The 243,618-nt window shown below is 47.2% G+C and overlaps 4 protein-coding genes and 1 long non-coding RNA gene across 6 annotated transcripts; 2 read left to right on the top strand and 3 right to left on the bottom strand.

Moving 5' to 3' along the window:
* Positions 1-37,913: 37,913 nt before the first annotated feature.
* On the bottom strand, positions 37,914-60,834 carry LDLRAP1 (low density lipoprotein receptor adaptor protein 1). The gene is made up of 9 exons (XM_028513664.2): positions 60,635-60,834; positions 52,994-53,136; positions 52,051-52,163; positions 49,983-50,097; positions 44,362-44,434; positions 43,888-43,974; positions 42,929-43,053; positions 41,451-41,485; positions 37,914-39,950 (listed from the first exon to the last, which is right to left on the bottom strand). Exons 1-9 carry the CDS (start codon positions 60,720-60,722, stop codon positions 39,806-39,808), a joined length of 924 nt encoding a protein of 307 aa, XP_028369465.1. The 5' UTR covers positions 60,723-60,834; the 3' UTR covers positions 37,914-39,805.
* A 4,195-nt stretch (positions 60,835-65,029) lies between these two features.
* On the top strand, positions 65,030-65,660 carry LOC118500539. The gene is made up of 2 exons (XR_004903105.1): positions 65,030-65,149; positions 65,322-65,660. It is a non-coding gene; the product is annotated as an uncharacterized LOC118500539 (long non-coding RNA).
* A 25,545-nt stretch (positions 65,661-91,205) lies between these two features.
* Positions 91,206-148,720, bottom strand: MACO1 (macoilin 1). Its single transcript, XM_028511680.2, has 11 exons — positions 148,374-148,720; positions 131,708-131,849; positions 130,179-130,305; positions 126,294-126,417; positions 124,250-124,428; positions 122,095-122,596; positions 103,315-103,473; positions 101,772-101,954; positions 99,259-99,379; positions 97,082-97,256; positions 91,206-92,386 (listed from the first exon to the last, which is right to left on the bottom strand). Exons 1-11 carry the CDS (start codon positions 148,451-148,453, stop codon positions 92,184-92,186), a joined length of 1,995 nt encoding a protein of 664 aa, XP_028367481.1. The 5' UTR covers positions 148,454-148,720; the 3' UTR covers positions 91,206-92,183.
* Positions 148,721-159,337: 10,617 nt separating this feature from the next.
* Positions 159,338-193,247, top strand: RHCE (Rh blood group CcEe antigens). Its single transcript, XM_028513359.2, has 10 exons — positions 159,338-159,569; positions 169,456-169,645; positions 176,266-176,416; positions 177,793-177,940; positions 178,723-178,886; positions 180,383-180,520; positions 183,042-183,175; positions 185,249-185,325; positions 188,474-188,547; positions 193,044-193,247. The coding sequence occupies exons 1-10, from the start codon at positions 159,425-159,427 to the stop codon at positions 193,068-193,070; spliced, it is 1,248 nt and encodes a 415-aa protein (XP_028369160.1). The 5' UTR covers positions 159,338-159,424; the 3' UTR covers positions 193,071-193,247.
* Positions 181,471-214,505, bottom strand: TMEM50A (transmembrane protein 50A). Of its 2 annotated transcripts, none has more exons than XM_036025534.1 (7): positions 214,300-214,457; positions 211,767-211,872; positions 209,089-209,201; positions 206,348-206,415; positions 203,068-203,160; positions 200,199-200,259; positions 181,471-181,528 (listed from the first exon to the last, which is right to left on the bottom strand). In XM_036025534.1, the coding sequence occupies exons 2-7, from the start codon at positions 211,857-211,859 to the stop codon at positions 181,486-181,488; spliced, it is 471 nt and encodes a 156-aa protein (XP_035881427.1). In that variant the 5' UTR covers positions 211,860-211,872; positions 214,300-214,457; the 3' UTR covers positions 181,471-181,485. The 2 variants fall into 2 exon arrangements, with proteins under 2 accessions (XP_035881427.1, XP_028368121.1); XM_028512320.2 differs by lacking the exon at positions 181,471-181,528 and adding an exon at positions 194,888-195,239 and having other exon boundaries at positions 214,300-214,505.
* Positions 214,506-243,618: the final 29,113 nt, after the last annotated feature.

The raw sequence follows: 243,618 nt of genomic DNA, 5'->3' as shown, positions 1-243,618 counted from the left end.
CCTGGCTAGACTGGAGGGCCCTGGTCATTGTTAGGTTACCTCTCTCACCTCTCAGTGTCAGTCCAGGGTTGGCAGGGTGCTTGGGGCCTGCCCAGGGGTCTCCAGAGCTTCTACAGGAGCCGCGGAGGTGCTGTCGTGGCAGGCTGTGAGGAGGGGGTGGCAGGAGCCAAGCCAGGGAACTGTGGCCAGGGTTGGGTCTGGTTAAGGCAGTGTGTTGAGTGGAGCCCCGCAGACCACTGCTCTGCTTTCCTTTACCCTCAGCCCAAAACCTGGCCAGGACCCCTGGGTCGGGCAGGGAGAGATGCTAACTGCAAAGGTAGGAGGGCAAGAAAGGAGAGGACCCTGGCTGTGTGCACACAAGATCACACACATGTGGCATGGGTTCCTAGGTGCCTGCATGTGTTTATGCTCACTTGTGCGATCCTCTGCATAGATATATATGCACTCACAGATTGCGTGTGGGTGTGTACTTGCACACAAGCATACACTTAATTTAGGTGTGGACACTAAGTGATTATACCAAAGCATGAATAGATATATACACATCAGCTCAAATATTGGCATGTGCACTCATATATCCACAGATGCACAACAGGCAGGCCCCAAAACATGCACATGTACGCACCACCCAGACTCATGTGTCTTGACCTCAAAGCCCTCATTCTTTCCTCCTTGCACTTAAGTCTCTCTATGTCTTTTCTTCCTGTTAGGAAGGAAAACCCAGGGCAAAGCAACATTGTGCTGTGTGGGTCTTTCATGCAAAACACTTTTATAGAGACAAATAACAGCAGAGGGAGAAACAAATTAAGAGGTGTAATAGGCAAGAGGGAAAATATCTGCTTTCAGCTGCAATTTAAAATGAAATGCAGCGTTGACAAGACAGAAAATACTGCAGGGAGGACTTTCCTGACAGAAGAATCGGCCCAGGCGACTCTCACCTCGTAAATCTTGCTTCTTCCCTGAGGCCTGCTACCGATGGGCTTTGGGGACTCAGATATCCTTATACCTCTGGTCAGGCCACTGACAGCAGACCCTCCCCGGATATTTAAATACCCTTGGCATATAAATCTCTTTCAGTTGAAAATAAAAAGCTAGTCTGGGTAACAGGTGCAAATAATTTGGCTGTTGGGTTGAATAACGCCCCCCCCACCCCAGAAGTTCTAATTCAGATGTTTCAGTAATGAGTTTGATTGGCAGGAGTCAGTTTCCTGGACCCCTCAGAGACAAGGATGTGATCCACTTGGATACAGGAGCCCGGACACCTGGCCTGGCCCCTCCTGATCCCCACTGCCTAAGCATCTTCTCACTCTGAAAGGGGCAGGCCTGTGTCTGGAGAACCAGGCAGGAACTTAGCATTCTTTAGAGGCACCTTGCATTGTTCCAAATCAAAAGAGTTGGGGAGCCACTGTTCAGTCCCTTGAGAAGCTAGGACCCAGGAGAAAGGGAGGAAGGCAAGACTGAGCCTCAGAAGGACTTGTCTGTTTGAACTGGATGCTCATAGTGATGGTGACACCTGGGACCAATCTGTGGTATGCCGGTGACCAAGGTGAAAGTGGGGCTGCAGCAGGACTAACATGCCTTCCACAGACTCAGGCTATAAAAATCAGAGCACTGAGGAGACAACTCCATTTCCAACAAATATCATTGGGTGATTACACTGAGTTGGTAGTACCCACGCCTTTACAATCTCCCCAACAAGCTCACCGAAACTCTGGGGGTGCCTATCCCACTTCCACACTCCTTGACCCCACAGACCTTACACATACCTCGGCTCTTTTCTCACTGGATTTCTACTGTCGACGTGTGTCCCACAGCAGACACCAAGTTCTTCCTGGTGGGGACCATGGCTCGTTCACCTCTCTCACTGCCCTAGTTCTTAACTACAGTGCCTTGCATGTGGGCGCAATATTTGGTGAGCAATGAACGAATGAATGGACGCCCATTTCACAAGGGAGGAAACTGAGGCTCAGGAAGGGGAATAATAGTGAACTGACATTTTCTATGTATCAAGCATATTGCTTCATTTATTTTTCAGGATAATCTTATGAGGCACATACTATTCACAGCTTCATTTTACAGATAAGAACATTAAGGCTCAGAGAGATTAAGAGTCAGTTAACAAGTACCTTTCTCAGTTTAATTCAGAAACGCAAAAGGGACTGGGCGCAGAAATGAAAGCTATTTTAAAAATCTATTTATTCTGTCAACAAACATTTATTGACATTAGATGCTAAGTATCACACTAGTCTCGGGAGGACACAATGATGAGCAAGGCATGGTCCCTGTCATTGTTGATTCATCCATTTATTTAGTGAAGTACTCTTTATCGAACACCTATTATGTGCCATTTACAGAGGGGCTGGCATAACAGCCCTAAATAAGGCAGACATGAAGCCGATCTTCAGGGAATTGCTTGTCTAAAGGCAAGAGGGATGAATGCAGCCCGTTGGGAAGGAAACCCCAGCACTGGGCCCTAGCCCAGGTCTTCTTCTCTCATCCTATCTCACCCTCACAGTGGTCCTCCCTGAAGTCAGCCTTGAGACCCCAAATTAACAGATGGGGAAACTGAGGTTCCTGAGCATGGCACGACCTGTTGAAAGACACACAGAGAATAAATGATAAATAAATATGAGAGAAAACCACATTCGTCTAACCCCAGAATCTACGCTTTTTCTGTTAATAATATTAATAATAACTAAGGTTAATGGGGCACTCAGTAGGTGTGAAACCCTTATACAAACATGGTATAGAATCTTATTTCTCTGATCCTTACAGCCACCCCATGAGGCAGGTACTATTATTGCTGACATTTTACAGGAGAGGAAACTAAAACAAAGATGTTAAGGACCTTGCCTAATGTCACACAGAAGAGAAGTGGCAGAGGGGGGATCATGAACCCAGTTGGTCAGGCTCCAGAGCCCCTTCTGTCTTTCCGAGTCTATCGTTCTGCATCTTTTAACGCCACGAGAGCAAGTGCTGCAGGAGGTCAGGGCAGGGGAAGAGCACACTCACCCCATGCGAAATCACCACAGGCTTGTTGGATTGTATGAACTCATTCAGTCCCTCAACAAGTATGTATAAAGCTATGTTCCAGGCAATACACTAGGCTTTAAGGAGATAATGGTGAGCAAAAATAGACACTTTGTTTCCATTGCAGAGCTTAAAGTTTCATGGGGAAGAGGAGTTAAAACAAATAAGCAAACCTCCAAATAAGTGTGCAAGCTGAGACAAGCGAGGAAAGAGAATGAAATGCTGCTATAATAACATGTAACACCGGATCTGGACCCAGACTTGGACTGGGTGAGAAGTGGTCAGGAAAGACTCCCCTAAGGATGAGTGGAGTTACCTAAGCTAAGAGAAATCGAACACCCAGGCTGAGGGGAGCGCATATGCAAAGGCCCTAGGGTGGGGGGTGGGGGAGGAACATGGTACTTTTGAGAACAGACAAGCCAGGACATCTGCAGTCGAGAGAATGACGGGAAAGAGGAAATGTCACTGAATGATTTAGGGCAGGAGTAGGAATGTGTGTGTAGGGGTCAGTGGGTGGGTGGATTCATATTAACTTTTTATAAAGGCTACTCTAGCTGCAGTGTGAAACCACCTAGGAGGCAGGAGTGAACGAAGTGGGTGCCTTCCAGAGGACATTGCAAGTCTGTGGTATCTGGGACTGGAGAAGTGAAGATGGACAGGGTCGCAGAATCCAAATCATATTTAGAATCCAAAATTGATAGGACGCGGTGGGTGGCGATGACTGGAAACTGGATGTGGTTAGAGGGAGACATCTGCCAGAGTCCCAGGTCTCTAGCTCGCCTGGGGGCGGTGGCGTTTGTTGGAAATGGAGCAGTGAACTCAGCCCGCAGGCTTCCTGTCTGCCCGAGGAGGTGCTGGCCAGTTGGTATGGAATCTGAATCTCAAATGGTCATTAGTCCCATTTAGAATAGAAGACTAGAAATGAAGCCAAGTGAGCCAAGAGATAATCATCAGGCAGCTTCCTTAATGGCCTCCAGATAAATTCAAGCCCCCGGCAGGAGAGACACTGATGAACGGGGGCCTGCCAGGTGAGAGCACGCCAGGTCAGTCCCCAGATGAAAGGCCCTGCGGCCGTCCTAGGCTCAGGCCAGCAGGCTGCAGTCAATACCTCGCCGTACAGCTGGACCCATTTCAGGATTACAGAGCCCAGAGCACCGGCCCTCAGACTTACAAGATCATGAAAGTTTCCTTTCAATTCTCGCCTGAGTCCCCAGCCTTGCATCAGAGGTGGCCCAGTCAGCCAGGAACAAGAATTCTCAACCAGCAGCAATTTTGCCCCCAGGGAACATTTGGCAATGTCTGGAGATGACTTCGCTCGTCACAGCTGGGGAGGAGTGCTGCTGCCATCTAGTAGATAGCGGTCAGAATGCCATTCAACAGCTCACAGAGCACGGAACAGCCCACCCCCGCAACACAAGGAATTGCCCAGCCCCGAATGTCAACAGTGCGGAGGGCGAGCAACCCCGGCCGAAAGCCAAGGCTTTGAAGTCACAGAGGCCGGAGTTTGCATCCTGGCTCTGCCACAACTTGGCTGTTGATCTTGGGCAACTTGTCTGAACTCTCAGAGCCTTGATTTCTTCATCTGTCGAATGGGATCAATAGTAACACACTCATAAAGATGACATAAGCATGAAATTATGCTGAAGAAAGGAAAGCAGAGTTATAAGAACAAGGACCCTCGGCTCAGAGTACCAGTTTGGAGTCTTGACTCCATGTCCTCCCACCAGTGAGACCTTGAGCAAGACCTCTTGAAGCTCCAGTGTCCTCATCTGCTAAATGGAGATAACCACAGTGCCCACCACACAGGGTGTCATGGGGACTAAAGGTAAATGTCTTAGCACAGAGTCTGGTACCTTAGTGAGCAATGGAAAAAAATGTGACCCATATTATCAAAGACAAAAAGAATCAGTGCTGCCTCATTTCCTCCTGGCAAGCAAGCTAGCAACCCGAACCGAATCTTTGTAACTCAGTTTCCAGGGAAGCTCCAATTTCAAATACTCTGTCCATGGTCCCTGTGAGTACTCTCACGAGTCAGATTGTACCAGGAGTGCCCAGCCTTTCGGTGTCTCTGGGCCACGCTGGAAGAAGAGTTGCCTTGAACCACACATCAAATACACAAACACTAACACAAACAGATGAGCCAAAAAAAAAAAAAAGATCTTAAGTAAATTTACAGTTTTGTGTTGAGCCGCATTCATAGCCATCCTGGGTGCGAGCGACCTGTGGGCGGCAGATTGGACATAGTTTACACACTGATTTTCATCTCAGAAGATATGGTCCCTGTCTCGACAGCAATAATAATAGTGCTGTTTATGAAGTCAGGCTCCAGTAAGCCCCTCCTCTCCAAGAGTATCTAGATCATCCAGCTCAGCGGTCCCCAGGCTTTCTGGCACCAGGGACAGTTTTCCTGACAGATGATTTCTCCATGGACTGGGAGTGAGGGTGGGGATGGGACGGGGGGCAGGGGGTTGTGGGAAGGGGAGGGTGGCAGCAGGAGGCAGAGCTCAGCCAGTAAGCTTTGTTTGCACCCACTGCTCACCTCCTGTTGTGTGCCCTGTTCCTAACTGGCCACAGACTGTTAGGGTCCTCGGCCCTGGGGTTGGGGACGCCGATCCAGCTGAATGGTAGAATGTTGCAGATGTGGAATCTAAAGATCAAAGTATATAAATCAGTAACTCGCAGTAGAGGTGCCGCTGAATCTCAGCACTCGAGAATCCCAGCTGAGGCCACTTCTACAAGCATGCTAAGGTAAGGGGTCAAGGTTCTTCTCACCCCCACCACAGTCCTGGGTTACAGGTGCCTAGCTGACATTGTGAGGATTAAAGGAAATAAACCATGTTAATGTTCTAGCAGAGTGCCTAGCATACAGCAGGAACTACATGTTAGTTATTATTATTTATGGTGCTAGTACTTTTTAAAGGGCATGTAAAATAAATATGTTTGAATCTCATAAAAGTACATTTCCAAAATCTTACATCAATCCTCCCTCAAGCAAGAAATAAAGTTGTATCCAAAATGTAACCCTGACAAAATTTAGCCATCTTGTTCTACTTGCTAATATCAAGGAGTTTTTTGTTGTTCGGGTGTTTGTTTTTTAATGTCTGTGGATTACTGAGGCTCCAGCTTCTATGTGGGGTCTCAGAGTCTCTGCCCCTCTGGGATTAGGATGGCGACAGGGGCCCAAGGCATCAGCCAGGTGTTGTTGGATGAAGACCACATGGACCAAACGATCATGGGAAATTCCCTCAAACCTTATTCATTATGCCATCCAAGTGTTTTCTAGAAACAGATCGATACGCCAGGGGGACAAAAGAGCATTGTGGCCAGAGCCTTGGATCTCATAGACCTGCCTGTGAATCCAACTCCTGCCTCTTGGTGGCCATGTAACCCTAGGCAAGTCCCCTCATCTGTTGAAGCCTCAGTTTCCTTGGCTATACAAATAGCAATAATAATAGAACTAAATCCAGTATATGTCCAATGTTAGTATTATTAAAAGAAGCAAACAACCAGCAAATTGAAGATTCAAAGTTGACAGTGAAAGAGAAGAAACACTGGGGCTTGAGGAGGGAGCTCCGTCGGTTATCCTACTTGTCCCAAGTCCCAGTTCTCCATGTGACTGGGTGGCCTGGGTACGCCACTCAGCTGTTGCAGCCAGTTTCTCCATCCCTAAAGGGGGCCCCAACACCCTACGTGAGGTAACCAGCGAGCAGGCACTTGTTAGTGTTAAAGCCAAGGAGACGTGTGCATTGTGGCTGTGAGCCCTGCGGAAAAATAATTTTCATCATTTCACAAGTATTTATTGAGCCTCAACCATGATTTCAAATAATTTCGCGATGCTTCTGATATGTCCTATTTGATTCCATTTTATTTTTCTAATATCCTGTGCATTTTTTCAAATACAAAAAAAAAGAAAGCTGATAGAAACTGAGCTAGTCGTTTGCACTGCTTGTCAAATGTTTCTGGATGTCTGCCTTTGGGGCACGTGGGAGGGTGGCTCCACCTCCTTGTGGTCGGTAGAGCCATGTGCTAGTTCTGGCCAATGAGCTGCTTGTAGAAATGACACATGTCATTTCTAGTCCAGAGCATTTCGTTGCCAGCGCCATATCCTCCAGAGTGCTGGCTTTCTCTCTAGCAAGGTGACTGACAGGGACTGAGGTGGCAGCTGCTGCATCAGCCAGGGTCCCTGTGTGACTCTGACGGGCAGAAATCTTGGCACTTAAATGAGAAGTTAATGTGTTGTGTCAAGCCACTCAAACCACAGGGCTTTCAAAAAGTTTTTAACCTAAAAGTTTTTTTGAGGTGAAGTAAACATTAATAGTATATTTTATTTAATTCAATATATCCAATAATTATCATTTCAATTATTATTTTAAAAGCCAGTGATGAGATAGGCTACATTTTTTTAACACATTCAATCTTCATGATCTAGAGCAGTGATCCCCAATGGTTGTGGCACCAGGGACTGGTTTCGTGGAAGACAATTTTTCCATGGACCGAGGTCATTGGGATGGTTTCAGGATGATTCAAGTGTATGACATTCAGGCTCACCTCCTGCTATGTGGCCTGGTTCCTAACAGGTTGGGGACCCCCGATCTAGTGTGTATTTTACCTTTACAACACTTAATTCAGACTGGCCACACTTCAGGTGTGCCCAAAGCCCCACGTGGCTCGTGGCAACTGGACTGGACAGTGCAGCTGTAATAGCAAGTGACCCGCATTCTGAAACACACTGTTCTAAGGTGTGTTTCCTGAATAAATCAGTCTTGATCTTTGTGCGAAGGATCTTTAGAAAAGGAAATCCCATGTTTCATAAAACAGGCTGCGGCCAGACTTCAGGCCCGTTTCTCCTCATTCAGTCTGCAGTGGGGGGGGGGGGGGGGGGGGGGGGGGCGTTTCTTCCTGCATGAAAACTGGCTGTCACTTCCCTCCCTTTAGCTAATTCACTCACCTCCACTCTCTCAGAAAAAGTGGGGAGCCTTCCAAGAGGCCCAGGTTGAAAGTAAAGAGGAAAGTATGACTATTTAAAGTATTCTCAATGCCCACAGTATTCCAGCATACTGAGGACTTAGGTCTGGGAGGCAGATCCCAACCGTAAGTCTCACCCAGCCCCTGCTCACGTGGAGACTGAACGTAATATTTGCTTCAGGCTCCGTGTAGTCAGTTATCTCATTTAGTTCCCACGCCATCTTTACAAGGAGTGTATTACTACTGATCCCGTTCCACAGATGAAGAAATCAAGTTGACCTTTGGGGCTGGACAACTCTTTGTCGTGTTTGTGTGTGGGGGTGAGGGGTGGGGGGCTGTTCTGTGCATTGTAAGATGTTTAATAGCATCCTTGACTGCTATCCACTAGATGTCAGCAGCAAGTTGGGGTGGGGGCAGGGGAGTGGGGAGCAGCACTTGCTTCTCCACGGAGTATGTGCTGTGGGCTTCGAGGTCCTGAGGGATGGGGGATGGGGTGGGGGTGGGAGGGACTAAGGCATTAGAACTTGATCTCTTACCCTGGGGAAAACAGAATTCCTTTTGACTTGGGATGTTGACATGGAACCTATGCAACAGGATTAAGGGCTGCAGGTAAATACTAATTATTTTCTTATTAATTTGTGATTAATTTGTCATTGTTAAAGTGGGATTGTTCCACACTTACTGCTTAGGCAATGTGTTTCTTTTTTTTTGTTGTTAAGATTTTATTTATTTATTTTTAGAGAGGGAAGGGAGAGAGAAAGAGAGAGAGAAACATCAATGTGTGGTTGCTGGGGGCCATGGCCTGCAACCCAGGCATGTGCCCTGACTGGGAATCGAACCTGCGATGCTTTGGTTTGCAGTCCGCACTCAATCCACTGAGCTATGTCAGCCAGGGCTGCAATGCATTTCTTTAATTTACCAGTACATCAGGAGCATTTCCGCACGACACTAAATATTCTTCTCTTCCATCATTCTGACAGCCAAACGCATTTTTAAAATGGAGATACCAAACTTCATTTACCCAGTCCACTATTGTTGGGCATAAGGTCACTCCTGATTGTCATTGCATTTGACAATAGTTTATCACTCTCATAATCCCCATAGAAAGCATGGTCAGAGGACATATTCAGATAGAGAAACACATGATCACCCTCAAGGTGTCCTTCCCGCTTTGTGGGGTTTTGCCACATAAGACACCAACCTCTGTGGAGGAGAGGGGGGCATGGCTTTCTCTGAGCATTGCTGGGGGAGCTGCGTGAGGTGGAGGGTGCTAAAGACAGAGGGCCACGGTGGCTCCAGGTCCTGCCACTCCTTAGCTCTGCAGGCATCCCCTCTAAGCTCAGTTTGCTCATTTGGGAAATGAGGATAATAACGCTTCCCCCTTGGTACTGCTGTGAAGATTAAATTAGACTGGCAATGAATTCTGGCTAAAAAGGACTGAGTGAGCACATGCACAAAGCTCCGCTCTCTCCTGATGCTCCACTAACAGGAAGGCAAAAGTGATTTTTCTAAAGACATAAAACTACCAGGACAATTAGCACAGCTGAGGGAATAGCATTACTAAAATCTGAAAGGCAGAAAAGCAAGTCAATGGGTCGTAATTTAGGGGGACCGAGAATCTCGAACCCTAAACTGCCAATGGGGAAAGCTAGGAATATCCAGATTTATACTTTATTTTTTTAAAGATTTTATTTATTTATTTTTAGAGACAGGGGAAGGGAGGGAGAAGAGAGGGAGAGAAACATTGATGTTTGAGAGAATGGTGATCGGTTGCCTCTCTCACGCCCTCAACCAGGGGCTGGCCCACAACCCAGGCATGGATCCCAACCGGGAATCTAACCAGCAACCTTTTGCTTTACAGGACAACGTGCAACCAACTGAGCTACACCAATCAGGGCCAGATTTACACTTTGGAACCCCCCAAGGCTCTGAGATTATCTACAGAGGTCGAGGTGAGGGGAGGCTAAGAACAGGAGTGTAGGTCCCTGCTCTTCCCTTCCTTCCCCTGTACCCTGGTCTTCTGGGTAGAAAACCCAGTCAGGCCTGAGGGCAGGTGTGAGCCAGGCAATCCAGCCCACTCCATGCCAGGCCCCAGGTGTCCTTGGTGGGGCAGGGTGGCAGACACAGAAACACAGCAGGAGCTGTGGGAGGGAGACTCTGTAGCATCCAGCAGAAAGGGCAGGCTGTCAGGGCAAGTTAGAGGGGACTGAGACAGGGAGGTCTGGTGGGCTGCCTCACACAGAGCCTTTGCTCCAACGGCCCACATCACGACAGGGCACTGTGGTCAGAGAGGACAAGGGCCTTGCCCCAAGTCCACACGTGTTAGCTCCCTCAGCCCCTGTTCTCACTGTGTCCCCCATTCTCCACCAGGGAGACAATGGCCTCTTCTAGGACCTGCTCCCAATGCTTTCCCTCCAGCCCTTGCTCTGAGGCATGTAGGGAGCAACCTGCTCAGCCGAAGCTGGGCCCAGGATCCTCAATGTGGGGCCTCCCACTCCTCAGTGAGCTGCACCCCCTTCCAGGAAACCACCACTGACTCTCATTCTCAGAAGCTCCTACTCCCAGTCAGCTGTCACATAAAGTGCTTGCTGATGTGCCTTCAACCCTCTCGGAGGCAAAGGAGCAAGCTTCCAGAGGTCAAAGGTGGAAAACGAGGCCCTCAGGGCCAAGCGTTACTCAAATCTCAACTGTCGATGGTCAGTGTTATAGATAATGTCCTCTGTGCTAAAGGGAAAATAGGGGGAAAGGTATTCCTGGACCGGTCCGCTTACCTAGAGTCAGATGCCTTTGGCAGAGGTAGAGAATGCTTGTGCCCCCACAGGACAAGGGCCCACGTGTCTCAGTACTGTGATTTAAAAAATAAAAGTATAGGAAGTCCAGGAACATTTGCATTTCAGATGAGCAACTAATAACTTTTACACTTGAGTATGCTACGTGCAATATTAGGGACACATATACAGTAACAGGTTACTCATTATTCATCTGGAATTCCAGTTTAATGGGGCTTTCTGTATTTCATCTGGCAACTCCATCTGTCCCAGCATAGGGGCGGGCACATAGCAAGTACCTACTGAAGGAGGGATTTGTTTGTGCTTTGAACTGGGTGTGAAATCAAAATTTAGATTTCACCGGGTGAGACTGGACTTCCTAGTTACTGAAAGCGAGTTTTAATTATCAAGATGAAACAGTTATTTTGACCGAAAGGAGCCAGAAAGCCATGGATCTGCCTGATTTATCATTAGGAGTCAAGGATGGAGCCAGGGAAATTTTTCCCTTACCTCATTAGTTCTTCTGACTGGTTAAATAATTCATACAACATACAGCAGATTAACAGGAGAAAATCAAATTTTAGTATTCACATGGGGGAATTCACATAAGCGTGAAAATTCCAAAGACAGTGAGGCAAAATGAGGTATATGTGTCATTTTGGACAGGAGGGGGAAGTAGGCAATCCATAGGTGGATGAGAAAGAGGAAACATTTGGTAAACAAATTCTTGCAGGACCATTCAGAGACCGTGGGACGGTGGGGGGTCTAGTGAACTGGATCTTCACTCAGATCCTCCCTATCTGCCGCACTCAATTCACACAGCCTAAGGTGGTCCTGTTTCCCTTCCTGGAGCAGGTTTTTCTATCTGAATCTCGTTAGACAGGAATCGGGCTGGTAAAAAAAAAAATAGCTCTTCCCGAGTGTGTTGGGTTTTACTTGTTTTCAGCTCAAAAATGATCCGCATACCTGGATGTCATATCTGGGGAGACTCACACCTGCTCCCAGCCCCATACAAGGAGGGTTACCTGCCCTTGACAGACCACGCTTGCTGGCAGATAAGAGAAATGAAGTGGTTTCTTCCTTGTACCCCATCAGTTCCAGCCTCTTGAATTCATTCATTCAACAAATACTTACTGAGCACCTACTATGTGCCAAGCACTGTTCAGTAAACCAGTGGAATTACTATGATCATCCCTCTTATTGCCCCTGTTTGATTCAAGAGGAAACCGGAAGTCCAGAGGAATTCAGTAACTTGCCCAAGGGAACAAAACAGGTAGAGGGTAGATCTGGGGTTAATACCCAATGTGTCTGATACCTGAGCCCTCACTCTTTCCATTGTGTGACTCTGTAGAACTACGTGGAGGCACACAGAGTAGTGGGGGCACAGAGAGTGGAAAGAAATATCCACGTAGTGCTCACACAGGTTACCAGCAGTGCCCCCCGCCCTAACCCAGTCTTATAATTTCCTCTCCTAAATATCTGTGACCCATCCACTTTCAATCACTACCCACTCTGCCCCCAAACACACCCTCCCCCAAACTACCCTCAGCTCTTGCCTCAACCACAGCTTCATATCCCAGAAAACACTCCAGTTCTTTTAAACAGGAATGATTTTAATATAGAGAAATAGCCCTTACTACCCTGTTGGGAGTTCAGGAGAGGCTGGCTCTAGGCTGAGCTTCCAGAAATGACCCCCAGGGTAACCCTGCAGCCTCTGCCATGATCGAGAAGCTGGGGAATCCAGATGCTGCCACCACCCCTGCTGGCTCCAGGGCTATACTCAGCCCTGATCCCTGCCAGCAGAATGGGTGCCCTAAGTGCTCCTCCTACAATCACAAAACAAGGGTCTACCAGGGGTGTCCAACCTGCAGCCCATGGGCTGCGTGCAGCCCAAGATAGCTGTGAATGCGGCCCAACACAAAATCATAAATTTACTTAAAACATTATTAGATTTTTTTGTGATTACATGTCACAATGTATTTAATGTGTAGCCCAAGGCAACTCTTCTTCCAGTGTGGCCCAGAGATGCCAAAAGGTTGGACGCCCCTGGCTAGACACTGAACGTGCTACTGCAGCTGCTGAAAAAAAAATATCCCCATAACGGAAAAATCAGAGAAGCATGACCTCTGCCTTACAGTGTTAATGTCTGCGCTGCTGCTGATTAATAGGACTGAAGTCACTTGGTTTTTAAAATCTAGCTTCTGTGTGTCTCCAGTACAGGAAAGCACACTACAAAAGATGCTGAGCAGAACTTCTGGTCAAGATGGCGGCGTAGACAGACATGGCTCACCTCCTCACACAACCACAGCAAAATTACAACTAAAATACAGAACAACCATCACTCAGAACCGTCAGAAATTGAGTTGAATGAAAGTCTGACAACTTTGGAATTAAAGAAGCCACACCCATCCAGAGTGGTAAGAGAGGCACAGATGCGGAATGGGCTGGTCCCTCACCCACACGGATAAAAATCTGGGAGGGATATTTTGGGAGCATGGAGTCTCAGCCCCAGATCAGGGGCTCCCAGGAACTCCCAGCCCAGGGTTCCAGTGCCAGGAAGATAAGTCCCCATAACTTCTGGCTACAAAAAACAGTGGGGATTGAGTTGGTGGAGGAAACTGCTAGAGCCCCAAGCAATTCCTCTTAAAGAACCCACACATAGACTCACCTATACAGGCTCACTGCCTCTGAGTTCGAGCACTGGAGTGCGGCTTGAAAAGGCACCAGTGACATACAGGGAGAAACTGCAGTGTCTGGCATCAAGGTGAGCAGAGGCCCTTGTCCCATTTCTAAACCCTCCACCCACAGAGCTGGTAAGCTGGTGCCATGTCTGAGACTCCATCAACCTGGCTAACACTGACCCTGCCTTGGAGATCCCCAGAGACTCCGCCCTGCCAAACTCATGGGCCCAACCAAGCTGCTTTTCCATATGAATAGCTGGTCTTGGCTTATGATTCATAACTTCCTAAATCGTATCAAATAAGCAACAGCTGTTTTCAGTGAGTCCTAGGACTGGCACTAGCAGCAGTCAGCCTAGATTTACAGCTTTGGCTTCACCTGGGAATCTCCAAGCCCAGCACAGGTAGCAGCCATCTCAGATTGTTTTATATATAGCTCAGGCAGGGTGGCCCCAGGCAAAACACAGGTGGGGGCTGACATCGGCATGCACCAACTGGGAACCCCAGGGCCAGTGTACCCAGTGGACAGCTACAGACCACATCGGAGCACCACCACCCTGCCCCTGCACAGCTGATCTCCCACAGAAGGCAGAAGTTTGTGGTCAGTGGTCATAGCCAATCCTTGCAGTGAACTGGCCTGGGTAAATCCCTCCCATTGATCTGCCAACAGCAACCAAGACTCAACTACAAGAGGAGGGTGTACTCAGCCCACATGAAGGATGCACTTGAGCACCCAGCTTGGGTGATAGGGGACTCTGTGCCACTGGACGCTACAGGACACCTACTACATTAGGCCATACCACCAAGGCATGGAGTCAAAGCAGCTCTACCTAATACATAGAAACAAACACAGGGAGGCTGCCAAAAGAAGGAGGCAAAGAAACAGGGCCCAAATGAAAGGACAGATCAAAACTCCAGAAAAATAGCTAAAGAAAATGGAGATAAGGAATCTATCAGATACAGAGTTCAAAACACTGATTATAAGGATGCTCAAGGAATTTAGTGAGAACCTCAACAGAATAAAGTCAGAAACAAAGAATACACTAATTGAAATAAAGAACAATTTAAAGGGAAGCAACAGTAGAGTGGATGAAGCTTAGAATCACATCAATGATATGGAACATAAGGAAGCAAAGAGCAACCAATCAGAACAACAGGAAGAAAAAAGAATAAAAAAATGAGACTAGTATAAGCAGCCTCTGGGACAATTTCAAGAGGTCCAACATTCACATCATAGGGGTACCAGAAGGAGAAGAGAAAGAGAGAGAAATTGGAAACCTATTTGAAAAAATAATGAAAGAAAACTTTCCTAATTTGGTGAAGGAAATAGATATGTAAGTCCAGGAAGCACAGAGAGTCCCAAACAAGATGGATGCAAAGGGGGCAATTCCAAGACACATAATAATTAAAATGCCAAAGTTTAAATATACAGAGAAAATCTTAAAAGCAGCAAGAAAAAAGCAGACAATTACCTACAAAGGAGTTCCCATAAGACTCTCAGCTGATTTCTCAAAAGAAACTTTGCGGGCTAGAAGAGATTGGCAAGAATTATTCAAAGTCATGAAAAGCAGGGACCTATGTCTAAGACTCCTCTACCATTTAGAATTGAAGAGCAGATAAAAAGCTTCCCAGACAAGAAAAAATAGGAGTTCATCATCACCAAACCATTATTATATGAAATGTTAAAGGGACTTATTTAAGAATAAGAAGATCAAAACTATGATCAATAAAATGGCAAAAAATACAAATCTATTAACAATTGAATCTAAAAAACAAACTAAGCAAACAAGAACAGAGACAGAATCATGATATGGAGAGCATTTTGATGGTTGCCTGATAAGAAGGGGTGTGGGAGAATGGGTGAAGAGGCGAGGGGATTACGCAGTACAAGCAGGTAGTTACAGAAGAGCCATGAGGATGTCAAGTACAATGGAGGAAATGGAGTAGCCAAAGAGCTTATACAAATGACCCAGGGACTTGAACAATGGTGGAGGGATTGCCTGAGGGATTGGGGTATGCTAGGTATGGGGTGGGGAAGGAGGAAAAATCAGGATGACTGTAATAGAATAATCAGTAAAATATAATTTTAAAAACAGATGCTGAGCAAGTCAAGCTGCCGTATCCTGGGCCCTCTCTCATTCCCTAGCAATTGCTCTGCTCCCCTCTTGCCACAGGGCCTTTGCACACAGGGCTTCTACCCAGGATTCTCTTCCCTCTCCTCTTCTTCCCCTCTTTTTCAGATCCTAGCACGGGTATCTTCTCTGATCTTCCTATTATTTTATATCTCCATTTTACAGATGAAGAAGCTGAGGCCCAGAAAGGTTAAGCGATTTGCTCAAGGGCACTCAGCCAGTAAGCAGGGAGCTGCAATGTGAACTCCAGCAGACCAACCCCAGAGCCTGCTCTCAAACAGTTGCACTGTGTTATGCAAAATGAGTTCACCTGGGTTAAAAGACCGGGGCAGGGCATAAGGGTGCCCTGCAAATAAACAAGAATGAAGCTTCAGCAAATGTTGACCACCTAGAAAGCTCTGGGAGTGACGGGAGGTGCGGTGGAAGGTCTCAAGACAAGGTTGGATGCAGTGGAGCTTGGCCCCAGCTCCAGAGCACATCAATGCACAGAGCCACGATACTGCTGCCCTCGGCTAGGGGCCAGGGAGCAATTCACGCTGCGTCAGGGGAGGGAAGCATCACGTGGCTCTCCCAAGAGGGGTTATCCATTTCAGTGGCAAAACCACAATCGCAGTGAACAAAGTGTGTTCAGTTCTCATACCATGAGCAAGCAGAATTTTTTAGGGCAAAGAGCTGTTAAGGAGAAGAAACTCTCATAAAGGAAAGGCTTGGGGTCCAACTGGTGCCTCTGTTTGCCTCCCCATGGCAGCCAGGGCCCAGGGAAGAGAGCTGAGAAATGTGGAGGACAGTTGATTTTTTTTAAATGTAGTATTTCCTCAGTCCACAAGCAGCAAATGGAATCACTTGCCCTCCCTAAGGTAGGTGTAAGGAGGAATTCCAGGGTTATAGGAACAGTGTTTCCTCTTCCCTGGCTGCCGTGACTCAGGCCCCTCCAAGGCCAGCAGATGCTCAGCAAAGGGAAAAAACAAGACCAGGAAGCCCGGGTTAGTAAACCTGCTCCGCCACTTGCTGGCTACGTGGCCTTGGGCCAAAACCTTTTCCTCTAAATCTGCTTCTTTGTCCATGAAATGAGGGCATTGGATGAGAACAGAAGTTTTAAACCTTCCTCCTTAGCAGCAAAACCTTTGTTCAAAACAATCTTCCATAGCCCTGCCGTTTTGGAAATCCACGAGTAGTTTGTAGGGACTGGAGGATTTAGCCTGTGAAAGAAACCATTTCTGATACTGTGACCGGCTCATCCTGCAACCTTGCCCATTCTGGTCCTCAGCTTTGCCATCTAGAACCTGAAAGCTTTGGAATTGGTGGTCTCCACAGTCCCTTTCAGCTTTGACAATCCAGGACTGTGCCCTGGCAAGGGTATGGGAGAACAAGACCCATGGTGGGAGAAGCGTATGAGGGAGTGGGCCAGGGGCAGCAAGAACAGAGTGACTTTCAGAGATTCCATTCCAGGATGACCCCAGAGGCAGCTCAGGGAGAACTGAAGCTTGTAAGAGGCAACAAACCTCGAAATCAGAACTCAGAGGTCACGGCCGTGGTTCCTATTTCAGAAAGAATAAGAAAACTAAGGGTCGAGACACTAAATGTGGATTGTAGTGTCTGAGATGGATGGATGGGTGACATGGATGGATAGGAGGCAGACAGGTAGACCGCGGAATGGATGGGAATGTGCAGGGTAGCAGTGGGATGAAGGGAACGGGTACAGACACGGTGGACGAACGTAGGTTTAGAGTTTTGTGTACATGAAACAGTTGCTTATTGTATTATTTAGTCATCACTGTATTATTCCCATACAAACAACTGTGAACCTACTTTTGCCCACTCTGTATAGATGGCAGGTGAGAAGATACTCAGTTAGATGGGCAAGAAGGTGAGCGAGTGGCTGAGCGATTGGATTTGTGGGTGTGCAAGCAGACAAGCCAACAGGTGGGTGGTCACACGGGCAGGCAGGTAGACGCGCACGTGGCTGGATGGGTAGGTAGGTTTTACAACATAAGGGGAGAGAATGGATGACTTTTGATTGATTGGCTTGTTTGGTTTTCTCGGCCACCCACCCATTTCCTCTTCTGTACCCTAATCCCATTTCAGTCGAGCACCCTGAAGACCTACAGTGAACTTCTCAACGCGTAGGAATTTTACCACTGGTCATGCATAAGATTATTTTATGTAGCTACTGAAGTAATCATAGAAGCAATCCAGACACAGCTGGAAGTAATGCTAAATCATATCAGAGGAAAGTATTCCCTTTTGATCTTGTGTGTCAAGGAGAAAGTCCCCTTAGGTGCTACCTGTCTTTAACACCTTGATGACACTTGTTAATCTCCCTTTTGAAACAAGAGAAGGTAGACTTTGGGGTCAGAGCCCTAAGCAGGCGATGGAATGTGACATTATTTCATTTTTGTTAGGTTTAGTTCTACATCAGTTTGTGTTTAGGACACAGATTAGAATAGGGTTCCAAAGAGTTTCCCTTTTAGGGGGGTGGGCTGGGCTGGGAGTAAAAGACAGAAAACTGTACTTAAACAACAATTAAAATAAAATAAAAATAAAAAGAGTTTCCCTTTTAAATGAAGGTACTTAAGTAAAGCGAGTCAGTTGTCTGTGAAATAGTAAGTGACTAACATCACTGGGACAAGAGATGAGCATATGGCAAAATTCCTGAAGATTGTGAATATTTATAGAGAAAAATAATCTGGTTACATCACTTTCAGGCTTCACGTCTGCTCCCGATCCTACAGGAGTGGATGGCTGCCCGCCCCAATCCCAGGCTCCCCTGCACCCCCTCCCGCTCCCTGCTCTGGTCCAGACACATGAAACTTCTGTCCATTCTACCAACTTCCCAGCTCTGTCTTGCCATCAAACGGCTGTACCTGTACATCTCTCTGTTGGGAACTCTCCTCCTTCCTCTCCCTTGCAGAATTCCTACTCGGCCCTCCAGTCTTGGTTCAGACATGGCCTTGTCAGCCAGCATGCCTTCCTTTGCCCTGCCTTTCCTTGCTGCCACTAGAGCAGCCTGCGTGCCTTCATCCCGTCGCTCAGCCTGGGCCCGTGGCGGAGAAACTGCCTTCAGCCGCCTGCGCGGCTGGTGCAAGGGGAGCTGGTTGAGTGCAGGGACTCTGTCCGGTTCGACCCTCGCGTGTCCACTCGGCAGTTTCACTGGGCGCCTGCGGAAGTGCCACACAACCTTCTGGAAGATCAGCAGTAAATGGGACAGAAAAGTCACTGTCTTCCTTCTAGAGGGGGAGTTGGATACAAATAGAATAAAGTGCATATATTATATTGTCCATCTCCAGACAATAAGTCCTTGTTTTTTGTGTGTGGGTTTTTTTTTAGATTTTATTTACTTTTATTTTTAGAGAGGGAAGGGAGGGAGAAAGAGAGAGAGAGAGAGAGAAACATCAATGTGCTGTTGCTGGGGGTCATGGCCTGCAACCCAGGCATGTACCCTGACCGGGAATCGAACCTGCGACACTTTGGTTCGCAGCCCACACTCAATCTACTGAACTATGCCAGCCAGGAGGTCCTTGTTTTAATAAGTCCTTTCAATAAGTTAAAACGGAGTTAGGTAAATGTTTTAAAATTAAAGATGGGCAGCAATGGGGGCCCGGGCTATATTTGAGATCGGGGTCAGAAAAGGCCTGTGTGAGGGGGTGATGTTTGCGCAGAAACCTGAAGGAAGCCAGGAGAAGAAGGCAGTGGGAGCGGCGAGGAGGAAGATCCTGGGGTACAAATGAGCTTGGCCAGTTTAAGGAACATCCAAGGGGCCAGAGTGCTTGCAGCGGCGCGAGCTTCCAGGAAGCAGAAAGCCCGGGCTGTGCCCGCCCCTGCTCTGGGGCTCAGGAAGGAGGCTCCCCTAGGACCGAGAGTGTGCCTACCCGCCCGCCCACCCTGCCTAGGAGACTGCCAACATTTGCAGAGGTGCTTCCTGTTAACATTTACCTTGGCTGATGTTTATTAATCGGCTCTATTAATAGCCTTTTTTTTTTTTTGGCCCTTCCTAAGGCATAACTTCTAGAAGAAGCGTTTCTCCCCAATGATCCCCTGCCTTGCTTAATGTTTCAGGTTTGTAAATTGCTTTTTTAGCCCTTATCTTTTGATCTATTCATTTATTTATCCGCAGCACATATATAATTGATTGAGCAGGGAACAAGACAGACTCAGCTGCTACCCTCATGGAGCATATATTTTTGATGAGAGACAAGACCGGAGGGCTCTGGAGGCTCGTTTCCCCCCCCTTGCCTTGGATAGCTTTGCAGGGAGCTGGCTTGGTTGGTGCAGGCCAGTCTGTGGGGAACATCAGCTCTGGCAGATATCGGTGTTCCTTGTGCCGAGGCTCTTCAAGGCTCTTCTCGAGTCCTCGGGGTGTGGCTCCACATGGGCCTTAGTAAGCACACTCCCTGGTGTTGCTCATGCCCAGACATCCCCTGGTATGTTTCTTGTTACTTACAGAAATTACACATCCTCTCTTTGACCCACAGTGGGGGCGGGCCCTTCCTCCTGGGACTTGGTGCCCAACCTGCGGACTGGGTGAGGTGGGCTCCTCTCTGTGGACCGCTGGCCGTTGGAGGACACACTGGCCAGGTCGAGAGCCCCTGCTGAGGCTGATGAGAGTGTGGGGCTGCAGACAGACACTCTACTGCTTCTCTAAGGTTTTCCCCAGTTCTTTCTTTGTACCACATGGTGCTAGTGCCATGAGTCCCTCTGCCCCCCTTGCATGACAAATCTGGTGGAAGCAGTCAGGAAACAAGGAAGCACCCTAAATCACTATGAGTGTTACAAAAAAGATGACCAAGAGCCATGAGAGGACCTATGACTTGGCTTCGGGGTATCATCACAGGCCGGGTACTCTGGAGGCAGAGTTGGAGGTGGAGGTCCGTGTGCAGGTGTTTTTAGGGAATGTTCTGAGATCAACACCCATGGAATGGAGGGACAGGAGGCAGAACTGGGAGAAAGGGGAGACCCCAACACAGGTCCAGTGACACCTCAGCTGACCCTATGGGAGCTTGGGCGCTGGAAGAACCCTTCAGAGTTGTCCTGACATGGCTAGAGGTGGCTGCGTCTTCCCCAGCCCAAGTCACTGATCAGTCACGGGATGTGGGCAGTCCTGACCGGGTGACAGCCGGAGGGTGCAGGCTGTCTGCAGACCTGGGGCACCAAGTCCTCCACGGAAGGCTGATCTGGGTGACACCCTTACGTCCACCACAAGGAGCTTCAGGGGGACTTCCTAGGGGAAGGGGCATTTGCCTTGAAGATGCAGGGCTGGACAGGGAAAGAACAGTGGTCTGGCTGAAGGGGACAGTATGTAAGAAAACCTACAGGCAAGATGGCAAAGGAGCCACAGAACCCAAGAGGAAACAGGCAGACCCTTCTGAGATGAAGGAACAACCTCAGTGAGGCAATGGAGTGACACTGGGGTTTCAGGCGACGACGGAGCCTAGAGTAGATCCAGGGCGTGAACTCTGACCCAGAGTCCTGCCACACCCCCGCGCAGTCCGGACACCAGTCCTCAGTCACAGTTTTCTCTTCTCCGAAATGGTCACCTTCGTCCTCCATGACTTCCTCTGTGCTTCGCGCAGTTTCCACACCTCTGTCCAGTGAAACACTGGCTTCCCTTCTGGTCCAGCACAAATCTGGCCATTTCAAGGGACCCTGGGCCCCCACTAGGCTAGGTTTCAGGTCAATGGTCGGTTCGTTGTTTGGAAATTAGAGGTCAGCCTGTGGCCATGGGCACAGTTCAGCCGGGGACGGAGGTCAGGGCTGACTTAGAGCAGGGTCGTGACTGAGTTCCTGACCAGAGTCAAGATCTAGTTGGCAGTTAGATTTAGAGCTTAATCTATAGTAAGGGCTACCCTGGAATCAGGGTTAAAGAACAGTCTAGAAAAAAGATAAGGCTCAGTTTCAGAACAAGGCCAGGGCTTGGCCTGGAGCCAAAATTAGGACTAGGTCTGGGGCTATAATCAGGGCTTAGAATGCAGCCAAGGCGAGGCTCCATCTTGGGGCAGGCTTGGGTCTCAGCCTGGGACCAGAGTCACGGTTAAGGCTTGGGATGCGAATCCGCATCTGAGACTGGATCGAGGACCGTCAGGGCTCTGGCTTTCCAGACCCCTGGACGCCTGGGGTCTGTGCTGTACCCAGGGTGGGAGCAGGCAGGAGATGCTCAGGGAGGACTGACACCACGACACCACCCCCTTCAGCCCAGCCGAAGCCCCACCCCCACTGCTGGGGTGGGTGCATGTGTGTGTTACACGGGAAGCAGGACCCCTTGGGAAGGCTGTGGCACTGCAGGAGTCTGCTGTCTGCAGGGAACGGTCTGCACAGTCCAGATGGGCCCCCGGGGAAATCAGAGTCAGCCACCAGGCAGGCCCACAGACGGGCGTGGGGAGGGGGCGGTGGCTCAGGCTGCACTCCCCTGAGCCTGCTACGAGAGAGCCCGCCTTCTGAAGCCTGGGCCTCTGCATCAACTGCCTACCGTAAGTCCACTGTGACCGGCCCCGCCCAGCCCCCCGAGAGGACGATGGCAAGGTCCAGAGGAAAGAGCCCTGCGCTAGATCCTAGGTGTCTGGGGACCCCTACCTTACTTCCTCTTTCTGGGCCATCTGTAAAATGGGAATAAAATAAATTAAGAAGGGTATTTGATAAAAGAGGAAACTGACAATCTGAGAGGGAAGGTCTCACTCCTGGTCGCACAGCCCAATGAGAAGTGTGGGGACCAGAACCCAGGCCTGCTGGCACCAAAGCCCTTATTTCTCCCGTCGCTCATGCCTCCTTTGCCTCCAGGACAGGTCACAGCCTGCCCATGTCCCACCCCATCCGGCTTTCTGGGAAAGGCCGGCAAAGGGAAGGGGTAGGCTGGGGGCAGGACAGCCATCCCCCTTGGGTCTGCTGGGATCATGGAGGGCAGAACAGTTGAATGGCCTCAGAGGCCAGGCCTGTCCTGTGCTGGTGAGGCTCCAGCTCTGGGCCCAGGTTCAAATCCCAGCTTCCTTGCGTACCTACTGTGTGATTTTAGACAAGTCATCTCACCTGTCTGAGCAAGATGCAAAGCCCCATCTATAAAACAAGGCTCATGGAGTGATTTCCTCCTTGTGATTACTGGCAGGAAGTGCTGTGCAGGGTGAACGGTCTACAGATGTTGCTGCTCACGCTGCCTCCGCCGTCTCACGGCCCCCGCACACCAGCCTTCCTATCTGCCCAGCGTTCCACAGTCCTTCCTGCTTCAGGAGCTTGCCTGCGCTATTCTCTCAGCCCGGCCTGCCCTCGAGGTCACTTTCTGGTGACGCCCCCAGAGGGACCAGAATAGTCTCTGTACTTCCCTTAACAGCACTTGTCAGAACTGTCACATGAGGGTAGGATTGTGCGTACAATAGAATATTGAGAGGAACTCCCCCATTTGCCCCAGAATTGACAATTGAGGTGCAGAGCTGGAGTGAACAACTGCTGAGTACCCCATGTTCTGAAGAGGGGTCCCCAAGCTGGGGTCAGATGGCCTCTCAGGGCTTGCTGAGGGGCAACACTGACCGTCCCACGGAGGCCAGGTGATGGCAGGGGAGAGGGATGCTTCAGTGATGTGAAGCTTCCGTGTCATGGACACTGTGGATTTTCTCTCATTTATCCCCAGAGACCCCTCCCAACCAAGCCCCTGGCAGAGGTACCGAGAAAATCCCCGGTTACTATGGAAGCAGGAGGGTCCTCCTAGGGGATGAGGTGGGCATCTCCCTCCTGGGAACACCTGCTGGTGGAACAGATTGTTCTGGCCGCGAGCCCACCTGAGCAGGGGAGAAGAGGTGTGGAAAGAAAGAGCAGGGTGGAAGGGATGGCCACGGGGCAGCCCGCATGCCCGCCCTTTGGTGAGGGCTAGCAGACGCCACAGAAACCAGCTGGGTTTGTGCTGCCCGGGAAGGCACACGAGGGGCCCGGCAACAGGAACCCCAGGGTGGAACGCTGCAGGTGGGCGGCAGACGTGACAAGCCGGACACCCACATCAGCGGACGACGGAGGCTGGGGCTCCCACGGGACCCCCGAAGGGCATACACACATGCCCAGCAGAGAGCAGCACTCAGTGCCCACCAGAGTCAGGGCAACGGCGGCTGGCAGGGCGAGTTCACAGCGAGGAGCCCGGCTGTGGGTGGGTGACAAGAAGGTGCCTGTCGAACCCTGATTCCCTCGGCGTCTACACCAGAGAAGCTCTGTTTTAAAAATGGAGAGGGAGTAAGGAAGCACTGACACTTGTGACATTGATGGACGTTGAGAACACCCTGCTGAGCAAAACCAGCCAGGCACAACAGGCCACACAGTGTACGATTCCACTGATAGGAAATGCCCAGAATGGGCAGATCCACAGAGACAGGACGCAGGCCGGCAGGCGGCTAAGACGGCAGGCGGCGGCTGCAGGGTGGGGTGTGGGATTCTAATGGACGGAGGGTTTCCTCTTTGGGTTATGAAAGTGTTCCGAAACCGATGGTAATGCTGGTTACACAACGCTGTGAATATTCTGAAAACCATGAACATGGACACTTTAAAAGGGTGAGCTGTATGTTATGTGAATTGTATCTCAAAACAGTTGTTATTTAAAAATGGAGGGGGTTGGGTTTCGGACGATAAAAAATTCTGGAGGAGAACGTGGCAGCAATGTGAGGGTATTCGATGTCGCTGAGCCATCCACTTAAAAACAGCTAAAGTGGGAGATTTCATGTTATGTGTATTTTACTACTATTTTTAAAAGGTAAAAATTTAATTTTGAAAAAATGGAGGGGGAGCGAAGTGTCTCAAAACAAGACTATGTCCCCCCGCCCGATCTATTGCAAGACATGGCAGACAAGAGACCAAGGAAGAACCAGGGGCCCCTTGCCCCATGCCGAGTCTCTGTCTCTCTCTCTTACTCACACACACACACACACACACACACACTCCAAGTCCCGCAAGTCTGTGGCTGGGGACAAAGGGAGAGAAGAGCCTCTGGGATCAGGATTTCAAACAGATGGTCCTGTGATAACTGAATGTGACCACAAGACCCGGGGACCCGCCCCTGCACACCTGGGGCCAGTGATCAGAGAAACATGAAACCGCTCCCTGTTAAGACCCCTGTACGCAGAGAGCTCAGTAAACTGGTACAGATGTTCACTGTCTGCTTCCCATGGAGCACAAACTCCCCGACGGCAGGGCAGCTGGGTCCGGCCACCCTGGGCTCAGCACGGAGCCAGACACAGCGTCGGAGGGGCTGACGGGAGAATGAAGAACTTGCCTCATTGGAGAGAGAAGGAAACAGGGCCCTGCCCAGGGCCTCACAACCATAACGGTGGAGGCCAGGACTGGAACCGAGGTTCCACCGCCTGTGGCCCAGGCCCGTGTTGGGCAGGGCTGGGTTCTGCACAGAGTCCCCTCCCCCCCAGCTCTGCACGCCTGTCGGCCCTAGTCGGGTGAGGCAATCGCCCAGAGGCCTGGTCAAGGATGCGAACACCCGGGACAGAACCACAGGAGGCTCCTCCAAGGTGGGCAGCCCGGGTCCTGCAGGGCTGTCTCCTGCCTGGCTCTGGGAGCTGCAGTCCTGGGGCCGCACCTCTCCCCGTCACCCCAGTTCCTCCCGACTGGGAGGTGGGAATCCTGGGAGACTGTGCTGGTCAACTACCCCCTGGGGGATGGACTCGGCAGGCCCCTACCCCTCTCTGATCTCAACTTCCCCTTCAGTGGAATCAGGTTCCACCCACTCTGCTGGTCCCATCCTGTGTGGCTCTTGCTGACACTGACTTCTTAGGGCCCCCAGCCTGCCTTCAAGTGTCCCAGTGTGGGGGAAGAGACACTCCACCCTTCGAAGCCGCAGTGTGAGGTGGGAAACACAGCCTTGCACACAGGACCTGTGCATCTATTGGAAAAGATGTCACTCTACTCGAAGGAGCCTCCATTCCAAGGAGGGAGACCCCTCTGATTCAGGCTCCTGGTCCGATAGGGGAGGCCTGGTCCAGCAGGAGGCCCCTGTGCCAGTGCCTGGGCTTTGGTCGACTTCTCTCCTTTTCAGATAGCCTCTCCTGCCTCCAGGAGTGGGCGGAGGGCTCACACCTCCCTGTTTCTCAGAACCCAGCGGCTCTCTGTCTGCACGGCAGAGGCCCCACCGAAGGCCGTTGGCTGCAGCCAGGCCATGACAAACTGCCCATGTGCGGGGGCCTGACCGAGGACACGTTCCTGTGACACTGTTCGCTTCTGGTGCGAAGCTCTCTGGCTGAGCCGTGGCTGCCACAGTCCCCGGGGATGGTGGCCCCTAGGTCCAGGGTCTGTCCCAAGCTGGGCAACAGCAGTGGTGTCTAGAATCAGTAAGTGCTCAGATTGGACAGGCTCCGCCTGCCTCTGTGAGGCCCAAAGACCAAGCTTGGACTCAACTTGGGGCAACCCCTGCTGGCTCGGAGCTGCCCAGCATCCACGGTACCCAGCCTGGTCCGCAGTGCACCCCGGAAGTCTGGGGTTGCTACTGACAAAGAAACTCAGATCTTGTTTCCCAGTAGCACAATGCATTTGATAAAAGCAACACCTCTCAAAAGACAGTTGTGAAGGTTGAATTGAAGCACTGAGCCTAGCCACGGTGAACACTTGCTGTTTAGTTTGGCTTTTTGTTTCTGGATCAGCACTCACCCCCCTTTCCTGTTTGGGGGACTCTGGCCAGCTCCCTTCCACATCTGTCCTTCCCCTGGTCCTGTTCTCTAATCGATTCTGCCAGCTCCTTGGTGTCCTGCCAATACATTCCTGTTCTGCTGAAATCAGTGAGCACCCGTCTCCCCTGTTCTCCACCGAGAAACCTGGCTGGTTGGGAGACGGTCTGTGGGGGTGTGTTCCAGACAAGACACCCGTGAAGAAATAGGGGACGTGATTATCTGGGCTAGGTGGGGCTGAAGGGAGTGAAAATCCAGTTAGTGGTGAAACTGCTAATTAAGTGTAATTAATTAATGAAGTCATGGCCTGTGGCCATCTGGAAAGAAGCGCCACAGAAGGCGAAGCTTTGAGGCCTGAGCTGCTATTGCGATCGAACGCATGAAGGTGTCAGAGATGGGGCGGCTGCTTCCGTAACACTGCGCAATTGAAAGAACAAGAGTAACGAGCTACAATCGCTAGATTCTTGGCTCGAGGCGTAGGCTGGAGCCCTGGAAATTTCTGTAGCTGAGCTTAAAATTCCCTTGTCTTTTAGTGCAGCAGTTATGTTTGCGGGAAACCGAATGCAGAGTCTGATCCTTTGCACTGCCAGCTCACAATGGCGGTGGGGTTCACAGCCTCCTCTTCCTCTGCTCGCTGCATTAAAGCTGACAGTTCGTCAAGGCTGCTCCTGGGTCCTCTTCTCTTCTTGCTCTGCATGCCTGCAGCGTGTGGGATGTGCTCGGCTGCCAGCAACAGGAAACTCTGTGGGAGGGGAGGTCCAGGGCAGGTGGGCCACCGGCATGCCCAGCTCCCTACAGCTCCCACTCTGTCAGAAGGACCAGTGCTTTTCACTCGGGCTCCGGCATCCTCCAGGCTGGCTGCACCCAGGGGTGCCGGAGCTGCCCATGCTGGCTTGCAAGAGCTGATGGTGCGCATCCTACCTCCGTGTTCAGTGACATTCATGTTGGCAGCTTGAAATTGGCCATGGAGAGGATATTTACACCATGGAAATCAGTAAATGCTACAAATCGGCGCTGTATTTTCTTTTTTTAATTGGAGAGATGGTATACCAGCACACCACGGCTTCATGCTAGGTCTGGTTCCCTAAGGGATGGCAGTGGAACCACCGGCTTCTTTGCAAACGTGTCCAGGGAGGAGAGGGAGACGGGAAGAGAGAGAGGGAGGCCGTGGGGAGAATCTCTCCCCTGACTGGGGAGCTGGCTAGGCTCTCCGGCCTCACTGAGAACCAGCACTGGGGAACACCCACCATCCAGCTGGGGTGTGAGGTCAGCCCCCCTGAAGAGCAAGGGCTAGCTGAAGGCAGATTGCTGAAGGAAATATGCCTTTCAAAGAATGAGGAAGGAGGGGAGGAGGTGACAAGTCCACCATATGTCCTCGGGGTGTCCACTCACACCCGTGGTTTCACTGACTGCCAGGACTAGGGCCCCACCCAGACCTGCTTAACGGACCGCCTACTGGACATCTCCACGCGGACGATAAGAACAATAATCCCTATAGCTAATGTACATACCACTGACCACACACTAGCTGCTGTTCCAAGTGCTTTACTTGAATCAGCTCATCCGACCACCCAATAGCTCTGTGAGGGGGTCCCATAGCGGCCCCCACTCACGGATGAGGAAAACGAGGCTTGGAGAGACTTGCCGGAGGAGCCCACGGTGGTGGAGCCAGGGCAGGAAACCGGCCGGCCGGCTCCGGGTCCTTGCTCTGAACCCCCACCCCACCCTGCCCCACAAGCACCTCAGAGTCACCACCTTCCCTCCAAACCGTCCTGGAGCCCTGCCCTCCTCATCTAACGCCACGCCCAAGTTCAGGTGTCCCTGCGGGCCTCTCTGCTCTAGAAACCTTTCTCACCTCAGGCCGGGTTGGAGGTCCTGGCTGTGGCTGGCACTGTGGCCCCTCCCTCCTCCATTGGAGCCTCTGGCACTGGGCAGTGTAACCATCTGGTTTCTTGTCTGTTTCCCTTGGGCACAGAAAATAGCTCCTGCTCATCCCACAGGCCCAGTGTCCTCAGCCCAGGCGCAGCAGGCACACACGGCCCACTCGATCAGCACTGGTCCTGGCACCTGCGCCCGGGGGTCACCACCGGTCGGCACTGCCCTCTCCTGGCCTTCCAGGCAAAGGTCCCGGCAGCCCCTCCGCCACCCCGCCTCTCCCGCTGGGTCTACTTCACAGGCTCAGCACGGATTTCCTTACCTCTGCATCTCAGCCTCCTTCCTGCTTTACTCTTTTATTAAGATTCTAATTAAATAATTCTAATTAAATGTAATGAGCTGAATCGGCAAACTTACTGCGATAAAGCAGCATTCGAGACAGTTCTCTCTCCTGATCTTTCCTGGGGAGTGGAAGTGAGAACTCGTGGCGCCTCTGCCGCCTGGGGGTGACTCAGCAGGGTGGGGGCTACGTGCTGTGCTCGGAGGACATCGCCTCGGGCCGGAGCCACGGCCACCCACGGCCAGCCTGCGGCTCAGTGCTGTAGGCAGAGGTCCATCTGTTCTGGGGGGCCAAGCACCAGCCTGGGCCACAATGTCTGTGCCTCGGGCCGTGCCCATGGCCCCGCCTGATGGCACCACATTGCTCCCTCCCCACCAGGAGGCTCATGGGAAGGCTCCAGGCCTTGCTGGGGTCTGCTAATTGCGCGGGCATTGGCCTCTGCCCTGATTGAATCCCCGCCTTCCGAAGGGGAAGATACGACAGGGCCTGAGATCCGGCCCTGCCCCCTCTCTGTGGCCCCGGATGAGTCCCACCACGGAGTTAGGCCAGGCCTCAGAACCTGGCCTGCCCCTTCCTGGCTGTGGCCTGAGGCATGTGCCTCTCTCTCTGAGCCTCAGTTTCCTCGTTTATAAAATGGGACCAACATCACCTTCTGTGCAGAGCTGTTTTGAAAATGACAACAAAAATAAGGCGCAGACTAGGCACTTGATGAGTTACGATTATGATTGTCCTAAATCCATCTCCCCGTTCCCACAGTAGCCCTGGGGGCTGAGAGAAGGCCAAGGTCAGGGGAACTGAAGAGGGAGGTTAGAGCTTTTAGCATGTTCTTGAACCTGACCCGCCTTCCTTCCTGCTCTTGATGAGACCCATCAGCCAGTGTCGGGGACACAGCTCTGCTGGCCCCGGACAGGACTTCCTGTACTCACAGGCCCTGCCCGAGCAGCGGCCCCCAGTCACGGCACCCCCGAGCTTCTTCCCGCTCCTGACCCTGCTGGACCCTCGCGCCACCCTGCAGAGAAGGCAGAGCTCCCTTCACGGTCCCATTCCACAGGCAGAGAAACCACGGCTCAGAGCCTGGGGTGGTGACTCGCTCAAGTCACACACCCGGGCAGTGCTGGAGTCAGGACTTGAACCCCAACCCCTGGCTCTGAGACCAGTAAGCTGCCACTGCCCCCTTCCCCTGCAAACTCCATGTGGCTGGACATCCTCTGTGCGTCCCAGTGACCAAGGCCATGAGACCCAACAGCCCTGGAGGCAGGCGGGGCAGGGTAACTGTCCGGAGAACAGAGGAGGCCAGGGGGAGGCCAGGAGCAGGCTGAAGACCTGGGCCCGGGGTCCTGGGCTGCTCTGGGCTCACCCGTCCACGGGGCCTCCAGCGCCCGGCCCTGCTCCGGGCAGAGCAGACTGGCTTTGGAGCCAGGCAGAGCCGGGTTTGAGTCCTGGCACTGCGCTCCTTTGACGTGTGACGGGGCTGGTGACGGCATCTCTGTGAGCCTCAGTCTCCTCACAGGGTCAGTGGGGCGTGTGGTTGTAACCCCAGAAGAACAATGGTGAGCCTTGTGGGTACTATGTCACAGGGGCACAGTTTCCTGGGGCTGCCGTTGCCAGGAACCAACTGGGCGGCTTAGAGTGGAGATGTATTCTCTCGCGGTCCTGGAGGCCAGAGACCAGAATTGAAGTGCCAGCAGGGCCATGTTCCCTCCGCCACCTGCAGCAGAAGGACCCTGCCTTGCCTCTCCCCGGTCCTCACTGCCCCCGATGCACGCCAGCTGTGGCAGCGAAACTCCAGGCTCCGCGAGGCGACCTCCCTGTGCCCCTCAGCGCTCGCCTGTCCGTGTCCAATCTCCCCCTTCACAAGGACCCCAGTCGTGCTGGGTTCGGGTCCAGCCTAAGGGCCTTTTTTAACTTGACCATCCCTGGAAAGACCCTGTTTCTACAAGGAGGTCACACTCTGAGGGACCAGGTGTCAGGACTTCAATGTATCTTTTGGAGAGGATGCAGTCAGCCCACGACAGGCTGCAGACTCCTTTGCACACACCTGATCTCAATGGCAGGCCGCAGACGGGTGTCCTCATTTCACAGCCGAGGAAACACGAAGGCTCGGGGAGGCGCAGTGGCCGGCACAGCTCGCGTGGCAAAGGAGACGCACAGACAGTGCCTGAGCTTTGGTCTCCCGAGTCTGATGCGTTTCTACAGCCCCCCTTAAATTTAAAAGGAGGAAAGAGAGTCCAGAGCTATGCTCTGAGGGTTGGGAGTTTGATCCTGAATGCCGCTGGCCTCAATAACGATAACCACCACTGGTCAGCACTCTCCTTCCCATTCGCTGTCTCATGCTGCTGCTGCCGCTGAAGTTGGGCCGCCTGGTCCAATCCCAGGCTCTGTCCACTCCCAGCTGAGGGACTCTGGGCAAGTAATCGGACCTCCCTGGGCCGCAGTGTCCTCTTCTGTAAAATGGGAACAGTACCCACTTCGAAGCGTTCTTGTGAAGATTAAATGAGGTGGTTCGGTCACTGTGCGCACAGCATAGTGCCTGGTACATAGTAAGTGCTCATTTAATCTTCCTCGTGACCCCATGAGGAAGTTATTCCCCACCCCACAGAGAGGAGACTGAGCAGTCATTTGACTGAGGCTGAGAAATAGTAAGCGACAGAGGTGGGATTTGAGCCCAGGCACCTCCGACTCCTAACTCTGTGCTCGCTCCCCAGTGCTGAAGTCCTGGCTGTGCCTGAAGGCGCCCAGGTGTAGGGATCGGACTCTCACTTAGGGCCGGCAGGGCCCCAACATCAGACCGTCCTCCTCGCTGGGTGGTGAGGCCCCTGGCCCAACTTGGCCGTCACATAGGGAGGGGGGTCTCTGGGTTTAAAGCACTGCATTGTGTGTGCATTGTGGGGACCAAGGGCTGGCGGTTCTGCCTCCTTCAGCTGTCAGAGACCTCCAGGGGGCAGACCCTTGACCCAGGAAGTACCCGTTAACCCACTGGGAGCCAGGGGCCATCCGTTTTGATTCGCTGTAAAAACTAGAGCTGAGCTCTGTGGAATGTCAAGTAAGCCGGGGGCCCAGAGAGTGAGGGACCAAACTCAGGCATTCCCCATCGCTGCCCCCTACAGACAAGCAGGCACACACAGACATACAGACGCACATACACAAAGACATGCACACGCCTGCTCAGCCCCAGATGCACCGTCCACAAGCTCACGTTCAGGTATGCTCGCCTGCAGCACCCTCAGGCCCTCTGAGCCAACACACATGCTTGCCCCATGTGCCCAGAGAAATGACATGGCGTGCCCGGGACACTCGCTGCACCTCAGCCTCACGGCTGGCAGGGACTCGGAGGGGCCAGCCCTCCACATCGCACGGGGGTGCACAAAGCCTGGATGCAGATCCACAGACACCGAGTTGGGAACACCGCCAAGCTCAGGCCCCAGGCCAGGCGCACACTGTTGTCCCTCAGCAGGAACATGGGAGGAAATGCAGTTCCCCCTTGACCTCCACCTGCCCCTTTCCTAAGCTGTGAGCCTGCTTTCCCTTGGGCCTGCCCCTGGATGGTTGCTACGGTCCCCTGAAATCTCTGAACCGACCCTCCTGGTGTGGCCTCTGCAGTCTCGTCTTTCTCCGCACAGAACTTCCCCGTGACTCTTGTCTCTCCCAGAAGCAAGTCAAAGGCCCTTGCCATGGCCCTGAGCTCCCCCCGGGTGGGGGGAACCAGCTGTCTGACCCCGTTTCCCAGCCCTCTTCCCTCCAGCCAGGCCGAGCTACTTGCTTCTCCTGCTCTTCGCATGCTCCACATTTGCACCTGCCTCGGGAGCTGTGCACTTGCCATTTCCTCCGTCCCAAATGCTCTTTCCTCGGACAGCCTCGAGCGTGCCTCCCTACTTCCCGTGGGCCTCTGCTCAGACGTCCGGACTGCACTCCATAAAGCAGCACTGCTCGCCGAGCCGCTGTCCCCTCCCCCTGCTTTCCTCCTCGCAGGACTGAGCACCATGGAGATTCTTTACACATCCTTGGGGTGCTCGGGTATCCTCTCCTCCCAGAGGAATATCAACTCCACGAGGATGCGATTTTTGTCATTTCACCTGTTGCCATGTTCCAAGCACCTAACCCAGCCTGATACATGGTAGGTGTTCAGTCAGTGGGTGTTGAATAAATGACTCTCGACCCCCAGCCTGGTGCACAGAGCATCTGGGGGAGGGGAGACCCAAGCTCATGTGCAGACAGACCTGGGGTACAGTCCTGGTTCTGTCACTTCTTTATCAGGTCACCTCACCCGTCAGAGTCTCGGCTCTCACGTGGCTGTCGTGAGGAGTGGAGGTAAAATGTGTGGGTCTCACTCACACAGCTACTGACACACAGTCAGTACGACAGTGAGGTTTCTCTGCCCCTGCCCACCAGGAGCGTCAGGCAGGAGGGGGTGCCAGGTGGTCTGGCGGTGTCTCAGCACCACCTCCCTCCCCTCCTGCGGGCCCTCCTGCAGCTCAGGCTGGATGCCTGTGAACCCCTTTCCCACCTCCATTTGCCAGCAGGCTTCCGGTCCGCTTCTGCCGGTGAGATCGGGAAAGCGGGCTGCCGGGGTCCTGGGCAATTCCAGCCTTTCCTGATTCCACAAGCCCTTCCACAGGCCTCCCTCACCCCCCTAGGCCTCAGGGGTTTTGTGAGCAGAATCTCTTTATTAAGGGATGTATTACCTATGTGAAACATTGAGGGGGGAATGTATTCTTGACTGAATAAGAACTGGACAAGGACGTTTCTCAAGTTTTCCCAGAGGGCACAGTTTGGTGGTGGGGAGGGGCCAGGCTGCACACCTGGGGGGCATCAGTGTGGAGGCCAGCAGGACGGCTTCTACCCCAACTTGTCTCTGCCCCAGCTTTGCCACCCTGGCTGGGCCTTACCTCTGGGGGGAGACCGGTCACCCCCACTTGTTCCCGCAGCCCCATCCTGCCTGCCCAGGTTGCTGCCCTTACAGCAACAGTGAAGACCAAGTGCTGGCCGCCGGGGACAGTGTTCTGAGCACTTTGCGGGTGTGAACTCATTAACTCACTCCTCACAGCACCCCAGTTAGGACAGTGCTGCTGTCACCCCATTGTACACACGAGTCAGCTGAGACCCAGGCTGTGAAGTCACTTGCTAGGAACTCACTTACGTGGCTAGAAAGCGGCAAATCTGAGATTCAGACCCCGTCTGGCTCTAGGGGCCGTGCTCACATGCACACTCCCTGTCCTCTCTTCCGGGTATCTACACCAGCAGCTTGGGCTGCAGATGAGACCCCGGGCGCTGGAGGTGGGAAAATGAAGGGTGGTGACGAGTGGACGCTCATTACCTGCTTGAGAATCCACCGATGTCCTTTCTCCAGCTTCTTCTCATCATGATCACTTCTGCTTCCCCATGAGCCTGGCAGACCTCAAGCACGTGGCCCCCGTCCAGCGGGTGCGGGGAAGAGACTTCCCTTTCCTTTCTGTGCGGCGGATGGAGGACTGGCCATGGGGCCCGTGGAAAAGACTACGGCTCAAACCTCAGCGCTGCTTAACTGCCCACGGGGCCCGGGGAAGTCCTGTCCCTCTGGGGGCCTCAGTTCCCAGCTGGAAACCAAGACAGGCCAGAGGACCATTAGGGGCTCCTCCAGCACTCACGTTCTAGAATCCTGTTTTAAGGACATTTGAAAACCAAGATCTTTGATCAGGCCAGAGGAGTAGACCATACACTTTACCAAACCAGGCTGGGCTGGGTGTACCAGGCCACTGGCCGAGTGACGGAGAGCAAGCATGCCAAAGCCCAGTGCGCGTGGGGGCACTCACTGGCCATGGGATGGGTTTGCCCCCAGAACAGATAACCCGCAAAGTGGTCCATCGGGCTGTGGAGGCGCATCTTGCCAACTGACCCAGGGGTCTCTCAGTAGTAGTAGAGAAGGGTCTCTCAAACCCTTCTCTCAGCAGTGTCTCATAGGAAGCCAGGCTGGATGTCCTCCTTTCGATACACTGACAGGAGTCACTGATGTTATGCTGGACACTTGGGCCACCGGGTGATAATCAGACACAGGCGCTGGCCTCTCAGAGTTCCCAGGCTATTACCTTCAGTCAACCTTCCTACCCTCCTTCAACGCCCAGCTGGGACACCCCCCTCGTGCAGGAGCTCCCCTGGCTTCCTCAACCCTGACTCCCGAAGCCCCCCTCGTGTGGTGCACACCTAAGCCATGCCCAAGAGCTTTCCGGGGCACCGTGACCCACAATTCCTGGACTCTAAGGAGATCTAGCCAGACCCTGGCAGCCCCGCCCCATGCGGGGGCTCAGCAGGTGCAGAACTGTTGCTTGGCTACAAGACCTTGCTGGTGACACAACTCACATCTGTCCTGGCCGGAAGGAGCGGCACCGACCTGACCCAGCATCTAGGCACTGGGCACTCGGCTAAGGTTATTCTGTGCTGGGCTCAGATGCTCCTAAGCGAGATCATTGTGATGTGCAAATGTTTCAAGTGACCTGCTGACAGGACAGTGGAAAACACAGGCCTCGAACCCCAGGCTCCGTGGGCTTCAGTCTCATCGTTTCTGAAATGGGCTAATCATGCCTACTAGCAGAGTCCCCGTGCAGAGCAGCTTAAGCAAGCTCGCACGAACGGGTGCCACGGGTCCAGAGATGTGCTCCGCTCCTTCCCGGCCCCTCTGAGGTCATCATTCACCACCAGCAACACACTGAGTCTGTCCCCGGAGGAAGCCTTCCTCCTCTAGGGGCACCAAAGTTCTTTCTGGGCCCCCCTTCCTCCCACCCCGAACCCTGCAGGCTGGGCAGCACCTACCGGGGCAAGACAGGGCCCTGATGTGACGAGACACACCCTGCTGAGCCCTAAATCGGGCATGTCCAGAGTAGCAGCCCCAAAGGGCAGCCGCCTGGGAGGCGGGGGGGGGGAAGGATCTGTTCTAACCAGTCAATGAAGACAGCCCCTGCCTCAGGGGACTAGCCTGGCCAAGGCCTATGGAGACACCACTGGTGAGCACCTCCCACAGGCCTGTCTGCCCTGTGGTAGAGGCTGCCCTTTGCTGGGCAGGGCAGGGCAGGGCAGGGCAGCTCAGCTAGGATTTGCCCTCCACAGGGTGTGTGGTGCCATGGAAATAAACAAATTCTGCAGTCAGACAGACTGGGGTTCGAATCCCAGGTCCACTCCTTACTGGCCATGAGACTGGTCAATTCACTTACCCTCCCTGACCCTCAGCTGTCCCTCCCATCCTGAGCATGAGACTAGGCTTCCCCACCTCGTAGCCTGGTTGTTGGGATCAGTATCACTGACCTCAGGTATCAAGAACCTAACAGGACTGGCACATACGAGAGGGGGGGCTCACAAAAGACATGGAACTTATTTATAAAAAACTGTGCACTTATTCATGTGTCTAAACTTTAGGCACCTTCAAAGTACTCTCCATTTGATGCAATTTACATATTGAGATTTCCCCCCCACTGCTCAGCAGTTTTTGAACTTGATTTTGATGCCTTTCAGTCTTTCTGCTATTTTTTTGTTTCATCTCTTCCACATTAGCAAAAAGTTTCCCTTTGAGGACCTTTTTCATCCAAGGAAACAAAAAAAAGTCTCTTAGGGTAAGATCGGGTGAATAGAGAGGGTGGGCAATGGAGGTCAGGACGTTTTTTGGTCAAAACTGATCACACGGTGTGGTGTGGGCAGACAGATGCGTTCATAAACTACCCACTATGAAATGGGCAAATGTGTGGAGTCTTCAAAAAAAAACTGAAGCCGAACACAGCCTCTCACGCCAGCTGGGGAACTGACACAGGTGGGTTCCTAGAACACTCACCTAGCGGGGGAAGCCTGTGCTACAAGGGGTCCACCCTCCAGAAGATAATTCCATTTTGGGGGTGTGTCTCCCCTCATAGTAAGCACCAGAAAAAAGCTTGCTCCCTGATAAATAACAGACCACCCGTTGTGACTCCTTACACAGTGGGTGGCCAAAGGAGGAAGGCAGACCAGACCCGGTGGGTGCACAGAATTCACCCAGATTCTCTATCCGAGCTTGTCAGAAGTCCCCAGGGAGATTTAATTGGGACGTTATCTCCTCCTGGGAGAGAAGACCCCGACATCCACCAGCAGAGCTCACGGTCACATCTAATCTGAAAGGCAACTTTGTTCTTTCCGGCTTTTCCGTTATGCATGAAAGAGCAGACAGCGGGGACTCAGGATTCATAATTTGAGACATCCAGAGACTAAAGACATTGGCCAAATTGAAACCGAAAGATGAACTTGCTGCGTGTCTTTTCAGATTATGGGGGAAGAAGAGAGGCATGAATTTCTTGGGTCATCCAGGATCCACTCAAAATTCATGGCGAGCCTGCCTGATGGCTGACACCACAGGGCTCTGCCTGTGCGTGCTGCACGTGCTGAACAGCACCGTTTGAGAGGGACAGACAGGGGGACGTCTGAGGAGACCCCCACTGGAGCCTGAAGAGAGCGGACTTTCTGCGCGGCACTGAGCGGCTCACCAGGAGGTCACGGGCACCAGGACCGCAGACGTGGCTCCTAGCAGGCCAGGACACGGCCGTCACACATTTCTGAGTATGGGCCGCGGCTCTGCCAAGTGCTGGGAGGGTGAGTGCCTTCCTCCTCGAGCCTTGCTGCCCTGCAACCACAAAGGGGCTCGTACCGTCGGGGCTCAGCAGGACTACAGTGATGACATTGCAAGTTCAGCACAGCCCGTGGCACAGAGAGCAAGCTCGGCTAACAGAAACTGTCAAGTTATCAATTTTACTTTCACTTCCTTAAACGTATCTGGTCCAAACTGCCTTTTGCTCCGAGACAACCTTTAGATGAGCTCTCCGGGTACACCACCAGTAAGGTAATGGTCACTTCTGAGTCTCACAAAACCCAGGGAGGTAGGAAGGGGGGAGCTTATTATATACCCTTTTCCCAGATGGGGAAACTGAGGTTCCAGGAAAGAAGCGAATGATCCAGTGTCAAGCCCCTAAGTGGCAGAGCCAGAGCTGGACCTTGGGTCCCCCAAGTCACTAAAACACTTTCCACCGTCCCCCTTCCCGGTCCCCAGTCCCGCACACGCCCACACACCCTGAGCCCATTGGGCCATCTGGACGGCCGCCCCAGCACCGAACCCCAGGCCAGGGTTGTGTTTGACAGTTTGTCAAACAAATAAATCCTGGGACCCATTTGAGAATGTGACAGAAATGGACACTCTCCCCAAGAAGAATGCACATGCAGACACACAAGTGTATGCCTGTTCTGGGGGTTCGGGCCCTGGTCAGGGAGCCCAGACCTGTTTCAGAGACCTCTTCAGTCCGGCCCTGCTGCGCTGTCCAGAGATGAACCTACTACACGCCCCACCTGCCGGGTGAAAAGGGCGTCCGGCTGGGCTCCAGTTAAGGGACCAAAGACCACATCTCCCACTTCTGGGCCTGTGGTCACTGCCGCTCCAACCACCGAAGGGCAGGCGCTGCTGGACACCCCGCTTCCTTCCGCACGGCCACCAGGCCATCCATCCAAACACGTTGTGTTTCAAAAAGAGAACATTTATTACTTGTTCTTTTCCTCACTAGAAATTCCTTTACAACACACAAAGAAAAGCACGACTTATCTGTAGACCTACAGGGAGCACACGACTGCTGCTGGCCGGAGACCACAGCGAAGGCCGCAGTCCCGCTCACACAACACGGCCTGGCCCTTTCTGGGGCTCCTGGGCCCTGGTGCCAAGGACGGCGCGTGTCAGGACCCACCTTGCTGCCTGGTGACAAACACAGGGGCCGACACCAAGGTCTGGGAAGGGCAGCGGGGGTACAGGAGCTGGGCAAGGAAAGGAAGTTATGCCTACATTCTGATACAGACCCCACAAATCCCACCCTGCCCTGCACCCAGGCACTTCCGTCTTCGTGTTTTGGTTCAAGTGCTTAGTGAGACAAGTCGATTCTAAGGAACGGTGTGTGTTACCCCCGGGTCGGTGAAACCTGCTCCAACCACAAGCACTAACACTTCGGGCCAGCAAAGCCAGGCCTGGGAGGCTGTGTGGCTGCGTTCCAGGCTGTGGGCCGCCCTGCGGGGATGAACAGGGAGGCAGGAAGGAAGACCCTGAGAACAGACCGCTGCCTGTGTGTCCCGACCCAGGGTCAGACTGTCAGGACGCTCCGAGTTTGGTTTTGTTTAACTCTCCGAATTAACAGACTTCAAACGCTTCCACTTTCACGGAAATCAATAGCAACCAGACAGCTAGCAGGGCGTGGAGGCTCACGCCCCTTCTGTAGAAAGGCACCAGATGGTTTGTTACAAAACACACTTTGGTCAGAAAATAGCTGGGGTTTTTGGTTTCTGAGAGCACAACAAAGCGAGAGGAAAGGAGGTGTGAACTGTGTGAGGCACAGGTGAGAAGGCAGCTTTGGTGTCGGGTCTGGCTCTGCTCTGGACTCTACCCCTTCCACACTGGTGGCCTCGGTTTTCTCATCCATAAAAAGGCAACAAAATATTCTTCCCCAAATCTGGGCGTGAGGTTTCACACATCCCTCCAGGAAGGAGGGGAGGTGGGACTCAGGGACACACACACAGGGACGTGCAGACACGCCGAAGAGTGAGCACAGCTCACCACTGGGGGAGAAGGTGGGGTGGGGGACCCTGAATGGAGGGCGGTCATGCACAGGTGATCACCACCATTGCAGCCAGACGCTGGGGGTCTGTGGGCAGTCAGTCACACTGTTCGGAGCACTGACAGGACCACCCACTGGGACTTTGGACCCCTTCTCGTGGAAGGGCAGCTGGGATGCTCTTTGCACGCAGCACCATGGAGCAGCCCCCAGGAGCCACACCTACTGTGTGTGCTTTAAAGTGCCAGCTGTGTGTCGTCTTTGGTCAGGGGCTGCCCCCTGCCTCTGAGAGCCGCGGGGCCAGGGGCTGAAGCCCAGGCCTGCTGGGGCCCCTGCAGCAGATGAGCTGGAGGCTGCAGTCCTCTCCCGAGGCTGCGGCGTGCTCCCGTGCTCAAAAGGCGATGAGAACAAATGGCTCCGATTACCTTCACTGAGGAGCGGGGCCACCTCCAGGGAAACTGGGTCCTTAGAGAAAAGGGGCAAGAAAGGCTTTGGTCATCGTCCAGATACCCACAGAGGGCGGAGCTCGCCTAAGAGAAGGCAGGAAGCTGGTTGTGACACCGCGCTCGTGCCTGACACAAAACCCGCTTCCGAGCTGAACCAGAAGTCACTGAATAAATATTCAAGGCATCCTTCAGTTCTTAGAGAAAGAGCAAGGTTAAAAAAAAGTTTCTCCTTCCCTTTGCTCAACTGGCTGCAGCTTTGATGTGCAGGCTGACAGTGCTGCCCACCAGAAAGGGGTGGCTGGGGGTCCTGGGGCTGTCCCGTCCCAACCACAGGTGGCTTTGGTCACACGTCCTGCCAGCTCTGGGTGCTCAGAAGCTGAAGAGGTCCTCCTGCTCAGCGCCGCTGCTGTCGGGTTTGTCCCAGTCGACGGGCGAGAGGCACTGGGCATAATGGATGTCCTGTGCGGTCAGTCCAGTGTCCAGGACCTGAGGGTTCGTCCGAGACTGGGCAAGCCTGGAAGGCAGAGCTGTGTAAGCCAAGGGCCCAGGCAAGGGGCTGGTGGGGACCGAGCAGCCAGTCCGGCCCCGCCAGCACCAGGGTCAGGAGTGAGAGGGCATGGGGGCCAAAGGAGAAAGCCCCAGACGTCAGGAGAGCTGGAGTCTACCCTTGTGGTCACACAGCTCAGAAAACCATGGGGCAGGGAGTGGCATTCCTGCCACAGAGAGAGGCCGGGGCACCCACAGCGTCCCCGGCTCCATCAGGAAATGCTCAAGGCCAGGAAAAGGGCCGCACTGGCGAGGACAGTGAGAGGGACACACGTGGGAGGCAGATGGCACAACCGTGACTATAGAAACTACTGGCTATCACCGCGTTCGACACAGTGCTGTTCAAGAGTGAACTTAAAAGGGAGGCAGCCTGAGGGGAGGGGAGGGGAGTCAGGTAAACTATAGCCCCTGCCCCTAAAAGAATATGAGGCAGTCTGTGAAGGAGGGAGGCGTCTCTAACGGCCTGCAGACCCGCTCCTGATGGGCAGCGGTAAGTGCAAATCAGGAACCCAAGTGCAAATATGACAAGCTGATTGATGCAAAAAAAACGTATATGAACAGGATTAGCACGAATGAAGCCCCACAGTGTGGGCTGCGGGATTACAGGGTGATATCATTCCCTGTTTAATGCTTGGCTGATTTTCAAGTTGTTAGTAAAAGGCTACACGGTACTCAAGTAATCTGGAAGAAGCGGATGAAAAGATTGTCTTCAAGTGAGGGGGTGGTAGTCGGCCAGTGAGGCCGGGAAACAGCCACAAGACCGTCTCTGCCTCCGTGAAGGAGCCGCAGGCGCCCCGGCCCCGGGACCAGGGCCTTCCGCCGGCTGCGGCAGGAAGGGATGGGGGAGGAGGGGGAGGGATGTAGGGGCTGCCGAGTGTCCCAGGGGAGAAAGGAAGGCCTAACTTGGAACCCCGGGCTGCCCAGGCCTCTCCTCAGCCCTCTCAGTGGCCTTTTCCAAGCTGAAGGCGGCCAGGGCCACAAGGCTGGCTCCTGGGAGAAGACGGGAAAAGGCTCACACCTCAGGCGAGACGGAAATAGCTCCTTGCTCCGCCCGACATTCCTCCTCTGCGCAATGCTTCCTGAGCCTGAGTAAGCATTGCCTTTTCCCTTCCCTTTTCCATAAATGTAAAACCTTCGGAGGAAATAAAGCCTGCAAAAAAGCTAATGTTTAAAGGTTACAGCAGGTGGAGGAAGAGAAAAATCAGCCCGAGCTAGAGCAGTGTGTTTAGTTCAGCTCAGCTGACAGTAAAGCAGCCACTAGGAGCAGTTTTTGACTCAGCAGCAAGAGCTTTCTAGCAGACCTGGCCAACCCTAGAGAGTGAACTCCCCACCCCTGGAGGTATTCAAGTGGAGATTTTTACTCCCAAGAGGGTCAGAGTTCATGTTCTCAAGCATGGCAAGGGCCCCAGAGACCAGCCCACAAAAGCCAGGCCTCCTTCCCCAGCATAAGGAGCCCAGGTAATGTTACCTTGAAAACGCTTCATCCAGGTCGTCATCCAGCTCCTTGGGGGAAACAGAGGGGGAGATGTGAGCCCTGGGTGGGGGAGCCCGTGCTCACAGCTGGGACTAGTCCCAGCCCCGGGTAAGCTACGGGGGCTCTGCACCGGACGCAAGCACCGGAGTGCGGTGGGAACCTGCCGGAACGGGCACGGGCAGGCCTCCCGCCCGGCTGCTGCCACTAGCCCGCATCTCAGCCCGTGGGCCCAAACCTGGAATGTGGCACAGGGGAAAGGGCACCCGGGTGCCTGGACAACTGGGTGGGCTCAGTTCCCAGCTCTGTCACTGCTCGACTGACCCCTCAGGCCAGTCACCACTCCTCTTTGAGACTCAGCTTCTCCTTCCATAAAATGAGGGGTTGGACCGCAGGCCTACTAAGGCTTTTGGATTCTCAGGGGAAGAGGGTGGGGAAGGTTTCCTTGCTTTCATTCACTTCCAAAAGCCCAGCCCAAATTCCAAGCTCAAGGATAACTGCGTAGGTGGGAAAACAATGGGGGAGGCCCCTGCACGGTCTCTCTGAGGCTTGGACAGGGGCCAAGGGTGGCTCCGGGCAGCACAGGACAGGCGCAGAGCGCCTGCTCGGCGGACGCCGGGTGGCCCCCACTGGGCAGCAGGATTGGACAGTTTTCCTGTCCCTCAACGCACCAGACTTTTTAAATTGAAGAGCTATGACAAGTGATGCGTGATTTGGCAATGGACCCTGGACCAGAGGAAGGACACTGCGGGGACCAGCAGAGAAACAAGGACGAGGCCTACAGATGACACGATAATGCCATGTCAGTGTCACCGCCGTGATTCGGATCGCTGTGATGCGGTCACAGGAGATGCTAAGGTTTGGGGAATCTGGAGGAAGGAGGACCAAAATTTCTTTGTATTGTTTTTGTAACATTTTTTATAAGTCTGAAATTACTTCCAAATGAAAAAAATTTTTAATTTCAATTAAAAAATCGGGTGCCTCTGGGAGCTTCTGTAGACGGAGGTCAGCACCCTCACTGAAGGGGTGAAAATCCGAGACGCACAGAGGTCAGCAGGCTTGCCCGAGGTCACAGAGCAAGTCAGGGCCAGCAGCTGCCTGCCCATCTCTCAGACTCCTCTCGCAGAGGGCTGAGGGGGGAGGGGTGTCAGGAACAGACTCTGCCCGCCCAGAGAACAAGGGAGCCTTTGGCTCGTCTGCCGGTGGGTTGAGCTGTGGATGCTTCGCCCAAGAGGCCGGGCATTGTGAGGAGACAGCTGTGCTGGGAGCCAGGCCTGTTGGGGACACAGCCCTGGGTTCAAAGGGGACATTGTTCACCCCCTACCCTGGGTCTGGGGGCTGCTAGGCTGGGTCTGGCCCTCTCAGATGCCTGTAGGTCATGGTGCCAGGCCCTAGACCACCCTTCGGCCTCATCCAGGGATCAGACTGAGGCCCACTGGACCCCCGTGGGGTTGCCAGGCCGCAGGAACACTCACCCAGACAACGCTGCTGTTGTTCAAGGCTGGAGCCCTCGGCGCCTCGTCCACATTAGTGGTGTTAGCGCTGACCGGGGAGAGCGGGGCCTTCTCTTCCAAGTCCAGTAGGTTCCCAGTGGCGACCACTATGAGGGGTCCGGTCAGACATGTCAGTGGGAGAGGGGCCTCCTGTCTCCCGGCAACTCCTGGTCCATCCTGGGGCCTCCTGGGCTGCCTTGGTCCTGACCCCCTCCTTGGGCATGGCCGTTCCCAGTCCTATCACCCAGAGCCCCACCATGGCGCCTCCCAAAGCCGCTGGACACCCGCCTACAACATGAGAACCTTCCCCCAACTACTGGTTTAGGCTGCAATCTTTTTTTTTTTTTTTTTTTTTTTAATATTTTATTTATTTTTAGAGAGGGAAGGGAGGGAGATAGAGAGAGAGAGGGAGAAACATCAATGTGTGGTTGCTGGGGGTTATGGCCTGCAACCCAGGAATGTACCCTGGCTGGGAATCGAACCTGGGACACTTTGGTTCCCAGCCCGCGCTCAATCCACTGAGCTATGCCAGCCAGGGCGGCTGCAATCTTTATATCCACAGCAAGTGTGAGGTTTTTAAAGAAATCCCTCGACACAATATAAAATATACACCAAGAGATATATACATATATTCTTATTTTTACATAGGGACATATCTGGAAGAACATGCACCATAATGAGTAATGCTTTTCCCTTATTGACATATTCTAATTTCTCTATAACCACCATGTGTTATTTATTTAACAAAACAATTTATGGGGGGCGGGCTGGGAAGGGAGTAAAAGGCAGAAAACTGTATTTGAACAATTAAAATTTAAAAAAAATTTTTTAAAACCCAGAGGTTCCTCCCGCCCAGGAGGGAGTGAGGCCTCTGGATGAAGGGCAGACCCCACGTCATGCAGCTGACTCCAGACCCCCCGCCCCCGCCCAGCAAGACTCACGGTTCTTCAACGAGGGGGTGCTGTCGCAGCGGCCCCCGCCCAGGACGTCCCCTCCCTCTTGGCTGGCTTTCTCCCTCTTCTCCTTCTCTGCGGGAGCAAGGCACAGCGTTGCAGAGCTCTGCCCCCAGCACGGCCCCCAGCACCTGCCGGGCAGGGAGCAGGCTGCGGCCCACCCCAGGGGGCAAGTTCAGGTCTCCAGCGGAAGGAAAGGCACTCTGCAGATTTCAATTAATCCCCACAAGCACCTGGGGTAGGTGGGGGAGAGGGGGCGGTTCCCGCTTCCTCTGAGAGGGATGCTGAGACTCAGGGAGGTGCAAGGACCTGTCCAAAGCCACGAAGCAGGTAGATGGGCGGGGGGGGGAGAGCCAGCCCAGGCCTTTCCCGTCCTCTCTGCACCCCACACTGCTCTGCCAGCCTTCTTCAACGCTCCCTCCACACCCCCACCCACCCGTGATGTCTGTGAACAAGTCTCACCTTCCTTGGACACCTGCCAAAACTCAAAGGCAACTTTGAAGGCCTGAGCTACTGTGAGGGTGACAGCCTGAGCCTGAAAAACAGGAAGTGGGGTCGGGCAGAGGTGCAGTGTTAGGCGGGCAACAGCACGTCTGAACCGGAGGCTGGCGGGGCCCACCCTGGCTCCATCCCAAGGCTCCGGAAGGCCCGATAGATGGAGGCAGAGTCCCGGCCCCTCCCAGGTCACAAAGCAGCTAGGGTTATGATGAGGCTGCCCCCTCCCCAGACAGCTGGGGCCCCATCTTCACCACCTGTAGCCTAGCCAAGGTCCCGCCCTCATTCCAGCCCCTGCCTTGGCAATGGCTTTTTCTCTTCCCTTTGGGCTTCCCTAAATTCAATTAACTATGAGGCTTACTTTCTCTGAGAAGCCCTCCCTCATTACTCGAGGAATTCACACAGTTACTTAACCCTCTGAATTAAAGAATAGAACAGCCAGACTTGGAAAGGTTCCGACCACCGTCTGAATGAGCCACAGCCTCAGAGGCAAAGGTCAGACTGGTTACTGCTATCAAGGGTCAGGGGGCTCATAACTGAATCCCAGAAAGGCAGCTGGAGGCTCACACATTCCCTGGCAAAAGCAAGAGGTCAATGAGCGCCCGTGGCAGGGGACCAGAACCAGTCCGTGCCATAACCCACCTGTAAGGAGGGGCCACACCCTGGCCCTTCACCCCTGGGGAATTCCCATCCACTGTTCAAACCCAACTCAAATGCCACCCCCCCCTCGTGTCACCGGCTTACATGCCTGTGTCGCCCAATCTGGGTGCTCACTAAAAGGCAAGATCACCCTGGTTCCCTGAGCCCTCCAGAGGCGCAGCGTGCCGGCTGACCTGCGTTTGCCCAGGAGGCAGGTGTCCTGAGGCCTCCCGCTCCAGCCAGGGCTGACCCCCCGCCCGCATTGGGCTCCTTCCTCTCTGGTTTTACTCAATCGGCTCAGCTTCTGGGAGTGGGAGTCCCAGAGCTCACAGCTATTGCTGGAAGCGACAGCCAGCTTCCTGCTGGAACCCTGGGCCTTGGGAAGCCGACAGCAGACCCTTTCAAGTGGACAAGTTCAGGCTGAACCAGCCTCTGCCACACTCCCTTCCTCTCTGCCAGACAACTTACTTTAATTGAGAAATGAATCCGTGGCTACCGCCTTTAAAATTCTTTTTTTTTTCATTTAAAATCCCTAAACAAGCTGACTGATCCACGCCAATTAAACTTCACGAAGTATAAAATCTCATTTGAATGTCTCCGTCATTTACATTTTTGATGGAAGTACAGGCACTTTATGGCAAAACTTAAATATGGTAATTAAGTATGAAACTCTTCACAGCTGTTTACAATTTAAGCTGTCACGTCTGAATCAAGTTTAATAGACCCAGTTACCATTGAGAATTGTCCATGAACTAAAAATATGGACTAATTACAAGCCCAAGTCAGACCACTATACACCCAGGCAAGGGCTGGTCACCCAGTGTGGCAGGGAGGTGGAAACACCATTATTTTTGCCTCCAGAAAATCTGTGGGCACAAGCCTAGCAGCATTTTTGCATAAATCTGCTTGTTCATTTGCATACATTCCTGCCCTCTCACCGTGAATTCCTGAACTGAAAGGTAAACCAAATATAACCCAAGGTTTGAAGGTGTACAGGTGGCCGCAAGCCCAGGCCGGGCAGGAACTGGGAGGGGTCTGGGCCCCACTTTCTGGGGCAGCTGCAGGAAGTCGGGCAGCATAAGAAGGAAAGGCTGCCCCAGCCTGCTCATGGTGGTGGGGAGAGGAGAGAGGGGAAGAGGGCGGGAGTCCTCCTTGCCTAGTCCTCTCAGTGCCTTTGGCCTGTGGGTCTACCTTGTCACCCTAACCAGGTTCTACTCTGCCCAGTCTTTCAAGTTCCTGTCTTGTTCCCAGTAACCAGGCTGTTAGCTCCTCAGTGGGGCCAGGTCTAGTTTAGGGCTGCAGAACTGGGCTAGGACCCCAGGATCCCAGATTGTAACCCAGTACTCAGAGTCCCCTATCACTCTGCTGGCCCAGAAGCATAAATCTCTGCACAAAAGGATTACCCAAGAAATGCCAATGGCCACGTGAGGGAGAACAGCTCTACCCCGCCCTGCCCGGGCCGGGATTAAGGGTATCACTTTGCTCACCACCAGGGCACCTGCACCACAACCCTCCACCTTCACTTCAGAGTCTAGAGGCTGAAGTGCTTGCTGAGGCTTCCCAGCTGGGAAATAGAAATGTTGTTTTATACAGACTTATCTTGGCCATGCCCAACAGGGGCCACTGGGGAAGGGAGGCCTGGGGGTGGAACTGCCTGAGTTGAGCTGAACTGGTGGGCAACCCAGGAAGGAGCCCCTTGCCCCCTACCCTGCATGGGTCATGGGCATCTTGCTCATTCAGACATCCAGGCAAGAAAGGATGGGGATGTAGAGATGTGGGCCCTGGGCCAAAAGGAGTGAGGACTCAGTCAACATCCAAATTCAAGGCTCCCCTGCAGGTTGACTCCACCTTGTCATCCTGCCAGGCTCCAGTGACACCTGAGTCCTCAACTACCGTTCACTCGACTTAATTCTGCCCCGCTGTGTCTTTGCACTCGCTACCTCCTGTGCTGGAGGGCACTCGCCCTCTCACCACCCCCACCCTCTTGCCTGGCAAACTCCTACGTATACACATCCTTCAAAGCCCAATTCAAACTGCCCCTTATCTGCAAGTCTTGCTGATGTCCAGTAAGACTTCGTAACCTCCAGCTAGAACCAAGACCCCTGTATTCCAGTTACTGAACCCAGCTTCTTCTCCCCGACCGCCTAGTTCATGTCTCCATGGCCAGTTCCCTGGGCCCTGGCACCTGACGCAGGGCTTAGCCCAGGACAGACAGCAGCGAACATCCGTGGGAGTCCCTGCCAGCAAACCCGGAGGCAGCCGTTTCACCTGCTGCCTCCTCCTCGGCAACATCCACTAAGCCCCCAGAATCTCAGGATTTCCACGATGGCCAGGCCACCAGGCCATCAACACACTGCCGGCTTGGGCTCAGCTGAGGCCTTAAGGACCGCATCCTTGCATCAGAGGGTCCTATTTACACCACCCAGGGCTGGGCTAGCCCCTCAAGGGGCTTCCCCGGGACTCCCTGAAGGTGAGAGGCCAGGCAGGAGAGGGCAGAAAAGAAGCACAAGGTGTGATCCAGCCAGTCATCCCCAACACAGATGAGAGCCTGCTGAGAAGGGTGAGCGTTTGGGCCTAGATGTCCAACAGGGGCCCCTCCCTCTGCCCGGTCAGGACTCCGCTGTCGGCATGAAGCGGTGGCTGGGCTGTTTACCTCAGCACTGACCTCTTGGCCTGGGGCAGGCTGATTTTGATCGGCCCCATCTAAAGTCCTCTGGACCTGGACCGGGCCTCCCTTCACCACTGGGCCAGCATCTGCTTTCTCATACCCCCCAACCTCCCTTTCCCAGAGGAAGCCTCTGCATCTTGGGAGCTCCCCCCCACCCCGCCCCCCCGCACAGCCTGGAGCAATGGTCACGGCCAGCTGCCCTGCCCAGTGTCTGCTCTGGTCAGTGGGGAGGAAAAGACGAACAATGGGCTCATAATGAGCCTGTATTTTTAAGTCAGTGTGGCCTCACAAGAAACAAAGCCGGGAGTCCACTATCCCGGGAGAAGCCACCACAACTCAGGGACGTGGCATCAACGAGGCACGGCGTAAGTGGCTGGAGGCAGCGAGTCTGCAGAAAAGAAAAAAGGTGCGAAAAAGAAACCGGGGCCTTTCAGAACCACCCTGGAGGTCCCTGAGGTGGCCTCCTCATTCCGCTGATGGGCAAGCAGCCCAGAGAAAGGCAGGGTCTTATGCGTGGTCACACAGTAAGTACATCAGCCAGGATCAGGCCCCTCACCTGTCTCCTCCTGTAGTGAGACCTGTGGCCGGCTGAACTGTGCCTCCAAAGGTGTCCCCATCCTAATCCCTGGAAACTGAGAGTGTTACCTCACAAGGCAAAAGGGACCTCGCAGGTGTGGTTACATCAAGGATTTTGAGGCGGAAGATTATCCTGGATTACCCTGTGGGCCCAATCCCAAAGGGCCTTCTGAGAGGGAGGCAGGAGGGCCCAAGTCAGAAATTGCAATGTGATGAGGGAAACAGAGAGATTGGCAGATGCTACGCTGCTGACGCCGAGGCGCGAGGAGGGGCCGTGAACCAGGAACACAGTGGCCTCTAAAACTGACAAGGCAAGGGAACGTATCTCCCCCGGAACTTTCAGAAGGCAACAACCCTGCCAGCCCATTTCAGACCTCTGGCCCCCCAAACCATGCGAGAATAAGTCTGTGTTCTTTTAAACACTAAGTTTGTGGTGGCCAGTGTGGCTCAGGGGGTCGGAGTGTCATTCCGTAGACCAAAAGGTCGCAGGTTCGACCCCCCCATCGGGGGCGCATACAAGAAGGCAACTGTGGGCTGTTTCTCTCACATGGCTGTTTCTCCCTCCCTCTCCCTCCCTCCCTCTCTCTGAAAGCAGTAAAAAAGAAAGTCCTCAGGCAAAGATGAAAAAATAAAACAAAATAAACACTAAGGTTGTGGTAATTTCTTACAGCAGCAATAGGAAATGTATCTAAAGCCTGCCCGATGGGTATGGCAGGAGGTCTGGGGATCCGTTTAAAGACTGACGGCCTTTGATGACAGGGGGAGGGGAGAGATTGTGTCTCCTTGACTCCCAGGACCGTAGGGCATGGGGACTGGTGTTCTGGGCTCCGTACACAGAGGTTAATAGAGGCCAATACTAAAATCAATACATGTCCGGCACCTCTTTCCAGGGCAAATGCTCAGACTTCGGGAACCTTGAAAATAAAGGAGGTTTTCAACACCAAAGGTTCACTTGCTCCAGCTGTGGGCCCCAAAGTTCACATGCCCAGAGACCACCGAGATCCCCACTGGTCCCTGCTAGATGTGACTGGGGGTGGCCTGGATACGGGGCCAGGAGTCCCTGGCTCCTTACAGCCATGTAGGGAGGGGGAAAACACCCTCACTCTGCCCGGGTACTTGTCATCTTCAGCAAGACAGCTGACCTCTCTGAGTCTGTTTTCTCATTAAAAATAAAATGAAAACAATGAAGACAGCAACTGCCCCCACCTCACAGCGCTGCTGCGAGTATTGAATGAGACACCTTAAAGCCCACCACTGAAACAAGCACATAACATACCAAAACAGTGGCCCTTTCCCTCCCTGCTCTGGCCACAGGAAGCCGAGCCTCCCAGGAAGCGCTTTTGCCCTTCATCCTGGGACTCTCTGATCACCCATCTCCAAGGACTAATCCTTACAAGGCCCTGCACCTCCAGACCACACTATTAACAGGAGATGCCCCGCAAATCTCAAATCCAACAAATCGTGTTAAGAGAGAGGAAGGGGCCCAGGGCACTCACTGGGGACCCAGGCTTGTCACCGCTCACAGCCCACTGTGTCAGGTGTCCTGGTGCCCCCCGGCTTCTCACCACCCACGTGGCTTTCCCAGGGATCTCACACTTTCAGTGGTGTGTCACCTTGGTCTTGCTGCCCCCACCAGACAGGGCCCCCGAGGACAGGCTGCCAAGGCAGGCAGAGCCTGCCCAAGCCCCAGCCCCGCCCCGCTAACCACTTTCCGCTTGGCGCAGAGGAAGGCGTGGCACTCCAGATTCTCGCTGTGCTGGCTCTGGGCGATGTAGGCAAACACCTTGCCGTGCATCTTGTCCGCTGTGCAGTAGGAGATCCTGAAAGGCAAGTGGGACATATCACCAGATCCCTGCACGGGGGCCTGACAACATCCAGGACACCCCATAGGACATCTCCCCTGAGTTTCAGAGAGCTGGCCTTGGCCTCTGGGCCTGGTATTCTGGGCTATCTATGGGGGAAGGTGAGGCGGGGGTGGCAGGCCACAACCCAGGCTAGACAGGAAGGACTGGGGTAAAGACAAAAGGAGGGGTACTTTCTCTGCTCTACAGAGCCACACCCTAAAACTGTAAGAGCTGAGCCTTTACTGTGTACCAGGCAACATTCAGGTATCAGCTCATTTAACTCTCTGAGCTGCCCTCTGAGATGGTTCTATTATTATTCCCCCTTTTCAGATGAGAAAACTGAAGCTAGCAGTCTTAGACCGCCAAGCTAGTGGCGGAGTTGAAACCTGACCTCACCTGCTGATTCCAGAGGCCGTAACCACTGCCATACTACCTCTTAAGGGTTTGTGGGGACCAGCTGGAAGGGGAAGTGGGACACTGCCCACCCACTGGGGCCCTTTACCTGGCCTCCCCCTCCCCGACCTGCCCTCTGATCATGCCCCTGACCAGAGGTCAGAAGAGTTCCAAGCCTCCCAGGGTGACTGAGTCTAGCAGATTCTCCTGGAGCTTAGATGGAGTGGAAGAGCTGGGAGTAGGGTGAGGTACACAGGGATGACCAGACCAGGAGCCCCCACGGGTCCAGGAGCTCCCTCCTCTTGCAACACTCGCCTCCCTTGCCTGGCCCCTCCATGCTGGCTCCAGTCATGCCGAGAATCTCAGTCAGCAGGGGAACTGGCAGCCCAGAATGGGGATAGGAGTTCAGCAGACTCCCTTACCCAGTGTGGGCCCAGCTTCAACTACAGGCACTGACATAGGCATTAGCACCACTTGAGACTCCCAGGGTGGTCAACCACCCTTCTCCATCCAGCCTGCCACCTCTGCCGAGAGGCCTTCCCAGGTTTTCCCCAGGCAGCACCCTCCTTCTCTTCCCTCTTGGGAAACACTTATACCCTATCTCCTATTTCCTCCCCTCATTCCCTCCTAGACTGGAAACTCCTTGAGGGCAAGGCTGGGTCTAATACCTCACCCAGGTATCAGAGGCAGACAGAATTAAGGTTAAAAATACCAGCCAGAAACTCTAAAACCACCCCACCCCCACCCCAGTCCTGGCTTGTGCTCCAGCCAGCTAAGCTGCCTGCTTAGAGACAAAGCAATATGGTAGAGGGATGCTTGGCAGACCAGGGCTGGCTGGACAGAACTCTGGCATTGGTGTCCTGGTCCCAGCTTAGCCACTACCTCATTGTGAGGGCTTGGGCAATTCCCTCTCTGGACCTGAGATTCTGTTTGTAATATGCATCTCTGCAGTCCCTTCCAGCTCTGAAACCCTACGCTCGCTGACCAGCCAAGAGAGGATGGGGAGAGACTGAGGCTCCAAGGGCTGGGATCTGCCTCCTCACAAGCAGGGATTCCCCCTCCTTCAACTGATACCATCTACACTCTGGCCTCCGACTCTGCCTTCAGATATCACCTCATTTAATTCAGTGGAATCCTGGACACCTGGCCGGGCGTGCAGCGCAGAGCTGCTGCATTCACAGCAGAGGGAGAGGACCATGACTCTGCAGCTCTCTGCTCCAAGCCTGACTCAGCAGCAGCCTGCTTGGGTGGGTGGGAGGGCACAGTTCCCAGTCCTGATCAGGCCTCAGCTGCCTGCTGCAACTAGTGATCAGGGCAGCAGCCCCTGCCATTTAACCAAGTGCCCATGTGAGCCAGGTGCTGTGCACCCACGTTTCATTATAGCCCCGTGAGGCAGGATCTGTTTCCACCCCAATTTACAGATGAGGAAACTAAGTCTCCACGGTCATTTAGACAGGGAGTGATAGAGCCTTGCTGCAGACACGACACTCCTACTGCCCCAAGTGGCAGAGTGAATGTGGGCAAAGCTGAGCATACCTGTAAATGGACACGTTCTCAATGAGCTGGTTGGTGATGCCGTCGGTCAGGATAATCCCCCGTGGAGACACCTTGAGAGTCACCTTCTGTAGCTTCTTCCCGCTGGCCTTGGCCTTGGGGCAGACATGGGTCAAAGGAGCCTGCATGCCTCACTTGGGACCCACCCTCATGGCTTCATCTAGCTGCTCCAAGCCCCGGACTCCAGGCCCATGTGAGGCCTCAGCTGAGGTGACCGGAAGATGTGATTGAGAAGACGATTCAGCCATCACCTTCTTTTAATAGAGAAGGGGACAACTGCTGCTCACTGTGCACCGGCTGTCTGCCAAGCACTGGACCTCGAGGCGTCCTCACGGGCAGCAGTGCTTCTTCCCGGGAGGAAATGGAGTCAGAGAGGTTAAGGGACTTGCCCAAGGACACACAACTGGGAGGGACCTCAGACTCTGAGCACTGAGTGGACTATCGCAACCCGGCAGGAAGACTCCTGGGGACTCTCTGCTCCACCCACAGACCCCGCCAGGGCCTGAGCTGAGGAGTCTGAGACCACCAAGGGAGGTGAATTTATAGGGCCCACGTTTGCTCAGAGCTGCGGAAGGGAAAATCTGGTCCCTGTTGTGCTAACCTGCCCCTCAGGCTACAGAGCAGGTGATTGGGTGACAGTAACTTCCCCCACCCCTTGCTAGCACAAAGTCACCAGCCGTTAGGCAGGGGGCCTGGGCTGTGGAGGGGCAGCTGTGGCAGGGCAAGGCCACAACTGCTAGAGACGTGGGCACTGACCAGGGTTCCCCCAGCAAGTCTAACTGCTACCCTTTCCCAGAGTGCTTGAGCCAGATGCAAGGGGACTCAAGGGCAGGGACGGGTCAGACACATCCAATTGGGATGACAAGCAGGGGACAAGCAGCCCTCCGGAAAGAAGCTGGCCCTGGCTCCCACAGCTGGGGCTCACCGTGGCCACGATCCTCTTGACAGCAGCTGCCGACATCTCCTCGCCCTTGGGCTGCTCCACCAGTGTCATGCCCAGGTACTTGAGGCTGAAGATCATCCCCTCAAGCAATGTCTCCCGAGTGTCCGTCCAGTTCTCAGGCAGCTCTGGGAGGGAGAGGACAGGCCCTCAGGCCCTGCTGGGCAGGCCCACCCCGGCTACAGCTCTCACAGCCCGTTTCCCGGGAGACCCAGCAAGGGGTGGCAGGGTCCCCCATCACTGTTCTTTTTATAGTTAATAAAGGGCCAAATGAACATTTTCCAGTGTGTACCATGCCCTGTGGTACAGAAAATGTTCTCTTTAAGCCTCATGAGGACCTAGAAGGCAGATACTTTATCATACCCACTTACAAAGACACCGAGGCTTGGAGAGGCAAAATGACATAACCGAGTCCAAAGAGCCAGCAAGTACAGGAGCTGAGATTCAAACCCATGCTTTCAAGTCCAAAGCCTAAACTCAAATTCAATACTAGCACTTGCTGAGGGCAAAACATACCATATTCCTACTGAATCTTCAATGTAATCCTGCAAGGTTGATATTATCCTCACTTCAGAGATTAGGAAACTGAGGCTCAGAGAGGCAGAGTCACCAGACAGTGGCCCCATATAACGAATAAAGGGAGCCCAGGAGTCACTCAGATATGGGCCCTCCTCGCGAAGAAACCAGAACCACCACCGCCATCAGGATACAACAGAGCTACCAAGTAACGGATGGCAGTAATCACAAAGCAGCAGCTCTTACCATTATCTCTAGTACTTAGAGCCACCTTGCAAGCAGGCATTTTTAATTTCCATTTCACAGATAAGAAAACAGGCTCAAAAGACCAGTAACATGTCCAATTAGCTGTCTATCTGTCTAAAGCCCAAAGCCTGGCCATTAGTCAATATTATCTTCCCATGAGGCAAACTAGCTTAATGGTAGCAAAAGGTCAGAGGGAAGTTCCTAGAGCCAGCGGTCTTTCCTCCCTCAGTTCCTAACTCCTGAGGCTTCTCCGCTGTTGGGAGATACCCAGACCACCACTTCCCACCACGAGTCCATCTAAGCAGGGATGGCAAAGTATGTGCTGCCATGTCCGTCTTCTGTGTCCCTGGCAGACATTGCTAATCAATTACAGACCTCTCTATTCCCTCTAATTTCCAGGCTTTGGACTGGTTCTAGGCACAAGGCTCTACGCAGGCAATACCAATCAGCAGTGGCCTTGTTCATTTCATTATCCGTCACTGCCCTACAGCAAACGTCCCCCCATCACCACCATTTTCATGTCCCCACTTTCCCACTTCCTCCAGTTCAGCCCTTTCCTGGCCTATCGCCAAAGCCACTTCCGCTGCCTCCATTCCAAAGGGCCAAAGCTTGCCAAGGTCACAGACGACCTCTTTGCTGTCAAAACATTCCCCAGCCCTCCTTGACCTCTGAGATGCTCGACATTTTTCTGCATTCCTCCTTCCCCGGACTGACCCCTTCCCAATTCTGTGGTCCCCTGGAAGAGGGCCTGAGTAGACTGGTTGCCACTCATCAGCCTCGGAGACCTTCTGGCCAAACCCCGCCCTCGACAGAGGACACTGAAGCCCAGAGAAGAATGGGACTTGTACAGGTTCTCACAAGTAAAGGGACCTCCAGCTCCTAACCCACTATAGGCAATTCCCACAGTGACTGTGGGGGAGTTACAGGTTCCCCAGCCTTCCCTCCCACAATACCCCTACACACTCACACATACTCGTGCTCACATCCGAAAGCAGCTCTAACCGTGCAGAGAGCCTTCCTCATGATGTTTCATTTACTTTCCCACTTCTGTGCCTTTGCTCGTGTAGTTCCCTCTGCCACAAACACCCTTCCCCTCGCTTGACAGAGACTGCTCGCATCCAGCCTCCTCCAGGAAGCCTCATTGAGATAGTATGGCCTAGAAGAGCAAGGGCCCTAACTCGAGAATCCCAGTTCTGACACCGAGCAGACTTGAGCGAGTTCATTACCATCCTTAAAGCTCAGTTTTCTCATCCATAAAGTGGGAGGAAACAGCAGTTCCGACTTACTGGGCTGTTTTGACTTTCGATGAGGTAATAAACTGTAATGCGCTCAGTAGAAGGCCCCACCCGGAGCTATGCCTGCCACCGGGCCCCAGCCCCTTGGCCGGTGGGCGGCTCCTGCCTCTCCTGAGCGTGGGTTTCCTTGTCTTCCTCCCACAGTCAAGTGGCTGCCTCCACACCACACGTCTTCCTCTTGAAGGGCGTCCATCCCTGTCTCCCCCAGAAACTGGTACAGAAAGGTGCATTCCCGCCCAGTGTTGCTGTTCCGGCTGTCCTGCTTCTCCCTGGCCCACCTCCCACCCCCTCGCCCTCCCGGGACCCGCAGGGATCCTCCTTCTCCTCCAGGGAAGCCAGCCTCCACTCCTGTACTTCTGGGCATGACTCATCTCTTTGACAAGGTGCGTGGCCTCTCATGCCCCACACCTTCTCCGAGAAACCAGCCCCTGAGAGCACACCACACAGACAGAGACAGATTCGCCACCGCGCCTGCCCTCCTTGCTGTCCAGTCGCCTCACGTAGGCTGGAGGCCATGGCCCCTTCCCAGGAGGAGGCTGGGCCTCAGGAAGAGCTCTGAGGCCCGCAGACAAACACAGGCCTGAGTCCACAGCCTTGTTCCGGTCCGGGTTATTTTTGGCCCTGTGGTGGGTAATGACTAGGCTATTTTAACTTTGCAATTTTACAGATGACCTGCTATCCGAGTTAGCTGGGGACAGACCATATGCCCAGTCTAACTTGAGGCTGCAGGCATGCGCCCTATCCTCATTAAGGCCCCCTGCCCAGCAGTCAGAGCTGGGCAGGGTGTCCCTGTGCCCCTTCTGCTGCCCCCGGTGCCCTGGCCTGGCTGGCGTCTGGAACATCAGAGTGGCAGCCAAACCCATGGCCGGGGAAACCTCGGGCTGGGGCTCTGGCCTCCAGCCTCCGCCAGCCTGGAGGAGAGACGGCCTCAGAACTCTCAGAGTGACATCTCAGAAGAGGTCAGAAGAGGACGCAGGCTCTGCTGTGACCTGGAGTGTGGCTGCTTCTCTAGGCCAGTCTCCTTATCTGACACATGGGTTCTCAGTTCCTCGGGAACATCATCAGAAAAAAGTTCAGGGTGTGAAAAGTGCTAGGCGAATTTCGGAAGTTGTTAAGATTATCAAGAGCAAATTTAAAACGACGGGGTCTGGAGTGGGCTGCAGGGTTCACAGTCTCTCTACCTCCCTGGTTCTATCCCTCACTCGATGGGGATGATAACTTTGTCCACGCCACGAGGCTGTGGTGAGGAAGAAAGGAGGTGGGCTTAGAACCATGCCTGGTACAGACCAAGCGCCACTGAAGTGTGAGCTATGGTCATTTCCAAGGGTTAAATGCAGAGAGCTTTAATGTACACACAGCCATTTGCAGTAGTTTATGAAAGCGTCAAGGAGACATTTAGGGCTCCCGTCTGACAGGTAAAGAAGCACAGAGGAGCCTGGCCGTGGCTCGCAACTGACAGTGCTGGGTCTTGAATCCCACAGCCCGTGCCCTCTGCCCACTCCTGCAGCCCACCACGCACTCCTGATGCAAGGCAGAGTGGGGCTCCAGAGAGCCCAGGCGGGGCGGACACCCTGCCCTGCAGGGCTGCCTGAAAGGAATGTCTGGCGCGCCCTCAGTGGCCAGTAGGTGATTGGACTCCATCAAGCCACATACCCCTCCCCTGCCAGGCCTGTGAGAAGCAGAATCCCAGCCTCCAGTCGAATGTTCCTTGTGCTTGCTGGTCCCTCTGGCTAGAATGCTTTTTTCCAGATCCCTCCCTCCTCGTATTCACCCATGTGATCCAAAGCCACCTTCTCTGAGAGGTATTCCCCGACTTCCTGCACTGACACTATCAGTGCCCACCTCTGTCTCCTTGGTGGGTACCGTTTCCACACATGCAACGCGATGTACCACTCTCTGCCTGCAGCTTTCCGGCTGCTGGAGACACCGACGCCCATGCAGACTGGGACATTCGAGCTCTCGTGTCCAGCAGCCCTGCGCCCACCCGTGACGGAGCCGCCCCCAGACAGAGTGACTGCGGAACCCATTCCACACCTCTTCCCAGGGCTCCCCACAGGATGGCGCTCTGGCCGCCCACACACAGTGGGAAGAGGGATCCACAGTGCTCGCTTTTTGGACGCCCTTCCCTACTCGCTTTTCCTAACATTTCCTGGGACCTCTTCCCAGATAAATGACTTGTACTCAGATCTTTGTCTCAGCATCTGCTTCTCGAAGAATCCGAATGAAGATATCACCCTATGTAAGGCAGCTGCCCCCATCATTGCTTCACCCTGCTTTACCTTTCTTCAGAGAATCACCACCATCCACAACGGACTACTCCTTCGCATCCCGGCCGGCCTGCCTCCCCCAGCACAGGGCGAACGCTGCCAGAGAGGAGACCTACTTGTTCACCAGACTCCCCGGTGCACCTATCGGTGTCTGACACGCAGTCAGTGCTCGACAAATACTGTGGTTTGAGGGTTTACTTGTATCTTTTATTGTGAATATTAAAAAGAAGTATGCACAGATCCTCTGCCCCCCACCTACCACCGTGAACTAGCTTGGTTGAACCCGTGCCTCTTACTTCTTTAGCTGTTCTCATGGAGTTCTCCGATAGGCTGACACAAGCCTCGCAAGAGCCTGAGGGTCACAAGGACCCTCTGGGGAAAAAGGTCCTGAGGGGCCAGGGTGAGTCACTGTTCAGACAGCTGGAAGAAAGGAAGATCCCTGGCCAGGAACTGAGATAGTAATTTTAAGGTTCCCGAAAAGATGAGGGGGAAGCCCCACGTGGGAGACGGAGAAAATCCTCCTTGGAAGCCAGGAGGCCGTGAGGTTCTGTGCAAAGAAGCCCGGGGTCCTGACTTTGCAGTGTGACCCCGGGTAACTTGCCTCCTTTCTCTGGGCTTCAGTTTCTCCACAAATAAAAGGACGATCATGCCAACCCCAGCTGAGGACCTTGAGGGGCGAGGAGCAGGTCAAAGCTGGCAGCAGGTGTCAAGTGCACCCTTATCTCTACTGGCTTTGGTTTGGCCCCAAAACAACCGGGCCCTCAAGGTCTGAGCCCAAGGACACCACCCCCGGCCAGGCTGTCCCTACATGCCACCCCAGACACACCCCACAGCTTCCCTCTCCATCCTGTGGCTGCCAGCCCGACCTGGGACGGGGCCTGCACCAGCCCCTCCCGCGGCCGAGTCCCTGAGCCACAGTGAAAAGACATGAGGGCCGGGGATCGGGAGCACCGCCTCTCAGACGCCGTGTGGAGCTGTGTGTCGGGGTCAGTGACTCCACTTCCCTGAGCCTCTGCTCCTGTGTCTCTACAATGGGCCTGAGAAGAATCCTTGCTGTCACCTCACAAGAGCGAATGAAGTAACAGAAACAAGAACGCTGTATAAAACATTAAATGACAAAAACGGTAGTTATCATTTATCAAATTCTTTCCCTATGCCAGGCAAAGCACGATTTCCCTTAACCCCCACCAAAACAATCTGAGGTTATTTACAATTTACATATAAGGAAACTGAGACTTAACAATGAGGGGCAGGTGGGGATTCCACCCAGACCATTCTTGGTCCAGAAAGCCGCAGGACAGCACTCTGGGCTTATTTGGGGTCTGTAGGAGAGGGGGACTCTGCTCTTCTTTCTGCTGCAGGGATAGGCAGGCTCTGAGACCACCCCCAAACTTATTCCACCATAGTAACAGTCATGCGGAAGGTAGCATAACAAGTGGGGGAAGGGGACTGGGGAGAAGGAACCACCAATCAGACTCCAGAAGGAGGCAAGATTATCAATAACCCCTTCAACACCCCTGTGAGGTTAGAATTCTTATCCTGCCCTGGCCAGGTGGCTCAGATGGTTGAAGCATCATGCCGTACACCAAAGGGCTGCAAGTTCAATTCCTGATCAGGGCACATACGTAGGTTGTGGGTTCGATCCCTGGTTGGGGCAAACACAGGATTGATGTTTCATTCTCTCCCCCATCCTCTCTCCCAAAAAGAAAATCAATGAACATATCCTTAGGTGAAGATTTAAAAAAAAATTTTTATCCCTGTTTTACAGAGAAAGAAGCTGAGGATCAGAAAGGACAAGAGGCTTGTCCAAGATCAGAGCAGGCAGAAGAAACTCTCTTCTACCAATGAAGATTTCAAATTTCAAGTTCCCCAGATTGAGAGGAACTTCTCAGTTTCCTTGACTTGTCCAGCACCACCTCCCTCCCTCATCCCAGAAGAAAATGGCAGGGTTTCCCCCACTGCAACAGTTCATTATTCTCAGAGGTCCTGGTCAAATCCCACAAATATTTAAAGGGGCTATTTCAGGAGTCATTAAGTGTGGGAGATGATGGTACAAGCCCGGCCCGGCCCTAACGGGTCTCTGACCCCGCCCCCACCACAGGCACCAGCCTGTTCCCAGTGCCAGTCTCGGTTTAGGAGGCGGCCACCGCTGGAACAGGAGCTCAAGAGGAGGGGCAGGGCGGGCTCTCTAGGCCCAGACACGCTGGCACTCCTGGGCAGAGGGAACTCCGGCTCCCCTGGCCGAGCCCTGGAACGCACGGGGAAGGGGGTGAGGTGTGGCTGTGTCAGTGGTTCCCCGGTGGGGGGAGAGGCCAGGGTTCAGGTGGTTGGCAGGGGGCGGGAGTGTGTACGACTCCTGGCTTTGGCTCTACATCTATCTGCCAGGGAGGCCTGTGTGACTCCAGGCAAGCCACCCCGTTTGTCCTAGCGAAAACACAGAGACTTAGGCTGAGTGTCTCAGGCCTCGGGGGAAGGTGCCAGGTGACGGGTTCCCTTAGAGTAACTCGAGCCGGGGAGAGGAGGGAGGCCGGATGAGGCCCCTCCCAGCCTCCCAGACGCCCTGGGGAGAGGTGGTGTCGAGACTGTAATTCTCCTGGGCGCCCAGGGACCTTCGAAGCCCGGGGGAGGGGGGAGGTGAGAGAGAATACAGGTTTCCAAAACAGCCAGGAGGCCAACCTCCACACCTGGACTCGGCTAGAGGAGGGGACGCAGGGATCTAATGGCCGGGTGTGTGGGATCTCCTGAGATCCTAGGCTAAACTCGACACAACTTCAAGTAGGTACCTGCGAACCCAAGCTCGTACCCGAGACCGTTTCTGGGTGCCCGAAGTCAAAGGATGAGCTCCTGGGTTGGACAGGTGGAGGGGGCAAATGCGCTCCAACCGGCCGCTGGGGCGCAGGGGTGAGGGGATGGGAGCATATTCCCAAGCCCTGCGCCCACCCCCCCTTCCCGGGCAACGACGCGGGGATCCTCCTGCATCCCCTAACAGTCCTGGGCGGCCCGGTGAGGAGGTGCTGGGGGGCGCGCAGGTCCCTCCTCCCGACCTGCAATCCCCTTCCCACTGCCGCCTGCACCTGGTGGCTCCGAGCTCCGGTCTCTTCCCCCAGCTTCTGTCCCTTCTGCACCCCGGCACGGAACGGGCACGGGAGGGGAGCTACAACTTGACCCCAGGCGACCCCTAGCCCCTCAGGGAGCGGGTCAGGCCCCGCCTGTCCCGCGGGGCGCCCGCGAGAAACCGATCCGCGCGGCCTGACCCGCTCCCCTGGCCCCAGCCGGGCCCCGGCGGACGCGCACACACTCACTCCGGTGCCGGCCGCTGCCCCCCCAGCTCTGCTTGGCGAGGCTGGGGCTTCGGATCAGCGCCCTCCCTGCGGACTTGAGCGCGTCCATGGCCGCTCCGGCCGCCGCAGTTGCCGCCGCCAAAACTCCGTCAGGGAAAACTTTCCGCCGCGGCCGGGCGGCGCGTGGGCTCCGCGCTCCTCCTCTCGGAGCGCGAGCTCCGCACCGACGTCCGACGGGGCGGGGCCAGGGCCCGGCCGGGACCCGCCCAGGACCCCGCCCCCGACAGCCCAACCCCGCCCCTCTCAGAGCGGCCCCAGCCTCTGCTCCCCGAGGCTGTCCAGACAAAGGGCGCCCATAAGGTAGGGAGCTGAAAGCCCTAGGAAGCCCGTCTTGTCCTCCTTCTCCCTATTTCCCTTACTACTCACCCCGTAGGAGTCTGAAGGTCCGCCAGCCGCCTTCCTCTCCGCTGGGGTACCTGGAAACCTTTTCATAAATTGGGAGACTGAGGTCCAGAGACAAGGGTCCTGTTCAAGAGGAAGAGGATGCCCAGGGCAGTGGGAAACTTAGAAGAGGAGGTGGAGGTTGTAGAACTTTGCTGGGAACGGGGAACGGCTGTACAAGTTCGCCTTAGCAAGACCAGTTGCACTCTAGTAGCGCAGCAGCACCCAGGCTGCTCCTTGGTGTCACCGGGGCACCCTCGGCCGCCCCATGCTCACCCCACTCCCCAAGTAGTCTTGAGGAGGTACGGTCTGGGTCTTATGCTCTGAGGTATACAGAAAGAAGCCTTAACTCTAGCTTTGACTTGCTGTGTGACCTCAGGAAGTCCTTTCTCTCTGTGAGTCTTAATCTGTAAAAGGAGACAGATTCTATCTCTAGTGATCCCTCCCCTCTGCCAGGGCCAGGTGCTGTTTGACAGAGACCCAGGCCCTGCCCTGCGGGCTAGGAGGCACTTGGAGGGGAGTCTGGGTGCTAGAATTCCTCAAGCACAGGTATTCTAACTCCGGAATTTAGAATTCTCTCTAGGACCCTGTGCCATCCAGTCGGGCTTTACTGAAGGGAGTCAAAGAAGAGCACATATACTCTGTTCTGACTGCTGCTAGATGGGGGTGCCTCAGAAAGGCAAGCTTCAGCCTCTGGGGCTGCTCCTGGCTTAGAAGGCAGGAGTCCTGTTTCTGCGTCTGGGGAAAGACCCCAAGCGCGGAGCTATCTCCAGCCGAATAGGGGGCCTTGTTGATATTTCTTTTCTCGGTTTATAAATTAGGTGCTTTTTCAGCCATTGTGTCCTTTGCTCCTGCAACAACACTGCAGCCAGCAATAGACCCATTTTGCAGGTAAGAGCCTGAGGCCCAGGAGAGAAGCGCTCACTGAGAGTCTCTTTGACTCAGAGGCTGGGATCAAACTCAAACCCAGGCCCAGAAGCCAGAGCAGAGTGCCACGGGTTGGAGCCCAGCTTTCCTTCTTTTGGTGGGTGTGAATTCACCTTTCTGAGCCTCATTTGTAAAAGGGGCAACAGTTACAGCTATTCCCCAGGGCTGTCTGTAAAGATTAAATAACAGGGGTTGTCTTTGAGGACTCACCTATAAAGTTGCTTCTTCTAGCAGGCCTTCCCCGACTACCACCCATTGGTTAGGCTTCTCCCTGTGGGACCCCACAGGCCTGAGCTGATGGCACTGCCAGGGTCGCTGCTGTCTGTTTCTACTCTCCTCGCCCTGGCTCGACCTTGTGTCCTTCAATGGCAGTTAAGTTTTCCTGATTCATTTCTGAATCGCAAATGCCTCGCCGGAGGTCCAGATGGAGTTGGAATAAAGTCAATGTTCTTCTCTTTTCTCCCTTCTTCCTACCCTTCCTCTCCCCAGCTTTCGCCACACCAAGCTGTCTTCTCCCACAAAGGGCTGTGGAGATGGGTAGGTAGGTGCTCAGGGCTAAGCCCCCCTAGCTCTCTTACCCCGAGCCAGTTGGGTCCTGGGGCAGTAGAGAGAACACTCTGGAGCCAGGACTGGCTGCTGAAGTGCAGCTGGTGACGTCCGGCTGGCAGGGGGCACCATATGGGCCCAGTAAGACAGGCAGGCCTGGGAACGCTGGGCCTGCAGTGAAAGCTGTTTTCAGGGCCACCGCATCCTCCCGGAGGTGACTTGCTGTGAGCTGTCGGCCACGCATCCCCGCAGAGGGGCAGCCTGCTAGCGCCCCTTCTGCCAGTCCAGAAACAAGCAGAAACAGAAGGGCAGAGCTACGAGGGGCCTCCTCTGAGGTCATCGTGTCCAAACTTGCATTTCACAGGTGAGATGTGGCCCAGAGAAGGACAGGGACTTGCCCAAGGTCACACAGCAAGCCAGGACCAGGCACCAAGTCTCCGGCCTCCCAGCTCAAATGCTTCTAAAACACGGGAGAGGGAGCAAAGAAATCTTGAAAATATGCCAGTAGTATTGTTAAAGGAATTTTAAGATGATTTTTCTTTTTCTTTTTCTTTTTTTTTCCTTATCTGATCTTTGTGAAAATTTCTACAATAATCATCTATCCTTTATAATCAGAAAGAGAGAAAAAAACAGAAAGGGAAGGGGAAGCTAACTATGGGAAAAAGTTTAAGAAAATGGTGTCAAGATTGCAATCTCACTGTTTTCTCCCCCTCTGAGCCCTTGCGGGACCCAGGTGAGCTAGTGGGTGCCCGGGAGCTGGCGGTGCTGGCGGCCTCTCCACAGCCATCACCTGGACCTGCAGTGGGGCCCGAGACAGAGCCTAGGCCAGGATCAGCAGCCCTGCTCTCCTCAAGTGATGTGTCCTCCCTACTGCCCCGTGAGCCAGTCAGTCCCTGCATCTGGCCAGGCCTCAGTTTTTCCATCTGTAAGATGGGAGTTTTTGTAGCAGAGTACGTACTCTCGCCCCCACTAGCAGAGCACAGTGGTTAAATACATGGATACCGGAACCTGGGATCCCATCTCCCCGCCATCCCCACCCTCTCTCTCTTTTTTTAAATACTCACCTGATGATAGGTTTTTATTGATTTTAGAGAGGAAGGTGGGGAGAGAGAGATTGAAACATCAGTGTTAGAGAGAAACAGCGATTGGTTGCCTCCCATACACGCTCCAACCAGGGACTGAGCCCACAGCGGAGGTGTGTGCCCTGACCAGGGATCAAACTTGCAATATTTTTAAAAAATATTTTATTTATTTATTTTAGAGAGGGAAGGAAGGGAGAAAGAGAGAGAGAGAGAAACATCAATGTGCGGTTGCTGGGGGCCGTGGCCTGCAACCTAGGAATGTACCCTGACTGGGAATCGAACCTGTGACACTTTGGTTCGCAGCCCACGCTCAATCCGCTGAGCTACGCCAGCCAGGGCTTAAACTTGCAACATTTTGGTGCACGGGACAATGCTCCAACCAACTGAGCCGCCCATCCGGAGCTCCCCTGATTCTTTATGGTTTTAGACAAGTTATTTAAATCTATAGGTCTCAGTTTCCTCACCTGTCAAATGGGGGTTATAATAAATAAATAAATAGGATTACACAATACCTCATGGGTCGTTGTGGGATTAAAAGAGTTAATGTTCAGTTCGTCTTTGGAGTTATGCCTGGCATATAATAATGCTATATATGTTGCACATTTTAATAAAACTCAAATCATCTTCCTAACCAGAATGAGCAGTGAAGATGGAGTGGTTGTTGTCACAGTTCTTGCTTGGCCCCTAGGGAAGGGAGTTTCCTTGGGGGTTGGAATCAGCCTGGCCAGTCTGACCTGTGGGTAGGTAACCCAGTCTCACCCCTTTGCGACCCACCCCCACTCCCTACTGGTGGGGCAAGGCCACCCCCACCCCTCTTGGGCCCAGGTCTGCGGCAGCCTTGTCCCAAGGGAGCAGAGGTAGCCTGGGTTACTGGTAAGTCAGATGCCCAAGGGGATTCATGCTTAGACTTGGCTCTGACCTTTCACCCAGTCCCCAGGGCCTCTCCTGCCTGCTGTGTCCCACTGACCCAGTGGCCCGAACCAGTTGCCTCTGAACCCGTCCCTCCTCAGACCCTTTCCATGCTGTTTCCTCTTCCAGAAACGTCCAGGCAGATTGCCTTCTCAAGCCTCCCAGCCTCCCTGCGTTTGCCCAGAACACCTAGTTGGCCTCCTCCCCAGTACTCCCAGTCACAACTACCCACCACCTCACAACACACACACACACACACACACACACACACACTCCTAGGCAGTAACGTCTGACCCTGGAGTTCTACGTGCCTCGATTCTAGAATGAAATCCTCCGCATACATACAATATATATGCAACTTTAGCTAACCGGGCCTCAGTTTCCTTATTTGTGCAATGGGAATAATACCTGCCTGAGAAGGCTTCATAAGGCTTCTGTGGGATATGTGGGGAACGCTTAGCCCAGTGCCTGGCATGTGGCAAGAGTTCAGCAAATGGGAACTCTGGTTATCGTTCTTACTTAATGGTTTTTGTTGAACCTGTTTGCCTCCCCCAGCAGCTCAGCACGCCTGGAGACCGTCATTCGCCCCAGTGTTCCCTGGATCAACTGACCAGTGCCTGGCATAGCGGAGGTAGGCACCCAGGACACATCCAGGCACGTGACTTAAGTTCTGTCCTCTGGCTCTCCGAGTGTGCCCGGCGGGGAGGCAGCAGCACCTGCAGGGCTGTGGGAGGCGCTCCTGAGGGGCCCCTGCCCGGCCAAACCGCCATCCTGGGTAGGACCAGCGGCTGTTTTTCCTTCAGCCTGGGCAGCCACAGGGAAGTCGCTGACTATGGAGCTGCTGAGCTAATTAAAAACGACAAAGCACCATGTAACTGCCAGCAATTGATAAGTCCCCTGCCTCTTCCTGCCTCTTTCCCTTGCCCTCCTTGGCACTGTCTGTGTTGGAGGTCACCACACAGACACAGAGGCAGGCAGAGCGGCAGAACTGAGCACAGACTGGCTTCAGGAGGCCTGGAGGCCGGCTGCCTCTGCGACCCCCTTGCAGTGGGACCCTGAGCAGGGAAGCTCCCTTCTTATATTGGCTCCATTTCCCTGTTTCAGGGCTCCTGACCTTGCATTAAGAGGAGGGCAAGGCTAAGGGGCCTGGTCAAAGGGGCTCTGCCTAGGGACTGAGCTGCATCTGCCAGACGGATGTGGGTGCAGCAAGGCAGACGGCGCAGGTTTGAATTCCAGCCCTGCCACCACCAGCTGGGTCATCTTGGACAGGCCACTTACCTTCTCTGAGCAACTGGTTCTTCGTTTCCGAGATGGGATGGAGCTCTTACTAGAAGAGCCTGCATTTGTCCCAAATCTCTGGCTATCACAAAGACCACCAGACAAGCCCATCTCTATCAAACTGAATACAGAAGTTAAGGGTTGTGAACTTCTGGAGCAATTTGATAGAGTAATGTTATGTTATGAACCTCATAATTAAAAAGGCTTATATCTTGGATTTTCTTTCTTCCTTTTTTTTTAGGTCATTTTCCTTGTATTTTACAAAAGGTCCCTATTTATTTATTTATTTATTTATTTTGGTGCCCATTTCCACCGTGTAAATACACCTACCATGCACGGCCAATTTCAAGTTATCAAGTTTAACAACAGCTTGCAAAGCTCCTGAATATTTTATAGTCTGCTCTTGTGATCCCCCCAGTACCAGTGCCCCTCTGGGACCCCCCTGGGTGTGACTGCACTGAGCAGAAGCACAGCCAGAGCAGACTCGGGGCCCCAGTTGAGAGACAGGCTGCCTGCCGTGCCCTCTTCCCAGCCAGCACATTGCGGGCCACCCAGGGAAGGGCCATCAGGTCAGCCATGCCCACCTCAGAGGTCCTCATGTACCCCCCCAAGCCTCCAGCCCCTTTGTTCTCTGGGATAAAAGCCTGTGAAATCATTCATCTATCTCCTCCTCAAAAGGAAGAACATAAGCTGGGCCGATGAGCCCAGCTGATCCATCCATCAAGTGAATCTTAGGGGCTTAGGCAGGGGGAGGGGGGCTACTCATGCGGCCAACAGGGGCCAATTTGCAATAGTCTTGTCCCCACAGCTGTTGCAGGTTAAGGAAGGTCACAGTGTCCCTTGGTCGCAGTTTGTGCACACCCTCGTCTCACCTGCTGTCTTTCCCTTCCCTACTCATGCCCAGCCTCTAAACCTTTGCCTATGCAGTTCCCTGTGCTCAGAGTGCTCTCCTTCTCTCCCAGTTTTCTAACCTGGAGAATGCTTCCCCCTTCAACACCCAGCTGAAACACCACTTTCTTAGAGAAGTCATTCAGCTGTACTTGGCAGACCAGCGGAGGCGCACTCCACAGGTGATGTGGGCGCACGTCTCCCTGGGAGCCCCCTTTCCAGCTGCCGGCCCATGCCGTGCCCCCTGCCTCGCAGCAGTGGTTTTCTCGGAATGCTTACTAAAACTGCAAATTCCTAGGCAATTCCCTCAGAGCCTCTGTATCCACAGGTGGGGCTCAGGAATCTGTGCCCCAGGAGATTTGGATACCGAGGACCTGAGAACCTGACCTGGAGGAACTATCCTAACTCCCTGAGGCTGTGACTGATTCACGCTGAGGCCTCGTAACCCCTCACCAGCACCCGGAGCTTAATGTGCCTCCATTGGACTGAGTCCAGTGTCCGCTCCCGAGGCCGCCCTGTCGGGAGGGCCCATCCTCCTGGCTCGGCCAAGTGCTGCTCTGTACTCATCTCCTGGGGCCCGAGCAGTCAGGGGGTGAGTGTAGGCTGTCTCTGTTCTCCAAACGCTGCTGCTCAGGCTTCTGTCTTCTTACCTGTGCAGTTAGCAGAGATAATATATCTACTTGATAGGATTATTTGAGGATTAAATAAACGCATGCCCAAAGGGCCATTAGCATGTGCCTGGCACATAGGAAGGGCTCAAAAATGGTCAGCACTTAGAGAAAAATCCAAATTTCCCAGCCTGGCTTATAAAGTCTGTGTGAGCTGACCCCTGCCTGCCTGCCTGTCCCACCTCAGTCTGAAGCACTCTCCCCCTTGCCCGCCGACCTGCCCTTTGTCTTGGCTGGGATTGACCAAGCCTATTTCCCAACTGTGGGTGCTATGGACTGAGTGGTGTTCCCCGAGAATTCCTATGTTGAAGCCCTAACCCCTAGCATGATTGTACTTGGAGGCAGGGCTCTTAGAAGATAATGGAAGTTCAATGAAGTCGTAAGTGCAGAGCCCTGATCTGCTGGGCTGTGGCTTTATAAGAAGAGGAAGAATGTGTGTGCACGCACTGAGGCGGGAGCGTGCGAACACACAGCAAAAAAGGTGGCGGTCCGCAAGCCCAGAAGAGAGCTCTCATCGGGAGCCAAATCAGCCGGCACCGTGATCCGGGCTTCCAAGCCTCCAGATCTATGAGAAAAAAACACACTTCTGTGGTTTAAGCCCCCGTCTACAGTCTTTTGTTATGGCAGCCCGAGCTGACTAATACACTGGGCCTTTGCACGTGCTCTGCCCTCTGCTCGGAACGATTTCCCCCTGATCCCAAGGTGGCTCCTTCTTGTCACTCAAATTGCAGTTTAAACATCACCTCAGAGAGGCCCTGAGATGCCTCTCTGCTGGCCACCCATCCAAGGTATTCCAGTCACCCCATTTTAATTGTGTGGAAGCACTATCCCTGCCCAATAGTTTTCTTGTTCTTCCTTCTCTGCTGATCATCTGCTGCGACCTCACCAGAGTGCCAGCTCCATTAACAGCAGGGACCTTGTCTTTCTGGCCTAAGTAACACTCTGAGCCTTGAACCACAGGCCGCACACTGGAGACCCAATAAATATCCGTTAGATTGTTATTATGAAATACCCAGAATCTGAGCCCCCATCCTCCCAGGCCGGTCCCAGCCACCTCCATTCCTCTCCTGGGTTATTGCAGTGGCCCCCTGGCTGTGCTCCTGCTCCTACAGCGTATTTTCAACCTAGCAGGAATCCTTTGAAAAACCATCAGGCCGTGTAGTTTTCTGCTACTGAAAACCCTTCCCTGGCTCTCCCTTTCTCTCAGACTAAAAGCCCAAATCCTTAAACCTCCCCCCAAGGCCTTGCACAGTTCAGCCACATGGACCTCCTTACTTTCCCTTGGACACACTAGGCATGCGCCCAGCTCGGGACCCTTGCACTTGCTGTTCCCTCTGCCTGGAACATGCCTCCCTCTGAAACCCGAGTGGCTCACTCCCTCTCGTTCTTCAAGTCTTCACTTGAACACCTTGTGAACAACGTCTGGTCTGAACACTCGTTTAAAATAACCTTTGCCCTTCCAGGCCCAGCTTCCGCAGGGTGCTGCTGCACTTGCACGGACACCGTGCTCAGAAGGGCTGTGCTTGGCATGTTATGCTCTGCCATCACTGTCTTGAAATTCTCACTAATTTTATCTTTGTGTTTTGTAAGTGAACTCAATGGGATAAGGAAGCATGGGCCAACCACTTGGCCTCAGCTCCTCTGTGTCCTGGCTCCTGCCGCCTGCTCCCCTGCCACACTGCGGCTGACTTTGGTGCCTGGCGAGATGCTGGTCACGGGCGCAGGACAGGGGCAGGGAGATCAGGGGCACCGGCCCCACAGCGTCCTGAGGCGGGGCTGGCAGCATCATGGGCACACGTCTCAGTGGGGCGAGACCCCGACCCAGGTTTTGAGCACATCCTGGAATGGCCGTTTAAAAACGTTTTGGGGGTTGCCCATCTGCCAAGGCTCCAGGGAGAGCGGGCGTGTCCCCGGCAGTGGGGTGGGGCCCCCTGGGTGCTATGAGAGTCTCTATGCCGAGTGTGTCCCTGTGCCCAGGAGCCAGCTCCCTCACTCTGGCTGGAGCGATGCCTTCCTGTTCTCCTCTTCTGGCAGACTGGGGCAGGCACGCTTGGGGAAGAGTCATTAAATACAAATTGCGTATTTTCCGCGATTCCAATTTTGAGTTAAATGCTCTCCGATTTGCCTTTAAAACCGATACTGCGCAATATAAAGAGGAATGATAAAACTCATGCTTATCATTTAAATGTTACATTTTTCCTTACTCAGAGTGACACTAACGACCAAATAAAAACCACAGTGGAAAGGAGAGAGGGAGCTAGAGCTCACAGAAGGAAATAGAAAGTTTCCTGTGTACCTTTAATGACACATTTTCTTTGCTTTTTGAACAAGGGCCCCACATTTAATTTTGCACCAGGGTCTGCAAGTTACGTTAGCAGGCCTTGTCTCCCTCATTCCTGGTGCTTCTCAGGCCTCCGAGCTTTTAGCCTGTCTGCCTCCTGCCAGCCCCGCCCCTCCCCCAGCACTGTAGGTGTGAGTGGGGGCTGCCCTGCAAGCTGCAAGTTCACCAGGTGCCTGGACCACAGGCTTCTCTCCTTCCTGGAATCCCTTCTCGCTCATTTCCATCCATTGTCTTTGGCTGCAGCTTCTTGAGTTAATCTTTCCACCTCGGGAAGTTTCCCTTGCTGGCTACCCCATCTGCTTCCAGTTTCAAATCTTTTTGGCACCAAATCCTCTCTGGGGGTTTCTGTGGCCCCTTCCACTTATAACAGCCAGGGTGACCTTGCTCAAGTCGGCTGCTCGGCTGCTCTCCTCTCGGGAGGCCCTTCTGGAATGAGGGGTCTGCTTTGTTCTCCTGCCAGGGAAGGGCAGCAAACCCTTCAGAAGAACAGTGCTGGGTGAGATGAATGTTGCTTCTGTTGCATCTGAGTTGCTGCTAACACTGCCCCCCCCTGATGCCCTGTGACCCCATTCTTCCCCCTTCCCCTTTAATTGCACAAGAAACAGTCATCTTTCATTGCAGTGCCCACACCCCCGGCCACTCAGTCATTCTGCAGCATGTGACGGCGCGGAGTCCGTTACGTGGGAGCGGTCCCAGACTCTGCTTCCCCTTTCTCCTAAGGAGAATTCTGGTGTGACCATTCGGCCGGTGTCTCTCCCTCCCCTGCTCTCTGGTTTAGGGGGTAAAACTACACCGCTGAGGCACAGAAACGCCAACACACAGCAGCTTAAAGAACACAATAGTGGGTTTCTCACAAAACAGTCCCAGGGAGAATGTTCTCGATCCGGAGGGCATTTCTACTCCATGCAGTCATTCAGAAACTCGGGTTCCTCCCACCCCACTTGCCCGTTGTGTTGATAGTTTGTAACCATGTCTGGTTTCAGCCATCCAGGAGGAGAGGAGGGACACAGTGACTTAAGGCCCAGGCCGGGAAGTGGCCTCCATCCCTTCCATTCACATTCCAATGACCGTTCCTTAGTCCTGTGTCCATGCCTGCAAGGGAGGCTGGGAAATGTCATCTAGCAGAGCAGCCACGTGCACACGAGGAAGAGGAGGATGGGGTTTTGGAGGATGGCCAGTCGACCTGCAACATCCGCTCTTGCTCCCCCAGGTGACTCTGGGTTGTGGACAAACCGGTTTCTAGGTTGTGCATCACAGAGTGCCTGAAGTGGAGAAGTGACAGGGATGTGGAGGGAGAGGATCTTAAGCGTATGACAGAGACGCAACTCACAGTTGGCATTGTTTTTCAGTTACTTTCGGTTAATGGTGTATGTCTTGTTAAGTGCTCTGTCCTCACGGTGCTGAGAGCGAGCTTCCTGGGCTCCCAGGATACGTGGGTCACGCACACAGAGCACACGCACAGCGGCCGAGCCCTGAGGCTACAGGACGCGGTCTTCGCCCTCCGGGAATTCACAGTCCAGCGGGGAAGGCGGACGCAGCGGTGGAGGCGCGTCCACGCCACTGCAAGAACGAAGGAGGGAATTAACTCTGCGTGGCAGGGCCAGAGAGGGGCAGACGAGAGGGGGCGTGAAAGGGACAGCATATTCCAGATTCCCCCCTGCCCGTGGGAACCACCCAGCTCTCTAACACGTCTTATGAGGGCGATAGCAAGCAGAGGGAAGGAGATGAAGCAAAGACTCAAGAAACGTGGGGCCTTGCTCTGCCGCGCCGGGGAGGGCAGGTCCCCGCTCCTCTACTCACATCGGCCTCACGGGGCCCTCAAGGCCACCGCCGGCACATCGGATGCACTTGTGGGAAGGTCTGAGAGTATTTACTGGTGGACAAAACACAGAAAGGTGCCCTCCTCCAGGCTGATGCAGCCATGGCGCTCAGACGCAGAGCGGGGACAGGCCGGACTCCAGCCACACGTCCCTCTTGGCCTCACGCCCTTGGGAAGTGCTCACTGCACACGGTCGTGTTCAGGCAGCAGCCTTGCGGACCAGCCTGTCTGGGATGGTGCATGATCACTAGGGTTTCCCTGCTGCCCCACCCCCAACACTGTTCTAACTGGGAGGCTTTCTTTCTCTGGTGTTCTGCGTCAGGGCCGGGACAAGTGCAGGGCCATGAGGGGCCTAGAGCACCCAAGTTAAAGGAGGCCCTCGCTTCCAGGGTGGTCCCCGAGAATGGTGCCCCCATAAATGTTGTGCCCTCGGCAACCCACCAGGCTCACCCCGTCCTGGCCCTGTCCGACAGGGTTCCCACGGACATTGGTGGTGGTCATGGTGGTTTTTTAAAGGAAGGTCCCAGAAACCACCTCAGACTTGGTGAGGGCAGCTTCTCCCAGCAGTGGGAAGCCAGGCTTGGGGTGGGGGGCGGGAGGTGGTCCTGGAAGGGGGCTGAACCTGGAAGAGGCGGCACAGGGCCTCCAGGAGGCCCTCTATGCTGGGGAACCTCAGCCTTACCTAGGGCAGTAGGTACCCCTTACCTAGGGGGAGAGGAGGAAGGCCAGGTACCCAGACTCCTTGTTTGCAATCTGAGGGGTTTCTAGGAAAAGCTATGGGGGAGGGGTGGGAAGAGAGAAGGGCAATGGTTTCCTGGTCCTGAGTCACAGGCGACTCGGAGGCCCCAGGCCAGGCTGCTGACTGAGCTCACCCACTGAGCTCCCACCCACGAGCCAGCCTGCAGGGTCACCAGCACCCTCCCCAGAGTTGCTCTGGGACAGGACACCTGACACCGGATGCTCTGAGAGACAGGACTCAGGGCCGGGTGAGTCAGTTACGCCGCCCAGGCCAGGGTCCTTCCCGCAGGAGGAAACCAGGATGAAATCGCCTGGACGCCCTGGGCTGTGCTTCCCAAAACTCGCAAACATTCCAAACCGCTGCCCTTTTGCCTGTACTGATAGGTATTTGGTGTTTTTTGAGAAATCAACTCATCCTTACTTAAATAATGTATTTTCCAAGGAAGCTATGTAAATGGAAAACTGCATGGTTGCTGTAAATAGAAGCTAAGCAATCACAGGAGTAAGATGTTAATCAAGCAGCATTCTTCAACTTAGCTGGATCCAGGGCTCTGAACCTGAGGGCCAGAATCTCTTTCCAAAAGGAAGGGAACAGAGGTCAGAAAGGTGTTAAAGGTGGGAAGATGGGGAGCACCCACAGAGACTCCCCTCTCACAGCAGAAATGGATCATTTCCCCTTTTAATGTGGCACCTGTGCCCCACCTACCCCATCTCATAATGTGCTTCCTCCTTGGGCAGCTCTGCCCTCGGGGAGTCCTGGACGTGTCCCTGGACGAACTACGTTTCGCAGCTGGGGTGGGAGGAGCTGGGGCCTCTGGATCGGGAACCCTGCAGCGCCCAGCCGGGTCCCAGAGCTGCACCCCAGCCTCTGCCTGGTTGCTCCTGTCTCATGCAGGTTCTGGACAAACGTTTCAATGCCCTTTAAACTCAGCATGTGGTGGAGGAGCTGACACACAGTAGGTGCTCAATAAGTACGTGAATGCAAAGCCTTTGGAAGATGGGATGGGTACGACCCTCAGTGAGCCCGTGGGGTTGGCTGTGGTACTGGCTCCCAGAAGGGCTGGTTCATCTCAGGGTCCAGCCTCATCCCTGACACGGGGGAACCCCCTTCTGTGGGCGTGGAGCGAGGAGGAGGGATCCCTGATTCCAGAGCGGTCACTGTGGGAAGGGGCCCACGTGAAGGGAAGCACATGGTTTGGTGCTGCATATTTGTGGTGACAACTGCCTCCCGCGATCAGAGCAACATAAACACAGGAAGTATCAAGCGTCTGGGACCGTCCCTTCCTGACTTCAGCCTTCCCCAGCCTCACCTGCCCTCCGTCCCCTCCTTATCTTCACACACCAGGCTCGTCGCCGGCCTGGTGGGAGGGGCTCAGAGAAGACCTGAGAGCCTCCCTGTGCTTGCCCAGGCTGGCTGCCGGCCCTCGATGCACCACCACACAGACGGGCGCTGGGCCTGCTGTGAGGCTCCTGGGGTCTTGGTCCAGCTCCGCCACCACCGCACCATGTGACATGGGACAAGTGCCCCCTCCTTGGACCCAGCCTTCCTCAATGCTGAGTGGGGGGGGCCTGAATGGCTGGGAGCAGAGGGCTCTTCCCTCCCAGGCTTCCCACTGCAAAGGGGAGGCCCCCAGCCCCAGGGACATGCCGTACCTGCTCCAGGCCCGCGCTACCCTCCCCTGCCACACACAGGGCAGGCACAGCTTTGTGGATGAGAGGAGCCAGCCCACAGGCCATGCACCTGGCACTGCCTGCCGGGAGCCAGGGCCACAGACAGGGACGAAGGTGACCAGGCTCCACCGTGGCCTTGAAGGCTCCTGGGCCAGAGACAGACCCGTCCACAGAAATGACAACATAAAGGTAAGAACAATAAAGGGGACTCCCCGGCGGTTTGGGGGGTGGAGACAGACAACTCTGTGGGGGGAGGAGAGTATTTTTTACCCCTCATTTATTTATTATTAAGTATTTAATTTTATATTATTAAGATACAATGTATATAACAAACTTCCATATTTTGAAGTGTAGAATTCAGTGAGTTTTAGTCACAAAGTTGTACAACCAACCACACTATAATTCCCGAACATTCCCACCTCCCCCAAATGGAACCTTGTACAGAGTAAGCAGTTAACTCCAAACCCTTCCCACCCCCAGCCCCTGCCAATCACTAATCTACTTCCTGTGCCTGTGGACTTGCCTGTTCTGGACACGTCATATAAATGGGATTGTATGGTGTAAGCCTTGTATGACTGGCTTTTTCACTTCACGTTAAGTGTTTTTAGGGTTCATTCATGTTGCAACACGTATCAGTCAGCGCTTCATTCACTTCACGGCTCTAGCAGTATTCCACTGTCTGGCTGCGCCATGGTTTGTTTACCCATTCACCGCTGATGGACATGTGGGCTGTTTGCACTTTTTGCCTATTACAACCTATCATTTATCAAGTTCTTTCTCCATCCCAGGCACTGGTCTAAGAGTTCCAGAGCATCATGTTGCTCTGGGGACTCTTAGGGACTACCCGTCCCTTGCACCAATCCTGTGAGGTAGAAACTTCTAATCCCCCTTATGCAGACGGGGAAGGAGATGGACCCAAGCGTTTGCCTCAGGGAGCTGGCATCTGCCTTCAGACTCAAGCAAGGAAGTGAATCCCTCCCAGGGCAGAGGACTTTATTGCCCAAGTGAGACCCTCCAGAGCCCCCTTTCCGTCAGCCACAGGGCACAGCAGCACTCGAGCTGCCAGCTGCTCCTTCACCCTGTGTGCCCAGGTGCCCCCTGAGAGAAGAGCTCCAGGAAAGCCACAGTGGACATGGACGGTGGCTGAGAAAGAAAGCTTTGTGGTTCTAAGCCACCGAGACACAGGGATGATTTGTTACCACAGCAGAGCCTCGCCTCCCCGGACTGACACACCCTCCCCCGGGCTGGGACCCATGCAGCCTCTGTGCACAGAAGCAAAGCCCAGGCTCGATATGCACGCACGCCGCTTGGGGAGATTTGTGAAGCAATCAGTTAAGCGCCAAACTGGAAAAAAAAATGAGATCAGGCGGTGCGACTTGAGTTTCCAAGGGCTTGGTGTGTACATTCTGGGAGCCGACTGTCATGAAACATCCGGCTGCCCAGGGCCGAGTCTATACCCGGATGAGGCTCTCCCCTGGATCAACCTCATCCTTGAGGTCATTTCTAGATGCCTCTCGTGCTCCATGGGGGCTATCGCTCACCTCAGCGGATGATCGGAGCCAACAGCATTTATCAGAAATTTCCCACGGGGGCCCTTACTTCCTTCTCTGCACCCCGACGACATCGGGCCAGCGTGCAACTCTTCCTTCCTCTTCGAGTAGCATTACAGGTCTCATGCGCTCTGCATAATCTCTCCCTCCCTGCTTACCCCTCCGGGGAGCTGTAGGTCACCCTTCCGAGTTGGTAGCCTTCATGTGTGCACAAGTGTGTAAAATAAAGCATATATGTAGAGAAGAGCACAGAAAACCAAAAAGAAAGAAAAAAAGAGAAAGAATTTCCTAGATACTGCCCTGGGCACTCCTCTTACCTTTCACCCTCCTAACTACCCAACGGGATAGGTTCTATTATCCTCCCCATTTTCCAGATGAGGAGATCGAGGCTCTGAGAAATGAAGAGACTTGCCTAAGATCCCAAAATAAGTAGTCATAAGAGACCAAGTTTGAGCCCAGGTCTGAGGCTGTAGATCTTATGTTCAACCACTGTCTCTGACCACACGAAGGTCATCGTAACAACCTGTGACAGACTCAGTATCCACCAGTGTCTTGTGCTGCAGTCTACAATCAGGGCTTTTAAGGCACATACACTGTACTGTATAGGCAGAGCCCGGGGGTAAAATCCAGGAGTCCTGGATTCAAGTTTCACATCCAGCTTTAACTTAGACCATGGCTTAGGGAAAATCCCTCCGCCTCCCCTGGCCTCAGTGTCCACAGCCATGCAATGGGACATTTGGACCAGATCAGTGGTTCCCATGTGAGCTGTAGCTCTGAACAGCCTAACCAGCTAATTACAAATACGGATTGCTGGGCCCTTTCTAGACCTGGGCTATCAGGCCTGGGGACCCTGAAGCCATAGGGGATTCACACCTGAAGCAAGCGCTGGGAAACCAGCTTCTAGGGACCTTTCATAGCTCAGCCTCTCTGAGTTCATGAAGGCGGAAAAGATCGACCCAATAACCATGCTGGGCAGTCTGAGTCAAAACCCAAAGCAGTTTCCAGAAAAGAAAGAAGTTGGTTGGACTGTGGAAGCTGGGGGAGTAGAAGCAGCAGCTGGCTTTGTTTTCATGGTTTCATTCTCCCCTTGGGAGAAAACCACATTTCCAGGTAAACCAGCCTGCCCAGCCCCGCTGCGGGTAGGAGGGATGGTTCAGCCCACAGAGTCAGTGGAAGTGATGAGCATCAGCTCCAGGCCTCGGCACAAACCTGTGTGGTCCTCCAGGCTCTCTCCCGCTTCCGCAGTGCACTTGGACTTGAAGTGTTAAAAGAGTCTGGGTTTCAGTGGCTGCTGAGATAAGAAGCCCTTCCCTGACAGGCCCCCACACCCCCACCACTTGCAGCAGACTGCAGGTCAAGGGGGCAATAAACTTAGATCGTGTTAAATTCTTGAGATCATGGGGTTTTACAGCAGCTGGTGATATTTATCCTGAGTGACACAACCTGGAGGAAGTGGGACCAGAGCAGGCTCTTAAAATGAGTAAGACCTGGGCCCATGGAGAGGGCGAAAGGGCATCCCAGAGGGAGAACAAAGGGGTGGGAGCTGGAACAGGTGTGACGTGTTTGTACCCTAGAGAGGAATTCACTCTGATTGGTGCAGAGGGCTATGCTGGGCAGGAGATGAGACCACAAACGTTCCAACCAGCTGCGTGCCGGCTCATACCAGCTCAGGAGAGCCCAGTGTCAGCATCTTTCCTCAACTCTGTGTTCAGTGACAGGTGTCACTTTGGTACCTTGAAATTAGCCATGGTGGGAGTATTTACACCATGGCAACTGGCAAACACTATAAGCCAGCATTTTGTTGTGCTTTTTTCCCTTCCGTTGTTAAACATTATTAGCTGCTGGTTGCAACCCATGTGCAAACAGGTCCTGCCGATCTGGGAGGCAGTGAGATCTTAAGTTGAGATCTTATCTGCTCCCAGCTCAGTCCCCACAGCAACCGCAGGAGACGGGCAGTGGGGATTAGCCACCCCATGCTGCAGATGCAAGAAACTGAGGCTTGGAGAAGAGCAGTGATTTGCTCAAGGTTGCACCACCGTCAAGGAGAAGGGCTAAAACTGGGGTGTCCTTATCCCAAGATTTCACCTTTGAGATGCTCTGGGCTCCTGGAAGGGCCCTGAGCTGGTCAGGAGGGTGGTCTCCACCCCTCTGACTGCTCTGCCCTGACTGAGGGGGCTGACTCTGGTCCCTACATGGGCCTGGGACAATGCAGCTCTAATGGGCTGGTGGTAGGAATGGCTGGTTATTAAATCCGTCCATCACTTGGCAGGTCTGACCTCGTTCTGTCCTTGGAAAGCCAGGTCTGCCTGCGGAGGCTGGGAAGGTAAGTGGGATGGGTGCTGACCCAGCAGCGAAGGGTCAGTGGGAGGCATCCAAGGCCAGAGAGTGATTAGGATGGGTTGAGGTCAGTGGCAGCTCCTGGCCAGCTGTGTCCCAGCAGTATGACTGCAGCCAGAGGGACAGGCGAGAAGATAAGGCAGGGCCATTGCTATGCATATAGACACTGGCACTCCCATGGGCAGTGGCCTGCAGGGAGGGCCTGCTTGGGGGTCTCTACCTCTAGTTCCCCCGTCACTGCCTGAGCCACGGAAGTTCTGAACCCATCAGACCGGGTCCCCAAGTCCCAGAAGACAAGAGGTCAGGGACAATACAGTGGCTATGACATGAAAACTGGATGTGCCTATGGGTACCCAGCTATCTAACGAGCACCCACCCTGTGCCACACGCTGTTTTGGGCACTCAACACAGGTCTCATTTCCTCCTCAGGTCACGTGGGGAAGGGTGAGAGGCTTGAGTTCTAGAAGCAGACAGACTTGGGTTGGAATCCAGGCCCCACCCATGGGTGTCTGTGAACCTTGGTGAGTTGCCTCACTGCCGAACTTAGAGTTCACATCTGTAAAGCAGGGCTAACAATAGCAACTGTCTTATGGGAGGAAGGTGGTGACCTCATGTGCGCCTTGCTCAACTCAGGGCCTGGCACACTTACTCAGCGGCAGCAACAATAGCACCTACCACTGTGCCGAGTGCTTCCCATGGATCTTATTTAAACCGCACAACCACCCCAAAGAGGAGAGACTACTACTAGCCCCCGCACTGCCCCCATCCCGCGCAAAGACAAGACAGCCAGAGCTCAGAGGGGTGAAGTCAGTGGCCCAAAGTCGTACAGCTGATGGGTGGCAGAGGCAGGTTCTGAATCCAGGTCTTTCTGTCTTAGTAAACCCCCCCCCCCGCCGCCCTCTCCCTCACTCCCCCAACCCAATGTGTGGTCCTTTGGTCCTTGAAGGAATACTACTGGGTGAATCTTTACTGCAGACCCAGAGAAGGCAGGGCACCAGCCTGGGGCTGTAGGTAAGACGGTGCTGGAGCTGGAGCTGGAGCTAGAACCCAGGCCTCTGGCTCTCTGGCCAGACCTCACTCAGGACGCCGGATGTCATTCCAGAGCAGCTCCGGCCTCTCAGGGCAGGGGCTCTCATCGCCCCGCCCTGCCCTGCCCCGCCCTCTCTTGTAGAAAGGTTCTGGGCACCATGTGAGCACCTGGGCTTTTCTTCCAGAGGCCACTGAGGCGTGGGACCGAGGTTCCATTCTTCTCTCTTCCACTGAGAGGTAATTTGCCTTGGAACATGTTGAGCATTTAAAAAATTTGGTCACATTGCAACGTCTGGGTTACCATGGTGACCTCACTTTGAATCTGCTTCCCAGAGGGAGTTGGTAATAATTAATACAGCACTTAGTTCTGGCTGCCCACAGCGAGTGTGGGGGAGCATCACAGAGCCGCTGGGATCCACATCCCCAAGGGAAGTGGTGCCTCCTCCTCCAGGCAGGGGCCCAGGGTTCCCCAAAGAAGCAGGGGAGGGGAGGACACGCCCACTCTGCCCACCCCTTCAGCAGCCCCAGCAGTCATGTGCTTTGAGTTGGACCGGATTGGAGAGCTCCTTTTGACAAATGAGGAATTCAAGGCTCAAGGGAGAAGAAATGACTTGTCCGAGGCCACATGACAAGATCCAGGCAGCATCGGCTCCGGACAGGAGGCCGCCTTCTGAGCTTAAGGGCAGGCTCTGGTGGTTGCCAAGGTTGGGGAAGCCCTGCTCTGAAACTTCTCCCCTTCGCAAGCGCCTGGAATACTACCTTTTGCGAGCTATTCAGGAGCATTGAAGCATTACCCTCTCCGAGCTCCCAGGAAGGGGCAAAGGATCTTTGTTCAGTCATTTTCCTTTCAGTGCTGAGTGAGCTACAAGATGGTGCAAGCTGTAGGGGACGAGACGCTGACGAAGTCTAGAGGAGGGAACTGGACCGACTATCATGGGGACTGGAGACTGCCAGGGAGCTCCAGGCAGGGTGGGCCCTAGCCATTTCTGGAGAGGGACCCCAAGAGGGAAGTGCAATGGAGGGCCATTCTGCTTCCACACTCCTCCCCAACATTTCCTGTCTCCACCTACTCCAGCTCTAACAGAAAGACATGTAATAAAAAGATTAAGAAATGTCTTGTTGAATCCCGACTCTACCCTGTTTTCCAGATGCGGAAACTGAAGCTCTGCCAGGCCTTAGAGAGGTCCCGCAACCAGCAACCAAAGACCCGCAACCAGCAAATGGTCAGCAGGGATTTGAACCCACAGCTGTCCAAGTGTAGCGTCTGTACCCTTAACAAGGTCATATCCCCCGTGGGGGCTTGGCTGAGCGCTTGGGGAGATGTTAGCGCCCCTGCAGAGCAGGAGGGCAGAATGGGTTGGTAAGGGGCAGGGGATAACGAGGAATACAAGTTGATTGTTCTGCTGGGAAACTGGAGCAGGTGGGGCTCAGGCAAACAGCTGGGAACTTGGAAGCTTCAACTATGGAAGCTGAGTTTTGGCAAAGGGGCGGGAAGATAGGGAAAGGGGGAAATGGCCTGGGTATCTCTCGTCATGTCTGAAAATTGATCTTGCCGTGTTTGTTCACTCACCTCAGATGAAACAAAACCAACCTGTGACTTTAGTTTGCTGCCGCCAGGTGGAGGTGTAGTTTGGCTGCTCCATTAAAATAAAAATTTCATTGCTTTTTCAAAACAAGATAAAATTCTAAGAAATCAGACTTATACATTCTTTCACATAATTTTAAAAAAGTAAGGTAATGTTTTAGTGGCAAAAATGCCTGAAATACAAGTTGCTTCAGAACCCACGGCCCATTCATCTCTGTAATTGCTCCAGATCTTAAATCAATGCCCCGCACAAGGATGATGATCAGCAGTTTGTAGAATGAATAAATGAATTCCCATTTCACAGCTGAGCAAACTGCGAATCCCAGAGGAAATAACGCTAATGACGATTGTTGACATTTGTTATATATACCACGTATATATATAACCTGTATGAACTCACTCAGTTCTAGGAGGTGGATACTTATTATCACACTCATTATACAGATTAGGCAAGTGAGGCTTAGAGACATTTGGGAGGTGGAGCAACCGAAGGAGAGATAACAAGTCCAGCTCAGCAGCCCCTTTGGGATGGGAAGCTGAGGGCAGACATCATGCATCCACCCACCCCTTTATTCAGGAAGTTTACTGCCGCGCCACGGTCTGACACCTATGGGATCCCTAGTTCAGGTTAGGCTCTGTGGTCCTGTGAGCACCAGGGGGCGAGCGCCGCCTATCGCTCCTCCTCACTCAGCACCTCCTGTACGGCTCAGGACGGCCTGCCCAAAAGGGCCTCGGCCACGTTGAACTACGCAGCAGTATCCTGACACCACGTGGCCCCAGGCAAGGGAGAGCTTGCCGCTAGTCCCGCTGGGAGGGGAAGCGCCTTTTCCAGGAAGGCCAGCTAATGTCTCCTCGCATTTCATTGGCCCTTATTGGGTTGAGTGCTCATCCCCGAACCAATCAGGGTGGTGTGAAGGACTCCATAGGCGGATTCTCTTTGGCCCTGGAAGTGAGGAGCAGTTAATCCCGCCACAAAGGAGGTTAAAGAGAGACTCGACTACCCTAAAGAAAAGGCAGGATCTGGGTGGAAGAAGACTAGCGGGTGCCTGGAGGGGGCCACCTTTGTCCACTCACTGCTTTTGCCTGAAGCTGAGAACTCCAGACAAATCCCCTCTCGCTCACAGGAGCTGCTGGCGCCTCCAAGTCAAGAAAACTTGCCTCCTTGCCCAGCTCCTCCTCTTGGCGGTGTGGGCTGGGGCAGGGCCTCAGTCTGCTTAGTTGCGGTGAGGGTCCCAGGCCAGAGCCAGTATCAACTGACGATCGCTGTTGCCGATTCAACGTTAACAGCAGTCCCCAGTTTGGGAATTCGGTGAGGGGTGGGAAGCTCACTGGTGAAACTCTAGCCGTGGAACGGAAATGGTGAGCCACCTCAGGTCTGGGTTGCAGCTCCAGCTAGGGAAGTGCAGTTTTCGATGGAAACTGAAACTGTGATCGCCTGAGGCGGACTTGAAACTGGTTTATATAAAGAATATTGTCCTTTCCTGGTCCCTGCTCAGTCTATTTACATGCAAATGAGGGCTACAAATCTTGTCGGTTTGATTGGTCCAAAAGCCACTTTCCTGACTGGTTGAAATGGAAGTACTCTGATTGGTCAGCAATTATGCAAATCAGGATGTGGTTGTGTAGCCCCAGTTGGCCAGGACAGGTCTTCAGCCCATTGGTTTATTTATAATCCTAGGCGCTTCTTGTTAAAGCTCGCTGATGGGAACACAGCACAGGAGGTAGCTCAGTGTAGCTTCTCTCAGAAGCATGGTGTGCTTGGGAGGCTCTTGTTTAGCAGTGGCTGCTAGGCGCTGTTTATAAATTTGAGCCCAGTTAGCCACCAGGAGCCCTTTGTAACAGGTGCATTTATTCTTGGGGTCCACACCAAGAAGGCACTTTGCCCACTAGGCCCCTCCTTAAATGTGAATAATGTTCTGATTGGGCTGAATTATTCTCCCGCTGCCAACTGTGCCCAAAGCCCCTGCTCCAGGCCTTGCCTTCTGTGCCGACTGTGAAAAGACAAGAGGAGTCCCGTGTTGGACCAAGATGTGAGTCTCAGACAGGCTGGAGAGGGGAGGAAGCCAACGGCTCTCCATGTCCTGCCTGTGTGACCCCGCATCTGTCTCTGGGCCTGTTTTCTCAGCGCTCAGAGAGATTTTCTTATGTTATTGGGCGGGAGTGCAGAATGTGGGTGGAAAGGGAATCGGGAAGCTTATAGTCAGATTTTAGTGCTCCTTCTTTCAGCCAGCAAACATTTATTGAACACCTACTATATGCCAGGCATGATTCAAAGTGCCAGGGATATAACGGGGAGTAAAAACAGACAACAAATTCCCGTCCTTGGGGAGCTGACATTTCTGTAAGGAGAGACAAACAAACCACAAACTAAATATGAATAAATAGGTGATGGATGGAAATAAGTACTGAGAAGAATAAAGGCAGAGAGAGGGATAGAGACTGTTTGGTAGCTGGTCAGGGCAGGGCTCATTGAGAAGGTAACATCTGAATAAAGATCGGAAAGGCGTAAGGATGCGAGTCAGACATTCTAAAGGGAGCAGAACTGTCACAGCCCAGAGGCGGCTATGGAGACAGGATGACTAAGTGTAATGTAGCATCCAGGATGCGCTCCTGGGACAGAAAAAGAACATTCGGTAAAAACTAAGGAAATCTGAATTGAGTATGGACTTAGTAATAATGTGTCGATATTTGTTCATTAATTGTAACAAAATGTACCATACTGATATTAAGATGTTAATAATAGAAACTGGGTATGGGGTATTCTGTACTCTTATCAATTTTCTGTAAAATCTAAAACTATTCTAAGATAAAATGGTTATGAAAAAAGTGGAGGCAGCAAATGCAAAGGCCCTGAGTCAGGAGCGAGCTCGGCGGGATTGGCGAGGGGGCACCACTCGAGGGAGAGCGGGAGGAGAGGAGGTCAGAGAGGTAGGTCGGGGGGCAGGGGTGGTTCGTGTGCATAGGCTAGGGGGACGTTCTAAGGACTCTGTCCTTTGCTCCAAGGTGGATGAAGAGCCACTGGAGGGCCCTGACTCCATCTGACTTGTGCTCTGACAGCATCTGTCTGGCCGCATTGTTAAAACCGGACCCTAAGGAGCACGGCCGAAGCGGGAACACTGACAAAGCCCGGGAGCAGGGGATGGTGGGTCAGACCGGGATGGCAGCAGTGAAGGAGGTGAGAACGGATCCGGCTTTGGAAACATTCTGTAGGTAGAGCTGACTGGATTTGCTGACTGATTAGACGTCAGGGACAAGAGAAAGGGGAGTCAAGGAGGACCCGGGGATGGCCCGAGCAACTGGAAGGGTGGAGTTGCCATTGACTAAAGTGGACAAGGAAATTAGGGTTTGGAGGGAAATCGGGAACTCAGTTTAAACATATTGAGTCAGAGGTGCCCGTGAGACATCCCAGAAAGGATGTCCAGAGGCGTCTGGAAATGCCAGCCGGGAGTTGGGAAGAGCCTAAACTGGAGAGGGTGAGAGTCGTCAGCAACAAACAGAATTTAAAACCCTGAAACTGGGGAGGTGAGATCTCCGGGAGGGAGAGAGGGTGAGTGCAGATGCACACACACACACACACACACACAGCCATTTTTAAATGAGCTTCAAGACTTGCCTGAATTGGCTCATTTATCCTTGCAACTTGCCAGCCCTCTGCTTGTAAATTCCCTCTGAAACAGCTGTTAGGACCAGCGAGGTGGCGAGTGAGGTCAAGTGCTACCCAGCCTGGGGCCCGGCAGGTACAGATGCACCGATTCTCACAGCAATACTGTGTCCCGGGGACTGTCGTCACCGTGCCCATTTGACAGATGGACAAAACGAGGCACAGAGAGTTGAGCGTGGCTCAACTTCTGTACCACAGAAAGCATCCCGGAGGGTGGGGGTCACACCGAACCCCTCTGCTCTCACAAGGAAGTCAGTCCAAAGTCAGGGTCGATGGGTGCCCAGAGCAGCCTCACCCCACCCAGGACCTCCGCTGCAGAAGTGTCCGCGCTGGGCCCACCCTTTGAGTCTTGAGGGCATGTCGGACGCCAGTGCCAGTGGCTGGAGGGGTGCGTTCTGAGGGACGGGAGGGATGAAGCTGGCTGTCTCCAGTCGGGGGGCCCAGATATACAGAGGCCGGGGAAGCTGTAAGGTGCACTCCTAAAGTATTTCAAAAAGGCTGCACAGGTGACTTGAAAGGTTAAATTCTCTTGCTTTTCACCTCCACTGACCACTGCCATTAATCAGAAGTTACACGCTGGACTCGTACGTAGTTACTTGTGTTTATTGGTAAAATCCTTAAACAGGGAGCTCGTGGGAGAGAAAGATAATGGAAGAGGCCTTGGGGGCAGAAGGCTGGGACTCACTGCCTGGGGCTTTGGCTGCCAGAGCTACTGGTAAGGTGGCCGGCGTGGGCTTCTCAGTCCCCAGCCCAGCAGCACCTTGGTTTCTTTTTTGTAACAACCTCTCCAGTCATGCGTGTAGCCCGAGGTGGGTGGGGGCACTCACAGGCTGTGTGTCCCACCATGGAGCAGAGGGGCCCAGAGTTCCTTCCTGAGGTTCCTGCTCTCCACCCCAGGGCTCAAAGAGCTTGGACTCTCCCTGCATTAGTCAGTTTTCGCTGTGGTAACAAACAGCCCCTGTGTCTCAGTGGCTTACACCAATAACGTGTACTTTTTGCTCACAGGTCTGAGTGTTGGTTTCCACTCTGCTTGGCTCTCAGCCAAGGTGCAGCTGGGAAATACCGTTCTCCTGGCCGAGACAGCAAGAGGCTAACGTGAACCCCTCAGGTGCTTTACTCTGCACAGATCTGGAGCACGGGGTATCTGCTCAATTCCACAAGCCAACCCCGACACCCAGGAGGGTGAATGTGTAATCCTTTCCGTGGGAATGGAGGGGATAGTTGGGAACAATAATTCAGGCCTATCACAGTCTCCCAGAACTCTTGCTTGAGAGAGACTGCGTCATGCACCCACCTATTCACCCCAGCAGCAGGGCCCAGCCCCCTCCGAGAGCCCAAGTGGACGACTCCTGTCTTTCCCAGTGGGCCTCTCAGCTTGCAGACCACCCTCTCTGTGCCCACCCCTTCCCTTTCCACTCAATTCGCCTTTGGGTTTATACTGGCCTTGCAATATCAAAAAGAGCAGATGAAAAGAGAGCACATGTTAACAACAGATTCGAGATCACGCTGACAGAATTTCTTCTGGGGACACTGGAGGGCTAACAATTTAAACTGGTGAAGGTCCGTGTGACAAATGTGGTTGGCAAGGAGAATCCAGGACAGGAGCCCAGAGGGAACCCCAGAGGCAAGAAGACAAAGCAAGACGAGAGCCAACAGGGGTCTCCACAGGGACGGTGGGCAGACAGAGCAGCGACCCTCACGTCTCATTTTGGCCAGTTAAGAACACCCAAAGTCCCAGTCGGTCGAAGGCCCAGGCCACAGACCCCCTGACACATCCCCTGAGGCCCCAAACCCCAGCTGGGATTGAGGCTTCCTCTTATTATTACCCTCTACTTCCCAGTTTTTCAACCCTTGCTGTACATTAGAAACCCCTGGAGAGTTAAAAACAAAACACAAAAAAACCCAGATTCCTCCTCAGCCCGGTTATGTCAGGCTCTCTGGGGACGGGACTCAGGGTGAGCATGTCTAAAAGCCCCCCGTGTGGTTCTGGTGAGCAGCCGGGAGGAGACTGGAGGCCTCCCCCGAGCTGAGCTCTGCAGAGCACAGAGAGGGGTGCCTGCCTCCAGGTGCCAGCTCAGCAGATTTTTCAGCGGAAAACAACAACAACAAAAATCTGGGTAACGTGAAATCTCCCAAGTTTTAAATGGCAGCTCAAAGTCATTCAATTGTATGCTATTCAAACAGAATACGCCTATGGGCCATTAGATAGGAACCTCTGGGCCACCAAGTCTCTAAGTTTAGCATCTGGCCCTCCCGGGGAGCCCTGGGGTGGACGTGGCACCGTGCTGTGCCTCGGGCTCCCGCTGCAACAACAGGGGCTGCAACAACAGGTGAACTGTAGAGGGGACAGAGCCCTCACAGGTAACCCAATTCCTTGGTTCCAGCCAGGTCCTCTGCGCGTGGAGCCCACTGTGACCCATACCGCCGTCCCCTCCCCTGGCAGCAGACACCTGGGCACAGCCCACAAGCAGGAAAGTGGGGGCAAGCTCCAGCTAAGGGCTTCTCTCTACCCCAGGCCGGCCACCCGGAGCTCCCCCTTGGGTTGTTGTTGGCTTTTTTTTTTAGTTGTTTTGGCTTTTAATTACACTTAAAATGTGTCTTAAAAACATTGTTCTTTTCTATTATAAAAGTAATATTAAATTTAAGGTAGAAAATTTGGAATATATGGTAAAGTATAAAGATGAAGAGAATCACCTATAATCTTAACTGCCCCGTGGGTACCCTCAAAAGGCTGGTCCATCAGACCGTTGACACTTGACAGAGATGGACTATGAGATTCCATGTTGGTTTTTAGATCAACATTTCTTCTTCCTAGTACATTATAACAAGAATTACAGATAAAAAGAAAGAACTCTTGAAGGAAGAACCTTAGCTGTCCAGCAGAGCTGGCTGTTGAGGTGAGAGAGACCTTCCCTAAGGTGGCATGCGCCCTCTGGTGGCAGCTGCAGGGATGGCTTCAGGCGGGGCTGGGGCCCAGGGGCAGCCCTTCCTCTTTGTAAGTGGTTCTCAAAGTTGGGTCCCAGGACCCAGCCTCATTTGGGAATTTGTTATAAACACAATTTTTCAGGCCTTATCCCAGACATCCTAAATCAGAAACTGGGGATGGAGCCCAGAAATTTGCATTTTCACAAGCCATTCAGACAGTTCTGGTGAAACATCAAGTTTGAGAATTATTATTCTAGGTAAGCATGGGCCTGGTACCAGATGATGTGTCAAACCGCAGAGGCCTAAGGCTGAAGGGGAAGGGAGTGGAGAAGCAGGGATGACGCTGAAGGCACTGGGGCCGGGCCACACACACCTCACACGGGTCCCTGCCCACACTCAGTCTCCCCTCCCTCTCACCCCTAAGACATCTGCAGGCTGCAAAGCTAGGGCACAGGGACAGAAGGGACCATCTCCGAGAGGAAAACCAGTCCGGGCTTCCAGAACGGGGCTTCCAAGGCCACACTCTACTGTGTGGCGCTAAGCCTGGGATTCTGAGGAGAGAGATCGGAGGCATCATGACAGGGTGACTCCAGAAGCCTAGCAAGCCCATCCTGAGGGGACGAGAGACTTGAACCTCAGGCAAAGGCAGGGAAGTGAGAAACCCCCACTGAGGTAGGAATAAAGCAGGAGCAGAGTAAGCCCACGAAGGAGGAGGCAAGAAAAGAAGTCTGGCCCCTTGGGCAGACGGAAGGAGATCGCTGGGACATTCATTTAACCAGATACCTTCCTGGAGGAGATGCTTTCTAATTCAATTACTGTCGAAATGAGAAATTCTCTTGTTGACTTAAGATGCAGTGGGCCTGGCACTTCGGGGAAATTGGGTCTGAGGCTACAAATGGGTGAAGAATGGGTAGGCCCCTAGCAGGCTCCCTGCCAGAGGAGCGATTGTTCTCAGCACACCCAGCTGTTGGGGAAATCCCTGCTCCTGGCTGGGTCCAGCAGGAGTTGGGAGAGAGAACCTGACAAGGAAAACAAGGTTTCAGAGGCAACCAGAGACAGGTAGATGGATGCTGTCATGGTAAGTGTGCCACTTCAAACTTCCCCCTCTCCTTCTAGAAACAGTTCTACTTTTCCTGTCACTCTACTAGAACCATTGCAGAGATGCTCGGATTCAGTTAAGATGCAGTATTGCAGATTGCCTGTCCAACTTATGAGCTAACCTCCTTCGTTCGACATTCACTAAGCACCTCCTGCATGGCAGTCACTGTTCCAGCTGCTGGGGTGACAGCAGCGGCAGACAAAAAGTCTCTGCCCTCCTAGAGCTTACATTCTAATGGGGAGGAAATAAAATAAGCAAAATGTATGAAGCTTATTAGAGTTCTTCAATCTCCAGCTTGCCCCTCATCCATTAAGCTCTTAATTTTGAGTTTTCGAAGCCTGAGGGTTGGCTTTTTCTGAACTGGAAGAGAGTGACAGTGTTGAGTTTTTAGGTTAGGAAAGCCGCTCAGACAAGGGCTTGCAAATAATTAATATGCAACCGAATCACCTGGAGACCTTGTAAAACTGCAGCTTCCGATGGGGTGGAGGCGGGGGTCTGAAAGAGGCCCCAGGGATGCTGTCGCAGCCGAAGCAAAGTGAAGCTGCAGACCACACACTTTTGAGGAGCTCCACCCAGGAGTCGGGCTGTGGGGATGGAGACAGCCCAGGAACAGGCCTTCTCAGCCAGGTCCCCTGCCTCACCGTGACTCCCGGGCCACAGTTCTGGACTTCCATCTGGAAGGCCCTGCATGACCGGCAGTGCTTTTGCATCATCTCACCCAGTTCCCACAGTAACTCCTTCCAGCACAAATACTCCTCGTTTGAGGCGAGGAAACAGCACCTGCCTAGAGAGGTGAAGGGGTCGGAGAGGACGGCGGCAAAGCTGGGAGCAGACTCCTGTCCCCGTTGAGGGGGCTTGCCTATGCCACTGTCACGGGCTCTGCACGGCCTGGAGCAGACTAGAGTCATCTGAGAGGGGAAATGTCACTGAGAGTCACAGGAAACCAGGCATTTATAGGTCTCAGAGGCCCTTTAACTGTAAACCGACCTAGCCACCACAGGCCCCCTTGAAAACACTTTTCTAGTTGAACTCCACTGAATCGGCTTTGGGGTAGGTTTCTAGTTCATTGTTTCAGCGCTTTCTGGCATGGTGTGCATTTTGCAAGAAGCCACCTGACAGCAGCTGTCAGAAATGCTCAGCCCTCCCCGGTGGCTTGCCATAGCCCAACTCACACCGCTGGTGAGCATGGGAAGCTGGGGTGGTCGGGGAAAGGACCACTCCTTTCCTCCAGGATGGCAGCCACGAAGTGCCGTTCATTCTCATTTTGTAGGACCCCTTGGAAAGACGGTCACAGAAGGAATGGACACGCACGAGAGCTACCCCTTAGGTCAACGAAGAGAGGCTATTCGGCCAGTCAAACCATGCTCGGCCCGCTCTGTAGGTAAATATGTAACCATCCTGGACGGCAAACCCAGCTTTATGGCAAGTAATAAATATAAAGTATTCAGACACGGAACCATTTTAGGACGGGCCTAAAGTAACAAAGATGACAACTGGAGATCTCCTTGGTGGAGAAGAATGTGCCAGCGAGAACGCTACAGGCAGGTGCGTTTCTCCAGGGAAGGCACAGGCACAGGCACAGGCACAAGCCGAGCCCAAGCGGCTCCCCCGAGGACTCCTGCTGACAGCGGTGCGCTGTGTCCGTGACAGCCTCCGTCGCCGAGGCTCAGGAGGGCTCTCCCGCGGCCAGGACAGAGGTGAGGTGCCAAGAGCAGACTTTTCAAAAGCTGCAGCCCAGATCAGTGGTAACAATGGCCAAGAGAGGAAAACAGGGGCCAGGAGAGGCACCTCAGAAGATGAAAGCAAAGCCTCCAGAAGCAAGGGAGGATTTGGAAGTGGTGACCTTGGAGGTCAGTTCGGGGTCAGCAGCAAGGCAGGAAACCCGGCGGGGTATTGGTCCCAAAGTGGGTCAAGATTCTGGACGCTGGGAATCAAATTTGCTCTCAAGATTTAATCTCACCGATGGCCTTCCAACCCCACGACTAACGTGATTTTTTAGGAAAGAAGGGTTGTACCAGAAGACAGGTCAGCCTTGGTTCTAATCAGATTCTGAGAGGAAGAAAGTGAGAGGGAGGGGGGGACAGAGGGATGGGGGGGGAAGGAAAGAGAAGGGCAATGGGTATGTTTTAATAAGACTAGAATCGAAACCAACCTGACACCCCGGATGGATTCACCCCGAAGCCTGCGTCTGTTCCCCACCGCACGGGACAAGGCCACCTGACGGGGCCCTGGGATGAGAGAGCAAGAGCGACAAACCTAAGGTCCCTTCAGAACACTCTAACTTGTCGTGCCCTCCTGAAGAGTTAAAAAGGCAAAAACTAGTTTTATCTGTAACAAAATGTTTATTCTTTTGAACCCCACAGGGGGAAAAAAAAGAATGCAGCCAAGACCAAGTATTTAACGAAAATAGCGTCCCAAAAGGCAGCAAAATGGGGGAAACCTCAACACAAAGTCAGTGACAATTTTCCATGTTTTTGCACAAAGATGAAAAAAAAAACCTATGACAATTCCGAGTAACACTTCCATGGCGACAGTTACACAAGATGATTCAGAAATGCAAAATGGCAGCACATGCACACCTGGCTAAAGCTAGATTTTTTTTTTAATCCCAAAATAAGATCTGTGATTAAAAGGATGATTCTTTTTAATACTTCTATTTTGCTGACTTGCTTGTCCTACTTAATTTGCTTTAAATGAGACGTACATGCCAATTAACAGGAAAATTTTAGAAGAACTACGTCCTTCCAGAATCCATGGCGAGGAAGCAAAACCAATCTATTTGGTTTTTTAATTTTTCTAGTTTCCAAATACAATTTTGCTTTGTCCCTCCCTCTCCCAGGCCCTCCCCCACCCCCACCCTGATTCTTAAACACTTCCAGAAGTTGCCAGTGCAAACACTTTTCTACCAATGTATAATATACACTTGAAACGGAAATCTTTGTGCAGAGTTTTTTTTTTTTGAAAACTCTCTAAAAAAATACCCCTTGGCACAAGAGCTGAGGAATAGTCAAGTTTCTCCCAAACTGTCGAACACAAGATGATGAAGAGTGGAAAGCACGGTTAAATGAAATGAAAACAAAACAAAACGAAAACAAAAAGCCTGGAACTGCAGCTTTTATTAGCTGTCATCGCAGTCTCTCGTACACAGACCCCGCCCTGCCCCGCCCCGCCCCAGGTGCTGACAGCCCAGAAGGCTCCAGAACACTCCAGAACACTGCCGTGCTTTCTACGAACAGAAACAGAAGTGGCCGCGTGGGAACGAACAGCCCGGCTACCCTCCGGTCTCCCAGCGGGGCCCGCAGTGAGCTGGAGACAGAGAGGAGACAGGTGAGGGAAAGGGGGGAGGCAGGGTAACGTCAGCAAGCTTCCTCTTGAAACGCCGTTTCCCAAGGCACTGTGAACAGGGCTGCTGCTAGCAGCTGTCTGGGACTGGACGCGCGGGCGGGAACGTGGACAGGTCAAACACAACCCGGCCCTGTCTCACGGCTGTCTCGTCGCCTGAGTTTCTCCCCTCGGCTTACATGCCGCCCCTTGAACTTGTCTGGTCCTTAGAGGGGTGATCGATGTTTGTTTGCTGTGGTGTCAAGAATCACGTTCTTGAATCAGCTGTATGGTCAACACTGTGTTAGGTTATTTAACTAGTTCTTTCACTCTAAGAACTAAAATTTCTCATTACCACCCCATGTGGATCCAACGGGCAGGTTTTGCTTATTCAGGAACAAAACAGAACAAAAATAGAGGATTGAGAAGCAAAAACCCTGCTTTTTTTTTCTTCTTCAAGAGGAAACTGTAAGAATACATAAAAGGCAAAATTGGCTACTTGAAATCCAAGAACGGTTTTAATGTATTGGCCGAGAAAAATAAACTGCAAAGTTCTGTGAGGTCTTCTAAAAATTTACAAGAAAAACCGATGGGCAGTTCTAATCAGACTTGGATGTTATCTTCCCCCCCCCTTTAAAAACGACAACATATACAGTCCCACAAAATACAATAGAAACTTTTTATCTTGACTGCCAGAGACGCTCCTCTGCAGTGCCTCTGGTCACCACGCTGCTGGGCACAACACACGCTGGCCGTCACTTCTTCAGGGGCTGGTACACAGAGGCATTGGGATCGAGTCCAGAGGGACTGGTCTCCACAAATTTGGAAGAGTAGTGGGGGGAGACGGGGCTCAGGGGGCTGGTGGCGGCACTGTACGTTATGCTGGGCATGACGGCCATGACTTCGGCTATCTTCTGCTTTAGGTCCTTGATTTCCTGGTCTTTCTGAAGAATTTGTCCTGGAAGATCAAAGACCCACCATTAGTGAGAAGGGAGAGCTAACCCAACGCAGCGCCCTTCTGGGCCAATCCCGAGCAGACGTGACCCCAGCTGTGATGGTTTGTGAGGGCAGACAAACTTTCCTATAAAGAGCCAAACAGTAAATACTGTAGGTGTTGCGAGCCACATACTGTCTTTGCCACGTTTTTTATTTATTTTTATTTTTTTAACCATGGAAAAACATAAAAACCATTCTTGGCCCATGGTGGTACAAGGAAAGGTCTGGCCTGAGCGCCACGGTTTACAGGTAAAAAGGGACTCCGCATGTGTAGGTGTGACTACGTGAAGAGGCTCATTTCCAGGAGCCACGTTCCGAGCGCGGCAGGTCACGACGACCGTGTAAGAGCTTGCTGACTTGGAACTGAGGCTCTCCTGCTCAAGCCAGAGTATCTTTCTGGGAGGACAGACTATCTCTGAGTGTCAGACCAAGGAATACAGGACAACTGAGGTCTCAGAATCAGGCCCAACAATACACGTTGCCTGGAGGTTCCCTTAACAGGAAACAAGTGGCCCTCTGTGGCCCCCTCCCTCGCTGCACCGCCAGCGCCTGCCTGCCTCAGGGCTGCTCCCCCTTCAGTGCTGCTCCCGCTCTCTCTGCGTTAACTCTTCTCGGTTTCTGTTTCTACTTCCTCACTGAGCTTTTGCTAGTCCTTCCACTTAAACCAGACCCTACCTACCCGCCCCAACTCCCAGATTCTCAACACACCCTGATTCTTCCCTTTCCGTCCCCTTACTCTTTGTAATAGTGATAGTCATTACAGTGTTTACCACACATGCGCAGATACTGCTCTAAGTACTTCCACATACAAACTTACTTATTTACAACCACCACCCTATCAGGTGGAAATCATCATCATCATCCACATTACAGATGAGGAAACCGAGGCACAGAGAAGCTGAGCAGGGGCAGGACTCAAATCTCTGCAGCCTGGCTCCACTGTCCGCACTCCTACCTCCCGAGTTCTTCTGTCCCTTGTAACTAATTTAGGTAATGATTTGTGTGCATCGTCTCTCCACTGGACCATGAACTCCATGAGGGCAGAGACTATCTACTTTTTTCCCCATTACTACATCCCTAGTGCCCAGCCCAGGATAAAGCTGAGGCACTGCAAGTTACATATCTTGCCCAGTCATTCCGTTAGTAAGAGGTAGAGCAGGATTTCAACCCAGGACCACTTTGTTCCAAAGCCCATGCAATTTCCTCCTTGGCTGGTGTGCCTCCGTGGACTGAATGCCGGCCTGGGAACCAAAGCGTCACTGATTCTATTCCCAGTGAGGTCCCCGGTAGGGGGCGTGCGAGAGGCAACCACACACAAATGTTTCTCTCCCTTTCTTTCTCATTCCCTTCCCTTCTCTCTAAAAATAATTTTTTTAAAGCCCATGCAATTTCCATCATTCTTTGAAGCTCCCTGGTCTCCTAGGGGAAGAACACTTAGGAATAGCCTTCAGAAACTTAAATGCTTAGAAAAGAAAGAGGCTGAATTTGAATTGCATCCCAGTCCTATGGAAGATGGTAATATATTTAAAAATGTAACTGAACACGGTGCCATATTTTTTAAAAGGATGTAGTAGAGATGAAAGTCATTTTGGAACCAGGATGAATCAAATGATATAGAAAGTAGAAAGGAGAAAAGCAACATGGTTTTGATTTGAATTACAAAGTTGGGTTCTTATTAGAATATTCTGAGCATGGCAGTGAAGGGAAGCACTGAGGGCGGCGGCAGCAAAGAGCCCTGGAAAGGACCTGCCCCCTGTGACTTCTTTCATGTTCCCTCAGCTTTAAGGGAGCCTCAGAATCCTCCTTCCCTTTTACCGAAATAAGCCTCAGATGAACAGAATACCTTCTGGCATCTGATATACGAGTCACTGGATCTTTTTTTCTACGCAGATTTAAGTTTGATTTCTTTAATCAATAATATGCAAACACCGCCAGAGCTTTGAAAAAGACATTTCTCTCTGCTTCTTTGTTGCTTTACAAGAATTCCTAGGCTGATAAACCGAGCTCCCCTGGCTACTCCGAGACCAGGTGCTGCTTCACTGCAAGGGGTGGGGGGAGGAATCTCTTCCCAGTTTGCAAACCCAAGTACACAGGCTGCAGCAGAGAGAGGTGGCCAGTTCTCAGGGAGCTGAGCCAAACGGGCAAAACAAAAAACAAAAAACCCCCACAGTGTATGATCAGAAGTTCAGCTTTAAAGCAGGATTTCCAGGAACCTTCTTTTTAAATGCCTTTCTCTGAGTCCGCAGATGAGTGGTCCCGATTCTCAACTCCCTGCTCTCTTCTTGCTCTACCATCCGGGACATCCCAAGCCACTCCTCTGGCTTCGCTAACTTCTCACAGTTTCTATACCCCATCCCCCACCCAGGTTCTGGTCCTCTCTCTGTCTGGGCTTTAGGCCCAAAATTCCCACTGACTGAACATTTTTTACCTGGGCGTTCAAGAAGCAACTCCCCGTGGAAACATCCCAACCAAACTCTTCTGATTCCTCACAGGTTCCAGTAACCCTCCCCCTCCCTGCCCTGTGTGGACCATGCTCCTCCCCCACACTCACCACCTCTTGCAAGACCGTGGTAGCTTCCTAACTGACCTCTCTGCCTCCACTCCATCTTTTAAATCCATCTTTCTCACTGGAAACTGATTTCCAAAATAATAGCCAGAACGTGTCACTCCTTCCTCCTGAATATGGAGGAACACGTTCTCCAGCATGGCTTCGTTCGTGGTCCTCCTGACCTCCCACTATCTTCTTCCAGGTCCCCCAGCTCGCGGTCACTGGGCTGCCCACCTGGACATTCCCAGCACTTGCCTTGGCTTATGCTCTTCCCTCAGGTTAACAACGCTCTTCCCTGCCGCTCTCTGCTCTCGGAATTATCCTTCGAAGCCCACTCCGTGACCCTCCCTCCTGAAGCCACCCCTGATCTCTCCTCCTGCCTTTCAAGTCCTCTGCCTCTACCCAATGGCGCGGGCCTTGCTGCTTGCTCGCCTTCTCCCAGGGGCCACAGAGTCCAAACTGTCTTCACAGTGATACTGACACATCATTCGCCTTCTTCACACTCAGTCCCTCGTGGGCACAGGAAAACCTTCCAGAACCAACCTGACAAGTGATTTACAACAGACTGAATGTAGAAACAGAGATGGGAATGGATCTACTTTTGTTAAGCCAGAAACTAAAGAGATTTAGTAAGTATAAAACAACACTCCTTTTCTCAATATTTTTTTTGGAAAATATATTTACTTTTCATAAAAATATGTTAACAAGTAATATGCTTATTTTATTTTAAAATGAATTAAGAAATAAATGTTTATAGTTTTAATTTCTAATGGATAAATACTGACAGATATAATCCAGTTAAAAAAAAACCCTCCTTGGTGTTCTCAGTACTTTTAGGTGCATAAAGGCCCCTAGGACCAAACAGTCTGAGCCCCACTGCCCTAGACGACACCTGGTTCGCCTGCCTCCCCTTCAGCGCCTAGGACAATGCTTTACAGCGAGTGAGTGTGAATGCTCAGGAAGTACTTGTTGAAATACCCTTTCCTTTCTACTAAGTCAATTGTTTAGATTTTCTTTTCCAGTAATCTATCGGTGGCTAATCAATTTCTTGGATAAAAATCCAAATTTCTTTTCATGAGTTCATGTCATGCCTCTGTTCAGAAGCCTTCCAAAAATATCCCGTCACTCCAAAGTCCAAAGTCCTTTCTATGGGCTATGTAATCCGGCAGAATGTGGCCCCTGCTACTGCTGGGGCTGCCAACTCCCCCCGTCACTCAGGCTGCCGCCCCATGGCCACCACACACGCTCCCTCTCTGCCTGCAGTGCTGCCCCCCAGAGCTTTACAGGACTCACTCTCTTCTTTCAGCCTCTGCTCAAAGGCCACCTACTCACAGGACTTTTCCTGTTCACCACGTCAAACTAGCGCGCGTGCGCACACACACCCCTGCCGCCTAGTCACTGCTTTGTTTTCTTCGCTGCATCGTCACCATCTGACATATGATTGCGTGTTGTCTGTCCCCTCAGGGACTGTCACAGTACCTGGCATTCAGTGGGTCTCAGTAAATAACTGCCGAGTAAACAGCCAGCTCTCCAGACTCTCCTGTCGCCAGTCCCTCCAGTCGCCAGTCCCTCGTCTGTAACCTTCGCTCCAGCCAAGCAGAGCCAGCGGCCGCTCTGAACACATCCGGCCCTCCTAGCTTCAGCCCCTGGCCAGGGCCTTGCTGGAGCTGTTTCAGTTTACATGCCTCTCTAGCTCTCTCCCTGGCTAAACTCCTTCACTGGGCTGTCCTTTCTCACTTTTCAGGACCTGGCTCGGACGTCAGCTTCCCTGAGCGCTCTGCCTCCCCAGACTGGCTTTGTCCCTGCCTTTCCCTAGGTTCCCACAGACCCCGCACGTCCTGGGGCCACCAGCACCTCCGGGTAACTCTGCAGTTCCCTAATTTTTCAACAACACCACGATCCCCTTGCACAGAAGTCCATACTCTTCTCTGTATGCTCTGCTCCCAACATGTTCTCTCTTCAAAATATGTCTGCAAGAATGAATCCATGTAATGATCCCTGAATGTCAATGCCGGGCACTTCACCGCTGAAGGAGCAAACGGAAATGCTCCCTGTGCCTCTGTGTACTCCCAGGCACACCACCTCACCTGGGACCCGCTGCTCTCCTACCTTGGGCAATCTCGAGCTGTCGCTTTGCGTCCCCTAGTGCGGAGAACAGGTCCAGCTTGATTCTCGTCTCTGCGCTCAGGCTGTTCTCCAGGTGCTGTGTTTTGTCTTGCATGGCTGAGAGAGCTGACATTAACACCTCCGTGTCCTTCTCATTTTCCTTATACTTCCGAAGCTCCTATCAATATCATCAAAGCAGCAATGTTACAAGACAGTTTTGGCATCGATGTCTATACATTAGCCTGAGATCACAAATAAAATCCTGCTATTACCGACCTGGCCCCTACAACACAGAACGCTTGTATTCCATGGGTTCAGACCTCACCGCTTAGAGGGGGTGCAAAATGGGCGTATACGGCAATGTGTGCATACGCAGGCGTTTCAGTAGATAAATTTGCCTATGTTGGGCTTGTCTGTCTCCACGTGAAACACTTCCTTACAAGGCTAATTTTCCTGACTTTCTCCTTGCTGCCAGTTGCAAATGTTGCTATAATATTGTCATCAAATTTGCCAAAACTACACTGTCACCCCGCACTAAAAACTGTAAAAATGTTAATTACTTTGACAGGGCATACTGCAGAATAAGTCCACTTAAAACATCTGGTAATGCACTTATTAAATATATGTATATAGATATTTTAATTTCTTCATTTTAGGAGAGGAATCCAGACTTACTACAGAGAATTTTAAAGTATACTGAAGTTCAAGAAAAAAAATGAAAATTGCCCGAAATCCCAACATTGTGAAAAATTTTATATATATTCTTTTAGTCTTTTAAGCATATGTACATTTTTTAACATAACTGAAGTTACAGTATATGTACAGCTTTGTATAGTTTTTTAAAAACTTATATAATCTCAAATGTTCTTTGAAAATGTATTTTTAATGGCTGTATAATATTCCCATATATATGTGTGTGTGTGTGTGTGTGTGTGTGTACCATAGTTTATTAAGTGAATTGCCTATGTGTTAAGACTTTCCATATTTCTTGCATTTATATACTACCATGATGAACACCTCTGTATATCTATCATTAGTGAGATTTTACAATGTTCACCTTAGACTGGAGCCCTAAAAAGGGAAATAGTTAAAAAGTACACAACCCTTTTCAGAACGTTACATTTCCATCAGTGACGTATGAGGCCTATTTCACTGCAGGCTTACTCAGGCTGACATTATCATTTAAAAATTCTTTGCTAATTTCACAGTAGATAAATGATATCCAATTTTAACCTATGTCTTTGACAAGTAGTAAGGATATATGGATATGTATCTATAAGACTGTGTAAGTTTCTGTATTATAATACATCATCTATAATTATTTCATTGTGTGCTCATCACCCAAAGTTTGGCCTCCTTCTGTCACTTCTTCCATTAATTTTGTTTAGAAAGTCTTCCCCTATTTCAAAAATCAAAGAAATTCTACCATATTTTTACCTACTTTAAAAGAAAATGTTTCTTTTTTTCCCAACTTTTCATCTGGAATTTCTTTTTGTGTAATATGAGATGATCTTCTAATTTTACTATTTTTTCTTCACTGTTCCCACCCATTTCTGATGCAGCCTTTCCCGCACACTTTAGGTTTTCTCTCTGGGCCATCTATCTACTCCACTGCCCTGCCAGTCATTTCTTACCGGTTCCACATGAGTCAAACTACTGTAATTTTACAATGCATGACATTAGGTTTCAAGGTTCCCCTGAAGAGCCAATGCCAAACACTTGGCTATGGTACACATGGCCCCAAACTGGCTATGCCCATGGCACTGGAAGCTTCCCTCTCCATGCACTGCTCAGAATTGCAATCTGGAAGGGTCAGAGCCACCTAGCATGGTCAATTCCCTGGCGATGGACAGAGGGTTAGGCTAATAAGATATGTATAAATTTCAAAAGACACTAACCTGGCCTATAACCTAAAAAAATGAAGTGAGTCTATATCAAATTCTGGTATAAAACATCTCAAGGGACCATCAGCATTTCTGGCTTGTATTAGAATCTGACTAAATTAAATACGATATGAATGAGCTGGACAAGATTAGCGCTTCCTTTTGTTATACAGACATTTTCATATGCCATGGGATTTGCCTGTATCAAAAGGCACCCTCTCCACGTTATATCGCAGACCGCAAATCAAACACAGAAGAGGAATTCGAGTACAAGGAAGTCTTTGGTTCTCTCATTACCTGAACTTTCAGTTCTAGTTCTCTGATCTGGTCTTCTTTCACCTTCATGTCCATCGCGAGCTTCTTGCCCTCTGCTTCTAATTCCCTGATCCGACTCCGTAAGGTTTCGGTGCACTCTCCCCTTTGGAAAAGAAGAGAAGGAAATAAGGGCACTTAAAAGACTATAGTTTTACTTATACAGCAGGATTGCTGTTTCTCTTATATTCCAGAGTCAGTCAGGTGTCAGCTTATTCTCTCTACAAACTCTCTAAAATAATTATCATTAAGTGGGTATCTGATATGAGCCAGGCACCAAGCTAGGTACTTTGTCCATACTACCTTCTTTACGGGGGTAGGGTATATTATACCATTTTATAAAAAAGAAAACTGAGGTTGCGTAGATATAATACTAGCCCAGTGTCACCCAGCTGGTAGGTCAGAGGACTGGGATTAAGAAGTGAGGTTTCCACTGGGCCATACGACTTGAGACAATGCACGCAAACTGAGCAAGACAAAGACAGGCATGCCCGGCAGGGGACAGTGAGCCAAAAAAGTTTTCACTTTTAAAGGACTATGAGTTGGGACTTGCACCTTTCTTTAGTCATGAAGTTGCCACAGGCCTGGAATAAAAAATAAGAAGGGAGCAGCACTGAGTGGCTTCTCAAAGCTATAACAAGGATAAACTGCAAAAGATGATGGCAAAGACTAGTCCAAAGTTGATGAACTGTTCAGGTTTCAGGTGATCACACAGACAGCCTGATGGAGAAAGTAGGTGTCCTCACCTACCCAGAAATGTAGGTCCAGTGAGAGACTTAGTGCCTTGAGATTTATTTAAGAATAAAAACAACCTCCACACCAGTGAGGGCAAACAAGCACTATCTAAAGATAAGACCAAAACAAATAAGCCTAACTGGAAACAAAAAAGGATTTAGGATAGAGACTAAAACCAATTTACTGATTCTCAAGCATACAAGGCACTACAAATAAGAGGTTAAGGAATGGTTCCACCCTCCTCAGTGGATTTTTGAAAGTGTAGGTATGAGATGAATTAAGGACCGCATGGGCCATACCAGATAGTTGTTCAGGGAAAACTGCAATTGTAAGTGCTTCAGAGATGCTTACAGATCTTTAAACAAACAAACAACCCCCCCAAACCCCACACGAAGCTAGGGTTAGGGTGAGGCAGACTAGTAAAGGTCCTGTGTGTGTATATAGATGCTGACGGCCAAGAGAGCTCAGCTGTCTGCAGCACAGAGTCTGCTGAGGGGACACAGGCTCACAGGAGAAAAAGTTGTCTCCTGCTGTTATTTCCTGAAAAGTAAGCTGACGATTCATCAATTGTCCTGCAAATGCCAGAACCCAAGAAGGCTATTAACACACCAAATACAAAATAGCAAAACCCAAGGCCGAATGCCAGGAGAATTATATCACATAGCTATAAATTACAATAGAAACTTAAAATGAAATAAATAATAATAATTTACCCTCACTCTGCATCTGTAAACCTGTAACTGACCCCCACTATGCAGCTGACTTCACTAGTCAAGAAAACAAAGGAAAAAAGTGACAATGTGAAGTAAAAGCCAAAAACAAAGAGGTTCTTATCTCCCTCCCCTCCTTGCTGATATTCAGGTGGCAGTTACACAGCGGGTTTTGGAGTATCTGCAATACTTTCCAATGGTATGGGGAAGCAGTCCCTACTTTTCATCACTTCACAAATTCAATAGTGACTTTCATTTAAAAAAACAAACAAACACATTTTTTAAAGATTTTATTTATTTGAACAATGAAAAATGTTTAAAAAAATAAAAGAAAAACCAGAATTTTATTTATTTACTTTTTTTAGAGAGGGGAAGGGAGGAAGAAAGAGAGGGAGAGAAACATCAGTGTGTGAGAGATACATGGTTTCCTCTTGCACGCCCCCAGCTAGGGACCTGGCCTGCAACCCAGGCGTGTGCCCTGACTGGAAATTGAACTGGTGACTTTCTGGTTCACAGGCTGGTGCTCAGTCCACTGAGCCACACCAGCCAGGCCTCATTTTGGCCCCCATCTTTTCCAGCTCATTTGACAGTTTGCTGATAGCCAACGAAAACATGAAAAGTCAGTACATAGTACTTGGGGAACCAAGATCTTACCTTTCTTCCATTTTAAGATAAAAACTCCAGAAACACAACTAACTGTAGGGAGTAATAATGATAGTTCTATAAAGGGAATAAAATCCCAGACTGGTTGTTTCCAAGTGTTTAGTAGTTATCAGTCTGAAAGAAAGTGCCTGGAAACCCAGGCGGGGGAGGCACGGTGGCTCCCTCATGCCACTTTATAGATGAGGTCACTGAGGATGAAGTTGTTATAAGAGAGCGCAAGCTTGCATGGACAGAGTTTAAACCAGCTAATAAAACCTTACTTAAAAGCAATCCATCTGTGCACGACTGTTGTATTTCCAATCCTGCCTGAGGCATCAAATTCCCACGGCTGTCTTGGCACAAGGAAAGCTAACCACAGGTGAAGCACTCAGGTGACGCGGACATACATACCTAGACGCAGCGGCAAACGCGACAGCCCGGGCAGCAGTAGCTTCTTCTAACTTCTTCCTTTTTTTCTCCTCCATTAACTGCTTTTCTACAAAGCTTCGGGCTTCCTGCTCAGCTTTTAGCTTTTTCTCCAACTGGCTGATATTCTGCTTGTCTTTCTGCTTCACTTGTACAGCATTATGTAACCTACATGGAGATGATCGTCACACAGAGTTTTACGGTTACAAATACGCACTGTAAACCCTGGAAAACGCTGCTCCTCCGGATCATTTTAAGGCCAAAGTAAACAAGAGGTTTGAACAGCAAATCGTAAATATCAACCACCAGAGTGCCCAGGGAAAATATGTTGTCATTATTATTTAATAATTCTTAATATCAATAGGCAAGCTGCCATACAAGACTCAGAAACAGACCTAGCCTTTGCTCTGCCTGCAGAAGGTAATTCAAAAAATATGGTAAAACAATTTTCTATCAGAGGGAAAGGTAACTGTAGAACTAATTCAAGTGCCCCAAAGCACCTTAATAGAACTTCAGGCTGACCGAGGAGCAACTAATGGAACCAGCCTCACTGAAACTGAGGCCAAGGGGAGGCAGGGAAGGTCTGTCTCTGCCTGAATGTAATTATGCTGTAGCCTTTCCTTTCTGGCTGTGACACACTCTTTTCAGAGTATCCCAAAATAGATCTTACAGTCATAGGATGCTTCACTTCAGATAGGAATTTCAGCCGTATTACCTTCTTTACCTAAGACCACCCCCAGCTCAACAGATCCATGTAAGTTGAGTTTATCTAAATATATCAATAAGGGTGAGATGTTCTCTACCAATGCTAGAGCCATCACATATGTGGGTCAGAAGAAATGGGGAGGTTATTTGCCTATAATGCTTTAGCTTTTGAGTTACATTCCTTAAAAGTGTCGAAGGACTACTCTTTCTTTTAATTTTATTTATTTTTAGAGAGAGGGAGAGAAACATCAACGTGCAAGAGATACACCCATCAGGTGCCCCTCGCACATCCCCCACCAGGAAGCCAGCTAACCCAGGACTCGGATTTGAAGGACTACTCTTTCACTGGGGCAAGCCCACATTAGGTCAAGAAGTAATTCCAGAAAGAATTAATAGAAAGCATAAGAATTCACCCAGAAGACCTGGCTTTTTGCCTGCCTCTTCAAATAAACTCAAAGTTCAATGTCATTTTTTAATTTGAAAATCAAAGAAAATGGAGTCTAATTCTCTGGGAAACTTTCACTCAGTGGAGCAACAGCTTTAAATTGTGGCAGAAATACTTGTTAACTTGACTTATATTATCACAAAAGCTCAGTAAACACTTTAAGCTGAGAAGTTATTAAATGACAGAAGACAAACAGCAATATTAATAAACTTGTTGAAATGAAGTAAGTGCTTACAGAATTTATAACATGCTGACTATCTGGTACTAAATTAAACGTTAAACATTTTATTTAAAAACCCCTCTGCTAGGTCCCTCTGTCGTCACGGATCCTGCGCTCCAGCCCGTCTGGCTCGCCCAAGGCCCAACAGGCACACGTACTTGTTCTGCAGCAGCTCGTTCTCCTGCCGGAGCTGCCCCATTTCTGAGCGGATCCCTCGCTCGGTGCTCGAGAGGGAGCTGATCTGACTTCGGAGCTCTTGTTCCACTTGCCTGCTGGCCTGTAGGTCAGCCTTTAACTTCTTAATGTCTTGTTCCAGCCTAGGAGAAGGAGAAACACAGCATTTTCACCACGGAGCGGGCACCCATGAGGCTCTGCGGAGGCCCTGGCTGAAGTCCCGGACTGCTGGGTGGACAGCCGAGGACCCCTCTGGCAGTTCCTGCCACCGCCACAACTCCCGTCTGCAATTAGCTCTTCACTGAAAGCTTCCGCCTGGGTCCCCACCTCTTCCCCTGGGAGGGTACACCTTTTGATTTCCCCCAAATGTCTGTGAACCCTGACAGGGGAAGATGGTGCTTGTGAGCATCTGAGCTGCTGACGGAGGAGGCGGGAAAGGCAGAAAGAAGGTGGCTGAAGGGCAAGGTCCCCTCCCTACTGGCGAATTTCCTGTGCCCCTCAGCAAGGGAATGTTAGTAACATCCAGCTCACGACCCACCTGCTTTGAGATAGTCTGAGAGATCAGAATCTACTGTCTGAGATTCCATCCCACCACAGGCCTGGAAGAAAACAATGTCTGAGACAACCTCCTGAAATTACTATAGCATCCTTGCTAAATGATGCTCACACTTCTGGTGATTATGGCATAAGAGCTCATTAGACTCAATGACAATGAAAAAAAGAACAAATCGCATGTTTAAGAATCATAAGAAAACCCCATCTGTGAATTGAAGCCTGTATTTTCTATTCAATTCCTTACTCCTGTTCCATCCATTTGCTTTAATACAGTAATAGTTTCATTTTAAGCGATACATATTGGTGAACTATTATATGAACATGTATTGCTAGAAAAGGTCAACAAAAAGTGTAAAATCAAGCCCCTTTCTTCAAGAGAGGGCGTTTCAATATCATGAAGGGCCAATAAATAGATAATTAAAATGATTAAGCAATAACACGAGGAGGAAAGACCATGACTGAACACACACCAGAAGGAATAACTGCTAGAACTAGTATTTAAGGAGAACTATGTACCAGCACTGCTCTACGGCTTTCATAGCATAAACTCATTCAATTTGCACAACTTATGCTAAATGCAATTATTATTCCCATTTTTACAGATGAAGAAATCTAGATCAGGAAAGCTTCCAGCCAAGGTCACACAGGCAGGACAGCTCCGGAGTCAACTCTCCACCAGCAAGCTGAGCTGAAGTTCTATCGCTCATGGCGCGGTAGGGGCAGGAGTGCCACGTGAGATCTGAGCAGAGAAAATGGGAACTGAGTTGGGCCTCAAAGGTTGGGCAGGATTTGCAGAAACAGACGGGGAGGAGGGCGTGTTTTAAACAAGGGAGAAACATGTCCAAAAGCTCAAAGGCAGGAACAGCCACAGATATTTGAGGGGCCGAGCAGTCAGTCCAGCCTCTGAGGAAGGCTTGTTCTGCGGAAAGAGAGTGAGAAGAACAGAGTGGGTCTGCGGGATGGGACTCTGGTGAGTGGCGCTGAGGGTCGGGCCCAGGATGGCTGCCATCTGAGACTCACAGGTACCTTTTCCTACACATTTACAATTAGGCAAAAAAAATCAGTTAGCTCTGATGAGACTTGTGCATTTCATGAATACAACATACCAACAGAACCAGGATTTCTGGAGGGCAATGGTGATCTCTCCTTGGGATTGCCAGCTCCACAGACTAAGTCCCGACAGACACGTTTTATTAAGCGCCAAATCCCCAGGGCCCACCACAGTCATCAATACTTACTAAATATATGTTGCCTGGCATCTCCTAGATAACCAAAGAGTAGCCTTGTTTACTTTTCTACCTCTGCCAACTAAAACAAAACCTCAAAAACAGAAAGTCTTATAACATCGATGGTCTTCTCCCAGACGCAGTAGTCAGTCTCCCGGCCCGGCGACCGGGAGCGCAAACTGGAGACCTTGTGTTCCAGGAGCTCTACTGGGTCTCCTGACCCAGCTCGCTCCCCAGGGAAGGGTCACAAGTCAACATCACGCCACACTTTCCCTATTGCCAGGGTTAACCCAGTTGAATGTCCTCTCAGAACTGCTCTAAACAATTGCAGACTGGCATTTATACCGCCCCACACCATCCCTCATTCACCCGAAGTAACCCAAGGGATATTTTCCAAAACAGGTCGATGCTGTCAGGTTATCCCCATTAAGAAGCTTGGCTGAAAACGTATTAGGTAATTTATCTTTCTTGCGAAGCCGATTTCACAGTCTGACAGTTGCATTTTCGGTAGAAAGGGTGAATTTTAAGGCGAGAATAGGAACTTGCATGGTGTAGTAATGCACTTAGGATCCGAATTCTAGACTCTGCTCTGGCGTCAATTCTGTGACCCTGGCTGGGCAAGGCGTGTAACCTTCTAGGACTCAGTTTCCCCATCTGAGGCCAACGATCTCTAAAGTTCCTCCCAGCCTGGTCTAGGATTTCTAGCCTGACACACTTACCGCTGGCTGCTGATCTGCTTCTTCAGATTAGCAACCTAAGCTGTGTCACACGCACAGGAGTCAGGTTCCACACAACCGGCCAACTGGAGGAAAACATGTGCCCATTGGGGATGAAAGAAAAATTAAATCTGCGCAGGCTAGGTGTCAGTAATTTGCGTATTCTTTTTGCATTTTTAATTGCCAATTTTCCTGCCATGAACTAAGAATAAGAATATTCTGAATGAAATGTTAGAGCTCCTTGCAAAGTGTAAAAGCCCAAAGAGTTAATGTAATTATGAGAGCAAAAAGTACAAAATATCTGGAGTGTAACTTCTAGAGACCACAGAACACTAAACGTCAATATATCTTTTTATGTAGAACTAAGAAATTTTTGTCAAGGCTATGTATGAGCACAAAACAACAAAAATAAATGATGTGGTTACAAGGGTAAGCTGAAAATATAAGTTGTACACTTGATTTATGTACTTCTGTGAATGTGTGTTATAATTCAATAAAAAGTTTACTTTCAAATATAAAATAATTTCACAAGATATAAAATAGAAAAGCTCCTAGATTTTCATAACTGCTACCATCAATTTTGTAAAACTCTGAATTACTGTTTTCCAAACAGTTGCAGCAAAACCTGTAAGTTAGTACCAGCATCACCCAATTGAAGAAACACCGACAAAGCCCTGGCTGGTGTGGCTCAGTGGACTGAGTGCCAACCTATGAACCAAACAGTCGCCGGTTGGATTCCCAGTCAGGGCACATGCCTGGGTTGTGGGCTGGGTCCCCAGTAGGGGGCGCATGACAAGAAACCACACACTGACATTTCTCTCCCTTTCTCTCTCCCTTTCCTTCTGTCTAAAGATAAATAAGTAAAATCTTCATTAAAAACAACAACACTGGCATGTAAGATAACTTAAAGGGCTAAATGATAAATTCTAAGTAATTTTTAAAATTTATGTGGGGAAGTTTCTCATTGACTTGCTACAGAAAGCATTAATTTAACATTAAAGGTTCACTATATTTTAAGCCTTTACTGAGATATGTGGTTAAAATGATTTACAATTCTTTATTGGATTTATTTATTTATTTTAGATTTATTTTTATTGTAAAGGTGACACCCAGTCAATCTAAAAAACTGCATACAGCAAAAGTATAAAGAATAAAAATTTAATCCATAATCTTCTTATCCAGATAGAACCATTCACTATTCACATTTGGTTTACTTCTTTTCTGCATGTCTTTTTTCCTTTCTCTTTCTTAACACATGTAAATATTTTTAATATTGGTGAGAGAGTACCACATACAGTTTACATTAAAGTGCCTTCCCACACCATTAGAAATCTTTCATAAACAATTTAATTGCTGCATAATATTCCATCGTGTGAATGTACTATATAGTCCCATTTTCTAAGATATAGCTCAGTTTTTCCATATGCTCATTACAAGGAGTATAAATGAGTTTTAAAAGAATTATGTGGATCAGTAAGTTGAACTGAATCAAGCCAGTCAAGTGCCAGGGCACTTATTAGGCAAATAGCTACTATTAGTCTTAATGGTACACTTAACCCTTCGGTGCTGAAGGTCAGAACTTCCTAGGTAAAAAAGCAGATATATAATTTATTGGTGTGACACACCCAGAAGTACTGCTAAAATGATACTAAGAGGTTAATGTAAAGTCTTCAAATGTATTCATGGGATTTTATTAAAATGTCAACAGCTGCAACCTAAATTAGAAGCAAGTGGTCAGGAAGAACATGAAGTAAAAGTAATAGTTTATAACCCTAAAACTCACTTCAGTAAATAGGGATCAAAAGAAAGAGGAAAAAAATTAATCCATGAGCTCATATCCCTTTTATGAGAGCTAAATCCCATTCTTCCCTACACAATAGAAGATTAAGGGGTAAAAAGGGAATTCTCTCCAGAAGAACTACAGTCTCATGCAAAAAAAAAAAAAAAAAAAAAAAATTGGGCCAGATAGATCTTACCCAAACTTTGGTAAGGCTTAGGCAGGAAATAAATGCACTTCCTGCTTTCCCAACTCCGGTGGCACTCGTTGTCAGGCCTACGAAGGCTGCCTGACGGGGTCACCACCTGGGATGCAGGCAGGGCCCATGGCAAAGCCAGAGTCTATGTGTCCAATAAATACGTCCATTTGTGCCAATTAGATGAGCCAGGGTTCTAACCAACTCAAAATGTGAACTATTGGGTCCAGGCATCTTTCCGAGCCACTTCACTGATAACTTTAGAAGACAGCACTCAACCTCTAACCTTGTGAAGCTAGAGGTGAACGCCAGCTGACAAACAGGAGGTGGGGCCGTGGAGGGCAGGACTTTCTCTGGTGTGCACTCAGACGGGCTGGGCTGACCTCCAAGCAAAACTGACCAGTTGAGATCCCTCTTGCCTACTCCAAACCTTAACTCTATCCCATCTTCTCCCTCACTCTTCCCAATGAAGTTACAATGTAAATAAATGGTTGATGATTATTTAATCTTAATAGAAAAAGATTTACATTTTAATATTCTCCAAAAGAATGAAACTCCAACATTAGCTTTTCAGGCAGGCTAAGTAGGAAAAATATCTTTGAATATCTTGAAGTACATGTGGTAGTAAAACAAAGTACAGTCTTCAAGTGCCAGCTTTTAGTTGAAAGGGGTATTGTTTTTAAGTATCTGAAAAGTAGGAAGATATTTACGTCTAAATGTCTGTAATCCTTACCTTTTGCGAATTACTAGAATCATAGCCCACAGTCCTATGACTTCACTGAAAATTTAAAAGTCTCCTATGAGTACTGCCAGTAATTCCAAAGTTTTCTAAAGCCAGAGGCTCTGAGGCCTGACTGGGAAGCACAGTGGAACCTGAAGGCCGTGGGGCACCCAACTCCCCAGGAAGCAAGTCTCACAAAAGAGAGGGAGACCTTTTCTCACCCGGGACTTCACCAAGGGATGACTAGGTTCCCCGAATACTCCATGAGTCACATTCCACCAGCCCTCCAGTAAACTACCTAAGTGTATACTGCTACGGGCTGCTGGCTTGACCCCATGAACTCGTCAGGAAGACAAGGAGCCTTGGCTCTGCTGGTTGTCTGAACTCTGGAGTGCTGGTGACGGAGATGCTGCACAGGCTCTGCAAGACAGCGCGGAGCTTACAATCCTGCCTGCTCTGTAAGAGAAGGGCTTCGGGCCATCCACAGAGTAGACTGCCAAGGGCCTGAAAGTTAGGTTTTTACTGCCACACAAGCCAAAACAGCCCACTCCTTGTTTCCAGGCATCTTCTACCTTTAATTGCACCACCCATCTGGAAGGAACCACCTCTGATTTTCAAATTTTACTCATTCTTTGAGGCTCAGTTAAAAAATAAAAACAAACAACAAACTAAACGCATTCTCCAGCATGAGGCGCTGATCTCCAGGGCCCCAAATTCCCTCTCTTTCCCAAATCTGAAAGCCCTTCCCGTTGATGCCTCTCATTTGGGACTAAACCTTATTGCCTGGTGCTGGTTTTTAATTTGTTCTGGCTTTTAATCTTCTCCTGCGTGTGTATCTTATTTCGAAAAAGGCTGTAAGTTCTTTGAAGCCAGGAACCAGAGGCCAACAGTGCTATGAAACTGGAAGCTGGAACTGTTATTTCTAAAATTTCTTCCAATTCTCCCAGACCATGTCTCTAACCCTCACTCTGTGTCCATCTCCTCGGTGCTTAGATAGAACAGGGTCAGTGTTATGACGAATGAGGCTCTGGAAACCTATCCACAGCGGGCCGTCAGATATTTAGTCTAAATAATGGCTAAAGGAGACGGGGTAAGTGGGTTCTTGCTTACCAAGCAGGCGGGTGCACATGAGAAGAATGAATGAACAGCAACTGCTCCATCTTGGTAAGTACCTAATCCTATTAGGAGACCTGCTGGTCTACATTAATCACACAAGACAAGACTTGTTTAGGGACTGCACAGCTGTCTATGCAGAAAGCTGAGCTCATATATCAAAGCTCTGTCCCAACAAGCAACACTGTTCCCCCTCTCCCCAACTCCTTCCCCTCTCCCTCTCCAGTCATTCACACTGATGGGACAGGCAGCAAGCATGGGCCATTCACATAAAAATGTGAAGGTAGCTCATCAGTGGCTAGAAGCTGCTCCAGTATATCCTATAAACCACAGCTTCTGCAACAAGTGAGATGAAGCTGCCGCGGGTCTCACTGCACTGTGGTTACTACCATTGCTTACCAGGCACAAGTATCTGTAAATAAGCAACAGCCTGGTGACCTGATTACAAAGTACTTGTCTCTGCCCCCTAATCTGTCAAACACAAAAGGCAAACATATTCATTTTCATTAACATATGCAAAGAAATGCAGAAAAGGAATCCTAGAGACTTCAGCACAACTGGTCAATCTGGGAAATGAAAAACTGACTTCTTGAAGCCCTTCAAGGATAAAGCTATAAGCTGTAAGTGCCACAAACTAGTACTTTTAATAAGGTCCTTAAAGGATGCAGTCAGATTTGATAGTCTGTATCAAAAGCACTTAAAATGTTCCTATCTGTTGATGCGGCATGCTGCTCCCAGACATTTATTTATTTGGAGGACGGGTGATACACACAAAGACTGAGGTAAAAGTGTGTTTGATGCAGCATTATTTATAATAAAAATATCTGAAACACTTAAATATTCAACAGAAGCCTAGCTAAATAAATTGTATATTCATTCATGTGTCTGTCTGACTGACATACAACCATTAAAAAAAACCACTGAGAGCCCTGGCTAGTGTGGCTCAGTGGATTGAGCACCAATCTTAAGGGTTGCCAGTTCAATTCCTGGTCAGGGCACATGTCTGGGTTGGGGGTCAGGTCCCCAGTTGCGGGTGTGAGAGAGGCAACTGATGGATGTTTCTCTTGCACATCCCTTCTCTCATACATTGGAGTTTCTCTCCCTCTCTTTCCCTCGCTCTAAAACAAACAAACAAACAAACAAACTGTTCCTGCCTTTCAAAAAGCAACCACCAAAAAAACCCCAAAAACAAAAACCAAAAATCCCACTGCGGAAGAATAAGCAATGACAAGAGAGAACGCTCATGACACAGTCAATGAAAAAGACAAAGAAAAAAATGACTCAGAGGCAATATATTAAGATAGTGGCTCTCTTCTTTATCTTAAAAACAATAAAATCAATATATGTAACTTATTTCTAACATTTGAATTCTTATTTTATAGTTGGGAGAAAAGTTATTTTAAAAGAGGAGGCTGTTAATCGACTTTCCATGGTTTTTCAATGTTCACTGTTCCTCTTAGATTTTTCCCACATTACAGGTCAGTTTCAGAATAATCTGAAAGCCTCAGGGAAAATCCAACTCTTCTACTTGACAAACATTTTAGGTCATTCCAAAAAAGGGGAACTTAACTTTCTGAAGTAGACAACGATTCAGTTCCTAAATCTGCATCACATTCATCAGTTCTCATTGAAACGAGTTTCTCATTGAAACAACAGCTTCCCTAAATCTCGATTCTAGAGCTACAGTTTACTGCCCCGCTCTGGCTCCCTGAGGAAAGAGAAGAGCAGGCGTTATTGCTCTGACATCAAGCTTGACATTATACATGCTACAAGGGATGGTGCCAGGGGGTCCGGGTTCTAAACTAGGTGGCCTGTGAAGTCTGTGAATAAGTAATATCCACTTCCCAAATTTTTGTGTATTTTATGCTCTAAAATCATGGCAGAAAACCATCTTGGCATGGAAGAAGTCTCCAGTCCTAGGTACAGGAGGCCTAAGCACTTCTGTATTGTTTGAAGAACACCAACCAGAAACCCGAACCACCTTCTTATCACAAGGTTGTTCCCTCTCTTCTAAGTAGTCCGAAAGTCCCATAGTCAGGTGTGAGGATTAAATAATAAAAAGGGTGGTCTGTGACTGGGGGTGGAATACTATCAATAAGTGCATGTTTTCCAGGGGCACAAGGAACTGAGGAGAGGAGGAGGCAAAAAAGTCCCATTTATAGATGGCAGATTAGTTCATGGGATTTACCAGATAATCCCTAACAGAAAAGTCCTTCCTATAAGAGTCAAGTTTTGATTCTTGGGGTCAGGGGATAGGAGGGAGCAAAATATAAGAATAACAGGAAGGGGCAGGTGCAGACGTGGCAAACTGGTGAGCCAATCTGGTCCATAAAGATGTTTTGTTTGACCGTCTCCCACATGATGTAAAAAAAAAATTAACTGGTAGATTTCACATAATGATAATCTATTTTCAGCATCTGTTCAAAATACCACATTTAGCAACATTGGGCCTGCAATCCCCCCAGGCCACAGCTGGCTGTCCTGTTTGGGAGGGTCTGTGCTCCCAAACTCGCAGGTGCCCAGTGCAGTAGCACATACGAATGCTGCCAACCCTGGCCTGCCCCTCATGCCCATGCACTGCCTCACTTCTGTAGGGGGCTAAGTCTGGAACACCTCTTCTTTCCAGTTCACTATTTTGAGTTTGTTTCAAATCTGTTACAGCACTCCATTAAGAAAGGTGAAATATACCTTATGAGAGGAGTTGTCATTTTTCCCATTTAAAAAAATACATTTGTTTTAATCCTGAGAGTTCCAGCTGTCTAGAAAAAAGGTCTACGAAATCCCCAAGAGATGTGCATAGGCTGAAGTATACCCACGCTGGATGTCAAAGTATTCAAATAGCCAGTTTCTAAATGAGAGCATAAATAACATTTAAAGAATATAGTTCCTTTTGCTCAGAGTACCTTTCCTTCAGGGAATCCACCTCTAATCCCCTTAACTGGAAATCTAAATTCACTATGTGTCAGCAGGGGCACTGACTCAGAAGTTAACATGAAGTTCTATAGTAGCTCCTTCTGAATTCTAGGGAGGAAACTTGGCAGTCGGTTTTGTCAGAATAAACTCTCAGTACTCAACATAAAAATGTTTCTAATATGGACTCTAACCCCCAAATAACTTATGTGTTATTTCATCATTTATTTATCCATGCAACATAATTATCTCCTTTGACCACCTGGATATGGGCTCACTCAGTAAACTGCTGGCTTGAATTCATTAATGACAGCTTTCATTAATGAATTTCTAAAGTGCTACATGGGTTTCAAGCCACAAAACAGCCTGTTTAAGTATGATCATGCTTCTATTACCACGATTACATCCAAGAATGTTATAGTTATAAATCACTGCAATAGTTAAAGTAAATTCAAACTATATTGTGAATTAATATAAGTAGAGTGAACTAAGTAAAACTTGGAAGTACCTTAAATATTATAAGGATGGAAGAAAATGAAAATAAATCAGGTGTGAGACCATAATCTGCTCAGAAACAAAGCTGGACAAACATAAATCAAATATTTGTTTCCATGGAACACATTAAACTTGGCTCTTCTGCTTATTTTTTCCACTTAACAATTCCCAAATAACTTAGTAGCAGCTGTATGTCCAATACATTCAACCTAGTTAGAAAACTCTGTGTCATTTTCATAATCTTCATTCTAAAGTGTCGTACATTTTCACTAAATTTTGGCTCTCAGCTGGAAATGACACAGTGAGGAATAAATTATCCCGTGCCCCAGCGGAAGTGGAGAGGCCTGCTTCGGTAGTCAGTCCTCGCTGGGGGGGCGTCGGGCAAGTCACTCTGAGCAGCAGTCTGCCAGAGCCGGAAACACGTGTGCGGACAGCCGCCACAGCAAAGGCCCAACACCCGTATCACTGTCTCCCAGGTCACACTGTCTTCTGCAAAGTATTCCTGACACACAGCAAAATGCATTCAAATATAAAAGAAAACAAATTACATGGTAGCACCAGAGCTGATAGGTAAACAGCCAGCCCATTTTCTAACCTGGGGGAGCTGCTTGGAGAAAAGGTTGGAACAGAAACATGGGATGTGCGCTCTCTCCACCTGCTGCCACGATACCACGGAGACAAAGAGCAAGGGGGAGGGGGCGCGTGGAGAAGGTGGAGAAGCTGAATAGATGAGTAAGAAATACTCATTAGGAAAGCTGAATAGCTGAGCAAGACTAGGCAAGTTGAGATTTCCTCCCTGGCTGTTCCTGGCTGAGATGTGGCTTGTGCCCAGATTCCTACTAACCAATGCTGGAGCAAATGGCGTTTCTGACAGCAGTCTCTCGGAGTTTTCTCCCCTTGTCCCTTGTAACTTCCAGAAGTTCTTGAACTTCCAACTTCCTGCACAGCCCTGGAAAAAAGTACTGACAGTACTGAATTACAGCTTTCTGGGAAATACCAAGGAAAGCAGTGTAGTGTGGAAGGTCTTACATATTTTAGAAATAAAATCAATTAACAACCTACTCAAGAACAACAAATATTTTAACATTGGCAATGGATGTCTGGTTCTTGCCCCAGTCCAAGGTAATATGTAGGTTTTTCTAACTTTGAAAGCCTCTGCGCTACAATGAAGAAACTCTGAAGACAACACTACACTGTAATGAAAGTACTGAGGCCCATCTCCTACCCCCTAATATTCTCCCTGCATAAAGGTAATATTCATTCAACAAGTATTTACTGAGCATCTACTCTGTGCAAAGCACAGTGTACTGTGGCAGACGGGAGAAAAGAAGACGGCTGCCCTCATTAAGGACACATTCTTCTATGGGTATAAGCTGTGTAAAAATTCAAACTATACAGAAACATACAATGTAGAACTCAAACATCCCCTATAATCAATTACAACCACTTGACCATTTGGTATATACCATTCCAAATAATTTTCTGTGTACATGAGAACTGTATGCTCCCATATTTTGTCATGGGTTCATACTAAATAATCTGTTTTGCTACTTCCTCCTCTTTAACAATCCATCTTGGGGGCTTTCCAATTACCTTCTTTTAAAATGGGTTTCCACCTTACAAGAGAATACTTTGTAACCATTTCCACTTAAACTACTGTGACTCCCCACCTACCTAGGAAAAAGGGCTCTTTGGGACCTTGGGGGAGGGCTGGAATGGTTCATAAAAGGCTACCTGCCCCCAAGGTACCTGTCCCAGGAATGCTCATAGGCCTTACCTCCTGAAGTGAGGTTTTTCCCCATAGCCAGGTCTCAGCTTTGGATTCTATTCTTGCTTTGCACCTACAGTCTTGGGCTCCATGATCTAAATCTTCTTCCCCACTTTCTGCCAACTTGGAACTAACAAGTTCCTTGTCCTTCCTTGCCCTGGGAACTAAGAGCAAGCACCCCCGCCCCCCGCCCTGCCACTCCTAACCAGAATCCAGGCCAGTATCCTGACAGCTACAAGGGAAAGGAAAGATGGATATATCCGTTGCAGAAAGAACTGATGTCTCTTTGTTCTGGTAAATAGCATTAGCCATCAATTTTCCTTGTTGCTTTGAAATGCTTCTTTAATTTGACAAAATAGGGGCTTCTTGGATTCTCTTCATTTTGTTCTTTTTCACAGTTATTCACACTAAGTTATACTGAATCTGCTGATTATTAAAAATCAATATATAAAAAATGACCCTTTCTTTTCAATGGATATGTAATTTTTGAATGTGTGTAAACATCTTAAAATGTAGGGAATTAAGAAATATGAAGTGCTGTAAACTATCTCCTGTGGTTTTTCCCCAAACAGCAAGACCACACTAAGCAGCCTCACGTAAGCCAGAGGTTACACGACCACCTCAAACGCTGGTGCCTGGAGGATAAGGCCACTCAGAAGGACACAGACGGAACTGCTAGTCAAACACATTGGGTCAACCTGTGCCACCAGCATGGCCAGTCAAAGGGGAAAGCTGACTACTTTTTAGCTTTTGCTATCTCCGCCCCCCTTTTTAAGAGAAACCTAAAATCATAAAACATAAATACAAGAATTACATAGACTTGAAAGTGGAATGAAGAGCCATGACATTGTTGTGTTCACCACCACCTTTTACTGGGTTTGGCCAGAAAGTCCATATGGTTTTTTTCCATAAAAGATGCACTTTTCATTTTCACCAATAACTTTACTGTTTTGGATATTTTGAGTTGTTGGCTATCTCCCATGTGGTATAAGGTTGATTGTTCTCAATTAAGTCTCAATTTGATTGCTATCAGCTGCAACTGGTCTACCCAACTGTGGAGCATCGTCCAGGGAGAAATCTCCAGCATGAAACTTCGAAAACCACTTCTGACACATTCAATTGTCACAATACCTTTCCCATACACCACATGAATCTTTTTTGCATATTTACCTTTCTTGAAATAATAAAGCATAATATGCCAAAAATGTTGCTTATTTTCTTCTATCTTCAATATTAAAATGACTACACAAAAATTAATCGACTTTAAGTTTTTTTAATTCATGCTGATATGACAGCTGTCACAATACCATCTAACAAAATTATTTCAAATGAAATTAAAGACAATTAAGTGCTATGGAAGCCATCTTACAGAAGACAAGCTTTTTGGCCAACCCAATAGTATTTGAAATAACCAATGAAATTACAGAGAAATAAAAGCATGAGTATGTAACATACTGTAACTTTTCCTAGATTTCCAATTTCCCCTGAAGAACAGGCTCTCCCCCATTCTGTGGCTTCAAACTTTCTTGGAACTTACTATTTCAGCTATCTACAACCCAGGACCCCAGGTCTCCTAAGCAATCAATGGTGGCCTCTCCTCAGGGTTAAGTTGATAGTTACATCCATGGTCTTAAGTATTCCAGTTCATGGCGTTTAGATCTGCTGCTGTCAAGCTAAGCCTACGCCATCCTATCCCTCAGAGGCACATTCCATGCTCAGCGGCCCTAGGCTATCTGGACCTGACCAATTCCAGAGCTAGACCAAACCAGGGCTAAATTCTCAGAGACCCTGTAAGCTTTCAAGGGTACGAGTAGATGGCCTCTCCTCTTCTAAGTATGCCCCTGTGTCTTTGGCAAGAGCAAGACCTTTAAAAACACTTAGAACAGCATCTCTCTAGAAGAAAGAAAAATGAATTCTGAGATTCTAAGCATTTCTTCTATAAATTTTAGCATTTGGAGCATAAAATCTAGGTCTGGTGTCAATCCTTCGAACCAAGTTTAGCTATGGGTACATTTGTAACAAAAATATAAAGTAGAAAAATAAAGCTGGTCGATAAACTTCTTTTAAGCAGCATGGTATAAAAGTAAAGGCAGAAGTCAAGGAACTTCGGTTCTGGTCCTGGCGCCGCCAGTCCAGCTGGGTGGCTTGGACTCGCCATTGAGCCTCCTAGGGCTCACTTACTTCACTGATAACAAGGATGATGGAGGTAGTTTGGGTGTCTTTTAGAACTCTCACAGTTCCCAAAAAACAGTCATTACTCTCAATTCTACTCGGTTGTGCTGAATGCATCGCTACTAGGCAAACAGCGGATACTTTTCCTTTGTGATTCTTCACACCAGGCATTATTCAACTACGTTAAAGAGCTGAAATCTTATTAAGAATTAGCGCTAAAAATAAAGGAAAAAAAAAGACAAATCTATGAAAAAAGTGAACTGGAAATAAACCAAGAAGAGACTTCTGCTTCAACATTTCTACAGAATTTGGATCACTTTATATTTTGTACTCGAAGTTTTAAATTCTCTCCCTTAACCAGGAAAACTGAAACGAGTAACAATCACCAACAAGAAACCCCACAGTCTCGGGCTGTATTTGAGAGGGAACCGGGTGCCAAGTGCAAACAAATCTGTTGGTGCTCCTGCTTGCGGGCCCTGAAACTGCAGGACAGCGGCTCAGGTGTCCCACCGTGATCTGCCCCGTCTTGGGGCGGCTGCTGAGTGCTCACACAGATCCGCCATGGAATATTCCACATCAAGTAAAAGTGAGGGTTAGGCTCAGCTGGGAAAAGGCTTTCTATCTGGTGTAAGGGAAAAAGCAGAACAAAAAACTACTCAACACTGTGGCCACAATTATATAAATGTGGTTGATGAAAGTACAACAAAATTTAACAGTAATTAGTGTCGAGCAGTGGGATTATTTTCTTCTTTCCTCCAAACTGTCTATATTTTTTCACTCTTAAAATATTTTTTAAATGACCACTGAAGAAAAAACTTAAGCAAATCTCATTCTACTTCACATTATTCCTTTCTAACCCAGCACTTAGTTTAAAAAACATTGATTTTCCTCACTGCTGTTTCTATTTTTGTCTAGAATTTTACCCATGTCAGATTTAAAGATATTTCTGGCTACCAACATTATGTGTCTGTTTCTAAAAATCTTGGGTAAAGAACTGAGAAATCAGGCTGGCAGAAATTGGGTCATTTTGTAAGATATGTATTGGGTTGGCCAAAAAGTTCGTTACAGTTTTTTCCATAAAATAAAAAACATGTTTTTCATATTCACCAATAACTATTCATTTGGATACTTTGAGTATGTCAGCTATCTCCCGCTATTGACTTATAATTAGTAGAGGCCAGGGGCGCTGCTAAACATCTCCCAATGCATAAGACAGCCCCCAGCAACGAATTATCTGACCAAAACATCAATAGCACCAAGGAACTTCACAAACCACTTCTGACACGTTCGATCTGTCACAGCACCTTCTCCATACACTGCACAAATCTTTTTGTGTTTCAGTTGCATTTTACCTTTCTTAAAATAATAAAGCATACTATGCTGAAAATGTTGTGTGTTTTCTTCAATCTTTAATCTGGGAGTGGCTGTTCAGAAATTCCCCAATTTTGGTAAGTTTTTTTTTTAAATGCACACTGATATGACAGCTGCCGCAATACAATTGTGCAAAAATTGTTCTGAATTAAATTAAAGACAATTAAGCACTACTAGAGCCATTGTACAGAGAAAAAGAAATGAATTTTTTGGCTAACCAAAATTTCTCAAACCAAAACAAATTTCTGGACTGGCTTTAGCAAGTTCCTGAACTTTTCCTGGGAAGGATCCTACAGGCAACACTTACTCCCAAGTTCATTGCCTTCACCCACATTCCTTAATCTTAGTGATCCATCAGCATATATTTTCTGTAAAAGCTTAAATGGTAAACACCTTTGGCTTTGTGGCCATACACAGCTACTGGACTCTTGCCACTGTAGTGCAAAGGCAGCCACAGATGCTATGTAAGTGAATAAAACTTTTCACAAAAATGCAGTGGGCCAGGTTTGGCCTGTGTGCAGCCATTGGCCAACCTGTGGTGCACAGTACACTAGAGAACATCTGCGGAGCTTCGAGAAATGGAAAAAAGACCTGAAGGACAACCTGACCCTTCTAAGGGAATAACCATCAAATCTTGTTTTGACAGCCATATCGAGCTACAAGATGCTCTTTGAAAGTGGTGTACGAATGAATTCCCCCCTCCAAAGTCACTGAATCAGTTCCTCAAATATAGCAGTTCTCAACCATGATATTGATATTGAGACAGACATAGCTATAGAATGTGTTACGATCAATCCACTACCAATGATGCAGTAATGGCTTCCATTAAAGCTTTTATTTATTTATTTTTAGAAGGGGGAAGGGAGGAAGAAAGAGAGGGAGAGAAACATCAACCTGTGGCTGCCTCTCGCAAGCCCCCCTACTGGGGAATGTGGCCAGCAACCCAGGCACTGCCCTACACTGGGAATGGAACCTGTAACCCTTTGGTTCCCAGGCCAGTGTTCAACCCACTGAGTCACACCAGCTAGGGCCCAGCTGATTTTTTTAAAAAGCACATTTAAAAGGGTAGTTCAGTTTTCTCCCTACAGCCAGCCAGCACCTGAAAGTCACAGCCAGCCGGGACCTGTGTACAACCCTGGTGAGTCTGCAGTCGCAGAGGGTCCATATATTATGCGTATCAGCCTGTTTAGGTTTGCGTCAGAAGGAGCATTAGAGAACACTGAGTCCAGCCCTCTCCATCTGAAGATAACAAATGCACTCTCTAGCTGACAACTCAAACATGTCAGATTTGGATCAGTTTCAGTCTTCTTAATACTCATCAAAACATACATGAAGTCAAACAAGAGGAAATAAGAGACAGCCAAGAAGGGCCAGAGGAAGCATGATAAGGTCTCCTACAGCCAAGCTGGATAATTTGCTCAGATAGATAAGTCGTCTTTTTATAAACTTTCATTGTTGTTCATCATAGAAAAAACTGAAAATGCATGAAAGTAAAAAGAAAAAATAAAACCCAAATACTACCATGGGGCAATAACTATTATCATTTTGGTTCCTTTCCCTTCAAACCCTTTTTCTATGTATACTTTAAAAAAATGTTTTAAATAAAATTGCTTTCTACTTTCTTTAGAAAATATTGTCACAAGCACTTCCCTATATTGTTTAATATAGCTCAAAAATATAATTTTGTAATGTCTGTATTAAAAGTCCATCAAATAGCCCTGGCTGGTGGCTCAGAAGATTCAGCGCCAGCCTGTGAACCAAAGGGTCGCTGATTCGATTCCAAGTCAGGGCACATGCCTGGGTTGTGGGCCAGGTCCCCAGTAGGGGGCGCACAAGAGGGAACCGCACATTGATGGTTCTGTCCCCCTCTTTCTCTCTCCCTTCCCCTCTCTCTAAAAATAAATAAATAAAATCTTTTTTAAAAAGTCCCTCATGCCCTGGCTGGTGTGACTCAGTGGTTGAGTGCCAGCCTGTGAATCAGAGGGTTGCCGGTTTGATTCCTGGTCTAGGGCACATGCCTGGGCTGCGGGCCAGGTCCCTTGTATGGAGCACATGAGATGCAACCACACACTGATGTTTAAAAAAAAAAAGTCCCTCCAATGGATGAACCATAATTTATTTAAATCTGTCCCCTCTTGTTGGATATTTAGATCATCTCCTTATTTTTTATATTATGTTAAAAATTGAAAATAATCCTATGGAAGCTTATAAAACTATTTAAATGCAGTATTTTCTATTTATATATTTGACAGAAGGTCTTCCCTAAAACAGTAATACTCTGGGATCCTTCTGATCAAGCACATCACATTAGTGACCACAGGAAGAGGCCTGGGGGCACTGGACCCACATATGGAAAACAGGCCGTCTGAGTGAGTCCTTGAACTTCTTTACTGAAGGCAGATTAGGCAGTAGAGTCAATCGACAACCACAACTGGGGCCCAAGTGAAATGGTACAAGACAGACTTGATTGCTCTCTCTGCAATACCCAACAGAGGAAAACTGTTTCAGGTTGACTGCTGTTATTAAACTTGTATAGGAGAAAGGATATCAGAAAGTTTGTGACAGATATCAAAAGCTTTTACTCATAGCATACAGTGAGTTTGTGGGAGAACTGAATTAAAAGGTCAACTAACTGGTCTCTCTCCCACGGGCATCTAGAAGAGGGTTCTCTGCTGAGTACTTTTGCTGCAGGGCATGACGGGCAGATGTCACAACAGGCAGAGGAGGATACCAGCCTGGCACCAGCAATAGCACAGTGTGCCTCCAGAAGTGGCTGGGGGCTGTAACATGTCAAGAGCCTTTCGCAGCAGAACCTAAATGTTTCCCTTAGTCTAGCCACCAATCAGAAAATTAAAACAAATTAATAATCTAGTTTATGTAAGTTATAACACTGACCACCTTCCCTCCTAGAATATAATGTCTGTTCTTAAGCAAGCCAAAGGGAGAGGAATATAAGACAATTTTGTGGAGGGAGTTACAACTGCCCCTTTGAGTTGCATATTGGGGGAAAAAAAAAAGCACCAGTTCAGGTTCCAGCTTCCAAATTGAAAGGTATGAGGAAAAAGGAACACGGGTAGTTTATAGAATACATAAAAATATAAAATATAGTAAAATTAAGTCTGAGCCAGTTAAGGCAATACAACGTTATTCTTTTAATTAAAAGTGTAAAAAGGAATATTTCTGATTAAAATCCATGTCTAACATTGTATTTACCTATGGAACTTTTAGAAAGTGATTGCTTTTCAAACCTAACTTTCCCAGAGTTACTTGGGGAATAATTTGCATATTAAATAGAAACAAAAACAAGCACCAGGAGGTAAGGAGGATCTTTCCACCACCCCACTGGTATCTATCAAAGAGATTTGCATCAACAAGACACACACTCTGCTTTTCAAGTCTATTCCACAAGGGCTTTGGATACGCAAAAATGAAAGGACGAAACTAAAGAGATGTTTCTCAACACCACTAGAAAATCAAGTTACATGTAGATCTGTCAAATGTGGCAAGTAATTGTTACCTCTAACTCAGAATGCTGGAAAGAGCTAGAGTCAATGCTTCAGGACAGTGGCACTGGGTGGCCAACAAACCCTTGTGAAATACTCTCAAATGTCAAAGGCCACAGAGTTAACAGTCACAGTATCCGATCACAAACAATTCCGTGGGCCCATATGGAAATGCGTGCTTTCCAAGACCTAAGTTAAGTTTATTGAAAAGTGTTGGTAAGGACACAGCAGGCACACTTACCTTACCAGTGCGTCTGGTTTGCTTAGCTGGTTATTAGGAATACAGTTTTCCATTAAGTCCTTGTGTGTACTTGGGCTCTTGCTAGTACATTTCTGCTTCTTCTCATTTTTACTAGATGAAGAAGGAATGCTCCCATTTGTGGCGCTGTGACTTCGAGGTGAGGAGTTCACAACTCCACTGGCATTTTTGTAATTTTTTGAGGAAGCAGTGCATGAGTCCTCTTTCAAGAGGTTTTCTGTACTTCCCACAAGATCATTATTTAATCTTTTACTGTTGATGTGGTTTTCCATATACTCAATTTCTTGTATTTTAGAGTCTACAGGTTGTAGAATGTTGTTATTATTTATTCCAAGGTTGTGTTTTTTGGCATCCTTGTCCTTTTCTTTCCCTTTTTCTCGATATTCTATCTCTGGCAAAGTTGTGGAGAGTTTTTTGTTGGCTGGGATACCTCCATTGTGGTGTATGAGGATCGAGGAATCCATATCAGGTAATCCTTTGGCTGCTACAATACCAAAAACAAACCAACAAACAAAAAACCCACACCGGAATATTTAGTTGTATAAAACCACAGAATCAACTGATTCAACAAACTGTATTATCTACGCTTAGAAACTCACTGCATTAATTTGCAACTTCATTTAGAAGCAGTAACTATACTACATTATGCTAACTTCAAGAAGCAAATCCAAATAAATTTGTGAAGCTGAACATTCAGAAAATTGTCATCATTTCTAAACACAAAGCCATTAAAGGTTTTGCCTCAAAAATAAGATGAGGATTTTATAATTAAGCCACACTTCACTTATCAGTCAAATCCAACTTGTCTATCCCTGGGGTGAGAGGACACAGGCAGATCATATTCCTAAGAGGCCATGTTTTAAAAGGTGCTTAAGTCTGAATTAAACAAACTTAATAACTTTATTGGAAAGAGAGATTAAATGAAACGAAAGAAGTGTGATGTTAGAATCCTGCCCTGGCAGGTGTGGCTAAGTGGATTGAGCACCTGTCCTGCAAACCAAGAAGTCACCCCGGCCATATGCCTGGCTTGCAGGCCAGATCCCTATTTGGGGGTATTCAAGAGGCAACCCACCAATGTTTCTCTCCCTTTCTCCCTGCCTGCCCCTCTCTAAAAATACATAAATAAAATCTTTTTTTTAAAAAGAATATAAGACATCTAAATTTTAAAAAAAGATTTTATTTATTTACTTTTAGAGAGGGGAAGGGAGAGAAACTTCAATGTGTGAGAGATACACGGATCAGTTGCCTCTCAGGTGCCTCCAACACGGGACCTAACCTGCAACCCAGGCATGTGCCCTGACTGGGAATCTAACTAGTAACCTTTTGGTTCGCAGGCCAGTGCTCAATCCACTGAGCCACACCGACAGGGCATGTTTTTTCTTGACTCTAGAGTTGACATAATAAGAAGTCTATATCATTTACTAGGAAACTTGTAAAAAAATTTCTGTATTAGGTCTACACATTCTAATTTGTCAAAGTCCACTTGAAGAGGTATTTTCACACCACAGCAGAGAATAAGATCTGGCATATATCAACTAAAACTATGGCTCAAACTTCCAGTTCTCAACCCAAAAAGGAAAAAAAACTGCTGTCAATTCATCCACTGAACTGATTACAGTAGATGCTTATTAGAGAAGTCCTTATAGAAAAGGTTCAATTTAGGTTCCACCCTGCATTATATGAACCATTTAAAATGGAACCTATTCATCTTTGCTCTATTCAAGAAAATTTTGACTTATAAAACAATTTTATCTGTCTACTTCTCTATCTTACTTATGCTTTGATTCTTGGCTTGTTTCAGTTACAAATTCATGTAATTATACATACTATTTTGCTACTGAGAATAAATACTTTAAAATATTTATTAACAAATAAAATACTAAAACATTAAATAAGCTATAAAAATAAAATATATAAAAGACACATATTTAAAGGCACATGATCTTCCAACAGTAGGTAGAAAACATCACCCACACTCTAGTTCATGACCAAACAAATCAATGGCCCTAAAAAAGGAATACTGGAAAACAGGAAGTCCTTGGTAATCTTCCAAAATCTTAGCAACTTAAAAAAAAGAAGTCCTGCCACATAATAATGACTAACCTACCGAGCCAACAGCTTTAGGGTAAAGACCTACCTTCCTCAGACTCTTTGTCTTGCTTCTGTAGCATCTGTTGCTCTGGGGGGAGGGCTTGTTGAAGAAGTTGCATGTAAAATTCGTTCTCTTTTTGCACTTCCTTTTGCTTCCTTAACCGCATTTTGTAGCTTACATAACTTTTGAAGCCAAAGCCCAAAGTCACCACAGGGTACCCAATACTAGAAAGAAAGACAATCCAGCCGTAATTCCAAGTTAACAATAAAAAACACATGCATCAAGCACATGAGGACACCTATGACTGAAATTAAGAAATAAATTTTAGATGATGATGACAGTTGAGCATTCGGTCTACACATAAATAAGTGTGATGTCTGCTGTGGGAATCAGAAGCAGCTGGCATGCAGAACAAACCCCCAGGAAACAGGGGGACTGGTAGACATAAGGCTGCCCGTCAGACTTCGGCATTCTTCAAACTAACTCAAGAAGTACCGCGGTGTTGCTGGATACAGTGGCTAATGCTGTTCATTAACACTGGACTGCCTTGTGCAGTATTAGAACTTGAGCATCTGTATGCTTTTAAGATCTAACGGGGTAGAGATTTCATGAGGGGTCATAAGGAAACATTAAGAGCATTAAAAAAAACAAAAGGACATCATTTGGTTTTTAATACCAGAAGACAGGGTCAAATTCAGGTGACTAATTTAATCTTGATGCCTGAAGGGTACTATCACCAGCTATTTCTGGAAAATTATTTCGTAAACAGTCCATCACTTAAATAAGTATCTGATATTATCAGTTTGTGACATCAAATTAACAGCTATACTTACAACTCTAATCTCTGGGATTAAAAGTAGAAGTATTTTCATTCAACTCATCAGTCTGTTTCAAAGCCTCTGCAAGCACTGTCAAAACTCATATTAAACTTTAATAATTTTAAAACGTATTAATCATAGTTAGTCTAGAAGTGACCTCACTACCAATTTCAGTGACAAGTTTTATTGACCAGGTTTATTTACTTCACTTATTTGTGAAAAGGCTTTAAAAAACTGGAAACTATTTTTTTCAGTTGATTCCTGTTTATCTTGGTTTCTGCCTTAGTATTAGCAAAAATTGGTGTGTTCAAAAGAAACACACATTAAGTGGTGCTTTCCACAATACATATAAATAAGAATCAAGCTCATTTTAAAGACTGTTTCCCCTGGCTCAGTTGGTTGGAGCCACCTGTATATCAAAGCCCACCTGCCTGGGTTTGAGCCCCAGCCAGGGCACCTATGGATGGCAACCGACTGATGTTTCTCTCTCTTCCCCCCTTCCCCTCTCTCTAAAATTAATAAATATATATCCTCTGGTGAGGATTTTAAAAAAATGTTTCATGGTTAAGATTAAATGAATAAAATATCTTAATATTCATTTACATTTCATAAAAAATAATATTCCTTTAAATTTTATTAATAATATTCTCTTGCCTTTGTAAATTAGCTAAGAAAATTATAAGTTCATTTAAGCTTTATGAAATAGCCATATATTCTATCAACACCTTTGGAAATCAGTATCTGATTATAATAAAAATAGATTAACATTTGTACTTGGCATTAAGTTAAGTAAAAAAGAAAACACTTTAAATAAAAAAAGTGTTGAGTAACTCAGCTGAGTAATTCAGTTGGTTAGAGCATCATCCAGATACATCAAGGTTCCAGACTGATCCCCGGTCAGGACACATACAAGAATGAACAAATGAATGCATAAATAAGTGGAACAAGAAATCAGTGTTTCTCTCTAACTCTCAAATCAATTAAAAAAAACACATTACATATATCACTTAATTTCATCTTCCCACGACCCCATGAGACAGGTCCCCAATATACAGGTTAGAGAACTAAGGCTTAGAGATAGTGACATGCCCAAGGCAACAAAGCTGTTGGGGGACAGCTGCTGGGATTAAAAAATGTATCTGCCTAGATAGAGGGCTCATGCTCTTCTGGGTTCATGTAAAATCTCTAAGGAAAAAATTTACAATTGAACTTACCATTTACATTAAAAACACTGAACTGAATTAAAGATTAAGAATATATGTAATACTCACCAGTGAGCAGCAAATGGACGACAAAGGTCTACATGAAAATTTTTAAGGTCTTTAAATCTAATTGCTGCTTCAATATAAACAAAGAGTATCCAGAGGGACACAGTGGGCAAACACACTCCCCTTTCTGTGGGAAAGCAGCAGAGAGACAAACATCAATGATACATTAACAGAACAGATGGGTTGTTTGAAAGACTAGTTCAACTACAGTAAGTTCCATTAAGACTTTTAAACCAATTAAGAAGCAATTTAATCCAAACTGAAAGTTTTTATATAACAAAAGATACTGTGGAATCATAGGCAGAAATAAAAGACAAACATTCTGGCAGAAAATATTTACAATATATGTAAAACAAAGAAGTTACAGCACTAGCATACAAAGAGCTCCAATGAATCAATGGAAGGGCAATAAATGCAAGTAAAAAAGAAAACACACAGAAGGCTTTAAACATGAAAAGATGCTCAACTTCATTACTGATTAGAAGACACAAGTCCCATCTTAAAAAGTAGTTTCCATTTTTTTAACCTATCAGCTAAGCAAAAATTTAAAAGATGTAATAGTATAGGGAGGGTCTGAGCAAAATTCATTCTCATACTTGGCAATAATATAAATTGAGACATACTTTTTAGAAGGCAATCTGTCAGTATAATTAGGTTTAAAATACTTATACCTTTGACCTAGAAATTCCAATTCCAGAAATTTACCCTCCAGAAATATAAAAGAGCCATGGGATAAATGTATAAGAATATGCACTGTATTATTATTTGTTAAAGTAAAAACACAGAATTTATTTAAATGTCTATCAATAGGGAACTGTTTAATTTTGGTAAATCTATATAATAACACATAATGCAGCTTTCAAAAGAATAAAAAATTGTATGAATATGAAGTGACACATAAAAAAATCAATTATTAGTCCTGGCTGGTGTGGCTCGCTGGACTGAGTGCTGGCCTTCGAGCTGAAAGATCGCTGGCTCAGTTCCGGGTCACGGCACATGCCTGGGCTGTGCGCCGGGTCCCTGGGTGGGGGCGTGCAAGAGGCACAATCCATGTATCTCTTTGCACACTGCTGTTTCTCTCCCTCTTTCTCCCTCCCTTCCCCTCTCTCTAAAAGTAAGCAAGCAAATAAATAATTAAGTAAGAATGAGTTACAGTGCAAAGAAATGGTTTTGACATTTAAGTACTGTTCAAAATTTATTTTCTTAACTACAAGCTCATGTTTCTTTTGTAATTAAAAACAATTTCCAAGGGAGAAAAAAAGCAACTTGCAACAGAATAAATAAAATGCAAATAATGGAACATTGTTCAATATCTGCAGACTAGGTCCGTATTTGTCAGGATGTGACTAACAATGGGGTATGTTACAAAGATGGACTACACAGGCATGAGGTCCAGTAACTGTGGAAAGAGCTCCTCTGAGACTATATAAGGCAAGTAGTTATGAAGGAAGAGAATAGGAGGGAAAAAATTAGTCACCTGAAGGGCCAAAGGGCTTTTTGCTAAGGATCTTTGGGATGAAACAAACAAAAAACATCATAGAATTTTGGAATTAGAAAAAAGATAATTTAGTCCAACTTCCTTATTTTACTGAAGAGTAAAGTAAGACCCAGAATTTACACAAATTGCGTCCAAGTTTACAGAGATAATACAGTTTGCTTCTAATGGGCATAACCTTAAGTCCCTTTGGACCTAGTCTGTGAAGAAGGAACACACCCCAGGCTCTGTGAAGGTAGCTAATGGACTGAATCATTCTTGCAGATTTAATACACACATGCACCAAGTTATTTTTACAATGTAAGAAGACAAATAGCAACCTTTAGGATAATGCATTTTCAAATTCATTTCAAAATGCCTCTTAAAAATTAATTGCTAAAGTCATCACAAACATAATAAGCACATTACAGAAAAAAATAGAAAAATTTAGACAAAATACCTATATTTCTTAACCTATCAAATAACATAATAAAACTATGTTGAAAAATATTTTTTAACAAGTGTGATAGTCATGCACACACAGTTTTATATCCTATTTTTTCCCTCTTAACAACAAGGAAAGAAGTTTATAATATAGTATTATCTTCTTTTGTGGCAATACATAATTTCATCAACCATTCCTAATATTCTTAAAAAAGAATTTAAAAATTTTAACAACTGGAAGAGAAATTAATCCCAAGTTGTATAAACTGCACTATCTGTCAGGCCCAATAAGAACACAGTCTGTTTTGTTTGTCTGCCTGAGCACGAATCACTCCTAATTAAAACATACTTCACAGCTTAGCTATTCCAACATACATTTCTGAGCCTAAGGCTAAAGAGACACAAGTATCATTTATGATCTTAGCTTCATTGCTGCCCTGTGAGTCACCCACTGAACTCGTTCCCAATAGGTTCTATTAATAGTTATGTGCGTATTTTCTTTTCCTCAACTACTGAGACATTATTAAAGTAACTCAGGGAATGGGAATAGTTCATCAGAGTCACAGCTCATCTGAGCTGGATGGCTCCCTTAAACATTATCTAGATTACTCTACTTTCATATGACAAAGAAATTGAGACCTAGAGAAAATGACAACTGTAAATGGCAACTCACTTGAAACTGAGGCCCAAGACAAAGAAATACAAGTAAAAACTGGTGTGCAGAAAAATCACTTGAGTTAAAGGAAAGCAGACTAAGAAGCCATCATGCTAGCTCATAAATCAATCCTCTAGGAAAGAGTGGTAAAGATGGAGATGAAGAAAACTGTGCTCTTAGTAGATACTTTAAATAACAGCTGGATTGTGTCTTCTACATGGGTCAACATCATCCTCTTAGCACCTTTGAGGAGAGGATGAATGTTGCTCCAAAGAGCTTTTATTAGTTGGTGCTCCGTAAGTGGTCAAAATCCTACAGGTTGCAACTGGGCCTAAGAATCAAGTTTCATGCAGTTCTGCAGGCAAGTTAAATGATCTGGGAGCCAATCCTCACATCCTCATGTATCCCACATTCAGGCTTTCACAGTGGAGGGAGCTGTCAAAACATCTTATCCCATCTTAGTTTGAAAGAACAGTATAGCTTTAAGAAGAAGGGAGGCGACTATGTAACTCCATTCAAGTCAGAACATACTGAAACTGTAAATTTTGGCTAAGAGAACCACTAAGAACTAGGGAGACCAAAATGGTGAAGTGCTTACAATAACACACGACGAAAAGCTGATGAAACCAGAGGTGTCGTGCCTACAGAAAGGAAGACTTGAGAGGATATGGCGGTGTCTCTAACTCTAAAGTAATGTTAATGTGGATGGAGGTTATACTCCTTCTGTGGGTCCAATGTTTGGCCTTGAGGGGATGGCCTGTAGGCTCCCTGAAAGTTTAAGGAAAAGTTTTGTACATTCCCATATATTTTTTTCTGGGAAAAACCTGTCTACATCTTCTAAGAGATCAGTGAGCCCCAAAATAGTCAAGACCTACTGGGTCAAAAGTGTAAAAAAAAGTCACAAGAAAATTCTGGCTCAGTATGAGAAAGAAGTTCCTATTATAGCTGCTCCAAAACGACAGTAATGAGTTCCTTGTCACTATAGGTTTTCAATCAGAGATTAAACACCATGTGCAAGGGATGCTGTGGGGATTCTTGTACCAAATAAGGTGTCAACTAATTAAACTTGAAAAAAAAATGATGAGACAGTAACAATCAAGATACCAAATCATAAAGGCTTAAACTCTTGAATCAATAATGAGAAAAAGATAAAATATATTTGAAAGACACAATTTATTATAATCTAATAGGAAAAGACAATTTTAAATTGCCCGCATTAAACTCAACTCTAAATAATTTATTCAAAGATTAATTACCACATTTAAAGAGTCTGAATCTAAGATTTCTGTCCATCTGGGAAACCAGTGAGACTTACCTGTGTGCCACACGTACTGAACCCACACATACGTGCTAGCAGCAAAAAAAAGCCACTGTATGGGGATGAACAGCAGACATATTATATTTGATGTGAACGCTACACAAACAAAAAACACTGAGAAGGCCTAAAGGGAAAAACAAAACAAAAAACACATCTTAGAACTTGTTATTTTCAAACAGAGAATAAAAGCATATCAGACAAAAATCTCTAAAACTTCCATGAAATAACTACAGAGAAAATTATAACAGGAAATTTTAAACATTTAAAATCAACCATATAAAAAACAGTGGTTAATTTAACACTAAAGAGTAATCCTATTTATAGCCTCAAAACATGAAGCATAACTGGACTGGAACAAACTGAAGTCGGTTCACAGTTAAGGTCGCCTGGACTCCACAGGAGGGTTATGTGAAGACTGGAATTTTAACACAGAAAAGGCTCCTCTCCTCACAATACATTCCTGAAAAGCCTCGTGCTTAAAGGGCAGGCTTCTGGAGTACAGATGAACCATACTAATAATAATAATTATGATGTTAGTATTTTAATAATGCAGCCTGCCTCTGGATGTACCTCTACCTATTACCAATGGGACAGGAGCTCAAAACTGTCTCTTTGAGGCATGGGTTTGTTCTGACCAAAGCACCAGGCCCAGGCAGAAGGAATAGAGGTCTAAGATGTGGCTAAGTAACACAACGGAACCACAAGGTCAGTAGTTCTGAAAACACATGGTCTTGGGATCCCTCAGGGTCTCTGGGATCTTTTCAGCAAGTCTTCCAGGTCAAAACTATTTTCATAATAACACTAAGATGTTATCTGCCTTTTCCACACTCATTCACTCAGGAGCATGGTGGTGTTTTCCAGAAGCTACGTGATAGGTGATATTACAATCGACTGAGTTCAGAGGCAGATATGAAAATCCAGCTGTCTTCCATTAAGCCAGACATTATATAAACTTGCAAAACTATAGTCAATCACCCAATTTTTTGTTTTGGAAAATAAATTTATTTCTCATTTAAAAATTTAATTTGTATTAACAGAATGATTTTGTTGTTTTTAAGTGAATGAATAAATATTCAAATTTTTGTTTTAATGTCTAATATAGTAAATATGGATAGATACAACTCACATAAATAAAAGCTCCTTGAAGTGAGTACTCAATCATTTTTAAAACGTAAACAGGTTCTGAGACCAGAAAGTCTGGGAAGCCACTCACTCACACAGTGAAAGGGGCTCCAGAAATACTTCAGAGTAGAACTGGGCAATTCTTCCTCTGCTACTCTGTCCCCTCCCTAAGGCCTCCTTCCCTCCCCTTCTCCGCACCACAGTGACAGAGGAGGAGGGAGGGATCAGGATTTGATCAATGGGTTTAGACAAAACAGCCTGAGAGGCCAGTGTCAGTCCACAGACCCAATTTAGCTCAATAGTCACCTAAGTGTAACTGATAAAATCTACTTTAAACAGTTTCATTATCATTTGTTGAAGATTTCCTTAGAAGGGTTATTAAGTTCATGAGTTAATAAACATACCAGTCCCTGGTATCTGAAGGAATCATAGACACTTCTGATGAAAAGCCAAAACGGCCACAGGTATTCAAATCTGAACTCCAGGACAAAGTCCGCCAGAAGGACAAGTGCCCACACCACCAGAAATTTCAGGTATAAAAAGGTACTGCAAAACAGAAAAATAAAGAATTAATTTCAGGTCACCTGTGAAGAACTAGAAAGAGAAAAAAAACCACATTGTTTTGCTTAAAAGAGACAAAAAGTATCTTCATATGCCACAAAAACAAGGGAGATAAAGGACAAAAGGAGACACTGCCCAGGCCCGTCTAAATTTCAAAAGCTCTGGGGTTCATTCTGGGACCCACATCTATCAAAGTGAGATGGTGACCAAATATACTTAGTTCCATTTAAGATAGAAAAAATTAAATCTCGCCACTATTTTAAAATGTGCCAAGTCTCTGACTTTGAAATACTGCAACACTGTCAAAATTACAGTGCTCAAGCTGCTCTTCATTAGAAGAAAATGCCACCGTGGAAAGGCTTGCGGTTTGTTGTCTCCCTGCCCTCCACACCTGTCCGAAGTCTCTGACGTTCTTCATGTGCATCCCACATGCCTGGAGAATCCTGTTTCCCTCCACCCCCTCTTCTCCTCTTGCCTCTCTATGTCGTTTTCATCCGCATTAACCAAATTAAAAACAAATGACTTCCCAAAATAGCCAGAAACCAACTTAGGGAGCAGATGCCAACGCTAAGCGCTGAGGGCACAAAAAGTATCCATTAAAGAAAAAACCCCTGAAGCATCCCAGCCTTGTTCGATAGACGCGCACTCCCGCTTCCCTCTGGACTTACGGTAAATAGAAACACACTTTGCCAAACCAGTCAGAACATACATCTAACCGCTACACAACTCAAAACAAGGGAATGGATTTTAAAAAATATTTTTTATGTAATCTAAAAGTCCATTCTTCTAGTTCATTATCTGTATAATAGACAATAGAAGTCTTCAGCTTCTACCTATGAATAAGCCCCTAAATTCCATGTCCTTAACCCTGTTGATTCTGGAGCAAGTTAAATTCAGGTTTTTTAAAGGTTTCTAAAATAGATGGATTGGAAATAAAATTCACTTTCACTCGGGCTAGAGCCTTGCATGGTGTTTTGCAATACAAATATTCCAATAATGATGTAATTAAATTAATTGTATATATACAGCAACAACAAATCACAACTTTTAGTAAATAATTTTGAAATAAGGTACAAAAAGACTTATACCTGGGTGGGGGGAGGAAACAACAAAAACAGGATCCAACATTGAGGACCCTTTCTGTGCCCTCTGAAGCCACATGGGAAAAGATGTCAAGGGCAGACACATCCGGCCCTCAATGATACAGTATCATAATGACACACACAATTTGCAGCTAGGGTCAATTTCCAATACTAATTCTTGGTAGAACTTTTGGAGCTTGATAATAAGTTTCAATTAAGAGGTTTACTGAAGAATAGAGGAAACTAAGGCAAACCAGGAGAACACAGACTGGAATCCTAAATCCTGCCTTTTAGTTTCATTTCACTAGAGTCACATTAGCCAGATAAAGAGAGGACCCTCATTCTCACTCATTAAATCCCATCACTAGCCCAGTGGACAGCGAGGCAGATTTTATTGGAAGGAACTGAATCACACAGGTGTTGGGAACTGCCCTGCCTGGTTTCAAAAACTAACCCCTTGTGCCTAAGGCTGAGTAAAAAGACTTTGGGACCCTAAGCCTATAAGGAGACAAAGTTTATCTCCCTGGAGGGGCGCCATACTGCCCCCTTTTACTTCACCCTGCTTGGCCCTGAGCGGATGACTAGTTAGCCAATGACGGGTAAGATTCCTCAAGGGAGGAACAACCTAAGACAGGCATGGTCACGAAGGGGGCTCTCAGGGAAGGACTTGGGGGGCTACAGAAAAAGGGGGTGATGGACCCTTGCCCCTCGGCTTTGACATAGCCTGAGTCCTCATTCTGTCTTTGAAAAGTCCCCTAAACTCTTGGCTGCCATACTTCCTCTACTGACTCAAGCCTGAAACAATGACAGAGGGCAGTGCAGCCCTGTGTTGGAAGGGGCAGGTTCCCTGGATTAATCAGGCCTAAGAAAGAATGCACAAAATCCTGTGAAACCTGCTTTGCTAAGAATATCCTCAGTTTTCTGATAAGGGTCCAAGCAGGAAATGAGTTTGTTTCCCAAAGCTTTATAGCTCTTTAGCCAGCTAACCGAACTCAAAATAAGCCCTCATAGTTCTTGGTATGTTATCTATTGTTTGATCCTTACTGCCTGACAATGATAGATGAGCTTTACCTGTATTCCCATGCAAACTAAACCCAATAAAAGCCCACTGAGGAAAAGGCTCCTGGCCCTTCTCCTTTGAGAGATCGGCTACCTTTCCTCCCCAAGCAGATTATGTCTTGGTAGACTTATTCTCATCCATGGTGGCCGGGGGAAGCTCTGAGGGTGGAGCCCCCACCCCTCACAGGCATTCAAGAGCACAAATAAAGTTTGCAATTAGATTGCCAAGCTGCTTGGCTTTAAAACTAAAAGAATTTTTCCTTGTTTCTAGAATTATTTCTAGGTTTTAAAGAATAAATAATAGTTCCTCATCCACGTTTCTAAGGCATTTAAGAAATGGCATTTACTTCTCTAAGGAATCCTTTTTTCCATGGGGCCGCCTCTGGAATGTAGCTGGACCTCACGTCTCGAGTCAGACCATCCCGCAGATGGAGAAGGTAGAGTGCTACCAACCGTTCTGTGCCCCGAATGCTCCCAAGGCACAGCTGGATCCCAGCCTAACCGGCAACATTCCATATCACTGTGTAGACAGTACTATCCACAGAACGGCAGTCTCTACTCAATCATTTCAATCTAGGCCAATACAAAAAAGATCACCTTCGCTACAGCAACTCCTCTTTTTCTTTTCCTTCTTAAAAAAAAAGTTGTATTGATTTATTTTTTATTTATTTATTTTTTTTACAGAGAGAGGAAGCAGGAGAAAGAGAGAGGAAAAAAATTGATTTGTTGTTCCACTTATTATGCATTCATTGGTTGATTCTTGGATGTGCCCTGATGGGGGTATTGAACCTGTACCCTTCCCCTATCGGGATGACGCTCTAACCAACTGAACCACCCTGCCAGGGTGTGACTACTCTTTTTCAATTCTGTAACTTCAAGGGGGTTCCCTTTTACCTATTTCATACCATTTCAAACTACTACTCTAATACCTCTGATGTTCCTTGATACCCAGTTCTTACTGAGTCACAGTTTAGAAGCACAGATATCTAAGGAAACATGATTTTTCGCAAATATGTGCCACACTGTTGGCTTTCCTCAGGCCCTTTAGGTAGGTCTGCATCCCAAAATCAAGAGGCAATCTAACAAAGACAATTTTACTCTAGGATGAATCTTGAAGAATTCTATTAATTCTGTATTATAGGGTTTCAAAAAGCTTTATGACAGTCACCTGACTCAATATTCTCTTAGCCCTCTTTATCAGTCAATTATTTCTGTTATCCTTCTATAGGTTAATGTGTAAAAGTTAAAAGACAAGTAACCTAAAATAACTGCTTATCACTGTAGAAACCCTGATTCCTTTCTTCAAATATACTGAAGGTCATATGATTTTGTGAAATCCAAAGAGACGACATCCTAAAAGGGGGAAAAAGTAGATGGGTTTTTAAGCCATTATAGCATTCCAAAATGTTTCTTTTAAACCAGGGGGAAAATATGATTAAATATAAAATATTTTATACATACAGTTCATAATATGACAGGCTAACTTGATGTTACTTTAATTCTCTGATCCAAATAAATTTACTAAGAACTATAAAACTTCAGACAAAGCCTTAACAGCCTAACTGCAACAAAAAGATATTCTGCATAATGATATAGGAAACAAGGGCAGACTGGTAATGTCTTCTGATGGTCTTACGAGCCTCTATTCTAGGTTCCAGTGAAACAGAGAAGAGACATGTGCAATTAACAGGCTTCATGGTGGTGACTCTTTCAAAGTGCATATTAACTATAAGTTTCCTCCCTCCCCCATTCTATTCCTACCTTTGCCATTTACAACCATTTTTTTTTACCTGAATCTACATGGCAGTACCCTCCATCTATGGATTAATGATCTATGAATAATGAAAAGTAGTATTAAATATTCTTCTTTTTCCAAGTAAAGTGCACTTTCCTCTCTAGTATCTCTAGCTGCTTGTCACTTAGATCATTTTGTGGAGTCCACATAATTATCATGAGGCGGCCATCAATCCTTAGTACCTGACCTTTCCTCTAGGCAGACTAATGATCGTTTAGTTCACTTGGTCCTCACCACAGAAACAACTCTGTGGAATATTCCACTGGCTGTGCTAGAGGCCATCTATCTCAATCCCTAGCTTTTCTGTCATCTCTGTAATAGTAACAGAGAATCGCTTCAATACTTGCACCAAACTGCTTTGTCTTCTCTGTTATCAAATATTTCTCCCTATTGGCTCTGGCTGGTGCAGCTCAGTTGGTTGGAACGCTGTGCTGGAACCAAAAGGTTGGGTGCTCGATTCCTGATCAGGGCACATACCTAGGTTGTGGGTCTAAGCCCCAATCCGGGTGTGTACAGAAGACAACCAATCAATGTTTCTCTCTCACACTGATGTTTCTCTCTCCCTTCCTCTCTCTCTAAAAGCAATAAAAAAAATGTCCTCAGGTCAGGATAAAAAAATTAAAAAGAAATATTGCTCCCTATTGGATATTGCCTCTAGAATATTCATCCAGCCTCTTATCCAATTGGTATTACTTCTGAAGTCTTATTATGTGTGATTATAGTCGTGCTGCACAAAGTGTGGTCCACGGACCAGCAGCATCAGCATCATGTATAAGCTTTTTAGAAAAGCGGTATTTTAGGGCCCACACCAAGCTTGTTTAATCTAAGCCTGTATTTGAGTCAGACTCCCTAGGCCATTTGTGCATACATTAAAACTTGAGAAGTACTGGTGTGCAGTATAAACTTTTCATTGTCATGGAGTTTCCACTAAATTCCAAAATGCCTCAGAAAGAAAACAACGATCTACTCAGATAATCGGTACTGATCTCCAAACTGGTAGGTGTACCTCCCTCAACTGGGAATATTTAAATTGTCTAGGGTTAATTCTTCCATTTTTCTACATTTCTTTCTGAGGCACAGACAAAATCCCTACCTAAGTACAATTTAAACTACAGGAGGTACAGTTCCATTACTACTCATCCTTTAGCACACAGCATAAACATCACGTGCTCAGCAAAGCACTCCCTGACCCAAAGTAAAGACCGTTACCCTACTACATGCTTACCTAGCACGCTGTGCCACAAGAATAGTCAAATTTCTTGTTAAATAACATTCTGTGTGATTAAGTGTTTAATGTAAGGTCCTGCCCACTTTGTTCCCTGCCTTGTCCTCAGTGCCCAGCACGGGACCTTGCATACTGCGGACGTTGGACAAATGACCTGCAGTGCACAGGAGTGTTCAGGGCCACAGTAGGGCTTTTATCAAAGCACACTTACACGGAAGGGAGAGGGAATGCACAGGTGAGTGGGAAGGTGCCTAACAAAGCAACATCAACAAAGATAACAAATGCAGCTTCCGCCTGAAGGGTTACCAAGCACATGCTCCCAATCTGTTCTGACTATTCTTTACGGAGAAACGACTCCCATCAGCCTTGTTCTGGATGCCAAACTATCGCTCCATCTGGCCCACCTGCCACTGGCTCTGACTACAGCAGGGGTTCTCAGAGTGTCTTCTGGTAAGCCCGACATTAAAGAAATCGGGAAAAATGTAAAACCACATCACTCTTCTCATGGATTAATTATTGTTATTTTTATAAGAACTACTAATTGCTTTATGTTTTTCCTGTCTTAATTTCTAATACCGTAAAATGGTGGAGCACAGAAGGTTGTGCGTGAGCCTCAAGATAAAACGGACTAAAACCAGTGCTGCATTCTGCAAGCACATCCTTGTGTAAACCCAGAAAGGGGCAGCCTGGGAGGACCTAAGCTATTCCCTCTTTCTCTTCTCCATTCTAAGCCCCCAGCAGATTGCACAGAGAACCTTTCCACAGTCTGTTACACACACACACACACACACACACATGCACAAACTCAGACTGAAACATACACAGCTGCTGCAGTGACAAATCTAACAGTGTGAAATATGCCCAGTTTAAAAGGGAAAACTAAACCTGAAACTTTTTAAAAACAAAAAAGAAACCTAGAATGAAAATCACTAAGAAAAGTTCTAAGAATTGTGTGGTACAGAACAGTGGAACCTTGGTTTTTGAATTTAATTCATTCCCCCAAACTGTTCAAGAAGCGATTTGCTCGAAAACTGAATCTCCTGTCACCTGAGAGACACATGGCCGATCACACAGCTATCAGCAAGAAAGTGTTGTCAGGTAGAGAATGGAGACCTAAAACTTTGTTAGAAAACCGAAACTTTTTTTGGTGAACACTTGGTCAAGAACCGAATTGTTCAAGAACCGAGAGGCTCAGGAAACCAAGGTTTGACTGTACTTTTATAAGAGATGACATAGACTACAGGAATATCAAGGACAGGTGGTGTAACATAATTCAAGCGGGGAATTTAGAATTTTAAAATTTCTGCTTCAAAAACACTTTCAACAGTGTGAATTCTATAGGGTTGAGGTGGAGAGGGGTTAAGAAGCATATCAGGAAGAAACAACCCATAGTACGTAAAAAAACTGTTAATGCTGAATGAACATTAGAAATTCATTTCACAAGCGAAATAAGTATTACGCTTCACATCTTTAATACCTAACCATCATGCCTTCATTCATATCACACTTACAATTTTTTCAAATGCTTTCATATTAATTGTCTCATTTTATCCTTGCAAGTATGAAATAGGCAGGGCAGTCATTACCATTTTATAGGAAAGAAACCTGAGTAACAGAACACTGACAGGCTGAAGGGCACTACTGAAAGAACACAGAAATGGGATTTAGGAGACCACAGAGAACCAAGTGAATTCTACATAAAACTCTATGTTGCTGGGAAAGAAAAATTGGAGGTAAATAAATGGACAAGAGATTAAATGGGGATAAATGCAAAGAAACTTTTATGTAAAAAAGAATCCCATTTTTGCGATAAAGAAATACATGCTTGCTTATATAGAAAAAAAAGAAACTATAATTACAAATTATATAACAGTGATCACCCCAAAGCAGGAGTACTAAGGTCTTTTACGTTACAGTTATACATGTCATATTTTTTTTAATAACAAGCATGTGTTACTTTTAACTCTTCATTTTGAAGTAATTTTAGACTTAGAGAAAAGCTGCGTAAATCGTATAAAGAATTCCCTTATATATTTCACCCAGATTTTATAAATGATAAAACTATTTTATCAAGTTTCTCTTCTTATTCTGTCCCTATATATATATTATATATATATATATATACACATATTAGTTTATTTCTAAACTATTTAAAAATAGTTGTAGACAAAATGGCTCTTTACTCCTAAATTTCATGAAAACAAGGACAGTCTCTTATAACCACAGCACAATTACCCACTGCAACAGCACTGGGTTGGCCAAAAAGTTTGTTTGGTTCTTCTGTAAGACGGCTCCAATAGCAGCGTTTAGCGGCCTTTAACGTCATTCGAAACAGTTCTGTTAGACTGTAATGTGACAGCTGTCATAATCAGTGTCCATTAAAAAAACCTTACCAAAACTGATGAATTTTTGGATAGCTGTTTTCATATTGAAGGAGGAAGAAAATAAGCAACATTTTTGGCATATTATGCTTTATTATTTCAAGAAAGGTAAAAACACAACTGAACATTAGAAGATTTGTGCAGTGTATGGAGAAGGTGTTATGATTCATCAAATGTGTCAAAAGAGATTTGTGAAGTTTTGTGCTGGAGATTTCTCACGGGACAATGCTTCAACAGGTAGACCAGTTGAAGTTGATAGCGTTCAAATCAAGACATTAATTGAGATCAACATTATACCAGAAACAAGATAGCCGACATACTCAAAATATCCAAATCAATAAAGTTATTGATGAAAATGAAAAATGCGTCTTTTATGGAAAAAAACATATGGACTTTTTGGCCAACCCAATACTATTATGTGATCTACAGACCTTATTCAAATTTCAGTAATTATCTCACTAATGTCCTTTATATCGATAGGTAGGTAGGCAGGAAGATAGATAGATACGACCTTGTACAAGACACTCTTGGTACCTGTTGCTTCACCTGGAAAATGAAGATGATGACCTTTCCCTACATGTAGTGGTGGGTTCAAGAGGATCACATAAGTTATTACACATAACCACCATTCAGAAAGGATGAAACTACACAAGATAATAAAAGAGGACAGACTTTGGTGTTGGACAGATGTGGTTCTCTATCAAAGTAACTAAACCTCCAGCAACTTCAGTTTTCTCACTGTGAAACCAAAGCTAAAACACTTACATACCCTTACTGGAACTAAATAAGAAAACGATGATAAAAATATTATGGAAAAGCAGAAACAACAAATAACTTTTTAAGCAATTTCCCTGTGTCGAGCACTATGCTAAGTATTTTATGTGACTTATCTCAATTATTCTTATAATAATCCTATAAAGTAGGTGATGAATTTACTATCCTCGTTTTACAGCTAAGAAAACTGAAGGTTAAAGCAGATTAAGTGAACTAGAGTTCAGGAACATTATTTGAACCCAATTTATATGAATTTAAAGCCCACATGCTGATCCATCACACTGGAGTTTCTCATCTCACATTTGATGCTCAATAAATATTACTTTCCTTCTTTATATCCCTTCCTTCATGCATATTCAAGTTACACGATTCTTTAATTCTCCAACAGAACCAGTTTTTTAAAAAATGAGATGTACTTTATGAGAGAATAAACCCTTATTCTAATTCATAAATTATAAATCTGTAAACAACTTGTAAACACACAATGAAGCTCTGTAGAAAAAAATTTTTAAATCAAATGTTCTTTGAAGAAATAATATAATGGCACAAAAGGTGGGACAACTGAAAACAGATTTCCAACAATATTCACAGCCCCAGAATGGTCACTGTAATAAACATGTAATTTAAAAATAAAAAGACAACTCTGAGCACGGGCTGCAAACCAAAGTGTTGCAGGTTCGATTCCCAGTCAGGGTACATGCCTGGGTTGCCGGCCATGACCCCCAGCAACCGCACATTGATGTTTCTCTCTCTCTCTCTTTCTCCCTCCCTTCCCTCTCTAAAAAATAAATAAATAAAATCTTAAATAAAAAGAAAACTTGGAAAAGTAAAAACTAGCTTTAAAAAAATAAAAAATAAAAAGATAACTCATTTCTTTAAAAAGTCAGAAACACAATGAACAATGAGTTATACCTTGTCAAGCTTAGAAAAAGACAAGAAAATATTACTTATTACATCTGAGAAGGAAGACTCCAACCCTGTATTTCTCTCATCTAAGGCCAGATTTTTTTATATGACCATGAACATAGTACTCATTCTTGCTAGAGTTCAAGTGTCCTTGCTATACATGACAGGCTAAGTACTGACTTCATTCAGTATTGAGCAGCGTATTTGGTTTTAAAAAATATTTTGAAAATGAACATGCCCTGGCCAGCTAGCTCAGTTGGTCAGAGCATCATCCCAATATGCCAAGGTTGTCTGTCGATCTCCAGTCAGGGCACATAGAAGACTCAACCAGTGATCACATAAATAAGTGGAACAACAAATCAATGTTTCTCTCCCACCCCCTCAAGTCAATAAATAAAATTTTTTTGCCCCGGATGGTGTAGTTCAGTGGATTGCAGGCTATGAACTGAAAGGTCGCTGGTTGGATTCCCACATGTCTGGGGTGCAGGCCAGATCCTCAGATGGGGGTGGGCAAGAGGCAACCCATCCATCCAAAGTTTCTCTCCCTCTCTTTTTCCCTCCTTTCCCCTCTCTCAAAAAATAAGTGAAATATTTTTAAAAATTTTTAAAGAAAATGAGCAAAGTAATAATACAATTTTAAAACTGAGCAAGGCACTAAGGGATATACAGTTCAAGAAAATTAGTGAAATGCAAACAAAAACAGAATGAGATTTTTCTAGCCACCTTCCCTGTGCTGGGTAAGAAACAGATCCTAAATAGCTCAAATGAATAGGTGGTATCTATGGATACACATCAAGTGGGCTATTGCACTATTTCAATCCACTACTAAATGCAAAACCTCTAAAAAAATAAAAGGCAACAAAGGAGATAGGGTGAGGATAAATCACTTTTGATGTCACAGTCTCATGACTCAATGTGAACACATCATCCTTAATAGTAGCACAGGAAAAAATACAAAGGAACAGAGGCCAGTGCTATGGAAGGGTCTCAGAGGCTGGGGATGACAGGCATCCTAGAAGGCTGATGAGCTGAGGTCAATTTGATGTCAGTTAGGTAAATGCCAAAGTAAAGATGTAATGCCTCAACAAATGTACTCTAACAGTTGGTTAAATCTTTGGAAGTTCCCATGAGCAGGATTCACGTGCCTAAAGATAAGAGACCTTAAAGAAACCATCACTCCTTAGGTATTTGAAGAATCCACGATGGGGAAAAAAAGTCTAGCAAAGAATTTATGTTTCTACCATTGGTATGTTCCATTACACTTAAGCAGCTTGTTGAACAGACAACCTACTTTTCTTCTGGGCCTACTTCTTGAAAATGATCCAAGTAAACTGAGTACACCCAAATCTAGCGAGCCTAGAGAGTAAAGTAATCAATATATTTGAAGAGCATACTACATTTCATCAAGAAAAGTAACCCAATTATAGTATTTCACTTTGAGTTTTTAACTATGTTGGTAAAATCTCTTTCTGACACTCCAGATTCCATAAGACATATATTGTACAAGTTATATCTTGTTACATGCCCTTAAGTATCGCCTGGATGGTAGCCTAGAAAATGACGTGAAACAAAACAAAACACACTTATAAAACCACTTATTAACCCTTATAAAGGGTTAATATCAGTAGGGAGATCTGGGAGAAATGTACAGAGAAAAAACTCTGAATATATAAGTACTTATAGAATATGAATTGGGTCCACCATATACAGACCTATAATAAGAGTGAAAAAATAAGTTGTTAAATATACCATTAAAGTCAGTCTCCAAATCTAGTGAGGTTCAAGAAAGCCCTGAAGGAATCAATATGAAGAGAAAGGAGAGTATCATTGATAAAACAGGAAGCTTTTAAGCAAATAATCCAAAACAGATCATGTTCCCTCCTTTCCCGGCTTCAGCTGGTAGCAGCAACTTAAAAGGAATTTTTAAAACATCTAATGAAACTAAATGCCAAGAGTGCTCAGAATCATAAATGAAAGTTAGAAGAAAGCAGTTTTTTCCTAAATCCTCACCCATGGACATATTTTTTTATTATTGCTTTTAGAGAGAGGAAGGGAGAAAGAAACATCAACGTGCGAAAGAAGCATCGGCTGGCAGCCTCCTGGACCGGCCTGGACCGAGCAACGTGCACACTTGGGCTGGGGACAGAATCCACAGCCTGGGCATGTGCCCGGACCAGAAATCAAACCCAAAACCTTTTGCCTCCAGGATGACCCTCCAACCAGCTGAGCCACACTGGCCCAGGCAGAAAGTATCAATACTTTTTTTTTTATTTTTAATGTAGTACACTACTAGTAAAAATTAAGGTCAAAAGTCCAGTGTGGCAGGGTTTTTTAAATATATTTAACCAAAACTACAAATAAAAGGGTTTAGCTAAACACCTCACTGGGAAGGTTAGTGAAACATTTCAATTCTCCATTGTACCAATCAATACCCCTCTAAAACAATACTGAATTTATCACTTTTAAGTCAGGTCCAGCATTGTTGAAATTAAAGCCTACCAAGACCACCAAAAGGCTAAGTAGGCTTTGAGGTTGCAACATTAGTATCTGGGATTTCAGTTGCAGAACACGTGTAAAATCAAGGCAGCCAAGGGTCATGTCAGCCTCCAGTGGCTTTAATAAGCATATCCCAAAGGAGCCTAAAACTAGGCTTAGGAAACAACATTCGGAAGGCAGAAAAAGCAGTAGAGAGACATTTGTGGAGACCAGATCATTGAGACAAGGGTTGAAAAAGGACATCAGGAAGCTAAAAAGGATGCAAACTTTGACCATTTAAAAAGTTAAAGGCCCAGAAACTCCTCTGAAACAAAGATGGGAAAAGTTATCATATATACCAGGGTCCGGCACAAATAACGCCCCTATTTCATTACAAAATCATGAGTACGTAATTCTGTAACATAACAGTATCACACTCAAGCACACCATATGACATTTTAGGTGAAATGTTCAAATTAAAGCTATAAATTATTACACCCATATTATCATCCTTCCAACCACACTTAAGCAGGCCTTACTTCTGCCAGACCCTGTATATGTATTTGCCAGCCAGTAAAGTCCTGAGTCCTCAGTAATAGTTTTAAGGCATTAAGAAAACAAACAAACAAACAAACAAAAAGTAAGAGACACGTAAAGTATTGCACTACCTCGGCTTCAGGAAACATGCTGCACACAGAACCAAGCACAGTGACAGAAGTATTCATAAATTCATAAGGGAAGAAGTGCTTTCTTCAACCATCAGTAACAAAGATATAAAATAGTTTCCTGAAGCTTAAAACACATGCCTTACATAAAATGCTTACTTTTACTTATGTAAGTAACAATTTTAGCTGCAGAGACTTTAAACATAAATGTTTCTGCCTCTGTCTTCTACCTACCACACTTATCTCTTCATCTTCCTATTATAAGTCAGTAATTTCAGGCGGAAGGGAGTGAGGATATGGCAAGGTGAAGGGTGGGTGAATCCACAGAATCCCCTTAAGGCTTGTAAAATCTACATGGCACCCCAACTCCACTTCACCTGGAGAATCACTGCATGTAATTGGATATGACTGTTGGGAGTGCCTGGTGCCTGTGTGAGGGCAGATCCAGGGAGAGAATCACTGCCATAAAACCCAACATGTAACATTAAGTGGAATTATTCATTTTACATTCCCTTTTTAATAACTATTGTTCATAACTTGCAAAGTGCTTTCACATCTATCTCATTTGAGACAGAAAATATTCTCTCACTTACAGTCTACTTCACCATAAAATAGCACAGGGCAAAATAAAGCTGTTAATGTATCAGGTTAACCACTAAAATAGCAAACTAATATTTAATTGAACACAAATATTTTTATTTGAACAGAACTCAAAGTTCTTTAGAACCTCAAAACCACTGCACAAATTTAAGAGGGAATTACTATGACCTGCTGGACTGTAAACTTCCTGAAGACAAGGAACTGTCATATCCTTTACCCTCCCTAATTCCCCCGAACAATGTAGGTTCTTAAAACAGGGGAATAGATTAGCTTATACTCATTTATCAATTCATTCAACATTTATTGAGCAATGAATTCCTACTGTGCCAGGCTCTATGCTGGCTCAGATTTTTTTTAAAGTGACATTTTAGCTCTTAATTATATAAAAGAAAATGATCACCATTCCTGTTTCCTTTCTCTCATTCTTGATTATTAACTTGACTGGAATAACATATTCCTAACAAGTCAATTTTCAAATGATAGGCACATATATAAATGTAGCTCACATTAAAATAATGTCTAAAATCTATTTTCCTTCTACCATGCCCCTGAAACAAAATTCTATCACAACCATTGTACTGGCAGTAATAATATCATTTGACAATCACCTTGGTCACAGTTGTTGGATTAGAGCCCATGATAAAAAGCATTATCAGCAACAGAATTTCTTTCAACAAGACCAAGCAGCAACTGACACTTGTTTTTGACTACTGGACTTTTGTTGATAGTTGTATCAAATCTTATAGTCTTTCCTTCCTCCTTAAGGGGTAGGTCTAACATGTGATACTACAGCAAATAATATTTCTATAGCATGCTAGAATCTGAAGAGTTTCACAAACTGTACATATCTCCTTTAGTCCTCAAAACTCATTGGAGAGATGAAAGAACTGGGGATCAAAGCTGGGGTTCCCTGCCTTTCCAAAGTGGCATTTTGAGAATGAACCTAGATCTACTGATGCCAGCAGTCCAGTGCTTTCTTCACGAAGGCTGCCTTTTTGCTATCCCAAAGTTCAGTAAGTTGTAGCAACTGAAAACATAAAAATAAGACGTCCATGAAAGTAAAAGTGGACAAAGTAGTTCTCAAAATTGTCAACAGAGCTTCAGAGGGGAACAAACAAGAAGAAAGCGCTCTATTTAATGAGACCAAAACTGGCTAGACGTTGAGAAACAAAATGGGCAATAGAAGGTGTGAAAAAGTTTAGTACAGAGTTAAACTTGATGATCAACAAGAATGTGATATTCACACAAGCTCAAACATTAATTTATAACTGGCCCACACATTATGTTTGCTTTAGAAATAATTTAAAATTATTTTCTCTTCCTTTTTTTCTTTATTTTCCTTGTTGACACTATTACAGATGTCCCCATTCCCCCACTGCCCAGACCCCTTCTAACTCTCTTCTTAAAAACAGAATTGGAAAAAAAATCCTATGATCCCATTCTTCAGTCCAATACTCCATAATATAAAACTAAGAAACAGATAGCTAAAACACTAATTTGATATATGATGTAAAAATATATTTAGGTCTTTTATTAACAATTAACTTAAACAATGCCAAACAGATTTGAGAGCTGAAGCACTGTTTCTTAAAATTTTACACATGAAATTCTAATTCACTTGCATAAGGTATTTACTATTAATCTTTAACATAAGAATTCAAATTGCAAAAGATTACCAGTAAAATAATCTTCTTTAGACAATGAAGTCACTTCCTCACATTTACTCACACTGATTGAGTGAGTGGTTGCAATGGGGCATGTACTAAACTGGGCATATTTGTCCAAATACAAAGAGAAGTTGCAATATAACAGAAGACATGTAAACAATGCAGGATTGGCAATCTTGCTATAAATGGAGATGCTTTTCATATATTACTGTAAATAGCAGCCAATCAAATGCTGCAGATGTCCTTTGTCTACCAACTCTGCTGTATATACTTTTTTTCTATTCTTGTATCAAATCTTTTTCAAATCTTTTATTTAGTTGTTCAAATCTTTTTCAATATTTAGTTGTTCAAATCTTTTTCAATAGCCAGGGGGCAAAAGCCATTTTGTTATTCAAGAATTAGAGTGTGTGTAACTTGAAGAGACCTCTCCTCCATCCATTAAATTTATAGGAAAAAAAATTGTTTTCTTTCACAGTTTCAGTTAAAATGGTCAGATTTGATTGATTCAACATGGATTTTGGTCTGTTTTACTCACTGCTGTACTCTTACCGGCTAGAAAGGGCCTGGCACATAGTGTATATATTTGTTGAATGAATGAATGATTTCTATGATCTATGGCTCATTACATAAGAATATATTCAAGAACTTTTCACTTTGACTTCTTAATGCTTTTAAATTGGAGATAAAGAAACCCCCCGATGTTTACAACAGTCAGCTGCTTGTGAAAAAGCACTCATTCCATTCGTGTAAACAGTAGCATGTGCAAGGTGTACAGTTATGCTGAGACAACTAGGGTGTCATAAACTACCTCATGTACTTCCTTAAGTCCCACAGCTGAAAGAGCTAAACTGTAAAACACCACGAAGGCTCATTTAAACCTATACTCACAGGCTGAGAATTCTCCTTTGTAAACTAATTACTTTCTCCACTGAAACAATTTCTTTATCAAGGCAAGAACCATTTAGAATTAGCATTCTGAGTAGATCCAGAAAATAACAGTCGTACACAAATTCTGCTCAGGGAAGCTGTGATTGTCACTAAGTTGCCCCATGAACCTGTTGTCCGCCCCCCCCCCCCCACCTCGGTGTACTGAACTCAGTTTCTACTTAAAGGGACACTGCTTTCTTCAGGGGGAAAAATGCGAATTGGAAGAAAAACCCTTTGGAAAGGTTCGAAGAAAACCATCCGCTCGTAACTGTCAAAATAACGCTTGTTGACGAAATGATCATCAGCTCCTTTCGAGGCTGGAGTGGGGCCACAGGGCATGATTTGAGTGTATCGGCTTCAGCCCTCGGTGCCAAGTTTGAGATCCCATAAAAGAAGTAGAAGGCGAAAGAAGGGGCAACGTGGCCATCTGCCTGGTCTGCCAGAGGACCGCGGGGACACTCTCTGCTCCTAACTTTGTCAACCTTTTTCCCCCTAGTACATATGGTCCTCGAGCCTCCGGGCTCAGGGTGGTGATTCCCAAGCTAGAGTCGGGCTGTGGGGCCAGTGGAGGCCGGTCCGCTTCCGGAATGGCCCTCAGGGTGAGCAACGCTGGCTGGGGGCACAGACAAGGAGGGGGCTCACTACCCCTCCCCCCTTTGCCCCCCCAGCGGGGGGCCCCCCCCCACCCCAGGCGCTCCCAACGGCAGTGCTGTGGCTCCCTCAGCTCGCGCCCCCCGCGCCCTGCCTACCGAGCCGGCGGCCCTCGGCCACGCCCCGCGCCCCCGGGACGGACCCCCGGCGGGCGGGCTAGGGCCCCCAGTGCAGCGCTCCAAGGGAGAGCCCCCAGCGCGGGCGTGCGGCCTAGTCGGGGTTACATAACGGGGCCCGGCCCTCCAGAGCGGCCAGGGGCTGCGGGGCCCAGGCCAGCGGAGGAAGGGAACACTGCCGCTCACCTGCCGTAGATGCCCTCGGTGATCCGGTTCCGCTTTAGGGGGCGGCGGAGCTTACTGCAGTCGGCGTTCCGCCGCTTCATCCTCCCGCTGGGGGGCCGGGTGCTGCTGCTGCCGCCGCCGCCGCCGCCGTCTCTCACCTCAGCCGCCGCCGGCCCGCCCCGTGTCGGGCCTGGACTCTACCCCTGGGGCCGGTCACAGAGACATGGAGCCAGCACCAGGGGGAGGGGGGTGGGACGGGAAGGGGGGGTTCAGAGCCTCCTCCGCCTTCGGAAACAAAGAAATGACAATTCCGGGCCGCCCGCCCCAGCACCAGCCAGCCATCTGCCCCGCCTACTAGGCTCCGACGGACAGCCCTTGAGACCAATCAGAGGCACTGCTATGCCACTGTCGGCCAATCCCAGAGCCCATTGAGGCAAACCGGACTCTAGAACCCGCCTCTTTGAAGGACAGAAAAATGCACCAATCACTATAGTGTCTGGGCCAGTGCCTGGGCCTATCAGAAAAGATTTAAATAGAGGCTTATAAATAGGCCCTATAAATATAACATCCTATATTATTCCTTGTTGCGAAGGTACATTTCATAATTATTGGAATGCGTTTCACTGTACTGTAATCCGTAGTGGAGTATACCGTGCTATTTTCATTGTAATCTATCACTAGCACCAACGAGGCCTGGGTTTGCGGCAAGTGCTTGTCCTGCGCTGACATGTGCTCCAGTCCGTCGCGTCATTATGTAAGGGGCTCGCAGCACCCTTCCTATCCAGGAGCCTCCGGCCTCAGCGCTGGGGACCTTCTCTGCGAATCCTTGACCTCTCCGCCCGGCGGGCCTCGTCACCTCACATTGGGAGTATGAATGACAAAGCAACCCCCCCAATACACAAATACACGCACACGCACTCACACTGCCGGCTTCTAGCGAGCTGATGACAGTGCGACGGCCAATCGGAGGAAGTGCAGAGCGGGGCTATTGTGGTTCTGCCCCCTGGCCTTACGTCACGGGGGCGGAGCCGTGGGTGCGCACGAGACGTTCTTCGGGGTTGTAGGTGTGGTGTGTGGGGCGGTGCAGCCGGGGTTCCACGTCCGCAGGGAGGGTCGGGCTGCGGGCTCTGATGGCACTGCGCCTGCTGGACAGGGCTAGCGTCAGGGTAGGAGGTGTTTCTGCCCCGGGGGCGGGGCTGCAGGGAGTGAGGGTTAGGCGGGAGGCCGTTCAGCTGCTCGACCAGGCCTCGGCCAGGCTCCTCAGAAGTAGGGAAGCTAGGCCATTGACTTTTCTCACCTAACACTCCCAAGGCACCGATTTTGTGCCAGGCACGGTTACAGGGTGTTTTGCATCTGTTGTTCACTTGTTCCTCATTACTCCCCTGCAATGTAGGCATGGCAAAATCATTACTAGAAAACACAGAAAAGTTATTTTTTTAAGAGAAAAAGAAGAGTGTATGTCATTAAAGAAAACAGAAGAGGTAGGAAAGTCACTGGAGGGAAAAAGCACCCATGTATCTCCTCACCCTAACACAACTACTATCTGTTAGTATTCTATATTTTTTTTCTGTTTTCTCCCATGGATAATATTTCTATTACTCTTGTTATTATTAAAGAGAACAGTAATAATACTAGACATTCATTTTTGTATTCTGTATTTAATATAGGCATTTTTAAGTGTTATTATGCTCCCTTCCTAAATACTTCTGATGTTTACAGAATTTCCTAGTAAGTGTGAATTAACCACTCACAAACAGTGAGACTGTTAGGTGGTCTTCCAACACTTTTTTGAAATTCCAGGACGTAGACTTCCTGCCAAGATGGAAGCATATGTAGATACACTGTGCCTCCCGCACAACCAAAAGAAAGACAACAACAATTTAAAAACAAAAAACAATGAGGACTGACAGAAAATTGAACTGTATGGAAGTCTGACAACCAAGCAGATACAGAAGAAACATTCATCCAGACCAGTAGGAGGGGCAAAGATGGGCAGTCGGGTGGAGAGGATTCCTGGAAAGGCAGCTGCTGGAAGACTGGAGTAGGGCAAGGCGATGGCTGGCAGACAGATAAGGCTGTGGATTGCGGACCAGGTGGTCCGATGTTCTCACGCAGATAAACTGGGAGGAACAACTGGGGAGCAAGACAGACCTCGCAATGCGGGGAAATAAAGCTTCAAACTTCTGATAGAAAACATCTGTGGGGGTTGCAGCAGGAAAAACTCCCAGCCTCACAGGAGAGTTCATTGGAGAGACCCACAGGGTCATAGAACGTGCACAAACCTACCCACCCGGGAATCAGCACCAGAAGGGCCCAATTTGATTGTGGGTAGTGGGGGAAGTGACTGAAAACTAGCAGAGATTAGAGCAAGCACCATTGCTGCCTCTTGGACTGCAGCGGTGGGGTTGCCCCACCGTGGTGAACACCTAAGTCTCCGCCCCTCACTACATAAAAGGTGCATCAAGACAAAAAAAAAAAAGGCCCAAACAAAAGAACAGATCAAAGCTCCAGAAAAAATACAACTAAGAGACAAAGAGATAGCCAACCTATTAGATGTACAGTTCAAAACACTGGTAATCAGGATGCTTACAGAAATGGCTGAGTATGGTCACAAAATAGAGGAAAAAGTGAAGGCTATGCTAAGTGAAATAAAGGAAAATGTACAGGGAACAAACAGTGATGGGAAGGAAACTGGGTCTCAAATCAACAGTGTGAACCAGAAGGAAGAAAAAAACATTCAACCAGAACAGAATGAAGAAATAAGTATTCAAAAACAATAAGGAGAGGCTTAGGAACCTCCAGGACATCTTTAAATGTTCCAACATCCAAATCATAGGGGTTCCAGAAAGAGAAGAAGAAGAGCAAGAAGTTGAAAACTTGTTTGAACAAATAATGAAGGAGAACTTCCCCAATCTGGCAAAGGAAATAGACTTCCAGAAAGTCCAGGGAGCTCAGAGAGTCCCAAAGAAATTGGACCCAAGGAGGAACACACCAAGGCATATCATAATTACATTACCCAAGTTAAAATGAAGAAGAGAATCCTAGAAGCAACAAGAGATAAGGAGACAGTAACCTACAAAGGAGTTCCCATCAGACTGTCAGCTGATTTCTCAAGAGAACTTGCGGGCAAGAAGGGTCTGGAAAGAAGTATTTGAAGTCATAAAAGGCAAGGACCTACAAGCAAGGTTGCTCTATCCAGCTAAGCTTTCATTTAGAATGGAAGGGCAGATAAAGTGCTTCCCAGATAAGGTCAAGTTAAAGGAGTTCATCATTACTAAGCCCTTATTATATGAAATGTTAAAGGGACTTATCTAAGAAAAGAAGATAAAAAATATGAACAGTAAAATGACAACAAACTCACAGTTATTAACAACCACACCTAAAACAGAAACAAAAACAAACTAAGCAAACAACTAGAACAGGAACAGAATCACAGAAATGGAGATCACATGAAGGGTTATCAGCAGGGGAGTAAGAGGGAGAGAGAGGGGGAAAAGGTACAGAGAATAAGTAGCATACATGGTAGGTAGAAAATAGGCAGGGGGAGGTTAAGAATAGTATAGGAAATGTAGAAGCCAAAGAACTTATATGTATGACCCATGGACATGAACTAAAGTAGGGGGGTGGGGGGAATGTGTATGGGAGGGGGTGTGCAGGGCAGAGGGGAATGAAGGAGGGAAAATGGGACAACTGTAATAGCATAATCAATAAAATATATTTTTAAATAAATAAATAAATAATAAGGTAAAATTCCAGGAGGTAAATGGCATCTTGTTTTGCCCCAGGACGGATAGACTTCTCCCTGCCCTGTGAATATTCCTTTAATCAATACCCACCCCAAGGAGGAACTGGTCATTTATACCAAATGCATTGTCAACCTCTCTCTGTTACTTTCTCCTGCTCACAAATCTTCAAGTATCCCTCGGTGCCTAAAAGACAAAACTCATTTTCTTTATTACAGCACCAGAGCTGGTCACAGCAGGGCCCTGCTCTCCTTTTCCAGGCCTACCCAGGCAAACAAGCCTTATCTGCTCACTGTCCTCAAACCCACTACGACCTTGTCTTCCCTCCTTCCCAACCTTGCGTTTACACAGAGCATCATCTCCATCAGTACTGCTCTTAATTTGTGGTTTCTTGGGTGAGGCTTGTCCGTCTGAAAAGCTTGTTGGGGACTGGATTCATACCCTGCAGAGATGCAATTTAGAAAAATGGCAAGAGTACCTGCTTCTTCAGACCAAGATTGAAATTCCAGCTGGGCCACTTACTAACTGGGGCAAATTACAGAATCTCTTGGAGCCTCTGTTTCCCCTCAGGTGTGTTTTAAGGCTTCCAGGATAATGAACTTCAGGGCCAGACATTCAGTAGGTGACAGCAAGTAATTACTGTTAATAAGATACTTGTTTTTCATTCCTCACCTGTACTCTGGCATGTTGATAAAGTGGCACTGGGTAACCAGGGATAAACTCAGCTCAAACTTTCACCAAGACTGCCTATCATTGTAAAAGGATCTGAAGGGTAAGCTCTGGATGGTACATTGTGAAATCCTGGATCCTGGCTCCAGACTCCATGGGGAGCACGTATCTGAATAGCTTTCATCTCTATGACTTCAAGGTTCCAGATTATCTGGGCCAGAGATCGAGACAGCCAACTCCTTGAGGTTAGGGGCTAAACCTGTATTTTTCTTCCCACCCCCCTCTGTGTCCCTGTTGTCTAGGACAGTACCTTGGCACACCGTGAAAGAGACAGGTGAGTAATCCAGAGAAAAAAATGAGAGAGGCTCTAGGGGCACGTGCCAGCTTGCTGGAGTCCACATGTCTAGCCTACTGATGGGGATCCTGGCCCGTGGGGTCCGTGTGTTGTGGATGCAATGAACAAATGCACACGGACTGCAGAAGTCCTGTGGAGAAAAAGGGGCGGCATAGCTGCTCTCTGAGTGAGAGAGGGTCCTGACCCCTGCCTGGACAGGCTTCTGTTGCTTTTCTGGGTACATTACATCAAGGATGGTCCTCGTTTACGATGCACAGGTTTCCGGTAGCTGATTACCTTCTACAGATAACAAAGGAAAGAATGTTGCTAATTATGTCAAAGAGAAGGATGTTTCAGATGCAAGGGGAAAAGTGGTTGAACTGGTTACACCCCATACTTAGGAGGTTTAGCACAGACTTTAGGAAGCCATTTTAAAGATATGCAGTAGACATTTGCTGCCTCAATTCAGGGTGAGGGAGTTTTAGCAAAAAGCAAGCCTCAAAGCAGCCTAGGTACAATGCAGACCTGATTCCCCACGGGCAAACCTGTCCATGGGTTTGGCCCCTGTGTGCTGACCTCGCTCCCCATCGGTTTTCTGAATCAGGGACTGGGCTACACTCACCACTGCCACACAGACAGGTTCCCTACAGCCTACCATCAAATGGGTTCCTGACAAGGGCATTCCACACTCCGGCAGAAGTGTGGAGCAGCTGGGAGCTATCAGAGAGTGTGGCTAAGAATTACTGTTGGGCTTGAGACTCCATGGGAGCAGAGAAAGGGTAGAGAGAATCTCAGGGTGATGGCCCAAGAAAAATCAATCTGGAGGTACGGGTTCCAGTCCCAATTCAGATGCCGACTCACCGGGGTCCTTAGTTTAGTCACCTGTCCATTCTATCCAAGACCCCTCTGCTTCTAACCCTATGTTTAGAAGCAGGTCATGTCAGCCCCATTGTTTCTCAGGTGAGAACAAACTGAGGCTCAGAGAAAACATGGTAATGCACTTGGTATGGTAGATGAATTTAGTTTAAGGCACAAGCTGAACCAGACCAAGCCTTGATGCTATAGGTGCATGCTCTGGCACCTGTAGATGGCTGTTGGTAGATGCTGTTGGTCTGGTGATTGACTGGAGTAGAGTGATGGGAGTGGCCTTCTTGCCAAGAGCCCAAGCACAGGCAACAGTAAGACTGCCCTTCTCCATTCTCTTCTCCTTCCTCCCGCCCTAGCTGGACCCTCTCTTTTCCTGATCCACCCCAGCACAAGGTCCTTTAGCTCTAGCCAAATGCCAGCCTTTTCTCTCTGAGCCCTGAAATGGCCCTTCAGGATACTAAGGGCACAGAACTGGCCTGAGATGAGGCTGGCCTGCTACAGAGTCCCCCCAGCTTCCCACACCTCCGCCACCATCCAGAAACAAGGGAAGATCAGCAGTGACCATTTTACAGATGAGTAAAATGGAGAAGGCAGCTCATTTGCTCTCGTTCAAAAGACTAAGGACCAGACAGGAATTTGGGTCTATCCCTCCTCTTTTCCTAGGACTTCTGATGGGCAAGGGGTTGGAATTTGAACTTGAGCTTCAACCAAGCTCAGGATAGCCTAGAGAGACATCATCACACCCTGATTTACGAATAAGGAAATTGCATTCCCACCTCTTTCAGCAGTTTTGACCCCCTCTAGCCCACCACACAGAGCTGGCCCAACTGCCTCAAGTTTTGTTCCTGTTCCACCCCAGTGGTCACAGAAAAGTTCAGACATTGAGATAGCCGCCTCGGATACATGTTTCTGTATCCCCCAGAGAACCCTGTTCATGGACGATGTTCTTTGTAGTGTTTAGAACAGAAACCAGATAGAAATCACACAGATATCTAACAAAAGGGGCTGGTCTAACAAATGATCACACACTCTCACCATGGAAGTCAGCACGGCGTAGAGACTGATGACACGTAGCGCTTGCTGTGTGAAGTTACTGCTCAGGGTCCTGTATGCCTTTTGATGCAATTCTCACAACAGCTCTATGAAGCAGAGATTGTTACCGGTGCAGTATCACAGATGAGAAAACTGTGGCGCAGAGCAGTGAAGTCATTTGCCCAAGGTCGCACGGTAAGTGTGATAGAGCTGGGATTCAAACTCAGGAAGTCTGGTGTCAGAGCCTGTGCTCTGTGCTCTCAGCCCACATGCTGCAGTGCTGTGGAAAGAGTTTCCTGGCTTGGAAACTGCTTATGATCTACTGTTCATGAAAAAAAAATCAAGCTACCAAACAGCGACGCTATATAATCCCATTTTTGTAGGGACAAAAATGAATTCACATGAATCAAAAAAAATTCTGAAAGGATATGTGCCTAAAGAAGTAGAGCTGCTTTTTGGAGATGCTGAAATCATGGATGTTTATGTGAGCTTTATGCATCCCTGCATTTTCAGTTTACTACAGTAAATGCAGCAAGCTTGTGCAATAATAACTATTAACATTTATGGAACATTTTCTACACATCTGATACTTTATGTGAACTACCTCATCTAATCGTCACAAGCACCCTACGAGGCTGACGCTGATTTCCTCCACTTTACAGATGAAGAAACAGACAAAGTGATCATCTTACCCACAGTCACACAGCAGAGGTAGGATTTGAACCCAGGTCGCCCGACCCTGAAGCTCATGTTTGTTAAATGAATGAATCATTGACTTAGCCACACTTGAACCAGAGTGTGCCCAGAGCAATATCATACCTTCGGTGTGGACAGGCTTCTGTGAGGGACAATGGAGGGACCACTTATCCCCTTGGTCATTGCCCTTGACTGAGTTTTACAATGTCTTACTCAGGTGAGGAGGGCATGGTGGGTATTCTCACAGAGTCCTGCTTTTACGTAAAATGCACAATCACATGTGAAAGCTGCAAGTCCATCTGACCTGATTCATCACACCTGGTCACTCAGCCCCCGGAGGCTGCCGTCATGACACCAGTCGCTCACCTTCATTTCTACAACACAGGTGCCAAGAATGCTCATGTATTCTTATATTTACAAGAATAATAATCCTGTGGAAAGGCAGAGCAGCTCATCTCACTTGACTCATAAGGACACTGCAGCTGCAAATGCTTTGGTAAAGGGCAGGCAGAATTGTAACGTAGTTAATGGCGCAAGCTGTGGCGTCAGATGGATGTGGGCTGGGTCCCAGCTCTTCCACGGGCTCACTATGTGACTGGGTGTTCACATCATCTCTCCGAGCAGCGCGTTCCTCACCTGTGAAGCAGACGTGAGGATGCCTACACCCATGGGCTTGAGGGGGAGATTAAACGAAATAACATATGCAAAAACCTTGGTCCAGCGCTTGGCATTCCAGAAATGGCAGCTCTTATTCACCAAGTATTTATTAATCACCTACTGTGGACCGAGCACCAGGTGCTGAAGATAAAACAGTCAAAAGCCCCCGTTCTCTTGGTGATATCTGTTGGGAGGACTCTTTCAGGCAGAGGGAGTAGCAGGTGCACAGTGCTCTTTTCCCTGGGTTGTATTACGAAAAATTTCAAACATATACAAAAAACGTTGAAAGGCTTGCTCGGTGAAGTCATTCACCTCCCACCTAGACCCAACAGATAACATTTAACTCTACGTGTTTGATGACATAGCTGCTCTAAATCTCATGTGCTTTTTCTCCTGGGTGATCTGCCGACAGCCTGGAAGTGCTGTCAGAAAAAACAGGGGCCTTTTGCAAGAGTCAGAGGAGGAGAGAGAAAACTCCCCTTCGAACAAATCTGTTGCAAGAGGCCAACAGCATGGGGGGTGGGAATCTCCCTTATTAACGAAAGCTCTCTCTGTTCAGCGAGCAGCTTGGCCCTCTTGTCAAGCAGCCAGGCCGTCACCGAGGATCGGGATGCACAGGGGTTTGGAGGGCTGTGGAACCAGCTGCCATTCACACTGAGTTTGTCAGCTGGTAAACACAACCATCTGGAGGTTCCAGGCACAGGGGCTGCTGGCGACTGGAAATCTTGTGCTCATCTGGCTGAACTATAAATAAGGGATGCCTGGTGCCCCTTAGGTAGGTCCGGCTGTCTGCTTTACAAGCTGCCGGTACAGGACCCAGGCCAGCAGGGTCACATTCGCTTTTTCCCCCACACAGGGGACTCCCTTCTTAGGGTACCCAGGTCATAAAAAAAAAATGCCGATGGCCAGAAAAAGGCCAGAAGCCAGAACCGAGTGGCCATGAAGGGAAGGGAGACTAGGAGTCAGGACACGTGCTCCCTTATTTACCGTTGAGGTAGCAGAGGGCTCAGAATCCTCCATCCCTAGACTTTTGGAAATGGAAGAAGACTTCGAAGTTATCCGGGATAGAGTCAATTGGCTAAACACCCAGACGCACAAGTCAGACGGCCTGGGATTAAATCCCTGCTCTACTACTTACCAGCCCTGTAAACCTGGGCAAGTCACTTAATCTTTCTGCACCTCCGGTTCCTCATTTGCAACGTAAGACTAATAGTTCCCATCTCACAGTTCATGACTGAGTTTACACGCGTTAAGTGCCTAGCAACTTGGTAAATACCATGGTAAACGCTTAGTAAGTGTTCGCTCCCGAAAACATCTAAAACAGAAGTAACCAGTGTTAGTGGTTTGCAGCTACATTTTCCCCTGGGGCGTGCATTAACATGTTGTTTCATTATTATTTTCCAAAAGTGGGAATATACCATACACACTGTTCTGTAACCTGCTTTTTCACCAAATAGAACACCCTCTGTGCCACTTTTGATAGACCTTAAAAAAATTTTCCTCTGGATTTTTCCACATGTGTTCAGAACCATCGCATTGGTGGCAAGGTGTGTGCCGGTGGTTTACTTAACCAGTCCCCTATTATTGGATATTTAGGTTATTCTCATTTTTTTCTGCTTTTAAATAAAGCTGCACTGTGCAAGACGTGAGTGAGGCCAACTGACTGTATGGCCTTCTGGGTCTTAGTTTCTTCATCTGAATATAAAATGACAAGATTATATTGGGTGATTAAAATCTGCTGCCATCCATGTATGAATGAATCGCTTTCCGGACATCTCTGACAAGTAACCATCAGCTTCTGCTTGTATTCCTCTAGTGACAAGGTGCTCACTACCTCATGAGCACTCTGTCTCATTGGGCAGCTGTAATGATCAATGAAGATCCACTCATGGCAGGACAAAATCTGCCTCCTGGCAGCTCCTAGCCTAGCTGTATTCTCTGGGGCCCCACAAATTCAGTCTATACTGGCCACTGGCTGGGGCCAGTGTAAAAGGTAAGGAAACTTTCCTCCCTTCCTCCCTTCCTCCCTTCCTTCCTTCCTTCCTTCTTCCCCTCTTCCCTCCCTCTCCTCCTCTTCCTCCTTTCTCGATGCTTATTATATGTCAGACTTTCTGCTGTGGCATGTGGGCCATAGGAGAAATTAGCTGCAGGGTCAGAGTTAGAAAGCAGGTAGCCTAAATCCCATTTCAAGGGATGTCCAGCACTGTGAGTTGGCGATGCCGAGGCCAGTGGCCCTCCTCAATGCCCCGTGGTGCTCACGCCCCAAGCAGAGTCCTGGGCTGCTCTGTGAGGAGGTGACCAGAGGTGGGGGCAGCTTTAGCCCAGGACGGGATCAGGACTCCTGCCGGGTTGTTATTAGAGCTGGATCCAAGGCTCCTTCCTTTTCTCCCACTTCCCTTAAGAGATTTAGAAACAAGTAGATTTAAGTACAGATTCAAATGCATGTTTCAGCTATGTAACTCTGAGGAGTTAGTTCTCCAGGGGACCTGCCTATATCCTCCCCAGAGCTTAGTATTATTACACTTTGCTTTCATGCATCCATTCATTCTCATTTAATACATCCTTATTAAGAGCTTACTGGATGCTGACATGTGATAAGGCTTTAAAGAGAAATTTTGCCAATCCAAAGCCTCCTCTGAGCCTTAGTTTCCCCATTTGTAAAACAGGAGTGTTGATCCATTCTCTGCCTTTCTTGTAGGAATATGGTGAGGGTAAACTAAAGGAAGTGAACTTATGTTTGGGTGCCAAGTGAATAGATACCATACCTTTTAAGCCGAGTACAATGCCTGCCCTACAGTAGGAAGGCAGCAACCTCTTGTTGAATGAATAAGTAAACGAATGATCGATTGAGTGAGTGAATGAATGAATGAATGTTGGAATACATGCATTTCTTCCCCCTCGCTGTCATAGTCCCTCTGCTCCTGTATTAACTCCATAGGCAGGCCAGCACAGCCAGCCTTGCAGCTGGAGATAAGGCCTTTGGCGGGAGTCTCCCCATCACTCCCTCCCGTGGGTGTGAGGACAGAGGGGCAGTGCCTGGCGCTGGTGGAACCGTGCACAGAGACGCACACAGAATGGGCTCTAAGTACCCAAGGTCTATGCGGGGCTGCCTGCCCCTGTGGACCTTAATGCTGGAGGTGGCTCTCATTCTCATCTTCTTCTTTTTCACCAGCTATGACAGTACCTCCAAGGATCACAGGACCGTGGGGAATGAACAAGGTGAGTGCCCAGAGGAGAGGCGGTCGCAGAGGCAAACAGGGGCAGAGGCAAAGGAGGTCTGTGGTCCTCCAGGAGCCTAAGTGTTCCTTTCCACGAAGTCTCCAAGGAAAGGGGTTCTCTCACCTTCTTCCACAGATTGCCCAAAGACGTCGCCAACCACGCAGGCTCTCTTTTAGGACCAGCGCAGGCATCACTTCTTCTATGAAGCCTTCCTTGATTTGTCAGGGCAGAGTGAGGAGCCTCTTTTTTTTTCTGTGCTCTCAGAATCTCCCTTGGCCAAATAGTCTTCATAATTCTGTGCTCCCCACAACTTCTCTCTCTTTAGTGGCAAGGAATTTCACATTGTCGGGTTTTTTGTTTTTGTTATCTGGTTTGAGTCTCTCTTGCTCATTTCTATACCAACCTCCTTTTAGGGGCTTTGGCCTATTGCCCCTCCCCCACCCCAGGCCTCTTCTCACTGGGAGGCTGAAGGGTCTGCATTCTGTCCTCCAGAGCCCTAAGGGATGACTGAAGGGGAGTGCAGGATGGCTGGTCATTTACATGTGGCTAAAAATATTCAGACAGTGATGACAGCAGCAGTAAATAAGACGGATGTCCTCAGTGGTGTGGCTTTTGCTTTTTACAAAACTTGAGATAAGTTTTCAAGCATCTCAGTGGGCAACATGTTGTTTATGATAATGGACAGTCCTCCTTGAGCAATGTTGTTGAGATAAAGCTGATGCTTGAGTTTGGTTGAGTACTTGCTTGTTACTTGGTGATATTAACTAAGTGTTGCTGACAGCTGGAAGCAAAGGGAGGGCACCTGTGGGCCCTCAGCAGTGGAGAGTAGGACTCAGGCAGGGAAACCCCTAAATGACTCAATGGTCTGGCCCAGCAGAGCCCTTGTATTGTAGACAGGCAAGGCCTGGGCACAATTCTAATTCATTTCCACTTACTTTAATTCTTTTCAACCCAATACAGTGTGATTCAGTGCATTCATTCATTTGTTCATTCATTCAACCCTGTATCACAACCAGTGTGTGATCCAGACACATGCTAATTAGGGCTGATATTTAATGAGCTCTTACTGTATACCAGGCACTATTCTAAATGCTTTCACTGAACCCTCACAATAACCCCATGACATGGACACTATTATGATCTCCGTTTTTCCTATGAAGAAATCAGGTGCGTGGATGTCAAATAATTTGCCCAAGGTCACTTGGCTAGCAAAAGCACAGCAATTTAAATTTAGTCAGCCTGGTTTAGGTGTCATACACTTGGCCATTATATTTCATGGCCCGATTTTACAGTGACGTAGGGTCACCTGTCATACACCCAGCCAGTGCCAGGGCCGGTGTTCCAACTCTGTCGATTGGCCCCAGGTCTAAGTCCTTCACTCCTGTGCTGTGCAGCTACCACAGATATAAAGTGTCCTCAGACACTCACTCCATGTGGAAGCACAGAGGAGGGCCCACAACCCATGCAGGAAGGTGACTACCCAGTCAGGTCTTAGAGGTTCAGTAGGAGTTAACCATGTGAGAACAGAAGGTCAAGAGCACAGCAGGAACCATTGCACGTGCTCTCACTGGAGCGGACCAGGTGGGGGTTTGAACATGCAATGTTGTTGGAACATCAGGAAGTGAAAGGGCATGGTGGGCCCGCTGGGTTCAGTTAGGAATTCAACCTTCATTCTGCTGACCTAAGAGGACGTAATGAGTTTGGGTTCGGGTGATGGAGGAGACCGCCCCAGGGCTGGCACAGGGGGTAGGAGACAGGGCGTGACTCCAGGGAGGACACCGGTGTGGTGGCTTCAGGCTTTTCAGACTGTCCACTGATGTGGACCCCAGCCCATGGGGTCCGTGTGTTGTGGCTGCAATGAACAAATGCACACGGACTGCAGAAGTCCTGTGGAGAAAAGGGACAGCATGGCCACTCTCTAAGTGAGAGAGAGGGCCCCAACCCCTGCCTGAACAGGCTTCTATTGCTTTTCTGGGTACATTACATCAAGGATGGTCCTCATTTACGATGCACAGGTTCCCTCTGGGTGAATCACCTTTTACAGATAACAGAGGAAAGGATGTTGCTAATTATGTCCAAGAGAAGAATGTTTCAGATGCAAGGGGAAAGGTGGTTGAACTGGTTATACTCCATATTGGGAGGTTTAGCACACACTTTAGGAAGTTACTTTAGAGATAAGCAGTAAACACTTGCAGCCTCAATTCAGGGTGAGGGAATTTTAGCAAAAGCAAGCCTCATAGCAACCTAGGTACAATGCAGGCCTGATTCCCCACGGGAGAACCTATTCATGAGTGTGGGTCCTGTGTGCCGACCTTGCTCCCCACTGTCCTTTCTGAGTAGGGGCTGGGCTGCATTCCCCACACCACACGGATAGGTTCCCTATAGTCCACATTTTCTAGTCTACACCAGATTTATATGTCATGGTGCACAAATATATTTTGTACATTATAATGTACAAACATACATCCAAACTAGAAAATTTGAAAGATCAAAATGAAATATATTTTCTGATTATTGATCAGGAGGATGTCAGTCTCAACATAAGGTCCAGTGTTACCATTACTGATAGTGGATGGAAATTCATTTCTCAGAGTCTTCTTGATAATTTCAAATTATGTTGACTGACTTCTTGCCAGCTGATTAGACTGACATTTTTTTTTAAACCTTGAATGTGACTGATAAAGAATTTGCACAAGGGAAAGTATTGCAAAAGTCATTTAAGCCACTAGTCCATTTTGTGGTTAGTTAGTTAAAACTAGGTGATTAATCGACTTAATCTAATCTAGTCCAAGTAAACTACAATAAGTTATTTAAACAAGCCAACTCTAAAAAAAGACTTTAAGAAGCCCTGGCTGGTGTAGCTCAGTGGACTGAGCACGAGCCTGGGAACCAAAAGGTCAGTGGTTCGATTTCCAGTCAGGGCACGTGCCTGAGTTGCAGGCCAGGGCCCAGTAAAGGGCGTGTGAGAGACAACCACACATTGCTGTTTCTCTCCCTCTCTTTCTCCTTCCCTTCCTCTCTCTCTAAAAGTAAATAAATAAAATCTTTTAAAAAATAAACAATAAAAACATTTTGGAGATCATCAGGGAATCAATATAGCATAAATATTATAAGATACACAGGAATTTTGTTAGTTTTAGATGTGATAATAGCATAGTGGGTTTTTTTAAGCCCCTCTTTGTTAGAGAAGCACATTGAAATGGAATAATGTCTGGGGTCTACTTCATGCCGAAGAAAGAAAGACTGAAAGAAAAGCAGAGAGAAGAGAACAAGGGGAGAAGGACAACGAAAATAAGGCCCACCCTACGGGACAGCCATCAGTGCTGGGGACGGGCCATGGGAGGCTCTCTGTGTGTGCATGTGCTGGAAATTTTCCATAATAAAGAGTTAAGGTTTTTTTTTTAAACCTGCAATTAGTTGCAACCTGATGAATATGGAGAAACTCGAATTAACCCCTTCCCAGGGTTTCAATATTCCCTCAGGACACCTTCCAAAGCTAGGACAGCTTCCAAGCTATCTGACATCCCGTGCAAGTAGGAGGAGACTTCTAGGTTAATGTAAATATTAAATACCTGCAGTGCTGCCAACTTCACCAAGTGCCGTTAGAGGCAGAATAGCATAGGTCAGTGGTTCTCAAAGTGTGGCCCCCAGACCAGCATCCCCTGGGAACTGGTTAGAAGAACAGGTTTCCAGGCCCTGGTCCCTACCTACTGATCAGGAACTCCAGGGGTGGGGCCCGGCACTCTGTCTTACCAACCTCTCAATGTGACTCTAACGAAGTGTTGAGAACGACTGGGGTTAGACTGGTTCACATCTTGCCTCTGCCTCTTCTTAGCTGTGAGACCCTGAGCAAATGACTCAACCTCTCTCTGCCTCCATTTCAACCTCTGTGACATGACAGCTCTTACTTCATCACATTATTGAAAGGACTGAAATAATTAACACATATAAATTCTGATACAGTATTAGCTTTTATTATTAATAGACTTCAATTTTTTATTTTTTTAAATAAAAATAAGTAAAACTAGAAGTACTAATATCCCCTTCGGCAATCCATATGAATTGTCGGGAGCATCTTCTGAGGTGTGTGTTCTCTACTCTGATCACCACTGGTCTGGATGACCTGCAACGAGGCCAAATGGGCAGGAGGAGTAAATGAGAAGCAAGAGTTGGATTCAAGAGATAAAATCAGTCCTGGCTGGTGTAGCACAGTGGATTGAGTGCGGGCCTGTGAATCAAAGGGTCGCCAGTTTGATTCCCAGTCAGAGCACATGCCTGGGTTACCAGCCAAGTCCCCAGTACTGGGAGCTCAAGAGGCTCCCACAATTAATGTTTCTCTCCCTCTCTTTCTGCCTCTCTTCCCCTCTGTCTAAAAATGAATAAAAAAATCTTTAAAACAAAATTTAAAAAAAGAGATAAAATTAGCTGCGCTTGGTGAAAATGAAGGAGTTGTCAAAGATGGCTTCAGATGTGCGGCTTGGCAAACGGAGGTGCCAGTTCGTGAAAGGAGAGGCACAGGGAGGGGCAGACTGTGGGATAAGTGAACAATGACATGTTTGTTTTATGCTTGGGGTTGAGGTGCCTCTGAGACACTGAAGAAAAGCAGAGTGTATCAGTTATCTATTGCTGCATAACAAACCATCCCCAAACTCAGTGGCTTAACATAGCAATCATCTCAGTTGCTCAGGATCATGATTCTGTGGTTTGGCACTTTGGGCTGGGCTCAGCAATGTGGTTCTTCCGGTGGTTTCACCTGAAGTCACTCATGCATCTCCAGCCTGGAGACTTGACTGGGGCAGACAGCCTCGGATGGTCTCATTCACATGTCTGGCAGCTAGCCCGGGTGGTGCTAGCTACCAGGCTTCTTCACGTGGCAGCAGAGGGCAAGCCCCAAAGTGCAGGTGCTTTTCAAATCTGTTTATATTATGTTTACAAATATGTTTACTAATGTCCCATTGGCCAAAGCAAATCACAAGGCCCAACCCAGATGGGAGGTGTCTACGTTGGAAGGCATGAGTCACTGGGGGCATTACTGTAAAAATCTGTCACACAGAGCCTACTGTAAGGCTGCCAAATTAAGGACAAGCCTGGGCCCTGCGCTGTGACTACCATCCAGCTCCCCCCATACTCCTCAGAAGCCGGAAGGAGATCTACAGAAAGACAACAGGAACTTTGCCAGTGACTCAAGAATACCATCAAATTCTGGTGCCTTCCACATCTTAGCTTTGGCTTTCCTCTGACTGGGAAATCTCTTTTCTCTTCCCAGGCTGCTTCGGGGGAGAGGGTGGGAGTAGAGGGTGTGGGGAGGGGAAGGCAGCATGAGGCTCCGCAGACAGGTCCCGGTCCAGGCCTGCAGAGGTCTGCCCAGCCAGCAGTGGGAAGCACCGTGTGGAGGTCAAGCCCAGAGCTGAGGGCAGAAGGTGGTCCTAGCTTCAGAGGTGATGGTGCTGAAGTGTCATCAGGCCAGGAGGAGGGGCAAGGGTAGGCACGGTCTTGCCCAAAGTCACACGGCTAACAAGTAGCAGCCACAGGATGATAGCTACTCGCACTGACCATGCACCCAGCGCCAGGTTCGGTGATTTGCGTGAGCCAGCGAGCTCAGGGCTCATAGCAATCCTCTGAATAGGTTCCGATCTCACAGATTAAGAAGCTGGGGCACAGAGGCAGAGCCAGACTGTGAACTCTAACAGGCTCACTCAGAGACCACACTCTTCACCATCATACTACGTATACTGCATGGAGAGGCCGGATTGTGTGGTGGTGATAGCCAGATGGTCAGGGTTCAGAGCTCCCACCACCATTTGCTAGCTGTGTGACCTGGGTTAGTTACAGCACCTCCCTGTGCCTCCCTTTACCCGTCTGTAAAACGGGGATAATAAAAAGCACGTACAGCGCAAGGTTGTTGCAGGTTAAGCCTGCCAGGTGCTTGGAACCACAGCCTGATATGCGGAGGGCACCATATGTGTCTGCTGTTACAGTGATGGCAATTGCTGCCTCCTCTCACGCTGCTGGACTCCCAGGTTAGATTTCCTTTCTCCCAGTCATACCTTAGACTGCAAAACTCCCGTCCAAGGCCCCGTCACTGGGGCCCTGGAGCATGTCCATTCCTTATCACTCTTAGACACCTTAGAGTCAGGAGCATATCAGACCAGCCACTGATGTGGGTGTAACCCAGTCTCCAAGAGATGGTGGCTGACATCAACAGGGGTGCCCAGAGCTGGGACCCAGCCCTGAGGTGGGGGTCCGGGCAGTGAGACACGGGAGGAGCAGGTGTGGCTCCCAGCACCCTGGGAGGCCAGGAGAGGGGAGGGGAGGGTGCAGGGGGTAAAAGAAGAAGAGGCCTGAAATCAAACGTTATTTACTGACCAGTGTGGGGTGAACGGGCTCTGTCAACAGCTCCCAGAAACTGCCACCCTAATTTCATCCCCCTGGCTGAGGGATGGTGTGGCGTCTTGGGGAGGAAGACCCTGAGCTCCTGGCAGGGGTGGCAGCTGCGCCTGATGAAGCCCCCACCCAAGGCCCTCTGACTTCCACATCTTTAGGGCCCCACCTCTGCCCTCATCCTGGTGACCCTCCTCTCCTCACCCACTGATACCCTCCTCTGAATGTTCCAGAATGATGAGGTCCTTAGAGAGTATCATGCCCAACTCCCATATTACAGATAGGAAAACTGAGGCCCAGAGAGGGCAAGGGACTTGCCTAAGGTCTCTTAGCCAGGTGAGGGCAAACAAGAGCAAGAAATGGCCTACCCTGGTGGAAGGGCGCTATACCAGGAATTCAGAGCTTGCTTCTGCTGCTGGCATGCTGTGTGGCCCTGAGGAAGTCACAGGCTCTCTCTGGTCCCCTTCATAAAATGGGAGGAAAATGGAAGGGTCTCTCTACTCATGCAATGTTCAGGAACCCTGAACCCTCTGCCTATAGCGTTGCTGTGAAATGGCAAGTGTGTTTGTTTAAACAGCAGCATTTAATAAAAGATTGAATTTGAATATCTAAAGTGGGGTGGGCAGTGTCCACTCGGCTGCAGGCCTCACCACTGCGAAGCAGGCATTGCACCCTTCACACACATGGTTTCCCGCTTGGCTCCTGAAGGAGGCCGAGCCGCCCGAGAGGAAGCCCCGTACAAAACGTGCCCTGCCCGCCTCGGGCCCAGCCCCATTTCTAGGAGGATGCCAGCCGGAAACTGACACATTGCCTGCACCCTCCTCCTCCCTCTTGTCAGAGAAGAAAGTATGGGAAGTTGAATCCTCCTGAACGCCCCCTTCTCAGCCACTCCCCAAGGCCCCAGACCCCATGGAGGTCCCCAGAGGCCTCCTGCATCCTGGTGTTGTCTGATTGATTAGGAACATCAACAAGCACCCAAGCCCTATGTGCTAGACCCTAGGTGTGTGTGTTTTTCAATGAAAATGAATTTAAATGTAAACGGAGGGGGCTTTTTGAGACTTTGGAGACCCGTGGAGACCAGGGGAGTTCTTACTGCCGTGATGGTGATGGTGGTGGTGAAGAAACAGCCTCCACCCACCGAGCGTTCTCCGTGTGCCAGGCACCGTGCTGCGAACTGGAGCAAAAGTTACTTCCCTCACATCTCCCAGCACCCTCTGGGGTGGGGGTAGGGGCGGTGATTGCCCTTATTTAGCTGATGAGGAAACTCAGCAACCTATAAGGCCACAAGGCTGTGAAGTCAAAACATATAAACTGCCATTTTTTTAGTCAAAAAATGGTCAAAGGTTGGCAATTTAGTATGGTTTAACCTAATAGGGAATGATAGGGCTGGAATCAACCAGAACTGTCTGAACTCAAAGCCGATGCTTTTTTTTCTTTTCTTTTTTTGAAGTTATTTACTGTCTACAACTGGTTGTAGCAAATTTAAACACTGCACATTTTTTCTAAAGCAAAACTTTCCCAAACCAGATACAATGTCCGTAAGGGTAAAAAAATTCCTTCAAGGTCTCTCTGCAGACATTTATATACATGCAAAAATAGTTGGTGTTTGTTGATAAAATAGCCTTTACTGTTCAGAGTGATTCTGTGCACTGTGCCATCGAATTCCACCAAACCATGCAAGGTGGTGTGGTTATCTTTCCCATTTCACAGACTCAAAAACTAACAGGGCAGATAGTGTTTTAGTTGAATGTGCAGTCTTCAGAGTGGACCCGCTAGGGTTAAACCCTAGCTCCAGCAGCTGGGGCAAGTTCCTTAACTCCTCTGGGCCTCAGTTTTCCTATCTGCAAAACTGTAATAAGCCCTGGCTGGTGTAGCTCAGTGGATTGAGCATGGGCTTGCAAACCAAAGGGTCATCGGTTCGATTCTCAGTCAGGGCACATGCCTGGGTTGTAGGCCTGGTCCCCAGTGGGGGGCGTGCGACAAGCAACCGCACATTGATGTTTCTCTCCCTCTCTTTCTCCTTCCCTGCCCCTGCCTCTAAAAATAAATAAATAAAATCTTTTTTTAAAAAACTGTAATAATAGCATCCACCTTGTGGGTCATTGTGAGAACTAAACAAAATGGTTTATGTAAAATGATTAAAACAGTGTTGGTACCAGATAAACACTTAGTAAATGTAGGCTGTTGTTAAAGCTCAGAGATGTTAAAGAACCAGCTGAAGACATCAGAGCTGGACAGTGCCCGAGTCCTGATTTGAACCCAAGCTTGCCTAGTGCTAGAGACCAAGCTGCTAACCATTTTCCAGGCCTGGATTTAAATCAAAGCATCCACCCCTTTCCTTTCGCAGGACCTCCCTCTAACATTAGGTAGGTCTCCTGTACTCGCCTGACACAGCGGCCGCTGCGCTGGGTCTGAGTTCGGGAAGGTGTGGGTCACCCAGGTGGTCCTGGTGTTTACTGCTGGCCCACCAGGTCCGACTCAGCAGGTGGCAAAGGGAGATGGCTGTTTTCTGCAAAGATAATTTGGGGTTTCTGTCAACAGAACCTCTGGCCCTGCTTCTCCTCACTCTTTTCTGCATGACCTGAGCCAAGCCACTGGCCGCTGTGGCCTTATTTTCTCATGCTCGTGACCAGGAGGTGGAACCCGATCCCCAATAGCAGAAGTAATTCCCTGTACCGAGAGTCAGCTGCGTGCCAACCACTGGCCCTGATGCTCTACACTTGCTCACATCATTATGTTTAATAATAACAATAATTGCTACATTTCCCGAGCACTGTTGACGGGCCAGGCAGGCCCTGCCTTTATGCTTAACCAGTCTAGCTCATCTGATCCCACCTTCGGCCCGCATGGCACAAACCCTCCATTATTCAGATGAGAAAACTGAGGCTCAAAGAGGTGAAGTAACGTGACCAAGCTCTCTCAAATGATCTTTAAATGTCCCTTCCAGCTGCCATTCTGTAAAACTCTAATTTCACACCACCCTTTACCTCAGCGATTTGCACCCAGTACGCCACAGAATTTTCAAAACAAGCAACACCTGACTATTTAGTCGGGGCACTGACCTCTTTTCCCTTGGGGGCATCAAACTCATTGTCACCAGGGGCCACAGTTGCCTTCAAAGGGCCGGATGTAATTTTAGGGCTGTATCAATGTAACTACTCCAGAGCAGTTAAGCGAGAGCTCGGTGCTGCTGCTGGGTAGAAACAACGTTGGAGGGCTGGATTCGACCCTCGGGCCTTGTGTTTGCCACCTGTGCCTTAGATTGTTCAACTAAAAAATGACAACAGCCAACACAACAATAGCCATCCAGTGTGAATGGCTGGATCAAATAGGTATCAAAATTATACCTATTTTTCTTTGGTCGGATCAGCAAAAAAGTGTATATTTTGGTGTGCCACACAATTTTAGTAATTAATTTGTGCACCATGAGATGAAACAGGTTGAAAATCACTGCTCTGCCTTGTCTGCCTCTCTTCCTCCTCCTCCTCGATGTCACCTCCCTCAGGCCTCCTCCAGGACGTCACCGTCATGGCGGCCCTCGGCCTGGGCTTCCTCACCTCGTCTCTGTGGAGATACAGCTGGAGCAGCGTGGCCTTCAACTTCTGCATGCTGGCCCTCGGGGTGCAGTGGGCAGTGCTGGTGGACGGCTTCCTGGACCAGCTCTCCCTTGAGAAAGTGGTCATCAGACTGTCCAGGTAACTGGCAGTGGGATCGCTTTTGGGTCCTTGAGAATATGGGGCCCGAGAGGGTGGGTTCTGGAAAAGCCGGGGTGACCCCTTCTCTTTCTAGCATCAAAACCATGCAATATTTAGGACACACCTACACTAACAAACTACTCACTGTTTATCTAAAATTCAAATTTAACTGGGCATCATATATTTTATCTGACAACTCCACATCTACTGCTCTCCCTAGGCCCTCTCTTTACTACTGAATATGATTGTGTAAACTTACCCAATCAATATGGGTTCAAAGGAAAATGAATGGAGATAGGACAGAAAGAAAAAGAAATGTTAAGAGACTGTCTACACTCAGCTAGACAGTCTCTTAAAAACAAAGGATTCTCAGTTCTCAAATGCTGATCGACAAGAAGTAGCTGTGCCTTTTGTTAAATTTATTTTGATCCATTTAGATGTACTTCTATGAAGTTCTAAGAGCCAGCAAAATCAGCCCATGTTACTAGGAGTCAGAATGATAGTTGTCTGGGGAAGGCAGTGGTTATGAGTGAGGAAGGGGCACAAAAGAACCTCGTGGGGTGCAGTAAGTGTTCTGTTCCCTTGGGTAGTGGTTTATACCAGGGAGTGTATATATCCATCGAGCTGGGCACTCAAGAGAGAAAGCATTGGCTAGCACTTGACGGGAGAAACTAGGTACAACTTTTTCCTTAAATCATTTTTGTTTGTTTTAAGTAACGCTGAATCCCTGTCCTGCCTGGATGACTGGAAATGCCATTTGAGGTATCTTGCAGAACCTGTCACCTCCCAAGCTCACTCCGTCCTCCCCTCTTAGACCCTGCTAAACCTCTGGGCACTGCCCTTGAACATCTGTCCATGAGCTAGCCACTGACCTAGGCATGGTGCCAGGCACTTGACTGACTATTTTGTGTAAAGCTTCCAGCGGGGGGCTAACCTGGTGTACAGGCCAGGCTCAGGGAGCAGAAGGCGCTTGCCTAGGGTCACATCACTAAGTGGTGACATGGCTTTAGCTTTAATTATCTTCCAGAACAATCTAAGTAGTCATGACATTAAACAGTCTGGTTAGTTCCCTACTGGCCCTGAAAAAAAAAAAAAAAACCTCTCCACTTTTTTTCTTCTAAATCATTTTAGAGCAAATCCCCATGAGGATTCAATAGCCTTAGTAACAACATGGGAAGTGATAAGGGAAGGGCATTCTGGGGGAATTCTGACGGTGGTGGCCCTGGTCTGGTGCGCCTGCCACCTGGGCATAAGGTCACGCAAGACGTCAGCCTCCCAATCCTCTGTCTACAGGGCGTCTGTGGGCTCCCTTCTTCTGTGGTCCTGCCTGCGGGGACCTGTTTATTCTTGACTCAATCCAGAAGGATGAGAAAAGGTCATCTGCAGCCTGAGTGAATTTCCCTGCCCCACCTCTGACTGGCTGGATCCTCCCAACCATGACCCCTGCTGAGGCTGGCATCACAGATTTGAAGGATGGGTTCCTTCCTGACCTTTCCAGCTGGACTGGGCTAGTGGGTGGTGCTCAGGCCCGCTGCCCAGATGGAGACTCTCCCTCTCCCTCAGCCTCACCCACTCTGTGCAGTCTGACTTGGCACTGAATTGGTTCTGCCTCAAGTCACCCATGACCAGTTCCTTCAGGGCAGGGACTGGTCTTATTCAACTTGCCCTTTGTTTTCCTCACATAGTAAGGGATTCTAAATAAGTCCTGGCTCCTGTGAGACTCCTTCCCTTGCCCTTTGCCCTCTGACCTTTCCTCTGAAGTTCTGAGCCAGGACTCTACTTTGGCAGCAAACACTGGGGCCGCTGTGCTCGGACATCAGAGCACAGGCTTTGAATCCAGGCCATCTAGGTTTGAACCTCACAGTTGTCATTGGCTAGCTGTGTGGGCATTGCCAAAAAAAAGTCTCCTCTTCTAGTCTCAGGGACCTCTTCCTTGAAATGGAGGTACTGAATGGTGGCCTAGTACCATTTATAGAAGGTTACTTGGGAGATTAAAATCTAAACAAGAAAATCCTAGCCACAGTAATCAGACAAGAAAAAGAAATAAAATGCATCCAAATTGGAAAGGAAGAAGGAAACTTGTCATTATTTGCAGATGACATAATACTATGTAGAGAGAAACCTAAAAATTCCACCAAGAAACTACTAGAACTAATAAATAAATTCAGTAAAGTAGCAAGATATGAAATTAGTTAATATTCAGAAACTGGTACCATTTTTTGTACAACAATAATAAACTATTAGAAAGAGAAATTAAGAAAACAACATTTACAACTGCACCAAAAAAGAAATTTAAATACCTAGGAATAAATTTAACCAAGAAGGTAAAAAACCTGTACTTGGAAAATTAAAAGACATTAAAGGAAGAAATTGAAGAAGATACAAATAAGTGAAAATATATACCGCGCTCATGGACTGGAACAATTAACATCATGAAAATGTCCACACCACCCAAAACAATCTGTAGATTCAATGCAATCCTTATCAAAATACCAATGATGTTTTTCACAGAGCCAGAAAAAAAAAATCTTAAAATTTATATGGAACCACAAAAGGCCCGGTCACAAAAATCTTGAGAAAGAAAAAAAAGATGGAGGAATCACACTGCCTGACATCAAACTATACTTCAAGGTTATGTGATGTGCACTCTGGCCCTCGGGGTCCGTGTGTTGTGGCTGCGATGAACAAATGCACACGGACTGCAGAAGTCCTGTGGAGAAAAAGGGACAGCATGGCCACTCTCTATGTAAGAGAGAGGGCCCCGACCCCTGCCTGGACAGGCTTCTATTGCTTTTCTGGGTACATTACGTTGAGGATGGTCCTCATTTACGATGCACAGGTTCCCTCTGGGTGAGTTACCTTTTACAGATAACAAAGGAAAGAATGTATGTCAAAGAGAAGAATGTTTCAGATGCAAGGGGAAAAGTGGTTGAACTGGTTACACTCCATACTTGGGAGGTTTAGCACAGACTTTAGGAAGTTACTTTAGAGACATGCAGTAAGCATTTGCTGCCCCAATTCAGGGTGAGGGAATTTTAGCAAAAGCAAGCCTCATAGCAGCCTAGGTCCAATGCAGGTTTGATTCCCCACGGGAGAACCTATCCGTGAGTGTGGGTCCTGTGTGCCGACCTCACTTCCCGTCAGTTTTCTGAATCAGGGGCTGGGTTACATTCCCCATACCACGTGGAACAGTTCCTTGTAGTTATAGTAATTTAAACAGCATGGTACTGGCATAAAAACAAACACATGGATCAATGAACAGAACAGAGAGCCCGGAAATAAACCCATGCCTGTATGTTCAATTAATACATGACAAAAGAGGCAAGAATATACAATGAAATAAAGACAGTCTATTCAACAAGTGGTGTTGGAAAAATTGGACAAATACGTGCAAAAAAAAAAAAAAGAAACTAGACCATGTTCTTCCACCATGTACAAGGATAAACTCAAAATGGATTGGAAACTTAAATGTAAGACCTGAAACCATAAAACTCCTAGAAGAAAACATAAGCATTAATATCTCTGACATTGTTCTTAGTAATATTTTTTTCTGATATATCTCCTCAGGCAAGGAAAACAGAAGTAAAAATAAACAAATGGAATTACATCAAACTAAAAAGGTTTGCACAGCAAAGGAAATCATCAGCAAAACAAAAAGATAATCTACTGAATGGGAGAATATATTAATCAATAATACATCCAATAAAGGGTTAACATCCAACATCTATAAAGAACTCATGCAACTCAACACCAAAAAAAAAATCCAATTAAGAAATAAGCAACCCTGGCTGGTGTGGCTCAATAGATTGAGTGCCAACCTGCAAACCAAAGGGTCACTGATTCAATTCCCAGTCAGGGCACACGCCTGGGTTGTGGGCCAGGTCCCCAGTAGGGGGTGTGTGAGAGGCAACCACACATTGATGTTTTTCCCCCTCTTTTTTTCCCTCTTTTTCCCTTTCTCTAAAAATAAATAAATAAATTCTTTAAAAAATAAAAAAAGGAAAGAAATAAGAAGACTTGAATAGACATTTCTCCAAAAAGCACATACAGGTGGCCAATAGACACACGAAAAGTTGCTCAACATCACTAATTATCTGAGAAATGAAAATTAAGACCACAGTAAGATATCACCTCACACCTGTCAGAATGGCTATTGTCAATAAATCAACAAACAAGTGTTGGTGAGAATGTGGAAAATTTCTCATGCACTGTTTGTGGGATTGCAAATTGGTGCAGCCACTATGTAAAACAGTAGGCAGCTTCCTCAAAAAATTAAAAATAGAACTGCCTTATGAGCCAGCAATTCCACTTCTGGGTATATATCTGAAGGAATCCGAAACACTAATTTGAAAATATTTGTATGTACCCCTATGTTCATTGCAACATTATTTACAAAGCTAAGATTGGAGGCAGGCCAAATGCCCATCAACAGATGAGTGAATAAAGATGCCATCCATATATACAATGAAATATTACTTGACAATAAAAATAAAATCTTACCATTTGCAAAGACATAGATGGACCTACAGGGTATTATGCTAAGTGGGATATGTCCGAGAGAGAAAGACAAGTACCATATGATTTCAGTGGTATGTGGAATCTAAAGAACAAAATAGCCCTGGCAGGTATGGCTCAGTGGATTGAGTGTTGGCCTACCAACTGAAAGGTCACTGGTTCGATTCCCAGTCAGAGCACGTGCCTGGGTTGCAGGCCAAGTCCCCATTTGGGGGCGTGCAGGAGGCAACCACCTAACATTTCTCTCACACATTGATGTTTCTCTCCTTCTTTTTCTCCCTCCCTCTCCTCTCTCTAAAAATAGATAAATGAAACCTTTTAAAAAATATATAAAGAGCAAAATAAATGAGGAAACAAAACAGAAACAGACTCATAGATACAAAGAAAAAACTGATGGTCCCAGATGGGAGGTGGGTTGAGAAGCTGGGTGGAAAAGGTAAGGAAATTAAGAAGTACTAATTGGTAGTTACAAAATAGCCATGGGGATGTAAAGTACAGCACAGGGAATATAGTCAATAATATTGTAATAACTATGTGTGGTACCAGGTGGATGCTGGAATTATGAGGTGATCACCTCATAAATTATATAAATGTCTAATCACTGTGCTCTACACCTGCAACTAATATAAAATAATATTGAATATCAACTGTAATTGAAAAAAATTTAAATGAGGCGATGCGGTTGTGAGCCTGTTATACATGATGCTCAACACATTATTATCATGTTCTCCAACTCCTTTTTTCATACTGACTCTACAAATTCTGGTATATTTTACATTTATAAACACATCTCAACTTGGACTAGCCAGATTCCAAATGCTCAATAACCACAGGCTAATAAATGCAATTCTAAAATATTAAATACAATGTGAAATCCTAGATAAAGGACAGGTGAACTAGATCTTGGTAAAATTTGAATAGCAAATGTGAAATGTGGAAATTAAATATAAGAAATGCAATTAATGTCTTAATGTCCAGCACTTTTTAATGTCCTTTTCCTAAGAGGGTAGAAAAAGCATTAATTATAGTTTGCTATTTTTTATGTGAAAGAATCTTATTTTAAGTTATAATATAAACTATTTTGATTATTAGAAAATAGTGGTGGTTGTAGCATCATCATTATCCACTCCCAGGGAGGGACGGGTCTCAGAGAAAGGTACCCAGGGGAGGATGGGTTGGTTTAACCACCACGGATTGCTGTATTCAGTGCCATCTCCCCCAGGAAGCCCTCCCTGACTAGTCCAGTCCACACTATTCTGTCTTCGGTGTCTCCCTTTAGCCTCCTTATGCCACAGATAGTGATATCAGGGGTCATGATGTCAGCTCTGTCTCTCCAGCTCAATCATAAGTTCCTCAAGAACAAAAACTGTGTTCTCCTCCCGAATCCCCGCACTGAGCTTGCTCATTTGTCAAGGGGAGGAAGGAATCAGTAATGGTGCTAATAATGCCTGCTTCTACTCCTCAGTTCTTTGTGCTGCCATGGTGCTAGATACACATGCACAAATGTTTGTTCTAATCCCCACAGTACTGCCATGGGATAATTTTATTATCAGTCTACAGATGGAGAAACAGGCTCAGTGAGATTAAATAGCCACTCAAGCGGAAAAGCTGAGACTGGAAGCCTGGCTTGTCCTACTTCCAAACCCGGTGGGAGAGCAGATGAGGGTGGCTGGCGGGGTACGCAGGGGAAGAGCGCCCTCTATCGAGCATTTGTAAGTGATGACGGCGGAAGAGAAGCTGTAAGCGGAGTCCGGGTTGTCAGATCCCAGAAAGGAGGCCCTAAGGAACATTTGGCCTCTGTAACTCACAATAACATACCTGTGAGAACCTCTGAGCATCCTCAGTGTGGATGCGAGATCAGTCTCTCAGAGTGTAGACGCCAACCTGATGGAAGAGGGGGACGAAGGAAGCCCCAGGCTGGGCAGCACCTGTCCTGCACAGAGGCAGAAACTTTGCCTTCTTGTTCTCCTGCCGCGCCCCGAGTGTCTTGAACAGTGCCAGGTAGAGAGAGAGTAGTAGACCCTCAACAAGCGTTTGTTAAAGGAGTGGATGAATGACAGGTATCCTTCCTCCTTAGCCGTCACTGTCTCGCCCTCTCTCCCCAGCATTCAGCGGGCCACCATGAGCGCTTTGTCCGTGCTGATCTCAGCGGGTGCCATCCTGGGGAAGGCCAACCTAGTGCAGCTCCTGGTGATGGCGCTGATAGAGGTGACCGCCTTCAGCGCCACGAGGACGCTGGACAAGGAAGTCCTCCATGTGAGTCGTGGTTCGGTGAGGAAGGGTGAGGAGGTGGAAAGGGTGGCCTCCATGTGGTGAGGTTTCTGGGATTTAAAAAAAATAAAGCCAGGCCCAAATAAGGTTACAGAAACGTGGCCTGTGCTAAATGTTTAAACACAGCATATGAATGCCGTTAACTTCCAAAATATGATACTGCAGGAATCACAGGATAATTATGGGATGTATAAAAGATAATTCATTCCGGTGGCCCCACCAGCTGTGGTCCAGCAAGCTGCACGGTCCGCCTCTTCTTTCAGACCAGTCAGTATGTATCACTAATGATATATGTGACCTCACGGGGGAAAATGGTCAAAAGTCTAAGGCCGAGGCCAAACCAAATGGTTTTCCCAGCTCTTCCCCTGTAGTTGAGACCCTGTGGCCAGGTGTAATCAAGTAAAAGCAGGCTGGTCACAGGTGAGAAAGCTGATGCCCAGAGAGGGGAAGGCAGTATCTGAGATCATTCAGCAAGGTAGCGGCATTTGTCTCATTCCTGAGGATGTTAACTTTGATTGCTTGTTAAGAAGGTTGTTGCAATAATTTTGGGTTGTGGTGATGGTGGCTTAAACCAAGGTGAGGTCAGTGAGCGGGGGTGGTAAAATTTCTGCCAGTTCGGGTATTTTTTGAAGGCCCAGTTGACAGAATTTAGGAGTAGCCCACTAAGTGAGTCAGGAAAGATGACTAAATTTGATATTCATAAAGCAAAATTAGCATATGCCTAGAATTTACTAAAGCCTTCGGTTCAGTTTTGAGAAGCCTGGCTGTTTCATGTTGCAAGGTTCATATCACTCATAACTCCATGAAATTCTGCTGAAAAGTAGGAAGCAGTGAGGGTGTGTGGTCTTGTGGCTTTTGGCCCCACCTAAGCTAAGCGAACCTCAGCCAAAAGCATTTGAAAGCTACTGATCAGCCCTGGCTGGAGTAGCTCAGGTGCTTGGAGCACACACTGAAAGGTTGCAGGTTCTATTCCTGGTCAACGCACATGCCTACATTGTGGGTTCAATCCCTGTTTGGGGCATGTATGGGAGTCAGCCAGTTAGCCAGTTGATGTTTCTCTCTCACACCCTTGTTTATATCTTTCTCTCTAAGCAATGAAAAAAAGTCCTTGGGTAAGGATAAAAATATAAAATAAAAGCCACTGATGAAACCAACTTGCAACCTCCCTGGAATAAACACTCAGCTACTCATAGGGCTCCTCTGACAGGGGAACTGCTGGGCTGGATAAACTCCGAACACCAGTCTCGTGACTTCAGGTCCCACCTCCTATGCGATGCTCAGAGCTGTCTCCGGGGAGCAGCGGGGTTTGCCCAAGGGCAGGGGACACCGACACTCACTGCTCCCACTGGGTTTTGTTGCAGTCGAACGACCACTTAAGCCTGATGTACATCCACGTGTTCTCGGCCTATTTTGGGCTCACCGTGGCCTGGTGCCTCTCAAGACCTCTGCCCAAGGAAGTGGAGGAGAGACACCAGAGGGCAGTAAGCCCCGGTTTGTTTGCCATGCTGGGTAAGGACAAGGTGGTGGGCGGTTTCACACCCGGACTGAGCAGGTGGCTCCAAAGAGCTCTGCAGAAAACTTCTCTGGGTCACCAACCTGCCTGGGGCGTCTGAAGCCCGTCTACCATGACCTGTTTCCCCACGTGGTGTCCATGAACTCAGACCTTTGCCTGAGGCCTTCCACTCTGGGGTCCTCTCCTCATCCTTCTCCAACTGAGAGGAGACACTCCCTACATTTAAATTTAAATAAGTTTATCCAACCTGTTCATCCTCAACTGAAAGGAGGGAATTGGAGGAGTGACGAAAGCCGAAAGCCAGGTCTCCCCCACACTGAGGTGGAGGAAGGATGGGGGAGGGGAACAGAGGAGCAACCGTGGTGTGCTTGGAGAAGCTGCAGTGAAGAGGCTGAACTCAGACCGCTGGGGAGAGGCTTAGAGGAAGTCAGCCAGTGCGCTTGACAGCAGGCAAATGAAGGTCAGGCCGTGGGGCTGAATGAAAGCAGCATGTTAATTTTTTGAAATAAGCATTTGGCCATCACAAGGCCAGGGTCAGGAGGCCTGGGGTTTGGCGATCTGAAATCTCAGGGCCTTAGTCTCCTTGCCTGTGAAGTAGGTTAGCGGGGCCCCACCGACTTTAGATTTCAGAAAGAACATGACGTGCCCAAAGTCACACAGCGAGAGAGTGACGAAGCTGAGATTTGCCAGCCCCGGGAGTCTCTGTCTGAAGTCCGCAGGGGCTCGGGCTCTGGGGCAGGAATGCTGGTTCTGGCCAATGACCGTCTATGCCCCCCAGGTACCCTCTGCTTGTGGATGTTCTGGCCAAGTTTCAACTCCATCCTGCTAACAGGAGATGAAAGGAAGAAAGCCATATTGAACACCTACTACGCTCTTGCAGCCAGCACAGTAATGGCCATCTCCATGTCAGCCTTGGCTCACCCCCGAGGAAAGATCAACATGGTGAGGAGAGGGGCTGCTCCTTGGGCAGCACTTGGGTCTTCTAGGCCCCGCACACATGTTTACACCTGCTCCCCGGAGCACCGGCCCCGTGGTTGGGGAAAGTGCATGCTTGGTGACGGAGCCTTGTGTCCTGTGCCATGGAGCGTGAGGAAGAGCACTGCGTTGTAAAATGGGCACTAGAGCTTGGGAGACTGTGCACTGATCAAAGGCTTGCTGGCAGGGGTGGGGTGGGGGGGATGGGGGGGATTTAGTCATCAGCGTTGACACCTCACAGACCCGGGTTTGAACCCCGTTTCTGCTAGTTACTAAAGCCAGCCCCCATGAGCAAGAGTCAGCAGAGAAAAACTAGAACAGAATTAGTCAACTTCCCCCTTACCCCAAGAAATTTTGAGATTGGAATGATAAAAATCAGAAGTAAAGAAGTATGTTAACCTGGCTACGTGGACCTGGTGAAGCCACTTGAATTTTGTACGTCAAGTGCTTTCTATGGAAAAAGTGCTGGGCGAACATTAGCTGCTGCTATCAATGGAGCTGGGAGACCACGTGTGAGTTCTGGGGTCGGGGGGAGATGGTGAGAGTGCAGAGTGAAAGAGAAAACAAGTTCCTGTGATGATCAGGGCTGGGGGTCAGCCAGCCAGAGGGGGCAGGGAAAAGTCCAGACAGACGGTGGGGCCTGGAGTGGAGAGAATGTGGCTGTGGATGGCAGGTTAACGGTGCTAAGGGGAGGTGGGTGTCCCCACAAGGGAGTTCCGTGGTGACAAGGAGTCTAGGATCAGATAACATCGGGCCATCCAGGGAGGCAGGTTTGGCCAGCGGGCCGGGGAAGCCCAGAGGCTGGTCGGAGGGCCCAGGCTCCTGGACCCGGTCAGAGTTGAGTGGGGCAGGGGTGAGCAGCGTGAGAGGGGGCAAGGCCCAGTTCTGCAGGGGCGAAGGGCACAGCAGAGATGTGATTCTGGACCCAGCGTGTTGGGTTCAGTCGTGCAGAGTGGCATAGGCACCAAGTAGCCAATAAATATAACAAAAACAGATTAACTATGGCTTTTATTTCTTGAGCATTAACTTGCATTCCATGCCAGGCACTGGGTTAAGGGTTTCATGTGTGGTAACTCATTTAGTTCTCACAATAACTGTATTAAGCAGGTGTGACCCCAACCCCCTTCTTCCGGAGGAACATTGAAGTGTTGGGCTGTGCAAAGCCCAAGCACCCACCCCCAATGAGTGTGAGGGCGGCCGAGTGCCAAGGAATGATTCCTTTGAGCCGATTCCCTAAATGCCTCCCAACAGGGCGCCTGCCCCCTGAGCCCGAGAAGTGGGGTGAGATAAGGCCGTGGACACAGGCCAGGTAGTCTCAGCAGAGGGGAGTGGCTGGTTTCAGGACCACTGGAGCAGGGAGCACATTACAGGGTTGCCTTACTACCAGCTGGATGAAGAGCTTCGGGCAAGGTGCTGTCCCGTCTGTGCCTCACTGCATTCACCCACAGGCTGTTGCTTTGCAGACTCACATCCACAATGCAGTGCTGGCGGGAGGTGTGGCTATGAGTATCCCGGGTCACCAGATTCCAGAGCCTTGGATTGCCATGGTGCTGGGGCTTACGGCTGGGCTGATCTCCATCGGGGGAGCCAAGTGCCTGCCGGTAAGGAGCTGGGCGACTAACACCATCTGCCTTGTCTTAGACCAGAAGGACCCTGGAACCACGGCGGGCCACCATATGGTACTATGGGCTGCATTAGACAGGTGCTGGCGCTCTCTCCATTTGGCTTCAAGGTTTGGGGGAGGGACCGACCCAGGGTGGATGGTGCATATGTTAGGATCTGGGGAGCCAGTGACAGAACCCATTCAAGCTTGCTTAGACAGAAGGGAGAGTTTGTTACAAGGCCATTGGGATGTCAGGAAACCCAAGGACTGGGGTGCTGCTGGGGCTCGGGAATGGCTGGCACCAGGGATGGCAGAGTATGGTGGGGAGCCCAAGGAATCCTTCATCTTCTTCTTTCTTTGTTTCACCTGAATATTTGCTTCATTCTCTCTGTAGACTTCCTTTCTGTTCTACTGCTATTCCACAGGGTAGAACGTAGTCTGTCTCTTCAAGAAAGCAGCTGGGTGGTGTCTCTTGGCCCAGATTTCAAGTTCTTCGAACAAGGGGCTCATTGGTCTAACTTAGGTCATGTGCCCACCTTTGGCTGGGGTGGGGGTGGGGCATGTCGTACATATATGGCTGCTGCCCATGAACCATGAGAACGGGGGGCGGGGAGGGCAGCACCCGGAAGAAAGATGGGCAGGACCCAGAGCCAGGTCATGTCCACTTCTGATTGTTGAGCTCTTCTAAGTGGATGGATTTTTCTTCCTGCAATATTCGACAGGCACGGATGATCTCCAAACACTTTATTATAGCCAGTTTGTTATGACACGCTTCTAAGAGAAATATTTAGGAATGACAAGTCTTCATGGGTTTGAAGGCTTGGTAGGAAGCAGAGGGGTCACTCCCGGCGGCACAGGAAGCTACCTTTGGTTGAAGTGGATATCGAGGGAGGCAGTTTCAGCTCCAGGAGGAACTCACCGACGGTTTGGTTGGAGCAGAGATGGGGCAGTCTGCTTTCCATCTCACTGAGAACAGATGTCTTTTATCTCCTCTGGCTTTGCGGCCCTGTAATGAAAGTGGGGACGTGCACAGCAAAAAATGCGTAAGTTACCACCAGGCTCAGAGTCCGCTGTTTTCTCCGCTTCAGTTTCCTGACTCTATCGCCGGGGGAGTGATTCAAACATGATTCAAGCCCTGGCCAGTGTGGCTCAATGGGTTGGAACATTGTCCCATAAATCAAAAGGTTGCAGGTTTGATTCCTGGTCAGGGCACATGCTTACGTTGCAGGTTCGGTCCCCTGTTGGGGTGAGTACAAGAGGCAACTGATCGATGTTTTTCTCTTGCATTGATGCTCCTCTCCTTCTCTCCCTCCTTTCCCCTCTTTCTAAAATCAATAAGCATGATCTTGGGTGAGATGTTTTTAAAAAAGATAATTAATTTATTCATTCACTCACTCACTCATTCATGCATGCATTCATTCATCACATATGTTTTAACCTCTACCCTACTTCCCAAGCTATTGTGTAGTGAATACAAATTGATAAATAAGCACAACTCAGAGTGATAACTGCTCCAGGAGCACATCTAAGCCAACCTGAGATGGGTCAGGAAATTCTCCCCAGAGCAGAGGATGCCTCAGCTGAGCATTGACAGATAACTCACATCAGCCAGACACAGAAAGGGGAAATGTACTCCAGGCAGAAGGAACAGCGTGTTCAAAGGCTCGACAGTGAGAAGACCCTGTGGCCCAAACGGGGAACAGGAAGACATTCTCATGACTGAAGCACTGAGTTCACCTGAGAGCATGGTGGGACCAGAGTCTGGAGAGAGGGCAGGCGCTCAGGTGTATCTATCTCCTGAGCTAGTCAAGGGGTCTGGAGTTGTATTTGGAAGACTGTGGGGAGCCTAAGGCAGGAACTAGCCCGATCAATGCACATTTGAACCCACATCTGTTGGCTCCTGGCCATCTGGGAGGCCAAGTGGTGAGGTGGAGGAGCATTGAATGGGAGTCCGAAGGTATGGTCAGATTCTTTTCTTCTGATTTTTATTCTACTCAGCCGTGTTGTCTTTGGGATGGCAGGTAGGTTGGGGCTAGAGCAGGAGACCTCGATTACTCCTGGGGACAACTGACATTACCTGGAGACATTCTTGGTTGACACACTAGTCTGGGGGTGCTACTGGCATCCGGAGGGTACAGGCCAAGGATGCTGCTAAACATCCTACAATGCACAGGACAGCCCCCCTCATATCACAGAAGTATAGCCCGAAATGTGAGTAGTGCCTGGGCTGGATTCTTGCTTCTCAGATTGCGGTCTGTGGGCTAGCAGCACTGGCATTCCCTGGGGCTTTGCTGGAAATGCAGAATCTCAGGCCCCAAAGCTGCTAAATCTGACTCTGTAGTTTAACCAGCTCCCCAGGTGATGTGAGCGTGCAGTCAAATCTGAGAAGTGCTTCTTTGGGTGATCCCTGAAGTCCATCTCCTTTTGGTGGCCCTGGGATGCCAAGGATCTGTGGAAAGGGTGGGTAGGAAATGCCAGTCTCACATGTAAATCTGTTTATAATGACGTTTGTCCCCCAGGTGTGTTTTGACCACTTACTGGGCATCCATGACACTTGCGGCGTGCACTACACGTTTGGCCTGCCGGGTCTGCTTGGAGGGATCGCCTACATCGTTCTGATGATGCAAGAGACAAGCTGGATCATGACTTCCGTGTGAGTTGCTTGCCTCACCTTCTTCATACCCCCACCTAACTCAGGAAGAAATGTGCCCAGAGCCCCTAGCTGGAGGGCATGCATTCGGGGCCAGGTACTCAGAGACCACAGTCACTGTGTGTTGGCCAATATTGTTCAGAAATTCTGCCTGGCCCCTACCTTGTGTGGGGTCACCACCTCTTCAGGCCACTTCTTTCCGAGAGGGAAGCCCGGGTGCAAGGCAGAGGCAGATAGTGTTGAGGTTCCCCAAAAGCAGACAGAGCAGGGCAATCAGGCCCAAGCCAGTTGAGCCCAGTTTTCAACCTCGGATGGTGGAGGTCATGGTGAGGAGTGTGCCGGGGAGTCAGGCTCGTCTTGACCTCTCACTAGCGGGGCGTGCTACCTAACTCCTCTGGGCTTCAGTCACCCAGTTGTGAGTGAAGGTCACTAGCTCCTCGCACACGGTTGTTGGCGGCTGCCTGAGCCCGGGAGCCATGGGGTTAAGAGGATTTAATAAGTTAATTCAGGAAAGTACTAGGTACTCTCCCAAAGCACTGGCAAAAGATTCAAAATCTCTAGAAAAATTGCATGCGCCGAATTCTGCTCATGGGCTGCTGACCCGGAAGGTCTGGACCGCTTGTCCTTCCAGACCCCAAGCTCTGTGACTCTGTGGCTCTCCCAGAGCAGTGGTTCCCAAAGCATCAGCATCCCCTGGGAACTGGTTAGAAGTGCAGATTCTGATATCAGGGGAGTCACTTTGTAAAGCATGTGATTGCCCAACCACTGTGCTGTGCACCTGAAACTAATAGAAGGTAACCTTGAATGTAAACTGTGATTGAAAAGCGAGCACCAAGTAGACCAATTGTAGAATCCAAGAAAACACAGTTAAAACAACATTCCATTGTGTGAGTACAGCACAATTTATTGATCCATTATTGCTGACCATTTGGGTAGTTTCTAGTTTGGAACTATTATGGACATTCTAGTATTGCTGCTATGAACATTCTAATGCTTTTTAGGGGCACATATGGGTAGCTCTTCTAGGGAATGTGTGCCTAGAAGGAGAATTCCCGGGCCGTGCAGCACTCACGCACCCACTTCAGTGGGCACGACCAGCTCTCCGCTGTGGTTGGCGCCGATGTGCCCACGCGAGTCCCCTGTACCCAGGTGTTCTCTCACACGCCATGGTTCCTTCCTCCACGTGTCAGCCATGTGACCATCAAACTCGCCGTTTGGATTATGATTTCCCTACTGATGAAGTGGAGCACTTTCCATAGGCTTTTAGGGCATTCGAACGTTTTTTTCTTTTGAAATGTCTATTCAAGTTCTTCTGCCCGTTTTTCTATTGCGTCCTTTGTGTTTTTCTTATGGATTTGTAGGAAGTCTTTATATGTTCTGAATATAGACCCTTGGTCAGATACATGTGTTGTGAATACCTTCTTCCACTTTGTGGGTTACCTTTCACTTTCTTAAGGGTGTCTTTTGGTGAACAGCTGTGAATTTTAAAGTAGTCCAATTTACCATTATTCTCTTTATGTTTAGCTCTTGTATGCCCCGTGTAAGAAATCTCTGTCTACTGCAAGGTCATGTAAATGTCCTCCTAGGGCTGCCCACTTGTTTTAAGTGAAGCCCCAGGCTTGCCTTGAAGGAGTGCGAACAGTGGGGCATGTTCAAGGGGAGCACGCAGGGAAGATGGGTCTGATAACCGAACGGCGCCCCTCCTTGACGTGATCTTCAGTTGCCTAATGAGGAAACTCTGGGCTCTAAGCAGTTAAGTGACCTTCCCAGGGTCACGTAACTAGTGACAGAACTGGGACTTGAACTTGGTTTTTCTAACTCCTGGTCTAGTTCATTATCCATGGGCTCTGAGGATGAAAGTAAGCCAAATAGGATCTTGGCATTGCCCCCTCCCTTCCTTCATGTCAGCATGGCTTTGCAGGAAAGTGACAGGGAAATGTACCACCAGGAAGAGAATATCATTTTCCTGATGGCCCTTCCTGACAGTGTCACTGTTCATGCAAGCAGTGCTTTTTGTCACCATGACATCTGCCGCCTGATACCTGAATGTGACCATCTTTGCTTTGTCATTTCTAGCTTCCACCAGATGCTCATCAGCAGCGGGACACTCGGCTTGTACATGGCCATGGGTCTGGCATCTGGTCTCCTGACAGGTCAGTGGGGCATACCCTCCCACCAGGGCCCAGGCACAGGGCCCGGATTGTGCGTGCACCCGCCCCCTGGCTGGAGGTGGATAAGCCCATCCCGTCCCCTGCAAACCCACTTCCTCCGCTCCAGCTAAATGACACAAGGGCTCAGACTTTGATGAACAAACAAACAAACAAACAAACACAGAATCACATCATTTTAGAAATGGAAAGGTCCTCAAGGTCACTGCAATAGGTGTGGACTCTGAGGACCAGGGAAAGGAAGAGACTGTGCTAAGGTTATAAACAGGAGTTTGTGGTGGCATTGCAGCCCCTTAGGGCCAGGGCTGGTGATTTCACTCAGTTTTGTACAGAAGGCCAAGGGAATTCTTATGCCAAAAATGCTTACCTTTTATTCCCCAAGGATGTCCATAAGAGTATGTGGTTCAACAAATATTTATTCAATATCTACTATGAGCCAGACACTATTCTTAGGCACTAGGGACACAGCAATGAATAAAACAATTCCCTGATTACATGGAGCTGACATTCTATTTGACAACACACAGACAAATAAATGCATACTGTATAAGAGGGTAATGAGTGCTCTGAAGAGAAATAAATCGGGGTGAGAGAACCAGAGTCAGTGTGAGGGTGGGCTGCTCCTCTGGAAGGGGGGTAAGGGGAGGCCTGTCTAGTCAGTGGACCTTTAAGCAGAGACCTGAATGGAGAGAAGGAGGGAGACCTACGACGAGCTCATGTTAGAGAACAGCAGTCTACGAGAAGGAACAGCAAGTGCGAAGGCCCTGAGGCCGGAGCGTGCTCTGTATGTCTGGGGAGCGACAGAGGAGGTCAGTGTAGCTGACGTGTGTGGAGGGAGGGGGAGAGTGGCAGTGGTTGAGAACAGAGTGGGAGCAAGGCGCCAGGTCACTCTGAAAGACAGAAAGCCACTGGAGACCGTTAAACAGAGGACTGAAGTCGGTTTTTGCTCCTACAATATGACAGAACAGCAGCTAATCTTGAGGTGTTACTAATTTGCCAATCTTATATGCCAGGTGAAAATATGCATCCTGTTCAGAAATGCTGACTTTCGTTCTATAAGTGAGCAGCTCTTCTTGACTAGGCGCTCCTATATTGTCTCCCTAAACGGGGGGGGGGGGGGGGGGGGGGCGCGGCAGAGGGTAGACACCAAACAAGAGGCAAAATAGCGTGGACAGATACTAATGAGTCATGTGGCATCGAATCACTTTACTTTCTCTGGGCTTGGCTAGCTTCCCTGTACAGTGAAAAGGTTATGGTAACTAATCATTTGGCTTCCTTTCAGCTCTAAAATATATATGAAGGTACTTTTTGGAGCTACCTGGGTAATTTTAGAGAGTGAGATTGTCTAAAACACCCTTATGCACCACCTGGCCTGAGCTTTTGACAGAGGCAGAGGTGGTTAATTAAGAACAGATGAATGAAGAAAGAAAAAAACACAAAAGAGAAAAACAACAACAACAACAACAAAAAAAACACACACAATCGTGGAAACAAAAAGCGAAAATGCCTTCCTCCATAAGTTCACATTCTATCCTGGGTAGGGCTGTCAGATTGAGCAAATGAAAGTATAAGGTAGTCATTTTTTTAAATTCAAAATTAGCTGAGCATCTTGTATTTTATCCGGCAACCCTATACCTGGGTTCTTTCATCATTCACTGTTAGTCACTCTGTTACCCAAGTAACACTGACTTACACTGTCTTATAAAGGACCTGGGGGCAGGGGAGTTCCTTATACTTAAGAGAAGAGTGGAAATGACACCTATATTATTCCCTTAAGAGTTAAAACCAATGAGCTTTCTTCCTTGCATGTTGCTTTGGGCATGAGGGAACTGGTGATTAAAAAGAACTGGGACAACAAAAGGGGAACGTGGCCCCCAAGCAGCCAAAATGGCCCCAAATTGCCCCACGAAAGCCAAGCACTGCACTGGTCAGGAGACCCCATCGCCGGAGGCCTGTCTCTGCTGTTGAAGGGACAGTCCCATCAGGCGTAGTTGTTGGGTTTCCGGTTCAGGAAGACTGGAAACAGCAGGTTGGAGGCGGGTCGGTTCCAGGAGGTAAGGCACACTGGGATGTCAGAAGTAAGAGCATACAGCCTCACAGAGGAAGAGACATTCTTGAAATCAGACACAAGAACACAAAAAGCTTGGCCTGCAGACGAGCAGGCCAATAACCCTCCACAGCTACACACCTGCTCTGCATTTTACAGAAATTTCATTGGTTGGTGTTCCCAGCAATGGTTCAAAAAGTCTAAATGTGTTCAGTGATGATTCACAGGGCAAGAAATGCACTGTGGATTTATGTATCCAGATGGATTTTCATTAGTGATATGTAAGCCTCATCTATCTGGAAAATCCACGTAGGCGATAGAGATCATTTCTGAGTAATTCTGGGTAATTGCACCTTACCTGCCAATATCAGCTAAAGGCATGCACGATAAAAAGAAAATATGGATATGTGCGTGCCTACTCTTGCCAGTCTTACCATTGAATACACTGGGACCGATCATCGTTAACAATACACCGATAAATCTATGAACGGCACTTCCCTGCTTCATGGGAAAGGTGATCTGTCCTTTCATGCATCCTGGGAAATTCGGCAGATTTTGTGCAGCTGGGGGAATCCATAGAGCCAAGCTCTCTGGGCAGAGGCTGGACAGGCAAAAATTACAGGCACCAAAGCAAACTGTCGTGAACTACTTTCCTAACTACACAAGTGGGATCTGAAGCTGCAGTTGGCAGGAATTTATTGGACCTACAAGGGTGCCCACCTTGAGCGGCTCTCCATGGTAGTTCTCACGTTTGAAATGGAGAAGCTGGTAAGTGGGGGCATCGTGGGATAGGACGGCTCTATTCCATCTGGGAGAGCGTGTCGCATCCATGGTTACCCTACACCTCTCAGTGCAACCTCGGTCTTTCAGAAATAATTGCTCTTGCCAGTTCCTGTCAAAAGGTGTCTATGGAATTAATGAAGCGAGTCCAGGAAGAACAGTGCTTCGATGCATCTGTCTCCTGGTCGTGGAAGAAAACAGGATTTCTGTTGAGGCACCATAGTTGACATAGGGTATTTTGATTAATTTTGAGATAAACAAATGCAGTGCCCCCAGTGTTGAACCTTTACTTATGAATTTGCACAGGTTTACTCTTAAACGTCAGAATATGGAGAGCATCTCACGTGGCTAAATATTTTGATGACCAGGCTTTCTGGGAGGTAAGATATTTTTTCACCTATTAATGTCATAGATTTTTGAGTGAATGAACTTAAAAAGATATCTGGGCCCACAGGTCCATTTGGTGTTTACAAGAGTAAAGTAAAAACACGTGAAAATGAAGTAAAGTAAAAACATGGGAGGAGCAAATCCATGGTGTGCACGTGGTGGGGGGAGGGCAGGGAGGCGGTAAAAGCTACCATTTCCCTGATGCCTCAGAGTCGTGGAAGGCCAGGCATAAGAGAACGGACTCCTGCCACACTTCTCTCCACCTGGAGTCATCGGAGTGGGCACACAGTTTGATGTGAAGGTGCTAGAATCCTGAACGCAAGAGCCAGAGGACTGCTGAGACCAGAGGGTCTAATCCCCTTGTTTGACAGACGCTCAGAGTGGAGCCAGGACTCACTGAGTTCTCATCGAGCAGCAGAACTGAATCTAGAACAACTCTTACAAATCACAGCTGGTGGACACAAGGAAACTTGTAGCACAGAGGTCTGGGGTCATTTAGCCAGGGACACAGAGCTCAAACAAGTCACCTGGACTGAGAGTGTCTGTGTTACATTGTAGCATTTGTTGTTGTGACTGGGCTAGACACGTCACCCCACTGCCCTCCTTTCTTTGACCTGCACTCGCAGTTCACAGAGCACTCTGACGTCACCCCAGGTAATCTCCCAATCGAAGCCGAGGTCAGCTGGGCAAGCAGGGAGCAGCTATACTGCCTGTTACAGATGGCAGGCTGGGGCCAAGAGAGGCCGGGCTGATGCCCAGCATCATACTTTGCGGGTGGCAGAGGCACGACCCAGAAGCAGGCCTTCGGAGTCCCAGGCCAATCTGTACTCTGAGCTCTGACGGGACAGAGAGCCATCTTCACGGTGGGCCTGGGCCTTCGGGTCTGTGGGGGCAAAACAGAGAGAACCTGCAGAGAGAGCCTGCCTCTTCTCTCCTTCCTTGTCTCTTCCCTCGTCTTCTTCTTCAGACAGTTTCATGAGGTATAAAAGGCAATGAACTACACATATTTCAAGTCTACAACTTGATACATTGACATCTATTCTACACCCGTGAAAACCATGAAGACAGTCAAGATAACAAACATATTTTATCACCACCAGACATTTTCCCTCGCGTCTTTGGAGCTACTCCCTTCCCACCCCACCCCATCCCACTCCCAGGCAGCCACTGACCTGCTTTCCGTCTCTATGGACCACTTTGCATTTTCTACAAACTGATATAGATGGAACCACACGGTATATACTCTTCTTCATCTGGCTTCTTTCGCTCCGCATTACTCGGAGAGCCATCCACGTCGTGGTGTGTGGCCTGCCTCCTCTTGCTCGAGCTGCTCTCTGCAGTCGTCGGGCCCGGCAGCCAGTCTCTTCCAGCGCCCTGCGAGTGTTCTTACCCTTCCAGCAGAGAAGCTGGGCGATTTAGTGAAAGGACTCAGAAAACTGGTTTAATCCACCCATTCGTTCCACAAGTATTAATTGAGCAACTATTATGTAAATACCAAGCACTCTGCTAACCAACCAGGGGTCAGGACACATATCAGGACAAATAACCACAATCAGGACAAATACCCAGCTCAGTTACTTGAGTGGTGATACATCTTTGCTGAACCAGTAAAGGAAACCCGGGGCACCCCACCTAACACTAGCCCCTGCAGCCACAGAGGGCGTACCAGAAATGAGTGGTCCTGGATGCCAGCCACCGCTCTACAAGGAATCCAGGAGGCAAGTTCCTCACCCCCTCTCACTGGTAAAGTAAGAATAGTAATCTTTGTCCTCCCTCACTGGGTTGTTTGAAGATCAAAGGAGATAATGACATCTGTAACTACAACACACTGGGTAAATTGCAAACCCCCATATGAATGTGAAAGTTTATTACTAGGTGTTTAGTCAAACACGAAGGAATGCGTAAGCATACTAGCTGTCATTATTTTTTGCAAGCCTACTGTTTCCATTTTTGTGCTAGATGCTTTTAACATTCTCTGATCTTATCTTTGCAACAACCCTGCGCAAGAGTGTTTCCATCTTAAAGACCAGGAGTAACTCATCCAGAATGACAGCAAGTGGAACGGGAGGAATTTGGACTGGTATCCATTTGGCCCCAAGGACACAGTGCGTGTGTGGAGGGAGGGGGACACCTACTGGAGAACTATTTCTGCCCCTACCCCATCTCCTGATTTCCTTTCTTACAGCCGAGTATAAGCATTTATTCAGCAGTCTAGCCCTTACATCTTACACTTGAAAAGCCAAGTATCCATTACAGAAGACAGAATTTAAAAGTCCCAAAGCTGATAAATCCAGGAGTGATTTTTTTCTTGTAAATGATCCAGAAACACACTCCAAACATTACTGAATGCCCTTCTTGCATTTTACAGAACCAGACTTCTTCTGGGGGGCAGAAGGGACGCACCTGTCCCAGGCTGTCCGGGCCACGCCTGGCGCTCGCCGGGATGGGGCACCCACCTCACCTGGGACGGTTCTGGCAAGAGGCCTTGTTCACTCCCTAATTCCATCAGATGAGTTACCTAAAATGTGACAGAGCCCTCGTGTGGAGTGCTGGAGAGACAGCTCCATGTAAAATAGGGTTGTAGGTCTCAAGGAGCTGCATCCATGAATTCTCTGTCTTCCTATAGATTGCAATGATCCTAACCCATGTGCTGCTTTACAAAAATTCAGTTCACAACACAGTTTTTCCTGTGCTTTCACTAAGAGAATAAGTTGCTTCCTTCAACTCTTTATTTCAGTTTAGTAAACCAGGGATTTTATTTCTTGCTTTCCGAGAGCTCGAGGGCCCACTGATATCCACTTGTGAAAATGAACTCCACAGCGAACCTTTCTGAAGAGAGAAACTGTTTTCGCAGGACTACCGTGGCTCAGCTGCTGCTCTGAGTGTTGTTTGTGTGGGGGTATAAACAGAGAAACTGCGGCTTTGACCACTTGGAAGGACTGGCTCTTTCCATGTGCGCAGCTCTTCCTGTTAAGGACTAGAAGAGTGATTCTGGCAGCAGCTGCTTGAAGAACCAGAGGAGGAGGAGGTCATGAGCTTGGGGAGGTCAGGGAGAACGGAACACTGAGAGTTGTGTTGGATTTGGCCAAGCGACAGGAAGCGAAAGGCATTACGAGGGGAACGTTGAGAGCGAGAGCAACCTGGCTCAGCAGAGAGTGGGCGAAGAGCAGGAGGAAGGATGGCTAGAGCCCCCTGAAGCATCCGTTCGGGCAACTGGGAGCTCCCACAGGTTTCCGTGGGGGAAACTATGCGATACCATGAATGTTCTAGAGTTCAGTGCAATGGTAGGATGAAGCTCACGAGCGGGACTCTGAAGTGACTGCCAGGTGCCGGAGACCCTCCGCTGGCTTCTGAATCAGTATTTGCAGTTTCTTTTTAAAGTAATGTTATTGCCGAGAAATATAACCACCACCACTGTTCTGGCACAAAACCATGACAAAATGTGTTAAGAGTGCCTCCTGCTGTTTTATGCAAAATTCTCAAAACCGAGGCTGGTCGCCCTGGTATCACCCCTGCTCCTGACTGAACAGAAACGTTCCACACACAGGAAGGGCCCAGCATATGCTCGCTCAGCCACAAGGAGAGCTCACTGTTCAGGCAGAGCGGGAAGACAGAGGAGGAGCCTGCCAGTGACTCTCGGCCTCTCGGAGAGGCCCAGTGCACGGAGCATTGTTTGGGAAGGCAGACCCGAATTCTAGACCTAGCTCACCCCTGGTAGGCTGGTGCCCACAGGCAAAGCGCTTTACTTCTCTGGGGCTCTGTTTCCTCATTTGTACAGTGAGATCAAAGTCCACATGCTGGATTCAGACAGATCTGGGTGCCGCCACCTCTAGCTTTGTGATCTCTCAGAGCGCCTGTCTCCCCATCTCTCAACTGGAGGCGATAATAGTGATGTCTCACTAGGTTGGGGTAAGGATTTAAAGGAGAGAAATGTGTGTGAAGTGTAAGCACACTGATCCGTAGGAAACACCCCACACATGTTTGCTACTCTGAGGTCCAGTTCTAGAATTCCGTGATCCGAACAACCTCATGAGCGGGGATGTTGTAATATGGCATAATTGAAGGATTCAGGATCTATTCAGCTTGCAGAAGACTCAAAGGAGACCTAAGAGCAATCTTCATACACTTAGAAAGCTGTCATGCAGAAGAAAAAAATATTTTTTCCATGCTTTTCCAAAGAATGTACCGAGGCCCAGTGGGTGTTGGGGTGTAAACGAGCAGTTTGAACTGTCTGGGAAATGCAGTGACTCCTTTAAATGGTAGTGAGTCCATCGTCACCAGAGGTGTTCAAATAAAGCCAGATGACTGTTTAGCAATGCTCCATGTGAAGAGCTATACAAAATGAGGTCTGTCTAGGAGCTCTTCCAGTTGATTTTATGAGACATGTGTGTCAATGTAAATTTCAGAAGATCAAGCCAGAATCAACATGTGTACACATTTTAAGAGTAGAGGGTTCATCTGTAATAAAATGTTTGCTTTGCTTTTACAGTTTCCTCATTTGGCTGTTGGATTTTAAGCAAAAGTATCCAAGAAAAACAAGGCCTGTTCCAAAACACAACAGCTTCCTTCTACTGTTGCCCATATTTGTGCATGTGTGTGTGTCTGACACACACTCGTTACTGCGGTCCCCTCGTGTATAACAAAATAAGGTCAGAGACAGATTTGGTATTTAAAATAAAGGACTAAGAACTTGTCTAAGTGGTAATTTCATAAGTTTTAAGTGAATGTTTGGTTTCATTAAAAATGATGCTACCAGTATTTCCTTGGGTGCAAGCAACGTAAAATTAAAATTTTGGTTAAATTTTCACAATTCTTAGATTTTTTTTTCATGCTTAATAAAGTATCCTACCCAGTTAACTCCTGTCTACAACCAGCAGAGCAGATAAAAAGCAGGGAAATTAAGAACTATTTTTTTAAGGTTTTGTTATTTATTTAGACAGAGGGGAAGGGAGGGAGAGAACATCAATGTGTGGTTGTCTCTTGTGTGCCCTCTGCTGGGGACCTGGCACGCAACCCAGCCACGTGCCCTGACTGGGAATTGAACCGGCCACCCTTCGGTTCACATGCCAGCACCCAATCCACTGAGCCACACCAGCCAGGGCAAAATTAAGAACTCGTTTATATTTAATCATGCAGATGTCATGCTTTTATTTCAGCAATTTCAAGGTAGCTCTTATTCCCTGAGCACAAGCGGAATTTAACTGTGGGGAAGGATGCTGTGGTCAGTTGTGGAGGTATACCGCATCAACGTTAAAACACTAGTGCATGACCTTCAGGAAATCATTTCAACTAGTTCCATGACCTTAAGGAAATCATTTGAATGTCCGTGGTCTCTCATCTGTAAAAAGAGAACGTGGCCTTCAGCCTCTAAGACCCCCTCCAATTCTCACATCCTATGGATCTAAAAACTCCCCGTGACCGATGTCTGTGGGATGACAGCAACCGCACCTCTTCCAGTAGCGCCCAGATGACCAGGCCGTATCCGAAGCTTACTGCAAACAGGGAGATAACTATGGTTGGCGTGGAAGAGAGATTAAGTCATGTGAGAGACATTTTGTGTTTAATGAAGGGCTAATTGTAGTAAGTTTTATGAAAGAAAACATTTCAAGCTGTAGGTCTGAAGAACACATATCCCCTAGTTAGCTAGTTCCTTAAAACAAAGAACCCCGTGTGCCGAGGTGGGGAGCCTGGGGGGTGACAGAGTTCCAAAGAGGAGCGCACTACGAGAATTCCCAGTACTTACTGTTGATAAATATAACTGACCTGGCTGGTCTGTTTTGAGCTTAGTGGTGGTTCGGTTCAGAGACACAATGAAACATGGGATCCAACTCATTATCAAACCAACAAAATTCGTCACCTGAGTACAGTGTCAAGGCCTTACGCTTTTCTTCTTTCCATCAGTGGTAGATGCGGAGTGACTGCGTGTCCCCGCCAGCACCATGTGCCACAGCCGAGTCATTACCACCTCCCCCGCCCTCGCCAGGTCAGTGGCACACAAGGGACACTTCTGAGGAGCCTGGTGGCTGGATCAGGAGCTGTTCTGTCCCGACACGCTCACTCACCCCCTGGGAGACCTTAACAGCTACTTACACTGAAATGTTTTCAGAATTTTTGGCACAACTGAAACAAAGTACGGTGAGAAGGAATTCTGACCACTGACATCTATAATAGCATAAACAATGAAAAAATAGACTCCTGGCCACTGAATAGTTTTTAAAAACAAGAAAATGTATTTCACTTAGTATTTGACACAGAAGAGCCCGCATTTAAACAAACACGTATCTTCGGGGCATTTCTGGACCCTGGATATGACGAATACTCATAAGGTACATCCACAATTTCTTTTGTAATTTATTTTTATTTTTACAAATTATACCATGATAAAACAATAAAAATTACTCGTGTGAAATATTTTTCAACATTTTATAAGTTACTCAAATGCATACCACAATAGATTTTTGTTGTTATTTAAATAGGGATCTCTCATGATTTTAGTATCACACAAATTGAAGCCGAGACTACACTCAGAAATAAGTTTAGGAAATGGCATTACAAAAATTGGTAGTAAAAAAAAAAAAACAAAAACAAGAAGAAAAACACCATGCAGGGCCGCTGTGCAGCAGTAGTAACCGGGTGCCTTCACTGCCACAGGTCTTCGGTGCGGCCGAACTTAAAAACCAGCCCTCTGTGAACAAAACGAGAAACATCACAGGACTGGCTGAGTTTGGAGAAAGACATGTGAGATTTGGACGCGTGGGAAACGAGCAACTAGGAGGAAGCGATGAGTTGTATGAAAACAACCAGGGGCCGTATTCGAACAGAAACTGATCACTCTGAGGCAGTAAATTCTCCCCTTGTGCCCAGCTGCGCTCCTTATCACCAGCCTCCCCACATCCTTACCTGGGAGTATGGGGGACATATGTCACCCTTAAAAAGTTAATCAGTGCTTTTAGTATGTAACCATTATACGTCTGACTTTTATCAAATTCATTCAACAAACCTTTTCTGAGCATCACGGTGCTAGGGCAGTCAAGGTAAGAATAAGATACAGTCCCTGCCCTGAGCTGCTCACATTCTTGACGACACCATGTGGTTAAGTATTGGGGGGGTAAAGGAGGTATATATACCAAATGTTAAGGGAGCACAGAAACACAGAGAATTCATCCTGCCTGAAGGTTTCAGAAAAGGATGTACAGAGGTGGTGATAGGAGACAAGCTCTGGCTAAGCGGAAATTCAAACGGGACGCCGGTGTGTACCGGAACCAGTGGAGAGGTGAAGATGTTTCAGGAGCCGGAAACGGTACATCAAAAGGCAAAGTGGAATAACAGACCACGGGGCCTCAGGAAAAGCCCAGGAGATCAACGTGTCAGGAACAGGCCCTCACAGGACTTCCAGTCCAGGGTTTAGGTGGAGATATATCTATAGTTGTCTTCGAGCTTTTGATTTAAGAGGGGCAGGATCGCAATTATATGCATAAGAAGATATTCACATACATCTGAGGTGTAGCAGGAATCCAATACGGCTAGACTGTAGTTTAAGACACAACCAGGATATGGAATGAGATGGCCAGGATCTGGTAAACCAACTGACCAGTGTGGAAAATTGCCTACAGGGGCCTTCGGTGCCTTAAATGAGCCAAGAAGACAGGCGCCAGTCCTAGCTGGTGTGGCTCAGTGGATCGAGTGTGAGCCCGCAAACCGAAGGGCCACTGGTTCAATTCCCAGTCAGGGCGCATGCCTGAGTTGTGGGCCAGGCCCCCAGTAGGGGGCGCTTTGGAGACAACCACACACTGATGTTTCTCTCCTTCTCTTTCTCCTTCCCTTCCCCTCTCTAAAAAGAAAACGAAAGCAAGCAAGCAGGAGCCCGCTTCTATGTCCTACTAAAGGGGGCAAGCAGTAATCAGCCCCAGGCAGTGAGTGAGGTGGGGCTGTGCGGAGATGCACCCCCATGTAAAAGGAACAACTATTCGGCTCCAGTGGATTGCTTCTGGTGTGGGGCCCAGGGCTGCCAGATCTTCCAGTTTTTCAAGAAAAACCAAAAATTCAGATTTTTATGTAAAATCTCTCGATTTTTACATTTTAAATATCAGCTCAGTAAAAGAAAAAGTGCTGTAAGGCGCAATAAAACAGCCCTGGGGCAGGAGCCAGCTGGGCAACCACCGGTGCTGCTGCTCTCTTCCGTAGACAGCTCTGAGTTGTGACCATTTTAATACGGAAACTGACAGGGTGAGAGCTGTGTTTCAGAAGAAAAATTAACGACAACAACAAGAACTAGATCCGAGGGAAGGGAACCGCTGAGGAAGGGGTGATGGCAGCTGAAGGTAAACAATGGACACGGACAGAAGGAGGACGGGTTAGGGATGACTCAGGGGCAGACTCAACCGGGCTCGGCCGTGGGAAGTGGTGCGGCCTGGGAAGTGGTGCGACTGGGACACTGAAGACAGAGCAGAGGGTTCAGGGGCACGTGCTGGTTTTCACTCCGTTTTCTCTTCTGTTCTCCAACCACCAGCGTACACTCCCAGTTCAGTCCCCAGCCACAACCGTGCATTTAAAACAGGTTTCACAGGCCTTCGTAAAGGCAAACACTGCTTGCTTTTGACAGAACAAAAATGGAACCGGCAAGTCAGCCATAGTCTCTCTTGGAAGTACATTAATTTCTACTTATAAAGGATTTACACCTGAAAAGGTAATTTGATCTCTGCTCTACCAGTTAGTATGAGACCTACTGCTGCAAAACAAACACGCCCCCCCAACCCAGAACTGGTTACTGGGGGGCTCTACTCTCCAGACTGTTTAAAGAGACGCGGTGAACACGAGTCAACAGACGTAAACGGTGTTGAAGCTTCCTGGGCAAGCGCCAGTCCTTCCTGCACTGTCAGACGGTGTCCGCTGGTTGCACTGAATTATGATTTCCTTATAGTATTAAGATCTAATAAGTATAATGGTAACAAATGAGAAATTAACCAAACTTGTTGCATATAAGTTAATTATAACTAATCTGAAATCAGTGATTAGGTTCTAAGGTTTGTGAAATGTGTTAATTACTAAATGAACTTCTGTGTTTCTTCCCTCATTGGAAGAGATTAAAATTTCCCGCAAATCCTCCTCCTCAATCCTTTGTTCCTCCCTGCTGTGACAGAGTAACTTCTCTGCCAAAAGCATCTCAAAGTGGCACTTACCCTTTATCTCTGCCAGAGTAAATAATGATTAAAATAAAGAAGGCCGCTGTCGGTCTCTCTGCGGCTGCTTCTCAGTAACTCCCCTCCCCATCACCCCATCCTGAAGCCGTTCTTACTCCTGCCTCTGGCCCTGTTACTCTGCCTTCCTTCGCCTGAAGCTGCAGGGCACTGGGTTATTACCCTGACCATGCCCAACCCTGTGCAGATACTGGTGTGGTGAGCTCAGGAGGCCGGGGCCATCTTTGAAGGGGCTCACACCTGGTCCTGGCAGGTTAGATCTGTTGGTTAGAGTGTTGTCCTACTACGCCAAGGTTGCAGGTTTGATCCCCAGTCAGGGCACATCCATGAAGCAACCAATGAATACATAAATAAGTGGAACAACAAACTGATGTTTCTCTCTCTCTCTCTCAAGTCAGCTTTAAAATTCTCAAACCTCAACAAAGCAGCTTGAATGGAGAAGAAAAGCCTAAATATCAACACTGTCCCTCTCATAAACACAAGCTACATCACCCTACAAAATAATAAACTCACCCAAACTTTATTTCATAAGTTAGGAGGTAAGGTTTACCCATATTGTATTTTTCAAGTACAATGTTGCATTATTTAAAAAATAAATAAATAAAAAGGAAGGTAACAGAACTAATACTAAACAACTGGCTGGAGGCCCAGAAAAGGGAGAAAATGTCAAGTGAATTCATCCCAAATTTCAAATTTCAACATCATAGTTGCTAGAGTCTGGACCCTAGAGTCAATGCAAATTTAACCTTATGATGATCTCACACCAGCTGCCTAACCTCTCTGTGACTGCTTGCCGACATAGAGAATGGGGATAATAGGAGAGCCACCTTCAGAGTTGTCATAGGGATTAACTGAGAGCTTCTATGCAAAGCACTAACAATGGTGCCTTGCACATAATTGCTCGATAAACTTTGGTCATTATTATTTTCTGCATAAAATCAATGGCTTAAATATGTATTTTTTAATTCTTTTGAAGTTTCCCCACTAGTTTTAGGACACAAGGTATGACCCAAGAGGCTGTATATCTTGTACCATATAAGTGCACATTTTTCTTATTCCCAAACTGATTTTATAAAATTGAAAATGTTTGATGGTGAAATGGAGTAAGTGTGAATACCAACAGCTGACTACTACTGAAGAGCAACTATGAATCAACATTTCATGCATGGTTCAAGGGGACACGGGGCTTCTGTTTCCTTTTGGGGGTGGCAAAGGAGAGGGAAAGAAAAGTCCTCAAACAGGCTGTCCTAGAATACAGCAATTTTGAAAACTGCTTTGGATTAGGGACTTTTTTTGAAAATCTCTCCCCCAAAACACCGCTGTCTGGCGCGTGGAGCTGGCTGGTGGCCCCCCACCGTCAGCAACCTAGCCACGGAGTGGAGTCAGGGACTCCTGATGCAAAGTGAAAGGTCACCGGTCTGACCCTGGGCCAGGGTGCAGGCCTGGGCTGCAGGTTCCGACCGATGTCTCCCTCCCTCCCTTCCCTGCTCTCAAAAAATAAATAAATAAAATCTTAAAACAAAACAAAGAAAAACCTCCTGATGCACAGGACAAAAGTTTGGGGTTTTTGTTTTTGTTTTTTGTCTTTTTGGGTGTGAGCAGGTAGAAGGCTAAGGACAGAGGAGAAAGCGGGCCCTAAGCGTCCAGGAAAGAATAAACATCAGAGAAGATTATTAACAGAAGTATTAAGGTTTTTAGGGGTTTTATTAATCTTTTGTCATTCATCAGAAGGATGAAAACGTGTTAGGGCTTTTCCACTACACCTCAGAAATCACGTACAAATTCTAACGACACCAAGGACAGAAAGAACTATAAAATGCATCCAGAAACAAAGTTTTCAGGAGAAATGGTGTTGAATCAGCTTTTTCATTCAAAGCACCTGCTAGAAATACAGATTTAAAACGAACACTGTCCGTGTTACGTAACTAACCCTACACAAACCACAGTCCTTCATTAAGGGGAGGTGGCGGCCATTTCATTTTTGTAAAGAACTCCTGGTTCTTGAGCAGATCTCTCTTCAATTTATTTCCCTTTTAAATTTATTTTTAAGCAATGATTTTAGAGAGAAGAAGGGAGAGGGAGGGAGAGAGAAGGAACGGAGGGGTGGCGAAAAAGAAAGAAACATCTATTTGTATCCTTGCACATGCCCAGACCCAGGACTGAGCCTGCACCCCCGGCAGATCAGGGCGATGCTCTGACCAACCGAACTACCCGGCCAGGGCGGCGGTGGCAACTTTAAAAACCAATGTATGTTTCCAAGGTTGGCAGCAAACTAATCCACATATTAAAAATATCTTTCTCATGCTTCATATTTTACGACAATAACATGGGAGAGGGGCACTAGATGAGGGTAAATAAAGCAACTAAATACATAAATGACATAAAAGAAACTAGTAGAAAAAAGAATTTAAAAGAAAGATAGGATGAAAAATGCAAAACAAACTTACCCAAAAAAGATGAAGGCATTTTGGAAAAATACAGCAATTCCAGGGTACACTATGGCTTTTTCTGTTAAAAAAAAAATTAGAGGCTTATCATCTCAAAACATGTAGTTTCTGATACTGTGTTGAACATCAGTTCTAATATAATGACATTACTGGTGACCGCAGCTGGTCTATTAAATGACCTGATGCCTGTGACAGTGTCTAGTACGGACTTAGTAATTGCCAGACCCCTTCACTCATTTAGCAAGTACCTCCTGAGTGCACACTGGGTTCAGCACTGTTTGTTTAACGTGCTGAGGACACAGCTGAAAACAAAACAGGCAAATGTCTTTGCCTTCATGGAGCTAGACGAGAGAGAATAAACAAGGAGAAAAAAGATACAGGAAGTGCAGCAAATGATGGCACAGAGAATGATTTCATACAGGTGGCCAAAAGACTTCGTGAGGCGACCCTGACACATGGACAGGGAGGAAGTGCGGGCAGGGGCCACAGGGGTGCGGCAGGGATGGTCAAGTGGGCAACAGAGAGGAAGCAAGAGGCAGAGGAGAAACACGAGGGGCACGCTGGGTGAGGGGTCTGCAGGGCGTGCAGTCAGGGCAGGCAAGGGCTGGGATTTTTACCAGGTGAGGTGAGAGGCCGCTGGAGGGAAAGGTGACGGGAGCTGACACATTTTAACAGGGTCCCTCTGGCTGCGGTGCTGAGAGTAGACTAAGGGGCCACGGGGAGGAGCAGAAGCCTGTGCACAGTCTGTTTCGGGAAGTCAGGCCGGGGACTGTCACACACCGAACCAGGGTGCAAGCAAGGGGGAAGGTATAACGGGGTCCAATGTGAGGTCCATCAGAACAGGCTTTGCTGCTGGATTGCTGCGGAGTGGGGCGCAAGGGATCGGCTCCGACAGGCCATGACCCCCAGGGCTCTGGGGTGCACTTCTGGGGGGACAGAGTGGCTGAGACGGGCAAGGCTGCCAGAGGAACATTCTGTTCCGATTTAATCCTGAAGTTAAAATTCTCACACATTTCCACAACTGGCTGTCAATAATTGCTCACTAACTGATGAATCTAAGCATGATGAAGAGATGAACTGTCAACTTGTCCTCAGAACATTTTTTAATTATTCTGGTTTTTACCGGAACAGCTCCTTTGTGTAGGTCTTCACGACAAGACCACATTCTTCTACATTAAATAACTATTATCACTAGAATGGCTCATAGAGACCCTGAAGAAAGGGGACTTGATAAATTACAGATGTTACTAATGATTCTCCAAGCATAACCTGGCTCCAAAAGCCTTTTGAAAAAAATCTTAAAATTCTATGAGGTAAACATTTCCCTACAAAAAGGAACTCTGTAGCAGTTGTTGTATCTCAGTAAGAAAAATGATCAGTAATTGTATATTCATCTCTGAGCTCTTTTATGGTCTCAGTTTTCTACAATGAACAAGTATGTAACTGAAATGAAAGAGAAAGTAATTTCTTTCTTTTTAAGATATGATGGTAGCAAAGATTTTTTTGTTGCAACAAAAGAACTACTTACCATATTATGTCAAGTAGTTCTCTACTTAACATAAGTAGGGCTCCAAAATTTTATTTATAAAAGCAGGACTCCAAATTTTATTTATACTACAATTATAAGTACATAAAAAACAGAAGAGACCAAAGAAAACATGCCAAAATACTTAAGAGCAGTAAGATTATTACAGTTGTTGGGTTTTTTTTTTTTCAGTTCTTTCTATTCTACATTTTTGGCAACGTGGTTTTAATAATAAATTATACAGGGAGCACTTGAGATCTTGCTTCCTGGCATGCCTTCAATTTGGCTCAAATGCACCCTTGAAAAAATTCTCAAAAAAGTAAATAAAAATATAAATTTTTATAGAAGATATATTTTTTAAAGACTTTATTTTTAGAGAGGTGGAAGGGAGGGAAAAAGAGAAGGCCAGAAACATTGATGTGTGAGAGATACATTCATCAGTTGCCTCCTACATGCCCCCAACTGGGGACCTGGCCCACAACCCAGGCACGTGCCCTGACTGGGAACAGAACCTGCTACCTTTTGATTCACAGGCCGGCACTCAATCCACTGAGCCACACCAACCAGGGCAGAAAAAAATACAAATATTTTTAAATGCCTATCATTCCTAACAATAAAACTTAAATGATTCTAATAAAAGTTCAGGAAACTCATTTTAATTTTAATGGAATCACATTTTATTCAAAGAAGTAAAGGGTTAAATATGAGCTATATCAGATCTTTGCTGGTCCCGTTTTTATAAATCATTAATGTTGTAGTTTTACTCTGCTAAGCATAGTCAATTTCACTTGGAACAGTAAGTGGTTTTTCCTATTTTCCTGGTGTCCCTCAGGTGAAACTTCAGCCAAGAGTCTAAAGGCAGGCCTTTTCCTGAGCTTGTCTTAAGTGGGCCTCATACGGCAGATGCACATTAAATGTTAACTCATTTTTCTTTCTAAAAGGAGATCATATCATGATCAGGAAGGCTTATTAGCTCAATTAATTCCAATTCTAGGATATTAGAGCTTTCCATGGATATTACTCAGCAAGTCAAAGCCTGCCAAATAGCTGGAGAACATATATATTCTGCTTTTGAGGTTTTTGGAAGCCAAAGAAGAGCAAGGTTTGGAGCTGTGTCCCATTCCTTCCAGGCTCTAGATTAGAAGAAAAAACACAGAAGAGCGGGATACTAAAAGCATACCGAACAAAATAAAACACTGGTAGAGAGAGGGGAGTTCTCAGGCACAAATGCATTGCTAGTAGCTGGCCCAACTGCATGAAAAACGCTTTATTCTAAAATTACCAGCTTTAATGCTCAATTTCAGCATTCCATCGCAGTGACATACGAACTGTGCTCTCTCTTACCTTTAGCAACGTAACCACCAAAGAGAATCCACATGGACGCAATCAGAGAACCGAAGGCCAGCATGAAACCAATGAACAGCCATATGCGAGCACCTTAAAAGAATCAACATTTTACGGGGATTGTTTCTCATCATTCCGCAGCAGTCAGTTCAGTTAACTTTTCAAAAAGAAAACAAAGACCCAAAGAGAAAAAACGCAGAGTTGCCATTAGTCTAAAATAAGATGACCAGGAGATGTGCCGAGTATCTTCCAACAGCGCAGACACTGGCCTTTTCCTTGCCAGCTGGTCTGTGTGTTTTCATTGTCTGTATTTACTTCCCTAAATACGCACACCAGGAAAAACTGTTCTCCATCATCCAACAAAAATCTTACAAAGTATCTTTCACCATATTAACAGGCTCATTCTCCATATATTTTTAGAAACTGTGCTGCAAAATTTAAAGTCCTTCAAGAGAACTTTCAAACAAAAATATAGGTATACTTAACAAAAAATTAAATTCATATTCAGCGATATGTGAATCTAAACACTACCGTGTTTCGCTTTCCGGAAGTCAGGCAGCAAAATAAATTCAAATTTATTGCAGTTGGCTCTTAGGAAAGCTGTACTAAAATTTTGTTAATAGAAGAGGACTTAAATCACATTTTATAATATTTATGAAAATATGCTATAAAATAAATGGTATCGTTATACTGCCTAAAATGAATTCTGAGTTTATTTAATTAGCACAAATAAATTTTAATAAAAACACTGGCCCATTTAATGAAGCACTGCATACAGATGCTATATATAAGTTTCTGATTTCACATCCAAAACATAAAAGTGTTTATGAAATAAGTTGTTGCTCATAGATGTGATATTAAAACAAATAAAATTGTTTCTGAACCCCCAAAGCGACATTAGCTAACGCATTTTATTTAGAGGTGCAATGGCCACATTCTAGTCCTACCTCCGGCTATTACTGCCCTAGTACCAACACTAGTGGCTACCATTCACCCACTCCCTCAGTCTGCAAGGTTACGGTAGGTCGACGTTTCTGTACCTCTTCTACTTAAGTTCAGCTATGAAGAGCGAACCAAGAAGTCTGAGAACATCGACCAGAGCTGACAAGTAGTTTCTCCTGTTTCATTAAAAAACAAAAAGAAAAAACTTGCAATTTGCCCACATCCCAATTTATTTTTGTATAAATGTAATATTTGCAGTTTATCATTTAAATTGCTTAATAAATGTCCTCCCCCTAAAATCTGTGTGCAAACTGGACTCCAGGAAGTGGCGCCAGTGTCCAGTGCCCTGCCTGCCCCAGGCACGGGATGTGGCAATGCGGTCCAGGGGCCATAAGTTCCTCGGCTGAGGAGGAAGGGCCTGCATAAATCTAAGCACTGAAATTCTATTATTATGTTCAGCTTTAGAAGGTAAAAAAAGACAATCTAGCGACCGGGGTGCCCAGCCCCAGTGAGCACCTAAGGCTCCGCCCCCCCACCGTAACAAGAGCAACCAGACCGAGAAAAAAAAAAAAAAAGGAGAGAAAGGGGGGGGGGGGGGACAAAACCATGTTTTCAACAGAGCAAATCAGTCCCCCAGGACTCATCCTTTTGAGCGACCAAGAATTAGCCAATCTATCAGATGCGCAGTTCAAAACACTGGTGATCAGAAAGCTCACGGAACTGGTGGATTTTGGACGAAATTTAGATGAAAGAATGCAGAGTACCATAAAACAAATGCAGGAAGACACGCGGAGGAGAGCCAATAGTGAAAGGAAGGAATATGAGTCTCAAAACAATACAGTGGACCAGAAGGAAGATAGAATCAACCAAGCAGGAAAGCATGATGAAATAAGAATTCAAAAAATTGAGGAAAAGATTAAGAGCATCCAAGACACCTTTAAACGTTCCAATATCCGAATTATAGGGGTACCAGAATCGGAAGGGGAAAAGCAACAGATTGAGCACGTATTTGAACAAATAATAAAGGAGAACTTCCCCAATCTGGCAAAGGGAACAGTCTTCCAAGAAATCCAAGAAGCTCAGAGAGCCCCAAAGAAGTTGGACCCAAGAAGAAACACATCAAGGCACATCATAATTACATTAGCCAAGGTAAAAACGAAGGAGAGAATCCTAGAAGCAGCAAGAGGTAAGGGGACAGTCACCTACAAAGGAGTTCCCATCAGACTGTCAGCTGATTTCTCCAAAGAGACCTTACAGGCAAGAAGGGGCTGGAAAGAAATATTCCAAGTCATGAAAGACAAGGGCCTACATCCCAGATTGCTCTATCCAGCAAAGCTCTCATTTAGAATGGAAGGGCAGATAAAGTGCTTCTCAGATAAGGTCAAGTTAAAGGAGTTCATCATCACCAAGCCCTTATTTTATGAAATACTAAAGGGACTTATCTAAGAAAAGAAGATAAAGAAAAGACATGTATAGTAAAAGGACAGCAAACTCACAAATATCAACAACCACACCTAAAGCAAAACCAAAAGAAACTAAGTAAACAATTAGAACAGGAACAGAACCACAGAAATGGAGGGCACATGGAGGGTTAGCAGCAGGAGGGTGGGAGGAGGAAAGAGGGGGAAAAGGTATAGAGAATAAGTAGCATAGAATGTACGTTGAAATTAGATAGGGGGAGGGCAAGAATAGTACGGGAAATGTAGAAACTAAAGAACTCATAAATATGACACATGGACATGAACTATAGGGGGAAATGTGGGTGGGAGGGGGTACAGGGTGGAGGGGAGAGAAGGGGGGAAATGGGACAACTGTAATAGCATAATCAATAAAATATATTTAAAAAAAAAGAAGGTAAAAAAAGTTCTGGAAATCAGATGCACAACACAAATGTACTTAACACTGTCAAATTGTACCCTTGGCAATGGTTAGGATGCCAAATTTTAAAACAGACACTAAAACCTGTGATTCTAAACTATTTCCAAATGCTAATTCAATCCAATAAGGTTGGCAAAAAGGGAAGAAAATAATTTATATGGTATTACTGAAAATACTATAAGTTCTATTTTGCATGTATATTCATTACATACAGTTCTTTACTGTATATGTTTATATCTACACACTATCGCACAGGATTATACATTCAAAATTGAGTATTCTGTACTTTGAAGCGAACTTTGACCAAATGCAACTTTTACCTTGTGCCTTGGAACTTACACCCTCTGCTCTCGATACTCCTCCATCCAATCCCTGATCTGAAGGCGTCAGACAAGGGTCCTTGCCATGTATAATGCTCACTTTAAGGGTGCATAGTAACACACTGTTTGCACTCACTCACCTGTTTGACCCAGGCAACCTTCACTGTAACTGTCACCTCGGACTTGTCCATTAGATACTGCGTTAATCCTGTATAAATGAAACCAAGATCAGGGTCTCCGCCTCCAAGGAGAGACTACCCACAACATCAGATTACCAGATACAAGTCAGAGTTCCTCAAGTTCAAGGTTAGGGTTCATATGACCTTAAGTAAGTCCCTTCGATCAGATACCCTCTAAAGCAAGTCCCCAAACAGCAGAAGCAGCATCGCCTGGAAAGTCGTTAGAAAGAAAATTCTTCGGCCCCACCCAAACTTGCTGAGGCAGAAACTCTGGGAATGGGGCTCAGCGATCTGAGTGCTAACAAGTCCTTTCCATGATTCTGATGCTTTTTTAAATGTGAGAGTGGAATTCTTAAAATAGTCAATTATACCTCAATTTTTAAAAATTCTCAAAATTTTACCTTGCTAAGACCGGGACAATCCGTAGCTGGGGCCTATCTAGTTTTCCATTTGTACATATCAGACATACTCAACACAAAGATATTCCAGTGATAAAACCTGTTTTTTTTCAATTCCTTACAGGTGCTCCAAACGTGAAACACCTTTCACTGACTTTCACACAGCACCTCTCTAAACTGAGATGGCCTTGCCTTCTTGAGAAGTATCCTTTGAAAAAATGTCAAATGTTTAAAATGGGAAAATGTTTATAATATGCCAAGTTAAACGGTTAAACATTACATATCTATTACACACGCCACTGGAATGTAAGCGCCACAAGGGCAGGGGCCGGGTCCACCTTGTTGCCCACTTTTATCCTCAGTGCCTAGCACAGGCCTGACACAGGGCAGGTGTTCGATAAAGGTGTTACATATCTGACCCCTAACTTTTTCACAATAATATAAAGTCTTAATTCATTCCAATCTAAATTTTAGAATGATCAAAATGGTCCTAATTATTTTCAGTGACCTCTACATTAACTCAATTACTTGGCACATAAAATATAGTTTAAAACAAGCTTCGTATTTTTTAAAATGCAGATGATCCTAGGTTAGTGGTGCTTAGATGTTTCTTCTTGCTGAGCCATCTGAATAAACTCTGTAACTTCCTGTCACAGCCACGACCCTGACCTGTCAGTCTTAACTGTTCAGCACATTTTCAAACGATCTCTACTTGTTCTCTGTTATTACTAGTTTTACACGTAATCTCAAATTCACAGAAAAGTTCTAAGTACAAGTCAAATACATTTTTCCCCAAATATTTAAAAGCTGTCAACATGATGCCCCACAACCCCAGCAACTGCACTACCTACAAACGAGACATACAATTATATATATTTCCCACAAACGAGACATTTCTACAGAACCACGACACGATCATCAAAATCAGGAAATGAACAACGATTCATTACCACTGCTATTATTTAATCTTCAGGGCGTATTCAAGTTTCCCACTTGCCCCAATAATGAATGCTCTTAATAGCGAAAGGATCCTGCCCAGCCCTGACTGGTGCGGATCAGTGGATTGAGTGCCGTCCTGCAGGGTCGCTGGTTCAACTCTGGGTCAGGGCACACGCCTGGGTTTCGAGCCAGGTCCCTAGTTGAGGGCACATGAGAGGCAACCTCACATTGGTGTTTCTCTCCCTCTCTTACTCCCTCCCTTCCCTCTCTCTAAAAGTAAATAAAATCTTTAAAAAGGAAGGAAGGGAGGGAGGAGGGAGGGAGGGAGGATCCTGCCCAGGATTGGGAGGTATATTCTATTCTGATGTCTAATGTCTCTCTAGCTTCCTCAGTCTGGAACAGTTCTTCAGTCTTTTTTGGCTTTTACCACCTTAACCCTTTATTCCAGTCACACTGGTCCCCATGCCACAGGGCCCTCGTTCTTGCTGTTCTGTCTGGAATGATCCTCTCTTATATATCCCCATGATGAACTTCATTTCTTCAAGTCTTTACTCAAAAAAATCACCTTTCTAGTGAGGCCTTCCTTGACTTGAGTTAAAATATCTACACCTCCTGTTTGTTTGTTTTTTTTTTAGGATTATATTTATTTTTAGAATGAAGGGAAGGCAGGGAGAAAGAGAGGGAGAGAGGCATTAATGTGTGGTTGCTCTCATGTGCCCCTACCCGGGGACCCAGCCCGCAACCCAGGCATGTCCCCTGACTGGGAATCAAACTAGCAACCCTTTGGTTCACAAGCCGGCACTCAATTCCTGAGCCACACCAGCCAGGGTTCTATACCCCCTGTTGACATCTCCTATCTCCCTTCTCTGCTTTTTCTCGCCAGGGCTTATCATTATCTAACATGCTATGTATTTAATTCGTTTCTCTTTTGTTACTATCTGCCTCACTCATTCGAGTATAAATTCCAGAAAGGCATGGATGTTCCCATTTTAGTCACTGTTTCCTGTTTCTGCAGCAGAGTCTGGGAATATAAAGGCTTAGCAAGTATTTGTTTAATGAGTAAATAAACAAACCCTTAGACAAAGCACATGGTTACTGACCTGAAAGTAATGTTATAAACACTGGCAGTGTAGAAATAGGATAGTTGAGAGAAGCTGGGAGACAGAAGTGGACGAGGAGAGGTAAAAGGAAGAAAAGAAGGTTGTTGCTTTTCTTTGTAAGTCCTTCTCTACCATTTCACTTTTAAACCATGCCCAGTATGTTAATTTAATAACATTTCAAAAATTTAAATCCATTCAACTATATGTAAAGCATTTTTATTTTGCAACAATCTGTGTCATAAGTGTCACTCACAATGACACTTACATTAGGAAGGCAATGGTTGCTATAACGCCACAGGCATGGTATGAATGGTTGAACTCTTCCATAGTGGGATAAATGACGGCTGCATCTATGATAATCCACCAGCCTGTAAAAAACTAAAACAAACAAACAAGCAAAAAAGGTGACGCCAAGGAGAAATTTCATGTATTGATTTCACATATTACTGACTAAAAAGAAAGCAAGATACCAAAGTAAAGAGATGCCTTCTAAAGAATTTCCAAGTTTTCTTGAATGTTCTAGCAATTTCTTTTTATTTTAAGATTTTATTTATCTATTTTTAGAGAGAGGTGAAGGAAAAGAGTTAAGGGAGAAACATCGTTGTGTTAGAGAAACAGTTGCTTCTCACACGCCCCCAAGAGGGAACCTGGCCAGCAACCCAGGCATGTGCCCTGACTGGGAATCAAACCAGCAACCTTTCAGTGCACAGGCCAGTGCTGCTCAATGCACTGCTCAATCCACTGTGCCACAGCAGCCAGGGCCTGTTCTAGCAATTTCTTACATGTAATTGGTACATGACTTAATATATAATTAAATATTATATGCCCTTAAGTCTGACAGCAATGAAAATTTATTAGCATGATCTTACTTTCTAAGTCAACTTTAGTCATCATTTTATTTTTTCATAATAAAGTCTGCAATCTGAATTTTGTGACCTAGAAATAAGTTACAATATCTCATGGCAGGAAAAAGAAAAAAAAGGATTCAGATTCCAAATGACAAAAAGAGTGGCCTGCTGCTGATATATTATAAGCCTCCAGGAAGATATACTTATTGAAAAGAAAAACAAATTGAAAGTAATATGGAGAGTAACTGTTGCTGATGGAAGCTGAGCTGTTCCCTTGATGTTGCGAGTGAGGAAGGGCTGCAGCTCCGCTCTTCCTTCTGGTTAGTTACAGTGCAGCCTACCGATGGCTTCAGGTGCGATGCCAAATTTAACTTAACACCAATGTATCATTTACCTTAATTGAATTTTGGTCATGGAGATTATCAAGGGCAAATATATTATGAAAAACATTAAAAGTGCACAAATGTTTTTTCATCATCTGAGCAAAAACTTATAAAATATTAACCAAATACTGACAAGTAGCTTAGGAGGTTGTGAAAGTAACCCCTTTCCCTGCCCCCACTCCCAGTCCTGACCCAGCTGCTTCTGGAAATGCTGTCTTCTGACAGTTACTTTAAAATAACGATTTTAGACTGATCGAGTTCTTTTTATCAGGTTGCAGACAGATCCATAATTCTATTAATGACATTTTTACTGGTTAACACAAGTACCCTTTTAATGTATTCAAGATATTTATTTTCTTTGTAGACGAAAGTTCAAAGCTTTTTTTATGTTTATAAGAGCAGAATTCTATAGCAGTTTTATATTTGACCACTACTTGGGGATAATATAGGATAATAATTTTCATAGATTATAAGTATCAGGCAACAGGGAAAGAACAGATATTTAAACTTAGATTTTTGTTTGTTTACGTAAAATTCACTTGGAGCATATCACAATATAGTATCGTAAAATACAAGTATCAGATGCCTTGAGGGACCTGCAATGTAAACAATTTTATATTGTAAGTCACTTCTAAGCAGTATTTTTAAATGAGTTTTCTGTTATTTATTTTTTTTTTTTATAACGAGACTGAGAAGAAAGTTAGCCCGATTATGGAGAGATGCGATCATATCTCAATTAGTTTGACCTGTTTCTAAAACACTTCCTGGTAACTTAATTTACTCTTTAACAGGAGGCATAATCCGTATAATGAGTAAACATATAAAATACACACTGTCTTGCCCTGGCTGGTGTGGCTCAGTGGATTGAGTGCCAGCCTGTAAACCAAAAAGTCGCCAGTTCAATTCCCAGTCAGGGCACATGCCTGGGTTAGGAGCTAGATTCCCCAGTTAGGGGTGCACAAGAGGCAATCGAGGCAACCCACTGATGTATCTCTCACACATGTATGTTTCTCTCCCTCCCTTCCCCTCTCCCTAAAATGTAAATAAATAACCCTTCCGGCAGTGAGGACCTCCCCACCACAACATGCCAAAGGATCTCCCTCATCCCTCTCCAGAAGAGGAGGAGAGGAAACACAAGAAGCAGTGCGTGGTGCAGAGCCCCAGTTCCTACTTCCCGGATGTGAAATGCCCGGGGCGGGGGGGGGGGGGGGGGGGGGGGGGGCGGTGCTATAAAATCACCACCGTCTTCAGCCAAGCACGAATGGAAGTTCTGTGTGTTGGCTGCTCCACTGCCCTCTGTCGGCCTAAAGGGGGAACAGCCGGCCTGACAGAAGAAAACCTTCCGAAGGAAGCAGCACTAAAAGTGCCCTGAATCAAGACGAGTGGGGAACCATCCCAACAAGCACATCTTGGATAAAATAAATGATATCTAAAAATAATAATGAAAGAAAATATACTGTCTTTTACTATACCATGCAGTTAAAGAAAGTCACTTGATCTACTAATCAAATTTCAAACCACGATTTCCACTAAGAGTTGGAGTGAAATGAATAACTTTCTCATAAACAAAACAGAGTAAGAACATTTATTAAAATAAATCCAGTGGTCAAAGATAAAATACATAGCACAGACTTTATGACACCATACAGAATTTAAAACATAAAACCAAACCCTCCAAAAGAACGACGGCCCAAAGGCCCGAGGACACCTACCAGGACGCCCGCGGCAATGGAAGCAACGGTGTTGCGTTTTTCCCCCCAGTCGATGCATTCCGAGCACCTCAGCCCTTCCAGAAACCCAGACATTTTCTTCAGGTCACTTCAAACAAACAAACAAACAAACAAACAAACAAATTAAATATTCTATTTACTTGCTTCAAACCTGACTTATACTCTTAGAAACTAATAAACAGTGCAGAAATAATTTAGTAGAAGTTAAATTACAAATATAGTTGACCCTTGAACACAGGGGGGTTTAGGGACACCAAACCCCCCCACACACACAGTTGAAAATCCAAGGATAACTTTTTGACTCTCTAAAAACTGAACTACAATCCCTCAGTATCCACAGGGTAACAGTTCTAGGACCTCTACAGATACCAAAATCCCAGGATGCTCAAGTGCCCATATATGATAGTGTGGAACAATGCATACAGTTGGTCTCCTGCATCTGTGGATTCCTAGGATGGGAAACCGGGGATGCAGAGAGCTGTATATTTATTGAAAAAAGTCCATCTATAAGTGGACCTGCACAATTCACACCGTGTTGTACAAAGGTCAACTGTACTGTAGTCTGGCTACGTATACTTCTTCAGAATATCTGATTAAGCTTTTGATAAATTTCCACGTTATAAATTTGGAAAATAAAACTTGGATTCATTCAGTATTTTCCCTTCTTTTTTCCATTCAGTATTTTTCTTAATTTAAAAGATGGTTTTGGCTTGCATTAATAAAATAAGAAGTCCAGGAGGTGTAACACACAGCATCATGACTACAGTGAATCCTGTACTGTATTATTTGAAAGTTGTTAAGAGGGTAGATTTTGGAAGTTCTCATCACAAGAAAAAAACTTTGTAACTATGTGTAGTGACGGAGGTCAGCTAGACTTACTGTGGTGATCACTTTGCAATGTACAAGCATATCCAACCATTATGCTGTACATCAAAAACTACGAATATTATATGCCAATTATATATCAATAAAAAATAAGAAATGCTTTTGGTATAGTTAATATGGACAAATGTGGATGTCCATCCACATTTAACATTTTTATAATAATTATTAATTTTATTCTAAACCAAATTATTGTATGATTTTGATATTTACAATCCAGAAGCACTAACAGTGGAGACACAAATGATAAAACTTTGGCTTGAGTTAAAGCATGCAGTCAGGTAAAAAATATTTGTTAGGAATTTATACATTTTATTTGAGAACATGTTTCTTCACAGTCAGATTAAGAAATTAAATACCTGCCCTAGCTGGCGTGGCTCAGTGGATTGAGTGCCGGCACACCAACCAAAGGGTTGGCGGTTAGATCCCCAGTCAGGGCACATGTCTGGGTTGCGGACTAGGTCCCCAGTAGGGGGCGCATAAGAGACAACCACACACCTATGTTTTCCTCTCTCCCTCCCTATCCCTCTCTAAAAATGAATAAATAAAGTCTTTTAAAAAATTAAATACTGTACTGCAGGTCTTCTACACACATCACTTCATTATTTTTTCCTTCTCCAAGCCTGGTTTTTGGAGTAATTTCTACAAAAAGAACACCCATTTCCTTTTAATATCTCTATCTCTGATTCTCACAGATGCTTTTCGGCCAAAAGAAAGTACAAAACTGAAATTAATATTAATTCAGACCAAAAAGAATACACTGCTAAATGACCATACTGACCTAAAATGTCTTAACAAATTACATAAAACATTCCTCCGAGCTGAGCTGTACAGACCTGGCTTGAGACACAGCCACTGTATCTATTTCAGAGTATGAAAAAGCCAGAGTTACGTAAAACTTGCTAATAATCAAGGAACACCCAAACTCCTCGGGCGAATCTGAACCCGTCCATTAAAGCTACTCTGTAGCCTGTAATCATGACCGTCTAAAAACATGATATCCTAAAAAGGAGCAATGAAACCTATTGTAACGTCCCTATTTAAAATTAAATATTCAAAGCTGTGATACAACCAGTGCTGATTTGCCTTTTAGAACGCATTTTATTCTTCCCTGGAAGGAGCAGCACGCCAGTCTGTATTACTTTCGGTTCTTCCCAAGGACCCCGCCTCGAATCCATTTTCCTTGGCTTGGCACGCTCGCCCAAACCCCGCCCCCCAGACCCTGGGGATTTTAGGTGCAGAGAGAGGAATGGGACTTGGAAGACCTGGAAACTAGCTCTCTCTAGCTCGCAGTGTGAACCAGCCGGGTCTCAGTTTCTCCAGCTGTAAAGTAGGGGAAGCAATGTGATTTTCAGGGATCCTGGGAATCCCGGGGAAGGGCGCGGTCCGGCAGCCTGGCAGAGTCCGGACGCGGTTGCTCTCTCCCGTCGCCGGCCGGACCAGGTCCGGAGACAGTAGCCAGGGACCGTCCAACAAGGCACAGCCCGGTCCAACAAGGCACAGCCCAGTACGCAGCTTCCCAGAGGTGGAGGCAACTACCCAGTCAGCATCAGCAGGGCGCAGAGCCCCGGGTGCGTGCACTATCCGGCCTGCGGGGGTTCCTCCCTTTCCCCCAAGCCCGCCTGGCACTTACGTCCAGCCCCGGCCGTGCAGTCGGTCCGGAGCCCCGTGTCGCGCCGCGCGGGGCCTCCTCACTCTCCCAGTTTTAGCCAAAAAAACAAAACAACCGCAGATACAGGCCGTCAGACACCCGGATGCAGCAGTACCGCCCCCAGGGCTCGGTCGCGCATGCGGAGACGGCGACTGAAGGCGTGGCGTGAGTGTAGGAGGAGAAAGGGCGGGGGTGGGGCCGGAGGGAGCCACGCCCATTACACGAATGCCTCTGCGCACGCTCTGGAGTAGGCAGCAGGGGCTTTGCTAGGCGCCGAGTGCCTAGGAAAAATAATTTGAGTACACTTTAGAGAGTGATGGCAGAAGTAGCTCTTTGTCCTAAGGTTTCGAAAGGGAGATGCGTGTTGGGCCTTTACGTAGGTCTTGAGTGAGGTGGTGAGTTTTCTAGTGCTGGGGTCAGTCCAGCAATTATCTCAGGTGTAGGTGGCAGGAGAAGTGCAGGGTCCTACGTGGTGCAAAATGTGGGCCCAGGTTCGTGGCTCCACAGCGCTATTGAAGGTTTTTAAGTCCTACGTTCTCAGAACCTGGCTCCTTGCTCACTGTAGCTCCCCCTCCAAGAGGCGCTAATTTCAGAGTGAAATTTTGTGAATTTAACTTTGTGAATATTGTGACCATGTTTTTTAAGTCACTCCCGCGAGGTGGGGACGCCCTGGTTCAGGTACTGTGCGTCCCTAACCCCCGTGCCGTGACCTATTTATGGGATTTGACTTTTGTGTGTGTGTGCCATTGCTTTAAAGGCAGGGTTTCTCAGCTTAGGCGCTACCAGCAATTTGGGACAAATAAGCCTGTGGGGGCTGTCTGTGCACTGTAGGGATGTGTCTGCATCCCCGGCCTCTGCTCACTTGATGCCAGCATCATTCCCACAGTTGTGACAACCAAGAATGTCTGCAGACTTTGCCAATGTCACTCACACTCACCCACACACACGCGCCGGGAAATTGTCAAGGTTAGAAGCACTATTTAAGAGATAATGGGGGCTTGGGGGAAGTGACCCTGTTTTAAAAACGGAAGCAATGATGGCTTAGATATGTGAAGGACTTGTGGCCGCCTGGCGCCCTTGGGAAGCTCTCAGTCGTGTTCTAGTGTCTATTCCTGGGGGCCGTCATGGAGTCAGAACTGGTCTCGTTCCAAATGGCACCACCAGAGAAAGCCCAGGCCGCCACTTGCAGTCTTAATCACCGAGCTGGTGGTGATTCCACGGCAGGTCCGGATCTCGGGGAAGGTACTACAGAAGGGCCTACGTGATCACGCAGGGGGCAACAGTACTAAGGCTTTAACCCCACGGTGTAAGGGAAAGAACGCTACAGTCGGAGGGAGAGATGCCGAAAGAGGTCGAGAAGCAGCGAAGGTGGGTCGGTCTTTTGTCGTTAAGAGAGACATGCAGGTTCACCTTTTTTTACACGGAGGGAAACAGTATACTGTACAAGTAAACTAGGGAGCCAACGTTGTTTAATTTCCTCGATTTCCTTAGAAACATGAAATCTCTGTAGCGTTGGGATTTGGGGGCAGGAGCATTAACTGACTAGAAGACAAAACTGTATATAATATGATCCGTAGCATATTTCTAAATGGACATCATTCTAACCCCTCAGGGATTCATTGTGACTGTTAAGCGACTCAGGATGGGAGAATCCAATGCAGGAAATTCTTATTGGACCCTTTTTTTTAATGTGGATTAATGACTTAACATTAGTTTAGCAGCTCTGAGCAGCATTTAACAAATCTTACCTTCCGATTATAGTAAGTTAACTAATGACTGTGGGAGGAACAGTATCAGCTTTTTCTGTTTTCCGTCTCCCCTCTGTACACTTACTTGTATGAACATAATTGTAAAGTGGGCATCTTTATATTGCTATTATAATAAAGCGCATCTTAATTTGTCATTGTTATCCTGTTGGGAATATGCTGTAGAATTAACAAGCGTTTGCTTTTGCCCTTTGTGGATAAAATGGAGCAATTAGAAATAGCGGAAGCCAGCACACCTAAATCGTTAGGAAGAGCCAATCTTGACTTGCCCGCCGGTCTCAGCACTGTCCCCGCAGCTCAAGAAAGAAACCGTGGAACAGCTGCACCGAATGCTGCAATGTTCGAGGTCAGCCAGATTTATCCAAACAAAACTTCCAGAAAAACTACTGCCAGAAAGATCTGGCTGACCATTTTTATTTGATTTATCTTTGACTACTTTTCTCAGAAAGTCCAGTGAAATATAATTGCTAAAGTCAAAATAGCAGATCTGAAAACACACTCATGAAAATCGAAGAGTCATGCACTTTATTTCTGATGGCTAACCATACCAGATTGGGGCTGCCACAGAAAGTCCCACGTCCCAAAAAACCCCCTCTAGGCAAAAAACGTCCTACTTTTCAGAAATGAGTGCCAAAGATTGGGGGGCAGAAACAAAAACCGTACTGTGGCCCCTGGAAAAAGATGCTGAAGACAACACTATTTTTGACAACAAATGGCGATTGTCTGCCTCCTGGTGACCACTGCGATGGGCAAATATGACCTGTGGTTCTCAGTAATGGAGTCATTGTAGCATCCTGTCAGAGCAATTTAAATTTTAATCACGAGTGTCAACAGTCCAATGAACTGCTGTGCTTTATATAGAGATAGACTAGTTTAATTTCTAGCTTTATTAATATTGTGACCACGTTTTCCAAGAGTTCAGATTGTGAAAATGAGAGTGAGTACAATGCAAATGTCAGCATGACCCAGACAATACGGAAAAAGAAGACTAAAGGACGATGTTATTTTAATGACAGGTAGAAGAACACATATGGCTGGATTAGGGAGGTAAGTTATCCAAACAGAGCACAATATGCAGGAAAGCATTTGGGGTTGGGCCTGGTGAAGAAGGGGGTGTGGAAACACATATGGAGACTGAATCCTACAAGTTTGGGATGAGACAAGCAAGTACTTCTGAATCAGTCCAGAGTGTTTTGGTCTCCCCCAAAGATACCAGTGCTCAACCAAAAATGGCGGCCTCTGAGTTAGCTGGGGCATACCCCACAAAGGAACAGGCGTTACCATATCGCTCTCTTGATTGCTCTATGAGACTGAGGAAGGTTCCTTTTCCTGATTCAGAAGTTGCAACTAAAATTTCCTGTGGACGAACAGAGGGGAAATTTTGATTACAGATGTGTTGGCCCCTTACAAGAGAGCTGATTCTGTCGGATCTTACCAACAATCATGCTTTCTGTAATCATGGCAACAAAAAAGTGTTCCCCCTTGCTCTTAGGTACTTTGATTTGAAAAATGGAGTCAAATCATCTTCTTGATTTCTACGAGGATTTTAATGAAACCTCAGAAAATATTAAACAGAAGATCGTTGATATCCTGTCCGAATACAAACTAGACTGTGCTCACCTGTCTGCACATTTAGCAGACAGTACAGATGTAAATTCCAGCAAATTCCATTCAGTCTGTAAACTTCTTACCAAAGAAAATGAAAATACCTACTCACCTCGTGCACAAGACTGCTAAAAAGGGGTGTGACTTGCTTTCCTGTGACACTGAGGCTTTCATAGTGAAAGTTTTTGGTTACTTTTCAGTTTCCTCAAAATATGCAGAAGGACTTAATGAGATTCTTGACTTTGAAGAAATGGAAGAAGATAGACTCTTTAAACGTATGTGTGCAAGATGGCTATCATTGTTGCGAGCCATAGGAAAGATGTTACTATGCTGGCCTGCCCTAAAATCCTATTTTCAAAATGTGGGAAAAGAAGAATGGCCTTCTCTAATTTGGAAATACACTGAGGATGAAAATGGGGAAAAGAATTATATATATAGTACAACAGAAATTTATATGCTGTTTCTCCAGAACTGCTTGATGATCTTTGAAAAGGCCATAAGGAGCCTACAAAAGGATAAACTGTCTGCACCTGAGTTATTTGATGTTATGTCTAAGTTGCGACAAAAACTCATACAGCGAAAACATGACTCATTTTGGGGGAAGAAGACTGCTTTAGAACTGAAAAAAAATGTCACCAGAAAAAGGCACCCCAGTTAAACAGGACTTTCTCAATTTCTTTACTAGAACTGTAACTTTTCTGCAATCCAGTTTTGATTTCACAAGTTCAAATTACCTCTGTGCTTTAAAACCATTTTCCCTGAGAAAGAAAGGTTTAGCTTATGGTGACATCCTGGGTTCTTCAGAATGTTTAAAAATGATGAACATTTTAGACATGGACAACCTGCATGATAAATGTATAGATGCAAAGGATCTTGTTGACAAACATCTGGCCTACCGAAACAAGCCTGTCGATAAAAAAATGGGTGGACATCTTTGGAGAGCTGGAAACTAATTCCTGCAAGTCTAAACACCTGCTGTTGCTAGTAAGCAAAAGCCTAAGTATCCCCTGCTCAGGTGTGTTCGTGGAGAGGGTATTTGGATCGAGGTCATCACATTGGTCTGACACCAGGAATCAGTGTACTGTGGGCCTGATAAGAGCACAGCTTCAAGTCAGAGAGAGTTTTACATCTGACTGTATTCAGTGGTACCACTGCATAGAAGAAAACGAGGTTATCCTAAGGCTGCAGGCAGCTCAGAGAAGTATCAGTGGAAAAGGAAGCAGAAACAGCAAAAGTCTCCTACTGTATCATGGGACTGAAAGAAACATGGCAGTTATTGTTTTCCACTTTTTTTCTTTTTTCTCTTTATTTTACTTTTGTCATTATTATTTTTTAATAAATATAAGCAACATTTGTTTAGTTATTCCTATTATATTTATGTTCTCCTTTTAAAGAGTCTTGTATTTTTACATCTTAAGAATACAGAGCCCTGGCTGGTGTGGCTCAGTGGTTGAGTGCTGGCCTCTGGACCCAGGGGTTGCCAGTTAGATTCCCAGTTAGGGCACATGCCTGGGTTGTGGGCCAGGTCATATTCCCAGTAGGGGGCGCACAAGAGGCAACCACACATTGATGTTTCTCTGCCTCTCCCTCCCTTTCCCGCTCTCTAAAAATAAATAAAATCTTTAAAATAAAAAATACAAATAAACAAAATATTTTTAAAAATATGGAATAATATAGACTATAAAATTTCAATATCCAATAGTTTTTAAAAATTTACTGAATCAGATGCCAGATATACTAGATAAAAAATATTGTTATATATTTCTCATATATTGTTTGCATAGTCTATTATTACTAATTGTCACTGATAACTAATCCTACTTAGTTTAAATAATAGCTTTTATGTAACTGCTTTCAAGTATATAAACACCTGTCTTTTATATTTTTATGTTAAAGTAATAACACTTATGTATAATTATTGTCTATTACAGTGTGTGTGTGTGTGTGTGTGTTTTGTTTTTGTTTTGACTGGTTATGGCTTTATCCCAGATTGGTTCTTCCTACAATCGGTCCTTTTATCCTTCTTAAGTATGGTACTTTGGTCCCTGTTTTAAGGTGATTTTGGGGGGATGGGTTTCCTCCCGAGTACCAGTTATCCGTGGTTAAAGAGAACCACCAAAGAGTCACTTTTTGTTGAGGGGGTAAGAAAAGGCCTTTTGGGATGAATTAGATCAGGTAAAATATAATAAAATGGAGACTGAGCTTAAAATCCCCTGGAGCAGATAAAACCAGTTAGGCCATGTAAGCAAAACTTAATGTAGTTTATTTCATGAACATAAATGAAACAATTTAGGTCATTTCTTATACATGTCTTTGATAATTATAAATGAAACTGAAATTGGTTTTGTAAAATAGTATCACTTTTAAATAAATAGTATCAATTTAAAAATAAATCATTTTTGCCCTGACCAGTGTGGCGTAGTTGGTTGGGCATCATACCACAAAGCAAAAGGTTACCAATTTTATTCCTGATCTGGGCACATGACCAGATTGTGGGTCCAATCCCTGGACAGGGTGCATTTGAAAGGTTTCTAGATCAATGTTTCTCTGTCACATCGGTGTCAATGTTTCTCTGTCACATTGATGTTTCTCTCCCTCTATTTCTCCTTTCTCTTCTCTCTCTCTAAGAATAAATATCCCTGGCCTGGTAGTTCAGTTGATTAGAGCATCTTCTCAATACACCACGGTTGCGGATTCAAAAGCTGGTCAGGGCACATACAAGAAACAACCAATAAATGCATAAATAAGTAGAATAGAAAATCTATGTCTCTCTCTCTCTCCTCTCTAAAATAAATAAATTTTAAAAGTCTTTTTTAAAAATCATTTTTAATCAATCCCCTACTGTCTGGCAACCCCCATTGTAATTACCAATCAATGTAAGTTAAACAACTTCAATCTTGCATTATAAGCCATCTTATAATGACATGCCTGTGAGCTTCTTGCTATTTTTAGTTTGAAGACTCCCCAGTTTGTGAACTGTTCTTTTGTATGTACAGTAAACTCAGAATTTTAATTTGACCTGATTTTATTGTTGGCAGTTTCTGGTGCCAGAAGTAGGGTCTGAAATAGACAGCCCCCTCGTGAACCCCGAGGCCAGAGGTAACGAGGCGCCAGCACCAACGGAGCCATTGTGCTGTGTTCTCACTGACCACGAGGACCACGGGGCTTTAGGATAAGACTCTCTTGGATCTGATTTCCGTTCTTTGATTTGAGCTCTCTGTCATTACTGTGCGTTCCTGTGTTTTGTTGAAGCTTCTTGGTCAACTTCCTATTTCTAAGGGGAAAAAACATGATTCCCTGGGTTTCTAGATGGAAGTAAAATTATAGGCTCCCTCCAGATGTAGTTATTTCAGGCAGTCTAAAGGCAAAGAAGAGAGTTCCCCTCCTCCCTCAAAAACTCCTGTTCACTGTGTGTATATCCACTAAGGACCAGGATCTTGTCCCTTTTTTGAAAAATGGGTGAGCTCCACAAAGGATGATAACTTTGTATTACAGGGGCCACTTTAGAGGAAATTTAACTTAAATAAAACTGTTCACCTTAGGGGAACCCTTGAAAAGAGATGACCCTGAACCTTTCAAAAGCAATGATATGCTTTCTTTCACTGGCATGGAGGCCTCCGAAAGGCAGAATGGCCCTAAAAGAGCCTCTCTAAAATAATCATTACAGTGAGCCAGTAATAAAGACCAAAGCTTTGACATGCATGACTCAAGGGGCCTCCAACTAGCAACGCAGCTCCTCCCTATCCTTGTCTACCTGGTTATCCTGAACCCATGAACTCTTTTGATCTTTTACCCTTTCTCTCCAAACCCACTAAATAACTAGATGCCCTTTAATATAAGACCTTCTAATGAACCAGGGATTCCAGCCTCAGCAGAATTTAAACCTGGTCTCAAGCCAAGCTTCAAGATACTATAAATGATTTTCAGATGCTAAAAAGTCCAAACTAAATGTATAAAAGAATTTTAAATTGTTCTTTGGTCCCTGTGATCCTGGACTTCCTGATTTATACCAAACTGTTCAAATGATAGTGAATCCAGGAGATGCTAAAATATGGCTTCAAGAAATGTTGGAAAGACACTAGCTGGTGTGGCTCAGTGGATTGAGCACTGGCCTGCAAACCAAAGCTTCGCCTGTTGGATTCCAAGTCAGGGCATGCGCCTAGGTTGCAAGCCAGGTCCCCAGCAGAGGGCGCACAAGAGGCAACCACACACTGGTGTTCCTCTCTCCTTTCCCTTCTCTCTAAGAAAATAAGATAAAATAAAATGAAAAAAGAAATATTGGGAAGACCGTACCAAAGATTTGGATGACCCCCCACCAAATATGCCTCCAGGTATAGATTACAAAGAGCAAAATCTACCACTTGTTGAGGCAATTCCAAAGTCGTTCCTATGAGAATTGACTCAGCTATTATACAGTCCTGTAAACAACAACAAAATAGGATGGAGCAGTAGCACATTTCTGAGTTCTTTCAGAAGTAATATTTAGACAACGCTCTGGTCTCAAAAGACCCTGGGACTGGTTTTGCCTGTTACCCATATTTGTGAATGGGCTTAATCCAGAACTCAGTGATTTGTTAAAGAAACATGAATTGGAATGGGCCCTGACTGCTGTGGCTCAGAGGGTTGGACACCGCCCTGGGGAACCGAAAGGTCGCCAGTTCTGAGCCTGCCTAGGTTGCAGGCCAGGTCCTTGGTTGGGGGCATGGGGAAGCCAGCCGATCGATGTTTCCCTCTCTTTGTCCTTCCCTTACCCTCTCTCTAAAAATAAATAGAATAATTTTTTTTAAAAAGAGACAAATTAGAATGGGAAGTCACTCCTCTCCTAGAGCTTCAACATCTTACCCTATGGTGTAAGAGAACAACAGAACAGAAAAAAAGGCTTTAGAGCAAATAAACTCAGGGCCCTATAATTGCAACGATTACCTTGACCCAACTTTACAAGATCCACTCCCACTCCCAAGTTTTGCCCCTATCCATCGAGATACCACAATACCGTAAACAAAGGGATACAACTGCCCACTTTTGAATAACCCCGTTGCCCTATGAGAGAAAGCCCTCAACTCTTAGATTCTTGTGATAACTGTCAACAATGGCAGGCTTCTGAGGAACTGCCCAGTAGGCTACTTCCAATAATTGCTTTAAATCAATGTGAAAAAGTTAAACTTAAATGGGGAAATTTGTCCCATACTGGTAGATACCAGAACAACTCTATCTACTTTACACCCTATCATCATACATGAAGGCTTCCTTGAAGTAATAAAAATGTCCATGGGGGGGAGTTTCCAAATTCAAAGAGTTCCCTTATTGGAATGCATAAGTGTCACCCTTGACCCTTTCTCTGAAAGCCGTACTTTTCTATTATGTGACACTTTCCCTGTGGATGTTCTAGGTAAAGACCTGCTTTTTAAATTAGGAGGCCAAATTAAATTTTTCTCAGGAGAAAGAACCTTAGAATTTCCAGACTCATCAGACACCGAAGTGTTATTATGTGTCCTCTGAGCCCAAATTGATTGTCCTGAAGAAACTATTAAATTCCATAAAAGGGTAGATGCTATAGATCTTTCTGAAATCCCTGATACTCAAAGGGTCTCTTCATAGCTGTGGAAAAGCTCAAAAGTACCAAATCCGTTAAAATTCAGATCCCTGTAAACCACTTCCTAAGTTGCCTCTGTACCCCTTAAAACCTGAACCATACAGGGGCTCACTCTTGTAATAGAAGATTTAATAAGTCAGAAGTTTATTATTTCCTGTATCCGTCCTTGCAATACTACTATTTTGCCTGTAAAGAAACCACATGGACAGGATGGAGATTTGTTCAGGAGGATTATGATACTGAAGTTTCCGGTGGTACCAAACCCAAGTACTTTGTTGGCAAATATACCAACTGAATCCAAATGGCTTATGGTTATAGACTTATGCTCTGCTTTATTGAGCATTCCAGTAATCAAAGTCAATATTTATTTGCTCTTACTTGGAAAAATTAACAGTATACTTGGACAGTAATGTATCAGGGATTTATCAAGGCTCCCTCATACTTTACACAAGTTTTACGCTCTGCAATTACTCAGAAATTCTACCTTTGTTTAATATGTAGATGAGCTACTTCTTTGTTCCTCATCTAAAGAGAAGTCAGGAATCAATTCAACATATCTATTATAGCAGCTGGCTTATAACGGGGCTTAGGCCTTGCAAGATAAACCACAATTATCACAAGAGATGGTTCATTATCTAGGGCCTGACTTACCTGCAAAGGGAATCTCTCTGTCTTCAGAAAGAATAAATATCACTCAAAATTTATACTAGACCTATGGTTCCTCAGACTTGTGGGATATTGTAGGTCTTGGGTCCCAGTTTTTTTTATTGGCTTCTCCATTCTATGAACTAAAAATAGTGCCCAGGAACCTCTTCTTTGGGAAATAAAATAGGAGGAAGCATTGACTGAACTCAAATGGGCTTTAAAAAATCCTCCCATATCAGAGCTCCCCAACTATACTAAGTCCTTTTGCATTATTCATCTAGGAGTCCTCACTCAAGGACATGGGGACGAGAGACTTCTTGTCAAGATGGAGGCATGGGTAAACGTGCTTCGCCTCCATGTACACCTATAGCAAAACATACAGCTACACTACAATACAAATATCACCCAGAATTGTCAGAAAATTGAGCTGTGTGGAAGTCCAACAACCAAGGATTTAAAGAAGCCACTCATCCAGACGGGGTAGGAGGGGTGGAAACGTGGAGAGGCACGGAGACACGGAGTGGCAGAGAGGTGTGGAGATGGGAATGGACTGTCTCACACCCATGTACAGTGGATAAAAAATGGGAGAGATACCTCAGGAGCAAGTGGTCCTAGTCCTAGTACAGACCACCGAATCTAGGGTCCCACCACCAGGAAGATAGCTCTGCATAACTTCTGGCTGTAAAAACCAGTGGAGATTGGGGCAGCAGAAGAAACTGCATCCTCTTAAAGGGCCCACGACAGACTTAGGACTCACACAGACCCAGCCCCTCTGGGACTGAGCACCAGGGCAACAGCTGGAAGGGCACCCATGGCATATGGGGAGAAAGTGAAGTGGGAGTGGAGAGACAGCTTCCTCCTGGGAAAAACTCCAGAGGCCAGGAAATGGCATCATCCCCTCTGCGAGCCCTCTCCCACACAGACCAACAGAGTGTGACATGGTTGCCCTCCCTGTCAATTACCTAAGGCTCACCCCATACAACTTAACAGGTGCACTACAACAGGGAGTCAAAGCAGCTTGACCTAATACACAGAAACAAACACACGGAGGCTGCCAAAATGGAGATACAAAGAAATACAGCCCAAATGAAAGAACAGAACAAAACCCCAGAAAAAGAACTAAATGAAATGGGCATAAGCAACCTATCAGATACACAGTTCAAAACACTGGTTATCAGGATGCTCTAGGAACTCACTGGGTACTTCAAAGCCATAAAAAAGACCCAGGCAGAAATGAAGGTTGTACTAAGTGAAATAAAGAAAAATCCACAGGGAACCAACACTGGAGAGGATGAAGCTGAGAATCAAATCAATGATTTGGAACTCAAGGAAGGAAAGAGCATTCACTCAGAACAGTAGGAAGAAAAAAGAATTAAAAAAAAAAAAAAACAAGGAGAGGCTTAGGAACCTCTGCAACACCTTTAAACACACCAACATCTGAATCATAGGGGTACCAGAGGGAGAAGAGGAAAAGCAAGAAATGGAAACTTATTTGAAAAAATAATGCAATAAAACTTCCCTAGTTTGGTGAAGGAAATAGGCATACAAGCCCAGGAAGCACAGAGAATCCCAAACACGATGGGCCAAAAGACAACTGCACCAAGGCACATCATATGCAAAACACCAAAGGTTAAAGATAGAGAGAGAAAAGCAGCGAGAGAAAAGCAGACAATTACCTACAAAGAAATTCCTATGAGACAGCTGATTTCTCAAAAGAAACTTTGCTGACCAGGAGGGACTGGCAAGAAGTATTCAGACTGATGAAAAGCAAGGACCTACAAACTGGATTACTCTCTCCATCAAACTATCATTTAGAATGGAAGGGCAGATAAAGTGCTTCCCAGACAAGGTAAAAGTGGAGGACTTCATCATCACCAAGCAATTACATGAAGTGCTAAAGGGGATTATATAAGGAAAAAAAGATGAAAATGATGAACATTAAAATGGCAATAAATTCACAACTATCAATAATTGAACCCGAATAGCAAACTAGCAGAACAGGAACAGAATCAGAGATATGATCATTTGGAGGGTTATCAGTTGGGAGGGGGAAGGGGCAAATCGGGGGAAGGTACAGGGGTTAAGAAGCCCAAATAGGTAGGTACAAAATAGACAGGGGGTTGTTAAGAACAGTGTAGGTAATGGAGTAGCAAAAGAACTTATAGGCATGACCCATAGACATGAACTAATGGAGAGATTGCTGGAGGGAATGGGGGTGCTGAGTGGAGGGGGAAAAAATTGGGACAACTGTGATAGCATAATCAATAAAATATTTTTTAAGAAAGAACATGGAAGATAAAACAGCCCTATATCCTACACCCAGCAGCTAGAGCATATGCAAATTGTTTATCAGCAGTAGGTGTGGCCACCAAAAGTATAGAATCCTCCTCCAGATGCATTCAGGGGAATGATTTGTATCTACAGGTTCTTCATGCTGTAGAAAGTTTACTAAATACAGAGCATTCATAGCATTTCTCAGTCAGTAGACTAAGATCTTATGAGATTCTACTCTTGTTCCCTCCAAACTTACACATTCTTTGCTATAACTCTTTAATGCCTGCTACCTTCCTACCTTTACCTAACAAAGGAGAGGCTCACAACTGTATTGAATTATGGTAATTTCTCAAAATTTGACTCCTAGATTAGATTTACAGAAACCACGTCCCCCATTAGCCTGTCTGCAATTAATTAATATTCTATATTAATGGCTCCTATGCCAAAAATTCTGCAGGAAAATATCAGGCTCAACATGTTGTAGCACCCAACATGAATTATTAGAAAGAAAAGTTTCTTTCCACTTTAATTCAACACAACCTGCAAAATGATTTGTCCTCACTCCAGCCTGTGAATTACCCAAAGGTAAAACTGTAAGTAAGTATAACAATAGTGGATATGCTTTCGCAGTAGTCCACGATTTTGGTTTGCTGTAGAAACAGAGGGTGCCGTGACCTGCGAGGAAAGGAGGTCCCTGGGAGGAGAGGGGGCAACAGGAGATTAAGAAATACACAGACACAGACATTTTAAGGAAAAGTGGGGACCAGGTGGGACATCATCCTCTGATGGATTGACCCTGAACATGGTCACCGTGTTTATTTTATAAGGGTTAGTTAGATAAAGCTCAAGGACGTTTTGCGGACTCAGGGAAAAACTGCAGGCATAACTGCTCTGTTCCCAGGCTATCTAAATGATAAATATTTCTTCTGCAAAAGCTACAGCTGCATTCAGCTGAGGCTTGTGGTTAACTGTCTCCTTCTCAACCCCTGTGGGTCCCGGCTGTTGTCACTGCTGGCTTGATCTGCCTTGCAGATGCAAGCAGTCAGTGCGGCCTTGCCAAGCACTCAACCTTGGCTTTGACGCCGGCCTTCACCGTCCTCCACAAGAGGGAATTCCCAGCATCAAAAATGCATACCTATAAAAATGGGCCTCAGATTATTGATCTTCTATCTATATGATTACTGCCTTCGCACGTTGCTATTATAAGAGTTGAAGTGCATACATATTGGTCTGTAAATATTGAGGAAATGCTATGGCCAACTTTCGTGCTAAGGCTGCAACTCAAGAGATTCCTAATGTACCAAACTCTGTGACTTGAATGAACTGCATAAACTTGACCCAAAAAGCTTGTGATAACTTGTTTAACAAATGTATCTGATATGGAAAAACAAAAGTGGCACCAAGAAGGATTAGAATTTAATATTAAAAGAAGACTGGGAGGCACTGGATGGCGGCCTGGTGCTCCTCGAATTCCTCAAATTACCACTTTACAAGCAGTCCATATGACTGTTTGCCATGGGATGGACAAAATGATTCAAATTATGAAACAGTATTGGTGGAGACACTCACTGTTCTAAGATGGTGCGAAACATCTATAATCAATGTTTAACCGGCCAATCACGTAGCCCGGGTAAGTACACGGAAGTGGCTCCAGGAACTGCTCCCCCACATCTGGGCCATTTGAACATTTTCAGTTGCACTTTATCCATTTGCCTCCTTCTGTGGGCTATTAATACATCCTTAACAATAGTGGGTATGCCTTCTAGATGGGCGTGAGCTTTTCCGTGCTGGAAAACTGATGCCACCACTGTAGCGAAGAAATGATTAGAAAATATTCTTTCACTTTGAGGAATCTCAAACTTAATTTTGAGTGGCAAAGGGATTCCCTTTACTGGACAGGTTATAAAACAATGAAGAAAATGCTGTTCAAACATTACGGCACCACCGCCGTCCCTATCCTAAATCTTCAGGAAAGATTAAATGTTTCAGCGGCATTCTAAAATTAACATTGGCAAAATTAAGTGAGACCACAGGATTACCTTGACCTAAAGTGTTGCCTTTAGCTCTTAACAATAAAATCAACCCCTTTTGGAAAATATAAGCTGACACCTGATGAAACCATTACTGGGTGACCCACACCCTTAATGGTGAACCCCATGCTGGCCCAGCTCTTGGGAACTCTGATGTGACCCAATACTATAAGGCTCCAATGCAGTATTCGAAAGCTTCTTTCCAACCAGTCGGAGGTTTTCGGAGACCCTCCACCAGATAAGGACTTTGTACCCCACATATTGTAACCTAGTGACCATATTCTGGAAAATACATCAATGAAAAACTTCACTCAAACCATGATGGGAAGGGCCCTGTCAAATTCTTTTAACCTCTCAGATAATAGTCAGATTACAGGGTGTGGAACCTGGGGTCCATGTTTTTCAATGAAAAAGAGCCTCCTTAGACTCTTGGATCTGTGAACCCTCAGCTGACTTTAAGGTTTTCCCGGGGAGATTTTCCCTTGAAGCAGACAACCACACAGCCTACACAGCTTGCCCAAGTTCATGCAGCAAGATCACAGGCACCAAAATTAATGTGCTTCTATTAATAACTCTATTAAGCTTTACTAATGTTGAATGTAAACACCCCTTAATAGACACTTGTGGGGAGGCTCCGCCTGCAGGGCCTCCCACCCTCCGGCCACCATGGATGAGAATAAGTCTACCAAGACATGATCTGCTTGGGGAGGAAAGGTGGCCGATCTCTCAAAGGAGAAGGGCCAAGAGCTTTTTCCTCAATGGGCTTTTATTGGGTTCATTTGCGCAAGAATACAGGTAAAGCTCATTAATCATTGTTAGGCAGTAAGGATCAAACAATAGGTAACATACAAAGAACTCTGAGGGCTTATTTTGAGTCAGAGTCTGATAGCTAAAGAGCTGTAAAACTCTGAGGAACAAACTCACTTCTTGCTTGAGAGCATTCTAAACAAAGCAGGTTTCATAGGATTTTACATATTCTTTCTTAGGCCTGATTGCCCTGGGGAACCCGCCCTTTTCAGCACAGAGTGGTACCCACCACCAGCATTGTCTCAGGCTTAAGTCAGGAGGGGTAATAAGAAAGCCAAGAGATTAGGAGACTTCTCCCAGACAGGATGAGGACTCAGACTATGTCAAAGCCAAGGGACGAGGGTCCAACATCCCCTTTTGCTGTAGCCCCCCAAGTCCTTCCTTGGGGCCTCCACATGATCATGCCTGCCTTAGGTCATTCCCCCCTTGGGGAATCTTACCCATCAGTGACTAACTGATCAAGCACTGGGGGCCAGGCAGGGTGAAGAAAAAGGAGCAGAAGTGGCGCCCCTGCCGGGGAGATAAGCTTTGTCTCCTTAGTGGTTTCTGGTTTGAAGGTCCCTCACTCAGCCTTACCCATGGGGGAGTGTGGGTGGGGAGGGTGGTTACAGCTTCTGAAACCAGGGCAGTTCCCAACAGACACTCTACAAGAAATAACAACTGTAGGGTTTTCAGAAACAACTATAAAGGACTCATGGACAAAACCAAGGGTGGGGTGGAAGCAAGGGAGGGAGGTGGGGGTGGCTGGGGTGGGGGGGAGTGGTGGGGGCTAAATGCAGACAACTGTAATTGAACAACAATAAAGTAATTAAAAAATAAATAACATCTGTGATGAATCAAGTAGAATATTGTAAATGTGCCCACACTGATAAAGAACCTGACGTGTTCTTACAGTTATATCCTGCTGATAAAACAGTTTGGAATCAACCGTATGGAACATGGACACATCCTTAAAGCATAACTACTGCATCATCTTCAATTTTTCCTATTCATCCTCAAATAAAAGAAAAATTTCGACTTTGTACTTTTAGTAATCAAACTGGTGGTCTTTGGAACTTATCACTCCTCAATTATGTAATGAAACTTTGGGTTAGGCTTTCTCAACAAATCGTACAAGGTTCTGCTCTACCTATACTCATTACTGATACTGTGACCCCAATAAAAGTGTCCCAACTGGATGTTCCTTAATGCCTAATCCCTCAGCACACTCTTCCTTCTACCTGAATTCAGTAATTGGAAGCTTGATCATGGTTCTTGACAAAACCCAAGTTCACTGATGAATGAACTGCCCAAACCAAGAACATCAAAATCGAATTCTATCCCGAAGGGAAATGGGACTGCTTTTCCACCGCAGTACCGCCCTTTATCGGGAACTTTCCCCAGAATGGAACAGACACTGTGGATTAGGGCTCTTAACTCCCAACATTCAGATACAAAAAACTATCTCTGAAAATGAAACCACCAGTCATGGTTCACTTATTCATAACAGGTCATAAAAGAAATCCAAGACGCACCAGTGTTCTCACTATACACAATGCTGGATTCCATTCATTTATCAGAGAGTTGATTACTCACATGGGTGTCTGAATTATATACCCCTTCAAAGACGAAGCTAATTCCCTCCTAGCCTTACAAACCAAGATTTCCCACCTCGTTTCAGTAGTCTTACAAAATAGACAGACATCCTAGCACCCTAACTGCCCAGCAAAGGAGGAGCATACGTGTAATTGGTGAAAATTGTTGTCTCTGTGTTAATAATAGGAATGTTACCACAAATGAAAAGATCTTAAAGCTCAGATGTGAATCTTTCATCAGATAGGCAACACTTCATCTATTGATTTATTTAGTTAAATCTTGGCTCCTGGGAATTTCCGCTCTGGGGAACTTTTCAATCCTTGGCTACCATTCTCCTCATAGTTATCATAACAACCTCCCTATTGTGTTGTGTGCTCTCGAGAGTTTTGAATGCCGTTCAGCAGCCACTCACACATCAACTCATTCCTAATCGAGATCAGTCGGCTGGAAGAACTCCATGAGCAACTGAGTTGTGCCTGTAATGACTGCGGGACCATCGGTGATAGCAACTGTGCAATCATTCATCCTAAAAGCATGAGCAGTGGTACCCAAAAGCAAGGCTACGTTCAAAAAGTAGCCCCTGAGAGAGCAGAGGCTCAGAAGAACACACAGTTTCCTTCAGCTTCAGATGCCAGGGTACACAGATAAAAACAAGTTCCATGCACGGATGAAACTGAGATCTTATGGGAGAGATAAAAGACAAGCAGGAGAAATGATCAGTGACAAGATATAGGTACAGATGATCAGAGAGTAAGGTGACTCAAGCAGCTAACAGTGTGGGGCATGAACCTTCCCTCCCAGCAAACACAGTTCAAGAAATAACGAAAGTAATGCTGTCTCCAGTGAACAAAGGAAGCCGTGAAAAGCTTTGGTTTTAGAGCTAGACACACCGGAGTTTAATGACTGGCTTGGGCACCCACTAAGTCTACAGTACTGAACAGGCGATTTAACCTCTCCGAGCTGCAGTTTTCTGGGGTTTATAGCGACGCCTCTTTCCCAGGGCTGTGGTGACAACTGCAGGAGTGCAGGTATCAGCGTAATTCCTGGTACTAGAAAACCCTCGATGGATATTTATCGAAGGAATGAACATGAGCTATTAACCTGTGGACCTAAAGCAGTATAGAATCCCATGGGGAAGGGCTTTCTGGATAAGATAAGACCTTGGAATATATGTAAAGTGCAAGAGGAGGAGGGGTTTCAGGGACACTAATGAAGGAACAATAAAACAGATGATTAAGCTTTGGATGGTGTGGCTTGGTGCATTGAGTGTCAGCCTGTGAACCAGGGGCTGCTGGTTCAATTCCTGGTTGGTCCACATGTCTGGGTTGGAAGCCAGGTCTCCAATGGGGACACGCAAGAGGCAACAACACACTGATGTTTTTCTCTCTCTTTCTTCTTCCCTTCCCCTCTCTCTAAAAATAAATAAAATCTTTTTAAAAATACAGGTGGTTAAGAAATGGGCTTTGGGCTTTGGGGTGGGCAGGGCTGGGGCCCCCGGCCGGTATGGCACAGTGGGTTGAGCTCTGACTCTCAGATTAAAAAGGTCTCAGGTTTGATTCCTGATCAGGGCATATTCCTCGGTTGTGGGCCAGGTCCCCCGAAGAGGGTGTGAGAGAGGCAGCCGATCAGTGTTTCTCTCTCACATTGATGTTTCTCTCCCTTTTTCTTCCTCCCTCTCCCTCTCTCCAAAACATAAATAAATAAAATCTCTTTTTTTGTTTAAAGACTTTGGGCTCTGGCTGGTGTAGCTTAGTGGATTAAGTGTCTGCCTTTGAACCAAAGGGTCGCCAGTTTGATTCCCAGTCAGGGCACCTGCCTGGGTTGTGGGCCAGGTCCCCAGTAGAGGGCACGTGAGAGGCAACAACACACTGATGTTTCTTTCGCTCTATTCCTCCCTCCCTTCTCTTCTCTAGAAATAAATAAATAAAATCTTTATTTAAAAAAATTTTAATTGTTGTTCATGTACAGTTTTCTGTCTTTCACTCCCATTCTAGCCCACCCTCCAGGAAATCTTTAAAAATAATAACATAAATAAAAGGCTTTGGAGGTAGTCAAATCTGGCTTCAAATGTCAGTTCTGCCATTTAATAGTACTGTGACTCAAATAAGTTGTCTAATTCTAAACCTCGTGAATAGAAAAAAAAATTAAGAATGTCAAACATCTTTATTTATTATAGTAAAATATACGTAACAAAATTTATCATTCTTCACTATTTTTGAGTGTATAGTTCTGTGGTATTGAGCATATTTACCTTGTGGAATCATCACCAACACCTATCTCCATGGATACGTGCATGTGAGTTACACTGGTGGGTTTTTTCTTTTTAATTTAGATTTACAGGAAAAATGAAGAGATAGTACAGGAAGTTCCCATATTACCTCCCCCGTACAGCTTCCCTACCATTAACATTTTGCATTTCTATGGTACATTTGTTCCAATTAATGAACTGATATTGATACATAGTTTTAACTGAAGTCCATAGTTTATTCAGATTCCCTTAATTTTTACCTAATGTGTTTTTTCTGTTCCAAGATCCCGTCCAGAATACCACGTTCCATCTAATTGTGGTGTCTCCTTACTTCCCTGGTCTGCGGCAGTTTCTCACACTCTCCCTGTTTTTCCTGACATGGACAGACCGGAGGGGTACCGGTCAGGGGTATTGCCGGCGTTGGTTATTTTTTACATGCAAGATTTCATGATTAAACATTGCTGTTTGGTTGTGACAACAGTACCTGTTGGGCCTATCTTAAAACACACACCCGTGCACGTGCACACACACAGCACACTGTCAGCTGTCGCTTTAGTGCAAGCAGCATCGTTTCTCACTCGAATCACTGCATTTGCGTCCCTACTTCATCTCGGGCTTCCACTCCCCCATCATGTCTCCACACAGTGGCCTTAGAGAGGCTTTGAAATAGAAATCAGATTCTATTACTTCTGTTCTCCAAATGCTTCAGGGGCTTCTCATCTTGCAGAGTAAAATCCTACAAGATCCTTCATGCTCTAGCTCCTAGCCACCTCACCAACATCATCACTTGCCTCTCTCCCCCCGCCCCACGCTGCACTCTAGGGCTGGCTTCCTCTTGCAGCCTTTCAAGGGGCAGGTTCACATGGGACTCCAGCAGACAGAAGAAAACTCGTGGAGCTGTTGGGGTGTCTGACATGCCTTTATTCTTGGGTGAGACGATCCACACACAGCAAGCTGCAGTCGTACAGTGGGAAGTCCGACCCCCTTATGTGCTAAGCGCACACAAAGCCGGCTGGGTGCCGATACTGACCTTCAGCTATGCAACAGAGCTTCGTCCTGCCCATGTGGGCCCTGCTGGAGGTTATATGAACTCTGCTAAGTTATGTTTGCCCTGGACCTCCGGGTGAGGGAGCCTCACTCCGCTGTCCCTATGGGCTTCCTTGACGGTCCTCAGTGCCTGGAGCGTTCACCCTGCACAGACCCACAGGGCTGACCTCTTCACCCCTTTCAAGCAGTCTCGGACCAGACGTTACCGCTTAAGAGGTGTCCTCCCTCACATCCTGCCTTTCATAGCAAGTTGTCCTTTTTCTCTTTAGCTTTGTTTTAACTCAAAATGTGTAGCACCACCTACCATTAGTCACATCTGTTTGTTGTCCATGTCTGTCTCTCCTTTTAGAACACAAGTTTCCCGAGGCCAGGAGCTTTATCCGATTTGTTTATTGCTTGTATGTTAGGCTCCAAGTTAACAGTAATTACTGGTTAAATGAGTGAATTAATGCATAAAACACTATCTTTAACAAGTAAGTTGGATTATCGGGTAAGGTTGTCCACAGCCCGGGACTCCTGGCCTCCTAGATGTCCTTGAAGGTGGCCACATTCTGAATCTCTAAGGTCTAGCCGGACTGTGAGTGATTCATAACAGGGGCTACAGTTCACTCAGGGATGTATCTGTGGGACCTGAGACGGTTCCTGAAACACACCGAGCGCTCCACAGACATGTCTGTGTCATAATCAATCGGAACGCAGCTGCCAACGTGGAACACGAGCAATGACATTTTCTCAAAGCAGAGTCTTCCCGACGGCAGCATATCTGAAAGGCAGAGACACACTGAGAGAGTTTATGTCCAGGACAACAATAGAAAATTAAAATGATCCTTTTATAATGTCTGTTAGTAGCTGCTGCTGTGGGTGTGTCCCCACCACAGCCGCCCACTCCTACTTGGAACCCCCACCTGCGACTTGGAGATAAAGCCTTTCAAGGAGTCGTTAAGGTTAAATGAGGTCATCGGGGTGGAGTCTTAATGCAAAGGACAAGCGCCCTCAGAAAAAGAGAAAGAGACACCAGCAACACCCGTGTCCAGGGGAGAACGCTGCGAGAAGGCAGCTGTCTGCGAGCCAGGAGGAGGGCTCTCACCAGAAGCCAACCCTGGTGGCACCTCCGTCTCTGACTTCCAGCCTCCAGCACTGTGAAAAAATACAGTTCTGATGTTTGAGCCACCCGGTGTGACTTCAGTCATTACGAGTGGCATCATCTTGTCACATGAAGGACAGCGAGGAAGATACATGCACACACAAGCCTCTGTGTTTTAGGGGTGGCTTTAAATTCACTATGTACTACGAGGGAGAAAAATCGATGAAATAAAATTGCATTTCATTTTTAAATAATCAGTAGATTAATTCTCTTTCATTCAAATAATGCTGAACATTTAAAAGTCCTGGAAAAATAAATTTACAATCAGTAAATTTATAACCGTATGAATGTATAACTACATTTATATAAGTCAAACCTTGGTAATTTGGTAGCTTGTTAATTCTTTTTCCTTTCTCCCATCTTTATTTTTGGCATGTGTGTGCATTTTTCTAAAGTATAATGGAAACAATAAGAATCTTGGTCTGTCAGAATTTTCAGTGAAAACAATACTTTGGCCAAACCAAGATATGCCACAGTAACAACTTACATACAGCCACATCCGGTGACTAAACTGTGTTTGTTATTTGCTTAAGCAATCAAGCTTACATTTTGATCATGTGTCTGTTAAGAATTGTGCAAGAGCCCTGGCTGGTGTAGCTTAGTCGGTAGGAGTGTCGTCTCAGAAACCCAAGGGTTGCAGTTTTAATTCCCAGTCAGGGCACGTGCTCAGGACGTGGGTCAGGTCTGGTCAGGGTGCACAGGAGAGGCAACTGGTTGGTGTGTCCCTCCCTCCCTCCCTTCCCCTCTCATTAAAATCAATAAGCATATCCTTGGGTGAGGATAACATAAAACAGAATTGTTCAAGAAAACCTCATGTTCGTTTTACATATACTGTTTGGCAACAACAACAACAACAAACCATGACAAACCTAGCAATAAAAAAGAAAAATATAAGCCGAGGATGCATTTGTAATCAGCACCCAGGGCTGCGGCATCAGCTTTCAGAAGAGCTTCTAAACACTGCCACGCGCTGTCCATCCGAGTGTCCTGCAGCTGGGTGATTATGTGGCTCTGGCCTGGTCTTAAGGAGGAACGAATCACAAGCACTATTCAAAGCAGTCTGTTAACTCTTCGAAAGCACCAAGTGGTCTTCAAAGAGGGAAGTATGGAAATAGCGAGACTCTAATTGCATATTCTGATTAAGATTCCACGAAGCACCTGATTGTAGTTGTGACAAAGCCGTCTCTATGAGCACAGTTTCCTGTTAAAGAAGCAGAGGTCCTACCAGAAAGGTTTCGTATATATTTAAGATTATTAATATGTTTGAATTTTTTATTTTACAAATTTCATAAAATTCTCTTTCCTGGTGCTAATTTTATGGGATGCTACATAGGACAAAGTTCTTTAATAGCTGTCTCTTTTAAAAACAGTGTAACATCCAGATGCCTATGATCTGTTTCAAGGTAGAAATCATGTTTAACCTAATTGTGATTTTCCCGTAACTGGGAAAAAAGGAAATATTGAGGATGATGCTTGTTGAGTGCATATTCAAGCATAGTTCCAAACTGTAGAAAGAAATTTCTTGAGAATTAATATGGCGTCCTTAAAGAAGTTACCATTTGCTTCCAGTTTCCCTCTTCTCTGGAAATAATACATAAATGCACAGATTTAAAGCTAACCATCAGTTTTACATCCATCTTTACTCAGCAACAACATCCTCAAGGGAAATAAAGGCACTAAAAAAATCCTTTTTTATTCTAATCACCTCAATCAGAAAAACTTAACGAGGGTGTGCTACTCTTTGCTGTTGTCCAAAGTCCTTAATTTTTAACAAAATCTACTAGAGAGCATTCCCAATTAGTATATAAGTAGCAAGTTGAAAAAATCTCTTCCGCGCATGCAATATTAACTCTATTTATTTAAATACTGGAAACCTCCAATATGGTAAGAGGTCAGATGCTGGAGAAGAAATAATGCTAACTAGTCTCATTTTAACTAACCGAGTCTCATGCTCACTCACCTCGGGTGGCTCCGAGTGAGGCCCGACTGTCCTGAAGTTTAGTCAGTTTCATTGTGGATGACTACTGCCCCTTCTCCCTCCTCTCAGACCTTCGAAACCTCCTGTCCCTCCTAAACCTCAGCTGTTATCTCGCTGGGAAAAGTGAAAATCACAAGAGGACATCCGAAAGTGCCTGCCACCGAGCTACATCATCCTGCCTCCACCTGTACTCACGGCTGCCTTCCCACCTGTCTCAGTCCACTCCAGCTGCTATGACAAAATACTACAGACCAGGTGGCTCGTAACAGCAGAAATGTATTTCTCACAGTTCAGAAGGCTGGAAGTCCAAGACCAGGGTCTTGCCAGCAGGGTCGGGTTCTAGTTAAGGCCCTCTTCCGGGTTGCAGATGGCGGCTTTCTTGGGCTCTGTCTTCATGACCTAATCACCCCCAAGGTCCCACTTCCTAATACCATCGCCTTGCGGATTAGACTTCAACAAATGAATTTGGGGGGGGACACAAAAATTCAGACTGTAGCACTACCTGCTATATTGGGTAAACTGTCTGTTCCCATGTTGTGGGTCTGTGAACAAGGATCGTGCGCCCCTGCCTAGGTTCCCTGGGAACAAATGCCTCAACAGAGAGACTATGGGATTAGAGACGTACGGGACACCTGAAGCCTGTCCATCAGGTTGAAGCTCCAGCATTAGTAAATAGGCCTTTTCTCTCAAGGAGACTGGGGGCGTGTTTCATTCTGCTGCTTCCGCTGTGCCCTGAAGGTGGTAGCCTGCCAAGAACTGTCTTTGGGCTTGCTACAGTCCCCATGGAGCCCAGGAGGGCCAGCTCCCTGGGTCATCAGGGCCAGCTGTTCAAGGGTCCCTGTGTGGATTGCAGGCTCCTGCTGGTTTTAGTGGAAAGTGTAGGGGTGGGGGGGACGCTCCTTATCTTCAGCAAGGTGGCAAGAAAATGCCTTGGCTGGGCCTGCCCATGGGCCTCTGCGGTACAGCAGGAATGTCTGTGGGGACCGCACTCCCAGGCTGTAGAGAGGGAGCGGGAGAGAGCTGTGGTCGCTGGAGCACAGCAGGCCGCAGCCAGAGAGCGAGGGGGTGCCACCGCTGCCCTGCTCTCCAGTTTCAGTAAGGCGGCAGGGCTGTGCCAAGACAGCTGGCCACTGCCTGTCCTAGCAAGGCCTGGAGAGTGTGCCCAGTTCAGGCTCACCCCCTGGGTTAGCAGGGCGGGCGGAGAATGCAAAAGTAGATGCCCACCAGCACCTCCGTCTGTGTCGTTTCAACTGTCCCCTGCTACTCCAGCAGATGCTTTAAGATCAGCAAATACATCTCTTCCAGGTACAGTTCAGGCGCTTTTCAAACTTCTCTTTTTGTGCTGATCCTGGTGTTCACAGGAGAGACATGGTTCTTCTTATTGACAAATGTAAAGAATTATAGATCAGCAAATTGACTAGTGTGCTGGAGGGAACTGCCCTGCCTGATTTCAGGAGCTGTAACCCCCCCGCCCCCCCCCCCCCATGGCTAAGGCTGAGTGAGCCACTAAGGAGACCATAAGCCACTAAGGAGACAAAGCTTATCTCCCCAGCAGGGGCGCTGCTTCTGCTCCTTTTACTTCACCCTGCCTGGCCCCCAGTGCTTGATCGGTTAGCCAATGACGGGTAAGATTCCTCAAGGGAGGGACGACCTAAGATAGGCACCATCATGGGGGGGCCCCAGGGAAGGACTTGGGGGGACTACAGAAAAAGGGGGTGATGGACCCTCGCACCTCTGCTTTGACATAGCCTGAATCCTCACTCTGTCTGCAAGAAGTCTCCTAATCTCTTGGCTACCTTACTCCCCCTGCCTGACTTAAGCCTGAAACAATGCCTTAAGCCTGAGACAACGCTGGAGGTGGGTGCTGCCCTGTGCTGGAAAGGGCAAGTCCCTAGGGTGATCAGACCTAAGAAAGAATGCATAAAATCCTATGAAACCTACTTTGCTAATACCTCAATTTAAATGGTAAGGGTCCAAGCAGGAAGTGAGTTTGTTCCCCAAAGTTTTATGGGCATTTAACTATCTGACCCTGACTCACAACAAGCCCCCAGAGTTCTTTGAATGTTACTTATTGTTTAATCCTTTCTGCCTGACAATGACTGATGAGCTTTATTCCTGTGCAAATGGAACCCAATAAAAACTAGTCAAGGCAAGGGTCGGGGTGCTCTCCCCTTGAGAGAGTGGCTGAGGCGCTGTGAGGCTTTTTCTCCTCTTGAGAGAGAAACTGCGCCATTCCTCTTCCTCCACAGGACTCAGTAGTCCATGTGAATCTGTCTCGTGTCTCATCCACAATGTGGCGGACCCCACGAGCCGGGGTCTGCATCAGCGTGCATTCCTAGTCTATTAGTGACCGGTCCCCGGGGAAGAGAGCGGGCCTAGCTAGGGTGGGGGCAGTGAAGAGCATGGGGTCAGGGCAAAGCAGGCAGCAAAAGTAAGGGCAGCTGAAGGCCTGGGTGGCCTGAGGCCTGGTGACCAGAGCCAAGGGCCAAGGGAGCAAGTCCTTTGTTCTGAGGACTTACATAGTTGAATCTGGGAAGGGAGTAAATAAGTTACATATTGATTGGATGGTGAATGTGGTGCCAACTTTCCCAGGCAGACATGACTATCCAAACACAGGTATGTGTGGGAGTCTGTCAGCCCGAATCCTTATCCTGCTCCAGGCTCCCTTTGTTCATCTTGTTGTAAAACAGGTACATGCCGGGAGGCAGTTAATTAAAGTTGAGGCAGTTACCCAAAGTTATTTTTGGGCTGCTTCTTTGGGCACTGTGGACCCTCTCCTGCATTCCAGGCCCTGGGATGAAAGCACAGTTTCAAGGCTTTCTTTCCCAGGTAGTGGAAATGCTACATAGAATTTCAAGGACTTCCCTCCTTCCTTGCTAACGTAGTGTTTCTTGTGATGTGGGAACACCTGGCAATGTTCTCGTACCAGGCTCAGGACTGCTGAGTTAGTGGGCAAGACGTGTCTCCCTCCTCCTCCCTGCCTTGGTGTGTTCTTCATTCTACCTAAGTGATAAAAGGTGTCTCCTGGCAACCAGGATGCTAGACGCTGGCCAGTAACAGCAGTGCAATCTCAGAGTTCTTCCTGTGCTGTCTCCTGCCACACTGGGTCAAGTGAGATCCCATACAAGCCCTTTAAAAGGAGAATCTCTGTTCCCTATAGCCCTTTGGGCCCCTCAGTCATCAGCTCCGTCGGTTTTCTAAGTCAGATGTTTGGAGAGTTGGTCTCTCTGGGGCAGATTCCAAAGGCTGGGGCCTGCTGTGGGGCATAAACCCATGGCTCCTCTGGGGGAAGGGCCAGACTGGTGAGATCCCTCCCTATCAGGTGTCCCCGCACTGGGGGTGAGGTATTTTGAAGAGAGTATGTCTTTGCCTCTCTTACTGTCTCCACACGGTCCTTTACGCTTTTGTCATGGAGGAGCAGTTCATCTGGTTTTCAGATCTTTTTCAGAGAGAAAAGATTTACATGTAGGTATAGATTTGGTATCCATGGGATGGGGGTGAGTTCAGGCTCTTCCCAGCCATCATCTCGGACCCTGGCTGTCCCATGTTTTTCTCGAGCCTGCTCCGACCTGGCTCTCATTCCCAGCACCCCATGGAAGCTGCCCTTGCCAGTGTCACAAACACACTGGTTTCCTGTGCCTTTAATGAAAACCTTTTCAGGAGAAGATCAAGGAAAAATAAAGAGTACATTTTTCTTTAGTAAACAAATTTATCCTCATGAAAAGGGATTCTGCAAGTTGTAAAAAGGAAGCTACCTGGCTGGTGTAGCTCAGTGGATCAAGCATGGACTGCGAACCAAAGGGTCACCGGTTGGATTCCCAGTCAGGGCACATGCCTGGGTTGCAGGCCAGGCCCCCAGTGGGGGCCATGTGAGAGGCAACCACACACTGATGTTTCTCTCCCTCTTTCTCCTTCCCTTCCCCTCTTTCTAAAAATAAATAAATAAAATCTTAAAAAAGGGTTAAAAGATAAAAATAAATTTTAAAAAGTAATTCTTAAAAAAAAAGGAAGCTAAAGCTGTTCATTTTGGGCAGTATTCCATCATTGTATTCTGCACGCATAAAGGGTGTTGAGACCAGAAAAGCTGGCATTCACACTGCCTGTCACTCCCAGAACCAATACATGGAGACAAGGATTGAATCTTTATGGGCACTCTATTCAGATGGCCAGTGATTTGAGAAGATGGTGGGTTACATACCCTCAAAAAAATCTTAATATCTCATCTCAGGCCAACCTTTGTTATAAAGAGAAGAAAAGTATAGGTAGGAGGTTTGGAATTCAGGGAGAAAAAAAGTAGGTAAGGGGTTTGGAATTCTGGGGAAAAGTTTAGTCATATAAAAGTTGCAGCCCTGAGATTTTCCTAGCATCCCTGCAGTTCTTTGTTTTTTTTTCTCCCTGGAGCACAATGGCTCCGATATCTTCTTGACTCTTCTTGATGGCTGGCAGTCCTCCTGGGGTACAAAGGTCGCATTGCTCACAGGCCTCCTGGAGTCAGGGTAGGCTGGGTCATGCATTCCAGTTCCTGGAACAACAGCTTTCCATATGCATTAATCACTAAGCCTATTAACTCTAAAAGCTAAAGAAATGTTTAACTGAGTTCCCCCATCAGCGTGAGATTATGCATTTTTATAGAATAGCTGATTGGTTTAGGTGTCTGTTTAAGGACAGCATTATATTAAGGTTAAAAATCTCCTGAGCACCAGTCCCCTGAAGGGGAACAAAAGTTTTGCCTTTTGGGCTATTGATTTTTAAGCTGGTTATTAAGAAAGAAACTTTGACCCTTCCCCCTTGCCTATCTAAGAGATTCAGATGGAAAGACCTACTCCAGAAGGGAGATCTTTGGATATTTGCCTTAACAGCATAACTTGAACTGAGTGTGGATGGTGGATGGGAGGGCATCTAGCAGGGGCCTGTTTATGAGATTGAAACAAGGTACAGAGCACATTCCTTCACTAGGGCTCATGGCTGGGGAAAGGGGGGAAGGGGACAATATGTCTTAATGTTACAGAACAAAAAAGGGGGGGCCTGAGATGATATAAAGAAGCCCCCAGGTCTGTTATGTCCGTCACCAGAGGAAAGATGTCTCTCAATGCCAGAGATTTGTGAAAAGGAAAGGAAACGTTTATTTAATGCTATACAAACTTAAAGTAGGGACCTAATGTCTTCACCAAAAATCCTAAAGTCCCTTAAAGCACCCACAAACAGACACAGTCCTTCCTTCCTTCCCCCTTTGCCCAGTCCAGAGTACCATATCTCCTAAAGCTGTGGGGGTCCCTACTCTGGCAAAGGCACATGGTCTTCTCTTCCCGGACCATGGGAGTCCCCACTCTGCCAGAGCCTTGTGGTTCTCTCCCTCAGGGCCGGGACAGTCTTCACTCTGCTAAAGCTGTGTGGTTCTCTCTTGCAGGGCTGCGTATAATTCTCCCCCCTCAAATGGCTGCTGCCACTCGGTTTAAATCCCAGCGTCAATCTTCCTCTGAAGCCCCATTTCCGGCTCCTCTCACAATTGGCTACAGCTGCCAGATTCTGGGCAGGTGTGGCCCTGTGGTGTGGAGCCAATTATCTCCAGGCTTTTCTGGATCTTATTACAGATCCCTATTTGAGGCTCCCCTCTTGGCTGCACCCTGTTACATTAAGATATTTTTCATAACAATGGCAACTTGGTAGCTAGTTTAATAGCTTGTTAATAGCTGTGCTGCCACCTGGGGCAAGGTGGGTGTGACTTTAAGGGAGTATCCTGATGTAGCCAGGTGAGAGTCTCCCAGAGTTACTGAGCCACTCTTAACCTGATTGGGGATGGCAGCTGAACCGAGTGTAAACAATACAGGAGAATTGGCAACTGTAGATTAGTGTGGGAGGAGTCAGGGATGAGGTCACACAGTAGGCTCAGGATCAGGATTCAGATTGAGGGCGGGCAGCCATTTGGGGATTTGGCCAGAAGAGCCATGAGGGAGGAACAGGGTCAGTATCCAGACATTTCTTGCCACTGGTTTAGTCCATGTCTTCCCAGCTGTGCTCCAGCTGGTGCTGTTCCCTGGCCTGTGTTATACCGTGGCCCACGCAGGCTTGGGAAGGACTAGGTGCCCCTTCCAACCAATCAACTTCCCAATCTTTCCCAGCCTTGTATAGGATCCTCCCCCTAACCAATCCATTTCCAGGATCTTCCAGGGTTCTGTGTCGCTTATCAAGTCTGATCCCTTCCCAGGCTAGACACTACCACTTATGGTCACCATCTTAGTTCCTACTGCCCAGGCCTCAAAGTGGAAGTAACTCCCCATTCACCCTCTAGATTTCTACTTACAGGGGCCCAGCAGAGGAATTCTCCTGCTGTTTTTATTCCTCCTCGGATAGTGATCTGTCCTACCAATTTGAGGATTGTTCTGCAGGGCAGATGATGCCCTGGGCAGTGTGTAAAGCTATAACTTCCTAGTGAAGCAGGCAAGCTCATTGCCTGATTCAGCCCCCCCCCCCCCCCTACCCAGTTTATTATGCTTAATAATGTCTGATTCCCTTTGCTTTCTTCTTTTATTAATATCTAGCTACCTAAGCTAACACTTTAACCCAGCAATTCCATTTTTGAGACTTTATC

This window comes from Phyllostomus discolor, chromosome 5 (genome assembly GCF_004126475.2).
Source record: "Phyllostomus discolor isolate MPI-MPIP mPhyDis1 chromosome 5, mPhyDis1.pri.v3, whole genome shotgun sequence".
In the NCBI taxonomy this organism is placed as follows: Eukaryota; Metazoa; Chordata; class Mammalia; order Chiroptera; family Phyllostomidae; genus Phyllostomus; species Phyllostomus discolor.
The sequence above is the reverse complement of the archived record's forward strand: the minus strand, read 5'-3'. Positions and strand labels throughout refer to the sequence as shown.

Bases quoted from the DNA above. Each gene is read 5' to 3' on its own strand.
- LDLRAP1 (XM_028513664.2), bottom strand. From the start codon at position 60,722: ATGGACGCGCTCAAGTCCGCAGGGAGGGCGCTGATCCGAAGCCCCAGC. The intron at 52,164-52,993 runs GTGAGCCCCAGC...GTCTGCCCCAAG, and splicing joins TCAAGAGGATCGTGGCCACG to GCCAAGGCCAGCGGGAAGAA. The intron at 43,975-44,361 runs GTGAGACTTGTT...TTGCTCCCGCAG, and splicing joins TTGGCAGGTGTCCAAGGAAG to AGAAGGAGAAGAGGGAGAAA.
- MACO1 (XM_028511680.2), bottom strand. From the start codon at position 148,453: ATGAAGCGGCGGAACGCCGACTGCAGTAAGCTCCGCCGCCCCCTAAAG. The intron at 131,850-148,373 runs GTGAGCGGCAGT...TCTGTTTTGCAG, and splicing joins ACCGAGGGCATCTACGGCAG to TACCTTTTTATACCTGAAAT. The intron at 103,474-122,094 runs GTAAGTGTGCCT...TCCTTCTCCTAG, and splicing joins AAACCAGACGCACTGGTAAG to GCTGGAACAAGACATTAAGA.
- RHCE (XM_028513359.2), top strand. From the start codon at position 159,425: ATGGGCTCTAAGTACCCAAGGTCTATGCGGGGCTGCCTGCCCCTGTGG. The intron at 180,521-183,041 runs GTAAGGAGCTGG...TTTGTCCCCCAG, and splicing joins GGGGAGCCAAGTGCCTGCCG to GTGTGTTTTGACCACTTACT. The intron at 183,176-185,248 runs GTGAGTTGCTTG...TGTCATTTCTAG, and splicing joins AGCTGGATCATGACTTCCGT to CTTCCACCAGATGCTCATCA.
- TMEM50A (XM_028512320.2), bottom strand. From the start codon at position 211,859: ATGTCTGGGTTTCTGGAAGGGCTGAGGTGCTCGGAATGCATCGACTGG. The intron at 206,416-209,088 runs GTAAGTGTCATT...TCATTTATACAG, and splicing joins GCAACCATTGCCTTCCTAAT to GATTAACGCAGTATCTAATG. The intron at 195,240-200,198 runs GTAAGTTTGTTT...TTTTGTTCACAG, and splicing joins AATGCCTTCATCTTTTTTGG to AGGGCTGGTTTTTAAGTTCG.